The sequence below is a fragment of the Bicyclus anynana genome, chromosome 25, assembly GCF_947172395.1.
Source record: "Bicyclus anynana chromosome 25, ilBicAnyn1.1, whole genome shotgun sequence".
Taxonomy (NCBI): Eukaryota; Metazoa; Arthropoda; class Insecta; order Lepidoptera; family Nymphalidae; genus Bicyclus; species Bicyclus anynana.
Window position 1 is genome coordinate 4,968,452 of NC_069107.1, and position 288,358 is coordinate 5,256,809.

General features: G+C 37.2%; 9 protein-coding genes and 1 long non-coding RNA gene across 16 annotated transcripts; 5 read left to right on the top strand and 5 right to left on the bottom strand.

Annotated features, from left to right (window-relative positions):
- Positions 1-909: 909 nt before the first annotated feature.
- LOC112044057 (delta(24)-sterol reductase-like) lies at positions 910-12,493 on the bottom strand. Its single transcript, XM_024079789.2, has 10 exons — positions 12,389-12,493; positions 11,052-11,258; positions 10,787-10,942; positions 8,370-8,594; positions 6,913-7,007; positions 6,090-6,264; positions 4,907-5,065; positions 3,852-4,049; positions 3,024-3,161; positions 910-1,162 (listed from the first exon to the last, which is right to left on the bottom strand). Exons 2-10 carry the CDS (start codon positions 11,241-11,243, stop codon positions 959-961), a joined length of 1,542 nt encoding a protein of 513 aa, XP_023935557.2. The 5' UTR covers positions 11,244-11,258; positions 12,389-12,493; the 3' UTR covers positions 910-958.
- A 2,439-nt stretch (positions 12,494-14,932) lies between these two features.
- Positions 14,933-17,185, top strand: LOC112044047 (carbonyl reductase [NADPH] 3). Its single transcript, XM_024079776.2, has 2 exons — positions 14,933-15,853; positions 16,373-17,185. The coding sequence occupies exons 1-2, from the start codon at positions 15,217-15,219 to the stop codon at positions 16,576-16,578; spliced, it is 843 nt and encodes a 280-aa protein (XP_023935544.2). The 5' UTR covers positions 14,933-15,216; the 3' UTR covers positions 16,579-17,185.
- Positions 17,186-18,459: 1,274 nt separating this feature from the next.
- Positions 18,460-41,831, bottom strand: LOC112044045 (putative uncharacterized protein DDB_G0286901). 3 transcript variants are annotated; one of them, XM_052889409.1, is made up of 18 exons: positions 41,691-41,831; positions 36,092-36,193; positions 34,338-34,412; positions 33,738-33,851; positions 32,283-32,432; positions 31,648-31,734; positions 30,944-31,133; positions 30,218-30,334; positions 29,521-29,562; positions 29,373-29,442; positions 28,359-28,522; positions 26,784-27,563; positions 25,198-25,709; positions 24,718-24,887; positions 23,835-23,981; positions 21,856-21,959; positions 20,096-20,205; positions 18,460-19,120 (listed from the first exon to the last, which is right to left on the bottom strand). In XM_052889409.1, exons 2-18 carry the CDS (start codon positions 36,122-36,124, stop codon positions 18,971-18,973), a joined length of 3,015 nt encoding a protein of 1,004 aa, XP_052745369.1. In that variant the 5' UTR covers positions 36,125-36,193; positions 41,691-41,831; the 3' UTR covers positions 18,460-18,970. The 3 variants fall into 3 exon arrangements, with proteins under 3 accessions (XP_052745369.1, XP_052745367.1, XP_052745368.1); XM_052889407.1 differs by having other exon boundaries at positions 20,096-20,235; XM_052889408.1 differs by lacking the exon at positions 41,691-41,831 and adding an exon at positions 41,498-41,543 and having other exon boundaries at positions 20,096-20,235.
- On the top strand, positions 41,342-41,879 carry LOC112044049 (uncharacterized). The gene is made up of 2 exons (XR_002886718.2): positions 41,342-41,513; positions 41,730-41,879. It is a non-coding gene; the product is annotated as an uncharacterized LOC112044049 (long non-coding RNA).
- A 1,551-nt stretch (positions 41,880-43,430) lies between these two features.
- LOC112044050 (collagen alpha-1(I) chain) lies at positions 43,431-82,971 on the bottom strand. Of its 4 annotated transcripts, none has more exons than XM_024079781.2 (20): positions 82,742-82,971; positions 78,622-78,717; positions 72,196-72,372; positions 70,072-70,202; positions 68,685-68,849; positions 66,187-66,309; positions 65,469-65,855; positions 64,333-64,450; positions 62,698-63,320; positions 62,090-62,195; positions 60,990-61,120; positions 58,737-58,893; positions 56,501-56,599; positions 55,486-55,602; positions 53,927-54,085; positions 52,260-52,371; positions 51,576-51,712; positions 50,851-51,053; positions 49,333-49,666; positions 43,431-48,522 (listed from the first exon to the last, which is right to left on the bottom strand). In XM_024079781.2, the coding sequence occupies exons 2-20, from the start codon at positions 78,689-78,691 to the stop codon at positions 47,747-47,749; spliced, it is 4,125 nt and encodes a 1,374-aa protein (XP_023935549.2). In that variant the 5' UTR covers positions 78,692-78,717; positions 82,742-82,971; the 3' UTR covers positions 43,431-47,746. The 4 variants fall into 4 exon arrangements, with proteins under 4 accessions (XP_023935549.2, XP_023935547.2, XP_023935548.2 ...); XM_024079779.2 differs by having other exon boundaries at positions 66,187-66,312; XM_024079780.2 differs by lacking the exon at positions 82,742-82,971 and adding an exon at positions 81,981-82,718 and having other exon boundaries at positions 66,187-66,312.
- A 1,799-nt stretch (positions 82,972-84,770) lies between these two features.
- LOC112044052 (catenin delta-2) lies at positions 84,771-169,716 on the top strand. Its single transcript, XM_052889190.1, has 20 exons — positions 84,771-85,228; positions 93,119-93,292; positions 140,635-140,755; positions 141,417-141,539; positions 142,035-142,184; positions 143,665-143,753; positions 144,482-144,620; positions 145,294-145,390; positions 146,258-146,443; positions 147,378-147,559; positions 148,077-148,236; positions 149,605-149,794; positions 152,971-153,062; positions 153,924-154,093; positions 155,638-155,779; positions 156,623-156,795; positions 157,556-157,721; positions 158,937-159,065; positions 160,778-160,905; positions 162,423-169,716. Exons 2-20 carry the CDS (start codon positions 93,252-93,254, stop codon positions 162,543-162,545), a joined length of 2,601 nt encoding a protein of 866 aa, XP_052745150.1. The 5' UTR covers positions 84,771-85,228; positions 93,119-93,251; the 3' UTR covers positions 162,546-169,716.
- Positions 169,717-219,037: 49,321 nt separating this feature from the next.
- LOC112044021 (acyl-CoA Delta(11) desaturase-like) lies at positions 219,038-224,822 on the top strand. Of its 2 annotated transcripts, none has more exons than XM_052889331.1 (5): positions 219,038-219,077; positions 220,615-220,809; positions 222,040-222,214; positions 223,578-223,739; positions 224,363-224,822. In XM_052889331.1, exons 2-5 carry the CDS (start codon positions 220,638-220,640, stop codon positions 224,805-224,807), a joined length of 954 nt encoding a protein of 317 aa, XP_052745291.1. In that variant the 5' UTR covers positions 219,038-219,077; positions 220,615-220,637; the 3' UTR covers positions 224,808-224,822. The 2 variants fall into 2 exon arrangements, with proteins under 2 accessions (XP_052745291.1, XP_052745290.1); XM_052889330.1 differs by having other exon boundaries at positions 219,047-219,147.
- A 2,655-nt stretch (positions 224,823-227,477) lies between these two features.
- LOC128199494 (uncharacterized) lies at positions 227,478-227,804 on the bottom strand. The gene has a single exon (XM_052889423.1). The coding sequence runs from the start codon at positions 227,802-227,804 to the stop codon at positions 227,478-227,480; it is 327 nt and encodes a 108-aa protein (XP_052745383.1).
- Positions 227,805-236,626: 8,822 nt separating this feature from the next.
- On the top strand, positions 236,627-240,052 carry LOC112044025 (acyl-CoA Delta(11) desaturase-like). The gene is made up of 4 exons (XM_052889424.1): positions 236,627-236,801; positions 237,899-238,073; positions 238,998-239,159; positions 239,605-240,052. Exons 1-4 carry the CDS (start codon positions 236,627-236,629, stop codon positions 240,047-240,049), a joined length of 957 nt encoding a protein of 318 aa, XP_052745384.1. The 3' UTR covers positions 240,050-240,052.
- Positions 240,053-242,823: 2,771 nt separating this feature from the next.
- LOC112055135 (uncharacterized) lies at positions 242,824-243,363 on the bottom strand. Its single transcript, XM_024095138.2, has one exon. It carries the CDS (start codon positions 243,361-243,363, stop codon positions 242,824-242,826), a length of 540 nt encoding a protein of 179 aa, XP_023950906.2.
- Between the last annotated feature and the right edge of the window lie 44,995 nt (positions 243,364-288,358).

Sequence of the window (288,358 nt, forward strand, 5' to 3'; positions counted from 1 at the left end):
TTTGTCAACAAAAGATATAATATCCAAGTGGGTGCCAAACTTATAGATTATAATTATATAGAACTTTACATTAAATATCACGTGTATCAATCGGTGAAGGAAAACATCGTGAGGAAACCTGCATACCAGAGAATTTTCTTAATTCTCTGCGTGTGTGAAGTCTGCCAATCCGCATTGGGCCAGCGTGGTGGACTACGGCCTAATCCCTTTCATTCTGAGACGAGACCTGTGCTCAGCAGTGAGCCGAATTATAGGTTGATAACGAAAGTATCTTATTACGCACACGGCATTATGCCGTAATGTAATGTAAAACCTTTAACATCAGTCTAAAAACGAACGGTACTTTTAAATCTTAACAAAGATAGTACTTTTTTATTTTAGAAAAGTGCTCAACATTTTATGAATAAAATTTACTTTGTGATATATATAAAATATAATAAAATATACATTCAATTCTTTTTAAAAACAGACACACAAAAATATTTATTTAAGCGTTTGCCTGAAAAAATAACGCTCGTATGCGCAATACGATATCTGTGCAAAAATGACAAGCGTATCAAAATGAAAATATTAATTTACTTTAAGAGTAATACTGGCTGTTTTTGGTGCATTTGCCTAAAAAAATAACGCTCGTATGCGCACTTCGCTATTTGTGCAAAAATGATATATGCTTTCCATATGTCATCATATGGAAAGCAGGCGAAGATGCAAATTCATTTTCAGAAACTGTGTTTACTCACAAATGTGTAATAAAACGCCGTATGACATACGTGCGCTTTGATATTTACAGCCTCTGCTTCCTTACTATTGCTTACTATAGGTCTCGCCTTCGGCTCGAGCTTGCAATATCGCCTCGGCTGTAATTTTCAACTTCCCGCACTTAAATCATAATGTACTATTAGAATTTTGATATGTGGCATTACTTATAAATAAAGATCTTTATTTCTTTCTTCTTTGTTTATTTCCTGACGTGTCTATTAACTTTCCCATATATCTCGGGGAAAGCTTCCTTGCAGTGTGGTAGTGTATCCCTCAGCTTGTCGTAGAGCGTGTGGTCGAACATCTGTCGGAACTCGTCGCGACTTGTGTACGTGTCTGCATACAACATTTGGAAGCCGTGCTTTTCTGTTACGAACTTTTCTATACGTCGAGTTGATGGTTCCTAGAAGAGAGGTCTTCTGTTAACAAGTCAGCAATGGGAGGTCGGTCAATAAAGGTTAAAAATAGCCACAATTAAAGCCTTGAAGAGAAGTCTTCTGTTAACAAGTCACCAATGGGTAGGGAGGTCTGACAACGAGATATTAAAAATAACCAAAATCGAAGCCTTAAGATTAATAATAATAGTTTAAAAACTAAAAAACACGCTCAAACCGTTTAATTTGATACCCATATCATGGGAGTGCATTTAAATTGCCTGTCAACCATCTTTGATTTCAGTCACGTGACTATTTTTTTCGTATTCCTGACAGAAAACCCTTTCATTTGATATCTGTATCATGGGGGTCGATTTCAAACAGCCCAAGATCCCCAAGTGATCTTGGGGAGACCGCCATATTGGATTTGTAATGACGTTTCTTAGCTAGTCATGTATTGTCATCCTGAACTCAGAGCGTGTGCAAAATTTCATCCTAATCGAAGACCGGGTCAAATTAAGATTCCAAGATTTTCTTACACACAGTTACAATTGAAGCTAATAAAAGCGTGTTAAAAATGCCTTAAGGCCTTAGTCCTAACTTGCTTTGCATTATTATCTCAGCTCTACCCTCAGACAAATTACCTTCTATTGGATGTGTATCAGTACTCGGAAAATTTACTAACAAAATTGTTTTTTGAGGGGGACGAGGTAGTTTACGTCGTTCCCACACATCGAAAATATATAACACCAATAAATGTAACCTGTGTTCTTACACTACACATTTAAGAGCGCGCAGCGCGTCGGTACGATATGGATAAAATTCGAAGCGCAAACGAGACGCCGAATTATGACTTTCACGTGAGTGAAAAGCACGGAGCGATTGACGCGCGACGAAAATTTTATGGCGTGAGCGCCAAAACCATTTTTACCTAATTGCAAGTAAATTAAACAACATAACGAAAAACAAAATGGCCGTGTTCAAGATATATACCTAATTTTCTATAAAAAACAAAAATTTAAGAAAATAAGTTTGCTTTTCCTGAGATTGAAAGCAAAATGTAAGCAAAACATGTATTTTTCAAAAAAAATAAACTATCGAGAAAAGTTTTACAAATTGTGTATTTTGTATAGTCATAACAAAGCTAACACTATGAAATATCATTTACCCAAATATCAGGCTCCTAACTTTTCCAAAATCTGAGATCCAGAACCATTTGTAACCACCAAATTACATATTGCACACTCTTAAATCGTAAATATCGTGTAATTTTAACACAATGAACCATCGATTCTATAGATGCACTTTGTATGAACACGTTAGATCATGATCATATAGTTTTGACAGAGGGGTAACCTAAAACGAGACAGGTCCTATAGAAGGTAATCTGAGGCTCTACAATCTACATAACTATACTAGCTCTCTTTTTTGTCCGCTTGAGCTATATCGGTGACTTTGGTCCTTCTGCGGATCTCCTCATTTCTGATTCGATGACACAAAGAAACTCCAAGCATAGCTCACTCCATCGCCCGTTGAGTGACTCTGAGCCAGTCCTGGATTAGCTTATACACTATTTAAACAATTGTTTAGGGCATCACCATCATCAGAGACGTTCGAGAAGAACCAATTTAAAATTCTCCGGAAAGTCCAAAAAACGTTAGATCACGTAAGTGCCGACTCCATCTACCATGGAATACAGGACGAAAGTAAACATACATATTCTACGTACATAGGTACCATTTTTTAATCAATTCTTAGTAAGTACAATACAGTAGGGGGTCATTCTGGGCACAGGGGAAGATTTCTTAGGGCATCAAGTTACTTTATTTCGGCACTGCTCTGAGCCCTGAGCCTTCATATGAGGCTCAAGACAAGACATAATATATTTACCGTTTCAAAATCCTTAGCTTTGGGAACCCCATAAACACCGATGTCGACGAACATCTGCCATTTTTTGGATTTGTCTTGAATTTTTAGCTGCCCTGGGTTGTTGAAAACTTTAAAAGGACACAACCAAATGGGATACACCTAAAAACAAAACAAACTAAACAAACTGTGATAGTATACAGTCTATAAGAGGAGACTCGTGCTCAACAGTAAGCCGAATATGGGTTGTTAATGATGATGACGATTAGGATCGGTACACAAAAGCATAACAAAACATACTTTCGTATTTCACAACTAGCTAACGCCGCGCGGTGTCACCCGCGTGGTTCCTGTTCCTGTAGGGGTACGGGAATAATATATAGCCTATAGCCTTCCTCGGTAAATAGGCTATCTAACACTGAAAGAATTTTTCAAATCGGACCAGTAGTTCCTGAAATTAGCGCGTTGAACCAAACAAACTCTTCAGCTTTATAATATTAGTATAGATAGTAGTGATAATAGTTGCTCTCAGACCAATTAGAGAAGGACCTGTATCGCACCCAAATTTACGAACAAAATTATCTGTCATTTTCTGAGGAAAACGAGCTTAGATTTGGCATATAATCTTTTACTAAGCTAGAAGATTTTGACCGGTTTTTACATCATTCAACTACACAAAAAGGTATTTTTATCGAGCTCTTTAACCGACGTACACGATTAAACTATGAAACATCGATTACTTTATAGACAGTTTTTATAATCGCATAAGATCGTTGATCATATACTTTGACAGAAAAGTAACGTCTAGCGAGGCAGGTCCATACAATAATTGGTCTGAGTAGTTGCTGATACCTGAAACTCCTTATGGAACGTTTGAATAGCTTCCTCCAATGTTTCTATCGGTACCAACATGTCCTGTATAACATGAGCCTTGTTGTACAAGTCGGTGACGGCCTGCGGCTGCGTCAGCTTTAGCAGAGAGATCTCGGGCGGCATCAGCCAACCGAACAGGTAACGAAATATGGCGTGGTTGCCGAAGGGTATAATGTCCTGAAATACTGAGAATATTGAGTGTGCATTTATATCTATATCTATCTTTTTTTTTTTATTCTTTACAAGTTAGCCCTTGACTACAATCTCACCTGATGGTAAGTGATGATGCAGTCTAAGATGGAAGCGGGCTAACTTGTTAGGAGGAGGATGAAAATCCACACCCCTTTCGGTTTCTACACGGCATCGTACCGGAACGCTAAATCGCTTGGCGGTACGTCTTTGCCGGTAATATCTATCTTTGCTTATATTAAAACTGTAGCAGGTCCTATTCTGTACATTGAAGATGTTTAAAAAAAAATGTTGTAGGGCATTTATACATGATGTTGCGGAGTATTTTCCATAACTTCAAGGTGTTGACGAGTTAACTTATAGGAGCCGAACTGTATAGCAAAATTTTTTTTTACTAAAAAATAAAAACTTTTTATGTTTTCATTGACCTATTATAATAAAAGGATGCACAATCGTGTAGAAAATTTCACTTAAAAACTGACTAATTTTGCTTTGATAGTCTTGGAATTATTGGTAAAGAAATATACCTAAAGGCCTTTGAATATAGTTCAATATTCAAAAAAATCCCAAAAATAAATACAGAGCAAATTCAACCCTAAAAACTGAGTATACGGTTGAATTTGCAAATGCGGCTACTTGAATTGAGTGTCAAGAAGTTGTGTTTCGCAATCATTGAGTGGGGACGTTTTTGGTCGCTGATTGTTCATCCACTTTTTAATAGGAGACCAATGGTTTTCATACAAAATAAATTTGGTTACGTCATAATTATAAGGATGCGTATAAGGGACACATTTTAAGATCTATTTACAAAAGAAATGTAATGTATTTACTTCGAAAATATTTACCTGGAGTTCCCAAAAGAAGCTCCGTGTATGTCTGTGGTAATAATCTCTCAATGGTATGTATTCTACAGAGGTCTTCTTATTGCCATTTTTGTATCCAGTGAGATATTTCTCCACTTGTTTGAAAAACCATTCGGAATACCACCTGCCAATGGGATTCCACTGAAAATAATAAACGATATGATAAGTGAACCTATGAGCTTTGATATTTTTGATATTTTAGAAAAAATTTGCATATAACATATTAGAAAAAAAAATTAAAAACGCAAAGAAACTTGACCGCCAGCTTGTAGAAGGCCGGCCCAAGTATAACTTAACACTAAAGGTGCTGATAGACTTGAGCATTTACTTGTAATGAGCGTTCGTGCGAATGTTACTTACTTCTTTCGGCGCTACAACCCTTTGTGGTTCTTGGCCTCCTCTACCACTTTTCTCCATTCATTTCTATTCCTTGCATTTTTTTCCCAAGCAGATAATTTTTCCATTTTTTGCAGGTCCTCTTTAACACAATCTAGCCATCTTTTTTTAGGTCTTCCTTTTAATCCTTTGACCTGTGGCCTCCATTTTGTCATCACTTTATGCCCTCTAGTATTTGGCATCCTCTCTACGTGCCCTAGCCACTGTGCGAATGTTACATTACAGAAAAATACGCAAACATTTTAGCGAGAATTCCAACGAGCGTTCTGGCGATCATTCCAGCGACCAGACTTGCAGTACACGCCACCGTCAAGTCTGACATCTTAATGAAGAATATCTTTTGACGAGCATCTAATAGAGCGTACGCTAGAATTTCCAAGATGTTCGTATCAATATTTGGCTCTACGCTTGGCTCGGCTCGTTGTTCAGTTCGACATATAAAACAACAGCCAATGCTCGATGTTATGTTACAATGCTCAAGTCTATCAGCACCTCTACGCGTCTGGGGGGAGGGCAAGCTGACAATAATACGCGAACCAGACCCCTAGACAAGTGGCACGTCGATTCTCTTTCTACAATCGCTAACGCTTCGAAAACTAGAAAGCTGTATGAGAATGACAGATCTTGATCTCGTGACCTGTCGATAGCAAATGTCATTCCCATACATCTTTCTAGTTTCCGAAGCGTTAGCGATCGTAGAAAAAGAATTGCCACTTGGCTAGGGGGGCTGAAGCCTGGGGTGGAGGCAAGATGGTAATATTACGATTACCTTTCCATCATCGCCAACTTTCTTCACCATATCACCAGTCATTACAACACCTGTCTCTTTGGTAAACAGCAAAGCTTCCACAAACTGGTGAGGTTCTTCCTTCAACGCCTCCTCTCTGAACCGATTGCTTAGCTCTGGTAAACTTGTGTATGGATGGTACTCTAGACGAACGTATCTGTCAAATCACACAATCTTATTAAATACAATTAGTCATCATTATCAATCCATATTCCCTAAGCGCAAGTCTTCTCTCACATCTGTCGAATGACACAAATCTAATAAATTCAAGCCATCATTATCAATCCATATTCCCATATTCAACTTACTGCTAAGCGTGAGTCTCCTCTTAGAGGGGTTAGGCCAATAATCCACCATCACGCTGGCCAATGCGGATTGGCAGACTTCACACACGCAGAGAATAAGAAAATTCTCAGGTATGCAGATCTCCTCGCGATGTTTTCCCTTCACCGTTTGAGACGCGTGATATTTCATTTCTTAAAGTGCACATAACTGGAAAGTTGGAGGTGCATGCCCCGGACCGTAATCGAGCCCACACCTTCCGAAATCGGAGGCAGAGGTCATATCCTATCACGGCTATTACCCCTAAAAATTACCCCCAACAGTCATGAATTAGCTAGAATAAAATATTTCACAAATACCTCGCACTGGAAAACGCGGACATATTCGCGGGCGTCCGCTAGTTGTATGCATAAAGAAATGTGCATATACATCAATCAGTTCTTTGTCCACTAAGTTTACTTAGGCTATACATTGTCGGTAAGAGGTATACTAATAAGGTCCAGAAACATTTAAATAAACGTACTTTTTAGCAGGAACCACTTTGATGAGCACAGATGTCAGGAACCCTAGCGTGCCGTATGACCAAGGAATGGCGTAGAACAAACCGGGATTGAGAAGCTGGAAGAGAGCATATTGTTATTTAGAATACCAAAACTTGAAGATTAACAGTCACTATTCTTGCCACCATTCCACGTGGGCATGATTTGTATGTTATTAGGATAAGTTAGCTCAATTCTTCAAAGAGCTCTGCTCATGAAGGCGCCATGGCGACGTCGCGGGCTACGTATCCAAGCAGTTAATATTGAAATGTATGGTACCTAACTCACTTGCGTAGCCACGAGCTACTGGTCTCTACGTGGCTTCTGGATACTCTGGCGGCTTGGCGACGTTGCCACTATAATGTACACGGTAAACTGTACCTCGCTCACACGGTCGCCAGTCAGCCGCCATTTTGGACGCTGGCTCGTAATATAGTACCTAGTAGATGTTGTAAATAATGAGTTTCGATACTGATTTGGCAACCCTTCGGATGCCAGAAATAGCCAGGCCTGCGACGTCGCCATGACGTCTTAATGAGGCAGAGCTCTTATGGTCTTCTATACTAATATCATAAAGAAGAAGAAGAAATAAAGATTTGATTATTTGCATTGAATAGGCTCTAAAACTAAACCAATTTGAAAAATTCTTTCACTGTTGGGAAGCTACACTATCCTCGAGTGATATAGGCTTTAATATATTATCCCCGTATTCCCACGGGAACGGGAAGCAAGCAAACACCGTAGTCTATATTTTATTACAAAACTTTAATTTAACATGACTTGACTTAATTAATGAATTAATTAAGACGGGCTTCCACGGACTTACATAATAGTAAGTTGTAGAAGTAAATTGATGTTATAAATCCAATATAAATCTATTTACTATAACTATAGAAAAGAGAGTAGAAATAGTGTCTGTACATAGAACAAAATCTTGTCTGTCTGTCTAGACAAGAAAAATAAAATACGTGTGGCACTCGGGGATTTTGACGGCCTCCGTGGCGCAGTGGTATGCGGGGTGGATTTACAAAACGGAGGTCCTGGGTTCGATCCCCGGCTGGGCAGATTGAGATTTTCTTAATTGGTCCAGGTCTGGCTGGTGGGAGGCTTCGGCCGTGGCTAGTTACCATCCTACCGGCAAAGACGTACCGCCAAGCGATTTAGCGTTCCGGTACGATGCCGGTTAGAAACCGAAAGGGGTGTGGATTTTCATCCTCCTCCTTACAAGTTAGCCCGCTTCCATCAAAGACTACATCATCACTTACCATCAGGTGAGATTGTAGTCAAGGGCTAACTTGTAAATAATAAAAAAAAAAATATTTTTGATTTTTGATGTTGGTTTATTCTTGATTCGGTCGCCGCTCTCAAAGCCCGTGATAAAAGCTATTCAATAGCTTAATTAAGTACTGGGCTACGAGTAACTTGCAAAAAAAAAACTTACATCATTGCAGATCACAAGGGATCCATCAGCGAGCACCAACTCATACTGCAGGCATATGTTCTGGAAGAGACCGTGGATGTGCGAGGATGTCTCCACACCAGTCCCCATGACCAGTCCACCGACTGTGAGCTGGTCCAACTCTGGGACCACTGCGGGCGCCAAACCGAAGGGTTCCAGGGTCCGGGATAGCTGCCCCATTGTGACCAGAGGCTCGCAACGCACTGTCTGAAAAAAAAATTCAACTGGGCTTAGTGTCAGTTTGATACTGTGATCACGTTAACGTAAACGCGAATTTCTAAATTGAAACAGCGCCATCTAGTGGCATTACTGCACAACTGTTTCAATTTAATTTAAAATCGCGTTTACGTTAACGCGACAGTAACAGTATGAAAATATTGATAACTCCCACAAGGCACACTGTGTTCAAAGATGGAGGAGGTTCTCAATTCGGAGGATGTGTAATTTTTTTTATATATGTTTGTTACCTCATAACTTCGTCATTTATTAGCCAATTTTGAAAATATTAATTTTGTTTTAAAGAGTATATCTTTTTTTTATTCTTCCCAAGTTAGCCCTTGACTACAATTACACCTGATGGTAAGTGATGATGCAATCGAAGATGGATGATAGTGTTAAATAAATAAATTATTAGTATTGTTTTCAATGAGTAATATAATATTACTTAGAAATTCGCGTTTACGGTTACGCGATCGTCATTCGTCACAGTATGAAAACTGCCACTAGGCACTTTACTCTGCTAGTTACTAGTATTTCTATACCTGCTGTTATTTATTATTTATACCTGCCTACCCAAGACGACTTGTGACGAGAAAAAAATAGCCAACGTAACTTTTGCATATTCTTTATGCTTCATAATTGGCTCGGTCTCTTGGTATGGACTTTGCAAATTTGGCTAACCAACCAAACCAGTGAAAATTAAACAAAAAAATAAATTGTCAATTAATTATATTCTGGGCAGAATTTTTTATGCAAACCATTGGCATAAGATTTATTTATTGAAATATTTAATTTGATATATTTTTTTTTTTTATCGTGAAGGTTCCTCTTAAATTGAGATCCTCTAATAAGACAAATCAACGAACAGATTCTTATAAATTAATTTGACTCTGTCGTAACCTCTTGAACGTTTCATTGTAGTTTTTATTAATCGCTCAGTGTCTCTTTGATAATGGACCATCTTGCGTATGAACATAATTTTGTTATTAATAATCGTTATTGTTGCTATGAGTAGGTATGCATAATGTAGATGCATAATACAGATGAACGTAAGATTTATAGAATGCGACCTTCATGACTATGAAGGTACCTACCTAATACGAAAAGTATCTAAATTGTATTACACAATTGTTACCCAACGATTTTATACTATTTAGATATGTTACGTATATGTGCCTACAAAATCGCAAAAATTGAATCGAATTAGCTACTTCATTGAACACACACAGTTTTGTGTTTACTTACTTACTTATACTCGTATATTTATGTACTAGCGGATGCCCGCGACTTCGTCCGCCTTTATCGGCTTATCCGGCTCTATCGGAAAATTCGTTCTTAGTGGATACCTACTAACTATAAAGTACCTGACTGCTAACTTTCAGCTTTGTACATGAATCGGGTTTCGAGATTTCGTGATGAATGACCTTTTGCATTTATATATATTAAGATAATGAATGAATGTATATTTATTATTTATTTGCCTTGATGTCAGCTATAGAGTAGAGTATGTCGTGCTATTTACAGGGCACCCTGTAAAGTTTTTACACATCCTGAACATACAACTCGACATTGTAGACAACATTTCGGTATTATTTGTTTCTTTTCGTTGTTTACTATGCGACTACAAGAAATTAAGACATTTAAGCCACTTTTTTCGCCTCAGTTTCGACGCGCTAGTGGCATACCTAATAGTATAAAATCTTTGCAATTACCCATATCTAACTATGATCAGGTAGGTAGGTATGATATGATAAGATGTATTTATTTTGTGAATTTTCAATTACCTAGTTAAGTAACAGGTGTTAATCAATATAATCTTTTATCAATATTCTATTTTCATTATAAATATATATATGTACTCGTATATATAAATCATTGCCACTTTTTGTTATAATTTTATAACGCAAGAACGGATTCACTTATCCAGACCAAATGTTTAGGCTTTGTTCGGACTATTTAAGAAATTAAATATCACTTGGCTCAAAGGTAGGAGAAACATCGTGAGGTAACCAGCATACTTGAGAGTTTTCTCAATTCATTAGGTGTGTGAAGTCTGCCAATCCACATTGGGCCAGCGTGGTGACCTCTCATTCTGAGAGCAGATTCGTGCTGAACAGTGAGCCGAACATGCGTTGGTTATGATGATGATGATTAATGATATCATAGTTGAGTTTTCGTACCATATTCTCTTTGTCGACTTCCAAGACATCAACCAGGTTGATGTCGATGTTGGTGAAGGTTTTCTTGTAGATGCCCTGTCGGAAGGACACTGTCTGCCAGGCGGGGCGCGCGGTGCAGAGCTGCGTGCTTCGGTCGCCTTTGAGCCACTCTTTGATCTGAAATATGACGTTTTATACTTAAACACAGATTAAAGAATAATAGGTAGATAGAGGACACGGAACACGATGGTACATTTTTGATGGATGGTGCTACTTGGGTGCTTACCTGCCTCTGAATCTCTTTCACTTTCCTCTCGTGTGCCTTCGGGGCGCTGTTGAGTTTGAACACGACGTAGTTCCTGACGGTTGTGTAGATTTTCCAGGCGAAGGATAGCGGCATCAACACGGTGACCACTACCACCCAACGGTGTTCTATCAACACGTATTCCAGAAGAGACTTTGGTTCAACAGCGTCCATCGTGATTATGGAAATCTGATAAAATAATCCATTGTTATTTAGGTTAAAACAGGAAGGAGTTTTATTATAATTATAGTCCTTAAGCTGACAGTAAAACACTCAAACTTAAATTCTAGAGAGTTAATCATCATCATCATCATAAAAGCGGACGTCCACCGCAGGACATAAGCCTTTTGTAAGGACTTCCAAACATCACGATCCTGAGCCATCATCCAGCGAATCCCTGCGACTCGCTTGATGTCCTGGACCTAGTGCCTGGTGCGGGGTCACCATTCTAGCACTTTAGGACCCCAATGTCGGTCGGCTGGCTCTTCGAAGGGTTAATAAGTTGGTAAAAGACAATAAAACAGACCAGGATCAAATCTATCAGCTCAAAGTAGCGTTTTATGTCCTAAAATGTACCTATTGCTATCTAAACTATAATATTATAAAATATCGATATACCTACTAATATTTTATTCCCGTATTCCCACGGGAGCGAGAACTACGCGGGTAAAACTGTTAGTATACTTATTTTATGACTGAAATAACACTGTCAGACTTTATGTTACTTACTACGTTATAGGTAATAAGTCAGTTTTGGCTGGTAGAAGGCCTCGGCCGTGGCTAGTTACCACCCTACCGGCAAAGACGTACCGCCAAGCGTTTTAACGTTCAGGTACGATATCGTGTAGAAACCAAAAGGGGTGTGGATTTTCATCCTACCCCTAACAAGTTAGCCCACTTCCATCTTAGATTGCATCATCAGTCAGGTAACAGATGAGAATGTAAAAAAAAATAAAAAAAGGCGCATTATAAATTTCGAATTTCAGTAAATAGGAGCTTTTATCTTTGGAGCTACTGAATTTTTAATGAAACCATGCGGTTTTCAAATGTATTAAACTTAACTAGGAACAACATAATACAGCATTGTAAAAATTGTAAAGTTACATAGATATCCCTCAGAATAGAGATCAGCTCAGAATTTTACATAAAATCCGAAAGGAAATCCGAATTACATGTGGAAATTTAGAAAATAATAAAGAAAACCGAAAATGTCGTTTAACATTTATTTTGGCAATTTTCGTAATAATACCAACATAGATCTTAAACACCTATTATATCTAAATTTAGACATTTTTAAGGAGTCCAGGTTCAGTACTCACCTAGAATAGGTCACGTCTAGGAACGCCGCCCGCCGCGCGCAAACTGCTTATCAATATTTTATAAATTCGAGTTCACGGTCACTTATCGATTCGATATAGATAATGCATACGAACAAAGGTCCCGTTTTGGAATTAATTTTTATCTTACCTTACCTTTTTTTTCGAAGAAATCTATACTTATGAAGAGATAAAGTTTATGGGGGGATAGGGTGTAATCTCTGGATCTACTGAAACGATTTTGAAAATTCTGTTACCTCTAGAAAGTCACGTTATTTGTAAATGTTATAGGCTATATTTTATCCCTGTATTGCCACATCACTGCGCCACGGAGGCCGTTAAAATATAGACGCGTAATGGGATGATGCCGTGCCGCCGCGCCGCTGCGTAACCGGGGACACCTAAAATCTTGTATTGCGAAGCTTAGCGCACGACGTTCGGAAACGTCAAAGGGAATGCCCACCGGCTCATACAACGTCGGCCCAGAGAGCCCAGTATACCCCCTTATAAAACTTTATAGAGATAAATACTACGATGTATAAATAAGGAACTGGTTAAATAATTGACTTAATAAAAATATGTTTCTTGAAGAAAAATACATTTTTTGTATCACTCTTCTAGGGTAAAATATTCGCCGGTGTACCAAAGTGGCGAAGTAACATTTGAAACTCTTAGCTTGTTCACGTTGTGGACAAATTAAAGATGATTAAAAAATGTCGTAACTTTCTTTGATAAAGTAATGATTTCATTATTCAAATAGAATTATCAAGATTTTCTTTATAAATTATAAAATTGCCGGGTGGTTAGGATAGGCGGCCGGGGATAGGCATTCCCCGCATCTAACTATATGTAGTCCTTTTTATGAAAGAAGTCCCCCAGACGCGGCGCTGATGTCTTATGGAGCTCATTGTCATTTGGTAATGGCGGTCTAATTTTCATTTGTGTAAAGGTGCTGTCAATTTTAGTTCAGGTTTTAGCCGCGGGACTTCTTTCATGAAGAGGACTCTACTATACAAATGATTCTAGAAAATTTTCAACAGATGGCGTACAAGTCATTCGTTACATGGATATGGGGTGACAATAATTTTCAAAATATGGAGACCTTAGTAACATTTTATGTTGAAAAAAATTACAATAAAACAAACTGTATGTAATCACAATTTTGATTTAATATTAGAAACTTCGTGAGAAACCGGTATGACGGTGTCCCGACGTGAAACAAATTTTCTGGGCGCCGTGATAGTTAGAATCCCATCAGATGACAATCTGGACTCTACAGACTCCGGTCTGCATCCTTCCGGTAAAGCGTACCTCCTCACAAAATGTCGCGAAACGTATCCATCATCGTCTTTCTTTTCCTCATGCTTTCCCTCCACCACAATAAACCCGTCCACAGTTTTCACAGTAATCTCTTGCGGTGAAAAATCTTTCGCTTGCAAACATATGCGGTATTTATCCTTTTCAGTTTTTATCGTGGATTCGTTCCTCCACGGAAAGTTTTCCAGCCAATCGATGGAACGCAAAACTACTTCGTCTCCAAAAAATGGTTTTGTATTCGGCCACAAGGACATGTTTAATCCGGCACTTACTCACGCAAACAACTTATTGTTCAATGTTCTGACGTCCACTTCTACTGTTTAAGTTAGTTAGAGGTCAGTATAAATAACTTTGGAATGTACTGTGAACTCTAGAATATTCCAGCAATGTAAAATGTAAATAAACAATCATGTCAAACAAAATATAACCAAAGGCGACACTCAGCTGATAAAAGATTAAAATGAATGAATGAGTGAAATAGCTAATGAATGAAATTTTGTTCTTCTGCTGCTTATTCTCTATGCTTTCTAATAATATCAGTGTTGCTAGCGCAAAATGGGCTAAGCTTAGATACATAAATAATAGATGTCAAAGGGGCTAAGTATTTATTTTTGGATCTTGGATAGATTCTTTCTATTCGTCTATTTATTTTTGTCTACTTATAAGGACAATACGCGGGGCTTTTTACATATTGGCCGCGAAATTTTCTCAGCGAGCAATTTGTACACAAAAATATACGTTTAGATGCTCGTGGATACTCTTCTTCCTATATTATACTCCTCTATGCTCGTCTCACTCGTCTCGTCAGTACTGTCAACTCAATGGAAATGCCAAGTCTATTCTTTCGAAGATTTTATCATTATATTAAAATACCACAATAATGGATTTGTTAAATTAAAGTTGGCAACACTGAATAATAACTGTGGTCCTTTCACATAAGACGCGTCAAAAGAACGACACCAAGCCGAGAACGCACGAATAATAATTAAGGTAGGTACCGAACATACCAGAATAAGTTATTCACATACTCGTATTGGTGCATATTTGTCTGTACACGGCCAATATCTAAATGTACCCTAGTATGTCGGACCATAGTGCGATTCGATCACAGCCCTAATTTTACTACAACCATTTCCGTTTCCGGTCTGTTGAGAAATATTCTTTAATGTTACATATTCTGTGACATCCATAAATACAGATAATTCAGGAGATAGATAAAAGAAATGTTTACAATCTTTTTAGCCGTTTGTGGTTTACACATTTCATGTTTCATGAGAAATAGAGATAGAAGAAAGATTTACTATGTGCTTACTTGTTTCTATATAATACGTTTTTGTCGTCTACATTGTTATTACATTCAATAAGTACGTAGATGGGTATCTACTTAATGTAGGTAACTTATAAACTAGGTCATTGATAAGCAGATAATAGTGACCTGTAACCTGTGCCTTTTTTTTAGTTTCTGCGTCAATCGCAGTTCCCAAATAGCAACTTGATTAAAAATACTTATAAAGATGCCTGAGAAAATAGCAGTTGTTACTGGAGCTAATAAAGGCTTCGGTTACGCTATAGTTAAAGGTCTATGTGAAAAATTCATTGGTGCCGTTTATTTGACATCGCGAGACGAAATACGCGGCAAACAAGCATGTAAAGATTTAGAGAAACTAGGTTACAATCCTATATATCACCAACTCGATGTCACGGACGAAGAAAGTGTTACAACTTTCTGTTCATTCATTCGTTCACAAAATAAAAAGATTGACTTGTTAGTAAACAATGCTGGTGTATTATTTTTAAAAGACTCGAAAGAACCGAAATATTATCAAGCTGAACAAACCATGTTGGTGAATTTTTTCGCTTTGGTCGATTTTACCGAAGCAATTCTACCGTTGGTGAATACAAATGGGACCATACTTAACATAACGAGTTCTTCAGGACATTTATCAAGAATACCTTCGGAGGATTTAAGGAAAAGAATCGGCGATCCAAATTTAAATTTGGAGGGATTGAAGATTTTGATGAAAAGTTATTTAGAGTCGGTGAAATTAAACAGAGATGGCGCTGACGGTTGGGGCGATTCTCCGTATGTAGTATCAAAAGTTGGAGTGAATGCTTACACCTTCATGTTACATCGCCGATTGGCTGACAAAGGTATGTACTTCTTTAATATGCTAAGCTAAGCCTTTTCTAGATAAGTAAGATGTCCTAGGCCCGGTAGGGTATTGGTATTGAACTGTACTTGGTGTAAGAATCACCGGAATCACGTCCCCAGTTGGAGTGCCGGATTTACCAGCAGGCTATGCTGGATGGAGCCTATAGCTTGGAAAATTCGTTCGTAACACTCCCGATGGTTCGCGCAGGACGGGAGGGAGGTTGCGATGCCCCGGGCGCACGGCTTTATACCCGCGCAGTTTTTTAGATCAACTTTGCCGGCCCACAGCCTACAGGCTACTGGTAAATAAACCACTGGCACCTAGGGTGGCAGATTTTAGGGGCGGCATCAGTTGACTACTACCGGTTCGAAAGACAGCCTCTGCTGAGAAGAAGTTTCTTTGGCTGTAAATAAAAATATTGCCGCCATTTTTAACAGTCGAATCGAGGACTTAAAATTTATATTATGTGAATGAGTATAATATTATTTTAGCTGTGAGATTTAAAATTGTTTTCCAGGTATTGTCGTAAACTGCTTTCATCCCGGCTACGTGATGACGGACATGACCAAAGGGGTTGGCTCCGTGACCCCTGACCAGGCGGCTGAAGTGGCTCTGCGGTGTGCGCTGCAACCTCGCGGAGGACTATATGTATGGCATAACGGAGCTACCGTGACCTGGGATGGACCAGACCCTCGAGGTTTCATCGATGGGAAGAGTGTTTAGAAGATTAAATTGTTAAAATACGACGTACTACAATAGGCTACAAAACGAAGAAGATTTTTTGCATATAGGCAGTTTAGATGCCTAGAAACTCATCACAATTTTATTTGTGAAAATAATCTCGTAATTGTAATATTTTTATAAAACAAAATTGTATTTTTATTACGTCACCGCAAACGCCAATCATAAACTGTGACGTCATTCGCTACAAGGCATCGGTTTGTGATTGACGCTTGCGGTGACGTGATATATCACATCACTGCAAACGCCAATCACGCTGTTATCTCTATGAATGACGTTACTTGCTAATGTGTTGTGTTTTGGCGGCAAAAATTTTACGTGGATATTTTTTCATTTATATTAAATTTTTTACTGGTTATTATATAAAACCTAAAGCTCTTTAATGAGATGAAACATTGGCCAATACTCCTGTCTCCCTACAAATAGGTACGCCTGGATGCTTGGCTTCTTAGACTTAATAAACTGAAAGTAGTAAGAGAAAAGATTTGATAGTGTTTGTATTGAGTAGGCTCCGAAACTACTGAACCGATTTGAAAAATTCTTTCACTATTTTAGAATTTTAACTATCGTGAGTGTTATTCATATTAATTGATTATGAAACACGGTTAAAACTCACGTGATATTACGTCGGAGTATGCCCGACTAGTTTCGAACCCATACGGGGCCCTTAGTCATCGCGGCACGATCCAAACTGCGTGTTTGGATCGTGCCGCGATGCAAGAACCAGCTCATGACTAAGGGCCCCGTATGGGTTCGAAACTAGTCGGGCATACTCCGACGTAATATCACGTGAGTTTTAGCCGTGTTTCATAATCAATTAATAATTCTTTCACTGTTGGGAAGCTAAAACCATCGAACCTGCGAAGTCGCAGCGTCCGTTGATCAATGTATAAAGTTCTTTAACATGCGGAATAACAAATAGTCATACAAAAATCTTCGACGCTTTACCAACTTGCTCCTATATAGTGAAACTACTCCATATATGTACTTTCTATAAAATATTCCCATCCACTTACCACCACCATAAGCTGTCACTTCAGAATACAACAAACAGTTCTCCCTGTACAATCCTTGTACGCATTTTGGAGATAGAGAAACTGTTTGATCTCGTCCCTCTTCTTCCTTCAATCTTAATTCAGGCATTGCAAAGATTTGCACCGCTCTCAGACTAATTACATAAGGACCTGCCTCGCTATACGTTACTTTTCTGACAAAGTATATGATCAATGATCTACTGCAATTATAAAAACTGTCTCTGTAGAATCAATGTTTCATACTTGTAATCGATTAAAGAGCCAGTTTTGTGGCGATACACGATTCGCGCACGACTTCACACCCACGCAGAAAATCCTCCCCGTCGCCCGCATATCATGGAAGTGTTATCAACTTGCCAGACTATAGGTAACTATGTTTCACTGTAGGCTTAATCGCTTACCAAGTGATTGCAGTCATTTTCGTACGAGTATTTTGCGAAAAAGATACACACAATAAATTGTCTTTGACGTAACTTTTTAAATCATGAAACAATAACAAAATAATATGTATGCAAGTCGTTTTATGATTGATTTGATTTGAGAAAGAAACTTGAAAACAAACAAACTTGCTTTCTAAGCGTTGTGCGTTATAATAAGGCTCATTACAGACGAGTTTTAAGGCACGCTACAGACGTTGCTATAAATGATAAAGTTGTATTTTGATATTTAATTTGCAAATGAAATCTTTGACATTTTTTCTGTTTTTGGTAAGTACAAAAGAGTAGTGTTTTTTTTTAATGAATGAACATGATTTGTCATCTCTTTTTAAATTAAAAAAAAATAGGTAATTAGGTGAGTAGAACTTATGTAGGTGTATTAAAAGAATCAGTAATAATACTTCAATTTAATGATCACATCAATGGATAGTGGCTCAATAAGGTACAAAACCGAACCATTTAATTGGCATCTCAATTTAATATAGAAAAAAATAAAATTTGTTGTAACATTTTTATGATTCTATCAATCAAGTATATAAATATATAACGAATATACATATATCTTCAGTCGAGAGAAAAAAAACCAGAACAACTAATAGAAAGATAATATAAGAAACATGATACCGAGCCGAGAGTGAGAACAATAAAAAAAAATAATCAAAGAGAAAATATATAATAATAATAATAATCATTTCTTTTTTTTTTTTTTTGAAAAATAAAACAGAGGTTAATTCGTTTTACAAATCCTTTGTTATCCATATTTCTCTCGTTAAAATATGCTCTTCTTAATACAAAGATTTTTTTTTATTTCAATCACATCACCAACGGAAAGACGACAATAATAGAAAATATAGTTATATCCGCTGAATATGTCTGTGTTGTGGAGATTGCACGTGGTTCTGTTTACTTGGCGTCGATGCACTCGGCCGGGTTTTTGGCGGGGGCGAAGCCCGGGGGCAGGGGGATCGTGTTGTACGCCGCGCTGTGTTGGTGGGGCCACGACATCTTCTGCTGGGGCCACTGCGGGGGCATCTTGACCCCGTTGGGCTGTACCTGAAATTATATATTATTTCTTTTATAGATAACTAGCGGTGAAAAAGTCAAGCTTCGCTTTGACTTATTCACCCTACCCTACCCGATAGGGTTGGGGGAAAATTAAAAAAAAATAAAGCAGGTACTTTTCGTTGGTAACAAAGAGTCTGTGTACCGACTTTTAGCTTCCTTGAATCTTTTAGGGGTTCAAAAAAAAATATGCACGGTTTTTTTTGACACAAATAGTCTGCATAGGAATTTTTAGCTTTCTACCTTGAAAATTGCGGAATGCTCCCTCCCAAACAAACTTCCATCCCTCATTTTAGGGAAGTGGGGGGAAAGGGGGTTAGGGAAGCCCATGTCAAGCTCCATCCCCTCAACTATCTCTAATTAAAAAAATCACGTCAATTCGTCGCTCCGTTTGGCCGTGAAAGACGGACTGACACACATACTTTCACATATTAGTGTGGATAAATCTATAAAAAGCGAAAGGTCGAATTAACTAAAATTAAGTACAGATGATAAAATGTCATAGAAATTTTAGTATATGTACAATGCGTAATAATTTTGTACCTACAGTACAAAATTTTCAATACTCAGTTTTTCTATGTATATTTTGAGATGTTTTTCATTAATTTCTTAAGACAAAATGCTTTGGGCCAAATTTGCCGCTCCAGCCTTGTCGGATTTATCAGCCTACTGATAAATCCGACACTGTCCCCTGAACTGTTTCCTCCAGGCCCTTGTGTGATACGCGTCAGTTGTTGAGATATTACACACATACACACACAAAAACACTCACACGCACTCACAAAATTGTATCTAACATTTTTTTTAATGGCAGTATACCCGAAATTGTATTGTAGCTTTGTATTGTATATTCTGTAATATTTGTAACCTTAGTTTTAAGTTTATGTAATCTAATAATTATGTACATGTACCTACTGTTACTCTGTTGATGACAAATAAATATATATAAAAAATAAAAAAACTGACCTGCATGTGGTTGAACCGCGCGAACAGCTCCTGCTGGTCCTGGCGCAGCGGCTGGCTCTTGCCGAAGTTGACTGACGTGGACATGATCGCCGGGTCCATCTGCGTCCAATCTGAGAACATTGCGTTGTTGTTGGTGTAGCCTGAAACGTGCCACGGCTGGGTTAGTACAGACCCGACCCCGTCCCGACCTAGCGTGTTATTTTTTGACGTGATAACGACTTGTAAATCGATGAACGACGGCTGCACGCACGACAAAGCATGACCTATTGTCACGTAAAACGTTCCATGGCTGGGTTAGTACAGACCTGACCCCGTCCCGCCCTAGCGTGTTATTTGTTTGACGTGATAACGTGTTGTAAATAGATGAACGCCGGTTGCACACACGAAAAAGCATATGTTATTGTCACGTCCATTGCTGGGTTAGTACAGACCCGACCTAGCGTGTTATTTTTTTGACGTGATAACGTCTTTTAAATCGATGAACGCCGGCTGCACGCACGAAAAATCATAAGTTATTGTCACGTCCATGGCTGGGTTAGTACGACCCTGTCCCGACCTAACGTGTTATTTTTTTTTGACGTGATTATGTCTTATAAATCGATGAACGATGGCTGCACGCACGTCAAAGCATGACATATTGTCACGTAAAACGTGCCATGGCTGGGTTAGTACAGACCCGACCCCGTCCCGACCTAACGTGTTATTTTTTTTTGACGTGATTATGTCTTATAAATCGATGAACGATGGCTGCACGCACGTCAAACCATGACATATTGTCACGTAAAACGTGCCATGGCTGGGTTAGTACAGACCCGACCCCGTCCCGACCTAGCGTGTTATTTTTTGACGTTATAACGACTTGTAAATCGATGAACGCCGGTTGCACGCACGACAAACCATGACATATTGTCACGTAAAACGTTCCATGGCTGGGTTAGTACAGACCCGACCCCGTCCCGACCTAGCGTGTTATTTGTTTGACGTGATAACGTCTTATAAATCGATGAACGAAGGCTGCACGCACGAAAAAGCATGACATATTGTCACGTTAAACGTTCCATGGCTGGGTTAGTATAGACCCTAACCCGTCCCGACCTAACGTGTTATTTTTTTGACTGCAATGTCATCTAACTACATCATTTTCATTTTTGTGATCATCTAACATAGTTATTTCTCTATCTCACTTTTAAATGATCTTTATTACGCCATATTACATCAAGTGGCAAAGATTTTTTTGATTTTATGATCATCTAACATGATCATGTTAACAAAATAACGGCTTCACATTATAATAATGATACTAGAAAGAAAGAAAGAAAGAAAGAAAGAAAATAAGTTTATTCACTTTTTAGTGTCGCAAACAGTACATCCTATGTTAGATATTATATGACTGTCTGTGACACCAAACAGAAAGGGTTTAACAGCTCAGCATTAGCCGTTCATCGCAGAAAAGCAATGCCCAGCGCTGATTTTCAGCTGATACCCGGGTGACGTCACTGTCAGTTATAATTACAAACTAAATTTTATACTAGTATACTAGCCACTACGTAAATTGACGATTTATTTCATACTGTCACTTCTATACGAGCCACTTTATGTAAAATGATGATTTATTTCTTACTGCCACTACTATACTAATGCCACTTTACGTAAAATGTTAGATGGTTGCAAAAACGAAAATACGACGAAAAACGATGTAGTGACGATTTAAATCGTACACTAAGACACATAATAGGCCTACAGGTAAGGCCTGTTGGTACCTTGCTGGTGACCCTGGTGAGCGGGCGCGCCGAGCCCAAACGTGTTCATGTGAGCGAAGCCGGGCGGCGGCAGGCGAGCTCTGCGCACGCGCTCCATGTTGTCGCTGCGAATATTAGAATATTCATCATCATTATCAACAAATATTCGGCTCACTGCTGAGCTCGAGTCTAGTTTCAGAGTGAGAAGGGTTAAACCAATAGTCCACCACGCTGGCCCAATGCGGATTGGCAGTCTTCACACACGCAGAGAATGAATAATGTTAACTATTTTTAAATGTTAGCCTTCTGTATTATCCATTAAAAACAAAAAATACTCGTGAAAGAATTATTTTAACCATTAGTTCGTCAGTAGGTTAGGCAGAAGTACGAAATTAAGCCTTTAACAGGTGAGCAAATGTTGTGTGATGACGTCACGTACAATATCGCGACCGTTAGCGGGAGTCGATATTTATGTGAACTTTGAATCATCATCATCATCATCATATCAGCCGATGGACGTCCACTGCAGGACATAGGCCTTTTGTAGGGACTTCCAAACATCACGATACTGAGCCACCTGCATCCAGCGAATCCCTGCGACTCGCTTGATGTTGTCAGTCCACCTGGTGGGGGGTCGGCCAACACTGCGCTTACTAGTGCGGGGTCGCCATTCCAGCACTTTGGGACCCCAACGTCCATCGGCTCTTCGCACTATGTGCCCCGCCCATTGCCACTTCAGCTTCGCAACTCGTTGAGCTATGTCGGTGACTTTGGTTCTTCTGCGGATCTCCTCATTTCTGATTCGATCACGCAGACGCAGACGATCTGCGTGATCGAACTTTGAATGCAAAATCATAACTGTTTGGTATTTTTAAATAAAACAAAAACTAGTGTATCTGTATATAGTATAAAAGCTCTAATGTAACGATTTTCAAATGATTTTGCGTACCTAGTAACATTATTCACTAAGAAAATTCTCTGGTATGCAGGTTTGATCACGATGTTTTTCTTCACCTTTTGAGACACGGGATATTTAATTTCTGAAAATGTACACATCTGAAAAGACCTGATTCGAACCCACACCCTCCGGAATCGGAGGCAGAGGTCACATTCTATCTATCTATCTATCACGACTCAATTGAATTTTACACGGCAAACACGCCGGATTGAATAAATACATCTCACAAATATAAAATATCATATATTTAGATTAATTTTAAAATAAAAAAATTTTGTATTTTTCGAAGGTTAAATTAACACCAAAATGTAATACAATACTTTTAGAAATTATACACTGTTTTGGAAAATAATAAGTTTGATTTTAATTCCTGGACATTTTAAATTTCCAGACATGTACCCTTTTCAAAATTGCATATACAAATTATAATGTAAAAATTATAAAGAATGTCTTTAATTTTCCTTTCTCTCTTAATTTTCAATTCTGAATTAGAGCGATGTTATGTCGCTGTCTCAATTTACTTAAACATATACAGGGTGCTGGAGAGTATTTCCCATAACTTCAAGGTATTAACGAGACTTTTAAAAAATTGAATATCACGTGTCTCAATCGGTGAAGGAAAACATCGTGAGGAAACCTGCATACCAGAGAATTATCTTAATTCTCTGCGTGTGTGAAGTCTGCCAATCCGCATTGGGCCAGCGTGGTGGACTATTGGCCTAACCCCTCTCATTCTGAGAGGAGACTCGAGCTCAGCAGTGAGCCGAATATGAGTTGATGACGACGAACGAGACCACTTATAGGAACCGAACTGGTTAACTAATATTTTATTAACTACAAAAATAAAAAAAATATATGTTTTCACACAAAGTAATTCAAATAATACCGACTTACATGTAACAACCCCCTTTGGGTAACGAAGTGACAATGTTGCATTTTTAAATATTACATCATTTTGAATTAGTTGTTGTTAAATAATAGAAATGTTATGGGAAATACTCCCGAGCACTCTGTATATTATTAATAATGATAAGACACACACCCGCTCGAGATAGAGTTCAGCATGACTTCCGTCTCCATCATCTCTGCGAGTGCCTTTTGTGTTTCCTTGAAGGGGTCGAAGTCCAGGTCATCGTCCCCGTCCCCGGCCGCGCGCCCGCCCGCCTCCGCCGCCCGCAGATTGTTCATTCTGGAAGAACATTTATTCAATTATTATTTATTTTTCAAAACAGAAACTAAAATAAAAAGTAAGAATATAATAGGTATTAGGAAGTTACAAGTCACTTTCCCCGCAGAAGCGCCTCCTAGAGCATGCTGTGCGCGAGCGGCGCGTGCTCCAGGCGGCGCTCCTCCCCGCGCGACAGCGGCAGGCTGTTGGTGTAGACACGAGTCCGTGTGCTCACCTCTGTTTGTGCTCCATCTCGAGTCGCTCCGCGCTGAGCATGCTGTGCGCGAGCGGCGCGTGCTCCAGGCGGCGCTCCTCCCCGCGCGACAGCGGCAGGCTGTTGGTGTAGACACGAGTCCGTGTGCTCACCTCTGTTTGTGCTCCATCTCGAGTCGCTCCGCGCTGAGCATGCTGTGCGCGAGCGGCGCGTGCTCCAGGCGGCGCTCCTCCCCGCGCGACAGCGGCAGGCTGTTGGTGTAGACACGAGTCCGTGTGCTCACCTCTGTTTGTGCTCCATCTCGAGTCGCTCCGCGCTGAGCATGCTGTGCGCGAGCGGCGCGTGCTCCAGGCGTCGCTCCTCCCCGCGCGACAGCGGCAGGCTGTTGGTGTAGACACGAGTCGTGTGCTCACCTCTGTTTGTGCTCCATCTCGAGTCGCTCCGCGCTGAGCATGCTGTGCGCGAGCGGCGCGTGCTCCAGGCGGCGCTCCTCCCCGCGCGACAGCGGCAGGCTGTTGGTGTAGACACGAGTCGTGTGATCACCTCTGTTTGTGCTCCATCTCGAGTCGCTCCGCGCTGAGCATGCTGTGCGCAAGCGGCGCGTGCTCCAGGCGGCGCTCCTCCCCGCGTGACAGTAGCAACCTGATCTGTTGAGCCTTGTGGAAGTCTGTGAAGAACTTGTCCATATTCTCTGCCTGGTAACGACCTTCACTCTGCAATAACATAAACAATATTCTGTGAGTTATTTTTTAATTCAATATCATCCTTGAATGTTATCTCACTGGATGTTAATTGTTGATGTTTGACTGGTGATTGAAAAAAATAAACATTTATCATATAACTAGACTATATATCTAACTATATACTTTGCTGGTTATAAGACAAGTATACATTCTACATTTATAAAGAATCATATTTGTTATAGATCAAAACTAAACATTGAAAATAAAGATTTTCAGTTACACAGTTAAATATTAAAAAAAACTTGTAATAATTATTTACTTAATATAAAAAAAAACTTACAGCAGACTGTGGTGTATCGAAGCCATTGAGGAGCATCTGTGACTGATTCTGCATCGCCATTTGTTGATTGTGCATCAGGTATCCCATTGCATTGCCCATGGAATTCCCCATTGAACTGCCCATGGAATTTCCCATTGAACTGCCCATAGAATTTCCCATAGAATTTGCGATCGAACTCCCCATAGAATTTGCCATTGTGCTGCCCATTGAATTTGCCATTGTGCTGCCCATGGAATTTGCCATAGAACTGCCCATGGAGTTCACCATAGTGTTGCCCATAGTATTTCCCATTGGACTGCCCATAGAGTTTACCATAGAATTTGCTGACAAACTGTTTGAACCCATTGAATTTGCCATAGTGTTTGCGGAAAGGGGATTTGAAGTAATATTTGACATTGAGTTTGCAGACATTGTGTTCGCCATTGTGTTCCCTAAAGAGCTTGTGCCCATTGAATTGTCTACTCTCATACCGAACGGTGGAAGCATATTGTGATTTGGATGATAATTAGTACCTGAAAACACACAGGTCATTACTATAGTACGTTTGACGAGGCGAAATCAATAATGTAAACAAATTGTCAACACGATTGCTTCTGATAGAGATAATACTCGCTTTTGCATGTATACTAAAGCCAAACTAGACGAGCTATGTTAATCAACAAACAAATTAGAAATTAAGGTAGAAAACGCATATTATTTAATACCTAATCTATTTTAAATGATGAGTTGCTCATACATAAAATGTTATTCAAAATATATTAACTATATCTAATTGCTCTAAGCTTTTTAATCAAATTTATTTTCATTAATTATTATTATTAGATGTGAAATGACAAGCAATGTCTACCCTCATTTTTAATTTGTATTTTGATAAACATTGGACATCGAGTTAGACTCTCAAGTAACAATTCGGTTGTTTACGTATTTTATCTCGCCTCGCTAAACGTACTATAACTTATTCTACAAGACAATCTCAACTCTGTTACAGAATACAACTCTGTTATACAGAATTTAAACAGTATTAACTCTTTTGTCTCCATGTGCAAAATTTGCAACTGGTCTAGATATTCTACTTTGTAATAAAGGTTTGACTTAGGTTGTGTTAGTAAAGTGTACAGGGTGTTTATGTTACGAAAAGTCACAACTTACAAAGCAGAATGTTTTAATCTGCCTGTGACTGGTTGTCGGTCGGGTTGTTTATAAACAGGACAGGATGTCATAAGAAACCCTAATAAAGAGATAAAAAAGAATTGTTTTGCTACCCTCCTTTAGCGTATACACACATGCGCATTTGTCCTGTACACATTTCTAACACAACCAAAGTCATAAAACAGCATATATATACACCCAATTGGCATACCTAAATGAAGGTCATAAAGAAATATCAAATAGAAAATGGACGTCAACAAATCGTGAAGGATTAATAAAATGTATCCAGAATTCTACTGGTAGTTCAATCAGCTTTATTAGTAACAATCACATAGGTAATAGGGTATAGAATGTAAAAAAAATAAAGAAAACTAAAAAAATTAAAATACGCGATCTATAGATCATAAGATTAGTTAGCGAGTGATTGTGCTCCTTACCTAATAATTCACTAGCAGAGTCGAGTCCTATACTAGAGGTGGGCATGTTATAGTGTTTTGGTTCCACCATGACGTTGTGTTGGCGGGCTAGCATTTCGTTCTGTCGTAGTATCATGTTATTCCTACTGCGTTCTCTCAACAACATTTCCTTCTGATCCATTAGGCTGTGGTTAATTTGACTAATCTGTCTGTCATTTGCTAGGTACATGGAATCTCTGTCTAATAACCCATATCCGTTTACAATTGGACTCTTCATTTGAGGCATTAGGTGGTTATCGACAAGCCCAGCTAACATCTCTCTATGCCTCTGCATCATCAGTATTTCGTTATTTGCATCGTTCAATAGATTGTGTGTGTTGTCGTCTTCTAATAAACTGTGATCGCTATTGTTTAATAGATCATGGTTTTCCAACAAACTGTGTCTGTCTGATTCTAATTCATCGAGATCATTGGTCAAATAGCTCTGTGTGTCGTTCTCGAATACTGAATTCTGTGTTGGTGTGATCGTACTCTGTGGTTCTGTTTTACTTTCAAATGTCTGTGATTCACTGACTTCGCTTGTGTTACTGTTGCTATTGCTATTGTTATTGTTATTGCTATTCTTCTGTTTGGATTTGCTATCTGATTTGCTTTTCTTTCCTGTCTGTCCATTTGTGTTGTTAGTGTTACTTTTGCTGGGTTTGCTATCGACGTGATTTTCTTTACTGTTTTTAGTTTGACTCTGTGTTTGGAGCTGTGTTGGACTGGACGATTCTGATGTGCCGTTTTCTTGTGACTTAACTGGAAAGGTACATTATAATACTCGATGATTATACGTATTTCTGTATTAATTCAAAACAGTTTTCCAAAAAAAAATTCTATCTTGATAGCAACTTAAGTAATTTGATAATTAATTTCTTTTGTCGTTTTCTTGCATTTAACAAAATAACTAAGTAAATTATCCTTAAACTATAGAATGAGAATAATAGCCACAAATCATGGACTATTGTTATATCCACTCCTTACAAGAGAAACACAAGTTATACATTTAATTGTGAGGGCAAAATTAGTCATTTAAAAAATTAGTCATAGTCTTGATTGATTGTTGAAAGTCGATTTAACTTTGATAGGACTTTTTACTGGAAGATAGAGGAGATTATTGAGCATAATATCCACGTAAACTAGCATCCGCTAGTTATTAAATCTGGGTCCAACAATCATTACTACCTGCTAATAATTGTTTTTTTTCTGTTCCCTTTTGTTAATTTTTTTTTAACTACGCAACTACGATTTGTGAAAAGCCGAAATCCCCACGGACAAAGTACTAGTAGTAAATAAAAAAACAAATTTTCAATATAAAAATGGAACTGACTTCAAAGACGTATTTCAGTTATTTTGATTTTAACACAAAATTACTAAACCGATTTTCATGAAAATTAAATGGGACTAATCCTCTTTCAAAAAAAAAGAGAATTTTTAAAATTGATTAACAAATGATGAAGATGAAGAAGATGAAACATTAAAAAACAAAGAAAAACACACGCGTCGAATTAAGTGAGAACCCCCTTTTTTGAAGTCGGTTAAATAAACACTTACCCGTTTGCTGTGGTTTAGGGCTGGACTGTTTTCTGGCGGGGCTGTCTGAGGGGGGTGACGAGCCGAGGCTTGGCCACGCCTCCTTTCCATTACTATTGCTGACACCATTACTACTGGCTCCATTACCATTACTATTGCTACCGTTGCCCGAATCTTTCTTTGACCTGCAGGAGATACGTGAAGGACAAGGTTATAAAGCATTGAATTTGAGATAGTTTTAGAAGACACCTCTAGAACCTTGAAACCGGTGTGAAGGTAAGAATTTAGAAACTTCCAGTTAATCCACTAAAAAAGTAAGAATTCCGAACCTCTCAGTTAAAACAATGTGAAGGTAAGAATTCAGAAATTAATCCCTATTAAAACAGAATTAACGTAAGAATTCAGAACCGCCCAGTAAAAATAATGTAAAGGTAAGAATTCAGAACCTCCCAGTTAAAACAGTACTCTTATAAAGGTAAGAATTCAGAACTTCACAGTTGGAAAGGTGTATACTTAAGAATTCAGAACCTATTAATAAAAACAATATAAAAAAAAACACGAATTCACAACCTACCAATTAGAACGGTGTAAGAATTCAGATCCTCCCAGTAAAAACAGAGTAAAGGTAAAAATTCAGAACCTCCCAGTTGAAGCAGTGTAAAGTTAAGAATTCAGAATCTCCCAGTTGAAGCAGTGTAAAGTTAAGAATTCAGAACCTCCCAGTTGAAGCAGTGTAAAGTTAAGAATTCAGAAAATCGCAATTAAAACAGTGTAAACGTAAGAATTCAAAACCTTCCAGTTAACAGCGTAAAGGTAAGAATTCAGAACCTCCCAATTAAAACATTGTAAAATAATTCAGTAAGGTATGGGTAGGGTAAGGGTAATGGTAACGTTGAGGTAGAGTAGGGGTAGGGATAGGGGCAGGGGTAGGGAAGAATGGCGCATAAGTCAAAGCGCAGCTTGACCGGGTCCGCTAGTAAGTTTATAAAATACAGAAATAGATAAAAATATATATCACACATAACTAGTACTTACTTGGATGTACTGACTATGTTTACTTGAGACGATGTGACCACTGTTGTCGGTATGAAGTTCGATTGATTACCTGAAAAATATTATTACTGTAAAAAACAAACTGGTGAATTGTAATTTGTTTAAAAAAAAAGTATTTTTCAGAACTTACCATCTTTAGAACTGCCCTTTTCTGCATTCGTACTAGAACTACCTGCAAAATGAAAGTAAAAGCGTGAAAAAGCGAAGATTGAAAAACACTTCTGAAGAATGCTGAGCTGTGGGCACCATCGATATAGATCGTTAGATACTATCCATACTAGAGAACGCACAATTTTATGTCATTACTCAAAGACGTGCACGCACATCTTATCTTAGTACGTAACAAGCGCATGCTGTGAGTGGACGTGGACTTAAAAAATATTTACTGTTTTTTTTTTCACTTTAATACCTTAATTATGCCTTCGTGTTAATTTTGGAAGTGTAAAAACACAAACCACAACATGAATAAAGAGAAACGTGTTGAGAGTAATGACGTACTCAATGTGCAAAACCAATGACAATTCTGCGACGCTTTGAGGCCCATCTAACGATCTACGATCGATGGTAGGCACAAATAACCTTTGTAACCGAAAAAAATATATTCTTTGTGATTTCGAGTAGCTGCCGCATCCAGTCCACTCAACCTGCAAAAGCAACGCAGGTTCTGCAGTTTTACCATTGTCATTTATCTTTCTCTGGTCTCGAGATGTCGAGCCTCGCGCCGCAAGGGATGTCGTATCTGGTATATCTCCTCCTTCGTAAACGATCACCTAAAGCATCACCTGCAACCCTGGTCAACACATGCCTACCCTAGCCCCGGGACGTACCATCGGCTACGTGCTTGTCGTCGGGGCGGTCGCGCAGCTGCTGGTGCAGGCGCCGCTCGTACACCTGGTGCAGCCCGGCGTGCATCTCCTCCTTCGTGAACGACGCCTTCGGATCACCTGCAAAACAGATTCTATTAATGATATAATTAGCAGTTATATATCCGATTTATTCCCGAAATGATCCAGGGGTCCACGAGATACTCCACGAGGGTCTACGTCGGTGTGTGTAAGTTGCTATGACAACAGCTACGTGGGTGTTGGTTGATTTGTGTTCAGTTTTTTGTTTAGCAGCGTGCACACCGTCACGCTGCTCGTCGCGTTAGTGATTTTGTGTGATAATGTTTTGTGGTCATTGATGGTAAATTGTTTAGTGTGGGCATGGAGATCATTTCAGGCAGGGAGGTAAGTGTCAATGCATTCTGAAAACTACCTTTAAGATTATTATTTAAACGGGTACATACCACGATAAAACGACGATATTTTTAATGTCGATATTTCGATCCAGTTGCATGGATCGTGGTCATGTCTGAACTGTCGCGTCGAGTCCCGTCGTGACCACGATCCATGGAACTAGGAATAATAATCATAATGAACAACCACGAAATAAGTTTAAAATCAAACTACCTTTAAACCTACACTCATGGTCACAAGTCCTGGGACCTGTTCGAAATGTTTCCTCTAACACAAAATGCTATACGAGGTTATTTTAGGCAGTGTGTACGTTACCTAGCTCGTGCAGGTACATGCAGTCGGCCTTGGGGCAGGGCTGGTTCTTCATGAAGTTGGCGCAGTACTTGGTGGTGCCCAGCGAGCTCTTGAGCACGCGCCCGTCCAGCGTCACGTTGTTCACGCCCTGTATCGCGCGCAGGGCGTCCGCCGACGTCACATATGTCACGTACGCCGAAGCCGACGGACCCTGTGGAACGAACGTATTAACAATCAATTAATGTATAGGACCATTGTTGAAGATAAAGACGTCTTTGAACAATGCGTGATGCCAACGACGACCATGTAACGCTCTAAATAGGAATAGAGCTGAAGCGTGGTTAATAACTATTTAGAACTCTCGTAACTTTAATTGTACTTGACGTTTCGAAAGTGCTTGGAAAGTAAGCATGATTGAAAGAAATAAATTTTGGTTTTTTTTTTAATTAACGTTTTTTTTTTATTCAATGACCAGTTAGCTGTCTCACAAGATGTTAAGTGACGATGCAATCTAAGATGGGAGTGGGCTAACTCAGGGAAGCTAAAGTTACAAGTATACACGTCACAACATCTTTACCCTTCATTTGGGCCCCTCAACTAATTTTAATACATACATAACATAGTTTATACAAAATTTGTTTCTTTTTACTTCTACTATTAAATACATATTCACGAAACTCATAATAATATGCAATTTAAAAAGTAAAAACATGCAATTTCCGTACCTGTGTCCCCGCGTATGAAGTACTTTGGTTTATAACTACTTTGTGTATTTTGCCATATTTCCCAAAGTACTCTTGTCGTTTTAGGATCTGTAAAACGTAAAAAATATAAAGATTAATATTACAAATGGAGCGCTTACTAGTATAACGTGATTGCACCATCATTCTGTGGTAGAGGAAACACCTCGAGCAAGTCCCAGGACTTGTGACCTTGGGTGTAGTGTATAAGGAATCCATTAATACTCCCCTCCCTTGCTCGACATGCGACTCCTTCACTTTTTGTAATAAAATGACTCAATAATATACTATTGTTACAAAAGAGTTATCTATTGATGACTAGTAGTGAACCTGATTCTGAACAACGATTAATCTACAATTGGAAGTGTGTATTTGGAATTCATATTACGGAATGTATTAAAGTCTCACAAGATTTATTTGATGTCTCATTCCAAATCCTCGAACCCTAGTTCATTATGCTAATACATATTATGATAAATTAGTAAGCTTTATTCTATTCTTCGATTTTTTTTAAACTAGTTACAGATCGTTGTCATGATGAGACTTACTGCAACTGTTGATTGCAACATTATTGATTGCTACAGGCCTCCTCCGTGTATATTGATTGCTACAGGTCGTACCTCTGGGTCGGCGAGGCGCACGGGCAGCCCTACGACGAACACGAGGTTGTTCTGCACCACGCGCACGTTGGCGAGCGCGCGCCGCGACTCCAGCGTCTTGTTCCGACGCTTCTGCTCGCGCGCCTTCTTCTCCGTCTTTATTGCAGCCACCTGCAGCGAATCATTGAATACTCGTTGAAGCTCTAACTGTCATCATCATCAACCCATATTCGGCTCACTGTTGAGCTCGAGTCTCCTCTCAGAATGAGAGGGGTAAGGCCAATAGTCCACCACGCTGGCCCAATGCGGATTGGCAGACTTCACACACGCAGAGAATTAAGATAATTCTCTGGTAAACAGGTTTCCTCACGATGTTTTCCTTCACAGATTGAGACACGTGATATTTAATTTCTTAAAATGCACACAACTGAAAAGTTGGAGGTGCATGCCTCGGATCGGATTCGAACCCACACCCTCCGAAATCGGTGGCAGAGGTCATATCCACTGGGCTATCACGGCTTTCTAACTGTCAACTGACAGATATTATACTATACATATAAAAGCGAAAGTTTTCATTTGGCAGGAAGGTAGTTTAATAGTAAATAGACGTCTGCTAACAACGGATTTGTCACAGGACCAAATTAAGGTCCAAAGGCAGACGAAGTCACGGGCGTGCGCTAGTACTATAATAAGAAAGAAGAAATCGTGTGTCTGCACTTTGAAAGAGTATAGCTAGAGATGACGCGATTACGAAACTTGAATTCCACCTCAAATTGATACATCATCTTGACTACTATGAGAAGGTAGGGGTTGTTCTATGTAAAATTGTGATACTTATTAGTTATGTTTTTAGGACGTCTTCACCACCAGATCCCTAATGACAGTCACAACCCATCTAGGTAGAAAGTTCTCACCAATACAAATTAATCAAACAAAATCACAAGGTAGCTAAATCGTTGAAGAGATCTCTAAATGTTCCTTGTCTTCATCATCAGACTCCTAATGACAGTCACTAGGTGTAAAGTCCTCAAGAATACAAATTGATTAAGCCCAATCACAAGGTAGCTACCCTAAACTGTTCAGGAGTTCCATAAACTGTCCTTCGTCTTCATCATCATACTTCTAATAACAGTCACAACCCATCTAGGTAGAAAGTTCTCATAAACACAAATTAATCAAGCCTAATCACTGCTACTCCATTTCTGCAGGATCCCATCATCCCTGACATGATGATAATGGGACCACTTTCAAACAAAACAAGAATTATACCAATCAATGCAGGCGTCTTCGAGTAATAGCGTAACATACACACAAAATAAAACAGACTTGAATTGAAAACCTCCTCCTTTTTTTAAGTCGGTTAATAATATGTAGTTTACTGACTACTGACGTCAAACCAAAACTGCTAAATATAGAAAGCTAAAATTCAGAACATATCTTATCGCCTTATCATTTAGTAATGCAACAAATACTAACTTGCTCTTGACTGAGAGGGGTGAAGTCTGCCGGGTTCTCCGGGTAGGCCTTCCGGCACGCGGGGCACAGCCCGTTCTCTCCCTCCCGAATACGATTCCAGCAAAACCTGCATATCTGGAAACAAGTTTACATTACAGATGTTCAGAAGTTTAGATTAGGCGATATTAATAAATCCCTGGTAAAGAGGCTTTACCAAGTCTCAATCCATGTTTAAAGAAAAAACTACTTGAACTTAACCGTAGCAAACTTAAAACTGACACGGAACTAATGACAGGACACTGTTCACTAAATAAACATCTTTCGGTTCTAGGTATAACCGACAGCCTGAGCAGAGCATTCAGAAACCCATAGAAGAAGATACATGTTATGCTTAGATGCAGAGGTGTATCTGAACAATGCGCAGCACACATTGGATCCCCAGCTACACTCCATGAGGTATTCGGCGACTTGGGCGCCCTGCTTAGCTTCTGGAGCGAGCTCGGTTGGCTGGAGTGACTGCAGCGGTGACCAGCACCAATAGGACCTATGTACAACGGCCAAACCTTAGTGGCCAAATGCGGAAAAAGGCCCAGGAAAAGAAGAAGAAGAAGAAAAACTCACTTGATAGCCACATGTGCACGGGTAGAAATGGAGATCGTCCACTTCCAAGGGTTCCATACACAGGGGACATTCCACCTGAAATGAAGTATTGTTATTAGTACAGTAATACAGTGTTGGTGGACACCCCCCAGGTGGACTGATGTCTATCGGCTGATGATGATGATGATTAGCAAAGCCAGCCAATCCACATTGGAGTAGATTTGTGGGTCTTAACTCTATATACCCTCTCATATATGGAGGGACCACCACCAACTTCCCTGGATTCGGGAAGATGGTGGTGTTACACCCCCTTACTTAGGAGAGCATGTTTGGCTTTTGTCTAAGTCATTATCATTATTATCTAAATAACTATTAACCCACCGTGAATGAGGTGAATAATAGTTAAACCAACTATGAGATGGGTATGGCATACCCAAATATAGATTTGTCGATTTTGATAACTGGAATGGCTTTAAAATAATACTTATTACTGTAATTGTAATATATTAACTAACATTGAGAAATTGGGATTTGAATTCAATTCACTGTGCACAGAGAATTAAATAATAAATTTATCTTACTTAATTTAGCTTTGACATAACATAAAACATTCTAATCTTTCTGTAATAATAGGTATATTTATCCAAGTATTTACATTCCATATATATTGAATTTTCACGTGAAGTTTACTCCTCTGATGACCTAACATCTGTCACAATCGCACAGTTCCGAAGTTTTTAGTGTTTCACAAATGGCCGGGTATGAGATACCCGACCACACTGACGGCGGGTTAAAGAAACATTATTACATTATCAACGAGTAACACAGGCTATATTTTATACCAGTACTCCCACGGGAAAAGGGCCAACACTTTCAGGAGTTCACCTACCCAATTTCAGAAATCGGTTTTAATTCTAATTAAGCGTTGAGTTTAGTTAGAAAAAGGCAGAATATTGGACATATTTAAAAATAAACAAACCTCTTTCTTTTTATAAATAGTTGAATGTATATAAAATTGTCAATTAATTATACGATATCTACGAGGACACGCCCACTAATCAAAAACTAGTAATCTTTATGGATTCCTTATTAATATTGATGTATAGGTCAAACAACGGTTAGTTGAATTTATTACTTTGTGACCTAGTCTTCGTCACACACACGTAAAATAACAGTTAGAGTGGAAGTCGGACTGTCGACATTTAAGGCGCAACTAGATTGTTATAAAATATCCCAGGTTTGATTATTAGCAATACGTAACATAAAACGACGTTATGCAAAATTATATTAAACTTTATTAACCTACTAAAAATATTTTAAAATTACTGTATTAAAAATAATTTTCTTTAATTGTTTTGATTTATTTTTATTAAAAAATTACTTTACTTTGTATAACAGCAAGTTGAGGGTAGGCAGATAAAAATAAGATAGTTAGCTAATATACATTTTCAAGAAAAAATATGTATTTATGTATAAATTAATTACGATATCTCAGACATAATTAAAGTGTTCTAAAGAAAGAACATAAAAATATTCATTGATTTTCCAGATTGAATTTCCAAATTATCAAAGGTCATTAACCATACATATTCATTTGAGCCGTGATAGCCTAGTGCATATGACCTTTGCCTCTGATTCTGGGGGTGTGGATTTGGCCTACCCCTCTCATTCTTAGAGGAGACTCGTTTCACTGTTGAACATGAGTCCTCTCAGAAACTAAGGTCTAATAGTATAATGCCAATATTTAAGCAATGAAAATACTTATAGAGGTTTACCTGCTCTTCTCCACTTTGATTCAACACTGACATCCTAGTCCTTAGAGCCAATTGTTCCGTACTCCCAGCAAATACGAACAAGTAACCGCCTCACCTGTCAACCTGAAAACAATTTTAAATCTTGCTATTATTGCTGTATGTTGCTTGCTATTATTGAAAGGGTGACCTTCTAAGTTTATGGAGCGAACTTGTGTAGCTGGAGTGACTCCAGCAGGGACTAGCACCGAGGACCTATGCACAACAGCCTCATCATGGCCAAATACAGAAAAGGGAACGGATAAAGAAGAATTGCTCTTTGGGATGATTAAACACATACACTTGTTTTCTTTTTGAAAACCCATAGTGGAGCTTCTTCTTCTTCTTTCTTCTGGGTCGTTTCTGCACTTGGCCATGTGATTGGCTGTTGTACATGTCAAAGTGGAACTTCTGAAGCTTCAAAAATATACATCGTTCAGAAATATCTTGTCATTCCATGGATTCACAGTGCGGGTGCCGGGTCCATTGTGTGGCAGAAAGAAAAACCTTGAGCAAGATCCCCGGATTTGTGACTGATGGTGTAGGGTTAAGGACGTCCTTGACAGTTAACTAACACTCCACTTCTCGTGTTATTCTCCCTGCCTAGCAAAATTTGGTAAGATCCTACTAGGGCAGCTAAAATAAAATTAAACAATCTACATACATATAAGTAGGTATAACTTGGTAACAAAAAATATATAAGCTATATGAGTAATTAAAACAAAGTCATAATCAAGTCAAGTACTGTACTGGCTATATGAGTAATTAAAACAAGTCAAGTCCTGTACTAATGTTGGTAGGAACAGAAATGGATGAAATTTGACACAGAGGCTACATTTAATACATATTATAAATGTCTATTGTAATGCCACAAATACTCAGGTAATTGAATAAAATATAACAAAAACTGTTATAAATAGCTCGTAAGACCTCTTATGAAAAGAAATGCCTGCTCACATTCATCATTATTAAATCTTATCAGCTAAGGTCATTTACATGTCCATTAAACAAAATTTGCATTTGAAAATCTTCACAAACTATATTCTATACTATTATACTCAGAGGCACAATTATCCGCCCACTTTAATATTATACTTGCGTCATATTTAAGTACAGGCTACATAATATTTATGGTGTTGTTTAGATCTCTGGATCTAATGAACCGATTTTGATGATTCTTTCAATACTATGCGATTTGTGAGTTTCGTAGCCTATTTTTTATTCCCATGTTCTCACGGGAACGGGAACTATGTTGTAGTAGGTAATGTATAAATGTATACCTGACTATGGTTACTAATACAACAAAACTGTAACATTGTACCTTGAAAATTTGCATGTGGATTCCAATTGCAATGTACCTTAGCTTTTATTATTTATGTAAATTGCAACTTCAAGGGCCCTCCTTGGGTAAATGAATAGGGGGACCTTGTATTAAAGTTAGATTTTTGAAGGAAAGATATGAAAATATTCTTTGCAACTACTGAATATAAATAAAACATATCTAAGATGTTTGTGTCGAACCACAGTTTCACCACAAATATCATCTACTCCAAAATTACTATTACCAAACAAAATCACCTATGTTATTTGTTTTGTTATTTGAGATTCATTCTATTCTTTGGTAAACCCCAAGGAATAGCATAAATCTCAAAATTCTCTATTTGATATTCTAACTATACCACAGCCTTTCTTGATGAGTACTGTTTACCAACAAACTAATTAAAAATGAGGGTATAAATCACTAGTACATTTCACACCCAATAATAATTATAACTAAGTAACTTGTTCCTTAATTAATAAAAATAAATTTGATTAGTATCCTTAGAACAATTAGATATGGTTAAAATATTTTATATAACATTTTATAAACAAACCATACATAGTATAAAATAAATGAAATGGCATGCATTTTCTACCTTCATTTCTAATTACTTTGTTGGTAAACAGTACTCATCAAGAAAGGCTGTAGTATAGCTGACGCTGGGGCTGACAGGGATAAAATATAGCCTATAGCCTTCCTCGATAAATGGGCTATCTAACACTGAAATAATTTTCAAATCAGACCAGTAGTTTCTGAGATTAGCGTGTTGATCAAACAAACAAACTTCAGCTTCAGCTTTATAATATCAGTATAGATTTACTTTGTATTGATAGATTTATCAACTCTTTGTTTATAGACAACATTAATAAAAATACCTGTAAAACAGAAACATTTAACACAAAAATGGAATACAAAAGGATGCATTAAATTAATAAAAATCTCTGTATGATAATTAATAATAATCAAATTAAATAATAAAAATAAAAATATGAGAAATTAAAGTGTTTTTCAAATAGCTTGGGTAGGGTGGCAGTTGCCTTATGATGTTCATAATATGTAATTATTGTGAGTCGCAGCAATTTTTCAAGGGTGAAAGGAACTGTCACCGCACCCATACTATCTGAAAACTAAAAAGCATTATAGTAGAATATGTAAATAAACAAATGCTAACAAGACACATGCCCAGATGTCACATAAAGCCTTAAAAATGTGCTTATAACAAGATGTTAGCAATTTGATATGATGTGTTTGATAAGATATTTGTAATGGTTGCATCTCCAATAAATTATGTAATGTGATATTAGAAAGGCATCTTGATACAAAGGGGTCAACACTTGCCTTTTTTGTATACTTACTAAACATGTTGAACTATTTATCTATACTTATATACTTATATAATATTATAAAGAGGAAAGATTTGATTGTTTGTTTGTATGTAATGAATAGGCTCTGAAACTACTGAACCGAAATGAAAAATTCTTTCACTGTTAGATAGCTACACTATCACAGAGTGCTACAGGCAGTATTATAACTTCAAAAAAAATTGGGTTAGGGTAGGGGATAGAGATTGGTTTGGATATGGGTAGGGTAGGGGTAGAAATAGGGTAGGGTAGGTGTAGGTAATGAGTCAAAGCGAAGCGTGACCGGTTCCACTCATAGTGAATAACATTGAAACTATGGCTTTAATGGGTTTCCCATTTCTGTGGGAATATGGGGATGAATTATAGCCTTTTTATTCTTGTATGTTATGCTACAGTATCATACAGAAAACAAACAATCCCTTTATAATATTACAGACATGTAGGTAACCTATCCTAATCGTAATAAATAACTTGACTCACTTCTGAGCATGAATCTCTTCTTAGAATGAGAGGGGTTAGGTTAATAGTCACCATGCTGGCCCAATGTGGATTGGCAGACTTCACAGACTTCACACACATAGAGAATTAAGAAAATTCTCAGGTATACAGGTTTCCTCAGTGTTTTTCCTTTGCAGATGAGACATTTTACATTTAAATCTATTCTTGTTGGTTGTTAGATAAATGCTTTTATTCAGTAAATGAATTTTTAAACTAATGTGAATGTTATTTGTTCTTAGACTAATTTAAATTTATTTAATTTAATTTGCATGCCAGAGATGATCGAATGCATTGTATTATATTTTTGATGTATTCAGCAATTAAAGAATTTGTATTTTATATTTGACTGTTGGAGGTGCATGCCCGAGAACGGATTCAAACCTATGCCCTCAGTTTACAGTCTGCCATACATGTACATAGGCCGCTTTTAACCGTGATTTTTCCGTAAATACAGGGGGGTGAATATAATAATAAAGTAAAATTATGATTTTATTTGTTTTGGCTAACCAATAATTTTGAAGTATATATCTGTATTAACGTAATACAAAGCTAAAGTTTATGTTGTAGGGGTAATCTCTGGATCTACTTAACCAATTCAGAAAATTCTTTTACCAATATTAAGCAACAGCATTAAGTAGTGTCATAGGCTATATTTTATCCCTGTTTTCTCACAAGAAAGAGTGAGTGTACACAGGTGAAACTGCAGGACAGTGGATAGTTTACTATGAACTTGTGAATGATCCTTGCATGCAACTAGAGAGTAGTAATCTGTACATTTAATAAAGTTAGTAAGATGTAGTAAAAGTGACAGTACTGGCAGCAGATACATGTTACGGAAAGGTTTTCTTTTCATGTAACAGTTTGTGTATTAGCATAAAAGTGATTATCCTAATCATGTCTATGGTAATCTTAAACCGTAAAATAGCATGGTTTGCATAACTTGTCGCAAATTATAAATTTTTTAACACACTTCAAAAAAGGAATTGTTTTTAACCTGTATGTTTTTTTCTAAACTTTATTATACTTTTTTATATCTATATGGATAATGTAAAGGTGGTTCTATTTTCTTGATACAAAAATTAGTAGTATTCATAGTGTTAATGATAAGCAGAAAATTTTCTCAATATTTTTTATCCCTCCCTTGCAAATACTTTTAAAGTTAAAAGGTACATATTTTAAAGGAAAATTTGTATAATTCAAGTACTGAATTCAATTTCAATTAAATTAGACTGGATATTAAATAGCATTAACATATAAAAATTTAAAATATTTACCATAAATAAGTATTTGCAAAAGTCCTTAAAAGTCAACAGTGTGAAATACTTGATATTTATGAAATCCTTGTCTTACACAATATAAGATTTGATGATGACACTTTATTTAGCAAGCATATTATTTTAGATAGAAAACTTGGGTTTTTATAACAACAAAACCATTAACACTATTTTTTGTTGATGGAACTTTTCATTTCAATTAAGAATCAATGTTTGAATTATGTTTTAGGTGTTTTTTTAAATAAGTATGTCATTAAAAGTAATGTTTTAATCTAAGATAGAAATATTTGTTAAAAAAAAAGTTAATTGTTATAATTACGTTATTTGTAAACAACTTTCATATTGTTTTATCTCCAACAACATTGTATTCATTTAATTTTAGCTGTATTTATCTACATTAATTAGTTTAGGTGAAAGTTAGTAATCTTATTACTTGTTTTTATTCTTATAAATACACCAAGTTGTTATCTTGGATAACTGATAATGAGGTTTGAAGAGAAACATGCAGTGCATTAAGGTAATTGATTTTATGGCATGCCTTTTGTTTGATGATGAATCACAACAGTTTCTCCAAACAAAAACTTAGCCACATAGAAACATACAACTGTTGCATATAGAAAAAAAAAACATGAAATACAAGATGAATAAAAATTGTTTTAAACAAAGAATTTTGTTCCCAGAACTGGTTCTGGAGTTGTGTACAAAGTAAACAGAGTTTATAAGTTTCAACTTAGAACTTGAGATAAAGTGATTGCAACTGTGACTCAACTAAGGTTTGACAAGTTCATAATTTGACATTTTATTGTGGAAAAAACAAGTCAATCCACCTTCAAATCCAAGAGGGTGTAGAATTATTCTAAAACATTCGATCATTAGTGGAAACATCAAAATAACAATGTAGAACACTCGTACATCGTTTACGTAGAGTTTTACATACCTACTATTACGCTAAGGTACGTCGGCCAGCTGCCATCCAAAGAATATGTGGCATTAGTCAAACTTTCATTTCGTACAAGGATGCACTATAAATAATTATAAACACTCGGGGCACAACATATTCTATCTAGAAACCTGTACGCTGTATTAACGTCGACTGATTCCATTTTTGGAGAAAATAAATCGATGTTTACCTTACGTCTTCTCTCAATGCAAATCTTTTTCTCTTGCAGAATGCAGAATCAAGACTGCTAACCCTTCCGCTAGAGACGAAGATGAATCCTCTAGAATGGGCCTACAATGCGGATCACGATTCAATTTAAGTTAAAATGCAAAGCTGAAATAAATACAACTGTCCCGAAGATATTTTCTGCGAGTTACTATACATTTGTTTTATGAAATGGCCTAATCTTTTTACAAGATTCCGTTCTGTGGTTCCATAGACAAATCCGTTTTATTTTTAATTTTCTAAAAAATTAATGAATTACTTTCGATTAGGAGAAAAAAATGTTCAAAAATTTCAAATTTTTAAATGATAATTTTATTGACTATTTATATAATTATGAAATTTAATTTATTAATTATTTCCATCAAACTGTGAATTTTAGACTTTTTTTATAATAGCAACATTTCTCAATTCACAGATAAAATTCATTTCTAAATAAGGCTGAAACTACACTATCAACAGTAGTATACTCTGTCTACTATTTTATTTAATTTTAAATCCAAAAGTCAATAGACACTAAATTGGTATACCGTAACGCAAGCCGATAATCGCCTGAGCCCTGAGCCTTGCCGTTGTAAGATAGTTGTAGCAAAGAGTAAAATCATAGTTGTATTATTATGTAAATTATTACTCATGCTAATATATAGTTTTCTAGTAGTAATCATAGAATTAGTTGTACCGACTCGTAAATCTATGGTAGTAGACGGACGGACGGACAGACTGACATGGCGAAACTATAGGTATGGGTTCGTTAGGGAATTGGACTACGGAACCATAAAAAAGCATGATAAATAAATGGGTAAAGTGAAAAATACTTTTAGTTATTTTAGAACAAAATATTAATTTATTAAACTCGAGCCCTAATTCCCCAAACGAAAGGAAATACGAGTATATATATCTTTTCGAGTCTTCTAAGAGAAATCACTATTGAGTATTGAGGAGAGCCTATTGCTATTGCGAATCAAAATTGAAAATGGCAAGAACCAGACAATTTGAGTCGCAGATTTTTCTCATTCATGTTTACCAATAACAACCAGACATTGTTACGTATTTATGAAATTCATGATTTCCGATGTCTGTAACTTCTTTAAGCATTGCAACAGTTTCCTAAACAGGATTTGATAAAATAACACCACTAGTTTTACAATTTCTTTGTAATTGCAACCGAGGTATCATTATCAGCATAGCGTAAAACCACCATGCTGATGCAGTATGGCTTGATAATATTAAATGCATAACGACCATTAGATGTTAATGATAGTGTAACACCACCCACCAACCAACTCTGGACTGAGAATTTTATGTGTGTGCCTAGTGGCAGTTTGATACTATGACGATCGCGTAAATGTAAACGCGAATTTCTAAGGAATTGAAACAGCGCCATCTAGTGGCACTATTGCACAACTGTTTCAAGTCCATATAAATTCGCCTTTACTTTTGTCTTTTATGCAATCGTCACAGTATGAAAACATTGAAAACTCCCACTAGGCACTTTTTCTAGGAAGAAAACTCAGTATTTTATAGCCCGACCTATTAATATTGAATTAAGAATATTTATTGGCAGGCAGGCAAGTAGGTAGGCAGGTTTTCTCACGATGTTTTCCTTCACCGTTTGAGACATGTGATATTTAATTTCTTAAAATGCACTGAAGAACTGGAAAATTGGAATTGCATGCCCCGGAGAGAATTTTTCAAAATAAAACATGACTTTACAAGCATATTATATATTTTTTTTATAATAATTAAGAATAAATTCTTACATCACGAGTTATAAAATAAATACATTTATTGCCTTAAATTAAGTCCAAAAGTACTCTGTACAATTATTGTTAGCGATGTACAAACGAGAACGACAAATAAAAAAAAACGTCCAAAAAAATAAAAAAAGGCCTTAATTACCATGAAGTTAAGTTCCGACGTTACTCTGTGACAAATCTACGAACAACTTAACAAATTGTGTCAGAATCACAACCAATAGTTTGCATCTTAATTTCATCTCTTATTTTATTTAATATTACACAAACTATTTTATATCATTGCTCTTCACTTACACCTAAAACAAGAACCATTCTTTACCTTACAATTATAATTACAATTAAATTAGGACTATCTAATTTCTAGCGGGTGTTTCATACTGGACTGTTGTGCTGTTTTTCTCACATTATTGCCACGCCCATATATCTTTATGATGAAATTTATCAATAGCTATTTCATTCCTTACATTGGAGAAAAAAATATCAAATAACTCATGACAACTATGCACGAAAATTATACCTAAAGACCTTTAAATATAGTCCATTATTCAATAAAATCCCAAATTCAACCTTAAGTATTGAGTTTAAGGTTGAATTTACAAATGCGACTACTTGTATTGAGTGCCAAGAAGTTGTGTTTGGCATTCATTGAGTGGGGACGTTTTTTGGTCGCTGATTGTGAATAGAAGATCGATGTGGTAGAGGGATAAAATTACCAGAATTTTTTGTGGGATCTCTGTTTTGTCTATGGCAAAATTTACTATCATACTATTATCTTGTTAGAGTTGAAATAAAATCGAAAATCAATTAACACGATTGATGCATGAGAGGCGACGAGTGTTAGTGATATTAGACTATATATCAACACTAGCAATGTTCAAATTGGTTTGACAGCAAAAATAAAGTCGTTTCGCTAGATAACCACTCGGCATAGAGATATTCTATATCAATGCCAGTAGGCCTGAGATGCGCATCACGAAATGTCTCGTAAAGACAAAAAGAGGCAGACCGAAAATATAGATCGCTCTTTTGTTCTATCGCAACGAAAGAGACAGTGATATTTTCGGCGGCCATTGGTCGATAATATATTATTCTCTTGTCGACGTATCATAGGTCTACTGAGGGCCTAGTGGCAATTTGTTACTGTTACTATCACGTTAACGTAAACAGGAATTTCCAAGGAATTGAAATAGCGCCATCTAGTGGCACTACTGCACAACTGTTTCAATTGCATATAAATTGACGTTTACGTCAACGCGATAGTAACAGTATGAAAATATTGAAAACTCCCAATAGGCACACTGATGTATCTTTTCAAATTAAAAATTGGGTTGAAAATAGAGATTATATTTAGGAATGAAATAACTACCACGAAAATATTCACCATAAAGCTAGCCATAGACACGCCAAACCATTTGAGATGCCGTTCGATTTGTGCAATATGAAGTTTAATTTTCTGAGACCTTTATGTACTAAGTGGTACTCATAAACAAAGAATTGCCTCGTTTCTACTTTCTACCGTCAAAATAGTTTTTTTGAATTTCGCGTGAAGTTGCAAAAATAAGAAGCAAGAAGATTAGGACTAATTAACAAACTTGATAAAAAATACAGGATGTTTTAAAATAACGAATTTTTGAAAGTTTGTCACAATTTTAATTAACTCCTTGATTTTTTTATAAATACACTAATGGATAACATACCTACATTGGGCACATAATATGTATTGTGTTGCTAAAAACTAAAGCTGCACGTTACGACGCGAAGCGTCGCATCATTAATTTAAACATTATTTAAGAAAAATGGCGTCTTATTTTTTAAATGTTTTAAAAACTGTTCTCAAAAAGTAAAGAAACAAGATGAAGTATTTTTTTATTGATTATTATATTAATTAACGTAATTGTTATCAGTGTTAAATTTTGGAATATAAATTATAAAATAAAAAGTTTGTTTAAATAGATGATTTTTCATTTAATCATGTTAAAAGATGTTTGATTAATTTTGAAATACTAAAATCTTATTTATTTTAAACATTCCGACAATCTTAATTTTTTATGTATTATTTAATATTGACCATAACTGAAGTTCTTTATTTAAAAATATTTTGTGAAAGATGGCTTGTTTAGCATGTCAAATGGCATGGCGTTCTAATGTTCCAACATTCTAATCTCAATGTATCTCAGATTCGGTGAGCAAACTATACGCGTGTGCCCGGGGGTCGTCGCTTCGTAAAAAAAAGGCATTCCAAAAGGCCACTGTGACATCCACAATGTGCTAACTAGCCTAGCGTTATTATAGCCCTACGTACTATAAAAAGATGTAGCGTAATTTAAAAAAAAAAACAAAACATATTGGCATTGTTCAGAGATATGAATAAATTAAATAAAGACAGTTCAAAAATATCACGAAAACTAAATTCATGTGGCAAATAATATGGCATCAGATTGTTTTTTTTTAAGTACTTTCGTTTAAAAGTAAAAGACTAACTGCCGTTTTCAGTTTTGTGTTAGTTCAGAATGGGACGACTTACTCTTATATTACAAGTGAGATTAAAGGTCTATTCACACATATCTAGGATCCTGTTCATCTGGGGGCATGCAAAATAATTTGCATATATTTCATACATCCTTTAGTATGTACATTTGCTCACCCACAAACAATTTTGCGAATACAATATGCTCTGAGTAAGTGCCTTAAGTTGACTTAATTTTGTTTACAGTGTCTCATAACTAACTCATCTACTTCTCGTTTAAAAGAAATTTATTTAAAAATGTTGTATTGAGACACACAAGACGAATCGTTCCTACATATAATAATCCTATATAATACATATTAAGCCGCTAGACGGAATATCTATTAATTTAAAAAGCTTGACCAATTAGACCATACACATGTATTGCTTTCTGTCAAGTATTAATTTGTTGATAATGTATTGAGTAACTCAAAAAATCATAATTCTTACAAAAATATTCAGAAGTGTGTTACATAAATATACTAAAAATAACTTGGAGAGTTGGTAACACTGAACAATAAAAGATATGTAAATAACTGTTCGAATGCCAGTTTGCAGAACACGTGCAGAGATAAAACTAATAAATTATTCATTCATCCTTAGATCAGTATAGATTCTAATCAGATACTCAGGTCACAAGATCAGAGGGGTCTTTTGTTCAGTTAGTACCCACTTGATCAGGAAAATCAACCTCAGGGTTTTCACTTTTTCAGTCTGTCAACACTTATAGCCGTTCAGCATTCCCGCATAAGTATACCAATCTATACAATAAACCTCAATATCTTTCCCTACCTTCTTACTTGGAGACGAAAGGGTAAATTTGTTATATTAAAAAAAAACTATTTCGACGTTCCCGATTGAACAGTAACACTGGTATGTGTGGATAGACCTTTAAGTTATGGAAGACAGAAAAACATTGCTATATCAGATCAAAACGAATAAAAAACATACTAAAAATACAATACTAGTGTAAATTACTACCAGGAGCTATACTGGCCGCGGAGCCAAAATAATTAATTTAAACCAATTTCCCTAAAACAAAAAAAAAAAGAATAAATCTAAACCTAAGATGGACAATAACGATTGTACGCGTCGTGTACTTCTGTATCATTCCTGGTACCAAACTTTGTGATTCAACTGTTTCACTCGCTTTCAACACAGGATCGGGCATTAATTTCACAATTGACTAGATATCTGTGTGCATAGGAATCATATTATAAAAAAAAAAATAGCTAAGTAAAGGAACCGATACACTGAAAAATCTGGCATGTTTGCGTATAAAAAAAAAAGATAAAAACCTATATATTTATTGCCATAGCAAAAATACGCTTACGATTTTAAAGTACTGTACTTTAAATTATGTAGACTACACGATAACACATCTAAATTTGTACAATTTGTACAAACTTTTACGCATTCGCTAAAATAATAAAACACGCGGCCGGCCGATGGCCGAGCGCGATTCCCCGTCAGAGGTGAATCTCACATTTAATACACGGACTAACTAAAAAAAAACACTAACAAAAATATTTTGATCTCTCGTTATTTTTTTAACACTGGTGTATAATTAATACATTAAGTACGTTCGCGAATACGCTTCCGGTGTCCGGAGTGTTATAAAAACGTGTCGGGGTCGATCTGGCGGAATGGGGAGAGGCCGCACGCCGCGGGGTCGATCTGGCGGAGTGGGGTCAGGCCGCACGCCGCGGGGTCGATCAGGCGGCGCGGGGGCGGCCCGCACTCCGCGGGCGCGCGCTTTCATCACTTGCCCTGCTGGTAGGGAGGGTACCCGGCGTGCGGTTGAGCGCCCCGGCTGCCCGTCGCGTACAACTGCTGTTGGAAATTGTGAAACTGCGCCGCGTAATTGGGGTCCGCCGTCGACGGCATCGTGAAGCCCTGCCCCTTGAAACCGGGCCCCGGCCCGCCCATCGACGGCGGTAAAGGCTGCGCCGCCCCCATTCTGACCCCACCGGGCCCCATCCCGCCTTTGACTCCTCTGAAGTTGGGCCCGCACATCGGGTTGGGCCCGGGCCCGCCGTACGGATCCCCGGCCATTTTGGGCGGTGAGTTGAAACCTGCGGGGTAGTGCGGCATTCTCAGCATGCCCCCCGGTGCCCTCATGACGCCTCGCATGCCGCCCTCCATGTCCATACCCCTCGCGCCGGGGAAGTATTGCACGCCGCCTTTACTGCTGTCCATTTGCATTGGATTCGTGACTCGCTGCAAGAAGTCGAGGCTCGGCGGGCCCCTGGGGCCCGTGTTGCAGGGCATCTGAGGCCTCGTTGGTAAATACTGTATTGTGTTGGGTGCGCTCGCTTTGACTTGAACGTTAGCCCCGTTGAACGGAGGCATCTTCCCCGGTCCGCCCATCCTGGGGCCCATCATGGACGCGTCGGGCCCCATTGGCCCCATGGGCCCGCCCATAGGACCGCCGCTCATTTTCGGACTGAGGTTCATATCTGGCGGAAAGTCGTTCCCGCTCATCATTCCTTCCAGTGGCCCGCCCATACCTGGTCCCATATTGTCCATGTGGCAACCTGTGGTCAAATGTATAAAATATAATATTGAACGTGATTTATTTTTTATGAAAATGAAATAGATCATCATTAAGCATTAAGCAGACAGGTTGTCAGGTGTTCAGGGAAGGACCTGAGAACTTCCGTTTAGAATAAAAGTATTGTTTACGAATGATAGTATGTTTCAAGTACTATGTTTACAAAGTCTGTTATAAACATTGACCTTCTTATAATAAAATGACAATCATGTAGAAAATTTCAGTAAAAACTGGCCAATTTTGTTTTGACAGTTTTAGAATTATTGGTAAAGAATATATATACCTAAAGGCTTAGAAATATAGTTCAATATTCAATAAAATGCCAAATTCAGAGCAAATGCAACCTTAAGGATTGAGTTTAAGGTTGAATTTACAATTTTGTGCATCCACTTTTTAATAGGAGATCGATGGTTATAAATGGTAAAAGTTCACAAACTGTCTGTCTGTTTTGGACGGTGAAATATTCACAAACCGTTTTGGATGGTGCAAAATTCACAAAATCCGTTTTTAGTGGTGCTAACTTCACTGGGTCCCTGACTGATACACTCAGGCCAAAACGCCTTTCCCGAACGGCCCTCTAAGCCGAGGTCCGATTCTCAGAGGATATGCCCTTAGAGTTGTTCTGCCCATCTATTCTGCTTCTGCCTTCAGACCCCATCAGGCGATGCTTCTGCGTTCACCCAAACCCTCCCGGTGACCCAGCTGAGGTCCCATTATGGAGCTTATGGCACTTACACAATCAGAAAAAAAGTTCACTGGGTTATTGTCATGAGTTTCTATAAAATGCACTTACCCAAATCGTTCATCATCATGTGCGGATGCCCATGCGGATGCATCGAATGGTGGTGTTGCATGTGGTGGGGCCCCGAGCCGAACGGGCCCATTCCGCCGCCGTTGGGCCCCATGGGTCCGCCCGGGCCGGGGCCCCCGCCGCCCACCGTGTTGGTCAGCTGTTGAGACATCTGCGCGAGCGATGAGATGGGGTCGAAGGAGGACGTGGACGTGCCCATGGGCCCGTTGGGGCCCTGGTTGGGGTTGATCGGGATGTTGTCCGGCCTGTTCATACTGCACGGCCCGGGGAACGGGCCCGGAAGGCTTGTGCTGTTTGGACCGCCGGATAACGTCGTCTGGAATATCAAAATGCAAACATTACAGATAAGTTTCTTATTAATTTTAATCAAAATCAAAAATCAAAATCAAAAATCATTTATTTCAAGTAGGCTCAGTTTACAAGCACTTTTGACACGTCAGTTGACTATTTGTAAAGATTCTACCACCGGTTCGGAAGGCAGGTTCTGCTGAGAAGATACCGGCAAGAAACTCAACAGTTGCTCTTTTGAAAAAGTCATACAGTATTATAATTTACAATTGATAACAATTACTGTTTACATTTCTTATAGTTTTACTTCCTGTGTGAAGGTGGAAGCTGATCCAACGGCCTCCAAGCATCTTTATCATTAAGGAACTCATCAATGTTGTAGTACCCTCGACTAAGTAAATGTTTATTAACACATTGCTTAAAGCTATGCATTGGCAGGTCCATCACAGTTTTGGGGTTCTTGTTATAGAAGAGTACACCCAAACCTACAAAAGATTTTTTTACTCTTTGGAGACGATGTGCAGAAATAACTAACTTATGCCCGTGTCTAGTAAGACGTGGGTTTAAATCTCCTTTTCGTTTGTACAAATTAATATTTTGTCTTACATAAACTATACTGTTATACATATATTGACAGGCTACTGTTAGTATACCTATTTCTTTAAACTTTTGACGAAGGGACTCGCGTGATTTTAATTGATATAATAAAAATATTACTATGTTTTCTCTACTTTTCGTAGTGTGCTGTGTGTGTGGTGTTGGCTTACGAATGTAGTAGTACGGTGTACAGAGAATAGTTAGACAGTAGACAGCCTTGCCTTGCCTGTATCAGAATTAGTTGGGGGCTCCCAAGTGAAGTTTTCAACTTTTGGGTGCACATTTAACCCGGGCAAGAAAAGGGTTTTTTTACATCTATAACTTCTAAAGTGAAAACTCTTTTATTATTTTTTCCAGGAAGCACCAGATTTAGTGAGTTTGTGGATTACACTTTACTAATTTTTGCTTTCACACGCAAGGGCGTCTGTGAACAGCTGCTGTACCTGGCAGCAACCAGTATTGGAGGGGAAATCTAGTTACTTAAGAGGAGCGGAGATTTTATGCAATCCTATTGGTCAATATTTCTCCGTTTCTCGGCTCCGCTGCCTAGCTCCGCTTCGGTGGACAGCCTAATAATCTCCCATCGACTGTAGTAAACTATGACATTTGACTCACCTCAGTGTTGGATGCCATGGTGTCGTCAGGGTGTGATTGGGTGGACACGACACTGCAGCTGCTCTTGGCGGTGGAAGACGGCGCGTACGGACCCTGACTGAGTGATGGCCCCTCTCGCCCCTCCCTACCCTCTCGTTGTGGCGTTTTTGATGCGCTGTCTTGACTCGATCTGTTTGACGATGGGCTCGGTCGGGATTTCTCGTCTGTTGTTTAAAACGAAATGTTATTAGAAATTAGAAAAAAAAACCTTGATACTGTAGTAGGAAAGACTCGTCAAAACCACAAGACTTCGGGAAAACCTGCAAGCCCTAGATATTCATTGGGCTCAAAGCACATAATATACTTCTTATCAAAAAAATCACAACAGCCCGCCAGTACGCAAGTACGAGTATGTTCAGGAGGACTATTTCGAATATTTTAATGAGAAGTATAAATACCATTCATGACCATACTGCTCAAACTTTGTATGTTACTGTTAAATTGTAAAATACGTTAGTTTATAATATCACTCGTGAAAAATAACATGTTAAATTGTAATCAGTATTTTCACTTCACAATATGACGGTAGATTATAATATCACGAGTGAGATTATAAACTAACGTATTTTACAATTTAACGGTAATATATACATATTTATTTACTTTATTCAATGAAAAGTTAGCCCTTTTAGGATATCGCGGCGCCAGGATGGGCATTTTCTAGTATGATTTAACAGTCGACTCACCCTGCTTGGTGCTGGACGTGGAGGCGGCGGACGTGGGTGTCTGCGGGTTGATGAACCCTGGACTCTGCTCCATCGAGAACCGCCCCGAGCGCTGCTCGGACAGCGACGAGTGCGGCTCCGGCGTGCCCGGCATCATACTGATGAACGACAATGACATCGTATAAGTCAAATTTCAAAGTCAAAAAAGTGCTGGACTGACGACATCAAGCGAGTCGCAGGGATTCGCTGGATGCAGGTGGCTCAGTATCGTGATGTTTGGAAGTCCTTACAAAAGGCCTATGTCCTGCAGTGGACGTCCATAGGATGTTAATGATGATGATGTTGAGGACACAGAGTAACTAGAGTGAGTCTTTACAAGCAGCGTACTAAAGCCGCTAAACCCATACAAAAAAAAAACAAAAGTCACGCGTCTTCTTGAGATCAGCATATACAAACTTTTTTCATAATTTGCATTTCAAAACTGAACACTAACAACAATTACGTAATTTATAATCAATAATTATCAATAAAAAAATACTCCATGTTATTTCTTTAGTTTTTGTAAACAGTTTTTAAATAATATTGAAAATTACTGATGCGACGGTTCGTGTCGTACTGACTCGAGAATGTATTACTTTTTGAATTTCGTATTTGGAGCGGCTACGACACCGTCGTGTTCCGTTTTATATTATTATTATTACATACCCCGCAGGAGATTTCTGATTGGAACTCGACTGTGAATTCTGCCCACTGTTCGACGGAGGCCCATTGTCCTTCAACGATGTATTTGGCTGCTTCTGTATCGTTAACTCTTGACCTGATGGAAACAAACGCAAGAACAATTTAAAGCACAGTCAAATATAGACTTGATAGAACGAGAAGACTGTGATAGTCAGATTTACCTCATTTTATGAAGGTTTGTCAGACCATGCTCTTGCCATAGGTCAATACGGTAGATGATGGATTTTGGACGGTGGAGGCTGTTAGGGTCTAAATCCTCAAATGGGTGTTTGACAAGTTTTTTTTTCAGTAAAGTAGAAATACCTTATTCATGGGGGATAACCTCTGCAAATGTACTGCGAATACTAACAAAAATTGTGAATATGAAAGGGTATTTTATGTGGGATTATAGGAGATACGTTCTTGGGTGACAAAACACCAAATACATACATATATGAAAGAAAGTTTAAGTTTTGACCAAATTTTATATTTTTTTCTTGCTTGACAGTTTTAAAAGCTTCTTTTTTATAGATTTTCGTACCTTAATTATTTTACAAATATCCGGACACTTTTTGTTTTTTTTTTACAATTAGTTAATATTGACCTTTTTAAGACTTGTGCGTCTCGGTATGCTCGACAAAAGTGATAACTTAAACGTGCTGCCGTATGCGTAAGAGAAAGGGAAACCAGATAGAGTGGCGCCGTAACGCGTTACGTTACGTAGTAGATTACCCTCCCATAAGAAGTGATTATTTCAAAATACGCTCCTCCTACCTACATCTGTACTAGTCATAGTACGTAAGAACAAAAGAACATACTAAACAAAAAATATCTCTGGTAGGCAAGAGGTTAAACTTGGACGAGGGTCAGGACCCTTAAACCTTGCCTACCTTCCAAAGTCACCACAGTCCAAATTCCATAATTACATACTTAGCAAGGGCTTAGCAAGGGCAATAAAATAGCTTAATTAAATAAAGTATGTCTGGCAGTCACAGTCCTTGACATAACGTTGAAATCCCAATGGATACGTTAGCGTTGATAGAGGGTACGTACAAAAAAAACAGAGAGTACGAATTAGCCATAGAGTATGAAAGTATGTTAGCACATTTTCACCAACCACCACCAAAATGAAACGAAAGTTACGAACACAGTGCGAATATAACACAAACACTCGAAAAAAAAGCGACTTCAAAAACACAATTTAGTTTGAGCAGTCGAACAAAAAAAAAAAATTGAAAGACGACCAAAATATGCAATATATACTCGTAAATGAATAATTTTAATAAATTTAACGTTAAAAGGAATTATCAGTGTAATTATTGAACAAAACCATTGGTCTGATATTTTGGCCATTTTTCTTTTAAAAACACTCAAAAAAAGCGATTTTACATAGCACAAACTTTTTGTCCCGAGCGGAAATAATTCTTGACAAAATAAACACTTTTTACAAAAAAATCAACCTATGAATTTTTTCTATTAAATCAATAGAAATTTCTTAGTTGCTTAATTTTCAATATTGTATTTTTTGTATTTTATAAAAAAAAAACATGGTAAACAGTGACGTCACATTGGATCAAGTATTTTTTTCTTTTTTTTTTTCAAGTTAACGGTATAAAACAAATTATTTCCGCCAACGACAAAAGGCTATTTACCTTCGAATTGGTTGAGATACGATATCTGTTGCGGTGACGGCACGGGCATCAAACTCGGTTCCTTTGAGTGATTCCCGCCCTGTTGGTTCTTCTGTTGCTGCGCCGCCAAACATTGGAGTGTGCGCACGAACACGCCATCGTCCAACTTCTCTAGTATCTCTTTATGGCCAACATTTGGTCCAACGTTTGATCCAACATTTCCAAAGTGGCCATTTTATTTGGCGTCCATTTTGTCATTTCGAGTTTTTAATGATTCGCCGATGTTATTTCATCACGCGGTGGGATTCAAGCGGTCAAGCGATTTGCGGGGGGAGGGGGGAAAACAAAAAATACGCATTACAACTACAGAAAGGAAAAAAATTAAAAAAATCAAGTGTGCACACTTCAAACCAAACTAAATAAATCTATTAAAATTTTAAATTAAAAAAAAAAGTGTTTATTAATAATATTATTGTTGTGGTTGGGAAAATGTCTAACACAGACAAAATAAACAACATGCATTTCTACGTCTATGGCTTCTACTTTTTTTTTCTACTAACAGCGCACATGTAGACTTGTCGCATTTCAGAAATCATTCTTCTAATGTCCGGCCGCTCAGAGATTGCATTTCTGACAGGTCGTGATCGAATGGAACATACATATTCAATTACATTTGCCTCGTTTTTTGTCTCATCACTACAAAGACAAACAGTTGGCATAACCTTAAAAACAGCGCAGTTCAACAATCGTGTACGCCAGTTCGAAGTTACATCGCCCATTCGATCACGACCTGTCGGAAACGCAACCTCTGAGCGTCCGTACATTAATATCAAAAAAAGTGGCATTCTTTTTTAATGTAGATGATTATAAAAAAAAAATATATAGTAACTACATGTGAAATATAAAATGCGACCGGTCTAAATGTAAGCTAGTATTTGTTTTTTGTGTATTTGTTTAGGCAGTATGGAAATTAAAAAAAAAAAAGTTTTTTTACTTTACAAAGGTTTTTTTTCAGTAGACACAGGCTACTAAACATGAATTATGTAATATTATGTTATTTATAAGGTGGATAACTATATCACTAGTCAATATGAACGTTTAATGATGATTACGAATGTGCGTAGTTATACGTTCGAGTATTAATACAAACATTACGCAAGTGCGTAATTTTGCGATTAGATACATCTGACAAACTTAATTTAATTCTTAATTCTGTCTAGTAAGAGATTGTATATTTCTGCGTTAACTTTATACGTTATGTGCACGTATTTCGCGTATATCCAATCGTACGAATGCATACGTAAGAGGTTAAACTGTACTGTGCGTATTTCTGCGTATAAAATGATACGATGTGTGCGCGCATTTTGAGCGTATCTACACATATTAATCTATTTATGTGAATACATACGCATGCGGTTACGTAATGCTGTGCTGTGCGTATTTCTGCGTTTAAATTGGTGCGCGCATTTTGTGCGTATCTACATGTATTTATCTATTTAAACGAATACATTTCAGGTTATTTATTGTGTGTGTGTGTGTGTGTGTGTATATGTGTGTTAAAGGTATAGTAGTAAACAGACCTGGTGCGTCGGATTTCTGTTTGCAGTGCGCTGGACTGCTTAGGGCGGATCCGGCCCTGGATGCCTCCGCTGACATGGGCATTTGTACACCACCGCCGTGCGATGGTGATTGTGTTGCTGCGGACATTATAGAGTATTATACAGGGTGCTCGGGCGTATTTCCCATAACTCTAGGGTTATATTCTTTAACAATTAATTTAAAATGTCTGAGGAACATGTGAGAGCCGTGATAGCCCAGTGGATATGACCTCTGCCTCCGATTCCGGAGGGTGTGGGTTCGAATCCGGTCCGGGCCATGCACCTCCAACTTTTTCAGTTGTGAGCATTTTAAGAAATTAAATGTCACGTGTCTCAATCGGTGAAGGAAAACATCGTGAGGAAACCTGCATACCAGAGAATTATCTTAATTCTCTGCGTGTGTGAAGTCTGCCAATCCGCATTGGGCCAGCGTGGTGGTCTATTGGCCTAACCCCTCTCATTCTGAGAGGAGATTCGAGCTCAGCCTTGAGCCGAATATGGGTTAATGACGACGAGGAACATGTGTTTTAAAATGAATAGTTTCTGAGTAAAAAATATTTCTTTTGTAAATGGATCTTAAATTGTGTCCCTTATATTATGAACTAGCCAAACTTATTCATTGATAAATATCATGAAGTACTAGTAAAGTGCGGAGTGCCAGTTGCAATATCTCGTCGATATCGATACTCTTACCACTATCATTACGTATTTTACAATGCAAAGATAGATAAAGGAGTGTGTTACATGGATAATCGGAATTATTTGAATTACTTTGTAATTTGTAATTACGTGAAAAGTTTTTAAAATTAGTTATGCTTTCCGGTTTCTATAAGTGGACTTCACTTTGAAGTTATATATATAGAAGAGAAAAAAATAAAAAAAAATTAATGAAATAGGTAAAAAACAGTAAATAAAACTTATAGTAAAAAAAAAAACAAAAAATGGAGAAAACTCAATTTGCAAGATATTTTAAGCAATTACTCCTTATTGATGTTACCTATAGGCACGGAGGCGGAGCGGTGCAGGGGCGAAGCGCCGTAGGGCGGCGGCGGAAGACAACCGCCCCGTTCTGAACACGGTGACTTCACTTGGGTACCTGGGGTACAAAGGGTCATCATTATCATCTTGTCCTTTAACTGGTGAGCGTATGAGGTGACCATATTTAATTTCTATGCTATAAAATCCAACCGAATTGCTTCTATTTATTCGGCCACGGCGGTCAATCGCATTTTTGAGATTAACCATGTACGCGGGAGATATTATAGTGCACTATAATTTTTGACGGCCTCCGTGGCGCAGTGGTATGCGCGGTGGATTTACAAGACGGAGGTCCTGGGTTCGATCCCCAGCTGGGCAAATTGAGATTTTCTTAATTGGTCCAGGTCAGGCTGGTGGGACGCTTCGGCCATGGCTAGTTACCACCCTACCGGCAAAGACGTACCGCCAAGCGATTTAGCGTTCCGGTACGATGCCGTGTAGAAACCGAAAGGGGTGTGGATTTTCATCCTCCTCCTTACAAGTTAGCCCGCTTCCATCTTAGACTGCATCATCACTTGCCATCAGGTGAGATTGTAGTCAAGGGCTAACTTGTAAAGAAAAAAAAAACATACAGACACACCCTAATAAACATGAATTATGTAATATTATACTATTATATAAGGTAGATAACTATGCTAATAGTTAATACGAACATTTAACGATGATTTACGAATGTGCGTAGTTTTGCGTTCGACTACGGTTGTTCTATTAATACGAACATTACGCAAGTGCGTAATTTTGCGTAATGTTCGTATTAATAGAAAAAAAACCGAAATTTATTACTAAGCTAAAATAACTGGGAAGCTTTTTATGGAACACGCTAGCCTAGATGGGTTCTCTCCTTCTAGGCTAGCGTGTTCTAAAACTTCGACTTAAAGATATCCATGTTCTGGGTGATATGATAAACAATGAAGTAATTCTTCTTACTACTATACTTACTACTTTTTTAGCAACGAAAAACCTTTTTTGAAAACCACTCTTTGGATGTCAGATAGAGTGACCCAATGTTGGGTCAAACATGCATTTATTTCAGACGACCCTCTTCGCACCGCTCTTATTATATTTCCAGTGTGACCCATTAGTCTTGGTTCTTCAGTTGATGCATAAATAACTTCACCGTCTCAAGGGCTGTGTGTATATAAAAGTATTTCTTTGAGAGCTTGCTCGAGTGAGTCGAGCGGTTTCAAAAGGCGCCCTTCAAAGCGGTGAGATTGAATTAAAACCTTCGATGAGGTTGCAAATATTATAATCCTGCGTTTCAATTTGAATTTACTTACGCACAAAAACTTTCCTCGTTTCCTAAATATTAATAAATCTTCGTTCATTAGGGAGGTAAAGGAGTACTTCAAAATATTATTAAGCTTTTTGTTGAATTTAATCCGAGAATTGTAACGATTGTTGAAAAAAAATCAGACTTGTGAATTAATAGCGCAAAGAATTTCATTACATGAATTTTTAAGTAAGTAAGGCTCAGAGTCACTTAGTGAACGTTAGAGATTTGCTCGGAGTATCTCTGCATGATCGAATCAGAAATGAAAAGATTTGCAGAAGAATCAAAGTCTCCGTCATACTTGTAGCTCAACGAGTCGCGAAGTTGAAATGGAAATGGACAAGGCATAGTTCAAAGTGCCGATGGACGTTGAGGTCCTACGAAAAATACATGAACTAGGAGACACAATGCAGAATTTTATACTAGTCCAATTATAATTACACGATTCGTCGTGTTCTTTTCTACTATAATTCTACTTTTCTTACTTTTCTACTATAAACTATAATTCTTTACATCTGACGATCTTTTAGACGACTATAATTCTATCCAGTAAGAGATTGCATTATCATTATCATAGCATTATCATCTTGTCCTTTAACTGGTGACCATATTTAATTTCTATGCTATAATATCCACCCGACAGAATTGCTTCTATTTTTTCGGCCACTGGGGCCAATCTAATTTTTGAGATTAACCATGTGACGTAGACCCCTTGCAGGTTGTCATAGACCCCTAGGGTATAGACCCCGATATAGACCACTTTGGGAATCACTGACTTACCATCATGTGAGATTGCAGTCAAAGGCTAACTTGAGTACAATAAAAAAAAAGAAAAAAAATATATGTTTTATCCAATAATTACGGGACACCCTGTATAGTGATAGGGAAATATTTTATAGGGAAAATTATAGGAACATTTACTCACTCATATCTGTGTCCATATTCTTGTTCTCGTCAAAGAAGTGGTGATGCAACTTCTGCCAGTCGATGTCAGAGGGCGGTGATTTGGGGCTACGCGACGACTTGTGACCCAAACCCGGACCCAGCCCGGGGCCCAACCCACCCGGGTCACCTGGACCCATCTGAAAAAAACCATTTATTAACATTCCGAGCATTCTGGAAAGCGCAGTGTTAATCGACCCCCCCCCCCCCCCCCCCCGTGCGACATTAAGCGAGTCGCAGGGATTCGCTGGATGCAGATGTATTTATTTATTTTACTTTATATAATACTATATATTTTACTTTATATAATATAAAAATTATACTAGTCACACTTTTATTATATAATTATTATATAATGCAAGTTATGGAGCCCAGCCTTAGTTGTCGAGTGTGTGATAGGGAGACCGTTTTTATGATTTTACTTTTTCATGCATGTTGTCATTTACCACGTAGTAGCACTTTTCGACTAGAAAGTCCCTTAATATCTGTATGAATGCAGTATGTTGCATGTATGCTTGTAAAAGGTCTATGTCCTGCAGTGGACGTCCATCGGCTGATATGATGATGACATTCTGGCCCAGAACGAATACAATAGTATGGTATAGACCCCAGCAAGTAAGTCGAACCAAAATGGCGGACATGTGCGCAAGTACAATTATGAACCAAAGTGTTATAGCTTGGCAACTTCGTTCGTAACACTCCCGATGGCCCGCGCGGGCCGGGGGCATGCAGCGATGAATGAAAAACCCATGACTGATGCACCTCACTTCCCCGCACATAAGATTTCACATCCGCGCAGTCTTTCCCCCCCCGTCGCCCGCATATTATGTCATCAACTAACTTGCCAAACTATAGACGCGTGCTTCGTGGTTGCCCACTACATTAGAGATGTCAAAATAAAAAATTCCGTACGCGAGTTCAACTTATAGGCCTACATCATAATGACAAGCAATTGTCAACCTTAAGAACTTGGCAATAAATTTCCTTTTTCTTTAATCGTAGCATGTTTCTTTAACCGAAACAAATTAACAATAATAATGTACCATAATATCACAAAGGTTAAGCACAAGCACACATAAGCATCTACAAAATGCACACCACTGGCCATTTGCTGCCTTCAACTGCAAAAGTTTGTTTATCCATGTATAATATATTAATTGTAATTAATCATTTGACATTATTATTAATTTTATTTTATAATAGTTGTGTAGGTAAATTTTAAAAATACATTTATACTTGACATTTAATTTTTTAAACATACCCATTCCTACACAAACTTCATCTTGAATTTAAACTTCCATATTTTTATTGTAAGTTATAAGTAGGGTAAATTGTTGTACGCCAGAAATGGTCGAACATGTGATAATCTGTGTTCTCAGCAAATAAATCTATACTAATACTAGCGGACCCGGTCAAGCTTCGCGTTGACTTTTGTGCACTTCTTCCCTACACTACTCTAACCCTACCTCTACCCTACCCCTACCCTATCCCCACCTTACCCCTACCCTTCTCCTACCCTACTACCCCTATACATAAATTCAAATTATGAATCGTTTGTTTTTTTCGCCGTAAAAACCATCCTAGAACTTCAACGAACATTTTAAAAAAAGAATTGGCCAAATTGGTCCAGGCGTTGAGTTATGCGCTTACCAACGCATTTTGCGATTCATTTTTATATTATAGATTATAAAGCTGATGAGTTTGTTTGGTTGATTGAACGCGCTAATCTCAGGAACTATCGGTCCGATTTGAAAAATTCTTTCACTGTTAGATAGCCCATTTATCAAGGAAGGCTATATATTATCCCCGTATTCCAACGGGAACGGGAACCACGCGGGTAAAACCGCGCGACGTCTACTAGTTGCAAATAGGTTGCCTAGTGAAATCGCGCCCTGTGATACTTGTAATGTATTAAATCATTCTTTTTTTTATTAAATTTACTACTTGCTTAATGAATAAAAATCTAACACTAGTTTTTTTATTCTTTACAAGTTAACCTACAATCTCACCTGATGGGAAGTGATGATGCAATCTAAGATAGAAGGGCTAACTTGTTAGGAGAAGCATGAAAATCCACACCCCTTTAGGTTTCTACACGGCATCGTACCGGAACGCTAAATCGCTTGGCGATACGTCTTTGCCGGTAGTATACTAATATATTATCCCCGTATTCCTACGGGAACGGGAACCACGCGACTGAAACTAGTCAGCTAGTAAATAAATATAAAACACTCACGCTCCTTCCACGCCCATACTCGTCGCACATGGGCCCGTTCATGGGCATCCCATGGTGCGGATGCTGGTGCTCGGGCCCGCAGTCTCCGTGCACCATGGCGCCCATCATACCGCCCTCCATCATTATACCACCTGTGGACATGAACGATGGGGTTTTGCACAAATTACTATAATGTTAATTGATTATGAAACACGGCTAAAACTCCCGACTAGTTTCGAACCCATACGGGGCCCTTAGTCTTGAGCTGGTTCTTGCATTGCATGAGTTTGGATCGTGCCGCGACGGAAGAACCAGCTCATGACTATGGGCCCCGTATGGGTTCGAAACTAGTCGGGCATACTCCGACCTAATATCACGTGAGTTTCAGCCATGTTACATAATCAATTAATATGAATAACACTCACGATAGTTTAAATTCTAAAATTACTATAATGCCTTCAACAGATAGATGTTGCTATTGTACTTTGGTCTATTGAAATGTTAAGCTACATTTACATGCTTGCCAAAGACACACTTTGTCACTCTCGCATTATACACCTTTTTACGAGATGGCGACCGGTGGATCAAGGGTTGAAACCCCATAAACTTGAATTTAACTTTACACTAACCCCTCCCTGATAAAAAAAAAATTGGCTCCTATGAAAAATGCATGCAAAGGAGATGGTCCAAAATTGTATGGAGCCCAGGTCCAGTGATTGTACCCTGGCGGAAATAAAAGAAGATATTATTTTTAACTATTTTTGATTATACAAATCTCCGAATTTAGTTTAATTCTTTCGAAATAATATTCATTATCTCCCAAGAAATGCAACATCAATAAGGGTATTAATGGCGGATAGATGACATTTTCAGTGCATTAATCGATTTGACGTTTGCTGTCAACTGTTATGTCATAATTGCTCTACGGGCGCCATTTTGATATAACTCAAAAACTTGGGTTTTTATTTTATTAATTTCTTTTTATTTAGTTAGATTTATTCAGTTTAATAAATTTTAATAAATTCCTTGTATTTTTTAAATTTTAATGATACGGGGTAGAAGAGTGGACCTGAAATGGACCATCTCCTTTTGACTTTTAATTTAACCTATGGACTACTTACCGTTCATTGCATTGATGTTTGGTCCAGGCATCATCCTAGGGCCCATGTGAGGGCCCATCATGCAAGGTTTAGGGCCTCCCATACCACCCATGGGATTGGGCATACGCTGAAATGATACATTCAATCTTAATAATGTAACTAATAATCTAACTAATATATAGACTGGTTTTAATTATTGTTTAATAATTAGAAAGTAAGGCTACATATCTCTTACTACCAAGGTGGAACCAGCAATATTATAAAAAAAAAAATATTTATTAAAAATATAGGTATAGGTTCCGGCAAGAAGTACCAAAATGTTGTTTTAGGTAAATTAAAAAAAAAAACTATTAATTTACAAATTATACTTCAGAAAAATTATGTTATAGAACTAAAAATTAGGTACGCGTTAGTAAAGGAGTCAAGGCGTTGCTATGATTACGCTTTAACGTCCGATATATTTTTTTTTTATTCTTGACAAGTTAGCCCTTGACTACAATCTCACCTGATGGTAAGTGATGATTCAGTCTAAGATGGAAGCGGGCTAACTTATGTTACTGAGCATAGGCCAACTTATAGACATGTATATCTATATATAAAAAAATATGTATATATAAAGAAATACTCACTCCCATAGGTCCTCCGCATCCTCTACCCATATGCATATCTGTACACATTCCAGTTTTCATATCAGGCCCTCCGCACGGTCCCCTTATGCCTTTCATGCCACAGGGTCCCATCGGCCCCATGGGTCCATTGGGCCCCATCCCTGACATCATCGGTCCATTCGGGCCCATCATGCCATTAGGTCCCATTGAGCCATGCCCACCCATACCCATACCCGGACCCATGTTTCCCATTGGACCACCCATTGGACCATTAGGTCCCATCGGACCACCTGGACCCATTGGTCCACCACCCATCGGCCCATTTGGTCCCATTGGCCCGGACATAGTACAACTCGGTCCACTGTTCATGCTACTCGGCATTGACACCATAGGGCCATTAGGTCCAGAGCCCATCGGTCCGTGTGCCGACATAGGAGGGAAGGACATGTTCATGTTGGCGCTTGAGTTGGGTGGGTTAATGTCGGAGGGGGGCTGTGATCCATCTCCCGGCTGGTTGGGGTTCGACCCACTTTCCGGGAACAGTATTTGCTGCATCTTCCGTATGGTCGCCAGCTGTTCCTCACGATGCGCCCTTTGCTGCGGCGTGAGATTCTCGTCGGGTATCTTCACACCTGCGGAGGAAACTGAAACGAAACATTATTATTTTTTTTTTTTTTAAGAAGAAGTAAGCTATTTGCCATAACTTTTTACTTATACTACAGCCTTTCTTGATGAGTACTGTTTACCAACAAACAAATTAAAAATGAGGGTATAAATCATTAGGTGTGCAATACAGCTAATAATAATTATAGTTAACTTGTACTAAAATTAATTAAAATAAATATGATCAATACGCTTAGAACAATTAGATATGGTTAATATATTTTATATAACATATAACAAACAATACATAATTTAAAATAAATAAGTTATGAAATGACATGCATTTTTTACCTTCATTTCTAATTTTTTAGTAGGTAAACCTTACCTTGAGTAACACGATTATGCCATACACTGTGACTAAAATGTAAGATTTGTACAGTACGATGCAAACTTAATGACGTTTCGGATCATCTTGTGATAAGTTGCGCTATACAAAATTTTAGGTATCAGCGGTTAAGTAGGGGCGCGGTGAAAAGACCCCAATCCAAATTAAGATTCCAAGATTTTCTTACATTTATAGTTAAATGAAGCTATGGTCTAATATGGTCTCTAGAAGCTAATAAGGTCGCTAACTATGGGCCTCATAAGAAGGCTCAGAGTCACACAGCGGGCGATGGAACGAGCTATGTTAGGGGTATCTCTGCGTGATCAAATCAGATATGAGGAGATCCGCAGAAGAACCAAAGTCACCGACATAGCTCATCGAGTTGCGAAGCTGCAGTGGCAATGGGCGGGGCACATAGTTCGAAGAGCCGAAGGACGTTGGGGTCCCAAAGTGCTGGAATGGCGACCCCGCACTAGTAAGCGCAGTGTTGGCCGACCCCCCACCAGATGGACTGACGACATCAAGCGAGTCGCAGGGATTCGCTGGATGCAGGCGGCTCCGTATCGAGATGTTTGGAAGTCCCTACAAAAGGCCTATGTCCTGCAGTGGACGTCCATCGGCTGATATGATGATGATGATGAAGCTAATATAAAGCGTGTAATAGTCACCTTTTGGTCCGGGCTGACACGGCATGTTGCTGTCACCGGAACTGTCTCCCGCCTCAGAGCACGGAGGCATCTGAGTGGGACCGTTCGCCATGCCGTTCGACATTACGGAGGGGTTTTTCTGTGATCAAATTTTGTTTTTTTAATTAAAATATTCACTAAGGTAAATAACAAAGTTTGAAAAGTAAAATATATATAAAACACGAATTTTCTTGAGCAGTGTTGTATTTTCAATTTTGGGCGTTCGAAATAGACCTTCATTTAACTTCACACTATATTTGAACGCTTTTCTAACGTCCGTACAAAAGCTCTCGTGCGAATGAGGGCTAACGTCCGTTAAAAAAACTCTCGTGCGATACTATATTACTACTTTGGATTAACTACTAACTCATTAGGTGCGGGGATAGGGACTTGCAACACGGGTTTTTGACCCAGTGCAAGCTCCAGTCCCCACATTACACATTATCTAATTATAACCTAACACAATTACACAGTCATATGTACATATCATAATGTGGAGAAAATAAATAAAATTCCATTTAATTAAAGGAGATGGTCCATTTCAGGTCCAATCTTGTACCACGTATCATTAAAATTAAAAAAATACAAGGATTTTGTTAAAATTTATTAAAGTGAATAAATCTAAGTAAATAAAAATAAATAAATAAAATAAAAACCCAAGTTTTTGAGTTTTATCAAGAAGTGCGCCCGTAGAGCAACTATGACATGACAATTGACAGCAAACGTCAAATCGATTAATGCATTGTAAACGTCATCTATCCGCCATTATTACCCATATTAATGTTGCATTTGTAATGAATATTATTTCGAAAGAATTAAACTAAATTCGTAGATTTGTATAATCAAAAATAGTTTTAAAAAAATCTTCTTTTATTTCTGCCAGGGTACAATGACTGATCCTGGGCTCCATACAATTTTGTACCGTCTCCTTTCATATTTGACCGCTTTTTTAAACGTCCGTTAAAAAAGCCCTCGTGCGAATGATGTTTTACAGAATAGATCTACTGGCCACAACATACAAAAGTCAAAAAATTAATAAAATTAAATTGCAATACAAAACAAAATAATACACATGTAAAATACAATATAATTAAATAAGCCTTTGTATAGGTACTCACGGTGTCCCAGGGCATTTCACCATCAGCACCGAGGCCGTCCATGACACCACAGGACGGGGTGCCCCCTGGAAACCCATCCATCGGTCCCATCCCCGGACCCATTTGCCCCATCGGTCCAGGTCCGCCTTTCATCATCATCATCTGATTGCCGGGTCCACCCATGCGGCTGGGGCCCATCATGTTGGGTCCCATATGCCCCATGCCGCCATGTCCCATTGGCCCCATGTTGGGTCCCATCGGTCCACCCATCATGTGACCCATCTGGTTGGGCCCACCCATCATATTGGGCCCGCCGCGCATTCCGGCGCGACTTTTCGCCATGGCGAGGTTGTTGAGCCATTGGGCGGGGTTTTGTTTATTGAACTGGCCTATTTTTAAGGGATGTTTCTGCAAGGAAATCATTTTAAATTTAATTCAAATACATACTGGTCTATGAACCGGCATTGTTAATATATACCCTCATCTGTTAATTATTTGGGTTTAAAAAATAAATGATAAAAAATGTTCACATTGACACAATGTAAATAGGTTGCCTAGTGAAATTCCGCGCGGTGATACTCGTAATGTATTAAATGTTTTTTTTTTATTAAATTTACTACTTCCCTCTTTGCTTAATGAATAGTCCGCTTCCATCTAAGATTGCATCATCACTTACCATCAGGTGAGATTGTAGTCAAGGGCTAACGTAAAGATTAAATAAAAAAAATAAAAAACTCACCTCCAGATACTTCTTAGTAGCGGGCTGTGCGCAGTGGTACGCAATGATGGAGTGGTGCTGACCAGAGATGACAGCCTCAGCGCCTTTGTTTGCCAGCATCGTGGAGAAAACGAAGATCTGACTCTGCTGTAGTAACAAAAACAGAAATTCTTTGTCAAAACTAATTAATCTATACTAATCTAATTAATCTATACTAATCGTTTGTTTGTTTGTTTGTTTGATTGAACGCGCTAATCTCAGGAACTACTGGTCCGATTGGAAAAATTCTTTCAGTGTTAGATAGCCCATTTATCGAGGAAGGCTATAGGCTACATATTATCCCCGTATTCCTACGGGAACGGGAACCACGCGAGTGAAACCGCGCGGCGTCAGCTAGTAAATAAATAAAATAAAATAAAAAAGCCTTTTATTTCTTGTTTTACAAGTAATATATACAACTAATAATACAATTTAAACAAATTATACTTATTTACTACAAAACATTTTATTATAAACAGATTAGTAAAAGTAACTAAAAAACTAAATTAAAAGTAACCTTTATTTTTAATTTTGTCTTACCTATCTATGAGGAAGGTCAGATTTTTTTAAGTGGTTAAAATATGAAAATATATGTTGAAGATGTCTGTATAAATAACTAGCGGACGCCCGCGACTTCGTCCGCGTGGAATTTAGAATTTATTTTTCACAAATCCCTTGGGAACCATGGATTTTTCCAGGATAAAAAGTAGGCTATGTGCTAATCCAGAATATAATATATCTCAATACCAAATTTCAGCTAATTCGGTTCAGTAGTCGAGGCGTGAAAGAGTAACAAACATTCATATCATCAAAATCATCAGTTTTCGCAAATCTCGGCAAATCATGGATTTTTTCGGGATAAAAAGTAGCCTATGTGTTAATCCAGAGTAAAATCTATTTCCATTCCAAATTTCAGCTAAATCGCTTCAGTAGTAGCGGCGTTATAGAGTAACAAACATCCAAACATACATACAAACTTTCGCGTTTATTATATTAGTAGGAAGTAGGATGTTACTTAGGAAGTTATAGGTCTCTGATGCATGCACAAACAAAAAAAAAACTAACTGCATTAATTTAAAATTGAAAAGGTATTGCAAATAACGCAAATAGTCCACAAAAAAACCCAATACCTCTTTTAGTACATTGTCACTCGATACCTCCATCAGAATTCAATCACATATGATATTATAAAACAATAAAAAAACCGGACTATTATCTTCACTATAAGACGAACTTAGGTACTCTAAAGACAGGAAAATAATGCAGATTTAACTTTGCGAAGTAAAATGGACTGTTGCCTACGCGATTATCAGTGATCTCATTTAAAAAACAAAACAATTGAAACATGTGTTTATTGCTACGATCCGATTGAACGACTTTAAAAACAATATCCGAGGGTGGTAAAGGGTCATTTGCGATTATTACATCATGAAACTGTACATATATGAAGATGCCTTTTTTAGGGTTCTGTATGGTCAACAAAAAACCCTTAGTGTCGCCATGTCTATTTAGCTTAGTTTAGCTCAAAATTTTTGTCCAATAAAGCTAATAAAGTCATGAAAAAGTACATTATAACGCCGACAATGTTGTAACAAAAATCTTGAATAATATTTTTTTTGGTAGTACGGAATAGGGTAATTGACACTTTTTTAATGATCTTAAATTGTACTAGATCAAGAGAAATGTCATATTTTTTAATTTTTTTTTTCTATTTCATTAAAGTTTTAATTTTTAAATATTTTTTTACAATACGAGCCAAAACGGCTGTCGGTCATGACGGTCTATATTTCAACTGTTTCATGACGTCAAGTTAACAAACCCCTTACAGACGGAGCGTTTGACAAAAATATTAGTTATCAATTATTTTGACTTTAGTACATCAAGTTGTGACGTCACAAAATGGACGACAGCGTTTACGACGTTGGAAAAATTTTAAAAAGTACATATTTTTTAACTAAGTTTTATAAGAAATCCTATCCTAATAATAGTTTTCAGGATAAGTTCGCCTAAGTTCCAATTGTATTATTTCTCAATAAAAAAAAATAAAAATAACCTTAACTTTTATTAATCAATATCGATATATTATTTAGAACCCTTATTTCATGTACTACACGAAATAAATATTGTCTAAATTTAATTTGATATAAGTTAGTTATTATTCTATTAAAGATTATTTATTTGACATTTTTTAATAAACTTTGACGTAATTGATTGACACTTTAGAGAATAAGACATTTGAAATTATATAAATAAATGTAGTGCGCATATGATATTGTAAAAAATTTAATTTTGTATTAAGAAATTTGCATGCCAGTATATGGCGAATTGTATAATGTACCTACTTTAACATTTATTGTATCCCAGCTAATGTAACTGTACAGTTGCAAATAAATAAATTGAATTGAATTGAATTGAATAAGTCATATTGGGTTCCAATAGACCCTAAAATAATAATGAATAATCAATAATCTATACTTCACCTCCATACTCCCAGATTGCTTGCTGATGACGTTTGAGGGCAAGGTCTGCGCTTCGCTGGACATGGGTCCCATGGACACGCCGGGGCCCATTGGACCCGTATTGCCCATACGGCACGAACCCATGCTCTCGGGTCCGTTTGGGTTACGGCAATTTGGATTACCATCCTGTGAGACAATAAGTAATGTTATTATTTATGGAAAATTATTAAATTGAAAGAAAGAAAAATGCGTTTATTTCGAAATTATGCCACGCATCACAATATCTCCAGTACACCAGGACATCCAGGACAATACCCTGCGATGTGTGGCATAACCCAGAAAATGGCCCCAACTCAGCACAATGCTACCCTTTGAATCAGGACACGTTTCAATCTAAAAAAACAAGCAGGAGTTTTGACATTTCTTACATCTGCGGTATGGTGTGCCGCGTATTAACACCTATCTATAGATTGGCAAATTTGTACATAAAACTCCCGATAATCCGCGCGGGCTGGGGGGCGTGTAGCGATGAATGAAAAACCCACGACTGATGCACCTCACTTCCCCGCACGCGACACGATTTCATACCCGCGCTGTCTTTCCCCCCGTCGCCCGCATATCATGTGAGTCATCAACGAACTTGCCAAGCTATAATGCATTTTTTTTTAAAGAATATTGCCATATCTTTTAAATATGACCAAATATTTCTATTCCCCCTCCAATTAGTCAGGAAAGACTGTTAGGAGTAGGTACGACAATAGACCAACGGGGCGGGTATCGAACCACCACCCTCATGAGTCCGACCGCTCTTAGCGTTGAGCTATTGAGGCTCATTTCATATATAATATATACACCATAACAACATAGATTATTCACAAGTATGCACAATAAAATTAATTATTCAATTGGAGGCATTTTATAAAACGAACGAAGCGAGTTTTATAATAGATAAAAAACTGTTTTAATATCAAGTTATGCATGCACCTTTACATCTTAAAACTCTCGCGTCTCTATTATAAAAGTAACTTCGGTCTTTTTATAAAATGCACCCGAGTTTTAATAACCCCTACCATGTCATTATGTACTATTGATTCGAAAAAAATCGAAATTCATTTATTTCAAGTAGGCTTAGTTTACAAGCACTTTTGAAACATCCAGTTTGACTATTTGTAAAGACTCTACCGCCGGATCGGAAGGCAGGTTCTGCTGAGAAGAGCTGACAAGAAACTCAACAGTTGTATACAATATTTATTTACAATTGTTAACATCATTAAAATTCATTTCAGTTTTACTTCCTTTATGAAAGTAGAAGCTGATCCAACGGCCTCCAAGCATCTTTATCATTAAGGAACTCATCAATTGTGTAGTAACCTCGATTAAGTAAATAAGCTAATGTATTTGAACTTACCTGTAGGTTCCCTGTGGAGCCTCTTAGCCCAGTCTGTGGGTCAATAATGTCATTAGAGTCGGAGGAGAGTCGCTCCGATTTCAGGGATCCGGGGCCGCCCAGCTCACACTGTGGGGACTTAGTGGGATCGCCTGAAACAAAACATAATTAACAATAAGGATATTGAACTCTCAGACTAATTAGATAAGGACCTGCCTCGCTAGACGTTTCTGTCAAAGTATATGATCAAAGATCTAATGCGATTATAAAAACTGTATCTATAGAATCGATGTTTTATAGTTGTAATCATGTTTGTCGGTTAAAGACCTCCGTAAAAATACATTTTCGTATAGTTAAATGGTGTAAAAAACGGGCAACAACTTCTAGTTAAGTAGATATATACCAAATCTAAGCTCATTTTTATTTCATTTCAATAAATTTCATTTCATTTCATTTCAGACAATTTTGTTTTGAATTTGAGTGCGATACTAGTCTAATGTAATTAGTCTGAGATTGAACTCAATAATTAGAGTTCCATAAGTCCGTATAAGAAAAAGCAAATCTTAAAGGACCGCTGGTTTGTCCATCTGTCCATATGTAACAGTCAATTTTCTCTGAATCTACTTGAGCGATTAAGTTGTTAATTTTAATCAAACGCAGAGATCGCTCGCCCAAGCCACCCGACCCTACTTAAAATACACAATTAGAAATAAGGCTTCTAGTTAATGATACAAAGCCTAACTTTGTTTCTGAATACTGTGCTTAATCTACCTGTGATAGCCGCAAAATCTTTTTCGTATTTCCAGAGAAAAAAGACCATGCATGCATCAAAAACCGATGCATGGGACCGACGGATTGAAGTGAAGAAACAAAAGATCAATATTACTCTTTATAAGATAGATTAATCTCACGGAACCCATTACACTTAATAATGAACGCACTTGTTTCATTGATCACTGTCCCAGTTAATAAAATAATTAAAGAGAGAAATATGTTGACTTTAATAATACTATTACGGTTTTAAACAAATTAAGAAAATGCACTGCAATTATGAGAGTCGTTAGTGACCATTTTTGGTAGGAGGTCAACCGTTAAACCATTATTAGATATACTTAGGCTGCCACTACACGATCAATTCGGCGTCAGTTTGAATATGTGACCTTGAATTGATAAAAGTTACGTTTATGGGCCGGCATCGCAACGACGAGGCGCGAAGTTTTGTCATTGTGAAACTATTATAGACACTGCTACATTTAAATAAAGTCGACAATTAAACAACACGACAACTATTATAGAAGAAAAAAAAAAGAGAGTCTATTAATAGATTTTTACTGTCTATTATTAATATAGCAGGCATCAGGGAGAAAGTCTAAAATTAATTGACAAGACCACTAATCCCCAAAAAGGCACGAAAGTAACTTAGAAGAACGGACGAGAGTCAATAAATATAGTTTGACAATTATTGCTTACTTTCCCAACTTTCAAATTAATGTAGACTGTATTTTGAAAGTCAGTGGTTTCCCTAAAGTATAACTAGCTAACTACGGAGATAAATATGAAAAAAAAAGATTAAAACAAAACAAATCAAGTTGCATTAAAAATCAATATTGAAACGTTTATAAAATTTGATTGTGTAATGGTCGCTTTATAGCGAATGGCGCGACTAGATTAACGCGTTCTTATTGCGCTATAAATATGGCATATGTTATTAAACAATGCAGAATGTCACCCATTTTCTCTTATCTGATATGTCAATGTTAAACGATCGCTAATTTTGGAGTTCACTTGTTCAATCTATACAAAAATGTAACGGGTCTGTATGTAGATAAATTAGAGACTAATCGATGATCGCGGTTTTGTCTGTGTGGATTTGTTGTTGTTGTTGTTTGTTGTTGTTGTTGTTGTGGCGTAACTTTTGTCTTAACGTTGGCATCCGCATCGTGCGCATCGCATCAAAAGGATTTTTAATTTTATCGGCAGATAGAATCCGTTCGATGCAATCCGTACGATGTCATCGTCACTTACTATCAGGTGAGATTGTAGTCAAGGGCTAACTTGTAGAAAATAAAAAAAAAAGATCTTACTGGTATCTAGAAGTTGGACTACTTGTAGACACTCTACCATTTCGGAAGGAAGGCCACTCACCGTCACTATCCATGAGGCCGTCGATCTCAGTCTTGATGCCGTCCACGCCGAGGTCAGCGCCGGAGTCCTCGCCCTGGCTGTGGGGCTCCATCTTGACCCGGTGCGCCGGCTCGTCGGGCTCCTTCTTTAGCGCCGCCGGGGTCGGTAAAGAGGCCGAAGGTGGACGCGATCCGTGCCCTGTGGGAATTATAGATAATCTATACTAATATTACAGGAAGAAATTTTTTCAAGTACGGATATTTTTATATTTTGTACATAAACAAAATTTAATGAACACGTATTTTTTCTTTTTTTTTTTAACTCAACAATAACAAAGTTATCGTTAGCTAAAGTTTAAACATTTAAACAGAATTTGAGGGTCACCCTATCGCTGTACTAAGTAATAGCACAGTAATAGGCAACTACAAAGTCAGCTGGTAGGTACTAGGTTAGCAAGCGCCCGCGCCGAGGGCCGTTGACCTTTCTACGTTTATTTTTGTACCTATTATTTTTTATAATAATTAAAGTCACTTTTGAGTTGAGTATCGATTTTCCCTTCATACTTTATTGGGCTTAGGACCATCAATAATGCGTAGTAATAATAAAAATTATAAACTTTGAATAATGAAATACAAATGATGATTATTATTACGCAAACTTTTGCATTAAAGGATGATTCGACTTAAATGCGCAAGCGACGGCAGATTGTCTGTCACTGGTCGCCCATCGGCAATTCGGCAGGCGTCCTCAGGGATTTTTCGATCCCCTCACCCCTGCCACCCCCGTCAGCCGAAGCCGAAGCGATATGACTACTGCCGGTATTTCTTTGTCGGCGTCTTACAAAGTGCCGCCAGCAGTTGCGCAGTTTGTTTGGGAATGTGTCCATTATTTTGTTATTTCTGAGACATAAATTGAAAAAAAAAATTACATAAAATGTATCGAACTGTTTGTAGATTTATGTTCTATTAATGATACAGAATGAATTAATGAATTGAGGGCGCCTCTGTCCCAACTGTTTACAAATAACTCCGCTAGCTAATCAAAGCAAAAATAGTTTAACTACGTAAAACTCTGTAAAAGTTTGTGAAAAGTGAAGTTAATAGGCTAATTCCAACTATATATTGTGGGCAAAGACAAATACCGAAGAAACAACTCGAAAATAGTGAAACAAACAACGGTCACTGCACGGAAGATTACTCGACGAATTTTACCAATTTGAAGAAAGATCCGGCGAAAATATATATTAAAGTGACTAAAGTGAAGTTCTTGGCGAATAACAAATTGGTGTTAAAGTGTGACAAGCGAAATTGTGAAATTTGAATAAAAATACAATATTAAATATCAAATTTGCAAGTCATACCCACAGTACAGCGCCATCTAGTCACACATCCAAGAACTACTTGATAGAAGACAAATTCGACCACTTTAGTTCGTCACTCCGCGTTTCTCCGCTATACCGCGAGAGGTCACTTGCAGGTGTAAACAGACCTTTGAGCTCACCCAAGCTTCATAGAAATGGACGAACTAAATCAACTGTTCAGAGAAATGAAAACTGAATTTAGCTATAAATTAAGTTCGATTGAAGCACGCATTACATCTTCAGAAGAAATTATAACTTCCCAGATCACTGCCCATATGAATCAAAAATTTGAAGGTCTTAATAAAGATTTGGAATACTTACAATCCGAACTCGAAAACCAGGAGAAAAGAATAAGTGCCATAGAAAAACATAACATGCAGAGAAATTTAGTGTTTTTTGGAGTAGAGCAAAACGATAAAAGAGAGTCTTACTTCCAGCTTCAAGACAAAATATTAGACATAATAAATAACCAAATGAAAATAAAGACAGAACGCTTCGAAATACAATCCGTCAAAAGATTTGGAAATATAGAGAAAAAACCTAGACCAATCTCTGCTTGCCTAACAACGCTGGGTAAAAAAATACAGTTATTAAAAAATAAGAAATTTTTAGTAGGTTTAAACATTCGTGTTCAGGAAGAATTCCCCAAAAAAGTTCTTGACGCAAGGAGAGACTTAAAAATCAAACAAAAAATGGAAATTGAAAAGGGAAACACAGCCTACATAAAATATGACAAACTTATTATTAAAGATAAAAAAGAACTCACCCATAACAAGAGAGTGTTGTCAGAATCTCCAGAACACATATCCCCTAACGAAAATAACTACACACAAAAGAAAAAATCGCACAAAAAATATAGAGCAAACTCCAACTCTATAACTTCATACATGGTGCGACCCGAAATGGCATGAAATTTAGATGGCCCCCTCCAGAATACCAAAACAATACCAAAAACTCAAGAATACTATAACAAAACTACGCTCCCAAGCCGATTGGTCATCGTGGGAGACGCAGACCAAAACCCTCCAGAACAACAAAATATCAATATCAATATTGACACCGAACAAAGCTCAAAAATGAAACATAACAATCTCTACCTTGCTACTTACAACGTACACAGTCTATCTTCACACGAACGCCTACTAGAGCTCGATACAGCATTAAAAAGAATTAAATTTGACGTACTTGGTCTATCCGAAACTAAGCGCCTCGGGAACTCAATTGAGGAATACAGGAATTTCATACTGTTCTACATAGGACAAACACCCAGGCTTCATGGTGTCGGCTTTATAGTAAAAAAATACCTCAAAGAAAACATATTGAATTTTAACGGATTGTCTGAACGAGTAGCTATCCTGAATCTCTCATTTGACAAATTAAAACTATCCATTATTCAAGTTTATGCACCAACGGAGGCAGCGCCTGATGAAGACATCAAAGAATTTTACAAAACTTTAAATACGGCACTCTCGATGTCCAACCGAAATGTTATAGTCATGGGCGACTTTAACGCAAAAATAGGCCAAGCAAAGTCGGGAGAAAATTTGATAATTAAATACGGATACGGTACCAGGAACGGCAGAGGAGAAATGTTGATAGAGTTCGCATTTGAAAACAACTTGCCCATCTTGAACACTTTCTTCAAGAAAAAAGACAAGCGCAGATGGACCTGGAGATCACCGGATGGCTCTACAAAAAACGAAATAGATTTTATACTATCAAATCTCAAAGGCAATGTCACTAACATCGAGGTGATCGACTTACCGTTCTCGTCAGATCACAGACAGGTTAGAGCAACCCTGCAGCTGCAAACAGCACATAAAAAATCAAGAAAAAATTATGGCAACCAACCAAAAAGTTCATTACTACAGGATGACGAGATAAAAACTTACCTAGAACTTCTTAATACATCCATCAATAATTTAATGATAATTAACGAAAATACAGTTCAAACATTTTACGACAAACTAATCCACGCTATTACCACGAGTCAACAACTGGCATATAATCCAGCGAACCAATCAAAAAACAAAATTATAAATGACCGAACTATGGATTTATTAAAAAGAAAGTATGAACTACAGAAGATCAAACCTAAAACTAGAAGTATGAAAAATGAGTTAAGCGCTCTTTACAAACTTACTAGCAAATATCTCAAAGCAGACTATGAAGAACATAGAAAAAATATAATAGAAAAACACCTAACAAGTAATAGCAGCATGAAAAAGGCCTACAAGGAACTCAGAACTCACAAATCATGGATTACGAGCTTACACGACTCTACTAATATGGTTCATAATCGAAGAGATATACTTAAAATAGCGACAGCTTTCTATAAAAAACTATACAGTGAGAGCCGTATAGAAAACGTTACGCACATGAACGATATAGCCTATAATGAAGAGCCTTCGCATACTGAATATATTCCCTTCGATATAACTGAAGTTTTAAGCGAAATAAAGAAGCTGAAAAATGATAAAAGTCCTGGTTCTGACAAAGTATCAAACGAAGTAATAAAAACTGCGGGCTTATGTCTAGCATGCCCCCTGACAAAATTATTTAATGAAATTATAGAGAAAGGTGTCGCCCCCAGACAGTGGACAGAATCTACAATAATACTGCTATACAAAAAGGGAAACCCACACAACATTTCCAACTACCGTCCAATAAGCATACTACCATGTCTTTATAAGCTCTTCGCCTCTCTCATAGAGAAAAGAATAAAAGGAACAATAGAGTCGAGTCAGCCAATAGAGCAAGCAGGCTTTAGATCTGGATTTTCTACAATAGACAACATACACGCAATCGAAATATTGATAGAAAAATTCCAAGAATACCGGAAGCCGCTCTACATAGGCTTTATTGATTACAAAAAAGCGTTCGACAGCTTGACTTACCAGGCTATATGGAAAACATTGCTAAACTTAAATATAAACCAAGAATACATAAAAATACTGAAACATCTTTACGAAAATAGCACAAGTAAGATCCAACTAGAATCAACAGGTCCACCATTTGCTATTAAACGCGGTGTAAAACAAGGTGACCCCCTATCTCCGAAAATTTTCATAGCCGTGCTCGAGTCAGCCCTAAGCACTCTACAATGGAAAAATCTTGGAATATACATTCGAGGAAAGTACTTGAGCCGTCTGAGATTTGCCGACGATATAGCCATTTTCTCAGAAAGTAGTGCGCAAATGAACCTCATGGTGAATTCACTGAACGAAGCAAGCAAAAAAGCAGGATTAGAAATAAATTTTAGTAAATCAAAAATAATGACTAACCATATAGAAACTCCAATAATAGTAGAAAACACGCAACTGGAATTCATAAATAAATATATATATTTAGGCAAACAAATATCCTTTCAAAATGATAGGAACGAAGAAGAAATAGAAAGGAGAATTAAATTTGCATGGAACAAATTTTGGAGTATGAAAGAAGTATTGAAAAGCCAAATGCCTATGAAGCTGAAAAGTAAAATAATGAACACCTGCATCCTACCTACTTTAACTTACGGCTGCCAGACTTGGAAATTTACCAAGAAGGCTAAAACAATGATTAGGACTTGCCAAAGAGCTATGGAACGAAGCATAACTAATATCAAAAAAATTCACAAAATCCGTCACTCCATCATCAGGCAGAAAACAAAAATAATCGACGCCCTAACCTTCGCACTTAAAGCCAAATGGAAATGGGCCGGACATGTCGCTCGACTCACAGATGACCGTTGGACTGTCAGAATAACGAAATGGCCGGGACCTAAAGGATCACGAGGCAGAGGCAGACCACGTTATCGGTGGGTCGACGACATCATAAATTTTACCGGCAAAAACTGGCTACTGAAGGCAAAAGACCGATCAAAATGGCAGCACCTGGAGGAGGCCTTCACCGTAAAGGGTTCTTCTTTTAAATAAAAGGGAAGATATAATAAATAAACATTTTAAAATTGTAAAATTACTTAATTTATCAATTAACAAATTAAAATACTTATTACCTAATTAATTGTAAATAAGAAGAAATAAAAGGCTTTTTTATTTTTATTTTTATTTATTTTATAATGATACAGAACCACGAAAAAAAATGTCCGCACTAAAGTCCGAATCACCCTGTATAAAGCTGAAGAGTTTGGGCCGATGTGGTGGACTATTAGCCTCACACCTCTCATTCCGAGAGTGAGAGGAGACTCGTACTCAACATGTGGGTTATTAAAGATGATGATAATGATTCAAAAAAAACCACGTCGCAATCTTCCCATAGCAAGGCGTTTGAGTGCCCAAGCAGTCAAGGGTTCCAGAGTTAGGAACCCCCTATCATCTATACTAATATATAAAGCTGATGAGTATGTTTGTATTGTTTGTTTGTTTGCTTGAACGCGCTAATCTCAGGAACTACTGGTCCGGTTTGAAAAATTCTTTCGGTGTTAGACAGCCCATATATCGAGGAAGGTTTAGGGTATATATTATCCCCTTACTGGAACGGGAACCACGCGGGTGAAACCGCGCGGCATCAGTTAGTAGTCAATATTATATTGCAACAAGAATGTCTTGCAATCATTAGTATCTTCTCGGACCAAGGCGCGTTTGGAACCCTCGTAACTTTTATTTTAAATTTTTGTCTATTTTAATGTTTCGTTTTCGTTTAATGGTGGTAATAAAAATAAAAAAAAATAAAAAATAAATAAATAAATATACTTAAACAACTTCACTATCACTATCTAGCCCCAAAGTAAGCATACAGAGTAGCTTGTATTATGGGTGCTAAGATAGTTGATATTATAATATTAATATACAATTATATACTACATATAAATACTTATATAATGTATAAATACACACAGACACTGGAAAACACTCATGCTCATCACACAAATATTTTCCAGTTGTGGGAATCGAACCCACGGCCGTGGATGCAGAAAGCAGGGTCACTACCCACTGCGCCACGCGGCCGTCAAAAATGGTAATACCATTAGATTAAATTAAATTTTGACACATACCTGACGTTTCAAAAGTGCTTGTAAACTAAGCCTAATTGAAATAAAAGAATTTTGATTTTGATTTTTTGATTTTTATAAAGGGCATGCTCACCAGGTTCCGCTGGGTCGTTGGGTTCATCTTTAAGACGGGCACCCCCGCCTTTCTCCTTCTCCTTGATCATACCCCTACGTGCCTTCGCCAACTTGACTGTTCACAATACAATAACATATAATTATTATTTTATTTTATGCATTGAATATTTATAGGAAAAAAAATTAAGACAGAGCTAATAAACTAACAAATCAGTAGTAATTTTACACCTAATAACAATTTCAATTAATTAAAAATTGTTTTATAATAATTTTTATATAATTTTACCTATAATTAAATCACGTTTATTATAGGTAAACCATACAATAATTTTAATGTTTTTAAATTATAATTATTTTTTTTTGTTTTAATTTTTTTTATATGTACTTTCTGCAACATGGCGATCTGCTCATAGGCAATAAGCCATTCATGTATCTGATATCATCATATCATTCAAGGATTTCTTCGAGAACTAGTTTGCTGCAGATTCCCTGTCCGCAGCTTTGGCTTGTTATGGAATTTATAATGAATGACAATAAATTTGATAAACAATATATCGTCTTTTCTTTCGTTCTTTTTATTCCTAGTCCTAATTTATTTTTTGTGAAAATTGTAATACGTATTTTGTAGAATAGTAAATAAATTCGATTAATTATCAAAAAAATAAAAGTTTTTTAAAAACTTCAGCATGAAATGTTTTTTCCAACTTCATTTTTAATTTGTTTGTTATTAAACATAATGACTATTATTTTGGAGTCTTATTTCTTGATTAGTCTAGGTTACCTAATATAGTTTTAGTTTTTAAATACATCAGGGAAAGTTCAGACCAGTGTATTAACTGCTCAGTTTGTTTGCGATATAGGAGCTGGAAGTCATTGCGAGGAGTCAAAGATGACATTTACAACACTCTGGTTGCTTGTGTAACTCCAACATCGGTAAGTAAGTAAGGTGTTAGACTCAAAGTGAAACAGGATGTCGCTAGAAATTGTATTCCAAAATATATTTTACTTTATAACCAGAGTTTTAGTTTAAAGATTCCGATATACATTTTGTTTTCTGTATGTAAAATGCATAACTCAACACTTGATGATTTCCGTGAAATGCGAAGAATTATCATTATAATATAGATTATTTAGAAGTCTGTAATTCATACACTCAATTAAACTTTATTTCATTGGGGAACAAAAAAGGTGATACTGATACTAATCCTCATAGTCACTTGTCACTGTCCTCTCCAGTCATTTTTGCATCTTTGTAAATGAAGTACTAATAATAATTATAAACATAGAACAGCTGACTGAGCAGGGATTCTTTAAAACAGCAGGACTATGCAAGTTAAACCATTGGGCTATGTTGATATTCATAAAATAACAAATTCCTTTGAAATGCTAAAACTTTCTGTACTGTTTATCTTTATCATGTAGCAAACATGGAACTAAATAAAATTGACATTCATTATTAATGATAAATTTATTATAGAATATACTTAGTTTATTTTTAGTTAAGGTATTTTGTTAATCCTAATTATATATAACGAAAGATTAGAATTACAAAATCTTGAAAACCGCTAGACCTACAAAGATTAAATATGGCAGGGTGGCAGCTTATAATTGATGTCCACTACGAACAGATTTTATGTTAGGGCCGTATTAAGGAGGAGGAGGTAGCAGGTGTCCGCTAGTCAAGTTATATAATAATTAACTTATCCAGTAAAATGAATTTAACAACTACAGTATATAATAAAATATTGACATCCAAGTCTGTATAAAGTTTGTGTTGTTGTTGTTGTTGTCTCTAAAATTTCTATATTGACTGAACCAATTTTTAAAATTCTTTTGCCACAATGAAGCTTTATTGGTAATAGTTTTAGGCTATATTTTTTCTCACTTAAACTTGAGCTATGCGGATGAAACCGCTTGGGAGTTAGCTAGTTTAGATATAATTTGTTTACTTTTGGAAGTCCATTTGGAATTAGATTTAGTAGTAAGGTGTATAGTCACCTATAGACTACAAGCCCTTGAACAAAAATTACATGTGAAATGAACCAACATTAATACTGCTTAAAAGGCTGTTACTATATCAGAAAATAACTCTGAGCACTATGCCGCCATTTCTGAGCGGTACTGGTGAGTACGCGAGGGAACAGCAAGGCTTGCGACCCTTATCTTTCGACTCCGGAAATATGTGTATGACTCTGGAAATATGTACGGTGTTTACGGGTAAAGTATCTGTATATGTGTACAAAAGGAATTGCACAAATGCTGTACAGTAATAAATGACCTATTTTGCTTCTGCAATTGTCAACAAATTAAAATTTGTTCTGACTTCCGGCACCATTTTCAACATTTATTTTTAACCATCTTTAACACTAAACCAAGCCGTGCTTTATTAATTAGTCATAATTTATCATTTGTACCTGAGAAATTCCATTCACTCCCATACTCACCACTGTGCCGCTCAGAAATGACGGCATAGTGCTTCGAGTTATTTTCTGATATAGTAACAGCCTTCTAAGCATTATTCACATTGGTTCATTTCACAGGTAATTTTTGTTCAAGGGCTTGTAGTCTTCTATAGTATAATCACATTGGTAAAACTGGAGGAAAGTTCTTTAACCTGTGCTACAGATGAACATGCATCTGTGTGTATAAACTAAAGGTTCATTTAGTTACCTGCTCTATAGACATGCAGTTTTAACAGTACAGTCAAACTGTTCAGTTAAACTGTATATGTGTAGTGTCCGTCAGTTTTAAATGTAGTTTTTTAATGATATTGATTGAAATTTTAATAAGATAAAACTGTACATTTAAACTAGCAGCAGGTAAATAAATTAACCTTTAGTTTATACACACAGATGAAAGTTCATTACTCTTACTCATACATCCAAAATCAAACAGACTTACCTGAATTAATCAACTATTCCCAAAACAGATATGGGATGAAATTATAAACAAAAAAGGCTATTTATGAAACTTCTAAATTATTTTTAATTATAGGCTAAGCAGCTTTTGCTGATGTATTTAACTAAATGGTTCTTCTCCATATATTATTCACAGTAATTTCTAAAAGTGCTGTTTATGCGATTTTATCAATAGTTATTTATGCAATTTTCAATAATAAACTTAACTAGGAGCAAGCTATAAACTTTGTTTATTGTAATAAGGTGTTGGAAAGAAGACTTTGAATTCTATTAACAAAATTGTAGACAAAACGCCTTAAAAATAATCTGGTAAACAAACATGTCAACTTTTTTGCATCCTGTGAAGGGTTGTTTATTAACTTGAGTAATTTATGACTTGTAGAAGGTCAAAATTACAATTTGTACAATCAATACATGTGTTTAGATAGTTTAGGATAAACTACAGTACTGGTTTACTTACATTTTTGATGGACTTTAAGTGACACTCAATATAACGAGCCTCTCAAAACTTGCCTCAAGATCCTGAGCGTGGGTATAATTAGTTATTGGCAATAGATTCAACCCAGATCCAGTGCAACACATACTTTTCTTAACATCACACTTTGTATTGCTCCAGTTGATGTAACATAGGTTAGACAACAATGAATTGTAGGTCCTAAGCACAAGTAAACACTGTACTCTGTATACATACAACTACGTTACGATCCGTCCCTTTCGTCACGGGCGCAATAATTGGCACATGTCCCACAAATTCACTGCACGGCACTTCATTACGAGAATGTCATTATGCTGCAGTAAACTATCGGGTTCATATAAATAGAGATCCCAAAGAACCTTGGCGGTAGACGCGCGCCCTACACGCACCGGTCCTCGCCTACGATTCTATCCAGATACACAATTAAAACTTAACTATTTCACGAAACGCTATAAAAATTCCAGGTTCAGTCTCCATACATAAACAATAAGATAGATCGGGTGTAGACAGGCGCGAAGCATACAGAACGCACGTTTATTATGGCCGAAATTATACCGAACGCATGCCGTTCGAGCCAGACGACACCTTCGGAGAAAGCGTCTAACGTTAATTTATATCATCCGAGTGATCTAATTAAACTATAACGAGGAGTATGCAGTGAGAAACAAAAAATCGGGATCGCTGACATTTTTGTTTATGGTACATCGAGACGAGATCCAGAATCCACAAATAGCGAATAAACGTACATGATTACCGCCTCCTGACGGATTCTAGCACTTGATAACACAAAACACGGTGATTCTTCACATTTAGGTAAACATCGTCAGATTGTACACATTTAATTAATTTCTTTCTATCAGCATAGAACACAAATCACCACGCACACACAACATACATAATATATATACACCAATACACATGGGATGGATACTTCTCACTCACAAAATTTCCTTTTCTACACAAAAACAACAAAAGTCCGAGAATTGTGAGATATTTGTTCGGAAACTCGGACCATAGCATTCGAAAAGTTGATGCCTAATATCGATATTTTTGCATCGGAAACTGTTTTGTTTGTTTGTGTAACTATAATCTTTTTTTTGTTAGGTCCGCTATGAGTGTTCCCTAAATTTAATCTATAAGCATTTAAATCTTAATAATATATCATTTTCGTATTAACATGAATAATGAATAAATATTTTATGTTAAAATAAAATAATTTAATTAAATTACTTATTTTGACGTGAATAAATCTTTTGGATTGATTTCATAATAGGCGTCAATCCACAACAATAAATTTATTAAAATTGGGGATATAGTTGGATGTCTCAATTATTATTTCCATCTAAAATTAAATCACATTATTGTATAGTTAAATGTACAAAGACTGTGTTAACGTTATGCGCTACCATTTTGAGGTAATTTTGCTGTACTTCGAGATTACCATTTAGAATACTTACATAACTTTTTATTTGTTGTTGATTTGGACAAGCTACGACGTTCGTTTATGTTTCAATCGTTAGCTCTTGCTAAATCATCATCGATTGAATATATAAAACATAATAGTAAAATAGTTAAGCTACTAGACTGGGTTGAACTTGGCATCAACATGAATGGTGAGAACATTGCGGACGATGTAGTCATTAAGGCAGATACATGCTTGAAATGAGTACCATTCTCAATGATCTTTTATGAGTTTCTCAATAGGTGAGCCTGAAAATGCACATGGCAAAAACAAAAGCAATGTGTAATGCTCATGTATCGCTCCACTCAGTTATAGTTAAGAACGTTGCACTCGAAATTGAACGTTGCACCTAGGATATATGGTCCAGTTAGGTAGAATTTTGAGAAATTATTCTAATAAACGACTATGCTTGCGACTCCATTTGCATAAAATTCCATTTTTCATAAATCCTGCGGGAACCATGAATTTTTCTAGGATAAAAATAGATGCCGTCCCAAGTTATGTTTATATTTATTAGATAATGTAAATAGTTATAAATGATTATTTTAAAAACCTATGGACTTAATCAAACATAATAATGGTTATAATTATACCCATTGTATTTCTATTCGAAGTTTCAATTAAATCTTTTCATTAGTTGTGGCGTGAAATAGTAACAAACATACTAGCTTCTCCTTCAGTGTGATTTTCATACTTGTATACGACATCATATTGTCTTTTTAGGTACGAATGCTAAATTTCATGTTAACCAGCTAAAGAGTTTATTATTATGAAAAAGATAAAAAATACTCACATTCGAATACTTCAAAATTACATTAATTAATTTCTGGGGTACATCCCTAAATTAAGAAATAAACAATGCTAACAAAATATCCGAACGTATCGTCCATGTTTTCAATGTCATTAAAAATTCAACATGGCTTCTAAATTATAATTAATTAGTTATTAGCCTAGAAAAGGGCTAAAATAAGACGAAAGAAAAATGAGAAATATGTTTCAAGAAAAACTTTTTTATGAATAATACTTATTTCAATTCAATATTAATTATTTTCTCCTCAATTTTCTACTGATTTGAAGTTTGTTACCAATAAAGCCCCATCCACACTATCAACTTATGTTATTGGACATAAAATAAATTAATTGAGTGTATGATATTTGATTCCTGTAAGCAGTTTATAATTTAAACATAGGCAAAAGTTGTATATACAAAGAAGAACTTGTTAAATTTCGCCTACTATTATTTGTTAGGCACTATAGTAAAAAACCTTTGCCCAATTGTCAGATGCTTTTAGAAAAAAAAATTGTCTATGGTAAATTTTACGGTGAAGGGAGGAGGGGCAACGATAGATTTCGCTTCGTTGCCGTGTAATAAATTTCTAGTGATTTGTGATAAAATCATTATAAATGGATTGAATTAAGTGACATTACTCTACGCCATATGAGTGCATTGGATGGTTCAGTATCTGTTTCTGAAGACCGGCGATTGCATTCCGACCGCTCCCAGTGCGTAGAGTAGGTACGTCAGTCGTTAAGTATTTTTCATGCTGTTTGTACTACTTGCGTATAGTAGGGGCCGTGTGATAGTAAAAGCTGTTGGAAAGTGCATTCATACGGGAAACTGTCGCCGTAAAAACTAATCTCACGTTCCGTTTAATTTAGAGCGCAAAGTGTTAAGTGGCGGTATTTGTGCGAATTCGATGTTTGTGGCCATTTTTGGCTGTTTCTAATCAGTGGTATTTACGTGCAAAGTATCGTTTATATCGTGTCCTACGTGAGTATTGACCCCTATAGATTTACTAAGCTTATCACCCATTCACGTCATGACTATCTACACTCCACTGTGGCATGTTATTCTTAGGCTGATTTAATATTAGCTACTTGTTTTAGAACACGTCTTTATTATAATACAAATCCGGTAATAACTCGTAGTATTAGTAGTAAATGCTATGTTCATTGATAAAAGTTGGTCACATAATAGTGTAACATCACATTACATATAAATCATGCTACTACATAGATAAATGCTGTGAATGTAGTCATCTCTGATGACAATAATACAGTAAATCTTCAAAACCATCCCTTATAGTAAATAGAAAACAGGGTTCAATGACCACCAATATAGATAGTTCATGTTGATATATGTTAGATAGATATTTTTTGTTATTGCACACAAAATATATAAAAAATACAATTGAATATTGTATGTTTTATTAAAAAAATAACAGGTAGAAATACGCGCAAAGGCGGTCTTATCGCTAATAGCTATCTCCACCAGACAACCCACATTGTGAGATTCAAGCTAAAGAAAACGGATAGTGCAATTGTAAATAATTAATAAACTATATACTTAACAATTTACATACTAATAATACATACTTAAAATAGTGAGACATATATAAATTATATATAAGTTTATATACACATACATCATAATCGTAGATATATTGATTATTTTTACCTTAAGACATTTTATGCTTGTGTTATCCATGAATGAAGCAAAATAGGATTTTCGAGTCACTTTTTAATGTAAGCTGAGAAGTGAATAGACAAGTATTTGGTGTGCCGTTGTAAGTTAAAGATACTTTATAATTTTGTCATCCCAACATACACTATATTGAATGTGACCTTAAAATTGAATGTGCCAAAAAATAATTCAAAAAATGCCTCAAGCTTATGTTAAAACCAATAATATATTATGTTAAGCTAGCTGTTTATTTAGAATGGTGAGGTGAGGAAATACCAAATTCCAATATTTAGTGCTGCTAAATGTAAGTTTTGATAGCCCAGTGGATATGAGGTCTGCCTTCAATTCGGAAGGTGTAGGTACAAATCTGGTCTGGGGCATGCACCTCCAACTTTTCAGTTATGTGCATTTTTAGAAATTAAATATCATGTGTCTCAAAGGTGAAGGAAAAACTTCATGAGGTAACCTGCATACCTAAGAATTTTTTTTTTTATTCTCTACATGTGCTGACTATTGGCCTAGTCCAACTAATTTTGAGAGGAGACTCTTGCTCACAGAAACGAACAGAGAGCCGAATGTAGGTTGTTAATAATGACAATGATGATTCACTTCATAATATGCAATGTATAATTAAGTGTTATTAGAATAGATAACATAAATAATCATTTATATATAAAAATTAATCCATATTTTCCTTGGTCACGCCATCACACGTGAATGGCCATTTTTTTGATATGTTTGTAATATTGTCAGGAGAAGGTTCTTATGACAGAAAAAAAGGGGTGGGGAAGGGTAGTTAAAAGTTTACATCAAGTTTCACATGGATGAAGTCGTGGGTGTCCGCTACTATAGAATAAAATTAATCATTGGAAAGTTGTAGTTTTATCTATTATCCTGCTGACAATTCTTATTACAAGATATGAGTAATGTTAAGAAACAACTTTTGCACACCACTTTGCTTGTGTTTAACATAGTATTTGTCTATTAATTTGATTTAAATTATTGTGAGTGTTATTCATATTGATTTAAAAAGTGTGTTGCAAGAACCAGGTCATAACTAAGGGCTATTGTATGAGCTTGAAATTAGTTAAGCATACTCCGGTGTTGTATTATATGAGTTTTAGCTATGTTTTATAATAAATTATCAATTTAATGCTAAAGGTACACCTGAAAGTAAATTTTGTAAAGTTGATAAATTTTTTTTTGGCTCTTGGTGTATTTTTTCTGTATTGTTGAAAATTTTTTACAAAATTTTAAAAAATGTTAACAAGCAGAGGTGTTGAGGTAATAAATGCTTAACAAACTCTTATTTACATACTTATAATGTTTAGCGAAGATTATATCATTGACTCCCTCTATAAACTTGACTCAAATGTTTCTTGTATATGGACTAGCAATAATTTATTTAAAAATATTATTATAAACTAGCAGACGCCCGCAACTTCGTCCGCCCTTAGACCTCTTTAATCTAGCCCTTACAGTAGTATCGCTGTAAAAATAACTTCTCCTGTTTTCCCAACATTTCACTTCACTGCTCTGCCCCTAATTATCATAGCGTGATGAAAAGTATACTATAACCTGTCCAGGAATATGAAGAATAATTGTACCAAGTTTCGTTAAAATCCGTTGAGTAGTTTTTGTTCCTATAACGAACATACAGACAGACAGGTAGACAAAAATTTTACTGATTGCATTTTTGGTACCTAAATACCAGATATAAAATTTTAGTGTAAAAGGTTTACCTGCTTGACTATAGTACCTTAATAAAATACCAAAATTCCACTAAAAATATTATTAAGTTGTATGGCATTTACTGCTTTGTTCTTTTTGTGGGCCAGCGTCCATTGAATCATTTTTACAGCATGAATCATATTTTATGCGCCGGCCAATTTAAGGCGTCCAGTATTTTCGTACGTCCGCAGTCGCGTACAAAATTGCATCCACCGCACTAAATGCGTCTATTTTATCTCCACACTAGCTGACGCTCCGCGTTTTCACCCGTGTAGTTTTCGTTCCCGTAGAAATATATACGAGGATAAATGAGATAATGTAGGATTTTAAGCCCTAATTGGTACGAGAGATTTTTTAACGGACGTTAAAAAGTCTTTCAAATACAACAAATGCTTTCTAAGTATATCTTTGCCGGGCGATTTCAGTTATACTTTCATTAGCCAAACTCTAAGATTGCAGTAAATACAGTTGACATACAAAAAAACCTACCGGTTCTGGTTTAAATATCTTGAACAGCTGTTGGTATTTTAGAGATTTAAACCGGTTCTGTTATCAGTAAGATCGCTACACGCAAGCGATCACCACGCGCGATATTTTCATGCCAATTTCACGTGTCCCTTTTATTAATATCACTGTACTTTCGTACTCCACACACCTGAGTATTTCCATTTGATGAATGAATAATTAATATTCTTCTCTAGTTGATGACAGGATATTTAATATTCTTCTCCAGTTGATGACAAGATATTTAATATTTATCTCTAGTTGATGACAGGATATTTAATATTCATCTCTAGTTAATGACAGGATATTTATTATTCATCTCTAGTTGATGACAGGTACAGATTCTTCTGTAGTTGATGAAGGGATATTGAATATTCTTCTCTAATTGATGAAAGGATAAATAATATTCTAAGATTCTGCGATGGTCAGACCTCCGTTTCTTTGTAATTTTAGAAAGTTTCTCAGTTTGTGCTCGGCACCAGACCAGATCTAAAAAAATGAGATCCATCACTTTGAGTCCAGCATGTTACAGAAAAAAAATGTCCTTTATTAATTCACCAAAAATAATAAGAATTCACATTTGTTAATAATTATTGAAATATCTTTTATAATAGTGCATTTTTTATAAAGTCTTGCCCATATATTTGTTAACTGCGAACCAAACCATACTTAGGATAGGGGTTGGATATGGTAGGATTGGGATATGGTAGGGGTAGAGTAGGTGTAGGTTAGATTAGAGGTAGTTTAGTGGTTGGGTAGGTATAGGTTGGGAGTAGGGAGTGACGCGGACGAAGTCCCGCTAGTTATTTCACGCGGACGAAGTCGCGGACGTCCGGTAGTTATTTAATCAATGATCTTAGAAAGACCTTCTGGAAGGGTGTTTTGGCCTGAGTGTATCAGTATCTGTTCATGCCTGTAAATAATTCAATAGAGCCCAAATAAAATTTAGCTCGTCAAAACAGCGTTTTAGGTACATTCAGGTCGCATTTGAGGCTGGCTTAATTGCCACCGCAATTAACAGTGGAAATATGAAGTCAGACTTGGGACTAAATTAACTGATTACTTCAACGGTGGACTTTAATCAGCTTTATGCCTACTGGACGCTACTGTGGTCGAAATTCGACCGTAATTCGATAAATTGAGTTTGTATCAATTGGCGATATCGGGAGGTGAGTAGCGATTTATACTCGTATTTCACTAGCCTCGGACGTTTTTTGAAATATCGTTTTAAATATTAAAAAGTCGTGTTAGTAATGACTTAACGTGTTTTTTTGTAAAAAAGGAAATAGCTGATATATTTAAGTAATTTAATTTGCCTCGGAGTAAATATTTAAAAAATTCCGCGTGTCATATTTCGAAACTAATGTTGCCTGGATATTAATCTATCATCATTTAAAATTTCAGCTAAATCGGTGTAATAATTGCGGATAAAGTAAAGGGGTAACAAACATACACATTTACATACACAAACTTTCGCCTTTATAGTATTAGTGTCATGTAATATAGGTTATTAATTTTCTCTCTATCTCTAAATCTACTAGTATCTAGTTTTAATAGTACGCAATATTCTGACTTTGAATAGATTCTATGTGAAACCATTTATCTTTTAAATCGATGTTTAATGATTTAACAATTGCATAATTGGAAACCAATCTCAAGAGATTTTCTGTTGAAAATACATTTTTTCCTGTACCCCAACGCCGAAAAATGCAAACTTTTCAAATAAAACTCTGTAGTCGACTGGGAAATCATCTGTGGTCTTATTTTTTTTTTTTTAATAACAACGGGATTGTACACAGTGTTATTATTAAGTAAATGTCCTTTAGCGATGAAATAAAATATATTGTATGACCAAGGGCTTTAAATAAAATACTCTCTTAGGCCAGATACACACGTCTTTTTACAGTAGACGTCTTAGCATATAAGGTGCACGTTTTTTTGCAGACGTGTAAACGTTTCTATGAACAACTAGCGGACCCGGTCAAGCTTCGCTTTGACTTATGTGCGCTTCTTCCCTACCCCTACCCTACCCCTACTCTGAAAAAAACTACGTAAAAGTCATTGTCGTACTTCAAGGAATATTCTAAACAAGGATTTAGCCAAATCAATTCGACCGTTCTCGAGGTTTGAGCCTAGCAACACATTTACTTAGCGATTCATTTGTACTGTATGTCTTCTTCTATAATACTGACTTGATCCGCCCTTAGACCTCTTTAATCCAGCCCTTACAGTAGTATCGCTGTAAAAATGTAGTAACTTCTCCTATTTTACCAACATTTCCCTTCACTGTTCTGCTCATATTGATCGTAGCGTGATGAAAAGTATACCATAACCTGCCCAGGAGTATGAAAAATAATTGTAACAAGTTTCGTTAAAATCCGTCGAGTAGTTTTTGTTTAAAGAACGTACCGACAGACAGATAGACAAAAATTTTAGTGATTGCATTTTTGGCATCAGTATCGATTACTAATCATCCCCGGATTGTTATTTTGGAAATATATTTCATGTACAGAATTTACCTCTACGGATTTATTATAAGTATATAGATAAAGTACCTATACCTACTGTAAAAAACTTGGGCGCAAGATGATTAGGTATTTCTGGCTCGCTGTTAGTGTTGGGTAGGACATGACTTGAAAAAGAGTTTGTAAGTGTTGCCTCTTTTTTGTACCGAGGCAGTACAATGTCCCACTTCAAATGAGGCGAGGCGTACTGAAGCTTGGCACTACATTTGAATTTTGAAGTAACGAATACAAATGTCATATTTGAACTTTGTTTGAAGCAACGTGTACAAATGTCATGTTTGTACTAGTACAATAATATAGCTTAGTAATCATAGATTTACGATTCGGTACAAGTATTCTATGTTAGTAATAGTTTGTCTTACATACTGATATTAAATGCCAAACTTATTTTTAACCTATTTCATATATTTCAGTTTTTAAATTATTAAGTAATTTTTATTTTTATAAAATGTCAATTGAATAAATCCAAATTCAAAAAATAATATTTCTAAACGCATCGTATACTATTTCCGTCGCGTTAAGGGATATAGTACAAAATTATATGACAGGACCACAGAATGACGTCCCATTCGACTTTTGTACTAGTGTCTCGCTTTCTCTCGCGTACGAGTAAAGCAACTACCGCGACAGAAAATGTGAAGTAGTACATTTTTAAATGTTGAGCCGCTCTTACATTGTGACGTCATGTACGGGACAAATGTCCTGCCTCTTGTATGTCCTACTCAACGCTACTCGCTGTTCCGTGGTAGAATGGGGATGGAGGGACTAGATTGAAGAGTTTATGTGCGCATTATCCGAAATACGAGAAATGAAATGAAATTTTATTTGCCTAATACACGTATACAAATGGTGTTTTACAAGTATAATTAGTCACAGTGTATTACCATTAACATGGTGTGCAAATTTTACAATTTTATAAAGCACTGTTTAAGTAATATTATTTACTTACAATGTTATAATTGTTACTAATAAAATAAATACAATTAAGATTGACATTTAAATATACATAATTAAAATTAAATTATACGAAAATATGTCCAAATGAAATTACGATCTACCGCAGGAAGACATGTTAATTTAATAGTCAGATATAATAGAATCATGCATTAATATTAGATTACACAAAATAAATCAAATTAAAATTTATCTAGCGAGAAATTCGTCTAATGAGTAGAACTATTTATTACACAGCCAACGAAAGAGATTTGTTTTAAATATAGTATATCCTTAAACCTACCGTAACCGACCATCGCTGAAAGTCGCGACCTCAGTCAATTTATACAAGCTTCACTGAACTATCAAAGGATTAGAGGTGACAACTGACAAACGGCGGGCATTATCGGCCAAGAGCCGAGCTTAAACCGATTACCACCGTGTACTTGGAGATATTACTGAGAGTAGTTCTTAGCTTAATTTATGTTCAATTCCTTTTCACGGTTAAGTTATCGTAATTGAGTCCGAAAGGTAGCATTGATTCTTACCCGTTAGAGTTAGGCTATTGCCGTGTCGAGTTTACTCCTACCAAACCTTTTTTTTTGTTATTTTTAACGTGGGGAAATCCTCATGGAAAATCGCCACGGGGAGGCAAAAAGGTTATGTCGGACTTCAACCGACTAAAACCGACTCGTCGCCTGATGACTGAGCCACGGGAAAATTATGTAAACTACCGCAGCATTCCTACCAAATCTACACATGGGTTAATTTTCTTTATTAAACGCCAAATGATAAAGTAGATGGCCCACTTGTGGGACTAGCGTAGAAATAAGTTTTCAGTGTATGTTCAGAGTTAATCTCATAAATAATTAAATATTATAGTAGGTGGTTGGGTTTTGATCTGACTTAAGATTCTGACTGACCTGAGACTGAACTATCAAATGATTAGGGGCGACAACTGACAAACGACGGGCATTATCGGCATTTTTTTTCAGTTTGATTGTTATTTGTTGGACTTTTTCGTAATCTAAGTACCTACAGGCATTTTTGCTTAGTTAGACGGCAAGGGAAAAGATTGGTCTATACAGGGGCCTTGGCCATGTGGCACGTCAATTCTTTTTCTACAAACGCTAACGCTTCAAAAACTAAAAAAATGTACGGGAATGACATTCACTATCGACAGGTCACGTGATCAAGTTATCGATCGGATCTGTCATCTGTCATCATCCCATACATTTTGCTAGTTTTCAAAGCGTTAGCGTTTGTAAAAAGAGAATCGACATGCAACAGGCCCAGGGCTCGTAAACATTTTTTAATAAAAATAGTTGAATGAACTATAATACTCTTAAGTGACACTAAAAGAATATAACCCCATTGGTCCCGTGATTAGCCTATAGATTTTAAATCGGGAGGTCCTGGATTCGAATCCGGCCGTGGTTCGTGTTATTATTTTAATTCAGTTGTTAATGTTTACTGTAGTACTTACTTATATATTTTGTTTCAGGTGTCGCGAACAAGTTGAGTTCAGTGTAGTTAACCACTAAACATAATGACTTTACCTATTTAATATTCACCCATTTAGCTTTAAAGCTATAACATAGAGTCAGTTTAGACATGATAATAAGGCCACCGCAGACATGGACGGCGTGAAGAAAATCCACTCAGGAACACTGTATCGGTGAGTTTTTCATATTTTCTTTTAAATTACATTTTCACTAAAGGCTATGTTACACATGGGGAGTCACGAATGCGAGCGATATTTATTTATAGCTTGGCTTTGTTCGTAACACTCCCGATGGTCCGCGCGGGCCAGGGGGCGTGTAGCGATGAACGAAAAACCGACGACTGATGCACCTCACTTCCCCGCACGCACGATTTCACGGCTGCGCAGTTTTCCCCCCCGTCGGCCGCATATCATGGGAGTGTTATCAACGCTGTAGTGATGTTATGGCGAAAGAAATTATTGCTAGCATTCAAAAAACTCGTAAAATTATTGACAGATAAAATATATTCTATCTATTTATATATTTCATACAGATAATCTTTTTAAAATAAAAATGGAACCGATTTCAATGACGTATTTCAGTCATTTTGATTTTAACAAATTACTAAATTATTAAACCTATTTTCATGAAAATTAAATGCGACCAATGTGGAAGTATACTCTTTCAAACAAAAAAAAATTATAAAACTGGTTAATGAATGACGAAGTTATGGGGTAATAAACATTAAACAAAATAATAAAAAAAACATACGCTTCAAATTGAGAACCTCCTCCGTTTTTTGAAGTGGGTTAATAAATACTTTATATAATCTATAATATTAAAAAAAATATATATTTTTAATATTGATATGGTTAATAATTATATAATACCTTGAGACAGAAGGTCGCTTAAGCCGGATTTTCATTTGTCTGAAGTGTCGCGTTGAGACGCATAAGAACAGAATCGGATTTATACACATATTGTAAACGTTGCCATACAAAATGTATTATACCGATTCTGTTGTTATACGTCACGGCACGTCACGTCAGACAAATGTAAATCCGCCTTAAAATGCAAAAGTTGCGCCCGGATACGTTCATATAACGTCTCCGGTAGTGTAAAGAGGCTTTTATTGTGTTGGCATATCTTTTAGCCCATGTTCTAAAGTGGCACAAGATCTACCATTGACCTGACTAGATCTGAACACAGCGGAGTTAAAAATAGATTTGCATATACATTTCACTTTTTTACTACTAAGATTCGGTATCTTCTTCTAGTTTTATGTATTACTAGCGGACTCGCGACTTTGTCCGCCTGGAAATCAATGTAAATTTTCAACCCCTATTTCATCACTTTAGGGGTTGAATTTAAAAAATTCTTGAATCACATTATATTTCGAATTTTTTTTATGATTTATGGACAAATTTTTAAAACTGTAACTCTACTTTACTCTGTAACTTTCATCGTCGATTTTATCCCCTTAGGGGTGGAATTTATTAAAATCCTTTCTTATGCCTACGTCATAGCAGCTTTATGCATGCAAAGTCTCAACCCAATCGCTTTAAAATTGACAAAATTTCATACAAACTTTCATTCCTTATTTTATTGGTATCGGTATATATACCGAAGATATCCCGGGATCTTTCAACCGTACCAAATATTAGCCTGAATAAACAGATAGACAGACGAAATGTTTAAAATAAGCTTGTTTGTGTTTTGGTATCGCTTAAGTAACTATACGCACTTGGTAAAGCTCTGTTAGTATGAAATCACAGACATACACTTTTTTTTATTCTTTACAAGTTAGCCCTTGACTACAATCTCACTTGTTGGTAAGTGATGATGCAATCTAAGATGGAGGCGGGTCAACTTGGAGGAGGATGAAAATACACACCCCTTTCGGTTTATACACGACTAGCGGACGCCTGCGACTTCGTCCGCGTGAAACTCGATGTAAACTTTCAACTACCCCTACGCTAACCTACCCTACTTCTACCCTAACAATAAGTAAATTTTTACACCTTGTGTTCGAAAAATCCAAATATCTTACGGAACCCTATTTTTTTGCAAAAGAAAATTTAGCCCTTGTGGATAATGTAGCTTTCGAATGGTGAGAGAATTTTTAAAATCGGTCCTGTAGTTTTTTAGTAGTTTCATTACATACAAACAAACAAACATACATACAAACAAAATTTTCCTCTTTATAATATTAGTACAGAAGCATAGATATCTACACGATGCTGGTAGGCTGGTAACTATCCAAGGCCGAAGCCTCCCCCACCAGCGAGACCTGGACCAATTAAGAAAACCTCAATCACTGGGCCGGAGGCCGGTATTTATATGTAGGTTACTCTAACACCGCACATACCACTGCGTCGTGTGTTATGCTTGTATATAGTACACGGCATATGGTGAGCTGTACACCCTTTCTTTTTTAAGGGTTACAGACAGACTTGCTGTCTTTAGAAAAGGATACTGTTTGTAACTTTTAAATTTGAATAAATTTATTTTCTTTTTTTTTTTCTTCGCCACGGAGGCCGTTATTTATAAGTATTGATAATAACAAATTAGAAAACTTGTAGAGGCAGTCTTCGTGAACACATTTTAAACACTATCACTGTGAAACGTATGCCGCGACACATTAGAAAATCATTAACCTCATTTTGCTGCAGTTGGGTAGCGATGAGACCAACATTTATAGCTACTACTCGTAGACAGAGAGCAGTGATAGCCCAGTGGATATGACCTCTGCCTCCGATTCCGGAGGGTGTGGGTTCGAATCCGGTCCGGGGCATGCACCTCCAACTTTACAGTTGTGCGCATTTTAAGAAATTAAATATCACGTGTCTCAATCGGTGAAGGGAAACATCGTGAGGAAACCTGCATACCAGAGAATTATCTTCATTCTCTGCGTGTGTGAAGTCTGCCAATCCGCATTGGGCCAGCGTGGTGGACTATTGTCCTAACCCCTCTCATTCTGAGAGGATACTCGAGCTCAGCAGTGAGCCGAATATGGGTTGATAACGATGACTCGTAGACACTGACACGTCTCAAGTTCATGGCAACTTATTCGTGAACATACGATGTTTTTTTTTTAATTTTTATTCTTTACACAATCACATCTAATGGTAAGTGATGACGTAATCTAATATGGAAGCAGGGTTACTTGTTAGGAGGAGGATGGAAATTCACATCCCTTTCGGTTCCTACACATCTTATCGGAACGCTAAATCGCTTGGCGGTACGTCTTTGCCGGTAGGGTGGTAACCTCCCACTTCCACCGGAGAACGAACGGAGGACCTCCGTCTTGTAAATCCACCGCGCATACCACTGCGCCACGAAAGCCGTCAATATTTGATTTTCCTTTTAAAAGTCTCTAAATTCGGATCACTTTTTGCGTTGAATCTGTAGGCACGTAACATTTGCGTCAACGTTACTAATAAGAACTGCCAAAATATGGAATGCCCTTCCGGCGTCTGTGTTTCCTGACACGTATAATTTGTGCACCTTCAAGGCAAGAGTGAATAGGCATCTTCTAGGCAATCGCGCTTCATCTTAGACCTCATCATTGCTTTCCATCAGGCTTGATTGTGGTCAAGCGTAATCCTATACTACATTAAAAAAAAAACATGTCTATAGTATAAATGTTTTGACGGTCTCCGTGGCGCAGTGGTACGCGCGGTGGATTTACAAGACGGAGGTCCTGGGTTCGATCCCGGGCTTTGGCCGTGGCTAGTTACCACCCTACCGGCAAAGACGTGCCGCCAAGCGATTTAGCGTTCCGGTCCGGTACGATGCCGTGTAGAAATCGAAAGGAGTGTGGATTTTCATCCTCCTCCTAACAAGTTGAGCCCGCTTCCATCTTAGACTGCATCATCACTTACCATCAGGTGAGATTGTAGTCAAGGGCTAACCTGTAAAGAATAAAAAAAAAAATCATTGGTTTAGAAAACATAAAAGTATATGTTGAAAACTTCAGACATGAAAAGGGGTGAAAATAGACGAGTTTTGTCACAAAAATCTTTCAACATAATAATATTCCTTTAGTGAAACTCTTTTCTAAAGCTTTGATACATGAGGCTTTAATGTCATTACTCGTTTTTCCTTCAATGAGGTGCGGATTGAGTCTACTTCAATGGAGCGGGGCGTATTCATTCTGTTAGATCAGTGATTCCCAAAGTGGTCTATATCGAGCCCCAGGGGTCTATGGCAAACTGCAAGGGGTCTATGTCGGCGAATAAAAATTTGGGTGTTCATTAAATGAAAATGGTTTACACGATAGTGGATACATACACTGGACACATACACTGATAGTACCTATTTTTTACATCATATTATCTTATAATATCAAAACATATACATTAATTTAAAGTAACTATGAAGTAAAAAAAATATTATATATGTTTATAAAATTGTCTAAGTTGTAGGATACAGAAAATCAATATCAAATAAGTAGGGGTCTACCCAACACGGAAAAACATGGCAAGGGGTCTACGACACAAAAAAGTTTGGGAAACTCTGTGTTAGATCTACGAACTGCCTACGCCTGGATTCAGATGTTATAAGAATATCTTCTTTAGAAATACGTACCTTGGCTGAGCTATGCTATTATATTCATTTGAAATGTTAGTGAGACTAGTACTATAGAAAGACACCTGTTAATATGATATACCTACAGGGTGCTGGGGAGTATCTCCCACAACTCCAAAGTGTTGACGAGTCCAATTAGGAGGATTTTGACGGCCTCCGTGGCGCAGTGGTATGCGCGGTGGATTTACAAAACGGAGGTCCTGGGTTCGATCCCCGGCCAGCAGATTGAGGTTTTCTTAATTGGTCCAGGTCAGGCTGGTGGGAAGCTTCGGCCATGGCCGTTCCGGTACGATCTCTTGTACGAACCGTAAAGGGGTGTGGATTTTCATTCTCCTCCTAACAAGTTAGTCCGTTTCCATCTTAGATTGCATCATCACTTACCATCGGGTAAGATTGTAGTCAAGGGCTAACTTGTAAACAATAAAAAAAAAATGTCAAACTGCATAATATAAAAACAATTATATTTTCATACAAAAATTCCGACTATCCATGTAACACACGTCTCTATCCTTGCATTTAAAATTTTTAAAGTTTGGCTACGTCATAATTGGGGCACATTTTAAGATCTATTTACAAAAGAAATATTATTTAATCTTAAAATGTAAATTTTAGAACACACGTTCTTTAAACATTTTTAATTAATTTTCGGTAAAGAATATAACCCATGAGTTATGGCAAATACTCCCCAGCACTCTGTATAGACAATCTAGTTTTAGAAGTCTTAATTAAAAATTGAGACTTAAGTATTTGACATTAGTTGTATTTAATTAAACAGATAGGTTAATAGTGAACGGAAGGAACGGGGTAAGCAAAAAAAAAAAGTTTTTATATAAAAAAATATATTCTGAGTCGTGATAGCCCAGTGGATACGACCTCTGCCTTCGAATCGGAGGGCGTAATTTCGAATCCGGTTCGGAGCATCTGGTGCATTTAAAAAAAATAAATATCACTCGTATCAAAGGTGAAGGAAAATCATCGTATAGAAACCTACCTAAGAATTTTCTTAATTCCTTAATCGATTCTTCTACGTGTGTGAAGTCTGCCAATCCGCAGTGGGCCAGCGTGGTATTAGCCTAATCCTTGTCATCCTGAGAGGAGGTGCTTTACATTCGATTATGGGCTGTTAATGATAATGACTAAAAATGACAACTACAGGACCTACATAAGAGCTTTATGAGTATAACATTAGGACTTTTAATTACCTGGACTTAGGACGAGCTGCAAATGTAGGTATTATAATAAAGAATAACAGAGGCTGCATATAAATGCGAGATAGTTAATCCTAGAGTACACGAACAATGAGCCTGTACCTACTCTCTGTTAACACCACCTTAACTAGGATCATGCGATGTTCGTGTACTATGCAAACAATGCTAAGGCTAAGTACATAATGTTTCGCTAAAAAGATTTCATCTAAATCTGCGACAAATAGTTATGTTTGTTGTAGATGTGCTGATGCTGTTTCGTTGGTTTTTTATGAATAAGCAGGCTTAGCTACCAGTACCTACTCTCTGTTAACACCACCTTAACTAGGATCATGCGATGTTCGTGTACTATGCAACAATGATAAGGCTAAGTACATAATGTTGCGCTAAAAAGATTTCTACTAAATCTGCGACAAATAGTTATGTTTGTTGTAGATGTGCTGATGCTGTTTCGATGGTTTTTTATGAATAAGCAGGCTTAGCTGCCAGTACCTACTCCCTGTTAACACCAGCTTAACTCGGATCATGCGATGTTCGTGTACTATGCAAACAATGCTAAGGCTAAGTACATAATGTTTCGTTAAAAAGATCTCACCTAAATCTCGGATAAATAGTAATGTTTGTCGTAGATGTGCTGATGCTGTTTCGTTGGTTTTTTATTAATAAGCAGGCTTAGCTGCCAGTACCTACTCCCTGTTAACACCACCTTAACTAGGATCATGCGATGTTCGTGTACTATGCAAACAATGCTAAGGCTAAGTACATAATGTTGGTTTTTTTATGTATAAGCAAGCGCTTAGCTGCAATCACGGTTATGGTAAGCGATGATGCAGCCTATGGTAGAACGCGCTTGCCTACAAGATGCCTATTCACTGTTGACTTGAAGATACCCATATTGATTGTGGTGGGGAAAACTTAAGGCATTCCATATCTTTAGGTATACGGTTCCGGTCCGGGGCATGCTCGTCCAACTTTTCAGATATGTGCATTTTAATCAATTAAATAAGTATCATGCGTCTCAAACGGTGAAGGAAAAGCATAGTGAGGAAACCTGCATACCTGAGAATTTTCTTAATTATCTCCGTGTGTGATGTCTGCCAATCCACGATGGCCAGCGTGGTTGACTAAGGCCTAATCCGTCTCATTCTGAAATGAGGCTTATGCTCAACAGTGAGCTGAAAATGGGTTGTTAATGATCTAATTAATTATCCTACAAAAAAGATAGATATTCCAGCGTGCTATCCAAACTGGCCCTTACAATTCTTTTTTCTTTTATACCAACTAACTGCTACGTTAGTAAACCACAAGCGAGTCCGATAACAATGAATCAACTCCACACACACACATACACACAAACTGTATACGGACCTCCACCTATGTACCACAACCATATACACAACAACAGAGGCGCAGATAGCCAGTGTTCCATTGACCTATCACAGCCTATTTGAGTCCCAGTGCACATGATATGCTTTTAGTTTTTGTATTTGATGACAAGTTCGCGCGTGTGTGCACGCTTAAAACTTTTTTGTACTAATCAACATGTGTAAAGGGGAAACTTTGTCGGCATTTCCAATCAGTTGTACGTTTTGCAACGTGGATTTATTTCTTAGCGTACATATGAGATGTTGAAAAGTAAAAAAAAAATTAAAGTGTTAAACACACCTATAGATGTAATTAAACCGATTTAAAACGTTTTAAATAAAATTCTGCAGTTTTAAATTTTATTAAACGGTTTAAAACTCGATTAAAAAATAAAATATGTGTTTTATACTTCATTAAAGAATAAATTGTGGTCATCTGACATCGTATTTCGTTTTAATTAGGTAGTTAACACATAAAAAAATGTTTACAATTTTTTAGGTAGGTACTCCGTTGTATCCCTACTCCCTACCTAGATAAAATTAAGAAAATGTAGTTTAATAAAATAAAGGGTTTTTTTTGTTTTAAATGGAATGGTTTAATTAGTTTTAAACCGGCCTTACATCTATAAACACACCGAAAACATATGTAAACTAAAAGTCGTTAAGACTAATACGTACTCTAGGATGTTAATAAAAGTACAGTTTATTTAAATTATATTGTATCTCATCCTGAAAAAGAAAAACGAAAGAAGAAACAGCAAATATTTTTTAGCTTATAACTTCTTTATTTTAAATTTAGGGTAAACAATGATATAAACATATTTGAAAGCAAAACAATTTGCTACAAATTATGACTTTACAATTTTTTTGTAAGACGCATAGTTTCCGAGATATAGCAAAAAAAGTGTTTTAACCCCTTTTTTCAAGATGGTGCCGGGGGACTAGGGTTGCGATCCCACAAACTTGAGGTTATGCTTCTATTGACCCCCCACACATAAAATAAAAAATAAAATGCAAAGCTCATGTAAAATTTTAATGGACATACATACTAACTTCCTGCCAAATTTCATCTTTATACGTCAAACGGTTTTCGGGATTTCGTGATGACCTTTCAAAGTCAAACTCAAAATTCATTTATTTTTAATAGGCTTAGTTTACAAGCTCTTTCGAAACGTTAGGTAATAATATTAAACTTAAGATAATGGTGATAATAATTATTCGAAAACTTAAAATTACAGTTACGAGGGTTCCAAACGCGCCTTGGTCTGAGAAGAGCCCACAACAAACTCAGCCAGGTTTATCCTTTTTTAGTTTATCACCATTTAACAATAAGTATATAAGTAGCCTGTCATGTAATACATTTCTTTTGCAAGCAATTTTGTCATTTACGTAATCATTGACACTATAATACGACTTTTCTATAAACTTACGTTTAATTTTTCCTATTTATATATTAAGATTTCTGTATAGTTCAAATTAAATGTCTGATTAATGAATTTATTTTCTAAACTGGTCTTAATTCAGAAGTTGTGATTTTCCGTTCCAAGATTTTCCCCGTGCAATCGTTAACCGATTTCCATTTAAGCTGAGGCCATTGAATTAGCAACGAAATGCAGTTTGCCTTGCCTTTCCACTGATGGTTGGTATTTGTTGATCGGAAAAGCTTTATAGAAAAAAAAAAAATTGGACGTGGCTAAAAACTAGTCGACGGCTTCGATGGAAACTGCTGACTTTTATTGAATTAGTTAGAGACTTTGACTAATGTTTTTTGATTAATTATTAACTTGGTGGATTTTGAAAGGATTTCTTCTTAAAACGGAATTCGTTTGACCAATATTTTTTGATTAAATATTTAATCAAAAATCGTTTTGGAATGGCGACCCCGCGCCGGAAAAGCGCAGTGTTGGTCGACCCCCCACTAGGTGGACCGAGGATATCAAGCGGGTTGCAGAGAGCCGCTGGATGCTGGCGGCTCGAGACTGTTGTGCTTGGAGGTCCATGCAAGAGACCTATGTCCAGCAGTGGACGTCTATCGGCTGATAAGGAATGAAGGAAAGTTTGTATTACTGTAGGGGTAATCTCTGAATCTAATGCAGCGATTTTAATTTTTGTTTGCAAATGCGACTACTTGAATTGAGTGCGAAGAAGTTGTGTTTGGCACTCATTGAATGGGGACGTTTTTTGGTCGCTGATTGTGCATCCACTTTTTGATAGGAGATCGATGTATGACACTCACAAATAACGTTGTTTTCTAGCGGTAAAAAATTTGCAAATTAGCAAATTCAAACTTATGATTGAATTTGCTCTGAATTTGGGATTTTATTGAATATTAGACTATATTTAAAGGACTTTAGGTATAATTTTCTTTACCAATAATTCTAAAACTGTCAAAGCAAAATTGGCCAGTTTTTAAGTGAAATTTCTACCTGATTGAAATTTCTACCTGATTGTCCTTTTATTATAATAGGTAGACTATAATATAATATGTAGGTGTCATAGGCTATATTTTATCCCCGTATTCTCACGTGAACGGGAACCAAAGTGAGGCAATTGAAATTTCAATATTTCGGCAACACTAGAAGTTATATGAAAAACAAGTTAATAAACTATTCATACACTTCAAAATGGACAGTTCGCCGTTGATACTGCAGAAGTGGAAACTGTGTCGCGCTAACAAAACGCTACGCGATGTTCCGAACTGCGAAATTTAGCAAACTCCACTCAATTGTTAGCGAAAATTTAACGTTCAACATTTATAGACTGAGAGCCTGTGGCAGCTAGACATACATCATTTTAGGAAGGCTGAAAATTCGTCAGCTGATGATCCTACTATAGGTAGGAGCAGGTTTCTAGGTTCCAGTGGCGCTAACATGGGACCGACGAGATACTCGTGAAGAGAAATAGACAAAGAGAAACCCAGTCGCCATACAAACTCGGGCCCATAAAATTTAATCAATATAAAACTGAAAATTGGCCATAAATCAGAACAGTTATGGAGATCTCATGAGACCAATTATCAGAAATATCAAAAAAATACGTTATAGATTTGGTCAAGCGAGGATCCTGAAACCTGCTACCTTCCTAAGCCCAAATCCAATCTCCATAAATGGTTACCGTACTTACATATGGTGGCAAGGGATGACAAGGTTTCGGCCTTCGTAAATGATGTATGTCTGGCTCTCTGTCTATTATGTCGTCATATAAACAGAGCTTTATTGAAGTTTGAGTTTAATCGGCATATTATGATATATATCATGTTCCCAGTTGCCAGTCACTTTGCGGCAATCCTTCGAAAAATACCGGTAAAGATATTTAACAGAACTTTAAAGCTCTCTAGCGAAGGGCTGTCACGAGGCCAACGGTCTGACGACTGTATGAATGACGCGTGGTTCTCGTTCCCGTAGGAGTACGGGGTTAATATATAGCCTATAGCCTTCCTCGATAAATGTGCTATCACATTGAAAGAATTTTTCAAATCGGACCTGTAGTTCTTGAGATTAGCGCGTTTAAGCAAACAAACATACAAACTCTTCAGCTTTATATATTAGTATAGAGTATATATACCCAGTGCCACTTACCAGTTTCTGGTGAGACTTCATGTCTTGATTCTGTTCCCTGATATGGCACAGTTTGTTTGTAATTATATAATCACTAGAGCCGTGATAGCCCAGTGGATATGACCTCTGTCTCCGATTCCAGAGGGTGTGGGTTCGAATCCGGCCGGGGATGCACCTCCAACTTTTCAGTTGTGTGCATTTTAAGAAATAAAAAATCACGTGTCTCAAACGGTGAAGGAAAACATCGTGAAGAAACCTGCATATCAGAGATTTTTCTTAATTCTCTGCGTGTGTGAAGTCTGCCAATCCGCATTGGGCCAGCGTGGTGGATTATTGGCCTAACCCCTCTCATTCTGAGAGGAGACTCGAGCTCAGCAGTGAGCCGTTTATGGGTTGATAACGACGACGACGATAGAGTATTGTCTTGATATTCGGGAAGAAATATCAAAAAATTATGTTTTATAGGTACTAGAATAAATGCGGTTCGGGAGCCGAGAAACCTGCTACGTTTCTAAGCGTATATCCAAAGTCATAATTTGCTACCTCATTTACCTATGGTAGGATAGGAGCACAGGCTGAACAATTTTCGGCCTTCCTAAAATAAGGTAAGTCTGGTTGTCGCAGGCGCTCTGTCCATTATATCGGCTATATAAACTGAGCTTTATTAAAGTTTGAGTTTAATCCATTATGAAATGAGCGTTTTTTGCCAGTTATCTAAATTAACGCCAGCCTGCGGAAAGAAAGAACATTTTTATAAGGATAAAAATTCCCATCAATCATTGTAAATAATAATTTATATGCTTGTATCCATCTAGTTATAATTATGTACTTGTACTAGCAGAGGCCGTGATAGTGGATATGATCGCTGCCTCCGATTCCGGAAAGTGTGGGTTCGAATTCGGTCCGGGGCATGCACCTCCTTAACTTTTCAGTTGTGTACATTTTAAGAAATAAAATATCACGTGTCTCAAACGGTGAAGAAAAAACATCGTGAGGAAACCTGCATACCAGAGAATATTCTTAATTCTGCGTGTGTGAAGACTGCCAATTTGTATTGGGCCAGCGTGGTGGACTATTGGCCTAATCCCTCTCATTCTGAGAGATGACTTGAGCTTAGCAGTGAGCCGTATATTAGTTGATAATGATGAATAATCAATGATGACTAGCAGACGCCACGCGGTTTTACCCACGTTGTTCTCGTTCCCGTATTTTTGGTAATAACTTGGCTCTCTATTATAATTTTCAAAATCGTTTCAGTAGGTACAGAGATTACCCTCACAACCTTTAACTCTTTGTAATAATAGTATAGATATAAACTCGACTTACGCCATCTTTAAGCAAATTATACTAATAACTACATTTCGCCAATATAGCATCTTAGTTCCGTTTTCAATATATCTTCGCAAAGTTGTTTCAAATATTCTGGTTACTTAAAAAAAAAGAAAAACTTGAAAATTAATATAAAAGTATTTTTTTTATCAACACACGTTAGCCCTTGACTACAATCTTACCTGATGGTAAGTGATGATGTAAACTAAGATGGAGGCGGGCTAACTAGTTAGGAAGAGGATGAAAATCCACACCCCATTCGGTTTCTACACGACATCGTACCGGAACGCTAAATCGCTTGGCGGTACGTCGTTGTCGGTAGGGTGGTAACTAGTCACGGCCGAAGCCTCCCACCAGCCAGGCCTGGATCAATTAAGTAAACCTCAATCGGTCCAGCCGGGGATCGAACCCAGGACCTCCGTCTTGTAAATCCACCGCGCACACCACTGCGCCACCAAATGCTTTTATCTTAATTTTTTATTTGATTACATATAGACATACTGCTATGACATGTCTTGCTTACGTATTCACCAGAAATGTACGGATGTACCTACTCGTAGATTGTAGAAGTACGCAAGATATGTAATAATGAGACATCGCGACCCGTTTCTTCCATAATGCGATGTAGAAATACACAGAAATGTTGAATGCAAGACGTCACACATTTCTTTTGCTCAACCTGTGTCTGGATTTCATATTTCACTTGTGCGAGACAATTTTCCCTCCGTTCTCTCGACTTAATTGCTCACTTATAAATATTTTGTGTATACTTGAAAGTTGAGAGAGATGCCAGTGTTTTAGAAATACGGAAATAGACGCATTTTTTAGTATCAACAAAAAAAAAATTAATGTGGGCAGTAGAAAGTTAAAGCAGTATATTGTTTTTAGTTTTTTTTTTTTTGCTTTTTATTAAGCCCACCAACAGATGTACAAGTGACATAAATCATTATTGTATGTGACATAAGGAGTACAGTGACTCATAGATGTAAAAATGCGTATATACCCTGAGGGTTAATTAGGAAAATGGGGGCTCATTATGTATCTCGGTGTACCATTGAAAAAATGCGTCACTATACAGTTTTTGTATTTTCGGTTTAGATGACCTGAAATAATCATTTCAACGAAACAAGCTTGAATGCACTGTTTTACGTTATGTGTTATTTTTTTTCTACGATCTACATGATTATTTCAATGAATTACGTAAATACCAGTTTTTCTTTTTCTTTGAAATAACGTTACTACCTGCCACTATCACTACTATACTAATGTTACTTTACGTAAAATAACGATAATTATGACATTGCGTTCAAAACGCAATGTTAGATGATTGCAAAAACGAAAATACGATGAAGTGACTGATTAGTTGAATGGTACACCGAGATACATAATAACCCTGCTGAATTGTATAAGCAATTTCCCATATTGTGGGTACCTTCGTTAAATACACATTAATATTGCCAGTGTCGGGCATTTTACCGGAATACCTTTCCTCGAACTTTGAAGGCTTATAAAATATCTACTGTGATTGCATCACAAGTGGAAATCCCATAGACGATGGAAAATCGATTTGGCTACTTCTTACGTAGAAGCGTAGAAGGCCACTGCGCTAAACATAATGCAAATATGAAACTATTTATAAACTTTTCACTTTTCACGTATGATATTTTAATAGTTTAACATCTTTAGTTAAAGTTAGATGATCGTAGTTGCTTCTACTTATTTCTTTCGTATTTTTATTTACTGTTGTTGAATTTTGAAGCGTATTATCTATACTAATATTATAAAGCTGAAGAGTTTGTTTGTTTGTTTGTTTGATTGAACGCGCTAATCTCAGGAACTACTGGTCCGATTTGAAAAATTCTTTCAGTGCTAGATAGTCCATTTATCGACGAAGGCTATATATTAACCCCATATTCCTACTGGAACGGGAACCACGCTGGTGAAACCGCGCGGTGTCAGCTAGTTTATTATAACAGTACCCTCGCGCGTAATTCCTATTCTCGTGAGGATACAGGTGTAGAATATAGCCTTTGTTATTCGCTGATAATGTAGTAACAAACAAATCTTACCTCTTTAAAATATTAGTATTATAAGTAGTGTTTTTCAGATAGCATGAGTACGGTGACAGTTAGATTAACCTGCCTTCCGATATTAAGAGTATTTATAAATAGTACAACTTGATGTTGAATAAGTGCTTCAAAATTAATCGTACCAAGTGATATGAGGCTTAAACCCACCACGTTGCAATGAGCTGGTGGATCAGTTGCGTTGCCATTTCAAATACCTTAACCAACAGGTAAAATTGACTAACCGTGACCTACTTTCTTATGTTTATGGTAGGCGTCCACAGATCCGCATCGTACGTATCGATAGTATGCGTCCGATGCGTACGATGCGGATCTGTGGACGCCTGCTATTATAACTTGCTTCCGTTATAAAACAACTAGCGGACGCCCGCGACTTCGTCCGCGTAGAATTCAGTTTTTCACAAATACCGCGGGAATTATGGATTTTTCTGGGATGAAAAGTAGCCAATGTGTTAATCCGGAGTAAAAACTATTTCCATCTAAATTTCAGCCAAATCGCTTCAGTTGTAGCGGCGTTAAAGAGTAACAAACATCCATACAAACTTTCGCGTTTATAATATTAGTAGGATGTATAGCACTACTGATCACAAATTGATTACATTCAGATTAGCTGACGGTCATGATGTTGTCTGTGTTAGAAACTTACTAATCTTTAAGAGAGATTGTAGATATTGCTCTAATGACAGATTTCGAAACCCGAGACAGTCTAATTAGAGACAGCTTAACTTCGATTTTCCCTTTTAATTTATTTGGTAAATAATATAAACAGCGTGTTTTGAGAATACATAAATTTAAATTTACACTTTAATTTTAAGTTTCCGACTTTAATTATCACCCTTCAACTACAGACTACAGTGACATCAAGCCTGATAGAAATAAATGAATTTTGAGTTTGAGTTTTATTGCTGCAAATCATATCTAATTGGACTATTTAGTTATGTAAACTCGGATAGTATTTATGTGTATCTATAATTCATCTTTTGTTGAAGTTAGAAATGAATTTAAAATTAACAGAATTATTCGAGAGTGGTTGCTCTTGTCATTGTTTCATTTAAATTAGCTCCATCTATCATTTATATTATTTTTAACAACACACAAACAAATAATCACACCCGATATTATATTATTTAGGTGACTAATAAGTTATTTGTCTGTGGTATAAGTTTACTAATAAGTTATTCATCTATCATCTACACAGGTTAAAAAGATAATTGAATGACTTTACAGTGACAGTTGACTATCTGTCTTAATGTGTTTTTTGTCACAATATGTCTGTGTATGGCTTAAGGCTCAAAAAGTTTAAAAAATAAAGATTCTCAAAAATAAATTATTATACCTAGTTGTAACTGAATCCTCCAAAATGAAGTATTTTTTCATGAAGTTCTCAACAATGGACATTTCTAATTTAAATGTGACGGAACTCCTTTCTCAGCCTAAACCAAAACTCTCCCTCTTTAGACCCGAAACCCTCGAAGTTTCTGATAATGATGTTCTAACATTGCTTTCTGTAGACAAGAATAAACTACCTACCTGCAGTAATGGTCTAGTCTACTTGTTATTTCCATTGTTCCAACTCCGACGAGTCTGTCGGGAACTATTGGCAACATGGAATTGATTTTCTCTTTGATGAGACAGCGTTTGAAGCTATAAATTTCGTTCTAAATGAGCATTCCTAAACAAATAGCATGATTTAATGTGGACAACAAACAAAATGGTGATGTTGGCTATATAATTGACGTATGCATATATATGAGACGTATTGCAGTAATTTATTAGTGTATTTTTAAACTTTGAAAAAAGAGGGGTATTATAAGTTTGAAGTCTATGTCTGTTTGTGGCATCGTAGCTCTTAAACAGAGTGACCGATTTCGATGCGGTTTTTTTTTCATTTGAAAGCCAGTTTCCCTGCGGTGGTTCTTAGCTCTGTTTGGTCTATGACGGTCCAGCTGTGTAAAAGTATCAGTTATTGTCCAAAATTATGTAAGGCGTATGATTACATACTCGATTACATACTCGAGGGGGCTTCACGCGTGCCAGTTCCCGACCTGCACTGATGCTGTAACCAAAATTGTCTCCAGAGAACCCAACTCTTCGAAAACTCACGGCAGACGTATTGTATTTTTGGATTCAATAGATTCGTTTCAATTAGTACCTTGCACATAAGACATGATAACCCAGTGGATATGACCTCTGCCTTCGATTCCGGACGATGTGGGTTCGTATCCGATCCGGGGCATGCACCTCCAAACTTTTCAGTTGTATGCATTTAAGAAATTAGATATCACACGGTGTCTCGAATATCGTGAGGAAACCTGCACACCAGAGCATTTTCTTAATTCTCTGCGTGTGTGAAGTCTACCAATCTGCATTGGGCCAGCGTGGTGGACTATTGGCCTAACCTTTCTCATTTGGAGAAGAGACTCGAGCTCAGCAGTGAGCCGAATATGAGTTGATAACGAACGATTTAAGACATATCGTATTTAGTTTCATATAACCCAATTAAGGGTACCCAACCCAACCCTACTTTTTAAGGGTTGTTCCATAAAGTGTAAGTATTTTTTTTTAATTTGCTTGTGGTCAATATGATTTATGTTAAAACTTCTGGAACGCAGTAAATAACGACGTCCCTGGAGTTGTTCAAACTTTTGTTTTGTGCGCAGTTGTTAAATTAGTTCGTCTAAACTGAATTGATATATCTCAGTACCACGTTTTTAACCCCCGATTCCCGAAAAAGGGGGGGTGTTATACGTTTGAAGTCGATGTATGTCTGTCTGTGGCATCGTAGCGCTCAAACGGATTTTCATTTTCTTTGATCCAGCTCACATATTGCAAAAATATTGAACTCTATGAATTTCTGGCATAAAAGTCGTAGTAATATCATGAATTCATGACCTTCGGGGGTATTTCAAAATTTTTATAATTTTTCATATTCAGTTTCTTTGATCCAGCTCAAATATTGCAAAAATATTAAACGTAATGTATTTCTGGCATAAAAGTCGTTATTTTAGTTAATATCATGAATTCATGACCTTCGGGGGTATTTCAAAATTTTTATCATTTTTCATATTCAGTTTCTTTGATCCAGCTCAAATATTGCAAAAATATTAAACGTAATGTATTTCTGGCATAAAAGTCGTTATTCTAGTTAATATTATAAATTCATGACCTTCGGGGGTATTTCAAAATTTTTATCATTTTTCATATTCAGTTTCTTTGATCCAGCTCAAATATTGCAAAAATATTAAACTTAATGTAGTTCTGGCATAAAAGTCGTTATTTTAGTTAATATCATGAATTCATGACCTTTGAGGGTATTTTAACAAAATTTTTAATTTTAACTTGAAAAGACAGTATAGTTACCACACTGACCATTTTACGTTGTCACAGGTCACATGTTACTTTGAAATACTAAACAAATGGACTATTAAAAGGAGCGGTATTGCTGTCGCTATTGGTCGACAATATGTCTATTTATCTTCACGAGATAATATATCGTGGCGAATCTTAGGCCTAATTAATGATGCGTGGCAATGGTTGCAATACATCATGTGGCACGCAATATAAAAATTGCAGAGAAATAGAGAGGAAAAGTTGTATTTGCCGTCCGCATTTTGTGATAACAAATCAAAATCCATACGGTACGTCTTTAGGAGATCAAGACATCCCAGTCGGCGAAATGTCTATAAAGTTGTGGAGTTCGATATTACTTTCAGCCGGAGGGCTGTTATCTAATAGACCCAGAGCTTGTGATAGTCAGACATACCTCATCATGCTCCTGTCATAGGTATGTTAGAAGTTCCTCGATTACGAGTGGTATTAACTATTAACATTCATTATTTATGTTTTTGTGGAGGGGAGCTAGTGTTGGTATAAACAAGAGGATATTTTTTATATTATATTATCACTTGAGTTGTTTGTTAGGCAGCGTGGACACCGTCACGCTGCCATTAGTTAGTAATTCGCGCAACATATGTTGTAGTTATTGATCATAAATTGTTTAGTGTGGGCATGGAGAACATGACGGGCAGGGAAGGTGAGTTTATGCATTCTGAATGGATCCTTTAAACCTACACCCAAGGTCACAAGTCCTGAGACCTGCTCGGGGTGTTTCTACCATAAAATAATAGGGCAATCACTGTTACTGCTATCCGTCACGTCACATGTAGAAAGCAAGTTGCCTGCGCCGATCTACCAACTCTTATCGCTATGGTAGTCCGTACCGTGTCTCCATACTAAAGTTCTCTTGAAAAACTCTTGATCGGTATTATACGAAGGGTTCGCAGGAATCTGTGACTGGCGACATAATTTCCCATATTATAACGAGAAAAAGATTGCAAATAATACTTAATACTTAGACGGTTGAGGAACTGCGGTTTAATTCACTATCTATGAGGTATGCTAGTTGACATTTACGAAATTGAATGTTTATGTAAAAAATTAGTTTGTCAATTGATTTAAGAAATTAAATATCACGTGTTTCAAAAGGTGAAGGAAAAACAATCTGAGGAAACCTGAATACCTGAGAATTTTCTAAATTCTATGCGTGTGTAAAGTCTGCCAATCCGCATTGGGTCAGCGTGGTGGACAAAGATTAACCCCTCTCGTTTTGAGAGGAGAAGGTTAATAATGATGATGATGATTCTTAAAATAAGGTAAATCAGGGTATCGCAGACCCGCTCCATAATAATGGCGTATCTACTCTTAGTGAATTCTAATCATTAGGTTGACTGAGCTGTCTCCAGACTGAAACTTAATTGGTTTTTGTCTGCCTTTATAATTTGAATGTAATATCTACTTCTCAATTCTTCGTCGAATTCAGCCCCTCTATTTTTCTTCCATCAATTTAATTACATTTCCTTTAATTATGCGACACTTCCTCAATAATAATTGTCTTCTTAATTTAAATCGAAGTGTTTTTAATGTTTAACGTGCTTTCCCTGTTATAATTTAGGAAGGTTACTTTGACAAAATGTTGTACTTTTTTCATTGAAATAAAATACAATAAGAAATTTGCTAATAGGGATGATAACAGTTTTTTAAATTATATATAAATTAAGAGTACGCTAATAGTAAAGCAATTTTGTAAAAGTAACAAAAGGTATCTGCGATTATTACTTTCGGAGCTACAGGGGTTTAAAGGGTCAAATTTGCGGCGCTGCCACGGATCCCTGAAAAACGCGCCATACAAAATGGTACGAACTTATGACGTAGGCAATTAATGATCGTTAGATTTGTATGGGCGTTTAAACAAAATTACTAATATCTTTGTTATTTCTGCGTTTATGTTTATAGTTTATATATTAAAAAATTTCACATTTAATGTAAGGAAGCTAAAACTGTATGAATTATCATCTAATTACGATAAAATATTTTTAGTAGATTTTGAAATTTAATAATCTTATTTATTTTGCAAATATCCAGTCAATCTTTGCTTTTTATGTATAAATTAGTTAACATTGACCTTATTTACCCGAATGTATCATAAAAATCAAAATATTCAAACCTAGTCATCATCCCCATTCTTAGTTACACTAATCATACTCAATGGTGGCAACTATACTGGATGCATTTCCGCTTTGGATAAGTCAAGGCAATTGGGTGCAGAGATGTTATTCAGAGAATATTTTTGGCAGCGAGTTGGCCCAAGGGTCTCCACGACAAAGGGAACTAATATGTAACTCAGATCAATCAAAGGCATACTTACTTTTGCCACTTACCAGTTTCTGCTGTGGCTTCATGTCTTTATTCTGTTCCCTGATATGGCACAGTTTGTTTGAAATGATATAAAAAAAACTAGCGGACGCCCGCAACTGCGTATGCGTGAAATTTTGTTTTTCACTTATCCCGCGGGATCCACTGATTTTCCGAGATAAAAGTAATGTATATGTTGCTCATCCCTCCTCTATCTTCTAGATTTCCCGTTTAAATCGGTTCAGCTGTTTCAGAGATTACCCGGACAAACAGAAAGACAGACAAAAATTCTTATCTTGAAATCTCAGACGGACACTTCAACTTCACTTAATGTATTGATGATGATGATGATGATGATGATGATGATGATTATGATGATGATGATGATGATGATGATGATGATGATGATGATGATGATGATGATTATGATGATGATGATGATGATGATGATGATGATGATGATGATGATATTGGTTGTGATTTTAGCCAGCTGCCATTTAAGCACTGTGCCTTACCATTGTGCACTGATGCCTTTTCAAAAACAAGAAATCAATTGCGTTTTTGTTATTTAATGTAAATTATGTTATTTGACAATGTTATTTTACAGTACATGTGTGAAGTGTAAAATAAAATAATTGTTATTTTTGGTGAATACAAATGTTAGTAGTAATACACTGAATTCTAATTAATTTATTTATTTTTAAATATTTACCCAAATTGTGAAGTAAATGTTGTTTTTATCAACACCAGAACACGATATTAAACATTCTTGTACGATTATTAAATCCGCAAAAAATCCATTTATTTTTCGGGAAAGAATTTTCTTATGCTATCTCCCTTTTTGCGATTGATTGTGAAATTACAGGAATGTAAATGTATACAGAAGGTCAAATAGCCGTCGCTTTGCAAGAAAAATTTAGTAGGCACTTGATATTGATATTCTATTTTCACTAATATTATAAAGCGGTAAAGTTTTTTAGGTTGTAGGGTGTAATCTCTGCACCGATTTTGTTCTTTTACCAATAAAAAGCCACGTTATTTGTGAGTGTCATAGGCTATGTTTTATCCCCGTATTCCCACGGGAACGGGAACTACGGGGCGTCGGCTGTCAAATTTTCATAATGCGTTTCTTTTGTGATGACGATCCTTCAGTTTATACATACAAACACGTTTGTGCTGTAACTCACTAAAACTACTACTTACTACTCATCGCAAATTCGAAACTAAAGCTAAACAGTCTTCCTGAAGTTGAATAACTTTACCAGAATTTTTCGTATCGAATATTTCGTATAAATGAAATGCGATCTTACGATACCGAGGGTGACAATTCTGAGCAGTATCAGAATATTCGTCTTTACTCATTTGAAAGTGGCTTTGCACTTACTTCACGTTTACGTTACGTATACCTGTGTGTTGTGCTTTCATTCGAACAATTTCAACACACAGCTTAAGAGTGTGCAATATGTAATTTGGTGGTTACAAATGGTTCTGGATCTCAGATTCTGGAAAAGTTAGGAGCCTGATATTTGGGTAAATGATATTTCAAAGTGTTAGCTTCGTTATGACTATACATAATACACAATTTGTAAAACTTTTCTCGATAGTTTATTTTTTTGAAAAATACATGTTTTGCTCACATTTTGCTTTCAATCTCAGGAAAAGCAAACTTATTTTCTTAAATTTTTGTTTTGTATAGAAAATTAGGTATATATCTTAAACATGGCCATTTTGTTTTTCATTATGTTGTTTAATTTACTTGCAATTAGGTAAAAATGGTTTTGGCGTCACCACGTCATAAAATTTGCGTCGCGCGTCAATCGCTCCGTGCTTTTCACTCACGTGATAGTCATAATTCAGCGTCTCGTTCGCGCTTCGAATTTTATCCATATCGTACCGACACGCTGCGCGCTCTTAAACTGCTATAGGTACTGGATTTTTATTATAACCTAGACATCCGTTAAGACAGGATTTTCCAAAAACAACTCCAGGGTATTTCCCGAGGGATTGTAAAAATGAAAAAGTCACGCGGACCAAGTCGCGGGAAAGTAATTTTTTCTTTGATTTTTGAGGAAATTTAAAAGGAACTAGCAGAAGAAACATTTAGCCGAAATTACGAACTTATAGTTAGAAGTTCGTCTTTCGGCAATACTTCCATTATGCAACCTACCTACTCGTATGTATCCAATCGGCTTTTGAAATGATAAATTCTTATGGGCGGGTATACCGCTTCGTAACGTAACACGTAACGATGCTACTCTGTCTGGCTTCCCTTTCTCTCACGCATACTGCAGCAGGTTTAAGTTATCACTAGACGCACAGTTTATTTTTAGCTGAAATGTATAGATATAGTAAAAAATGTGATTTTATTAATAAAAGACAACAGAGTATTTTGTTGGTTTTGTAAAAATATATTCGTTCATGTAAGAGTTAAGGATGGACTGCAGAACACAGCGTTTCATTAACAATTTTCCCATTCTCGATTTATTCGTCCACGATTGATGAAAATTATCGAGAGCGCCACGCTCCAATACAGACAGTATTTTATCGTACAAAATAATTTATATATTTTTGCAAAATCTTCACAAAATGTTCACTTTATAAACCTTGGTGTTTTACCTATTTTCATTGTTTATACCTTTCTCAGTGGATCATCTTAATAAATGGACCGGACTTTCAGACTCCCTCTATCCTTTGAGGATCTCAAATGATAGAGGGAGTCTGAAAGTTTGCCAGCCCATTTTTCTACTACAGGTATGGCGTACAGAAAATATAACAGAGATTTATAAAATGGAGACATGGCAGTTACCAGCCTCAGCAGTCGGCGGGCACAGAGTTTTAAATAAAGATATTCTGTAGTATAGCCTAATCATAATATTATTATCTACATAAATATTCACAGTTATTGCTAAAACAACAGTTATTGCTAAAACATGGAGATAGTTTTGTGCCCCCTTAGGTTATCATAGACACCTTGATCGTTGTTCTTTTAATTTATATACAACTAGTGTAAATTCTTAATCACAAGTACTGATAAATACTACTTTTTGTGATAGCATCAAATAGGTCCAGGCTTGCGATAAGCGGTCACAATTCAACTTTATCGCTAATGTCTGCAACTATACTGGCACCATTGCCAAATTGCTAATGTCCCTTCAATACAGGTGATAAATCGACTTCTGTTCTCGTTGCATATTCAACATATTTTTTTTGTTTGTATAACTTAATATAGTTCCTTATTTATGTACTAACCGGTGACCTATGGTTTCACCCGCGTAGTTCCCGTTACCGTGGGAATATGGGGATAAAACATTAGCCTATTGTGACGTGACGGTTAGCAGCGACAGTGATTGTACCATTATTTTGTGGTAGAGGAAACACCTCAAGCAGGTCCCAGGACTTGTGACCTTGGGAATAGGCTTAAGTGATCTCTTTATAATGCATAAACACTCACCTTATCTGCCCGACATGTTCTCTATGTCCACACTAAACATATTTATGATCAATAATTACAACACGAAACATTATTGCACAAAATCACAAACGTGACTGGCAGCGTGACGGTCTCCATGCAGGTTATTTCCCATCGTAGTTTTAAAAATAATTTCTTAAATTTAAATTATCGTTTTTTGAGTTTTAATTTCACCAAAAGCTTATCGCTTTAAGTCAAGGTGTCTAGTTTAGCGAAATGCGATTGTTTGTTTGTGTGCATTGAATAAGCTCCGAAACTACTGTATCGATATGAAAAATTCTTTCACTGTTGGGAAGCTGCGTGGCGTCAGCTAGTTCCTTATAAAGACTAAGTCACTTAGGTATAAATAAAAACCGACCAAAAAACCTAATAAGTATCAATTACATCCGAATCATATGATACCTACGAGGCATTTGATTTCATCGTGTTGTAATACAGAAACAATAAGAAAATCTTTACGTCGTACTTATGTTCTTTTATTGCTTTCGAGAAACGTTCCTTTATAATATCGGATGAATGGCTGAATATTTTTATTGTTTGAGAACAAAAGAAGTATTGGTTGTAGAACGATTTCCTCGTTACTATTGGGTTTTATTATATATCGGCATTGACAATGGACGGGTTACACATTTCGAAGATGTTTTTTTTTTGTTGCAAATTAGCCCTTGACTACAATCTTTACGCTTATCTCTATACCCCTTTCGGTTTCTACACGACATCGTACCGGAACGTAAAATCGCTTGGCTGTGAGTCATTGCCGGTAGGGTGGTAACTAGCCACGGCCGAAGCCTTCCACAAGCCAGACATGGTCTATAAAACCTCAATCTATCTCCAGGATCTCCGTCTTGTAAATCTACCGTGCCAACTATTGCGCCATGGAGGTCGTCAAATGATGATTTTTTTTTATAACAAGTTAGCCTTTGACTTTTGCTAATTCTCTTTGCTTTGCTTTGGTCTCTTAATCGTACCGCACAACGCTGCGGTGTGCGGCATGCGGTGTCGGACACATAATCGTATGAAAAACGTAAAGAGTGGTCTTTTGTTTCATCGCCGTCAGCGTCAGAGACGGTTTCTGCGGCGTGACGCTGCGGCGCAGCGTTATGCGGTGCGATCAAGGGACCAAAGCTTAAGACGCTTACTTGGAAGACGTACAAGTTTATTCTACCCACACCTCTGACGGTTTCTACGCGGCATCGTAGCGGAACCCTAAATCGCTTTGCGAAACGTGAAAACCTGTTAGTTTAAAAAATTACAAAGACACTTTTCTTTATTTGTATAGATATGAAAAACAACGTCGCTTATATGGCTTATAATGAAAATATTCGTCTATTCTTTTTTGGTTGAAAATTTTCATTCCGATGTCGGAGTGAACGAAATCCCCGGGCTCTGAAGAATTGTCCGAGCTTCGCTCGCGACGACCTTGTAATTTACGATGAGCTACGACACTGAAGGGGGAAGGGTGGATGCCCCTATGATTAGGCTCAACGCACATTATTGTGATTTTAAACAACTTGAAAATTTATTACGTCTAATGTCTTCAGCGCGGAAAGTCGTGTAAGTTACAATATTTATAACTCAAGAACGGCTGGACTGATTTGGCTGAAAATTAGTGGAAAGGTAGGTTTAAGGTTTCACCCGGACGACATCGCGAGCGTCTGTCAATTAAAAATATATTTTTTTAATCGGTTCAGTACAACAAACTTTAAAAGTTTATAATATTGGGTATAGATAATCAAATAAAGACATGGTGGTGTTCTATCATTGCCTAAAATTAAATATATCTGGACAAAAAAAAAAAGACAATACACTGAACAGAAAATATGTAAGGTACAAAGATTTGGAAAGTTTTTCTTCTGTTTTTAATAAAGACTAGCGGACGCCCGCGACTTCGTCCGCGTAAATTTCGATGTCAACTTTACTACTACCCCTACCCTACCCTACCACTACCCCAACCCTACCCTACCCAACCCCTACATCTACCGTACCCCCCCCCTACCCTACCCTACCCCTACCCCCCCCTACCCCTACCCTACCCCTACCTTACCTACACCCTACCCCCATCCTACCCCTACCCTCCCCGTACCCTATCCCTTTCCTACCCCTATCCCACCCGTACCCCTATCTCACGCCTATCCTACCCCTACCCTACCACTTCCCTATCCTACCCGTACCTCTACCCTACCACTACCCTACCACTATCCTAAGCCCGGCCCTAAACCTACCCTACCCCTACACTACCCATACGCTTCCCTACCCTGTAACTTCTCTATCTTACTCCTACCCTTAGCAAAATCGGTCCAGTCCTTCGAGAGTGGTGGTATGACCAAGAGAAATAGAGACTTCTATGCTAATAATATAAAGAGGTAAAGTTCGTGTGGTTATAGGAGGTAATATCTGGATCTACTGGACCGATTTGGAAAATTGTTTTACCAATAGAAAGCTACGTTATTTGCGAGTGTCATAGGTTATGTTTGATCCCCATATTCACACGGGAACGGGAACTACGTAAATGAAAACGCCGGGCGTCATATAGCGGAATTTCTGCGTATTTTAGAAATTTTGTATTATCTCCGAAACTATTTAAGTAATTAACATACTGTAAAGGGCAAATCTTATCTCCATAATATCCATGTTATTATTAAATAATTTATTTTAACAAGGATTAAAGTTTAGTTGTATAAATAATGACGTAAACCTAAATATATAAAATTAATATTTTTTAAAACACAAAAGGTACTATATCTGCTAATATATAGAAAATAGATATATGGTGTCGCGGACTTTTTTGTAGAACTTTTAAAGATACATAAAGTCTCCATACATTAATTTCAATTTTACACAATAGTTAAGGCAGCGCATGCGAATAAGTCTGCTTAAGAGGATTTTCAGTCCGACCTATATGACAAAAACTGTGATAACTCGGCTAATATATATGATACCAAAATAAAATATAGCCTATAGCACTCCCCGATAATGTAGCATTCTACTGGTGAAAGAATTTTTAAAATCGGGCCAGTAGTTCCGAAGATTACCCCATTTAAAAAATGTGACAAACTTACAAACTTACAAACTTTACCTCTTTATAATATTAAGTATAGATTATCTGAATATCAAAAGTTGTTGTTAATACCAGGGTCTTTTGGAATGTTTTGTTATAATATTTATTACTTTGGCTCTAGACGATTCCAAAACGTTTGGCTTAGGTACCCTGTGTAGTTAATTCAAGACTTTAGCTAAATGCCAGAACTATTTGAATTGTAAATTAGGTTTTGTTTTATTCATCACAGCCAGGCCTTTTCACGTTCAATATTTGCTTTAAACTTTGTACGTATTTTTTTTTTAATTGACTTTATACGAAGTGTAGAAGTAGACTTTTATGAAGCACGCTGCACGACGTTCTCAATTTAATCAACCGATTCGATAAATACTTGACCGATTACGGTGGCCTGTATCACTGATACAATTAAATATCTTTGATAATGGTTCTGTATTGACGGATTTACTAACATTTAAATATTAATAATGATAATATTATGATGAAAAGTTTGAACTCGCTAGCTTTTGCATTTCTTGAAAGGGAAAAGAAAATGGCGTTTTATTTAAATATTGTTTATCCTTTTAGTTTTCCAGGATAGATAACAAACATGAAAAAATTCCTTGTTGTAAGAAAAAAAATTATTTGAGTACCAAACCACATTCTAATCGAATCAGTGTTTTTTGAGACGACCGCGGACACACACACATACATTGACTCGTGTATACACACAACATAAACTCCTTTTTTAATTCCATTAAAAACCAAAATATATTACTAATTTATTTACAATGTTAAATATTGTGGACGGTAGTTTACTTGCCCATGAATTTTCTTCTCCAAAATTAATTTTATAACGTGACCAAAAACCAACAATGTGCGGCCAGTGTTATCAAAATTTTGCCGTCTTTATATTTGAAATCGTGCTAGTTGTGTTAAAGAGCAGCTTTGGCTGTGTCTGCGAATTAATAGCTTTATCCCGTCTATATTTTTAACTTATCAACCCGTCGGTCGTGTTTCATCCGTTAATCTATACAGGGTGTCCAGTAGTATATAGTACGACTTACTTTACATGCTGATAGCTTACATCAAGTCCTAAAATGACGCAATATAGTTAGGTAGGACTAAATTGCACTGAAGGTGTGATTTTTGTATTATGTAGAAAAACAATATATACAATAACTCTTAAAAACCGTAAAATTTCGGCTAACACATATTGCGTTCTTTTATTTTTGTTAGGCTTTGATGTCAGTTATCATCCTGTAGAGTGTGTCGTATTATTTACGGGACACCCTGTATGTTCATTCATTATTAGCCTATTTTAACGACCCACTGTTAGACCTGCCTTCTTATAGTATGCAGCTTAGGCGGTAGGCCCATCACGCTGCAATATTGGCAGGCTTAAGGTGGTAATGGTTGATTTTTGTAACGATTACTATCAGGTTCTAATGATAATGATCGACATCGACGGGGCTTAACCTGCTCTTTAAACCACGAAGGTGTAACACCACCTAATAATAGTATTGTAGGTGGTGTTACACCTCCATGCTGTATAGACCAGAAAAGGAAATTCAAACAGGATACAAACACAAGTTTCTAATATACTTAGATACAGTACAACAATGAATATGCATGAGTTTTTAAAGGTAACCCGGCGGGAATTGGCTTGCATGAACTCTTCGCCGCTGATTGACATCCCTAACTCCAGGTTGCTATTGTAAATTTCTTGCAAAGAAACCTAGGGCCGCAGCCATGTTCCAGCACCCAGGACCCTCGTGCTCTTAAACCACATAGGCTAAAGATAGCCGTCCGTTCTTGGCGACCGCGACCTGCGACCATGTGCTCCATATAAAGCAGTGGGTCGCGCGGTCGCAGGTCGCGGTCGCGTGTCACGGTCGCCAAAAACGGAAGCCTATCTTTACCATTGAACTGATAATATTCTATTAATATGCATGTTAATAATTCACTTTAAACCTTTGTTTGTTGAGGAGAGCCAAAAGTTTAATCTTACGTAAACAAAATTATATGCCAATGAAATGTAATGACAACCATAAGCACATTCAAGTGTTAGGTAAAAAAAGCTGAAGCGCGTTCAACATTTGGCCCGAAACCCAAATCCCCTAACAAGCTCCTTGACACTTACTGTGGGTAACAAGATTGAGGGGAAGCAAATATGTTAATACTACTTTCAGCCAGTGACTTTTCTTGCACGATTTTAACTTTTTTTACGATTCAGAATTTAACGATTTAGAATTTAAACTCTTGAGTGTTTCTTGTAAGAACGACTAACACTCATGTGATATTATTACGTTTAAGCATAGGACTAACAAACTAACAAACACAATCTTGGAAATAAAAAGTCGTCACCGTCGTCGTCGTCAGCGTCATCGTCATCAGCATCATTAAAAACGCACATTCGGCTCACTGTTGCGTATGAATCGCCTCTAAGAATGAGAGGCCAATAGTCCACGCTGGCCCATTGCGGATTGGCAGACTTCACACACGCAGATAATTAAGAAAATTCTCTGTTATGGTGGGTCTTTAGGCATTTGGCACGTCGTTTTCTTTCTATCGGATTCTTCTTGTCGATCGGATCTGATATTTCCCTACATTTTGTTAGTTTTGGAAATGTTAGCGTTTGTAGAAAGAGAATCGACGTGCCACGTGGCTACAGGCCCCGGTTTCCTTACGGTGTTTTTCCTTTACCGTTTGAGACACGTGATTTTTAATTTCTTAAAGATCATCATCATCATCATCATCATCATCATCATCATCATCATCATCATCAGCATCATCATCATCATCATCATCATCATCATCATCAGCATCATCATCATCAATAACCTATATTCAGCTCACTGTTGAGCACGAATTCCTCTCAAAATGAGAGGGGTTAGGCTAATAGTCCACCACGCTGCCTGGCCCTATGCGGATTGACAGACTTCACACACGTAGAGAATTAAGAAAATTTTTAGGTACATGCAGGTTTCCTTACGATGTTTTTTCTTTATCGTTTGAGACACGTGATATTTAATTTCTTAAAGATAGAGTATTGTAATAAAACTAAGGGGTCATAATGAAATCTTAGAAGGCCGGCTATCGTATTATCTTTGTCTTGGCCGCCACTTGCCGGTAAGTCGCTTACGCCTGTCAGCGGCTCAATTAACCCAAAGTGAGCATGGCTTACTAATGCCGTGCTAAGGTCAAGTGTTGACAAAACTGTGTCAATCCTTGGAAAGCTTACGAGTTTTAAGTGGGTAGATACGAGTAAAGTGTGGATGTTGTATTGAGCTCAGACCAATTATTCTTCTGTAGGACTTCCCTCGCTAGAGGTTACAATTCTGTCAAAAGTATATTATGATCATGATCAAATGTGTTCATACAAACTGAATCTTATAGAATCGATGTTTCATTGTGTTAAAATTACACGTGATTTAAAACTTATAGTGGTGTGTAGTGTAAGGTCATGACGCATTAGAACAGAATCGGTGTCATATACCTACATGTATATATATGTCATATATAAATCTTTCCTCTTTATAATATTAGCATAAAGTATAGACTACTGATCCTAAAAGTTTCATCTTTTATAAAATCACGCAAGTCTGGCGCAACTTGGATCTTGGACCGCATGACATTTGTTACATGACATGACATTTGACATTTGTCTGACGTGTCGTGTCATGACGCATCAGAACAGAATCGGTATCTTACATTTTATATGGTTTACACTTATGTGTTGTAACGGCTTCTGATGTGTCGCATACAAAATGTATGATACCGATTCTGTTCTGATGCGTCACAACACGACACGTAAGATAAATATAAATCCGGCTTTACATTGTCCAAAATTGCTGCAGGTTGCTACGGATTTCTTAATCCCACGAAAACAAAATGAATGTTATAGAATTAGAGATCCAGTATTTCAAGAGATATTAGAATAATATTTAAAAATCAAAATTTTAAATTTATTTAAATTCATTATACTTAGTTTACAAGCACTTTTGAAACGTCAAGTCATGATTTAATTTAATGGTTAAATTAAAATTAAATTTACGAGGACTGCAAACGTGCCTTGGTCCGAGAAGAGCCCACAAAAATACTCAATACTAGGATCCCTTGCCATATTATATCGTTGTATCCAAGACTTTTAACACATACTATACGCTTATTTAGTGAGGAAATGGTTAAGGTAGTCATGTTAAATTTTTTTTTTTTTTTTCAATTTTTAACTACGTCTTAACGACACGTCTCTTTGCGAATGATACATTACGTAACGTAACGTCAGTCGCCACTCTTACGAGTAACGCTTCAGTGCAATGAATGAGCTTCGAACTGAACGGCGGCGGAGTGGCCAAGTTATAGATTATGCAACGAGCGCGCCGTGCGACGCTTTCCGGAATTCCTTTGTGAAATAACTGTGAACCGAGTCGCTCAAGTGCCCTAACGTCGTAGCTCTCGAGGGTGGCGAAATTTATATATACGGCGAGGAAATGTGAATACTGAAAATCCGATAACAATACTATACTTGTTGACACTATGCCGGCAAAGACGTACCGCCAAGCGATTTAGCGTTCCGGTAAGATGCCGTGTAGAAGCCGAAAGGGGTGTGGATTTTCATCCTCCTTCTAACAAGTTCGTCCGCTTCCATCTTAGACTGCATCATCACTTACCATCAAGTGAGATTGTAGTCATGGGCTAACGTGTAAAGAATAAAAAAAAATGCTTGTACGTATTTACAAGACGGATGTATTGGGTTCGATTACCGGCTGGGCCGATTGAGGTTTTTTTTAATTGGTCCACGTCAGACTAGTGGGATAGTTACTAGCCGTAACTAGCCGAGAAGATAGTTTTGATCAAGAAACCTCTTCGATATCAAACTTCACTTGTATTCAAAGAAAATTCAGTTCTATCGGTTAGGCAGCTTTACATTCTACACCAAACCTAGAAATTTCACTCTAAAACTGAACTTTTGTATTTAAAAAAAATATATGAGAGCACATAAAACAAATAGGTATAAGAATTTTTGATCTGCTATAATAAATGAAAGAAACAAATCTCTCAGAAAGTTAAGCCGGATTTATATTTGTCTGACGTGTCGTGTCGTGACGCAACAGAACAGAATCGGTATCATACATTGTGTATGATACCGATTCTGTTCTGCCATCACGACATGTCTTTTTTCATAAAAAATGTATGATACCGATTCTGTTCTGATGCGTCACTACACGACACGTCAGACAAATGTAAATCCGGCTTTAGGGAAGCGCTGGGCTTAAACATCATTATCCAAAAAATAAATAAAAACCATATATTTCGTTCATTAAAAGTACGCTGCATAACAGAATTAATTTCCACAATTTTGTTGACCTTGTTTTTCTAATGACATCCCAGTGTGAGTCTACAAAGCAGCGGTTATGGGTTAGCCGCACTATTAAAATACGTCAATCCTATAAATTCACTAACGGATACCGATATTGTGTTCTGTGTACATAGGAATAAGGACCATTATGGAATAGCATTGTATAAAAAGTTATACAATACCGACTTTATTGTGCATTTTGGGTTGTTGATTGTTGAAAATTGTGTTTACCGATCTATTGTACCTACTCATTTCGTATAATTTGATCTTTTCCGTTTAGAAGGATTATTAAAACGTTCTAGTTAGGTATTCGTTTATGTGGCTACAGATCAGCAGTTCAAAAGTTTGAAGGTGAGTCGGCCAATGCACTAACTGATGTAAATTGAATACATGAGTTCGTTATCGACCCGTATTCGGCTTACTGTTGAGCACGAGTCTCCTCTCAGAATGAGGGGAGTTGGCCAATAGTCCACCACGATGGCCCAGTGCGGATTGGCAGACTTCACACACGTAGAGAATTAACAAAATTCTCAGGTATGCAGGTTTCCTCACGATGTTTTTCCATCACCGTTTGACATACGTGATATTTAATTTCTTAAAATGCACATAACTGAAAAGTTGGAGGTGCATGCCCCGGACCGGATTCGAACCTACGCCCTCCGGAAACGAAGGCAGAGGTCATCTCCACTGGTCTCTCACGGCTCTCTTCTTTACTTTTAGTTAGGCTCTCATACTTTAGTTAGATATAATTAACATCAAATCACGGGTGAACAAAAATATGTTGCGAGCAGGTTGTCTCAAAAACTCCTGGCCAAACTATTTTTCTCGGTCTCGGTCCACATTGCCATCATTTTGAAAAACCGATTCGAGGTATCGAAAACCGACCCGAGGTAAAGAAAATCTTCTATCCCTATGTACTGTCTTAGTTAAAGACTTACGTAGTTAGTCTTAGTTAAAGACTTTTAAAACCATACAGCTATAGTTATTGAAACGCAATTGTATGAAACTCTCTATTCGAGCTAAAAACTTATTCTCTGTCCAAATTCAAGACGCACATATCATCCAACTTTGCTGGTTACTTGTTGATTTCAGCGGAAATGCAACTTAAATTATCGTACTCCACGATTTATTTGAATACTTACTTGTATAATACGTACGAGTTTGCATGGACTATACATATGCGATACTGTAGTTGGATTCGGGCAAGCTAGGTGAATTTTAATGTTCAGTACTCGGGTGGACATGTATTATCAATAAAACGGGACGTGTCTCGTGGTTTCTTTTTAATTTTTTGTTAGAGCCATGTCTGTTTGTTTTGTTCCCGTTTCCGTGGGAATACGGAAATAGAAATATAGCCTTTGCCATTCACAAATAACGTGGCTACACGGATTTTCAAAATTGTTCAGTAGATTACCCCTACAACCTCACAAAGTTTACCTTATTATAATATAGATAATTTATTTCAAACATCTACAACTTGTTGATGAAGAATGATCATAAATTATACCAAATGTGTTTACTACGCTATCATTATATATCTTATATTAGTATACATGTCATTTCATTGTTTATGCATATATGAATACTTGATACAAAGTATCTTTTTTCGTACCTCTACAAAGTGGTCTTTATGAAATTCTTCACTTAAGTGAGATTGCGCAATAACTTACAGGTTTTGGCAGAGAATCCAGTCTAGCATCTTTATGAGAGTAAAGTGTCTTAAATTATGTGTGACTAGTTTTCGCTCAAATTTTATATCTAAGATTTGTATGTCCCTAAGATTTGATTTGTATTTCCTACCCAATTGTGCAATATATTAAAATGTTGCATACACGTTTCTTTCAAGTTACATTCAATTTACTTGTTGGGTCATGATATATTTTGAATTTCGATTGAATTCCGGGATGCCGTCTTTGAAGCAAATTTTCAGAGAGTCAGAAACACAAAATTTCTAACGACATCATTTATACAGACACGTTATGGGATTGTCCTTTCTAAATGATAGCGATGTGGTGTCACTAGCCCAGACTCTCGGTTCACTGCATCACGGTCTGGACTGAAAATTTGATTTAGTTTTCTCAAGTAATTTACATACTTACTTTAACTGCATATGTATACATAATAACATTATAGTATGACGGTAAAAATTTTGGAAATATACAATTATATTACACTATCTATACCTACTAATATTATAAAGAGGTATAGTTTGTTTTGTTGTAGGGGATAATCTCTGGGTTTACTGAACCGATTTTGAAAATTCTTTTACCACTAGTTGCCACGTTATTTGTCAGTGTCATAGACTAGCGTATCGGTTAGTTGATTGATGATTTTATTATAAACACGAAAGTTTGTATAGATGTTTTTTTTTGGATATTTGTTACTTTTTAACGCCTCAAATAGGCTACTTTTCATCCCGGAAAAATCCATGGTTCCCGCGGGATTTGTGTAAAACTGAATTCCACGCGGACTTAGTCTCGGGTAGAATTCAATTCGGTGGGTCGTAGTTTATTATGAACTATGAATACTTGATATTATTTTACTGGTTCCTCCGAAACATTGAATCCGCGCTACATTTAATAATGTCAGAGGGCCTAGTGGCAGTTTGATACTGTTACTATCGCGTTAACGTAAACGCGAATTTCTAAGGAATTGAAACAGCGCCATCTAGTGGCACTACTGAACAACCGTTTCAATTCCATATAAATTCGTGTTTACGTCTAGGCACACTGATCTGACAAAATAAACGCACGTTTCAGTAAGTTTAATTGTAAAACGGCAATTTGAAAGAAACACAGTGCGGGTGGGTAAGGATTATTCCTTACCCACCCGCCAACCCGCATTACATCAGTTTGGTGGGTCTAGTCTCCATAACCTCTGTCATAAGGAAGGAGGCCTGTAACTGCTATAAATTGCAGTGACACTTACCATCAAGTGAGGTACCAATCGTGCCCTAAATTATGATCGATTAAAAATGATACACAGAACAATACGAAGCTCTGAGATACTTATGCAGGAATGTTACGAGTAGGTATATCTCGCGAGTCGCTTTGTCTGCCTCAAGTGGGGGGAAAGAGGGGGGTTTGGGCTTATTTGAACGCTCGATGCGTACGCGCTTGCATAACGCACACCGTAAAAAAACCTTAACCGACATACCACAGTTGGCACAAAACGCTGCGGTTTGAGACTGTTTCCATTTTCACCCGATTATTAACTTTTACGGTTTTACAGTCACTATATTTGGATAGTTTGAAAGGAAATTTATAATAAGCTTATATGATAGGGATGATGTCAGTCTTTTCATATTTTAGAATTTAAACTATCGTGAGTGTTATTCATATTAATTGATTATGAAACACGGCTAAAACTCATATTAGGTCGGAGTATGCCCGACTAGTTTCGAACCCATACGGGGCCCTTAGTCAGGCCCTGACTAAGGGCTTGACTAACGTCAGTGTTTCCATAATGAACGTGACCAGTGACAGTGAGTATGCATTTGTTGATGACGTCATTCGCCCTAATTCAGTACGTGGTTTATTTGTGATAGACCTCACGTACCTACTTTAAACTCATGTTGGCATGCGTCAAAATTAGTATTTAAATTTTTATTCTAATTAAATTATTTTATTATGAGACCTTATTATTAAATAACAAGTTAATTGGCAAAATTATTATAACATAAGATCGATGCAATTTTAATATATTTTGTACAAAATTAAATTTTATAATACCTTTTTTCCGCTCTATTAGTCGTAAAGAAGTGGGTCCGACAATAGTTTAGGGTGGGTATGGGAGACCCTTTAGGTCCAGCCGCAGATCTGTGAAGCTACTGAGGTCTTCTTTGGACCGTGGGTATAAATGACGTCCGTCATCCTATGTGACAATGTGAACAAGTCCATTTGTAGTTTAATTGCACACCTAAGCTTAATTGCTTTAACTTGGTTGACAATTATCCGTCTACGTATGCGGCTCATTTGAGCGACTTACGGTATCCTTTCGGCTTATGAATGTCCAGTTATCAACGAGTTATTAGTTCATACTTCACTACGGTTATGTCTGTAATAGTCTTTAACTCTCAGTTATCTGTTTTTTACACGTCATCATTAACAGCCGACAGACGTCCACTGCTTTGCATAGGCCTCTTGCATGGACTTCCAAACAAAACGGTCTCGAGCCGCGAGCATCCAGTCAACCTAGTGGGGGGTCGACCAACACTACGCTTTCCGGTGCGGGGTCGCCATTCCAGCACCTTGGGACCCCAACGTCCATCGGCTCTTCGAACTATGTGACCTGCCCATTGCCACTTCCGCTTCGCGACTCGCTTAGCTATATCAGTGACAGTTCTTCTGTGGATCTCCTCATTTCTGATTCGATCACGGATCAACGATCTACTTTCCTTAATGCACACAATTAAACGTTTTTGGTGCAACCGTGTTCGGACCTACAACCTCCGAATCAAAGGCAGAGGTCATATCACAGCTTAAGTTATAGTAACATCCATGTAAGAAGTCTACAACAAACACAAAGTTCACCATTAACAACCCATATACGGCTCACTGTTAAGCACAAGTCTCCTCTCAGAATGACAGGGTTTAGGCTTTAGCCCACCGCGCTGGTCAAATGCGGATTTGCAGACTTACACACGTAGAGAGTTAGAAAATTCTCAGGTATGCAGGTTTCCTCACGATGTTTTCTTTTACAGTTTGAGACATGTGATATTTAATTTCTTAAAATTCACATGACTGAAAAAGTGGAGGTGCATGCCCCGGACCGGATTTGAACCTACGCCCTTCGAATAGAAGGTAGAGGTCATATCCGATAGGCTAGCACGTCTCACACACAATCAGAAAATGAAAATTTATATTTTCCTCAGTCGCTATTTTCATGCTTTATATCTAATTTTTGGATCTACTTAAATATTTTTTCTTGTGAAAAATCTTTAATTAATATGTATAACATAAGTACTATTGTAAAATATTGGTAAAATTTTGCACGCTGATTTACTCGGTAAATTGTGTTGGAAATCATACCTACTATTGTAAGATCTAATTGTAACCCACAATTTGGCAAATAAATAAATAAAAAAAATACACCGTTTCGCGGTAGTTTTCAGGAGATGTTACGGTAAAATTGTCAGGCCGTAGGCACTACAAGGTTCAGAAATAGAGCAAAACCAATTACGTACGTTTTTCTATTTACAACACAAACACGGGGAGACCGCATTCGCTTTTATGCTTTTTTTTTCTTTTTTTTTTGTGCGAAAATGTTTCCTAAAGTCACTGTATAGGGTACTACTGTACCAGTACTCTACTACTACTAGTAGTGTACTGTAGAAGGATACTTCGGATTTTGTACTCGGTCAAAAGTTCGAAGGTATTTTGCTTCTGAAGGTTATGGTTTTCGGGCTCATCCTTTGCATGCTCTATATAGTTTGACGGATATCAACATTTATCTCCATCATTAGATTCGTTCTAGTTGTTAGAATGACATTCTATTAAGGTTTATTATTTCCCGGAATTCCCACTAATTTTTACGCAGTTTTGTTGGTATTTTTACCACATTTCTCAAGATCTGTACATCTGTCTGTAGATATAATAGTCAAAAAAGTTTAGGCCACGCTTAAAATCCGGGAAAGGGTTTTTTTTTTGGCTTTTTGTCATTTCTTAAATGAAACTCTATAGGCAGTTTTTTATATGATTTTTTCGAGAAGCAATAGATTTTTTGCTTTTACATGTAAAGAACCCCTGTAGTACGGGGGCCCCGTATCTGTACTAATATTATAAAGCTGAAGAGTTTGTTAGTTTGAACGCGCTAATCTCTGAGACTACTGCTCCGATTTGAAAAATTCTTTCAGTGTTAGATAGCCCATTTACCGAGGAAGGCTATAGGCTATATATTATCCCCATATTCCTACGGGAACGGGAACCACGCGGGTGAAACCGCGCGGCGTCAGCTAGTCATTGATACATATAATACGGTGGCTATCCTGGTAGGTATGTCGTATCACTGTCCACACAAATTATGTTCTAGAATTGGGTAAGTACGTAATGCGTTTAATAAACTTGTAAATGAGAAAATAACAACAAAGAAAATGGTTAAGTATTTATTAATTCGCGTCACAATATTAATAAATGAAGGATCCAAAGTTTTCGCAAAGTGATTAAAAAACCGGCAAATTGAGGGGAAATCTAAATATAAACGGCGTGCCTAATCCCACTTGATGGAATTTTAAGACGCTGCTGCCTTTTTATTGAGGATGCGTTTATTAAAATGTTTGCGCTAAACAATTAAGAGAGGGATTCAGTTTTAATCAAAATACGCTCCGGTGACCTCTATCAAAATCTTTTTAGATTATTATACCGATGATACCATTAAACTTATTGCATCATCACACATCATCATGTAAGTATCAGTAGCGAAGACTGAAATTTTCTAGTATTTAACCCGTTAATGTGTTTTAGTCTGAATGTATTGGTGGCTGATACACAGAATGAATATGTCCAAGTATCTGAGTACATAAAATTAATAACATCCATGAAACTCGAGGATTTTCAAAAGGTAACCCGATAGGAATCGAGTTTTTCGGTACCTTCGCCCCTGATAAGTATATTATAAACGTGTACGCGGTAATATGTATTTAGGCTCATCCAAAAATAAGGCTGTTTAGGCGAAGAAGTTTAACTAAACATAAGAGACACTTTTTTTTTTAAACAAATATACTTAAACAATACACATCACTATCTAGCCCCAAAGTAAGCATACAGAGTAGCTTGTGTTATGGGTGCTAAGATAGTTGATATTATAATATTAATATACAATTATATACTACATATAAATACTTATATAATGTATAAAATACACACAGACACTGGAAAACACTCATGCTCATCACACAAATATTTTCCAGTTGTGGGAATCGAACCCACGGCCGTGGATGCGGAAAGCAGGGTCACTACCCACTGCGCCACGCGGCCGTCAACACTGTCACATTGTTTCATCATCGTCATCGTCATCATCATCATCGTCAACTTGTTTCCATTGCTGGATGCTGGCGGCTCAAAACCGCGTTGTTTGGAAGTCCATGCAAGAGGCCTATGTCCAGCGGTGAACGTCTATCGGCTGATAATGATGATGATGATCAGGGACATAGAAAATTATGTCATTCAATCAGAAAATCTGGAATCCAAACGTGTTTGATGACGATGATGATGATGAAACAATGTGACACTGTCTGTTATTATTTATGGTTAGTCAAACTTCTCGCCTAAACAGCCTTATTTTTGGATGAGCCTAAATACATATTACCGCGTACATAACGAATGATACGTAAGGAATGGTGGAACAGTCCACCATTCCTAACGTATCATTCGTTATGTTTCTTTAGTTTTTTTCATACAGACCGATAATCCAATTAAGTAATTAAAATGTTAAAAGACATGCAGTAACAATCAACACTTGCGAGAAATCTCAAAAGGGGCCATAGTTTCGGTCCGTGCAAGTTATAGTGTTCTAAGAAATGTTCTTGAACTGGTAGAACTTGCAAACTTGCCACTACAACTTCCTCGCTTAGCAATACTGTAGCTACATTGATTAAGTATCAGGTGTACCTACTGCTCGTCTTGTTTCTAACTTAATTTATCCCCCAAGATAAATAACCTTTCGTTTACCCGCTATTTTTGCCGCTTAAAGTTTTACTTAGAAAGTTCTTTTTAACAAATATTGTGAAGCTTTTTACATCCCAATTGGAATACCTTCCATATAAAGGAAACGCCCCTGACATAACCACTGTCATCCGTATAGAGCTAACCTTAGACTAATAACATATAGATCCGCATCACCTAACAATTTTTCACTCCAAACGTAAGCCACTTCTGTGACTATGTGAGCGTAAGAGCTTCTCGTAAGTTAATTTCACTCGCCGACACACGCACACAAGTGTACTTATCGTATCGTAGTGATGCGTCAAGGGCTACAATTTCGGGGCACATTAAACTGTTTACGAAACCTGCGACTACACGACTATCTATGTGTTATAAATCTGTGATGGTAACAAAGTCAAACTATGCACGATATCTTTGAGTCTGTTTTAAGTTCTGTTTGTTTGAAGTCACAAAAGCGGAATCCAACCATGGTCACGAGGTCGCCAGACATGATCCTAACTTACACATACTTTAACAGACGTAGATTTAATTTCTTCTACATTCAGGCTCTTAATGAATCATAGGCAGAATATTGCATCTATCGAGTGCACCCCACTGGTTCATAGGATACGCCATTAAAGTGACGTTCCGTCCCCCACGATCTAATTCTCATGCCTCGATAGTTCTACGCGGTAAAGGGTTTGATCCCCGACTGCTGGACTGTTACCGTACCTACTCCTAACACAGTCTCCCGACTAATTAGAGGTGAACGGGAGTATTGGCCAATTCTAATCTGTCCCACATCTTTTCCCTTAAGTAATTACTTTGTACGATCCACGTTTCCTAATTCGATAACTGAGGCTCGACTCTGGGAGAAATGAACAAAATCCTTCCGGAAATGCTTTTGCAGTCCCATAATGGAGCCTACAGCAAATGCACAATCTATACTTACTTAAAATATATCTATACTGGGCCTGAAGCCATGTGGCATGGCGATTCTCTTTCTACAATCGCTAACGCTCCGAAAATTAAAATGTATGGAAATGACATTTACTATAGACAGATCACGTGATCAAGTTATCGATCGGATCTGTCATTGCCATACATTTTGTTAGTTTTCGAAGGGTTAGCGTTTGTTGAAAGAGAACCTACGTACTACATGGCTAAGACCCCTGATATTATAAAGACGTAAAGTTTGTGGTGTTGCATGGGGTCATTTTTGGATCTACTGAACCGATTTGTAAAATTCTTTAACAACTAGAAAGCCAAGTTGGTTGTCGGTGTCATAGGATATTTATCCCATATTTTATCCCCATATTCCTACAGGAACGGGAATTACGCGGGTGTAACTGCGGGGCATCTGCTACTTATAAAATAAGCTTTTTGCCTCTTAGAGCTGTTTCAGACTAGCGTTTTATACGCGCGTATAAGCTCGCTTTCGGAAACGCATGTAGGCGCGTATAGGCGCGCCTTTTGGCACACACTCAACTCGTACGAGCGTTGACGCGCTTCTGAGCTCGTACATAAGCGCGAGAGACACCTACCACCTTTCATTTTATGTGTATACCCGTCATTATTCATTATTCCTTGTATTTATTTTCTCTCTTTTCGATTGGTTGTCTGGAAGAGATCGCTCATTAGCGATAAGGCCGCCAATTGTACATTAGTTTTTAAGTTAATTTCTTGCTTGTTATTATTCTTTTTGGTGTACAATAAAGTATATTTCATTCATTCATTCATTCTACCAGAGATACTGACACAACACCACCGGTTCGGGCGAACACGCCGAAATACGAGTATGCCCGTTTACGCGGGTCCGGCGCGTGTAAGCGCGTGTGCTGAAACGACCGTATGCGTAAAAAATACGCTAGTCTGAAATCACCCTTAAAGTTTTCTGTACACTGCTGTTTTTATTTACAAGCCTAGTTCGAGACTGCTCTATTGATCTCCAGTGTACAGTTTTGTTTATCCACCGTCTGTGGAGAGTAATACGCTCATCTTGTGTTGAACTTACTGCCTGATGCTTTGTTTTTTTTTGTACGAACTGTTTACTTACTTATTCACCAGTTCGTTGTTTATTTTGGTTGTAACTGCTTTTGTTTTGGATGGCCTGTCACCACTGAATGATATCATACTGATGGTTATTAAGGCTGACCATAGTGCTTAGTGCAAGTGCTTAGTGTGCTTAGTGGCAGTTTGATACTGTGACGATCGCGTCAACGTAAACGCGAATTCCTAAGGAATTGAAACAGCGCCATTTAGTGGCACTACTGCACAACTGTTTCAATTCCATATAAATTCGCGTTTACGTTAACGCGATAGTAGCGGTATGAAAACATTGAAAACTCCCACAAGGCACACAGTTCGCGCCGACGTTTCTAATTAGAACAGCTAAGATCTGGAATGCCCTTCCGGCGTCTTGTGTTTCAAATACAAGTCAAATAAATGCAAGGCAATAGGCATCTACTTGGTAAACTTGTTCTAACGTAGACCTAATAAAATAACAAAAAAAAATACCCGTGAAATATTTATTTATTTTACCTGATGGTAATTGATGATGCAATCTAAGATGGAAGCGGGCTAACTTGTAAGGAGTAGATAAAAATCCACACCCCTTTCGGTTTCTACACATCGTACCGAAACGCTAAATCGCTTGGCGATACATCTTTGTCGGCAGGGTGGTAGCTAGCCACGGCCAAAGCCTCTCACCAGCCAATTAAAATCTATAGTACCTATGTATTTTATTGCTGTTCTATAGGGCTATGTTACTTTTATATATTGGTTGCATGTATTTCATTAATCTTTTTAAGCCCCCCTCTCAATTTTAGGTGGTTCGTCACAAAATTTTACTGTTGAATTTCCTCAATTTTACAGGCGTTAGACCCGTCTACGTACGTTTCTAAAACGAATAATTCTCAGGAGATGTTCACTTTACAATGTTCAATTCTAGAGACCTATTTGTTACTTAATTGCCTTCTAGGAATAGAATGCTTCAAAAGTATACTTTTTAGTGTACCGCACCGAACCTCAAAGGGAAAAAAAATGGAAACCTTAATAGGTACCTACTATATGATAACTTTGTTTTCCGTCTGTCAAGACTCTTTTCCATTCTTCTTTATGGCTTTCATACCAACTAGTCATGACAGTTTTATTTTTCCAGTGTCGAGTAGATGAAGAGACTTCTTCATCTACTAAACTAAGGATATTCTGTGCGGAACTGAAGTTAAAACACGTAGCATAAGTTGTAGCTGTAACTTATTAAAAGATACAGTCGTTTATTGCACAGAAAACATGAATTTCTAAACTGCCAAGGGAATCAAAAATTTTAGCTTACTATTTTAGACCTCATCATCATCCACTCACCGCCACATGACGTCCACTGCTGATCCTCAGCATCCAGCGGCATCTAGCTTTTCGGTGCTGGGCCTGGCATTCCAGCACCTTGGGAACGACGTTCATCGGCTCTTCGAATTATGTGGTCTGTCCATTGCCACTTCATCTTTGTGACTCGCCGAGCTGTCAGTTAACGAGCTGTTAGGAGTATCTCTGCGTGATCGAATCAGAAATGTGGAGATCGGCAGAAGAAACAAAGTCACCGACATAGCTCAACGAGTTGCGAAGCTGAAGTGGCAATGGGCGAGCTACATAGTTCGAAGAGCCGATGGACTTCAGGTGCCTAAGTGCTGGAATGGCGACCCCGCAGTAGTAAGCGCTGTGTTGGTCGACCCCCCACCAGGTGGACTGACGATATCAAGCGAATCGCAGTGATTCGCTGGATGCAGGTGGCTCAGTATCGCGTTGTTTGGAAGTCCCTACAAAAGGCCTATGTCCTGCAGTGGATGTCCATCGGCTGATATGATGATGATGATGAGCTGTCAGTAACTTTTAGACATAGACCTACGAAATTTGGCAGGTACTCGTAATACCGTCTAATAAATACTACGTCTAATAAACTCAATTACTTTATTTAAACCTGGAACCCTCGGTGTGCGAGTCCGACTAGCATTTGGCAGGTTTTTATTTTCATGTGGGTCTTATAAGGAACGTAAAAACAATTCAGAACAATTCAGTGTACTTCAAAAGGGGACATCGACTGCTGATCCAAGAGCGAATGTAAACGTTACGTGCGTTAAACGTTTAATTTTATCTCTTCGCGTCACTGAATTGTCAACCTCACTTTTATAGTAATATAGTCGATATTCGTTTGTACTTTTTAGTCACATTAAGCAGCTGTTAAAAATCTGATGTAGGGACGTTTGGTAGATGTGCCAGTAACATCTCTGTAACTAGTAGGCAAATAATCAATTAACTATTAGTTTATTTGTTTATGTTTGTCTGTTTGTAGTATCGCAGCTTCCAAAGGGATGGATAGATTTAGATGGTTTTTATGTGTACCTATTAACGTATTAGAACTGGAAATGGTTCTTCTGCGATGAATCTGTGGTATATCCAAGGAAACTCGTAACTTATTTAATGATGAAAGGAATTTTTGAGTCATCGTTCTAGCTAAGTTATGAACTTCGGAGTTCGGAGTTTAATATTTGATTTTGTAACGAGCACTGTTACTTATAATGATTATACCCAATAGGCTAGTTGACACTTTTTAAATGGTCTTCAATAATTGATCATTATCGTTCTATTAGATGGAAAAAAAAATTATATATTTTTCGAGACGTGACGAGTTTTTTAAACAACGAGCCAAAACGCCTGTCCTATCGGCCATGATGGTCTAAGTTTCAACTGTTTGGCGTATGACAAAAATATTAGTTAATATCGAATCTACGCCCCCCGAATCGAAGGCAGATGTCATGTCCACTAGGTCATCACGCTCAGTGTCGCGCATATCACAAAACAAAATGCAATTTCATACCGCCCGGGACGTGTTACGTCATAGCCGCTACTACAAAGACATTTCGCGTCTCAAAAACACACTGGTCTTTGATCTCAAAGTGTGTTCTAGATGCGTCTTTCACTTTTGTGTCTAGCTCTAGTGTTTGCTTAGTTTTTTCTCTAGGCAACTTTATGTTGACACCAAAAAAGGCCCCAATTTGATTATGCATGTATCGTTATCAACCCATATTCGGCTCACTGCAGAGCTCGAGTCTAATCTCAGAATGAGAGGGGTTAGGCCAATAGTCCACCACGCTGGCCCAATGTGGATTGGCGGTCGCCTCGCCATGTTTTCCTTCACGGTTTGAGACAAGAAAATGCACACAACTGAAAAGTTGGAAGTGCACGCCCTGGACCGGATTCGAACTCACACCCTCCAGAATCGGAGGCAGAGGTCATATCCACTGGGCTATCACGGACGGATATATGTATATGCATGTATCACTAGTGTCAATTCCTGAAAAACGCCCCATACGTATATATACGTGGGGGTAGAGGTAGGGTAGGGGTAGGGTAGAGGTAGGGTAAGGGTAGGGTAGGGTAGAGTACTGGTAGGTTAGGGTAGTGGTAGGGTAGGGGTAGTTGAAAGTTTACATCGAGTTTCACACGGAGGAAGTTGCGGGCGTCCGCTAGTTTATATTAAAACTAAGACTCACGTATAGTACGAACCGCTTATGCAAAACAACACGATTGTTTAAAACGCTCTCGCTCAATAATAGATCGATTGCAATCAATTTAACTCCAAAGGTTTCGAGAGTCAATTACGCGGTCACAACAACTTCACCGCTGGGTCCGCAGTGCAAATAATAAAACCGGAATATCCATCCAGCTCGAGTAATTGAGTTCAAAACGTTTGTGTCTCAAAACATACGTTTTTTTTTCTCGGACGTTTGTCGAATCATACGTTTTTTTAGAGTTGTTTATTATAGAATAAAAGCAGTGAAACAGAGTTGAAACATAAGTTGAAAATAACAATTAACAATAAAAAATATTTAGAAACAAACCAAAGACGCCGACGTTTCTACATATTTATAATATGCTCTTACAGTCTGAAATATTTATGAATTATTTAATAATTTTTCAATCAATATACAGTTCACTTCCATTACTGGAAACCGCATCAAAATCGGATCAATACTTTTGAAGATAAATAGTGATTAGTTTGCACGAACGTCCACTCATTCCAAACGCGTATATGTATACCATCTATGTTATAGTCTTGGGTAAATAAAAGATTTTAGCTTACATCTACATAAAACATCGACATCTATGTATATAAAAGGTTATATTTATTAATTTTTTTATATCGATTAACCAATTCAAAAACCATTTCATTATTTTTCATGATTATTTACAAGTTAACTCATGACCACAATCTCACCTGATAATATGTGATGATGCAATCTTCCTCGTAAATGGAAGCGGGCTAACTTGTCAGGAGATGGATGAAAATCCACACCCCATTTGGTTTCTACGCGACATAGTTCAAGAACGTTAAATCGCTTGGCGGTACGTCTTTGCCGGTAACTAGCCATGATGATCGAACCCAGGACCTCCGTCTTGTAAATCTACTGCGCACACCACTGTGCCACGGAGGCCGCAAAATCTTATATTGCGTACCTACATGTCTACAAAAACGGTAACCTATAGCTATGACTGTTATTAACCCCCATCGCTTTAGTGATTCCAAAGTAAATAGATTGGAACGTTTGTTTTGTATTTGTACCGGTCACGGTTATGCACATGTAATTGACACTTTGTTATTTTGTGTGTGTGCTGAAATTCAATTTTTTGAGTGTGTTTTTAAAGTAGACATTGAAAAGTTTCAACTGTTTTATTGTGGCAAACTATGTGTGACCTGGCAAACATTGTTGTGCCATACGAATTTCTTTCATATAAAGAAGGGCGTATAAGGGTGTAAATACCTTACGATTCTAATGCTTAGGAGCCCTTTAGAAGAGCTCGTGTTATTGGTCGCTAGATTTTAACATTATGGTATAGTATAGATGAATGAAACGGTGAAGGAAAAACATCGTAAGAAATCCAATCCGCATTGGGCCAGCGTATTGGACTAAGACCTAACCCTAACCCCTCTCATTCTGAGAGAAGACTCATGCTCAACAGTGAGCCGAATATGGGTTGTCAATGATGATGATGATGATGATGATAGTTGAATGTTGCTATACGCACGACATATTATTTTCCATAGATAACCAATATTTCCTTTAGGAAAACTCAATTCTTGACTGCTTGACATGCAAATTGATTGCAAATAACATCATCTATGGATTTTTTAGGCAAAATATCAATAAGGTGTAATTCGAGTCAAGTAGGTAAGAGTAAAACTTTGATGTATTTCCCGGAGCCCCGCGGCAGAATCAATATCGTGTCAAACTTCCAAAAGTTATCCGGATAACTAAATTTACACGGTTATGGTTGGAGGAAAAATAGCTTGAACTTTTGTAAATGCTTTTGCTCGTATCAAAACCAGGCTGTTCTCCTTATAGGTCTTCGAGTGTAGACCCATCATGCTGCTTCAATGCGGGCTAACGGGTTAAATTTGATATCGATATACGGTGCTGACGTTTAATGGTACGCGTCCACTGATCCGCGTCGTACGTATCGGACGCATCGCATCAAACGGTGAAGCTTTGTGTTTGAATTTGATAACGCTTCGAGTCCTTCGACTCGGGCGCAAGATACTTAAAAGACTTCGCGCAACTATTGGGGGGGGGGGGGAGGGGCACATAAAAGTAATGAGAGAGGCATGTCATCACCTCCCAGATATAATTCCGTGCGGGGGTACGGGCCTCGAGGTAATGCCTCCTTGTCCGGGTAAGGCGCGGGAGATCTTGTTCCCCCGATCAAGTTTTTCCAGCCACTTTTTAAGCCTATCGGCCTAAGATTAGTTCGTTCGTTATCAACCCACATTCGGCTCACTGATGAGCTCGAGTCCCCTCTCAAAATGAGAGGGGTTAGGCCAATAGTCCTCCTATGCGAATTGGCAGATTTCACAAACGCAGAGAATTAAGAAAATTCTCTGGTATGCAGGTTTCTTCACGATGTTTTCCTACACCGTTTGTGAAACGTGATGTTTAATTTCTTAAAATGCACACAACTGAAAAGTTAGAGGTGCATGCCCCGGACCGGATTCGAACCCACACCCTCCGGAATCGGAGGCAGAGGTCATATCCAATGGGCTATCACGGCTCTTTTTCTAAAAGTAGTAGTCTAAAAGTAGTAGTGCCCCGCGCGGACTGCAATTTACTCTCTATCCTGCGCTAATGAAACTAATGGATAACTTTGTCGTTGTTGCAGCAACGGTCCGGTAGAGGGCGCGTATGGTCCGCAGCACAGCCCCGTGTCGCGGTCGGACGCCTCCACCGAAGACGCGGAGCTCTCGGCTGCATTGGCGCACCAGCATCATCTTGCTATGCAGGTACTGTTGACACTAGCTTTTATGTTGCACTAGAGATACGCATATCGATGCTGGCGGCTCAAGAGAGTGGCGTCTCGAAGCCCTTACCAGAGATTAAGTCTATCGATGTGACGAGTTGTGTTCGACGGTACAGACGAATGAGAATACACGGAACGGCTTCCACAAGATTAAAACCTGTGTAGAGCTCATTCCTGTGGAATTATTAGCACAAGAAGTAGTCTGTATCTATATGCTATAACACTATAATCTAGCTCTGTGTCTCTCAATATATTTTTGGGACCCGTTCAGTCACTAAGTCGTGATTGAGGATCGAACATCCGTAAAATAGTCTTGAAGTTCTGAAGGGGGTTCAAAAATGTAAAACGACTTTACGCAGACTTGACCTGGGGAGTTGATGAGTGCGGTACGAAAACCGAAAAATGTAATAATGAAAATTGAAAATGCTGCAATCTACAGGCACCATTAAACAGTGTTTTAAAAGTACCAGTAGATGGCGTTCTTAGAGAACTTTTAAACTATCCCTTTTTGACACTTTAAGAACCTGTCGCAATGCAGTTATACCTGGGGCTCATAGATGGCGCTGTTATTCGTTTAATTTGAAACAAGTTTGACTTCAGTGGTGTTGTCAAAAGTACATTTGCTTTTTTTTTTAATTTTCAAGGCCGGTGAGTACCCCGTGGGCGGCGGCGTGGAGCCCGACTACGGGCAGTACGTGTCTTCCCCCGCCGCGCACTACAACCACATGGGCCACCTCACTATGGCGCCGTCGCAGAAGTACCCTCATGTGAGTACAGCTACTTGTATTGATGTGGTTTGTTAGCTACTTCAGTGTAGAACGAGATCCGGCGATATATCATTAAGAGGAGGAGATCCGCTGAAGAACAAAACAGACTTAGCTTAACGAGTCGCGAAGCTGATGTGGCAACGGGCGGGGCACATTAGAAGACGCAAATACACACAACGTACACGTACCGGGAAGCGCAGTTTTGATCAACGCCTCCTAATTACGATATCAAGCGAGTTGTTGTATGCAGGCAGCTCTAAAAAGTAAAAGCAGTCTGAAAGTTCTTACCTTTTTCAGGTATCAGACACTACAATAGTGCTTAAATACTGTTTAGGCAATGTGTGTTGCATAATTTATAATATACGTTTTTTTCTTTCTTTTCATTTTTACAAAAGGCCTTGTCTCATCAGTTGATGAGATGATGATGATGATGATGATGATGATGATGATGATGATGATGATGATGATATTAATAAGTAGGTGATGATGTCGCAGGTGATGGAGGCGGTGTCGGTGGGCAGCGGGTACGCGGGCGCGGGCGCGGGGGCGGGCGCGCACTACGGCACGTACGCGCACTACGGCGCCGCCTACCCCGCGCAGCCCGCCTACCTCGTGGAGCCGCAGGTGCCCGCCTACATGGCGCAGGTGAACAGCCCGACCACAAGCAAATTAAAAAAAAAAACTCCTACGCAAAAAATACTTACACTTTATGGAACAACCCTTAAAAAGTAGGGTTGGGTTGGGTACCCTTAATTGGGTTATATGAACCCAAATAGTGAGTTGGTATATATATAATTATTTATTATGTTCTTATTATTAATTATCAATTAGTAACACTTCTTCTTGTTGTTTCCGCCCGCGTCACCACATGGTTCCACGGAAGACCAGCGCTGCGCTGGTGCATCCATCACTAGCGTAGCACATGCTGAGTGGTGACCATTTTGGTACCACACACATCATTTTTTTGGATTTAATTTAATCATTAGTTTAATATCTTTAAATTATTAGTTTACTTTATTTTTAAAATTTCTTTCTTTTGTTTTAGGTATTTGTTGTCTTTTGTGTATTATGTGTGTGTGTCCAAATAAAATTATTTTCTTTCTTTCTTTCTTTCTTTCTTTCTTTCTTTCTTTCTTTCAAATACGATATGTCTTATATCGTTCGTTATCAACCCATATTCGGCTCACTGCTGAGCTCCAGTCTCCTCTTAGAATGAGAGGGGTTAGGCCAATAGTCCACCACGCTGGCCCAATGCGGATTGGCAGACGTCACACACGCAGAGTATTAGGATAATTCTCTGGTATGCAGGTTTCTTTACGATGTTTTCCTTCACCGTTTGAGACACATGATATTTAAATTCTTAAAATGCACACAACTGAAAAGTTGGAGGTGCATGCCCTGGACCAGATTCGAATCCACACCCTCCAGAATTAGAGGCAGAGGTCCACTGAGCTATCACAGCTCTCCAACCACCACCCGTTCAGTCACTGAGCTGTAATTGAGGATCAAATATCCTTGAAGTTTTCTGATAAGTTCAAAGAGTTTTTGATTAATAATTTTGAGGTAGTAAAACTTCTTTACGCACGCTTTACTCGGGGAGTGAGTTGGTGAATGCGTTACGGATAGTGTACGGACGAGGCTTTTAGGATGCGTGCTGCCATCTACAGGCACAGTGAAACAGTGTTTTTAAATTACCAGTAGATGGCGTTTTTAGAGAACTTTGAAACAATCCCTTTTGACACTTTTCAAGAACCTATTACGGTTATAAGATAATTGGTCTGAACAATTGGACATGGACTGATGACAAATCAAACCAAGCATGGCTCCGTAAAGTTATTTATTTAAAGTTATCCGTTACAATACAAATTAATTATAGCAACGACATTACATCAACGTTATTAAGAATGGGTCAAAACAAATTAAAACTGAATTTAAGTGGCAATCTATATGTATACCTACTAATATTATAAAGAGGTAAAGTTTTTAACTGGCTTTGTAAGGGGTAATCTTCGAAACTAATAATCTGAATTTAAAAAAATCTTTCACCAGTATAATGCTACGTTATCGGGGAGTGCCATAGGCGTGAGTGATGATGACAATGACGATGAATTTGTATTCACTACAGGAATATGTGGAGGGAGGAGGTAGCGCGTCTCCAAGAAGCGCATCTCCGGGAGCTATGCCGCCTCAACACAACTTACATCTGCAGCAGAGGTCAGTTGGGCTTATTTTGTTGTTACAATGTAGTAAGATCTGTCTGTATAAATAAAAAGCTCTAACACTACTGAATACTTCTACAAGTATACTATTTGTAAGGTCCAATTTGCAGGTATGATCCAGTTAGGTAGGTCCAATTTCGAGAAAGAGGTGAACCGCCGAATTAAAATCGGCTGGGCTGCATTCAGGAAACTTTGCAACATCTTTTCATCCGAAATTCCTCAGTACCTGAAGACTAAAGTCTTCGAACAGTGCGTGTTGCCAGTGATGACCTATGGTTTCAAGACTTGGTCGCTAACTATGGGCTCAGAGTCACACAGCGGGCGATGGAACGAGCTATGTTAGGAGTATCTCTGCGTGATCGAATCAGAAATGAGGAGATCCGCAGATGAACCAAAGTCACCGACATAGCTCAATGAGTTGCGAAGCTGAAGTGGCAATGGGCGGGGCACATAGTTCGTCACCCAGGTCCTAGGTCAGGTCAGGCAAAGTGACTTTGCAATTGCACGTTGTAGAGTCAACATCTCCTGAGGATGCTCCGGTTTCGGGGTGAAACGTACGTAGAGAGTATTTTGTCGGACCTGGGTGACGTTGTCGCATGGGTTCCGTCGGCTTTTCGCGGATGATAGCAAAATAAATAAATCATTATATAATCATGATGAACTTCCGCAAAGTAACGCCTGCTTCTATCCAATATTTAAAAGTGGTGATGATGATGTTTGCAGGTACGACTCAGCGTCGCTGGAGCAGCTGGGGCGGCACTACTGTGTGACGTCACCGCGCGGCGAGTACGCGGGCGACGCGTACGCGTACCAACACTATCCCGCCGCGTACGAGCCCCCGCACCAACCGCCGCCCTTCAAGGTCAGTACCGAGTCGCCGGAGACGCTTTGCTTTGATGGAGGTCCTGGGTTCGATCCCCGGCTGGGCAGATTGAGATTTTCTTAATTTGTCCAGGTCTGGCTGGTGGGAGGCTTCGGCCGTGGCTAGTTACCACCCTACCGGCAAAGACGTACCGCCAAGCGATTTAGCGTTCCGGTACGATGCCGTGTAGAAACCGAAAGGGGTGTGGATTTTCATCCTCCTCCTAACAAGTTGCCCGCTTCCATCTTAACCTGCATCATCACTTACCATCAGGTGAGATTGTAGTCAAGGGCTAACTTGTAAAGAATAAAATAAAAAAAAGCTGGGGCGGCACTGTGTACTGTGTGACGTCACGGCACAGATTTAGACATTTTCATTTGAAATTTTGGGCCCGGAGTTGGAAAATTTGTGGTGTTACACTCACGTGCCTCGGAGAGTACGTAAAGAAGTGTCATTATCAATAACACCTTATAGTAATTGTTATTGAATTTAACAATATCACCCTAACACAACCCGCACTAACGTGGATCTAAGCTTCAAATCCCCTCTTCTATAAGGAGGAAGACCTGACCCTGTGGTGGGTCGTTAAAACAGGCTAATGGTGATGATGATGATGATGATGAAATGTACTTCGGTTTGCTTGTATTTAATATTGTATATTTTGTAATTTCAGGATTCACAAAACGGTCTAAGTTTAGGAAGCACGGGCGGGCAGTCGATGTATGGCGACGAAGAGGAATTACAGAAACAAATGGCGAATATGGCGCTAGGTAACATCACTGACGTATTTATACTCTCATTTATATATATATTCACACTCCATTTATAAACATTTTTTACCCATTTTAGTTGAGAATAACAAAGAATTTTTTAGTTATTTGTTGTTTATTGAAATCAGTACCATCAGTTGATACCTAACTGGACCTTTGGCGATTGTATCTTTCTTAATTGAAATAAATTCAGATTATAATTTCACTCAAATTAAACCAAGAAAGGAGAAATAAGTGAATAAAAAAGTTAATATTTAATAAAAAAGTAGTAATTTAATAAAGTTATAAAAAAGTTCATACCGGGGGCTATATATGAAAAATCGATTCTTATGGAGTAAACTTCAATAAACTCCAAAAAAAATTTTTTTGACTGCCTTGCCTGCCTTAATCCAATTCCTGGTCCATTCGAATTTGTGGTTGGGTTCAATGATGTATACTTTTTGTTTCTTCTAAAAAATTTTCAGTTAAAATTCAGTTGAGCCCGGAGTTAGGAGTCCGTGTTATACCCTCGTAGTGATTGTTAATGAATTTAAACATTATCACTTTAATTCCGCCTACTCGCATTGGGGCTGTATCCCATATCTCTTACTAGTAGACGCCGCGTGGTTTCACCCGCGTGGTTCCCGTTCCCGCAGGAATACGGAGATAAAATATAGCCTATAGTCTTCCTCGATAGATGGGCTATCTAATACAAAGAATTTTTCAAATCGGACCAGTAGTTCCTGATATTAGCGCGTTCAATCAAACAAACAAACTCTTCAGCTTTATAATATTAATATAGATAATATAGATAAGGAGGAAGGCCTGTCATGGGAGTGGGCCGTTAAAATAGGCTGATAATGATGATGAATGTATGTTTTTTTCCAGTTCACGGCGGAGTGGGGGTGGTGGGTCGCGAAGACGGCGGCGGTCTGCAGTGGAGGGACCCCAACCTGCCCGAAGTGATCGGCTTCCTCAACTCGCCGTCGGACGTCGTGAAGGCGAACGCGGCGGCCTACCTGCAGCATCTCACGTACATGGACGATCCTAACAAACAGAAGACCAGGAGCTTAGGTGAGTGTGACCCCTACAGCTTGACGGTTAACACGTCCGCTGCGTACGAGGTCAATTGACCGCGTACGTCTAGCGTCTTCAAGGGTTACGAGGTTGATGGACCTCGTACCATACCACAAAGTTCTACTATGAGGTCAAAAAACCTCGTACCGCACCAGAGGAAAGTACAGAAAAATCAGTGCCGCAGCGAATGTGTTAAAGAATCGGAAACAAATCTGTGAGGTTTTTGGGCTTTCCCGACAGTTGGCTGATTGTCGTAACCATGCTTTACACTTTTACTTGTTTGCATTGAAAGGGTAAATATTGGTAATATTGAAAAAATCCCATTTTTTCTTTTTTTTTTTTTTATTCTTTACAAGTTAGTAAGTAATGATGCAGTCTAAGATGGAAGCGGGCTAACTTGTTAGAAGGAGGATGAAAATCCACACCCCTTTTGGTTTCTACACGGCATCTTACCGGAACGCATCGTACTGGAACGCTAAATCGCTTGGCGGTATGTCTTTGTCGGCTAATAATATTATTCTAAATATTTCTTTGTAAATAAAAATCTCTAAAATAAGAAAATATCTCTACTGGTTTGAAGAAGTGCACATAAGTCAAAGCTTTTGACGGCCGCGTGGCGCAGTGGGTAGTGACCCTGCTTTCTGCATCCACGGTCGTGGGTTCGATTCCCACAACTGGAAAATATTTGTGTGATGAGCAATGGGTGTTTTCCAGTGTCTGTGTATTTATACATTATATAAGTATTTATATGTAGTATATGAATATTATAATATGAACTATCTTAGTACCCAAACCACAAGCTACTCTGTATGCTTACTTTGGGGCTAGATAGTGATGTGTATTGTTTAAGTATATTTATTTATTTAAAAAAAAAAAAAGCTAAGCTTGACCGGGTCCACTAGTTAATAATAATTCTCTCGTATCTCCCCAGGCGGCATCCCCCCTCTAGTGCGGCTGATATCGCACGAGAACCCCGAAGTTTGCCGCAACGCATGCGGCGCGCTGCGGAACTTGTCGTACGGGCGGCAGAACGACGAGAACAAGCGCGCCATACGCGACGCGGGCGGCATCCCCGCGCTCATGGCGCTACTGTGCCGGGCTACCGACATGGAGGTACGTCGGCCGCCATCTAGGTTTTGTGGTGACGTCATAACGTTTTTATTTAGACGCGTGCGGCATTCCCGTGGTCAGAGCGCTGCTGTGCACAGGTACTGACGTGGAGATATGCGGGCCACCATCGTGATTTAAGAATGACGTCACGACCTCTCTGCGACCATGTGGGCGATAGAATGAAGAGAACAATCGCGCCATACGCCTCGCCATTCCGGCTTTCATGGCGCTGCTTTTTTACATTATATAGGCGGGGCCTTGGCTAGAATATTGCTTGACAGTAAGCTATGATGCAGCATATAGTGACTATTTGCTCTTGACTTGAATGCTCTGCTGTACGTGGGCTGCCATCTTGATTCTATGATGACGTCATAACGTCTATACGTCCTTGCGAGCGGTAGAATGAAAAACAAAAAGCGTACCACACCATGCGCGATAATAATAAGAATTTTGCGAAAAATAAAACTCTATGGACATTAAAAAGTTTAATTATTTAATATATATTATACTTATGGTATAGGTGAAGGAGCTGGTTACTGGCGTGATATGGAACATGTCTTCGTGCGAGGACCTGAAGCAGTCCATCATCGATGATGCAGCTCAGGTCATAGTCAACAAGGTGATCATCCCGCACTCGGGCTGGCACCCCACCAACCCTGGCGACACCTACTGGTCCACTGGTGAGAAAACTAATATTATAAAGGCGAAAGTTTGTGTTTATGTTTGTTCCTCCTTTAGGCTGCGGTTTGAAATCAGATTTGGCTGAATTTGGAATGGAAATAGATTTTACTCTGGATTAATACATAGGCTACTTTTAATCCCGGAAAAAATCACAGTTCCCGTGGGATTTGATATAAACTGAATTTCACGCGAGCAGAGTGACTTTGTCTGTGAGTGTCTGCTTGTTACTAATATTATAAAGAGTAAGAGGTAAAGCTTGTAGTATTGTAGGGGCTAATCTCTGGGTCTACTAATTTTGAAATTACATTCAATGTAACATTTTTTATTTTGATTTGATGATTTTTTCACAGACACACTGTTAATTCTACAAAATTGCTCCACTAATAGCATACTTTTATTATAATATATAATAAAAAAAAAATAATAGGCTAGTTGACTCATATCAAATTTTATTTAAACAATATTAATTTCGTGTAGTAGGTACATAAATTATGGGTCCGAAATTTATCGATATCAATTAATAAAAGTTAAGGATTTCACCATAACCTTATTTAAAAATTATGTATTCAATAAATTTTTACAAACATCAAAAACACTGACGGCCATTTTGTAACGTTCACTTGATGTACTAAAGGAATAAACGTCAAACTTCTTAAATCTTAATACATAAATGCAAAAAGTCATTCATCACACAATCTCGAAAACCGTACAAAGCTGAAATTTTGGCAGGGAGGTTGGAGGGAGGAGGTTAATGTTTGTTGTTTAATGTTTACGTGACGTCATGAAACGATAAAAACGATACGATACGATTTTGGCTCGTATTGTAAAAAAAATGTTTAAAATTAAAAAAAAATATTTTTTTATTATTTATTCATTTAAAGGAGATGGTCCATTTCCGGTCCACTCTTGTACCCCGTATTAATTAAATTTAAAAAACACAAGGATTTTATTAAAATTTATTAAAGCGAATAAATCTAACTAAATAAAAAGAAATAAATAAGATAAAAACCCAAGTTTTTGAGTTATATCAAGATGGCGCCCATAGAGCAACTATGACATGACAATTGACAGCAAACGTCAAATCGATTACTGCATTGAATACGTAATCTATCCTCCATTAATACCCTTAATAATGTTGCATTTCTTGGGAGATAATGAATATTATGTTGAAAGAATTAAAATAAATTTGTAGATTTGTATAATCAAAAATAGTTGAAAATATATCTTCTTTTGTTTCCGCTAGGGTACAATTACTTATCCTGGGCTCCATACAATTTTGGACCATCTCCTTTATGATATATTTTTTTCAATTTAGTAGAACGATAATAGTTTAAGACCATTTAAAAAAAAATGTTTTTGTATTGCAGTGTTCCGCAACGCGTCGGGCGTGCTGCGCAACGCGTCGTCGGCGGGCGAGTACGCGCGGCGCCGGCTGCGCTCGCTGGCCGGGCTGGCGGAGGCGCTGCTGCACGCGGTGCGCGCCGCGCTCAGCGCCAACGCCATCGGCACCAAGATCGTGGAGAACTGCGTGTGCGTGCTGCGGAACCTGTCCTACAGGTGAGCGTGCGTTACAATAGCTCAACGCGTCGTCGGCGGGCGAGTACGCGCGGCGCCGGCTGCGCTCGCTGGCCGGGCTGGCGGAGGCGCTGCTGCACGCGGTGCGCGCCGCGCTCAGCGCCAACGCCATCGGCACCAAGATCGTGGAGAACTGCGTGTGCGTGCTGCGGAACCTGTCCTACAGGTGAGCGTGCGTTACAATAGCTCAACGCGTCGTCGGCGGGCGAGTACGCGCGGCGCCGGCTGCGCTCGCTGGCCGGGCTGGCGGAGGCGCTGCTGCACGCGGTGCGCGCCGCGCTCAGCGCCAACGCCATCGGCACCAAGATCGTGGAGAACTGCGTGTGCGTGCTGCGGAACCTGTCCTACAGGTGAGCGTGCGTTACAATAGCTCAACGCGTCGTCGGCGGGCGAGTACGCGCGGCGCCGGCTGCGCTCGCTGGCCGGGCTGGCGGAGGCGCTGCTGCACGCGGTGCGCGCCGCGCTCAGCGCCAACGCCATCGGCACCAAGATCGTGGAGAACTGCGTGTGCGTGCTGCGGAACCTGTCCTACAGGTGAGCGTGCGTTACAATAGCTCAACGCGTCGTCGGCGGGCGAGTACGCGCGGCGCCGGCTGCGCTCGCTGGCCGGGCTGGCGGAGGCGCTGCTGCACGCGGTGCGCGCCGCGCTCAGCGCCAACGCCATCGGCACCAAGATCGTGGAGAACTGCGTGTGCGTGCTGCGGAACCTGTCCTACAGGTGAGCGTGCGTTACAATAGCTCAACGCGTCGTCGGCGGGCGAGTACGCGCGGCGCCGGCTGCGCTCGCTGGCCGGGCTGGCGGAGGCGCTGCTGCACGCGGTGCGCGCCGCGCTCAGCGCCAACGCCATCGGCACCAAGATCGTGGAGAACTGCGTGTGCGTGCTGCGGAACCTGTCCTACAGGTGAGCGTGCGTTACAATAGCTCAACGCGTCGTCGGCGGGCGAGTACGCGCGGCGCCGGCTGCGCTCGCTGGCCGGGCTGGCGGAGGCGCTGCTGCACGCGGTGCGCGCCGCGCTCAGCGCCAACGCCATCGGCACCAAGATCGTGGAGAACTGCGTGTGCGTGCTGCGGAACCTGTCCTACAGGTGAGCGTGCGTTACAATAGCTCAACGCGTCGTCGGCGGGCGAGTACGCGCGGCGCCGGCTGCGCTCGCTGGCCGGGCTGGCGGAGGCGCTGCTGCACGCGGTGCGCGCCGCGCTCAGCGCCAACGCCATCGGCACCAAGATCGTGGAGAACTGCGTGTGCGTGCTGCGGAACCTGTCCTACAGGTGAGCGTGCGTTACAATAGCTCAACGCGTCGTCGGCGGGCGAGTACGCGCGGCGCCGGCTGCGCTCGCTGGCCGGGCTGGCGGAGGCGCTGCTGCACGCGGTGCGCGCCGCGCTCAGCGCCAACGCCATCGGCACCAAGATCGTGGAGAACTGCGTGTGCGTGCTGCGGAACCTGTCCTACAGGTGAGCGTGCGTTACAATAGCTCAACGCGTCGTCGGCGGGCGAGTACGCGCGGCGCCGGCTGCGCTCGCTGGCCGGGCTGGCGGAGGCGCTGCTGCACGCGGTGCGCGCCGCGCTCAGCGCCAACGCCATCGGCACCAAGATCGTGGAGAACTGCGTGTGCGTGCTGCGGAACCTGTCCTACAGGTGAGCGTGCGTTACGCGCTTACGTCATCATTCGAGTTGGCGCTAGTGTCGACGTGTGAACTTTGGCGCCGTAGGTATAAATTATCGTATTAAAAATACAATACGTTTATTTTTATCAAATACAAGTTCGATTCAAGTTTAATAAGTGTTTAGTGTTCACACACATAAAACTACGACGAAAACAAAAAAATATTGATGTCGTTTATTTTATACAAAAATATTTTATGCGGCTTACAGTAGAGTGTTTTTGTTCCAGTAAAACATTGTATCAGAGAAATGTTTCTGTCTTGGACAGAGTAGTAAAAAAATAAATACACATAAAGACAACACACACACACAACATACACAATATCTCACTATCTAGCCCCAAATTAAGCGTTCAGTTATGAGTGCATTTATATCATATCAATTTAGTAAATAGACGAATGGATAGTGTTCATAGCAATACCTTGAAAAAGAACAATATGCGTAGAGTTTTTTAAAGAAACAATAATAATAATAATAATAATAATAAAGCCTTTTTTTATTCCAATATCCTCAGTTTTTACATTTTACATTGTGTTAGTGATTATTTTTTTTTACAAATGTACTTATAATATAGTGTTAGTTAATGTTAGTGTTTAACTTAGATCTAAATTATTTGGGATATGGACCCCATTTTGGGTATAGGCCTCCCCCAACCTTTTCCACCTTTCCCTGTCCTTGGCTTGGTCAATCCAATTTCTCCCCACTGCTTGAGCGATGTCGTCTTCCCATCGCTGCTTTGGTCTACCGACTTTTCTTTTACCTGATGGACCCTTCCATTTGGTTGTTTCTATTGTCCATCTTCTGTCAGAACAGCGTGCGATGTGACCAGCCCATTGCCACTTTATTGTCAGTGAACAAGAAACAATAAAGCGATTCCATATTCAGAGTCAATTACTAAAAAATATGCTATTTTTTAAAATCATCATCATCATCATCATTATTATCAGCCGATGGACGTCCACTGCTGGACATAGGCCTCTTGCATGGACTTCCAAACAAAACGGCCTCGAGCCACGAGTATCCAGCGACTCTTTGCAACCCGCTTGATATCCTCAGCTCACCTAGTGGGGGGTCGACCAATAAACTGTCTGAGCTTTCTGGTGCGAAGTCGCCATTCCAGCACCTTGGGACCCCAACGTCCATCGGCTCTTCGAACTATGTGGCCTGCCCATTGCCAATGCAGCTTCGCGACTCGCTGAGCTATGTCAGTGACTTTAGATCGTCTGCAAATCTCCTCATTCCTGATTCGATCACGCAGAGAAACCCCAAGCATAGCTCGCTCCATCCCCGTTGAGTGACTTTGAGCCTTCTAATAAGGCCCATAGTTAGCGACCAAGTCTCGGATCCGTAGGTCATCGATCATTCATCATCAATCGGTCATTCGAAGACTTTCGTCGTCGGACACTGAGGAATTTCGGACGATTTTTTTAAATACATATAATAAATAGTCTGAGCACATAATTACAATAAGTATTTTTTTTGTCATTTGGCAGGTGTCAAGAAATAGAAGATCCACTATACGACACCAGAGCACCGCCTACACAATCTTCAGGACAAGCCAGGATACAGGCCAGTGCGTCTAAAGGTACACTCTTATAATCCTTATTAAATGAACATGTTTTTAAGCTAGGTGTACAACTTTGCTTATTACATTTCTTTTTCAATATGACCGTCAAAATTACATACAAAAACATTCGTTTAACAAAAAAAATATTTAGTCCCGTTTTTTTGCAAAAACTTACTTAGCAGTAAAAAAATTAAACTTTAATTACTTGAAACAACTATTTCAGTGTAAAATCAATGCTTAAGTTATTTTTCAGCACATGGTATGACTAAATTGCTCTGAAGGTAGGATTTTTTGTATTTTGTACAAAAAACAATATAACTTAAAAACCGCAAAACTTGGTCTGTCCGCTATCATGAGTATGTCGTACTATTTACGGGACATCCTGTATATAAGAGAAAGTCGTGTTATTTACACTATTTATAATCGAAAAACGGCTGGAACGATTAGGCTGAAAATTGGTGGAGAGGTAGCTTAGAACGAGACGAACATAGGATACTCAAAGTAGGGGTAGGATAGGTAAGGATTCACGCAGTCGCAGGCGTCCGCTAGTTAAAGATAAATCATCATCATTATTATCAACCCATATTCGGCTCACTGCTGAGCTCGAGTCTTCTCTCAGAATGAGAGGGGTTAGAGCAATAGTCCACCACGCTGGCCCAATGCGGATTGGCGGACTTCACACACGTTACTTCGCGATGTTTTCCTTCACCGTTTGAGACACGTGATATTTAATTTCTTAAAATGCACACAACTGAAATGTTGGCGGTGCATGCCCCGGACCGGATTCGAACCTAAAGCTTCCGGAATCGGAGGCATAGATCATATCCACTGGGCTATCACGGCGGCTAAAGATAAATAATCATGCTATTCTAATGACAGGTGAAAATCTGGGCTGCTTCGGTGGCAGTAAAAAGAAGAAGGAGGGCTCATCGTCGTCAAACTCCACGAGCCCGCTCGGCAAGAGCGAGCCCGAGCCGCAGCCGCTCGACAGCAGCGCGCAGCTCGGCTACAGCGTGCCCAAGGGCACCGAGATGCTGTGGTCGCCTGAGGTCACTCCTTCACACCCTCAGACTAATTAGATAAAGACCTGCCTCGCAAGACATTATTTTTCTGTCAAAGTATATGATCAACGATCTTATGCGATTATAAACACTGTCTCTAAAAAATCGATGTTTCATAGTTTACAATCGTGTCCGTCGGTTAAAAACCTCCGTAAAAATACATTTTTGTGTACTTAAATGGCGTAAAAAACGAACAAAAACTGCTAGTTTAGTATAAGATATGTATGAAATCTAAGCTCGTTTTCCTTAGAAAATGGCAGAAAATTTTGTTCTTGAATTTGGGTGCGATACTAGTTCTTATGTATTTAGTCTGAGTTCACACCATATCCTACTTCCTACTAATATTATAAACGCGAAAGTTTGTATGGATGTTTGGATGTTTGTTACTCTTTAACGCCGCTACTACTGAAGCGATTTGGCTGAAATTTGGAATGGAAGTAGATTTTACTCTGGATTAACATAACTTTTTTTTTATATATTCTTTACAAGTTAGCCCTTGACTACAATCTCACCTGATGGTAAGTGATGATGCAGTCTAAGATGGAAGCGGGCTAACTTGTTAGGAGGAGGATGAAAATCCACACCCCTTTCGGTTTCTACACGGCGTCGTACCGAAACGCTAAATCGCTTGGCGGTACGTCTTTGCCGGTAGGGTGGTAACTAGCCACGGCCGAAGCCTCCCACCAGCCTGACCTGGACAAATTAAGAAAATCTCAATCTGCCCAGCCGGGGATCGAACCCAGGACCTCCGTTTTGTAAATCCACCGCGCATACCACTGCTCCACGGAGGCCGTCAAAACGATGTAAACGATGATATGCAAAATAATATAATCTCTCAATTGACGACCATCAACTAAATGAAAAATTACCTGCAGGCCATCATTCTATACATACTTAATATGTTACAGTCATCAGGTTGAAATGGCTAGCTAATAGAGCACAATTAAATACTTGAAGTCTAGTAAAATCGGTAGCATGTAAGCTAGAACCCATATTACAAATTCAATAATTAAAACTCTACCTTACTCACCTTCGTCGTCATCAACCCATATTCGGCTCACTGCTAAGCTCGAGTCTCCTCTCAGAATGAGAGGGGCAAGGCACCAAAGTCCACCACGCTGGCCCAATGCGGATTGGCAGACTTCACACACGCAGAGAATTAAGATAATTCTCTGGTATGCAGGTTTCCTCACGATGTTTTCCTTCACTGTTTGAGACACGTGATATTTAATTTCTTAAAATGCACACAACTGAAAAGTTGGAGGTGCATGCATGCCCCGGACCGGATTCGAACCCACACCCTCCGGAATCGGAGGCAGAGGTCATATCTTGTAATTATTATTATTATATTGTATAATGTAATGTATGGTATTGCTTGATATTAAATAAAATAAAAAAAAATATCCACTGGGCTATCACGGCTCACTTTAACTAAAGGTTATTTTATATTAGCTAATTATATATACCCTTTACAAAGAAATTGTATATAGTCAAATGTACCTATATAACATTTTGTCCGTGTATCTAACCAGGTGGTGCCTCTATACATGGCGCTGCTGCAGACGTGCTCCAACCCCGAGACGCTGGAGGCGGCGGCGGGCGCGCTGCAGAACCTCGCCGCTTGCTACTGGCAGCCGTCCATAGACATACGGGCCGCTGTGAGGAAAGAGAAAGGTAATTTTTAGGGTTCCGAAGGTCAAAAGGAAAAAACTGAACCCATAAAAGATCACTTCTGTCTGTCTTTATTGTCAAGAACCTTTATTTCGGGAATGAGTTGAGAAGTTGTGAAAAAAGTCGAAACTTTCTTCTCAAGTTGTGAAGAAAGTTTGAAAGAAAAGTAAGAAAGTCAAACAAAAAAAACGGCTTCGTCTTGGGACACTCGACAGAAGTGCTAACTTAAACTAATTGCTTTAATTAATTGAATCTAATTTATTATTTAAATTAAGAAATTAAGAAGATTTTGTCAGTAACAACATAGTAACTTTTAAAATGGTCCGTCGTCGTAAAATAGTTCCGAAGTTCGGTCTGTCAAGTGCAAATGTCAAACGTGCCAAATTCAGCTGTAACGCGTTACGTTACCAAGCGGCTTTCCCTCCCCTACAAGTTATCACTTAAAAATATTTCTTCAGCAAATAACGCATATTTTGACACTTAAGAGAATCGAAGGGTGCTACGAGTTATTTGTTTATTTAGTTACTAGCTGACGCCGCGCGGTTCAACCCGCTTTGTTCCCGTTTCCGTATGCGTACGGGGATAATATATAGCCTTCCTCGATAAGTGGGCTATCTAACACTGAAAGGATTTTTCAAATCGGACCAGTAGTTCCTGAGATTCGCGCGTTCAACCAAACAAACCCTTCAGCTTTATAATATTAGTATAGATTCTGCGGATCTCCTCATTTATGATTCTCATATAAGGATAAACCAAAGGCAAAAACGCTTGCTGACTCTGAGCCTTCTTATGTGCCTAAGTCTCTAATTCGTTGCTGCTTCTAAAGTTTGACCTTCCTTGGCACAGGTCTACCGATCTTAGTGGAGTTGTTGCGGATGGAGGTGGACAGGGTGGTGTGTGCGGTGGCCACGGCGCTCCGGAACCTGGCCATCGACCAGCGGAACAAGGAGCTGATCGGCAAGTACGCCATGCGGGATCTGGTGCAGAAGCTGCCGAGCGGCAACCAACAGCATGACCAGGTATGTATGACGACAATCTATGAGGGGGTCGGTGTTACTTGGGATTTTAGGGAGCGCAGAAAGTAGAATTTTAGGGAACGCAGAAAGTAGAATTTTAAGGAGCGCGAATAGTAGAATTTTAGGGAGCGCAGAAAATAGAATTTTAGGGAGCGCAGAATGTTTGTCAAAGACCGAACCTCTGAGATCGAAGGGGGACGAAATGTCTGTCTATGGCATCTATTTTGAGACTTGCTACAACCCTGATCCTAATGCTGATTATATAGATCCAGACGACCGAAAATCATCTTGACCACGACATAACGATTGACAACGCTTCCCAGGCAAACACAAGTTACACAGCGTCTTTCTAACGTCATCTGGACGTGGACTTCAGGGGCTTTAGCCATGTGACAAATCGATTCTCTTTCTGAAAACGCTAACGCTTCGAAAACGTACAAAATGTGTCACATGGCTACAGACTAAGGACTGAGACACTCAGGCTAAAATACCCTATTCGATCGGCCCTCTAAGCCGAGGACCGAGTCTCAGAAGAGACGCCTTTCTGCTTCTGCCTTCAGACATAATTATTGGACTTCGTCCGATTCTTATGGATTAAAGAGGACTTTGGAATCAATTCAAGCGCATTAGATAAGCCAAATGGAGTAATCTTAAATACTGTTGAGTTGACGGGAGTTTCTATGTTAAAGTTTAACACGCTAACAATTGCTTTCATACCCTTAATTAATAATTATGTTTTGATGAACTCCGTATGAAATTCCAGGGCACGTCGGACGACACGATAGCAGCAGTGCTGGCGACGCTGAACGAAGTGATCAAGAAGAGCGCGGAGTTCTCGCGCTCGCTGCTGGAGGCGGGCGGCGTGGAGAGGCTGCTCAACCTGACCAAGCAGCGCCATCGCCACACCCCCAGGGTGCTCAAGTTTGCGGGTACGGTGATCCCCCTTTTGATCCCCTATTAAAAAGAGGCTCGTTCGATGTTCGAGGTAGGGTATATAAGGTAGAAAGGATTGCTGTATCTCACCGCTCTTCCCTTGTTGCCCAAGTTTGGGGGTACACTGATCCCCCTTTTGACCCCCTATTAAAAAGAGGCTCGTTCGATGTTCGAGGTAGGATATATAGGATAGAAAAGACTGCTCTATCTCACCGCTCTTCCCGGGGTGCCCAAGTTTGGGGGTACACTGTTCCCCCTTTTGACCCCCTATTAAAATGAGGCTCGTTTGATATTCGAGGTAGGGTATATAGGGTAGAAAGGTCTGCTCAATCTTAAAGCTCCACCCGGGTTGCTCAAGTTTGCAGGTACGCTGATTTTATGGACCTCCCCTATTTTTATGTAAGTAAAGTAAAGTTAAGTAATTTTTTGAGCCCTCTACCAAAAAGAGGCTCTATTATCACATGTTTCATGTGGGGTATAAGGTAGAAAAGTCTGCTCAATCTCACTGCTCTCCCTAGGTGTTCAAGTTTGGGGGTGCACTGTTCTTTTTGACCCCCAATACAAAATTTTAATTGTAGGTAATTTTTATTATTTTAAACCGAGAAAACTGAATTTTGGATATGATGGGGATCCTAAAAAAGCTTAGCTTACAAATTCTCGACCAAGATTACCCATGTGCATTGTCAGCTATCTTGAAAATGCGTTTTATTCAGTTTTTTTGACTCGATACTTTTTTTTTGCTTTTTAGGTCTATAATGAACGTCCTTTAAATTTTTTACCTATTGCTCATCGTTATATCTCGGGGTTTTGTTATAGTTTTGTTGTTCGAAATCAATCAAAAATATAAAGAAATATAAGCATATTCCCTATTGTACCGGGAAACATAGCTTTAAATCCGGAAACGACAATGCTGCTTTTCGGCTAAAATAAGCGTTGCGGTAGTTCTTCTCTAAACGAGCTCTACATGTCATCATCATCATCGTATCAGCCGATGGACATCCACTGCAGGACATGGGCATTTTGTGGGTACTTCCAAACTTCACGATCCTGAGCCGCCTGCATCCCGCGAATCCCTGCGACTCGCGTGATGTCATCAATTCTGGTGTGAATCGACCAACACTGGAATTTCTAGTGCGGGATTCCGCTTTACATGTTATACTAGGTATTATGTGTAGGTCGTTTCTCAGGTCAGGTTTTTTCTTCGTCCCCAGGTCAAGTGTTGATGACCATGTGGTCGCACGCGGAGTTGCGCGAAGTGTACCGCAAGCACGGCTGGCGTGAGGCGGACTTCCTAACACCAGCGCGCGCCGCCCAGCCGCGAGCTTCCTCCAACACTAGCGGTGAGTTGTACGGATACTATGTAGCCATCTGGTTGATATAGCTGGCTAATAGGCTGCCTAGGCCGTTCATTAAACCCAGGGCTACAATTTAATGTGTAGGCCGCGATAAGTCATCGTTTAACATCCTGGTTTATCGAAAGTCTGCCCTTTGAAGATGACAGACTAAAGCTATAAGTTCCACTGACAAAGACAGCTATGGGACGGTTACTGGGTAACTTCAACGTACATATTGACTGATGTTTTTAGGGTGTGCATGAGTCCCCTACTCATTGTCACCCCGAGGGAGGGGGGAGTTAATAATTATAATCAATGACAGCAGTGGCAAGATTTTTTTTTTAATAACTAGCTTTACAGCTGTGAGTTTTAGCTCGGTTCACAGGATAATATCATGCCACAGAACCACGTTTATTCGATTTCAAATTATCGACCTTCGTTTCTATATGTATCTGTCATTAACTAAATGTCTTGCGATATTCAGGCATCTTGTTGAACGTTGCGATTAATTACTTGGCTATATTGATTCTTAACCATTTCAATTAATGAACGGCATAGGTGTTCTTTTAACTGGCTAGTTCAATCCAATGGCTGCGACATGTGTATATCTCCGGGTCGTTGTAAACCGAATAATGTAAAAATATTTGTTATATGTATGTAAAGACCGCGCCAAACTTGGAGTCCGATCATAACACAAGACATCCCAATTGAGTAAAGAATTGCTGCATTGTTCAATGCAATGTCCAAGCTGACTCGAAGTTTGGCGTATACTGAAGTGAATGGATGTCTAAATGTCTAATTGTATAAATATGTCAAATGTCTATGTTGTGTATATGTGAGGGATGACCACTGATTTCACTGCACATATTTCTTAATTATCATGTATTTTTCTACTTCTATATCAATATTTGGAAACCTCCGTTGGACTAGTATTTTACGAATGGATTGCAGTAAAGCGTTATGAAACAAGGCTCGAAACAACCTGGCATTATGCATGCCTCTAGCACAGACTTTCTTGGAAAGGGAAATTATAAACATCATTATTAGTCGATGGACATTCGCAGTTTTAATAAGGGCTCTTGTAAAGACTACCTTATGGTGCCTCCATCCAGCGGATCCCTGCAACCCGCTTGATGTCGTCGATCCAACTAGTGGAATCAACACTGCGTTTTATGGTCACCATTCGTTAGGAGCCTAACGTCTATCGGCTCTTCGAACTTTGAACTGCACCCACTTCAGCTGTGCGACTCGTTGAGCTATGTCGAGAGATTCTGCGGATCTCTTCATTTCTGATTCGATCACGCCAAGATACTTTGAGCATTGATCGGTTCTCTAAGAAAACAAGCCTGATAAAAGAACTTAATAGTCACGTTAAAAATAATCTCAGCTTAATTATGCATTTAAAAATTCGCATAAACATATATCACACATCTATGGTTCGGGGGCAATATTTAATTGTTATTATTGTATGATTTATATGTATGTCTTGTAAATTGTATTATGTGTAATGCCCGATCAGAAATAAAAAACCTTGTTTGGTGGCGTACAATTATGTCTAAACCACCACGAAAATGAGTCATCAACCACGAAATCATTACTCTTTTTTTTTTTAATTTTTCATAAAATAGCGAGGTTTTTATTCTCTGGTCGGGCTAGGATATGTTTTGTGTTGTACGTTCAAATGTAAATAGCCGAATGTTGGTTGCATGGGGCTGTAGGTCAGGGTACGCCGATGTCTGGAGGCGCGCCGCACTCGCCGTCTGCTGCCAACAGCACCCTGAGCCGGCCCATGGCTTCCACGGGCGGCACGCGTTACGAGGACCGCACCATACGACGCCATCGAGAGGTAACGACTTTGTAACGACTCTGAGGTGACGCTTTATAACGACTATGAAGTGACGCCTTATAATTTATCGGATAAAGCATTATAACTACTTCAAGGTGATGCTTTATAACGACTTTGAAGTAACGTTTTATAATGACGCTGGTGTGACGGTTTATAATAACTGTGGTAATGCATTATAACGACTTTGAGGTGACGCTTTATAACGACTTTGAGGTGACGCCTTATAATGACTCTGGTAATGCATTATAACGACTTTGAGGTGACGCTTTATAATGACCTAGTGTGACGGTAAATAATGACATCGCATTATAAAGATTCTGAGTTGGGTAACGATTTATAATGACTTCGAGGTGATGCTTTGTGACTGTAAAAATATAAAATGTTATCACGTGGGTCTGCTGGATTTTTGTGCCTGTTCTTGATCGCTTTTGGTAAAGTTTGTATATTGTAAAATAAATGAATTACTAAAAAATGCATATAATTATAAAAAATCTGTTTCGTTGGTCCGACATTGCGTTAGATTTATTACAATTCTAAAATTCCTGAATTTTTGTATAAATTCAATTTCAAAAGGCCCCGGGGTTCGAATCCTAGGGTTGGTTTTTGAAATATTGACCCTTTCTTTCTTACGAGAAATTGTCTGTAGCAGCTGAGAATTTCTCATTGATAACCTGGTGGCACTGTAGTATGTCTTAGAGCATGTTAAGCCATTGATACTGTTTTTTTTTTAAATTTAATCGCACCTGATGGTAATGATGATGCAACTAAGATGGAAGCGGGCTAACTTGTTAGGAGGAGGATGAAAATCCATACCCCCTTCGGTTTCTACACAACATCATACCGGAACGCTAAATTGGTTGGCGGTACGTCTTTGCCGGTAGGGTGGTAAACCGAAGTCTCCCACCAGCCACATCTGGACCAATTAAGAAAACATCAATCGATTCGATTTTCAACAACACTGAGGTCCTGGGTTCGATCCCCAGTTGGGGATCGAACCCAGGACCTCAGTCTTGTAACTACACCGCGCATACCACTGCGCCACGGAGGCCGTCGTTATTGTTATTACTATCAGATAGTGATTTAACAATCACAATCTAATCAGAGTCAATCTAATCTTACAAATATGATAATGAAATGTAAAATTCTTCAATATTAGGTTTCCATAACATCAATATGGTTCATTATAATACCAAAAAAATCACAGCTAAATCCGGTCTTTATCATTAATATATAATAGTATTCAGTGAAAAATTTAACATAATCAATATAATCCTCCAATAATCACCTCCAACTTTTCAGTTATGTCCATTTTTAGAAATTAAATATCACGTGTCTGAAACGGTAAAGCAAACCTGCATATACAAGAATTTTCTTATTTATCTATGTCTGTTAAGTCTGCCAATTCGCCATTGGGCCAGTGTGGTGGACTTGTCACCCTGACCCTGTCATTCTAATAGGAGACTCGTGCTCAAAAGTAAGTCTAATATGGGTTGTAAATGATGAAATTAATCTTTCAGAACGATGACATACCTGCGATGGACGTCAACTACGCAGACGGGCTCGGCATGGGTAACCCCAACGGCCGGCCCATGAACCTTCAAGGCGTGCAAGCGCAAATGCCACCACCGAGCAGTCGCTAGACTACCCCAAACCACAGCCAAGGTCGAGGAAGTTGAAGGGAAAAAGCTGGCAACACCGGATCTGACGTCACGCGTGCTGCGTCAAAGCAATTCATAACATAAGTGATTCCGTTTACCCCGCTTCCTTTAATGTGTTTATCTTTGCAAGCAAGCATAAATGCCACTGTGGAGCCTTCGCTGGACTACTCCGAACCACAGCAATGGCCGATGTCGAGAAAGTTGTAGGGAAAAACCTGGCTACACTGGATCTGACGTCACGCGTGCTGCGTCAAACCATTATTACTTAATAAATTCGTTTATTCCGCTATACTCTTCATGGTGTGCAAGCACAAACGCCGCTGCGGAGCCCTCGCTAGATTAGCTAGACTAAAACAGAGCAATGGCTGATGTCGAGCAATTACCATACCTGGCAACACCAGTGTAGTTCCGGATCTGACGTCACGCGTGCTACGTCAAACCTAAGTAATTCCGTTTATTCCGCGTCCTTTAATTTATTTATTTTCATGGCGTGCAAGTACTATTGACGCCGACAAAAAGTCGTTAAACTATACCCTATGACATGGTCGATGTCGAAGAAGTTTATATGGTAACACCGGATTTGACATCATGCGTGATGCGTCAAACCAATTCATAGCCTAAAAACGTAATTCCGTTTTAGCTATCTTTAATATGGATATCTTCAAGTGAAGTGTGAATTCTAGGTAAGCATGTTCCACTCGTTGCATTATTGCTTACCAAATATGTTATAATATGCATGTCTATGACACGCGCCAAAAATAATCCTCGATTTTTTTAACACTCATCTTACATGGATAAGTTTATGAACAAGACAGATAGTCACCGTCATACAAAATATCACGATGTTTGCTCATTATACATTGGTCTGGCCAGCGTGTGTGATTATTCATAATATTTGCCAGTAAAATGTATGACGGATAATGTATGTGCGACACAAAAGAGTAGAAAATAAATGAGGCCACTTATTGTCATATGGTAACCCTGTGTACTGTCATCCACTTGTGATTGCAACTATAGTGCGGCCAAAATCAAGAACTAATCAAATGTCGCCATATTGTCGACTTTCTCTATCTAACTCTAGGCGAATAATTAAGATATCGCAGTAAAGCTGGCATCAAGATCAGTCGCGCGCAGACTTATCTTGCGAGCACTCTGCATTGATACTTAATAATAATTGACAATATTATGTTCTTATTTTAAATCTAAATACATTAATAAATATATTTGGAAAATACTTACATCACTATTTAACACCGAGCATCATCTCATCAGTTTCATGATTTAAGTTTACTAAATTGAAAAAAAAAATGATTTTTTTTTGTAATTGGTCTGGTAATTATTCTAATTTCTACTATTATTTTAATAATCTGATTAAACTATCAATAATAATTGGTTGCTCTATAATAACAGATCTTTGTGATATTAGTGGTGTTGCCACACTACGACTTTATTAGTTCCACTTTTATTAACTTATACTCTTTCATGTCACACTATTGATTGAAGGGTACCCTTTAACTTCTTGTTCTCAAGTACGAATGGCTTACAGATATTATTGTCAAAGGTCCAAATATTCTTATTTTTTTATTTATCAGCTGAGTTTAGATGAAAAATAAAATAATAGACAAAGTAACTGACGCTAAATGGCAGACAATTGAAAATCGTTGTTCAGATGTAAAATCGACAACTCTGTCTTTGAAATCTATTTTTAATTAGTTTTTGAGAAAACCTTTATTTTGTTTCTGGGGTAAACATTTTCACATACATAGTAATTTTAATCGTGATATTACCAGTGTAAAAAGATTTTAATTTTGCATTTTGATTGCTTTTATTTTTTTTATTATTTACCCTAAATTAAATTATGAGTATGTATTTTAATATTTGTTGTGCGTACTTGTATTATTGAAGCAGGGATTTGAAAGGATTGATTGATATGGCTGACACGGCGGTAGCATTTTGAATATCGCATTTTTAACCGACTTCAAAAAGGAGGAGGTTCTCAATTCTTAACTTAATTAAAATCAATATAGTATGGCAATTTAGAAAATTTATGCTCCATAAAAGAATTATGAATAATCGGTTGTATAATCACGATGAAATCATTACTATGGACAGGAGTTTATTAAATTACACTTTTATTTCGCTTTTTTGTATAATATTAATTATTTAAAATAAATTACGGTAAGTACAAGAAATTAATGTCGGCTGCTAAAAAAATTAATATTTTAATTGTTAAAAGTCCTATTTGATTTGGGATTTGGTTGTATTATGAAAATCTAGTTGAATACAGTTCAAACTTATTTATTTATTTTTAGTGGTATTGTGAAGTTAAGGAATGTACAAGGCGAAATACGTATTAAAAAATAACCATCTGTAGTTATTTATCGATTATTATTTGAATTGTTGGGAACAATTATTAGTTTTTGGTCAAAAAGTATCCATAAAAAACCTGGCTTCATATAAAATCGTCATCACCAAAATTACTGTGAAAAGTTCCGTTAACAAAGTAAAATGGACATAATGGTCTTTGTATTAAAGTCGTAAATTCTTTATCACATTCATATTTTACAGAGTTATGCTGGCTGTCGAAATGTAGAAGAATTTGAACTTTAATTACAGTATTATTAGGTTCGTTTTACTGACTTTGAAGATTAATAACTTTATTCCGACCTAATGTCTGTGTTATGAAAGTACAGCTCGTGTGGATTAACTTGACGCCGGGCTCGAATGATGTTTGTACTGAGTTTGTATGGATGTGTTTGGTGGCCAGGTGTCAAGTTAATGCGCACGAGTTATAGATTCAAGGTTTTTTTTTCATACGTTTTTCGTCCGAAAACCATGAATTTACATATGTTCAAACACGATCGAGTCAATTCCCCCTTGTACATAGTCGTGCCATTTTATTACTAAACTATTTCGCGATGGGGATACAGGTTGATGTTGTGTGTTGAATTTTTCTATTTACTGAGGCTCACTGTCGATATATCATTGACGTATGGAATTTCGATAATCGTTTTCTACTAAGAGGTACAGTCAGCGACAAAAAAATAATAAAAAATGTTGAAAAACAATCCATTCGACGTTTCCGTGTTGTTATTTGAGTGGTTTGTTTTTCACTGTTACCTTTAACGCACAAATATATTTGCATACACGAATTTGTATGTATGGGACGTTCTGACAGACAGACAATTTTGTCAGATATGCATTCATTTTGCTGTTCGTTCGATAGCGAATTAGCCTTAGAAAGATCTGTCAAATGAAAAAACCTATGTGAAAAATTAAGTGATGTTCGTTGCTGACTGTCTCTTGTCAAAATATGCTACGGATTAGGCATAAGTGAAATGAACGATCGATGTATTATCTTAACCATAATGTACTTTATAATATTCAGGATTTGAATATTGTTATATTTATATTGTATACAGTAGACACTTAGCCCTTATATATTATCTAAGAGTCGTAAATATTACGAGTGGGGGGCTAATAGACGATGATGCGATATGAAGTTTTTGTAATATTTTGTATTCATTCCAAAACCTTTGAATAATGTAATATAGGTGTCTATTGTCCTCTTATATACTTAAGGAATATCCGTCTTTTATATAGCGTTAAGAGCATTATTAGATTGTATGTGTAAGCTTTAACATTTCCGTTTGTAGATACGCACTGTCATTTGTTGAGAATTTCACTGCATTTGTGTGTGATCGGTTCATAAATATAGCTATTCATTGCAGAAGTACATTTCCTGTTAATGTTGAAATGAACGCGTTCTGTAATCTGTCGACTTTTTTGACAGATTATTGACAGTTATAACATTTCGTTGGTCGACTGTACTTTGAAGTGAAACTATTTTAATGCACGATATCACTGTGTTTATTAAAATAGTTTCAATTCTTTTCGATGTAATGAGATGTTTATTGTTGAATTTTTTTTTGGTACCTATCAATTTTTTGTAAGTAAATGTCATAATGTGCGAGACATCATTTTTTTTTTTTTTCAATAAAAAAAACAGACTATTCATCTTTTTGTGATGTGGTTTTTGAATAATTTTAAAGTAAATCACAAATCGAATTCAAAAATTAAATCACGAAAGGATATTTTAAGCTTTTAAACAATTTATGTATCCTATAACAAAGTTTAAAAATAGTTACAAAAATAAATCGCCCACTGAGCGTTCATGATCTCTCAAACAAAGAATTAATAACATTAAGGGTCACAGCCCATTAGAGCTACTCAGCACCTGATACACAATCTCTAGTGCGATTAGTGTCTATATAGAGTTCTATGGATATACGATGTATACCCCGCGTCACAAAACAAGTCCCGTAGACGCGGCGCTAATCTCTTAATGGCGCTCATTGTAATTTTGTAATGGCGGTCTTATTGTCATTTGTGTAAGACGCTGTCAATTTTAGTTCAGGTTTGAGCCTCGGGACTTCTTTCGTGGCGCGGAGTCTACATGCAACTCTGTAGCATCAGCAGTGTTGGGTCGCTTTAATGACCTTAAACGTGTTTGTGAAGTTGGCAGCTTTAGTTTAGAAAATCGATAGGCGATTTCCCTTCGTTTTATTTAATTTTTTTTTTTCTAGTGTTGTAGCTATTTATTTCACATAATCGAACATAATAAGCCGAGAGCGGGTGGCAAATTTTTAGGCAGTGCTTGATAGAAGAATCTTTACATATAGTCAACTGACGTGTCAAAAGTGCTTGTAAAGTGAGCCTACTAGAAATAAAAGAATTTTGATTTTAATTTTTAGAAACTGAGAACCTTTCGGGTGTGGTTATGTAAAGGTTGTTGTTACATATTAACTGACTTTGAGTCAGAACATTGACTCGCTTGTTATTACTTAATATTGGGAACAAAACTGGAGTTTTATTATTAGTAGTGGTCTAATGAGGAAAATATGAATCGTAAATCGTATCGAACAATTAGCGTCTACAAGCCTTTTAGCTTTTAAAAGAACCGAGTAACATATTTAAGGATTCTTTCGAATTGTGAGATAGTGAAGTGTAATTATTAAGGTTTTTTTAGTAACTTTAGTTATCTACTTATTTTTTTTTTGGCCAATCAGTGTTAACGAAGGTAAAAATAATTCTGTTATGTAAAGAAACTGCAGAGTTAGACAACTAACATATTGCATATTAGTCTTTGCACTTTATACAGCTCTGATTTTTTTTTTTTGTAAATTTAACAAGCACCCCGTCAAAATTTTCCACCAGCTCTCGGATCATAATATAGTGTAATTAAAAATATAAGCGGTAAACGTAAGGGTTTTTTTGTGATTTTCTATTTCGATGTATTTTTATGCACAATAATGCATTTCCAAACGTCCGCGACGCGAAGGTGTTTGACTGAGTAACCTGGTACAAAATTACCCTCATCCAGTGCATTATATGATTTAAGTGACGTCATACTTATATAGCATGGATTGCGTTAGTATTGGCATTAAACACTGATACATTGATAAGTAATCACTTCTAGAGGTCCTACCTGAATAGGTTTGAGTTTTTATCTCTAGAAGTCATAGCATTACATTTACGTACAAAGTGTCTTAAATATTTCTCTTTTATATGTATTCAAACATATAAAAGAGAAATATGTATGTAAATGTAGAGCTAAACTGTGCGGAAAATGAGTGTTGCAAAGATTTTATAATTTTATTCAAGTAAATATGTCACTAACGTATCGAAACTGAGGCGAACAAAAGTGGCTAATTGTCTTAATTTCATTTAGTCGCAACAACTATTGTCTACAATGTCGAGTTGTGTATTCAAGAAGTATAAAATCTATATACACATATGAGTAACTATATAATGTAAGTAAACACAAAATTGTGCATGTATGCGCTCAGTGGAGAAGTTAAATTCGGATCACTTTTTGGGGTGATTTTGTAGGCACATAACATATCCAATAGTATAAAATCTTTGAGTTAAATGTGAATTGTAGTGCATGTATGGCAATCCATGTTGTATGATTATGACAGTGTATATGTAAGTTTTGTATGATATTTTATTACAAACGATGTAGCGATTGTGAAGAGATAGTTTTTTCAATACAATATTGCTTGCCAGGGCGGCGTCGCTTCTATGAAGTGAAACCATTTCTTTTTTAAATAAAAATATCCACATATTACAAATATTTCGGTTTAGTTGTAAGAAAGATCAACTTTGTTTTTTTTTAATTATTTAATCATTACGATATTTTTCTATTTATGGTTTTTCATTTTCGTGAGTAAATTAGGCAATTGTAGGCATTATTATCATTACCTTGATATTACATCATTTATCATCATTTAAATGTAATCTAACATCAAATTTTATATTTATCTAACGCTCTAAGTATTGTTGTATAGTAAATTACTTATTATTTTGCATTACCTATACATATGTATACTGAATGTCTAACTTCCATTGGCAGCTCTAGATTTTTTATTTGTAATCTCTAGGCCACAGAGCCTCGCTTGGCATTTTTTGATAGTTTAATGTTTTCTTTAGACAGTTGCGCCATATCATATAGTTTTGAGGTATACTAATATAAAATGGCGTTATATAAAAGAAACTTATAAACAAAATTAAGGAAGAAATTTATAATTTTGATGATTTTTGTTTATTTTTTATAGACAAAGATTCGTTTTGCCTCTTGCCTGTTTTGTAAAGTATACGGTAGTCGCAAAAGGACAAGAATCCAGTATAGCAATTGCAATAATTTTAGTTTTTTTTATTTGATTTAAATATTTTGATAGTAATAAAAAAATAATATAAAGTTTCTAGTGCTGCCGCGATACCCACGAGATCTCTTGAAGGTTTAAAGTAGTATCTAAGTTTAAAAAATCACTATCTCTAGTGTTACACCACAATTTAAATAATTATATTTGTTGTCTGTGGTCACACCACAGACTATTGTAAGAGTTGTTGGAACAGTAATACTCGATTTATTTATATTTTATTTAAGTTTTATTAATGAAATTTTATTTAACAAACAAATAATTAATTAATCATTATTAATTTTGTCGTTGCGACATTATTTAGAATGTATTAAATAGTTTTTCTTAATATTACGTCATGTTGTAAGTAGATTTTAATAGCAAATATTCATTCTAACATAAAGAAAATTATATTATACACACCGAAAATTAAAGAATGATTTTTATTTGGATTTGTTTTCTTTTTATTTCCCTTATTTTACTATTATTTACATTATTTTCGTTAAATGATTTTTTTTAAAGAAAAATGGCCTATTTGTCTATTATTCTACCTACGTTTAAAATATAGGATATTATACTATTACAAACGGTAGCTGGTTGACTGCTAATTCAAATATATGGATTTGTTTGAGAAGACTATTGAAACTTATATTTATTAACATTTATATTTTTTTTACAAGCAAAATACTTTTATATCACTCTGAGTAGAGTAGTATTTTGCTTGTAGGTTTGTCTGTATTGATGATATAGGCTTCTAATGTTTTTTTTTTTATACATTAATACATTGTTTTTTTTAAACATTTTTTACGCAATTGGATATTAGACATTGTTAGTAACTTTTTATAGTATATAATTGAATAGTTAAAATTATCTAGCGATATTGCAAGTTTGTATGTAACAAAAATGATTTCTGAACGTGTGGGTGAATAATTTGTATGGAAAGTTGACGTTTGAAATAATTTTAAATTCTTGTACTAGTCGAATATTTAATTAAAATATAAAAAAAAAATCCTACCTGTATGAATGCTCACGTTTTATATAATTACCAAGTAGTGTCCTAAATAATTAAAAATTGTCAGGGTTTGAAACTAATTATTAACAATATGTACAAAATTTCATAATTATCATAAATAAGTTAAGTTTCGTTAATAAATTTTCTTACCGACAATAATCATTTAATAATGCTTGATTATTCAACAAATAAAAAATCAAATAACTATAATAATTTAAATATATTACCTATCTAATTGACATTTATAAATAGTTCATACATTCAGCTGTAACATAACAATCAAAAATATTTTCAAACCCTGATAGTTAAGCTGGGGAAACATTGTCAACATGTTACGGTACCTAAAGGGAAGCTTGGCGTGTTCAGTCTAAAATAGTAGTCTAGGATCCGACATTAGAAATATATAGCCTCATCTGTTATTTAGTAGTAATCAGAAATAAATGAATGAAAATACACTTTAATGTACACCACAAAGAAATTTACAGTACAATAAATACAAAAAAAATACTAAAAATGCACAATAGGCGACCGTATCGCTAACGAGCGATCTCTTCCAGGCATAATTATAAGGATGTTGGGTTAGGGTGTACAGAAGTATGTTCAAATAATAGATAATAATAGTGTGTGTGTGTGACACACACAGTGACATATTGCAAGTAGGTTGCCTAGTTAAATTCCGACATTTTTTATACTAAATATAGGAAACCGTGAACTAGATTAAAGGCTCGAACGGATAGACGATTAAAGTAACTTATATATAAACTAGCGGACGCCCGCGACTTCGTCCGCGTAAAATTAGTTTTTTTAGAAATCCCTCGGAAACCATAGATTTTTCCGGGATGAAAAGTAGCCTATGTGTTAATCCAGAATAAAATCTATTTCCATTCCAAATTTCATCCAAATCGCTTTAGCAACCGCAGCGTAAAGGAGGAACAAACATACACACACACACAAACTTTCGTCTTTAAAATATTAGTGTGATAGCGGTCATGCTTTCGCTTTCGCTTTTACTTATGTACACATCTACCCTACTCCCTACCTAAACCTACCCAACCCTACTGTGCCCCTACTTTTCCCTTACCGCTAACCCTAACCCTACCCTACCCCTGCCTTACCTCTACTCTACCCTTACCCGTACCCTACCCGTACTCTACCCTACCCGTACCATACCCTACCCCTTCTCTACCCTACCTCTATGCTACCCTTCCCTATCGTACCCCTACCTCTACCCTATCCCTACACTACCCCTCCCCTACCCTAACCTACTCGTACCCTACACCTTCCCTACCTTACCCCTACCCTTCCCCTACCTTTAGCAAAATCGGTCCTGCCCTTTGAGCGTGGTGCGATGACCAAAGGACTATTTCCCAAGAAACTAAAGTGGGGTAATCTCTGGATCTACTGGACCGATTTAGAAAATTCTTTTACCAGTAGTAAGCTACGTTATTTGCGAGTTCATAGGCTATGTTTGATCCCCATATTCACACGGGAACGGGAACTACGTAATTGAAAGCGTGGGGCGTCATGTAGCGAAATTTCTGCGTCTATTAGAAATTTTGTATTATCTCCGAAATTATTTAACTAATTAACATACTATAAAGGGCAAATCTTATCTCCATAAAATCCTTGTGATTATTAAATAATTTATTTTGATAAGGATTTAAGTTAAGTAGCATAAATAATGACGCAAACCTAAGTATATAAAATTTATAATTTTTAAAACACAAAAGGTACTATATCTGCTAATATATAGAAGATAGATATATGGCGTCGCGGACTTTTTTGTAGAACTTTAAAAGATACATAAAGCCTCCATACATTAATTTCAATTTTACACAATGGTTAAGGCAGCGCATGCGAATAAGTCTGCTTAAGAGGATTTTCGGTCCGACCTGTATGACAAAAACTGTGTTAACTCGGCGAATATATATAATACCAATATAAAATATAGCCTATAGCACTCCCCGATAATGTAGCATTCTACTGGTGAAAGAATTTTTGAAATCGGACCAGTAGTTCCGAAGATTACCCCATTTAAAAAATGTGACAAACTTACAAACTTACAAACTTTACCTCTTTATAATATTAGTATAGATAACATTACTCATCTGTTTACTTGTCTACTAACTTAACTGTCTGGAAACCCCCCAGTAGCAGTGTGAAAGCAGGCTACCTTTAATTTTTCAATTCTTTCGGGTTTATTCTATTAAATAGACTACAATTTTTTTTAATTAACCAATGAGGGATGTAGATTATATAAATAGGTATTAAAATAATAATTTATTACTATCCGGTTGCAATTTAACTAGGCAATTCATGTTTCAATGTCAATATTTTCTATCATTAATTTCTTATCACAAATAAATAACAGATGAGGGTATATATTTTTAATGCCGGATCTCGTACTATAGTAAGTACCATGAATAGAATTGGATATTATAAAATTCTGAAGTTTTGACTGAACACGCTTGGCATGTTGCATGTATGCCCGTGCTATAACTCAGTTATTGAATTTATAGATGTAATCAAAGACTTCTATTTAACGTACTATGAGACCAGTCAAATATTGTCCTAATTTAGTCAATGCTACTTGTTACTTTAGAGTGGTAAATGTTATTAAATAGTAATAATTTCACTCAATTACTAGTTTGAAAAAAAGGGGTTACACAAATACTGACAGCGTTTTTTTTTTTTAGTCAGTGCGACAAATCACTATTACGGATGACGTAATTGAACTAAAATAATGAACAAGATTGACCGTGTTCTTCGTTCAAATCCTCTGGAAATTTAACAAAGGCTGTAACTTCATAAAATTGTTCGTGCTAAAGTAGTCTCTATTACATTCAAAATAAGGTTTTAAGTCGATTGGGGAGTAGGCGCTTAGGCGCCGCGCGGAACGTAGGTTACCGTGACGTAAGCGGCGCCTAAGCGTCGCGCAGAAATCAAGATATACTGTTTATCTTATATTTTTCCATTAAAATGGTTGTTCTATGAAATTCCACTGTTACTTTCTCAAAGGGGAATACCCGCCTGCCCATACAACGTCGCCCCAGGGAACCCAGGTATACCCCCGTATAAAAGTATATGGAGATGATAATATGATGTATAAATAAGGATCTGCTGCAAATAATAAAAGTATGTTTCTTTAAGAAAAATACATTTTTTTATCACTCTTCTAGGGCAAAATGTTGGTCGGTGTACCAAAGCGGCGAAGTAACATTTGAAGCTGTATTATTATTTTCTGTTACCACGATATTAACAAACAAGAAAACAAACAAACAAACCAATCATAATTCTTCAAAAAATATCGTAATACTCAGGCTGTATAGTAACCGGTCTTAGCTTTCTCCCTTTGTAGATAAATTAAAGATGAATTGAAAATGTTGTAGTAAACTTTTTTTGATAAAGTAATGATTTCATTATTAAAGTAGAATCATCAAGATTTTTATAAACATAATTAAATTGCCGGGCGGTAAGGGTAGGCCTGGGCCGGGAATGGGCATTCTCCTTTCAGCTGATCACATAGGTACCTAACTAAAATATCTACTAATTCTACCCACGCGTCCACTGGGGAGAAATGAAAAATATTTTACTAACGAATCAACCACTGCCATCTAAGTAGTAGATCATAAATAACTCCCATACATACTTTACCTGAAATAGTAATATGTTTAGGTAGGGTTACCTACGTGTAAGGGTTTACCAATGTTGCCACTTCATAAAAATGGTTTTGGTTAATTTCATTGCTTCTAAATAATTTACCAAAAATGGCTGAAGTTAGGGATCAAACGGCAGTTTTTCTTGATCTAAGCTTTAACATATAATCGCAACACGTGTTTTTGATGTGACGTCTTATAATTCGATGGAGCCTGCACACTCGAAAACAGATGACGTCATGCGTCGTTCCCTCGCTCTAGGGTTGCCAACTTTTTTTTACAAGAAATAAAGTATATTCTGGTGTATGAATATTACTAAACAGTATTTTTAGGAAAACGAACAGTATTTTATTTATTTATTGTTTTAAATAGGTACGTTAATTAAAATATAATTTTGAAAAATGCATCCATTTTATCAGTATTTTCTGACGTTGTCACGTTCTATCGTCAGTAAACCGTCTTTACAGACAACAGATTTTTTTTCAATTTGTACTTAATCACACTCAAGCTTGACAAGTTTACTTCCGGTCTTGTAGTATGAATAGAAGTGTTTGTATGTAATAGGGGGTGTAAAGTGGAGTTGTATTGAAGTATTGAATATTGTATTGTAAGCATTTAGGGCGTGCACGTTTTTATTGACGACTATACCTACGTTTTGTACTAATTCGGACACGGATCGTTGATGGGGACAGATTGTTCGCCTCGAAGATATTCTACAACAGTATTATCCAGTAATCTCATGTACCAACGTTGCTAATACACTTAAATACATTTAAATAGATGTGATTTTTATTTATACCTACTTCTTGGGTGGGAATTACTTTTTTTATAACTACCAAACTACCTACTGGTATACTGGTAGCCTTGTTTTTTATTCTTTACAAGTTACCTTTTGACTACAATCTTACCTGATGATAAATGTTGAAGCAATCTAAGATGGAAGCGTGCTAACTTAGAAGGAGGATGAAAATTCACATCCTTTCGGTTCCTACACGCGACATCATACCGGAACGCTAAATCGCATGGCGGTACGTCTTTATCGGTAGTGTGGTAACTAGCCACGGCCGAAGGCTCCTACTGCGCTACGGAGGTCGCCAGATTCAGACGCAGGTAAGTAATTATTGATTCTCTACAAAACTCTTCAGGCTGTAGTAGCTTGAACTGATCGTTATCAAACCGGAATTAACGGTTCTTCAAGCTTGATTCTAGAACTAATTGGTACCTCTGTATGACTATCGTCGTCATCAACCCATATTCGGCTCACTGCTGAGCTCGAGTCTCCTCTCAGAATGAGAGGGGTTAGACCAATAATCCACCACGCTGGCCCAATGCGGATTGGCAGACTTCACACACGCAGAGAATTAAGAAAATTCTCTGGTATACAGGTTTCCTCACGATGTTTTCCTTCACCGATTGAGACACGTGATGTTTAATTTCTTAAAATGCACACAACTGAAAAGTTGGAGGTGCATGCCCCGGACCGGATTCGTACCCACACCATCCGGAATCGGAGGCAGAGGTCATATCCACTGGGCTATCTCGGTATGACTATCAGTTCATAGTAATTTAACTAATAAAGTAGGTAACATTAGTTATATGATTACGTCCATCAAGTGCGAACTTTGCTAATGAAGCTCTTTCCCCCTAAGAATAGACAGGCACCCCACATGAAACGGTTAATTCAAGATATAGGTAATTAGCAGTGGCGAAGGATGACATTTTGACGAAGGTAAACCATCAAAGAAAAGAAAATTCATACAGCATGATATAAACTCCAGTTTCTCATCCATACATATATAACTCAGACCAATTATAGAACGACCTGTATTGCACTCATAGTCACGAACAAAATTGTCTGTCATTTTCTGAGGAAAAAGAGCTTAGATTTTGTAGGTATATATCTTATAATAAACTAGAACTTTTTGCCCGTTTTTTACACAATTCAATTACACAAAAAGGTATTTTTACGGAGCTTTTTAACCAACGAACACGATTACAACTATTTTACTTCGATTCTATAGAGACAGTTTTTATAATCGCATTAGATCGTTGATCATATACTTTGACAGAAAAGTAACGTATAGCGAGGCAGGTCCTATACAATAATTGGTCTGAGATATATAATTATTACAATAATGTATATGTATGTATGGATTTTTAAAAGGTAATCCGGTAGGAATCTAATATTATAATACTATTCATTGGGTAGGTAAGGTTTTTAAATTTTTTGTTGCGGCCTAAGTGTCTGGACCCTGAAGGCAGCAACACCTGAACACCACTTAGGTATCAATAACAAGCCGTTATCAGAGCAGCTTATTGAGGTAGGTTGTATTGCGAAATGCTATTTAATCTGTAAAGGGTTCGCGCACACTGAGATATCAATTTTCGAATGTTTTCGTATGAAATATCTAATGGAAAATCGAGAACATAGAACAAACCTCCTCCTTTATGAAAGTAGGTATTAGTAAGTATGGAAGTAGGTATTTTTGATGTAATAATTAAATAGATAAATTATATTTAAAGAATTAAATGTATTTTAATTTAAATAGAGTGTAACGTAGACGCAATAAAAAGTCCAGACACCGTCCCTTCTACCCCTAAGGGGATAAAATAGGGGATGAAAGTTTGTATGAAACTTTGTCAATTTTGCGGCGATTTGGCTGAAATAGTAAATAAAAATAGATTTTACACTGGCTACTTAACACATAGGCTACTTTTCATCCCGGAAAAATCCATGGTTCCTGCGGGATTTGTGAAAAACTGAATTCCACGGCGTTTCACTCTTTTATCGTTTTAACTAGTCAATCAGTTTAAGACGAACCAATTTGAGAATCTCTTAATTTTCGAATGAATAAAGAATTAAGATGCAATTTTTACGCTACAGAAAAAGCACTGGTGTGTCAATACCTTTACCCGTATATAGCATTGAGTACGAGTAAGTACTTATTAGTTAGGTTGGAACCAACTGAGGTGGTCTGGACGATCATTACAAACCGCCTATTACAGACATTACAATTATATCCGCACTCGCTAAATACGCCGCTACGTGCACCTACGCTGTTTTTAGAGTAACGGATACGATGCGACATTGTCGTGACGACAATGTTAGTCGTACGGCATACTCGTAGTTGTAAAAAAATATGGAAAATCATATCTTGTATAAAAAGCTTCCGTCCGTAATGCGTTAAATTGGCTGTAGTACGAGTGTTTTTAGATTGATATTATTTTAATACAAGCGGACGCCCGCAACTTCGTCCGCGTGAAATTCACTTTTTCACAAATCCCTCGGGAACCATGGATTTTCCGGGATGAAAAGTAGCAATATGTGTTAATCCAGGGTATTATATACCTTCGTTGTAAATGTAAGCCAAATCGGTTCTGTAGTTGCAGCGTTAAAGAGTAGCAAACATCCCAACATACATCCAAACAAACATTCATACAAACTTTCGCGTTTATAATATTAGTAGGATTATAAAGAGGAAAGATTTGATTGTTTGTTTGTTTGCATTGAATAGGTTCCGAAATTACTGTACCGATTTGCAAGTTCTTTTACTGTTTGGAAGCTACACTATCCCCGAGTGCTATATTTGATCCCCTTATTTAATGACGATGACTGGTAGTCTCCGGACTGAGAATTTTCACAGAGAATTTATTGGAAATAAGAAAAGCTCAATATTTTATAAACCCAAATAGTCTAACCAGTGGACAAAGCAGTCAGACATTCCTATAGATACTTCATCAATATCATTAACAACCTATATTCGGCTCACTGTTGCACACGAGTCTCCTCTCAGAATGAGAGGAATTAGGCTATTCCACCACGCTGACCCAATGTGGATTGGCAGACTTCACACACGTAGAGAATTAAGAAAATTTTCAGGCATGCAGGTTTCTTCACGTCATGATATTTGAGACACGTGATATTTAATTTCTTAAAATGCAGGTACGTAACTGAAAAGTTGGAGGTGCATGCCCCGGACCGGATTCGAATTTACGCCCTCCAAGTCGAAGGCAGAGGTCACCACTGGACTATCACGTCTTTTAATACCTATTATCATTAGATCGTGACATGTAAATGGACTGAACTCGATTAGGAGCGGAGTACGTGGGCGATGGAACGTGTAGTTCGGTAAGAAATGAAATATAGATACTTTATGCAAAACCCGACGTCTTAATTATAATCCATTCTCTAAACATTGGGCGATTAGGAATCGATTCCTTTAACATTTCGGAATTTGAACATTTAATTTACCTATATAATAGTTGAGACAACTATTATTGTTCCGATAGTTGTTTCAGTCAATTGGTCTTAGAGCGAAAAGCTTCGACCAACACTTTAAGAAGCTTCGCTTAACTGTTGGATCAAGGGTCGGATACAGAAGGCAGTGATTCTTAAGACGGGGCATGTTGTGAGGAGGTTCCTCACTCTGGAGCCCTGACCGCCGGTTGCTTGGGCACTCAAATGTCCTGCAGCGGAAGGGGTTGTTTTTTTATAAATTTATAATAGTGTTCTGTTTTATATTTTGTATTTACATTGTTAAAAATTTTAAAAAAGATATGATGAATGATAGATTTAATAAAAATATAATTTTATATTTCCATTTTATTTTATTTTTATGATAAGTTTTGGTTTATGATAATTTAGTTAAATATTATTGTTTTAATTAGTGTAAATACGTGTACATATTTTTTAACAGAATCAAAATATTAACTAATCAAAGTTGCTGGGTGTAGGTTTATAAATATGAAATTTATTTGCCATTTTCCTTAATAAAATCTATGTAATTAATTTATTAGAATTTACTAGGGATTCGATTTTTTGTTCTTTTTACACGAATAAAGCTTATAATCATTGAAAATCACATTCGAATCAGATCAGTAGTTTTGAGGAAAAGTTTACTTTTGAAAACAACGTTCGTTAAAAACGGCTAATGTTATTTGAAAAAATGTGCAAAAAATGTGTCCACAGCGGAGTTTTTGACTGTCATAACTATAAAATAAAATAAATCACAATTATGTTTGACGTTATTATTTATAATGGGCGAAATAAAAGGTCTGTAAGAATTTATTACTCACAAATTGTCATAGTGTGAGAATGGATATAAATTGCTCCCGGTTTTTGATTGATCTAGCCGCATGTCTATGTTTATCTATGATGTATCGGTAGTAATCGGTTTGTACGTTGTGGTCAGTTTTAGCTGTCTCGTTTGAGTAGTGGTTAAGTTTGGCGGCCTCCGTGGCGCAGTGGTGAGCGCGGCGGATTTACAAGACGGAAGTCCTGGGTACGATCCCCGTCCGATTGAGAATTAAAAAAATTGACCCTCCAGTCATCAAAATTAGCAGGAAGTTGAACGGAATACCTCATTCGCAATTGTTATTGCGCGTACACTTGTGTTCTTTATTGATTCCAATGTAAATTAAAAAGCTTTCTAGCACAAATTCACAATGAATTTCTTAAAAAAATCAAGTATTCACAGCAAATTGTTTTTAAATTCTCGCTCTTTAATTTTATTTTTCTTTACTAATATATTTTTTTCCCATGAAGAAAAGGTAAAGGTTTACACTGTACAACTTTGTCTCCAAATCTCGCTCTTCAAATTCGCAATTCGAAGTAAGATGTATTCGAGGTAATATGACAATGTTTTTGAGCAAGAGTAGTGAAAAAACTATTTTCATTACCTACGAAATAATTAATATAAGTTAAAGAAACATCCAAGAAGTTCCTAATGATACCCCAATATTTTACGTCTTAATACTTTTTGTAATTAAAACTTTGCAACATAAACCTTCTGCAGTATAAATTTCCGAACAGAAGACGTGTTCGTATTCGCGATTCCACTAATGGCGACTGAGAAAACTTCAAATTTGAATGTGGAACGCTAAACTTTAGAAATGGCGGGACGACGGCGTCTTTTGTTTGAACTCGCGGTAATGTTAGACGATTCGACCTTATACACTTAATAAAAAAACTATCTCAGGTCTTATTTCGACCTTTGAGTTTATACCTTTGTAATGTTAATTTTAATTACTATTTTTACTATTTTTGTATTATTATTATTATTATGTTTGTTTTACACTGGATTTTTACCTTTAAATAATCTATTATTATTATTTTTATTATACAAGGAAGAAACAACACGGATGTATGTTTTTAGATATTTATTAATCATATTTATTTATCATATTTTTTTAATACATAACTAGATAGATAATGCCTATTGTTTATGCCGAATTATTTAAGCAAACACGCACACGCTTGTATAATATATTTTATTTATTATGTAGGTTTATGATCCGTAGGAAGACTGAGGCGCTCGTGTCGTGTGAGGCGCTAATTATAAGGTTTTCGTAGTACGAGTGATCAAACACTCTTTATGACTTTTTGTACACTTTAATAATTAAGGACACGCAACTGATAACTGACTGATATTAGAGTATGATTTGTTTAAGTAGAGATTGATTCTCAATTTCCCATTTTAAATCCTTTTTTAATAGCCCACTAAACAGTCTCCCTTCTTATCTAACAAGGTACCTATACGGAGCTTAACTTATACCCACCACGTTGTTTAGGACTAGGCGAAAATAATAAATTTTTTACTGAAAATTTCGTAAAGCTGAGAATAAAGCTCAGTATTTCACAGCCGACCCAGGACTCGAACACAATACCTCGTGATCTAAAACACATAAGAGCGCGTTCACACGTCATAGTCTCCGTGTATACGGTACGTACCCGTTTCAACAGATACGACTATAAAACTATGCTTTGTTTACACATAGACACTGTATAAAGTTCAACATATTACACATTACTGGATATGGTATTCACAAGCAAGCCACCGCTCTTCTACCAGGATGGACGTTGTCGCATTGTATTGGTACATATACCGGCGGAGAAGGAAGAATCGACGTTACTGGCAGCATGCACTCTTGGTGCTAAGACCTACAGAAGGCGCTTACAGTTTATTCATGAGTCAGTTGTGAGACTCAAAATTCTCCCTCACCCCCGCACAGTTTCTAGTCGCAAACATGACGGGTACGTATTCCGTTCATCCAGTATTCAATGCAAAACTGAATGTTTTAGTTTACCGGACCGTTTTTTAACTGTGTACTGAATAGGTACTGTACCATATGTGAAGTCGCTCATACATCTCAATGCGCCATCGATGAAAAAAATATGACTGATATTATGTCGATTCAATAAGCCGACAGCAATGCAAACTGTAGTGAATGGTGACAATTTAGCGGGAACCAGGGAAGTAGGCCACCGCGGGGCGCCGCCAACACGTACCTACTCGCTGTATCCACCACAATGCCCTTCCACTCTTTATTCCCACTACGCGAGTAGCAAGCACGTATGGAACTAGCACCTTTTTGTTTACGAACAGTCTTAACGCAATGTGAAACTTTTCTCCACAATTTTTCCGGAGATTTCTATTTCCGTCTTTTTTTATGCACTTTTCTGTATGCATGTGTTGTTTAACGGATTTTTCATTACGCGTACTTTTGTTTTCATATACTACGATGGACTGAGGCTCTAAGTTTAGTAGTTACAGTAGCACATATACCTTATTTTATGAAAGCTGAAAGTATGTTTTTTGCTTCAACCTTAAGTAAAGTAGCCAACTGTGGCGACTTTGGAAGGTACCAGATTTCAAGGATCGAGACCCTCAACCGTCCTTACCGTAGAAGTCGTAATATTAAATTAATAAGGTAAAATATAAATTTTCATAACAATAGAAATATAAATATTATCAGCTTATATGTATAAAATATTATTAGTGAATAGACTATACGATTAAAGTACTGACTGCTTACGCGTGCTGCTTGAATTCGAGTGACGAAATATAAGCTTTTTACTACTGTAAGTCAGACAAGAAAAATAGACAGACAGACATACTATCTGTCAGTCTGTCTGTCTGAGAACAAAGTGATCCTAATGTTTTTTTTCCTTTTTAGACACGAAACCCTAAATACATCAATTCATTTAGTTCTCAACAGCAGTTCTAATGTTCTTTTTACAAGTCAGTTCTTGACTGCGATCACGCCATGATGTTAAATCGCTTGGCGGTACGTCTTTTGCGGTAGGACGGTAACTATGGCCAGTGCCTATCACTAGACGAGACCAGCGGCCTTATTACATGTATCTCAGTGTACCATTTTAACAATGAACAATGATGAATTTTGTTTTTGTGATCATCTAATATACATATTTCTACGAAATTACTTTGACTACGCTATTTTACATCAAGTGGCAATGATGTTTTGTTTTAACAATCGTCTAACACGAACATTTTAACAAAATAACGTAAATACCAGTTTTTCATTAAAATAACGGTAATACCTATTACTACTACTACTAGACTAATATTACTTTACGTAAAATGACGATAATTGTGTCATTTCGTTAAAACACAAAGTTAGATGATTGCAAAAACGAAAATACGATGAAAAATGATGTAGTGACTGATTACTTGAACGGTACACCGAGTTACATAATAATCTTGCTGAGCTAATTTATGAAATAAAAAAAACCTCAATTGACTCGAACTGGGATTCGAATTTAGGACGTCTCCGTTGAAAACCGCAGCATTATCAACTACGCCAAAGAGGTCGTAAAAGGTTCTAATGTGCTGTTAGCAATGGGAAGTTAGAACGGTAATTTAGCATGAATTAGGAAAGTAGGTCACCAATGCGATTGTGTTTGTGTGTGTGGCGTGTAATGCAAGAACAACACCCCTTTATTCGCCCCAGTTGGGCAATTGTGTTTTTAGTTGCATTTACTATTATTGGATGAAAAATTTATCTATACTCGTACTTCTATCGCGCATTGGGCCAGCATGGTGGACTATTGGCCTAACCCCTCTCATTCTGAGAGGAGACTCAACTCAGCAGTGAGCCGAATATGGGTTGATAACGATGATGATACTTCTATACCAATATTATAAAGAGGAAATTTTTGATTGTTTGATTGCATTGTATTATATAGATTGCATGTTACAACTTACTAATAGGTATTTTTGGTAATCAGCATTTGGTAGTATATTTTTTTGTAGTGCAAATTTGTGATATTAAATAAATATTGTTTTATGTCAAGTAAACCGCTTTTATATTGAATAGGTACCTACTTAACCTTTATTAAAAATTTGCCATCAATTTAAAGAAAACCCCATCGGAATTGGTTCAGTACTTTTTGAGAATATCGCCAGTACATTCATACGCGTTCAAACAAACATACGTTCAACAATATAGAACCTCCTTGAAGTTGCAAGTCACAGAATAAAGAATGATCCAGAATGAGTCTTTACAAGCATCGTGGTGTAAGCCGTGTAACCCATAAAAAAAGTCACACGACTCCTTGACATCCGCATATACAATATTTTTCATAATTTGTATTTCAAAATTTAACACTTACAAAGATTACGTAAATTATAATATTCAATAATTATTATTAATTATCTACCAATAAGAAAAAGACTCCATATTTTTTCTTTGGTTTTTCTGAAAAGTTTATAAGTAATTTAAAAACATAAGACGCCATTTTTCCTAAATAATATTGAAAATTACTGATGCGACGCTTCGTATTGTATTAACTCGAGAATAGAATAGAATATCTTTATTTATCTACACACAAGTAATAAAATAAAATAAGCAAACAAAACAAAAATCTGGTCGTGGACACAAAAGGTATCCACCTCAGCACGATGCCACAGCGAGTTGTGGCGCTGGTTTTCAGGTGAAACCTTGTGTGTTAGTTTGTGAATTTTGTATTTGGAACGGCTACGACACCGTCGTGTTCCGACCTTAATAAATCGATGTGTTGCATGCGCTCTATCTGCCTGTTATTCTTTAATCTGTGCTGGTACGCGGAGGTGGCACAAACCACATTCTCCAAACACACGGGTCGGTACGTAAATAAAGCGTTAAACGCAACACCTCTGACCCCGGCACCTTTGATTTACGCTAACACACCGCCGCTGTTCAACTTACAACTAAGTTTTACCGAACGCTGTGAGCTTTAAGGGTGCACGTACACTAAACTAAACGGCCTAGGGCCTAGGCCTAACTATAATAATAGAAGTCATAGCCTGTTTGCAAGAGATGAATATTTTAGCACTTCATGGAATCATGGGTTATGTTTAGAGGCGTGCACTTTATACATGAATAATAAGAGTTGTTTTCCTAATTTTTATTTATTAAATAAACATTTTTCCAGTTTGCTTAATTTTATTACTAGTGCATACACTGATCGACAACCTTATACACACCACTGGTTATACTAAAGAAACATTTCCCATATGGGATATTTCCCCTGACACTATAGAATACCTTTAGCCATGTAGGACATCGATTTTCTTTCTACAATCGCAAACGCTTCGAAAATTTAAAAATGTATGGATATGACATTTGCTATCGACAACCGGATCTGTTGTTCGTATACATTTTTTAGTTGTTTTTATTCATTACAAGTTAGCCCCTGACTACAATCTCACCTGGTGGAGTAAGGAAAGTGATGATGCAATTCTGGAACGCTAAATCTGAATAGTAAGGTGGTAACTATCCTCGGCCGAAGCCTCCCATCATAATTTTTGAGGCGTTAACGTATGTAGAAAGAGAATCGACGTTCCACATGGCTATAGGCCCTACTCTACTCACGTGCTCTAAGTGTTAGTGGGTCCAGTGTCATTCGTCATTTCGGCCTTTTTTCTGACTGTGTAAGTGCCGTCACAGTGGGGGGAGGGGGGTAAGGATTTCGGCCTAGAGCGATTCAACTCTGTATCATATGTGCGGTCACCTTTACAACTAAGTCGCACCGATGGTTTACACTGTACGTTGTACATTAACATTAATTACTATTTGGCCGCTTTTGCTCTCTTATAAATTTACACTCGGAATTGGCCATAATTATCTGCGTTGTAAATTTTGTTTGGCCTATAATGTAATTGAATTCCTTATTATATCGATTTAAGTAATTTGCTGTTTATTGAAGACCTTTACAATTATTACAGTTTCCAGATAAGACCTTTTTACTTCATAGCGGATTTTAAAGTTAAGTTTCCATACCACCTTGTGTTTAGTGTATTTATTAGGTATACATAGAAACGCCATTTCAACATCTTCGGAATCTAACGTCCATGAAGATGTTAACTCTACATCTTTTAACGATCTCCTCGCTAGCACACAAAATCTCGCTTCATCGTCTGCTGAATTAATGAGCCTTCTAATAAGAACCATAGATACTATGGCTTAGTTTAAGCGATAACTAGTACAGTGGTTAGGTACACTTTTTTTTATTATTACAAGTTAGCCCTTGAAAACAATCTCACCTGGTGGTAAGTGATGATGCGATCTAAGATGGAAGCGGGCTAACTTGTTAGGAGAAGGATGACAATCCACACCATAATTTCTACACGACATCGTACTGTAACGCTACCGCAACCCTTAGCGGTACGTTTTTGTCAGTAGGGTGGTAACTAGCCACGGCCGAAGCCTCCCATCAGCCAGACCTGGACCAATTAAGGAAACCTCAATCGGCCCAGCCGCGGATCAAACCCAGGACCTCCGTCTTATAAATCCACCGCGCACACCACTGCGCCACAAAAGCCGTGAAATTGTACGTAAAATGCATACCTTGTTCAAAACCTTGTGCACACCGATATGAAATGATTAGGCCTGTAACATACAACGCCTGTCCCTATTAGGCGCCTGGTAGCGATCGTTAGCCGATCATCATAAAAGCGAACATTGTAGCAACCAATTAAGAGGTCCCCTAGTAGCTGTTCAAACTTTATAGCACAATAACAATAAATACTTTAACCACAACACGCTTTACGTCGGCACTTCTAAAACGTAGTAATATTGGTGGTACCTTGTAAATAACTCGACTCTATGTCTCAAGACTCAATAGTTTAGGAAATGGTTACCAACAGGGATAACTTACATAACAAAATATTATTAGGTACAGGTCGGTTTCAAATTTATGAAGTCTAGGTCATCTATTATCGTTCTCACTTTCGACATAATTTTTTGGGCTAATATTAATGATTTATACTATTAGATATGTTATGTGCCTACAAAATCACCACAAAAAGTGATGCGGTTTTAGCTACACCACTGAATTTTGTGATTATTTGCACTGTAAATGTTTGTATATACAGTTTTACAATTCCTAAACACACAACTCGATTTTGTAGACAATATTTAGGTATTATTTGTTTTATAAGTTCTAGTCGTTTTATATGGGACTTAACTAAATTAAGACAATGGGGATGATGACTAGGTTTGAATATATTGATTTTTATGATACATTCGGGTAAATAGGGTCAATGTTAACTAATTTATACATAAAAAGCAAAGATTGTCTGGATATTTGCAAAATAAATGAGATTATAAAATTTCAAAAACTATTAAAATTTTTTATCGTAATTAGATGAAAATTCATACAGTTTTAGCTTCCTTACATTAAATGTGACATTTTTTAATATATGAACTATAAAGATAAACGCACAAATAACAAAGATATTAGTAATTTCGTTTGAACGCGCATACAAATCTAACGATCATTACATTGCCTATGACGTCATTTTTTCGAGCCATTTTGTATGGGGCGTTTTTCAAGGGATACGCGGCAGCGCCGCAAATCTGACTCTTTAAATCCCTGTAGCTCCGAAAGTAATGATCGCAGATACCCTGTTCCTTTTACAAAATTGCTTTACTATTAGTATACTCTTAATTTATATACAATTTAAAAAACTGTCATCATCCCTATTAGCCACATCTGTTCGCCTCAGTTTCGACAGTGACATGTCTATAGTATAAAATCTTTGGATACGTTCACGTATTCCCGAAATAAAGGGTCTTGACAGATAGACAGACAAACAGACAGATGGACAACAAAGTCATTTTAAAAGAGTTCCGTTTTTTCCCCTTTGAGGTACAGAACCCCAAAACGAACTAAATCGAATATTAGCATAACCAATCATTTGATAACCGCTATCACAAGTCCCCACTACCCCAGTTTGTATAACATTGTTCGGGCGACAAAGAAAACCCAACCCAAAAGTCAACGCGCGCCTTTTACTTGGAAACTTATAAAAACTTCCAACTATCCATTTGTTCGCTGCCATTTACAGTTCGCACTGTGTCGCAACAATGCAACGAAGTTAAAAAACTACTCGAGAAGTTTCAAAGAAAATCTGCTTGTAGGGGCTTCTATGCATAAGTAATACGGGGTGGTTAAAAACAGCCTCAAAGTTAGCGCTCAAATCGGCCATTCCGAACGTAACTGCTTCGACACTCGTTGTTTGTAGGAGCAACATAATACAACCAATTTGTGGACAATGGAACATGATTGTTTACTTTTTAACACATTTATAAATACGAATATTATGATGTATATATGAAGAATATATTGCTTGTAGGGCTACTAATCATAAGTGAGACGGGGTGGTTAAAAACAGCCTCAAAGTTAGCGCTCAAATCGGCCATTCCGAACGTAACTTCTTCGACAGCAACATAATACAACGAATTTGTGGATAATGAAACATGTTCACTTTATAACACATTTATAAATATACTAGCGGACGCCCGCGACTTCGTCCGCGTAAAAATCGATGACAACTTTCAACCCCTATACCTATTTCAAAATATTATATTCAATAGCAGACCCGGTCAAGATTCGCTTTCACTTATGTGCACTTCTTCCCTACCCCTAACTTACCCGTACCCTACCCGTTCCATACAATACCCTACCTCAACCCTACCCCTACCCTTCCCCACCCTACCCTACCCCTACCCTACCCCTACCCTACCCCTACCCTACCCCTACCCCTACACTACCTTATCCTACTCTACACCTTCCCTACCTAACCCCTACCCTACCTCTATCCTATCCCTACCCTACCCCTACCCTTAGCAAAATCGGTCCATCCCTTTGAGCGTGGTGCGATGACCAAGGGAAAAAGGGACTTCTATGTTAGTATTATAAAGAGGCAAAGTTTGTAGGGGGTAATCTCTGGATCTTCTAAACCGATTTGTAAAATTCTTTTACCAATAGAAAGCTGCGTTATTTGCGAGTGTCATAGGCTATGTTTGATCCCCATATTCACACAAGAACGGGAACTACGTAACTGAAACCTCGGGGCGTCATGTAGCGGAAATTCTGCGTCTTTTAGAAATTTTGTATTATCTCCGAAACTATGTAACTAATTAACATACTGTAAAGGGCAAATCTTATCTCTATAATATACTTGTGATGATTAAATAATTTATTTTGATAAGGATTTAAGTTTAGTTGTATAAATAATGACGTAAACCTACGTATATAAAATAATAATTTTTAAAACACAAAATAATTGGGCTGATAATTTGATTAAATGATGTGCTTATTTTCTTATCATATATCATGGTCACCCTACAAGAGCAGTAACAAAAGCTATTACCTGTTTCGCGCGACAGTGACTTGCTAACTTGTATGAAATAACTGGGATTATCCATAGCGGGCTCAAAATATGCACACATTCGTGACACACCCACTAACGCCTTATTAACTTACTTTACACTATCTACCTGTGACGTGTGTAATTTTAACGACCCAAAGGAGGGTCTCCCGCACTTGTAGATATGGAGTTTATACCCACCACGCAGCTTTAATGCGGAGTGGTGGGTAATAATGTTCGATCTTTATCAAATAGCAATGATAGCGACTTGGACCGACGGGACCGTGCTCTTCAAGGCACGGGAGCAACAACTAATTTTTTTTTTAAAGCAAAACTAAAACTTCTTCTTAAACTCACCATTGTAAACATTATGTTTACAAGTCCTAAGCTGACATCGAGATTTATATTTTGAAATTTATGTAAACGCAAATTGAAAAATATGAGAACCCGAAATCACAATTCTGTTTACTAATCCAATAAATCCATCACTTTCAGAGTGAGATTAAATGAATATCTAGAAACGAAATGATATTTTAACACAAAACAATACTTAGACTTTGCGTTAAACCCAGTTTGATGGATGGCGGCCAAATATGGCGGATATTATCATAATATATCGATATCTGATTATTGTGTTCGTGAGTGGCCGTTATTGTGATGAATAATTTACACGAGATACTTAGTTGTAAACATTTTAAGGTATATTGTAATCCTACCCACCGCCATTAATTTCATTGTCCTAGTTTTTTTTTATACTTTGTAAGATTATTTTGCTTGTCCTGATTAAATTGTGTAAAGAAAGTAATCTATAGCATATTTATGTAAGTATTTCACTTTATAATATATAATATACTAGTAGTCAATATCTTACAATTAGATATTTTAAACACAAAACAATACTTAGACTTTGCATTAAATCTAGTTTGATAGATGGCGGCCAAATATGGCAGACATTATCATAATACATCGATTATTTTTTCACTCCCAGAAATTCATGGATGTCCGGATTGGTTCACCTTATTGTCAATATCTTAAAATTAGATGTTTTAACACAAAACAATACTTTGAGTTTGCATAAAATCTAGTTTAATAGATGGTGGCCAAATATGACAGACATTATCATAATACATCGATTATTTATTCGCTGCCAGAAATTCATGGATGTCCGGATTGGTTTACCTTATTGGCAGTATCTTAAAATTTGATATTTTAACACAAAACAATACTTAGAGTACGAATTAAATCTAGTTTGATAGATGGCGGCCAAATATGGCAGACATTATCATAATACATCGATATCTGATTACTGTGGTCATGAATGACCGATATTGTAATGCATTATTTACATTGAATACTTAGTTGTAATCATTTTAAGTTATCTTGTCCATGTAAATTGTAAACATGTAGTATAAACTAAAATAGATTTATAGAAGCGTATTGCGTAGAATCATGTTAATAATAAGTAGGTATAGGTATTTTTTTTTCTTTTTAGTGCAGTAAAAATTTGTGTTTTAAAAGTCCGTTGAGATTTTTTGTTTTGTTTGTTCTAATACAGGGGTAATTTTACAAGAGTAAATTAGGAAGTAGTACAATACCTAGAAACTAAAAGGGTTTTGATTTGTAATTTTGTACGAGAATTGCTAATTCGACAACATTTTCATGAGGTATAACGAAGCTAGTAAAAGAGTTACATCAAAACTGGACCAGTCGCTTGGAATCCACGAGATCGCGGAAGGACACGCAGATAAACGTTAACCTAAGACACCCTTTTTTCGTCAGGTATTTTAGTTTCTTTAGTTTTAATAAAAATGTGTTAAACCTAAAAAAACGTGCGACATTTTTTCGGACGATATAAGAATACACACGGGGATTAAAGTCACACAAGATTAAACCGTCGCATGATTTATACTGTTTGAGGAACGTCGGGCTGCGTGTCCAGTTTTGTGTGTTTGTATGTTTATGTCAACACCGACTTTACAGTAATTCCCAATTAAATTTGACTCTTTAATAGCAGTTTCAAATGCGTAGATACTGATTAATTATAGATAAATATTCCTTCAATAAATTAATAGATGTGTTTATTAATTTAATTTTGACTACTTTATTTTGTCAAACCATTTTTGCATTTATTGTCAAACTAGCTGACGCCGCGTGGTTTCACACGCGTGGTTCCCGTTCCCGTAGGAATATGGGGACAATATATAGCCTATAGCCTTCCTCGATAAATGGACTATCCAACACTGAAAGAATTTTTCAAATCGGGCCAGTAGTTCCTGAGATTAGCGCGTTCAATCAAACAAACAAACAAACTCTTTAGCTTTATAATATTAGTATAAATATGACCAAATATGGCATATTTGATTTATTTAATTTGTTATAAGAAAATCATCTACAGCTCTCTGAAAGTCGCTTTATTTGGACTATACATTCTGAAATTGATAATTTCTATTGAAATGAATAATTATTATATCACCGATATTCCCTTTCCAGTCGTAGAGACTGTTAGAAATGAGTACTCCAACGAAAGAACAAAAGAAAGAAAATTATTTTGTTGAACACACATATATGTATGTATGGTATGCAGGTTTCCTCACGATGTTTTTCCTTCACCGTTTGAGATACGTGATATTTAATTTCTTAAAATTCATACAACTGAATTTTGGAGATGCATGCCCCGGACCGGATTCGAACCCACACTTTTCGAAAACGGAGACAATTGTCATATCCACTGGGCTATCACGGACTCCATTTTTCCTAATTCTCATGAAAAACACTGAAGATAGTTTAAATTCCAAAATCCTAAAGTGATTCTACAGATTCATTTTAACCATATTTCTAAAGCCTTCATTGAATAAGTTGTCTGCGAAGTCTAGTTGTAAAGGCTTAATATTCGCCGCAGTGAAGTAAATTACACATTTTAATAGCATTCCGGTAAATACACGGTTAAACGGAGTAAATTTATGAACCTTTTGATGTGTACCGACCAGTTATTACTTAAAGGGCTGGGTTATTTCGTTATTAACCCACCAAGTGTATATAATCAGACTAGTGCACGCGCGCGACATCGTTTGCTAATTTATTACCTAAATGCACAGATTAAAGAATAATAGGCAGATAGAGCGGTGCACGGTGCAATCACTGGCATGTCTCTCAATAAGTTCAAAGTTTTTATTAAACGTAAGCTTATAGAAAAGTCATATTATAGTGTCAGTGATTACGTAAATGACAAAATTGCTTGGAAATGAAATGTATTACATGACAGGCTAATTATATACCTATTGTTAAATGGTGATAAACTAAAAAAGGATAAAACTCGCTGAGTTTGTTGTCGGCTCTTCTCGGACCAAGGCGCGTGTGGAACCCTCGTAACTTTAATTTTAAGTTTTCGAATAATATTATCACCATTATCTTAAGTTTAATATTGTTACCTGACGTTTCGAAAGAGCTTGTAAACTAAGCCTATTTGAAATAAATGAAAATTTTGACTTTTTTGACTTTTGACGGTGTCGTAACCGACAAAATTCAAAAACGAATACATTCTCGAGTCAGTACGACACGAAGCGTCGTATTAGTAATACTTTTTAATATTATTCAAGAAAAATGGCGTCTTATGTTTTTAAATATTATTAAAACTGTTCACAAAAACTAAAGAAATTAAATGGAGTATTTTTATTGGTAATTATTATATTAATTTACGTTATTGTTATTAGTGTTAAATTTTGAAATAGGTACAAATTATAAAAAAAGTTTGTATATGCGCATGTCAAGGAAACGCGTGACTTTTTATGGGTTTCACCGGCTTCACCACGCTGCTTGTGCAAAGACTCATTCTGAATCATTCTTTATTCTGTGCCTAAATGAAACTGCAGTGGTATGCGCGGTGGATTTACAAGACGGAAGTCCCTGTCTCGATCCCCAGATTGAGGTTTTCTTAATTGATCCAGGTCTGGCTGGTGGGAGACTTCATCCGTAGCTAGTTACTAACCTACCGGCTAAGATTTAGCGATTAAGCGTTCCGGTACGACAAAGATTTTATACTATTTTATAAAATATCATTGTTTTAGTACCAGTCAGTACATGCTTGTTTCTTATTGATATTTAAGACAAAGTTGTGGGCAACAGCTTGTTCAGAATTAGATCCTGAACAATCATAACCATTTCGCAACTGGACCGAAAAATCTAAAAGGCAATAAATTAGAACATGACCGGTTGCTAATTTAGCTAATAATTGCAATTTTGATAAGGAGGCCCTGGGAAAAGGTTACATTGGGTGCAGTTAATGGTATCTATCAAAGTGCAATTTGAACATGCGTTTGAATAAATTAAAAGTAAACGAATATAGACCCTGTTATTGTGAGATACGGTGTTAAGGTGTTATAGTTGGATGATAGAAGTAAGTTGGTGAAATGTAAGCCGTCAGTACAATCAAGCGCATAAGTTTAGGAGATAAGCTATAGCTCAGCATTCGTATACAATTAGGGTGACCATTATTTGGGATAGCCAAACTGGTAAAGTGTGTTTTTTTTATTCTTTAGAAGTTAGGCCTTGAATACAATCTCACCTGATGGTAAGTGATGATGCAATCTAAGATGGAAACGGGCTATTATTAGGATGAGGATGAAAATTCACACCCCGGTTTCGGTCGGTAATAAGTAACTATAAATAAAAATTTTAATAAAAAAAAATTCAACCGACTTTCAATTCAAAAATTAACTTTAACTAAAAAGCAAAAAATAACATCTTACCTATGTGCTACCTTCTGATCAGTTTGAAGGCGGTGCCAAGTCAGTGATGTTTTAATTAAAAACGTATAAACTACAAAATTTCTGTGGTTCTTTCAGAAACAGCTTTAATTAAAACACGACACGGTGAAAGTTTACCCTAATTATTCGCAGACGAAGTCGCGGGCGCTAGTTAACTATCCTAAACCACAGGTATGAATGAATGATGAATGAATGAATGAATGAATGATATTTTATTCATGAAAATGTAGGTTTAACATGATGGTACATATTATAGAATTGAGCCATTACACATTTTACCATAACTGGTGTATGAATTATCTTAAATAATTAGATACATTTGAATGAAGAAAAAAAAAAGAATCTAAATTAATAGAATGTCACAATTAGAAAATAATAAGTTAGAAAATGTCCATGTCCATAAAATAATCTTGAATGTCATCATAACTTTTTTTTAATAAAAAATTATAAATTTTACATTTTATCAAATATTGACCAGGTATCTCAATGACTCAAAAAGTTAAGTGTCTATAAAACGCAACCTTTTAGGAAAGGTATAGTGTTAATAATTATATAAATGATAAAAAAGCTCGGTGCTAAACTGCATTATACGACTGTGTGCTTAGTTTTAGATAAGTTTAAAAGTTAAATTTTAAGTTTTCGACTATTACTCGTATTACCACCATTACATTAAATTATGACATAACTTGACATTTTCATTCAAAAACTTGTAAACTAAGCCTAATTGAAATAAATGAATTTTGAATTTTTTTAATTAAAATACTTGGAGTCAATGCAAATCATGGTCACCACAGTAACATGAACAAGTATATTGGTTGCACAATCTCTGGCTCATTGCTATAATTCACGGTTATCTTCACACCTATCTGCACGGAAGCGTATTTTATATTATAACTAGTTCCCGCCGCGACTCCTCCCACGTTATTACGAACCAATTAAAGCTATTTAGATAAACGGAACAAGTTATTTTAAAAAATAGGTACTCGTACTAGTAATTTCTTAGCGGAAATCAAAAAGTTGGATGCAATAATTATGGTTCCATCTTAGGTTGCATCATCAGATGAGATTGTAGTCAAGGGCTAACTTGTAAACTCAGCGGTTTATCATTCTGCGAGTTTTTTTATGTTTACTAGTTAGCTCTTGACTATAATCTCACCTGATGGTAAATGATGATGATGATGATGAAAGATAGAAGCGGCCTAATTTGTCAGGATGAAAATCCATACCCCTTATAGTTTCTACAAGACATCGATATTAATCTATATAAATTAATACAATATTAATTTTATTACAAATATAAAAAAGATTATAGTAAGTTATTTTTAAAATATGGACATGAGAATTATGCTGTTTTTTTTGTGGCAAGTAACTTTTAAAGGGAAACCATTCTGTCGCAGATAATTTTCGTAACTTTAAACGATTACGCAGGGCACCCAACGAAAGCTATCAAAAGGAAATATGTTTTCCTGTTTTCGCCACACTTATCATTGGTGCTCCCACAGAACATAGAACGCTTTAGCAAGGTGCTCCGCTCCTATTAGTCGTAGCGTGATATAGCCTATGACACTCACAAATAATGTGGTTTTCTATTAGTCGGTTAACGGTTCAAATTCGGTTAAGTAGATTCAGAGAGTAGACCCTACAAACTCACAAGGACACACCAACTTTACTTCTTTATAATCTATGCTAATATTATAAAGAGGAAAACTTTGTTAGTATGTTTGTTTGTTTGTAATGAATAGGCTCAAAAACTACTAGACCTATTTTAAAAATTCTTTCACCATTCGAAAGCCACATTATCGTCAAGTAACATACGCTAAATTTTATTTTGGAAAATAATAGGGTTCCGTAAAATATTTGGGTTTTTCGGACACAAGGTGTAAAAAATCAACCAGAAAAGTTACTTATTTTGCGTACGCTGCCTAAATTATAAAATATAGTATCATAAAATGTCCTGATTAATTGTATATCTTATAAATATCTACAATAAAGTCCGCGACACACTATACCTATCTATGTCGAGTGAGGCACAACAACCATTTTTTTTTTAAATCTTGAGTATTTTTTGGACATTAAGTACAGTTTATGTAGATAATATTTCGTCTATGAATAGGGGTAGGGTAGGGGTAGTTGGATGTTTACATCGAGTTTCACGCGGACGAAGTCGCGGACGCCCGCTAGTATTATAGTATAGATAAAAATATCCTCAAATCGAACCGAAGTTAATGCTTCGTACTTCGGATAAACTATAAATTGAGGTCAGTATTGGAAGTATAATTAAGTGAAAACTTTTAACATACCAGTGAGCATCCATTAATGAGGAATTCTCATTGAATTGACTCCTCATTACCCAGATGTCAGTTTGACAGAATAATGACGCGCGGGCCGCGCATTCGATGCCAAATTGACCGATTAACATTACCGACTTTAATTCAAAAATTCAAAATTCAAAATTCATTTATTTCAAGTAGGCTCAGTTTACAAGCACTTTTGACACGTCAGTTGACTATTTGTAAAGATTCTACCACCGGTTCGGAAGGCAGGTTCTGCTGAGAAGATACCGGCAAGAAACTCAACAGTTGCTCTTTTGAAAAAGTCATACAGTATTACAATTTACATTTGATAACAATTAAATTACAATTTCTTATAGTTTTATTTCCTGTGTGAAGGTGGAAGCTGATCCAATGGCCTCCAAGCACCTTTGTCGTTAAGGAACTCATCAATAGTGTAGTAACCTCGACTAAGTAAATGTTTTTTAACACATTGCTTAAAGTTGTGCATTGGCAAGTCCATCACAGTCTTGGGGATCTTGTTATAGAAGAGTACACCCAAACCCACAAAAGATTTTTTAACTCTTTGGAGACGATATGCAGAAATAACTAACTTATGCCCGTGTCTAGTAAGACGTGGGTTTACATCTCCTTTTCGTTTGTACAAATTAATATTTTGTCTCACATAAACTATACTGTTATATATATACTGACAGGCTACTGTTAAAATGCCTATTTCTTTAAACTTTTGACGAAGGGACTCGCGTGATTTTAGTTGATATATTGCTCGAATTGCTCTTTTTTGAAGTACAAATATAGAATGTATATCAGCAGCCTTGCCCCACAACAAAATACCGTAAGACATTACGCTGTGAAAGTACGCAAAATAAACAAGTCTAGCTGTATCAACATCAGTAAACTGTCTTATTTTTCTCACTGCAAAAGCAGCTGAGCTGAGTTTACCTGACAGTTTTTCTATATGAGCACCCCACTGAAGTTTAGAATCCAAGGTCACTCCCAGGAAAACTGTGGAATTCTCTATTTCTAGTGTTTCACCATTGATCATTATAGACTTATCTAATTTTATAACATTTGGTAATGAAAACTCAATACATTTAGTTTTCTTTGCATTTAAAAGTAAGTTGTTAACAGTGAACCAATGCGACACATGCGATATGGCACGGTTTACATCGTCGGAATTATCTTTACTTCTGTCACTCTTAAAAATTAGGGATGTGTCGTCAGCAAACAGTACTATCTCACAGATGCCGCTAACATGGTGTGGTAAATCGTTTATGTACACTAGGAATAGAAAAGGACCCAGAATTGAACCCTGTGGGACGCCCATTGTGTTAGAAAAACCGCGAGACTTTGAATCATTTATGCATACCTTTTGTGTTCTATCACTAAGATAAGAGGCGATGAGATCGAGTGCAACACTTTTTATGCCATAGTGGCTTAACTTAAGTAAAAGAATGTTATGGTCAACACAATCGAATGCTTTGGACAAATCACAAAATACACCAATAGCATTCTTAGCATTTTCCCATGCATCATATATATGTTTTAAAAGTTTAGCACCTGCATCAGTTGTACTGCGACCTTTAGTAAAACCATACTGTTCAGGGTGAAATAAATTATTTAAATTAAAATGACTTAAAAGTTGATTTAAAATGATTTTTTCAAAAACCTTACTAAGTGTTGGCAGTATTGTAATTGGTCTATAATTATTAACATCAGTTTTGTCACCTGATTTAAAAAGTGGTAACAGTTTGCCATGTTTCATTAGGTTCGGAAAGATACCTAAATCCACGCATTCATTAAAAATAATAGCTAAGTGGGGAGCAATGACATCAATGATGTTAGATATTACTTTCACTGACATGCCCCACATGTCTCCAGTTCTTTTTAATTTTAACAGTTTAAAAGTTTTTTTAATGTCTGATACAGTTATATGATGAAATTCAAAAAGAACGTTGCACTCTTTAACATGGCCTCTTAATATCCTCTGGGCTTCCGTAGCAGAAGAGTCCAGTGAATCTGTTAACAAGATAGGAACATTCTGGAAAAAGTCTTCAAAGGCATTAACAACCTCGTTATCGGTGTTTATCTTTTTATCATTGACAATTAATTCAAAACTCATATCACGTGGTCTAATTTTGCCTGATTCTTTATTAATTATGTTCCAGGTTGTTTGTACCTTGTTTTCAGATTTTATTATTCTATCTTTGATGTGTAATGATTTTGCAAGAATACAAACACGTTTGAAAATTTTTGAATAGTTTTTTACATGTTCTAAATATGTTCGCGTTTGATTATACTGTTTCTCCTCGTACAACTCGTACAATCTGTCTCTACTTTTGTAAATGCCTACAGTAGCCCATTCGCTAAACTTTAATTTTTGAGTAACATTAATACGTTTAAAGTTAAAAATTTTACAAAACTCTTTGTCTATTGTCTTGAACAGCGTACCAAATAGCCTGTCTGGGTGACTATTTTCAAATGAAAGACTTGGAATTTTTGAAGAAATTATGCTTTTAAATCGCTCTAATTTACCTTCAGTTATCGGCCTATACTTGAACCATTGGTTGCTATTGGATTTATTGTTTAAAATAGTTATTATTTGACCACTGTGATCAGAGCCTAATTTATTTATTATCATCTTTTTTTCAATCACACAATTGTAAAATATATTATCCAGACATGTCCCTGAAGTAGCCGTTATCCTAGTAGGTTCATTAAAAGCATGAGTCAAATCAAAACATTTGAATAAGTTAAGAAATCTAACAGACTTTGAGTTTTCTGTTAGAATATCAACATTAAAATCGCCACAAATCAGTATTTGTTTGGAAGATGTGCACAAACGTCTCATTACATCCTCCATTACCTCTTCAAATTGATCAAAGTCAGCAGGAGGGGGTCGGTACACGCATACTATAACAATTCGTTCCAACTCCACACAAGATAGTTCAACAATGCATTCCACAGAAAGACTAACTATGTCTTTTCTATCCTTGTATTTTAGGTTATTAAGTAAAAGTATTAAAGAGCCACCATGTCCAGCCCTTCTGGAGAATACACTTGACAATGAAAAATTTTTAATATCAAGTACTGATAGTTGTGACTTTGTGAGCCAGTGTTCCGTAATACATAAGATGTGTATATTGAATTTCTCTACAAATAGTTCAACTTCTAATTCCTTGCCGTTGATGCTCTGTATATTTTGGTGTACAATGTTAAAGTTACAGTGCACCTCCGTTGTCATATTTTCTAGTTTAAAGAATTTTTAATTGTAACAGTACTAGGATTGGTACTGCAGTCATATATAGAAATATTTGTACTATTACTACAGTTTGTAGAGATGTCAATAGACTGAGTTACACTACTTGTAACTGGATCGTTTATATAAAAATTAACATTTGAGACAGTACTATCACTCGTACTCTGGTCAATAGAAACAGAAGAACTATTTTTACAAGTCGAATTAGTGTCAATAGACTGCGTTACAACATTTGTAACTGACTTATTTAAGTTGTAAGCCAACAGGGACGCAACATGCTGCTTACATTTTTTTGGCAGATATAAATTATCTTTAGTCAACGAATAAGATGAGGTAAACTTATTCATGTCAAAATAAAAAATTGCATCGCTGTGATGGTATGTCAAGTTGTATAACAATAGATTCAAATTATGGATATGCTTATTTTCTTTAGCACTTGACTTAAAGTATGGAAATCCACATAATGTAAATTCACATTTGGTTCTACTATGTAATACCAAAAGCTTTTCAACACATTTTATGATTTGATGCCTTTTAATTTTCAAACTGTTCCCTAACATCAAAATTACATTTGAGTAACCAACTACATTTTCTGTACTTATGCTATTTATTAAATAATTAAAACTAGCCCCTGGAAAACATTTGTTAGTCACTGAATGGTTTAGGTATTGGCTCATAATGGAACCAAAATCCTTACCTAACTTATCAGAAATTATTAGAGTCTTTTTTTGAGCCTTTTTTGGCAAATTAAAACTTTGTGAACTTAAATTATTATCTGAGATTGAAGGAATTGGAACAACATTATTATTACATTGCTCATTATGGCTCAAGTCAATATATCCAGAATTAGATAAAACACTACAGTCCTGAGTAACCGAAGGTACCTGATTTGAACATTGGCATTTGTTACTTAATGACTCAAAACGGGCCATATTGTATGTACCTAAGGCTAACAACTCTTCAGCCGCTATGATTTGATCATGGATCTGACTTTGAGACAACTCATATTTAGCAGTTATTTCCTGCAAGGTATTTTCCATCTGATTTAGTTCATGCTGTAAACTTTGTGTTTCAAAAAAAAATAATTATGACCGAGGACAGGATGAGAAATTTTTAATAAAAGTTGATAATTATAAATAACTAGCGAACGCCCGCTACTTCGTTCGAGTGGAATTCAAATTTAATTTTTTTTTTATATTTTTTATTCTTTGACAACTTGTCAAAGAATAAAAAATATAGATACCCTAGACCAGGGTAGGCGAACCTTTATGCATCAACGTGCCATTTTTTCTAAAAAATGTTTAATGGGGTCATTGGCGTGCCATCAAATAATTTTGACTTTCTGATTATTTGGAGAATAACAATAATAAATACTATCAAAACTCTTTATGAAATAAAGTAAACAAAAGAGGTACATTTTTGGAATGTTTTTATTACACGCATAAATTAAATTATTGTAAAATTAGTGTGACTTCTGTTGCTGCAGGTTAGATGACAAATAATTTATGTCAAATACCTACTTTACACATGTTTTATGATCGGCGACGTGCCCAAAATATTGTGTCGCGTGCCATCAATGGCACGCGTGCCATTGGTTCGCCTACCCTGCCCTAGACCTAGACTGCGGTCATACCTGATGCAGTCTAAGATGAAAAAGGTCTTACACAAATACATGGCGGCCACTTGGCGCAGTGGGTAGTGACCCTGGTTTCTCTATCCACGACCGTGGGTTCGATTCCCTCAACTGGAAAATATTTGTGTGATGAGCAAGGGTTTTTTCCAGTGTCTGTGTGTATTTATACATTATATAAGTATTTATATGTAGTATATAAATTTATATTAATATTATAATATCAACTATCTTAGTACCCATAACACAAGCTACTCTGTATGCTTACTTTGGGGCTAGATAGTGATGTGTATTGTTTAAGTATGTTTATTTAGAAAAAAAAATATTAGGTATGTATGCTAATATTATAATGAGGATAGATTTGATTATTTGTATGTTTGTTTGCATTGAATAGTCTCTGAAACTACTACACCGATTTAAAAAATTCTTTCTATAAGCAATAATATTTTTATGTCGAAAAATGCGAGTGAAACCGCGCGGCGTCTAATAATTATGTAAGATTGTCTAGTTACTTGTTTTGATTGTTAATTACTAGCTGACGCCGCGCGGTATCACCCGGTGGTTCCCGTTCCCGTAAGAATATGGTGATAATATATAGCCTATAGCCTTCCTCGATAAATGGGCTATCTAACACTGAAAGAATTTCTCAAATCGGACCAGTAGTTCCTGAGATTAGCGCGTTCAATCAAATAAACAAACTCTTCAGCTTTATAATATTAGTATAGAATGGGGATAATATAGCATATAGCGTATTGCCTTCCTCGATAAATGGGCTATCTAACACTGAAAGAATTTCTCAAATCGGATCAGAAGTTCCTGAGATTAGCGCGTTCAATTAAACAAACAAACACACAAACTCTTCAGCTTTATAATATTAGTATTTTGATTTGAGTTTGACAAGCTGTGTGTAAGGTTGGTGTAAGGTCATTGCCCCTAGAGGAAATGACGTCACAATGTGCCAATCTCCGGTTGACCACTTTAGCACACCACAGCAATTCTATTTAGCAGCCATTATGGAATTAGTCGATTGTTCTATTAACCTGTTACTATCAGGTAACATATATGTATATGTATCAGGTTTATTGGTATATATATATCGGGACTGATACATATACCTACTGTTACGAGTTTCTCGAGTACGGGTGGTGTTAATATTCCTTATTTATATTACTACTAGCTGACGCCGCGTGGTTTCACCCGCGTGTTTCCCGTTCCCGTAGGAATACGGGGATAAAATATAGCCTATAGCCTTCCTCGATAAATGGGCTATCTAACACTGAAAGAATTTTTCAAATCGGACCAGTAGTTCCTGAGATTAGCGCGTTCAATCAATCAAACAAACAAACAAACTCTTCAGCTTTATAATATTAGTAGGTATAGATAAAAAAGTGTGTCAGCTCCGACGCATGAATGGAGTTTACTCTTTTAGATCGACTGTCTAAATAGGTGTATGTTGCCCCGCAGCATACACTATGTACGTCTCAATAAGAAGCCTGAAAAGTGAAAGGTGCGCAACCGAGGAGCAGCCGGCCGCGTACTGTGAAAGGTGCTGTCATTTGTTCATCGCATTTTACTGCCCATATTTTTATCATACTGGGGGCTTTATGTGAAAAATCGATACTTAAGGAGTTAACTCCAAAAAGATATATTTGTATGAAGTTTGTGATGGTATAAATGAGAGGGTATTCCCCACACTTCAGTTCAGGGAGGCTATTCTGTAATGATATTTTTATGAGTGAGCTTCTAACTCGCATCTATCGCTCTCTGTCTATAGTATCATGTTAAACAGAGAGAGATAGAGGTGAATTCGAAACTCGTACTTGCGAGTTATACAAAACATCATTACAGAATAGGCTCCCTGTACTTTGTTCGACGGTGTGGACGCCGTCACGCTGCTAGTCGCGTTAGTGATTTTGTGCGATAATGTTTTGTGTTGTAATTATTGATCATAAATTGATTAGTGTGAGCATGGAAAACATGTCGGGCGGGGAAGTTGGGTGTTAATACAATCTGAAACTTAAGTGTTAAAAAGATTTTTAACACAACAAATTAATGCTATGTGTGTTTAATCTCACCTAATTTTGTGAAGTGAAGAAGTGAAAATAAATTATAAAGCGTTCAACAATTATTGTTACTAAATTATAATAATGTAGGGTTATTGAAAGAGCAACTGGGTTTATTTATACTCTTCTCAGCAGAACCTGCATTCCGAACCAATGGTAGAATTTTTACAAATAGTCAAATTTGACGTTGCAAAGTAAACCAAGCTTACTCGAAAATGAAAAATGCATGCTCCTAACGAGGAAAAGAAAAACCAAAGTTACCAAGCCGAGAACCGAACCTGCGGCTGTTCATAGTCGAAGCTTGATACTTAAAACTTGAGGTTGTTATAATCGTCGTATAATCTTGGAACGGGATTGTAGACATACACTTTCTGATTAAGAGTAGATGTCAAAGGAGAATACACCTTATTACAATGGAATATGGTTAAAAATAGATTGCTAGTATACTATTTTAGTTATTAAAGCAAAATAAACTTTATTTCTCAGTAATATGATTCTTATTAGATTGTTATTTTTTTGTAAATAATCGGTATACAATCGACACAGGAGCGGCAGGTCGTCGTGTCAATCAGTTTCTTGTAGAGGTAGGTACCTACCTATAGGAACACTTGCAGAAGTCTATCAACCTACAGTTCGTACACTGTAGCATGGTGCGGGTGACAGTTCGTTTCACTCTTGAAAGTTTGTCGTGATTCACGATATTAGTACGAATTATGATCGTCATAAGGCAACTGTCACCCGCACCATGCCACAGCACACATACTATAATTATATTTAACTAGTTGACCGGCAACTCCGTTTGCGTGAAATTCTGTTTCCACAAATCCCGCAGGAATAATGAGTGGTTTGCGCGGTGGATTTGCATAACGGAGGTCCTGAGTTCGATCCCCGGCTGGGCCGATTGAGGTTTTCTTAGTTGGTCCAGATCTGGCTGGTGGAAGGCTTCGGCCGTTGATAGTTACCACCCTACCGGCAAAGACGTATCGCCAAGCGATTTATCGTTTCGGTAGGTACGATGTCGTGTAGAAACCGAAAGGGGTGTAGATTTCATCCTCCTCCTAACAAGAAAGCCCGCTTCCATCTTAAATATCATCATTATTTACTATAAGGTGAGAATAGTCAAGGGCGAACTTGTAAATAAAAAAAAATATCACGGCTCAGCTGGCCTTTATTATCAACTTATAAAAATAAACATCAAATCAATTTACAAAATGACATTAACGCGTACTGTGTGATATCCATCAGTAAGCACCGGCTGACATTTGTTACATCATCATCATCATCATCATCATGTCAGTCGATGGACGTCCACTGCAGGACATGGGCCTTTTGCAGGGACTTCCAAACATCACGATACTAAGCCGCCTGCATCCAGCGAAAACCTGGGTCTTGTTACATAGAATCTCAATTTCGTGTATGTTATTGTCAACTAGCTTACGTCAAAGATAGTGAATAAGCCTGCTGACATGGGCATCAACTAATAAATAATAGTATTGATGAAATTCACGCACTGTTTGACATTACTGTCAAGTTTGTAAAAGCTGAAATGTCAGCGCGCCTGTGATCCATAAAATGGGTGACCCACTTTATTGGTGTAGCTCCGGAGCTATTGTTTGATATTTTTAGTCAAAAAATAACTATTTCAAGTGGGTGTGAACTCTTTTGTGCCGTTAGATTAAGTTCTAATATGGAATCGGTTTAGGAAGGGAATAGTTTGAAGGTACTTATGTTGGCTCATTGGCATAGATAGAAGAAGTCTCGAGTCTGCACGAGTCTCATCTCAGAATGAGAGGGGTTAGGCCAATAGTCCATCATGCTGGCCCAATGTGGATTTGCAGACTTCACACATGCAGAGAATTAAGAAAATTCTCTGGTATGCTGGTTTCCTCACGATGATTTTCCTTCACCGTTTGAAACACAATTGATATTTAATTTCTTACAATGCAAACAACTGAAAAGTTGGAGGTGCATGCCCTTGATTCGAACCAACACCCTCCGGAATCGGATGCAGAGGTCGTGTACACTGGGCAAACACGGCTCTTTTTGTCGGTATCTAGCTTCATTAGAATGCGAAAAACATTGTTGCATTGTAAACCTTGTCCTCAGCTGGCAAGTATAAAATCTTTGGCAAAATGATTTGAACATGTAAGTCTTACTCTCTAATATTAGTGAGTGTCTAATGTCTATCTCTAATAATATAAAGATGTAAAATGGGTTGTAGGGCGTAACCTCTGGTTCTACAGAACAGATCTTGAAATTTTTTTTTACCATTAAAACCTACGTTATTTGTGAGAGTCAAGGCTATATTCTTTCAGGAACGGGAACTACACGCGTCAAACCGTGGGGCGTCGGCTAGTACAATATAATACGGAAAAAGGTGGGATCAATTTGGACTTACAACAAACATCTAAAGTAAATTCTTACGTAAAACTCTGGGCAAGATTTTTTCACGTAATGGCGGTCAAATAGAGTATAGAATATTCAATAAAACCTTATGAAAAAAATGGCTTCAGCCCAAATTGAATACCAACAATTTTTCGGTCGGATTACCCGATTTTCCGTCTTATTTCAGCGGAAATAAATTGCAGAATTCGTTTAGGTGCTCCGGTTTTTCGTTCGACTGTTCCTTCCATCGAGTGACGGGCCTCAGAGAAGATATACGTCTTACAAGGGCTGCCAGATCCAGTGTGAGAAAATTCTGACCCTCGACAAGTGTTGCTAGGCCCAGTGTGTCAAATGTCTGAACCCTTCGGATTAGAAAATAGAAAATTTTAATTAATCCTTAAATGATGATAATAATTTGAGTCTGGACGAAATTCTTAGTGGCGTGTTTTGCGAAGATTTGAAAATTTGTGTTACTATTAGTTACAGTAACTGACCTTAAAGTATATAAGTTAGATAATATGCCTTTTGAGAGCACAACTGAGACACTTTGAAGAATGTTGAAATTTCTCAATCTGCTTACGCGTGCCAAATTATATGCCAGGTTAAATATAACCTTTCTCCGATTGTGAAATTTTCCGGTTCGAACAGACCGGCTCACACATTGGGCTATACTCTTACAGAGCTTTCTCCCAGAAGCGCTTCCCAAATTTTCCAGTGACGTTGCTGGAGCCTACAGCAAATAGACAAAATCTTCCAGTATAAGAAATATGGAAGAATTCTATGTAGATTTAACGCCTCTCTTGGACGAGTTACTCTTTGGCCCACCCGCAGTTAGTAGGTCAATGGCGCAAGTTGTGAAACAGAAGCACTCGTTTGATGAATGACGATGATGTTATGGAAAAATCTTTTTTCGGAGGGAAAATTTCGTTTCGAGCGCCGAGGCGAGTGTAAGTTTTCGCGAAAACAACACTCCTCGACAGAGTACGCGCTAGCTGAAAATTGAACTGGAGCTTTTTGAAAATGGTCCGAGAGGGGTTTTATTAACCCTTTTGGAATAGTTCGATATCTATTCATACATTTATAGAGATCTCGTAAACGGCGTTTTTTAGAATCTTTTATTTAGTTTTACTAGTTTGTCTGCATGTTATTTCATTTTTTTTTTCAATTTATTAATAAAAAGCAATTTAATTAAATTTCATAACTAATATTAATAATATCATATATATATATATGTAAAGGCATACATAAACATGTTTTTTTTTTTTTTTAATAAATAAATATACTTAAACAATACACATCACTATCTAGCCCCAAAGTAAGCATACAGAGTAGCTTGTGTTATGGGTGCTAAGATAGTTGATATTATAATATTAATATACATTTATATACTACATATAAATACTTATATAATGCATAAATACACACAGATACTGGAAAACACCCATGCTCATCACACAAATATTTTCCAGTTGTGGGAATCGAACCCACGGCCGTGGATGCAGAAAGCAGGGTCACTGCCCACTGCGCCACGCGGCTGTGTTATAAATATAATATGTTTATGTATGCCTTTTTTGATTACACGCATAAAGCTTGGACAATAATTATTGAGGATTGAAATACGCTACCTCCCAAAGCAACCTCTACCCAAACTTCATAATAGTTGCCTCATATCAAATATAAACAATATAGTACATGGAATAAGGGTCCGAGGTAGCCAATAGGCTACTTAACTCCCAGTTCTTGCACACTTACCGTTGGTCACTTTGGAGATCCTATTCTGATGATATCTGTCTGTTTATACGCTCTCTATAATGCATAATGTATTGTGGTCATGCATTTTTCGCTTCAAGAAGTCAATACGTTCAGTGACACAAGCCAAGTACTAGGGCGAATGTGTCAGTCCCAGCAAAGTCCATGTTCACATATCGCATACCTCTAGGACGATTACTGTCCTGTTTGAACCAGATTAGCTTAGCTATAAAACTTCTAGCCAGTGTGATACGCCTTACGATTCTGATCCGTTAAGCTGGTTCCGTCCTCTGCGGAATCGTGCGCCGTTCAGGGAATTTGACACCCGCAATACAACACGCCTCAATGGCTCCATAGAATCAAATGCTTGTCACTCAGGACCTCAGATAGTATAAAATCTGGCCAAGAACCCACACTAACGCAATATTATTCTTATTCTTGTTTTGGTAATCGCCTAGGCTCTCCTTTTATACTAATGCAGACAGATGTCCATCAGGTCCAACACAAACGCCGCAAGCGAATAACGAATTAAATACCAGTTTTGTACCACAAGGCGCAATTGCCTCTTATCAGGAATGCACATCACTAGCTTGCATAGACACCTGTTCTCTGTCCCTTTCACTTTACGCGCGATACGCATATATGGAAGAGGGATAGACTTTTGTTTCGCAATGCATCGATTAAATCAAATGTCAACGCGTTGCGGTTTTGAAGGCAGCAGATACGAGTACACTTGAGGGATAAAAAATTGAGAATTTTGTTGCGCCCATTTATGGTATAAAAGCCTGTGGCAGATCTTTGACAGTTTTTTTTACAAATGCTTCTTGTTTTTATTTCAACCAAAAACATCATCATGTCAGCTAATGGACATGGGGCTCTTGTTGCCTTTAAACACCACGATCTTGAGCCACATGCCACATGCTTCAAGATCGCCATGCCATTTTTATCAGCTGATCAGCAGTCCTGGTTAACCATGTAAGCTATTTAAGCAATTGCTTTGGGCATCCCGTCTAAGGGGGCCCCAGAGCCGAAAAACGATATATTAATATATTATTAAATCAATTTCAAAGGTTCATTGTAGTTCACTTAACGATAGAGAGGCACACAAAGGAAGATTACTTAGGGCTGATGGCCTACTAGTTACTTTAATCCGGCACTGCTCATCAGGCTCCCTGTTATATCCCCTTGTGTCATCGCTCCAAATAATGCAGGGAGATCGACTGAGCGGTATGAGATTAAAGTCCATAAGCTCTTTACACAAGCTTTTCCTTGAGCAATGGCGGTGACTCAAACCATATTGGCTCACCGTTGAACACAAATGTCCTCTCAGAATGAAAGGGGTTAGGTTAATAGCCCATCACGCTGGCCCAATGTGGATTAGCAGACTTCACATACGTAGAGAATTACGAAAATTCCAAGGTATCCAGGTTTCCTCACAATGTTTAAATTCCTTCACCGTTTAAGATACGTGATAATTAACTTCTTAAAATGCACTGAATATCCCTCAGATCGGATTCGAACCTACCACTATCCACTGCACTTATCACAGTTGCCTACCTACTTTTATGATCAGCACGGCTATTCTCTAACTATGTTTTGTAAAACTCGCAAGTGCGAGTTTCGAATTCAACGCTGTCTTTCTCATTCTACAGTAAACAGAGAGACATAGAGGTGAATTCGAAACTCGCAAGTGCGTTATAAAAATATCGTTACAAAATAGCCTAGCCGTACAGGCTCTTAATCTATTACAAACGCGGTTGCTCTGTCACTTTGCTACTACAAAGCCAAACTGTCTTCCTGAAATAGAATAACGTTTATAGAAATCCGGTGATATTAAATTGTACAATTCAAATGCATGCGGTTGTACATAAAACATGGAGATTAGAATGTAAAGGATTGATTGTACTGCATTCGGCATTTCCATTTTAATACGGAGTCCTTCAAGTTTATCATAGATGGAAATGAAATAATTAAGTTATTGTTCTGTTAATTTAACTGGACAAGTGATTTATGTCGCTACTGTTTGGGATGGCGGCGTCTTTTGAGGCGGATTTACCGTTTTATTGGAAACGGACTACTGTTTTGTTGATGATTTTGTTACCATATTTGGCAGTAATAAAATAGGAAGCAGGAACTCATTATTAGCCTTATTTTATTATATTTATATTTATATTAGGCCTCCGTGGCGCAGTGGTATGCGCGGTGGATTTACAAGAGGTCTGGTCCAGGTCTGGCTGGTGGGAGGCTTCGGCCGTGGTTAGTTACCACCCTACCGACAAAGATCGCCAAGTTCGTTTTTGGATTCGGTTCGAATCCGGTCCGGGGCATGCACCTCCAACTTTTCAGTTGTGTGCATTTTGAGAAATTAAATATCACGTGTCTCAGACTGTGAAGGAAAAACATTGTGAGGAAACCTGCATACCAGAAACCTGCATACAAAGATACAGAATTTTCTTAATTCTCTACGTGTGTGAAGTTTGCCAATCCACATTGGACCAGCGTGGTGGATTATTGGCCTAACCCCACGCATTCTGAGAGGAGACTCGAGCTAAGCAGTGAGCCGAATATGGGTTCATAATGATGATTATGATGATAGGTATAGGAACATGTCGAATTGATAATCTAACTCTTTTGAAGTCGGTTATAAAAATATTACAGAGTTTGTAAACAAACATTCATGTTAAAATTATTATTAAACATCGAAGTACAAAACAATGGATCTGCCATTTCAACAATTCCGACGCATCGAAAGCTACTGACAGACAGAGGGACAGAATCTTCAGTAAAAATAAAATAATTATTAATTTTAATTTAATGAATACAATATATTCGAAGCTGGCCATTCAATTCACCGTATGTATTCAATGTTAATAATCAATGTATTAAATGTGAAACTGAATTATTGAACGAGGTACATGTACTTATCAATACGAGCATTGTGATGAAATTAATTATTCATATAGCAACTACAAGTGCGAGAATAATCTTAAACTATTGTTATCCTGTACAAATACTGCTTGTAGCCCAACGATTTTATAGTATTAGATATGTTACGTGCCTATCAAATCACCGCAAAAAGTGATCTAGCTCCTTACCTTACCTTATCAGACGATAGACGTCCACTGCTGGACATAGGCCTCTTGGATGGACCTTCAAGCACAACGATATCGAGCCGCCAGCATCCAGCGGCTCCCTGCAACCCGCTTGATATCCTCGATCCACCTAATGGGGGGTCGGCCAACACTGCGCTTTCCGGTGCGGGGTCGCCATTCCAGCATTTTTGGACCCCAACGTCTATCAGCTCTTTGAACTATGTGGCCTGCCCATTGCCACTTCAGCTTCGCGACTCGCTGAGCTACGTCAGTGACTTTAGTTCGTCTGCGGATCTTCTCATTCCTGATTCGATCACGCAGAGAAACTCCAAGCATAGCTCGCTCCATCGCCCGGTGAGTGACTTTGAGCCCTTTTACAAGGCCATACGTCTACTAGTTATTTAATATTAATCCAGCTTCTTATTTAAATAGCTTTAGTCTTTAACTATAAAGACATTGGGTTGCTACTTCATTTCTACCTACAGAATTGGAGAAGGGTGTTCACTGTACGTTTAGTGCATACCTTAATGGGGATGATGACTAGGTTTGAATATATTGATTTTTATGATACATTCGGGTAAATAGGGTCAATGTTAACTAATTTATACATAAAAAGCAAAGATTGACTGGATATTTGCAAAATAAATGAGATTATAAAATTTCAAAAACTATTAAATTTTTTTTATCGTAATTAGATGAAAATTCATACAGTTTTAGCTTCCTTACATTAAATGTGACATTTTTTAATATATGAACTATAAAGATAAACGCACAAATAACAAAGATGTTAGTAATTTTGTTTGAACGCGCATACAAATCTAACGATCATTACGTTGCCTATGACGTAATTTTTTCGTGCCATTTTGTATGGGGCGTTTTTCAGGGATCCGCGGCAGCGCCGCAAATCTGACTCTTTAAATCCCTGTAGCTCTGAAAGTAATGATCGCAGCTACCCTGTTCCTTTTACAAAATTGCTTTACTATTAGTATACTCTTAATTTATATACAATTTAAAAAAACTGTCATCATCCCTATTAAACACCTCGTGCGTGCCATTTCATCTCTTTATTACAGAAGCTGTAGATAACAACCGAGCTACGCTACACGGGAGGCAGTTAGATAACCATGAGACAAAACACTAGTACATTAGAACAAGCCGTATCGGTTATCTATCCCACAGATCGGTGGTGTAACGCAGGATGGCCCCTGGGTCAGGTCAGGCACTAGTGAAAGGAACAACTATTGCGTATCCTATTAAATTATCCATACATTTAGTGGAATTCTGGTAATGTAGGCTCGGCTGGGTTAACACATAATAGGTACCTATAAATAAAATACATAATATAAATGAAATTACATAGTCTGTCTGTGATTTTAATATACCTACTTGTAGACTGTTTTCTCGCGTGCTTAGCTTAATTGTCACGAATCATAATAAAAATTTTAAAAAAAATTTTAATAAAAAAAATTCAACCGACTTCCAACTCAAAAATTAACCTAAACTAAAAAGCAAAAAATAACATCTTACCTATGTGCTATCTTCTGATCAATTTGAAGGCGGTGCCAAGCCAGTGATGTTTTAATTCAAGCCGTTTAAGTTACAAAATTTCTGTGGTTCTTTCAGAAACGGCTTTAATTAAATATGATAACATGACACTGAATTGGCACCGCCTTCAAATTGATCAGAAGATAGCACATAGGTAAGATGTTATTTTTTGCTTTTTAGTTTAGGTTAATTTTTGAGTTGGAAGTCGGTTGAATTTTTTTTATTAAAATTTTTATTTTTTTATTTTTAGTGTTAGCATACCCACTGCGTGTGTACAGTCACAACCTATCTCCGTCGAGGAGTTCTCTTCACTGTCTCTCGTCTTCATCACCAGACCCTTAATACAGTCGCAATCTATCTAGGTGGAAAGTTCTCATCAATACAAATTTATCAAGTCCAAACACAAGGTAGCTACTGTGAACCGTCGAGGAGTTCTCTTCACTGTCCCTCGTCTTCATCATCAGACCCTTAATACAGTCACAATCCATCTAGGTCGTAAGTTCTCATCAATACAAATTTATCAAGTCCAAACACAAGGTAGCTACTGTGAACCGTCGAGGAGTTCTCTTCACTGTCCCTCGTCTTCATCATCAGACCCTTAATACAGTCACAATCCATCTAGGTCGTAAGTTCTCATCAATACAAATTTATCAAGTCCAAACACAAGGTAGCTACTGTGAACCGTCGAGGAGTTCTCTTCACTGTCCCTCGTCTTCATCACCAGACCCTTAATACAGTCACAACCCATATAGGTGGAAAGTACTCATCAATACAAATTAATCAAGCCCAAACAAAAGGTGACTGCTGTAAATCCTTGACGAGTTCCATCGTCTGTGTTTCGGCTCCATCATCAGACCAACTCCAAACCTTCATAAAGTTGTAGTGGTTTAAAATACCTTATGGAAACACTAACAAACGTACTAGTCGTCTCTACAACTTTCGAAAGTTCACCTCAATTTCTCCAGGATGCCATCATCAGATCGTGACATGAAAAAAATGGGACCACCCTGGAAGTAAGTCCATAATTGACGGAATTATCGCTGGACATACATAAAAAAAAAAAAAAAAAAAACATACATACAGCCGAACGTAGAACCTCCTCCTTTTTGGAAGTCGGTTAAAAAATTGTGTCTAAGTGTGTTTTTTTCAGCCCTTGACTACAATCTCACCTATTAAGCAAGTAAGGTAAGTGATGATGTAATCTAAGATGGAAGCGAGCTAACTTGTTAGCAGGAGGATGAAAATCGACACTCCTTCTACGCGATATCGTACCGGAGCGCTTAATCGCTTGGCGGTACGTCTTTGTCGGTAAGGTAGTAACTAGCCACGGCCGAAGCCTCCAACCAGTTAGACCTGGACCAATTAAGAAAAGTTCAATCGGCCCAGCCGAACCAAGGACCTCCGTTATTAAATCCACTGCGCCACGGAGGCCGTCTAAAACGTTACGAATGAAACATTCAAATAAACATCCCTATCTTAAACGTGATTAAAAACCGATAAACGATAACGTTATCAACGCGCAGGGATAACGTTATTCGCGCTAAAACTTTACAATCACAAAATCGGAGATGCAACGCGATCACGATTCTAAATTCTTTATTAGAATACCAATGATATCGGAACTTATCTCTCGCATTGTATGCCATATTAAGAGGTACGTTAACCTTATACAGGATGATCAAAAACCGAACAATTCAATACAATCAATATTAAAGAATTATGTTAAAAAAAGTTGTTGTTTAGATTGGCGTTGTAGAAGAGTTTACTCAACAGTAAAAGCTAAAATGTAACAGTAAAGGAAAAACATCGTGAGGAAACCTGCATACCTGAGAATTTTCTTAATTCTCTACGTGTGTGAAGTATGTCAATCCGCATTGGGCCATCGTGGTGGGCTAAGGCCTAACCCTATTTCTAATATGGGTTGATAATGATGAAAAGCTAAAATGTTATGTGTACCTTCACAACAGTAAAAATATATTACAAATGGGTTTCGTAGTTTCAGAGCCTATTCAATGCAAACAAACCAACGATCAAATATTTTTCTCTTTATAATATTAGAATAGAAAACTAACAAAATCTGAATGTATTTAATTAAACTCCTCAACTGCATTGGAATTTTTGGTACGAGTATGTAACCCTTAGTTTTCATCAGAACACCCATCAATAAGTGTTATAAACTAAAGACTACCTAAGAATATCTGATTGTTTTCTTCGAAAAGGCGCAATTGAAACCTTATAAGCTTTAATTTTGAATTGAGGACGTTACTCAATGTATTGTTGTACTAGCGGGTGCCAGCGACTTCGTACGCGTAGAATTCAGTTTTACTTAAGTCCCTCGGGAACGATGGATTTTTCCGGGATAAAAAATAGCCTATGTTCCATATATTATATTATGTAGTATGTATTATTCAGAGTAAAATCTATTTCTATTCCAAATTTCAGCCAAATCGGTTCAGTACTCGCGGCGTTAAAGAGTAACAAACATCCATACAAACTTTCGCGTATATAATATTAGTGGGATTGTACAATTATATTTGTTGAAAAATATTTATTCAATTTTTTTTTTATATATTTGGTCATATCATATTTGTTCTCTGTCAGATTAGATTCCTTCAAACTGCCATAAACTTTTTGTATTGTATTGCACCTACTATATCATTTGTTAAAAAAAAAATTACTCAGTCTTAAAACACCCTGTATATCTACGCCTGTCCTATCAACAGCTCGAAGCAGCATCAAAACCGTACGACATTAGAAGTCCATTTGCGTCCGGTCCGCAGAACGCCGTCGCAGCGTCCATATTTGGTCAATGTCAGATTAGATTCCTCCAAGCCGCCTTATACAGGTTAAATAATAGTCGCTGGCTTCTAATTTAATCATTCCTCTATTGTGTGCGAGCTGTAAATTTTGTAATCATAACAGCTTCCTTACCTTGCATTGACAACTTTTCTATCCATATACTAACTAGCGGATGCCTGCGACTTCGTCCGCGTGGAATTCATTTCCCAAATCCCACGGGAACCATGGGTTTTTCCGGGATGAAAAGTCGAGGTCAATTGACCTCGTTCCGCAGCGATATGTTTTTATAATTAGATTTTTAACCCGACTTTTATTATTTCGGCATATTATACCTATATTTTTTAATATTCCATGACTTTCAAATGTATTTTCTCAAACAATATATTTTTTGAAAAACAAAAATTATAATAATACCTACCGCTAATATTAATTAAAAAGATAAAAATCCACTTTTTTGTTATAATGTTGGAGTTAAAATTTACCTTAAGGGATATTTTCATAATTCACTAATAATTATAATTACCTTATCTTGATTACACGTAAATAAAATTTAATTAGTTGGCACCTCTCAGCTTGTCCTTTGAAGTTTGATACCATTTTACGGATCTTGATATCATAACATCTGATTGAAATCTCAATTTATTTATATAAACATAAATAAATTGCAGCGGCGAAGAGTTTATGCAATCCGATTCCCGCCGGGTTACCTTTAAAATCCATGCATATTTATTGTTGTACTGTTTCTCATATTCTCATTTACAGCCCTTATGGCCCAGTGGCACGTCGATTCTTTTTCTACGATCGCAAACAGTTCGAAAACTAGAAAAATGTATGGAAATAACAGATCTTGATCACGTGATCTGTCGACAGCAAATATCATTCGTATACAATTTTTCATAGAAAGAAAAACGACGAGCCACTTGACTACAGGGCCAGGTACATCTGTAGATATATAAAAAACCGGAGTTAAAATTTAGTTTTCTTTGGGGCTTACCTTTGTCTAAATTCCATTCTTCGCCACTGATATATTGAGATAATTATGTTTTTTATAATAGGCTAGTCCTTGGTTAATAGAACGTAAGAATGAACATAATTTATTATAGTTAACAAAAAACAAGCGCGAACTGAACTCGCGTGACGAGGGTTCCGAACGTTGTTTTGTAATCATCATCATCATCATTATCAACCCATATTCGGCTCACTGCTGAGCTCGAGTCTCCTCTCAGAATGAGAGGGGTTAGGCCAATTAGTCCACCACGCGCAGAGAATTTAGAAAATTCTCTAGTGTGCAGGTTTCCTCACGATGTTTTCCTTCACCGTTTGAGACACGTGTTATTTAATTTCTTAAAATGCACACAACTGAAAAGTTGGAGGTGCATGCTCCGGACCGGATTCGAACCTAGGGCCAGAATCGGAGGCAGAGGTCATATCCACTGGGCTATTACGGCTCTAATGTTTTGTAAGCTGATCTGAAATTGTTAATAATTATAACTATATTTTTTTTTCGTTTCTTCTGAACTTATTTGTTTCGTTAAATAATTATCTAAATCTTAAATTATTATAATACTATATTAGTATATTTAATAAATTATTAAAACTTAACATTTGATGAATAGGTTTAATAATAACATGCAAGTTGGTAAGCGCAATATTGAATGACTAGCCGACGCCGCGCGGTTTTACCCGCGTGGTTCCCGTTCCCGTAGGAATACGTGGATAATATATAGCCTATAGCCTTCCTCGATAAATGGGCTATCTTACACTGAAAGAATTTTTCAAATCGGACTAGTAGTTCCTGAGGTTAGCGCGTTCAATCAAACAAACTCTTCAGCTTTATAATATTAGTATAGATTTACCACGTTAGTTAAAAAGATGTAAAAATTTTAAGAGTTTCAAAGTTATCCAGAAATTTTCAAGTAGAAAGCTAACTTCTGTATTTTTTTTTAATTTTAGGTTTGGTAGTTACGGAGAAAAGGGGGGGGGGAATGGTATGTTTTCTTGAATAATTTAAAAATATTTATTTTAAAATTACAAAAAAAATATATAATACGATCTTCTTACCGAGCTCGTTTGTTTGATGTATCACACAATGCAGTAAAAAAAAGTTTTTTTTAAAATTTGTATTGTATTGTAGCTTTTTGACCTGCTCATGAGCACTTAAGGAAAAATAATAAAAAAAATATACCTAAATTTTTTTTTAGTTACAAAATAAATTTTAAAATTCTTTGAAAATTTACACCTTGTATGATATTTTGAACTACCACGGCTACAATTTCTTAAATATGCTTAAGATTTTTTTTGTATCGGATACCTAAGTAGTACTACTATTCACCACAACTCTTAAAAACACCACAATGCCCGCAGTTTTTACACAAAAAAAAAATCAAAATATTTTTTTTCCCTCAAATTTATAAAGATTTTTACTTTCAGTCTACTTTGACTCATGGTCTTGCAAAAAAAAGTATGAACACCGCTATGGCAAGTTATTTTCAAAGTTGACGCAACTAATCAAGATTTCAAAATAGTATAATACCCTAAGATAACTAGTCGCAAAAAAAAAATATGCGTACCATTTGTAAACAAGAACTAAATTTCTAAAATGTTTTTGCTCCTAGAAATCACTTTTACTTTATGCACAAAATGATGTGAGTCATACGTTGCAATTTCCTAGAATTTTAATGGAACGAACGATAACATTTAAAAATAAGAGAGAGAGAGAGAGAGAAAGATAGCGATAAGTATACGTTAGAGAGGGATAGACAGATGTTCTTTGTTGAATGACAATGATGCAGGTAAAGAAAATCCTGTTCCCAGCAAGTCAGTACGCTCTGCTCCTTTGTTTACTGCGCAACTTTCCGTATTCAATTGACGTGGCTCTCGTACTAACGACTTTTGGCTTTGCATTTTGGACTGGACTTAAGTGATCTGCAAACTGAACTGACCTGGCATTATTTTGGACTGTGCCTGTGTTTTGTGAATTGGACTTTTGGTGTATTTTGGACTGTTTAGCGTTATCATGCCGCAACCATACACGCCGATGGAATACGCTAACATGCATCTCATTTATGGAGAATGTCGGTGCAATGCTAACGCTGCTAGCAGATTGTATCGAGAAAGGTACCCAAACGCTCAAAGATATCCAGATTATCGGGTATTTATGAATGTGCATCAAGCGTTTTCGGAGGGTCGTTTGCCGTCAGCTAGAAGAAACGCTGGAAGACCTAGATCGGAATGCGATGAAGAAGTTCTCAATGAAATAAACATTGATTCAACTACCTCAGTGCGTGCCATAGAAGCAGCTACGGGAATCCCAAAAAGTTCAGCACATCGAATACTAAAACGTCATCGGCTACACCCATATCATTACAGACGTGTACAAACGTTACTATCACGGGACTATCCACTGCGGATCGCATTTTGCCGAGTGATGCTTCAAAAGCATCGGGAAGATCCTCAGTTCTTGGATAAAGTACTATGGTCGGATGAAACAACCTGCAAGAAAGATGGCTATTTAAATCTTCACAACCTACACAGCTGGAGCAATGAGAATCCGCACCTGATGAGAGAAGACAAATCCCAATATCAATTTAAGGTCAACTTATGGACGGGCATTTTAAATGGAAAAGTGATTGGGCCTTTTGAATTACAAGGAAACTTAGATGGGGACAGTTATTTGAACTTTTTACAAAATGATTTGCAAGAATTACTAGAAGACGTCCCCCTAAGCGACCTTCAAAATATGCGGTATCAAAATGATGGTTGCCCAGCTCACTACGCTCGTCCTGTGAGACAATACCTAGACCACGAGTATCCGGGGCGTTGGATCGGGCGACTTGGTCCTATCCTATGGCCACCCCGATCACCCGACCTAAACCCCCTGGATTTCTTTTATTGGGGTTGTCTCAAAGACAGGATCTACGCAAAACCGATTACGACATTGGACGAGCTTCGGCAAAAAATCACTCAGGCTGCGGCACATATCAATGCTAGAAGATATGCGCGAAAAATAAAACGGTCGTTTTTAAGGCGATGTCGTGCCTGTATTAATGCCGGTGGAAAACAATTCGAACATTTACTTTAATGTTGTGTAATTAAAATAACAAACACATTTTTGGAACATAGTAAAATTTATTACTAACAACAAGAACAATTAAGAAATTTGGTTCTTGTTTACAAATGGTACGCATATTTTTTTTTGTGACTAGTTATCCTAGGGTATTATACTATTTTGAAATCTTGATTAGTTGCGTCAACTTTGAAAATAACTTGCCATAGCGGTGTTCATACTTTTTTTTGCAAGACCATGAGTCAAAGTAGACTGAAAGTAAAAATCTTTAAAAATTTGAGGGAAAAAAAATATTTTGATATTTTTTTGTGTAAAAACTGCGGGCATTGTGGTGTTTTTAAGAGTTGTGGTGAATAGTAGTACTACTTAGGTTCCGATACAAAAAAAATCTTAAGCATATTTAAGAAATTGTAGCTGCGGTAGTTCAAAATATCATACAAGGTGTAAATTTTCAAAGAATTTTAAAATTTATTTTGTAACTAAAAAAAAAATTTAGGTATATTTTTTTTATTATTTTTCCTTAAGTGCTCATGAGCAGGTCAATCTTTTGGCGCCCGCTTATCGTTGAATTTTGGGACACGTTGTATATTCTGTAATCTTTGTGGCCTTAGTTTTAAGCTTATGTAATATAATATTTATGTACCCACTGTTACGCTGTTGATTAAAAAATAAATATATAAAAAAAAATTTCATCTTGCCCCCCAGAAGTGACCTCCATATTCAAAAATTTCAGAGTTTCAAAATTTTCCGGAAATTTTCAAGTAAAAGTATGTGTACCTTTCAATTGGATTGGTCCAGTACACTAGGAGAAAACAGACAGACCTTAAAATGTGCGCTAGGGGTAAGGGGTAATAAGGGTTCCTTTTTTGTACTAAGTATGTTCGGAACCCTAAAAATGAATGCAAACGGACATGGCGAAACGATAAGGGTACCTTTTTGACTGTGGAACCCTAATAATTTGACTAATTTATGCCACTAATTTGCATTTGCAAGAACTTTTGAAACGCCGAGTTTGAGGTTTTTATAAAAACTCTACCACCGATTCGAAAAGCAGGCAGTCACATATTCGTAAGTTACAAGAATTTTAGTCTACTTATTTTGTGTTCATTTAAAGTTAGAGACAATAACTAAGAACTAAGTACGCACATTTTTCTTAAATATCTTAATCTGTAATAGTGCGTATAATATTTTTTCGTCATATTAAATCTTTATGAGCGATAAAATTTTTACCAGCGATAAAATTGCAATGGGGATGATGACTAGGTTTGAATATATTGATTTTTATGATACATTCGAGTAAATAGGGTCAATGTTAACTAATTTATACATAAAAAACAAAGATTGTCTGGATATTTGCAAAATAAATGAGATTATAAAATTTCAAAAACTATTAAAAATATTTTATCGTAATTAGATGAAAATTCATACAGTTTTACCTTCCTTACATTAAATGTGACATTTTTTAATATATGAACTATGAGCATAAACGCACAAATAACAAAGATATAAGTAATTTTGTTTGAACGCGCATACAAATTTAACGATCATTACATTGCCTATGACGTCATTATTTCGAGCCATTTTGTATGGGGCGTTTTTCAGGGATCCGCGGCAGCGCCGCAAATCTGACTCTTTAAATCCCTATAGCTCCGAAAGTAATGATCGCAGATACCCTGTTCCTTTTACAAAATTGCTTTGCTATTAGTATACTCTTCATTTATATACAATTTAAAAAACTGTCATCATCCCTATTTAAATAAAATAAAAAATCAAATAATGTTGTTAAATTCACACATAACTAGTAAAAACAAACTTATCCCCACTTTACGTGTAGAAGAGGTATCTCATAATAGTAGATTGTTATACAAGGGGCTAAAAAGACCCATTATATACGAGGTATTTTTAGGTAAATAGAATCCGAGTTTATAATGGGTTTAGCCCCACGTGTTACACTCTGCTTTTTACTACGATCGCGAGAAAATAAAATAGTTTAGTACAATATTCAATGATTTATTTTACTTGAAAATTAAATGTACAAAGTCTATAATTTTGGATATTAAGTGAGCCGGTAACATAATTTCCGACTACTGTGAAGATGAATAATGAGTATGTGAGGTAAAACTGGGCCAGTGATATTTATCGTTATCACCCCATATTCGGTTCACGGCTGAGCTCGAGTCTCCTCTCAGAATGAGAGGGGTTAGGCTAATAGTCTATCACACTGGCCCAATGCGGATTGGCAGACTTCACACACGCAGAGAATTAAGATAATTCTCTGGTATGCAGGTTTCCTCACGATGTTATTCCTTCACCGTTTGAGACACGTGATATTTAATTTCTTAAAATGCACACAACTGAAAAGTTGGAGGTGCATGCCCCGGACCGGATTCGAACCCACACCCACCGGAACCGGAGGCAGAGGTCATATCCACTAGGCTATCACAGCTACATCTACATCGAAATAATAATAATTATTATAATATTAAAGCCTTAGTTTAATATTATAATAATTATTATTATTTCGATACATTTTACTCTCACGCCCGGCACAACATATATAACTTATTATTATTATTATTATTATCACAAGTATGTCTAATTACAGGTAAAAAGGTTTTTTCATCAGAAATGACAGCGATAGAATCAAAAGACGAATTACTGAAACCCCTCGTCGGACAAGCTCCTAGAAAATATGAAATATTATACCTCGAACTACTAATGATAATGTACATTCATATAGCAGCACTGTATGGGATCTACTTAGCGTATTTTAGTGCAACATGGAAAACATTGATCTTCCGTAAGTTTTTCTTGTAATATTGACGGAAAATATCGTAACTACTTGGCAAATTCGTTCGTAACACTTCCGATGGTTCGCGGGGGCCGGGGTAGCGATGCCCCGCGCGACTTCATACTCGCGCAGTCCTTCACTCTGCCCCGCGCGCACGACTTTACCATCCTGTCACCCGCATATCATGGGAGTGTCATCAACGAACTTGCCAAGCTATAACGCATGAAATTAAATTTTTCAAAAATCCCGCGCGAACCGTGTATTTTTTCGGGATAAAAGTAGCCTATATGTTGCTCTTCTCAATGTTACAGTGCCTTAGCCTACTTACATTAAAGCAACACTTTTGACTCCACAGGACACGCAGGACCTAATAATACTGCCAATTGCAAAAAAAAGTTGACATAAAGAAATTCTTTAGTTTCCTAACGTAACTATATAAGCCATGAATAGGACTGACAAAATTTCAGCGTTTAAAAAAATTACTAGCGCAAGCTCGCAACTTCGTTGTATACAATATTTTTTTAAGTGTATACCAACAGGCAAAGATTGACACCCGTCCAGCCATGTCAATGCCATCATATTATACTAGCGGACGCCCGCGACTTCGTCCGCATGGAATCAATGTAAACTTTCAAGCCCTATTTCACCACTTTAGGGGTTGAATTAAAAAATATTTCAATTACATTATATTTTGTATTTTTAAAACTTTTACTCTAAAAATGGAGGACTTTCCATACAAATTTTCATCCCCTAATTCACCCCCTTCTCATTTTATTTTCGCAATATAAAGTATCCTATAACTTCTCCGTGTTATGGTATTAAACCATGCTAAGTTTCATTTGAATTCATTCAGTAGTTTCAGCGCGATGCCCGAATAACAAAAAAACACGGACAGACAGACACACAAAAAATCGAAAAAAAATATTGTTAGCTTCAGTATCTATTATTATATAAACAAAAACAAAAATTTTCAAAATATCTTTAATGTACAGAATGTACAAAATGTACAGAATTCGTATTATAAGTATAGATTCTAGATGGCGCTGTCGTCCGTTAAGTTACGCTAACGTTTGTTGTTTACAAATGGTATAAGTAAAATCTCAAATTGCGAATAAATATATAGAATTCTACCAGATTTATGTATTTATTATAAGTATAGGTTTTTTAATTTCGTAATTGTGGTAATAAGACACGAGATTAGATAAAACATAATAACTAAATGGATCATCTTCCTCCTAGATTACATTATGAGTCAGCTGGTGACACTGGGTATAACTGCAGGCAGACATAGGTTGTGGTCGCACAATAGTTATAAGGCAAAAATGCCTCTACAAATCATACTGGTAGTATTGAGCTCAATGACGTATCAGTACTCAGTGATACATTGGGTGCGTGACCATCGATTGCATCATAGGTGAGGTGAGAAAATATTTTTATTACTATGATTTTTATTACGTTTACCATCAAGTGAGATTGTAGTCAAGGGCTAACGTTTATTTTATTTTATTTAATACTCTTTATTTGTACACCACAAAAAATAAAAGAAAACAAGCAAAACAGAAACATAAGAAAAAGTAGAATACAAAAGGCGGCCTTATCGCTTAGTAGCGATCTCTTCCAGGCAACCTTAGGCTTAGGAACTTATTAGGACAACTGTAGGTGGTGTGTACGTAATAATAATGTACATATACATACATACAAATAACTACACACTAATAAATAAACCATAATACACAAATTACACGTTTAAAGATTTAAAAAAAATTTCAGCCAAACCCATTTAACTTTACGAGCGTGAAAGAGTTAACAATCATACAAACTTTCGCTTTTATTTACGCTTTACAATATTAGTAGAATATTTATCTCAAATATGCACCATTTTTGTTTTATTTGAAGGTCTTTCTTAAAAACTCTAAGCCCCTGTTTCTCGCTCTTCTGTTTATATATTCACGACTAAAATGTAGTCTAGGTTCAGTGTGCCTAGTGCGAGTTTTCAATATTTTCATACTGTTACTATCGCGTTAACGTAAACGCGAATTTATATGGAATTGAAACAGTTGTGCAGTAGTGCCACTAGGTGTTTCAATTCCTTAGAAATTCGCATTTACGTTAAGAGTGTGAAATATGTAATTTGGTGGTTACAAATGGTTCTAGATCTCAGATTCTGGAAAAGTTAGGAGCCGATATTTGGGTAAATGATATTTCAAAGTATTAGTTATGACTATACAAAATACACAATTTGTAAAACTTTTCTCAATAGTTTTTTTTTGAAAAATACATGTTTTGCTCACATTTTTCTTTCAATCTCAGGAAAAGCAAACTTATTTTCTTAAATTTTTGTTTTGTATAGAAAATTAGGTATATATCTTGAACATGGCCATTTTGTTTTTCGTTATGTTGTTTCATTTACTTGCAATTAGGTAAAAATGGTTTTGGCGCTCACGTCATAATATTTGCGTCGCGCGTCAATCGCTCCGTGCTTTTCACTCACGTGAAAGTCATAATTCGGCGTCTCGTTTGCGCTTCGAATTTTATCCATATCGTACCGACGTGCTGCGCGCTCTTAAGTATAGTTAATATAAAATAAATAATAGAAACAGTTGTGCAGTAGTGTTTCAATTCCTTAGAAATTCGCATTTACGTTAACGCGATAGTAACAGTATAAAACTGCCACTAGGCCCTCTGCTCTAAAATGTTATCGGACGCGCCGAAGTCTACCAAAGCAACGACTTTGCGGGCGAGTCAAACTGTCACTTGTTGGTTTATTAACTCTTCAGATATTGCGATACCGACGCTGATCCTCACAACGCAAGTCGTGGCTTCTTCTTCTCCCACATTGGTTGGCTGATTGTCAAACGGCACCCTGAGGCGATGCGAAGAGGAAAAGCCATTGACATATCCGATGCACTCGCCAACCCTGTGTTGAGGTTTGAGAACAAGTGAGTATATGATTTTAAACTTATTTCGTGGTTGTTCTTTATGAATATTATTTAAAGGGGTACATACCACGATAGAACGAGATTTTTTAATGTCGATATTTTGACCCAGTTGCATGGATCGTGGTCACGACGGGACTGAAGTTGCGAGATGCGAACTGAAAGACCCTGACCCTACTTTCTGCTTCAGTTAACGATACAAGTACATTTTTAATAATAGTTCTGGAGTATTATTATACAAACCGAATGTTATAATTTACTCTAAAACACATAAAACTATTATAAATGATTTATAACGATAACAAAACAATATTAATCTAGTAGAACGATAATGAACAATTTAAGACCCTTTTTAAAAAGTCTCAACTAGCCAGTGCTCAACTATACAGGAACTACTATTTCAAACACGTACACTATTTATACATTTTATTAAAAAAACTTATGGTTATAGAAATCAAAAACTGGGGTTGTTACTAATATTACGTAATAGTGCGTCCGTTCGCTAATCAACGTTGTGGTCGACTGCCTAATGCCTATGCGCGACGCACGGGCGCCGCGGCTAATAGTGTTGCGAAACGTTTATAGTGATGTGCTATAACTATAGATTTCTTCACATTTTGTTTTAGGTACGCTCTGCCAATTGCAGTAACGTTTTCCCTCGTCCTACCGACGCTTGTGCCCATGTATTTCTTCGGAGAGAACCTCAGCACTGCATGGCACATCAACATGACTCGATTAATGTGCAACCTGCATTTAACGTTTTCAATAAACAGCTTTGTCCATTTGTCGGGTGCCAGATCTTACGACAAACAGTTTTCGGGTGCTCAGAGCACTTTTTGGTCCATTTTGACGTTGGGTGAATCTTTCCATAACTACCATCACACGTTTCCATGGGATTATAGGACGGCGGAGTTGGGTAATAATTGGTTGAACCCTTGCACTAAGTTTATAGACTTTTTTGCTTGGCTGGGATGGGCTTACGATTTGAAAACGGTGTCGGTTGATATGGCACAGTCTAGGGCGAGGAAGACTGGTGATGGGACTGATAAATGGGGATTCAAAACTAAATAAATATTGTTGATATATTGAAGTTCGTTTTACTTGGACTTTGGTGGCACATCTCAATCTTCCAAAATTACCTTAAATGGTGTAACCCCACCAGCTTGCTCCGATTTTCGGTACCTCGGATCGCTTTTTCAAAACGATGGCAATGTGGACCGAGACGTGAAAAGTAGAATGAATGCGGGATGGATGAAACGGCGACAGGTCTCAGGTGTACTATGCGACCCGCGAATGCCTCTTGGATTTAAGGGTAAAATATACAAAACGGTTGTAAGACCTGTCGTGCTGTATGGATCAGAATGTTGGGCGGTGAAATGGACGAATATTAAACGAATGCATGTGAACGAAATGCGTATGTTGAGATGGATGTGTGACAAGAATAGATAATATAAGGAATGAGTATATAAGAGGAAGGAAGAAGTGGCGCCAGTGACATAAAAATTGAGGAGTAGAAGGTTAGCTTGGTATGGACATGTAATGCATAGGGAGGAAAGTCATATTAGTAGAAAAATGTTGAATGTGCAAGTGGCAGGACATAAGAGGAGAGGAAGGCCAAAGAAGAGATGGTTGGATTGTGTGAAAGAGGACATGTGTGTAAAAGGAGTGGATGATGAGTTGACGAGTAATAGAGACGAATGGAAAAGATTGACATATTTTTCCGACTCCACTTAAGTGGGATAAGGGTAAGGAGATGATGATATTGAAGTTCGTTTTATTTTGCCAAAGCCCAATTTAGGCCTCAATAGCTCACGGTAAAGGGAACGAAGACCGAAATGCCATGGATTCGATCCCCGATTCACGGGACTATCGTCGTACCCATAGTATTTCCTATTAATAAAATTGTAATCTTGATGATCTGTAGGTACATGTAATCCCTGAGACTCTGGGTCTACTTTGAACCGATTTTGAAAGTTTTTTTACCAATAGAAAGTTTTTTTTTCACAAGACGAATAAGAGTCAATTATTTATCAATAGGATATTCACAATGTTATATTTGATTTGATTTGATTTATAGACCGTTCCATTTAATGAGCTGAGAGCCGTAGTAGCCCAGTGGACATGACCTCTGCCTCCGATTCCGGAGGGTGTGGGTTCGAATCCGGTCCGGGGCATGCACCGCCAACATTTCAGTTGTGTGCACTTTAAGAAATTAAATATCACGTGTCTCAAACGATGAAGGAAAACATCACCTGCATACCAGAGAATTTTTTTAATTCTCAGCGTATGTGAAGTCTGAAAATCCGCATTGGGCCAGCGTGGTGGACTATTGGCCTAACCCCTCTCATTCTGAGAGGAGACTCGAGCTCAGAGTACGGATATTTACAGTTAAATTAGACATTAATTTAATCTTAGATCAAGTTTTAGTCTCAACACGGCTATCTAAGTTATTTGCTAACTAGCCGCTCGATCCGGAGCGTATCAAATCCATTAAGCACATTAGGACACAATCCGATTATCGGTTTGCATAACTCTGTAATATTTATGGGTTCCAGAGCAACTTGTTTGAACTTTATTTATTGATATATTGTAAATTGTTGAGATTATTCACAGCCTTACAGATTTATGATAAACGTGGAACGTCGACCACGTGAAGAAGAATGTTTTGGACACATACAGAACAGAGGGTGAAAGAAAGAAGATTGTCATAATAAAAAAAAATGTACTTACCGACTTCGAAAACATAAAGAGTAAAAAAAAATCTACTCACTGTATCTATTTTTGGTACCTACCACACAATTATCATCTTTAGATCTTATTTGATATATTTTCATTATAGTAACTTTATTTTTATTACTTTTTTGGTGTCTTTCATGTATGTAAACAAATTTTCTTGATTTCAAGTTTAATTGTTTAAGTATTAGACATAAAAGTACCTACACCATCATGATTCATCATTAGCAACCCAATTTCAGCTCAATGTCGAGCGCGAGTCTCCTCTCAGATGAGAGGGGTTAGGCCAATAGTCCACAACGATGGCCCAATGCCGATTGGCAGACTTCACACACGTAGGGAAATAAAATATAAGCCAGAGTTCTCAGGTATGCAGGTTTCCTCACGTGATTTTACACGTAATTTCTTTAAATGCACACAACTGAAAAGTTGGAGGTGTATGCCCCGGATCGGATTCGAACCTACGCCCTCCGAAGGCAGAGGTCATATTCACTGGGCTATCACGGCTACAAAGTACCTACACATAAACTTATTTGGTTCGGTACTGCCCGGTACCAATATCTACAGCCATTTTCCAATTACTTATTTAATCAAAACCGTATCGAGTCCATTAAACATATTAGGGCGCGTACAGATTACCGTTTTGCATAACCAGAACCTTTAAAACATTTATGAGAACAGAGCCTGTTGCTACCGGTGAGATAGTGTTATGTGGAACGGACAATTCTCTGATAAATTCTGGATAAACATTAAACACATTGTAAATATAGCTTATCACATTTATGTATGTTCTACTAGCTTGTGACTTTAAGAATAAGAAATGTTGGCCAGCGTGGTGGACTAAGGCCTAAGCTGACCCCTCTAATTCTGAGAGAAGACTCGTACTCAACAGTTAGCCGAATATGGGTTGATAATAATGATGATGATAAGTAGCAAAACCTCGCGGTTATATAATTTAAAATGAAATATTTTTCAAGATACTTCTTCTTCGGCCTCGCCTTTTCCCGTTTATACGGGGTCAGCTTTCCCAATCATGTGGCGCCATTTTGTACGCTCCTTTGCGTCATCGTCTGTCATGCCCTTATCTTTCAGGTCCTTATGGACCTTCGTTAACCACGTTGTTGGTGGTCTTCCCTTCCCCCGCTTCTTAGTATCCATGGAAAGGCACTTTTTTACGACATGGTCATCTGGTCTTCGCATCACATGACCGTACCGTCTCAGCCTGGACTCTTTTGCTTTTTCAGCTATTTCTGCGACCTTGAAGCTCCCTCTTATGTGTTCATTGCGCACCTTGTCCTTGAGTGTCACTCCTCCCGACCATCGCAACATACGCATTTCTGTTGTGTGAAGTTTCTGCTCATGGGTTTTTTTTAACGCCCATACTTCGCTGCCGTATAGGAGTGCTGATCTGACGGCTGTCTTGTAAACTTTGCCCTTTGTTCTTATGGGAATCTTTTTGATTTGAAATATTTTACATATTTTTTTTTGATTTCATATAATTGTACATATTTTTTTGTTAATATGTGACCAATCATAATCATCATTGACAACCCATATTCGGCAATGTTGAACACGAGTCTCCTCTCTGAATAAGAGCGCTTAGTAGTAGTCCACCACGCTGGCCCGATGCGGATATGCGGACTTCACAAGCGTAAAATATTAAGAAAATGTTCAAGTATGCAGGTTTCCTCACGATGTTTTTCCTTCACCGTTTGAGAAAAGTGATTTTGAATTTCTTACTTGGTGCATGCTCCGGACCGGATTCGAACCTTCGCTCTCCGAATCGGAGGCAGAGGCCATATCCACTGGACTATCATGGCTCATGTAACCAATACATGACGATAATTATTTTAACAATGTTATAGTCATAAATATTATAATCGCAGGTATGTTTTACATAAGTGCCTATTGCGACAAGCTAAGCTATACATCTTTAGCGTCCTTTGACCGAAGGATGACCTTGCAAGATAAATACGAACTGAGATAACGGCACATTTATAACCAAGATCCGAGAATAACGCTCTGGGAAAGTTACATTCTACATTGCAAGTCATTGGTATTCATAGTCACAAAGTAAACAATCCAACCATAGATTTATAATTCACAGATAGTGTGTAGTCACAGGATTCGTAAGCCGTTTTATGTGCCCCGAAATGGGAGCCCTTGACGCATCGCTACGCTGCGATAAATATGCTTGTGTGTGTGTCTTAGCTTAGCTCTTATAGGCCGTACAGACTATTTTTTGACGGCCTCCGTGGCGGAGTGGTATGTGCGGTGGATTTACAAAACGGTCCTGGGTTCGATCCCCGGCTGGGCAGATTGGGATTTTCTTAATGGGTCCAGGTCTGGCTGGTGGGAGGCTTCGGCTGTGGCTAGTTACCACTCTACCGGCAAAGACATATCGCCAAGCGATTTAGCGTTCCGTTACGATGCCGTGTTGAAACCGAAAGAGGTGTGGATTTTCATCCTCCTCCTAACGAATTAGCCCGCTTCCATCTTAGACTGCATCATCACTGTCCATCAGGTGAGATTGTAGTCAAGAGCTAACTTGTAAAGAATAAAAAAATTTTAAATCCAACAATTGTTCGTACTCGACTAAAATACTAAAGTAGTTCCAACTAGGCCTTACACTCACATAATCACAGAAGCGGCTTACGTTCGGATTGAAAAATTGTTAGGTGCTGCGTGTCTATATGTTATTAGTCTAAGAATCCAACATTCAGCATTCACGTAGGAGTGAATGTTGTTGTTCTTACAGTGGACGTTGTAAGGGCACCCCCAGGGGACCATTCACCAGCTGAATGTTAAATTTCAAACGCATAGAGTTTAAATTCGATACTCAGCGGGTGAACGAGCCCCTGGGGGCGCCCCCACAACGTCTAAGAATTCCACTGTTAGTTTTCACGACGATCCCATAATGTCTATGAATTCCACTGTTAGTATTTTATAGACAATTTCACGAGAATCCCTCAACTGGAGTTTTGGAAAATACTATTTATAATTTTATGTGAGTAAAGACAGCTGTTGACTTATTAATTTGGCTGGTTAGTCTAAGATTCCAACATTCAGCTTTCATGTAAGGGTGAATGTTGTTGTTCTTACAGTGGCATTCATAGACATTGCAAGGGCACCCTCATGGGAACATTCACTCGATGAGTGCCGAATTCTCAAACGCATAGAATTGAAATTGAACACTCAGCGGGTGAACGATCCCCTGGGGGCGCCCCCACAACGTCTATGAATTCCACTGTTAGTATTTTATAGACAATTTCACGAGAATCCCTCAACTGGAGTTTTGGAAAATACTATTTATAATTTTATGTGAGTAAAGACAGCTGTTGACTTATTAATTTGGCTGGTTAGTCTAAGATTCCAACATTCAGCTTTCATGTAAGGGTGAATGTTGTTGTTCTTACAGTGGCATTCATAGACATTGCAAGGGCACCCTCATGGGAACATTCACTCGATGAGTGCCGAATTCTCAAACGCATAGAATTGAAATTGAACACTCAGCGGGTGAAAGATACCCTGGGGGCACCCCCACGATATCTATCAATTCCACTGTTAGTATTTTAAAGACAATTTCACGAGAATCCCTCAACTGGAATTTTGGACAATACTATCTATAATTTTACGTGAGTAAAGACTTTTGTTGACTTATTAATTGGACGTGTTTGTCTGTAATGATAATAATATGTGTCGGAATGGAACGGGACGGAGTAGAACAGAAAAAATATTATACTATACAGGATGTCCGGGGATATTTCCTATAACTTACGTACCTACCTATTTAGTTTTAATTTTGTTTACATAGGATGTTGAACTGTGTACGTGGCGGCACCTGAACTGGGTCCTAACTGAAAATCAGTGCTGCATACTTTTTTTTGGATAGGAAGTATGTGGCACATATTGCAGGGCGTTCTTCTTTTTTGCTCAAGCTATAAGCTATATATTTAGAATTTATTATTATAATGTGTTGCACTGCCTAAAAATAAAGATATTTCTTTCTTTCTTTCTAACTTCAAGGTCCACTTATAGGAGCCGAACTGCTTAACAATTTTTTTTAACTAAAAAGAAAAACTTTTTATGTTTTCATATAAAGTAATTCTAATGATTCCGACTATCCATGTAACACACGCGTTTAAGTCTGTCGATATCGACGAGATATTGCAACTGGCGCTCCGTACTGCACTAGTAAGCTACTTTATGATATTTATCAATGAATAAGTTTGAGTAGATTATAATCTAAGGATGCTATATAGGGAACACAATTTAAGATCTATTTACATAAGATGTATTTTTTACTCCTTTTTTTACTCTTTTCAAGTTAGCCCTTAACTACAATAACACCTGATGGTAAGTGATAATGCAGTCTAAGATGGAAGCGGGCTAACTTGTTAGAGGAGGATGAAAATCCACACCCCTTTTCGGTTTCTACACGACATCGTACCGGAACACTAAATCGCTTGGCGTACGTTTTTGCCGGTAGGGTGGTAACTAGCCACGGCCGGAGCCTCCCACTAGCCAAAAAATATTAATTTTTTTAGAACACATGTTCCTTTTACATTTTTAATTAATTTACCTTAAAGAATTATGGGAATAACTCCCGAGCACCCTGTATAATATAATAATGAACTCGCCATCCTCACAAAAACAAAATTTAAGAAGGAAAACTTGAACAATTTGATAAGAAACCAGTATTTAACCATTAAACAATACATTTTTTTTTATCGAAATTTGACACAAAAAGCCCAAGAACTAATTAAAGAACACGCACCGTGCGTTGCATTTCAATATATTGGATTAAAGTGATAATTACCACTTACCATTAGGTGGAACATCTGCCCGTTCCGCAGATCATTAGAATCGGATCACCGCTATACGATACATAATAAAGATATACTGATAAAGTTTATGGAAAAATAAACAAATAATTCGATCGAAAATAACTTTCAAAATCCAGTTATCTTTTATACCGACGTCGGTTTCTCTTCACGTACCTATTTGATTAATGAACGCTAAAAGCTTTTATAATAGGAATAAATTAATCATCAATAAACATGATTTAAATTCACAGTTAACTGTCCATTATAACGAGACTCGTCAAACCATAAGGGTTTCGCCACACTATACTGTGCTACGAGTATGCATCGTTATCAACCCATATTCGGCTCACTGCTGAGCTCGAGTCTCCTCTCACAAGGGGTTAGGCCAGGTCCACCACGCTGGCCCAATGCGGATTGGCAGACTTCACACACGCAGAGAATGAAGAAAATTCTCTGGTATGCAGGTTTCCTCACGATGATTTCCTTCACCGTTTGACACCGCTTGATGGATTTATCTTATCTTGGTCTTGAAATGTTCGTAGAGGTATAGGGAAGGTTTTAAAGGTGAGAAAAATTTTAATAATTGCCGGGAAAACCATAAAAACAACCCTTTTTCTATTCCCAATACAAACGTTTAATAGGCAATTATAGATCTTAAGGGTAGGGGTAGGGTAGGTGTAGGGGTAGGGATAGGGAAGAATTGCACATAAGTCAAAGCGAAGCTTGACCGGGTCCGCTAGTATCTATACTAATATTATAAAGCTGAAAAGTTTGTTTGTTTGATTGAACGCGCTAATCTCAGGAACTACTGGTCCGATTTGAAAAAAAATTCTGTGTTATATAGCCCATTAATCGAGGACGGCTATAGGCTATATATTATCCCTGTATACCTACGGGAACTGAACCACGCGGGTAAACTCGCGCGGCGTCATCTAGTAAAATATAAATGTATTTGATGAAATCTGTTATCTTATAGCAACCATAACACCAAATGTTATCTAAATCGGTTCAATTGTTTAGCCGTGAAAATGTGACAGACAAACTTACTTTCACATCAAAAATATGTACGGAAGTATACATGTAGATATAAGATATGGATACTATACTCGAGAGAACCTATATGGATGGATGTGGGGTTCCTTGCAGTCCGCAGTTCTCATGTGCAGGTGCGTGGAGCACTGTGTACAAACAAAACGAGCTCACGGATGATTTGCTGTTAGCCGTTTATGAGATATTTATAAACATTATAGTATAAGAGCTAGCGCCCGTTACACGATGTGTACAAGGCTGAAGTAAAAGCCAAGTAATATAGACCGACCGGACCGGAGCCGTGATAGCCCAGTGGATATGACCTCTGCCTCCGATTCCGGAGGGTGTGGGTTTGAATCCGGTCCGGGGCATGCACCTCCAACTTTTCATTTTTGGGTGCATTTTAAGAAATTAAATATCACGTGTCTCAATCGGTGAAGGAAAAAATCGTGAGGAAACCTGCATACCATATCTATATAGAGAATTATCTTAATTCTCTGCGTGTATGAAGTCTGCCCATCCGCATTGGGCCAGCGTGGCCTTACCCCTCTAATTCTGAGAGGAGACTCGAGCTCAGCAGTGAGCCGAATATGGGTTGATGACGATGACGACGAATATAGACCGGAATTGGACTTCCCAACTCTGGACTGGTACCTATTGAGATTTTTTTGGTAACACCACCGTGCTTCGCAGAGTAAGTTAAACTGTCGGTCGGTTATAATGACCGGTACCGACGATAATGATAATGATCGCAATGTAAAGAATCAATAGCGAATTCGACTGTCATATAGATTTTGTTTATTTTAGTAGGAAGGTATAGTCCTACTAATATTATAAACGCGATAGTTTGTATGGACGTTTGGATGTTTGTTACACTTTAATTAAGAGCGCGCAAAGCGTTGGTACGATATGGACAAAATTCGAAGCGCGAACGAGACGCCGAATTATGACTTTCACGTGAGTGAAAAGCACGGAGCGATTGACGCGCGACGCAAATTTTATGACGTGAGCGCCAAAACCATTTTTACCTAATTGTATGTAAATTAAACAACATAACGAAAAACAAAATGGCCATGTTCAAGATATATACCTAATTTTCTATACAAAATAAAAATTTAAGAAAATAAGTTTGCTTTTCCTGATATTGAAAGCAAAATGTGAGCAAAACATGTATTTTTCAAAAAAATAAACTATCGAGAAATGTTTTACAAATTGTGTATTTTGTATAGTCATAACGAAGCTAACACTTTGAAATATCATTTACCCAAATATCAGGCTCCTAACTTTTCCAGAATCTGAGATCCAGAACCATTTGTAACCACCAAATTACGTATTGCACACTCTTAATGCCTTTAATAAATTTAATTACACTTTAATAAATTAATAATGTAATACTACTGAAGAGATTTGGCTGAAATTTTGAATGGAAATAGATTTTACTCTGGATTAACACATAGGCTACTTTTATCCTGAAAAAATCCATGGCTTCCCGAGATTTGCAAAAACTGATGATTTTGATGATATGAATGTTTGTTACTTTCACTCCTCGATTACTGAACTGAATTAGCTGTGATTTGGTATTGAGATAATATTATAGCATCAATTAACACATAAGCTACTTTTTATCCCGGAAAAATCCATGGTTCCCGAGGAATTTGTGAATAACTAAATTCCAAGCGGACGTAAGCTATATAATATTATTTATTATAGCAAGCTTTAGGAAAATAATTATAGCTGGTTCATAATACTATATAGATCAAATGGGTTCTGTGTTGCTGGTGATTCTGTAGCAATGTTTATTGGTGGGCAGCTCTTGGCCTAGTCATTACAACTCTAAATCGAAGCGGTAAAGTATACAACGTGACTCTTGTTTCTCGCTCTTACGCATTCTGTCTTTGTCATCGATTAAGATAATGTTGATCTTTATTAGGTGGTAATAAAGACGTAATTCTTCAAATAAAAGATAAGAGTTGGTCGAACCCTCTATGAAATAATGAAAATTATGAAAAATTCACGAAGGTCGTAAAATTATCTAGAGTAAAGACTTTTTTGCCAGAATTCTTTCCAACATCATATGTGAGCCAGATCAAAGAAAATTGATCATTTTTATTCCAGTACGAGCCGACGCCGCGCGGTTTCTCCCGCGTGGTTCCCGTTTCCGTAAGAATACGGGGATAGCCTTTCTCGATAAAAGGGCTATCTAACACTGAAATAATTTTTCAAATTGCAAAAGTTGTTCCTGAGATCAGCGCGTTCGAGCAAACAAACAAACTCTTCAGCTTTATTATATTAGTATAGATAAACAATAGGAAACTCTCTTTTTGCATAAATCTTCTTTTTGAATAATTTTATAGTAAGTAGGTACTTATTAGCGAATGACTACATTGTCATACGTGGCACGTGTAGAGTCTATAGGATGAGAGCCCGCGGTGGCGAGGCCTAAGTCATCATAAAAAGGCGAAACTTTGTCAGCCCATACGTCTACCGTAGGTAAGTTTGAACCATGGCTTTGGAAGTAGGTTAAAAGACCCTCAACCGTCCAAAAGTAAAGCTGGATCTTTGTTAATACTGACTATGTAACATAAAATGAAAATTTTTGAAACCCGCGAAGGTATTATTAGTTACGCTCGATCAACTCATCAATATTCTCTTTCAGTGCGCTTTCATTTGAGACCCCACTCGAGTATTTTTGCAGATATTCGGTTATTCTTCTCTACTTTAACATCCACATAACTTGTGAACGGCTCAACCGATTTTCATCAAACACGTCTAAGAACATTCGTTTATAAGTCACCTTGAATACAAAAAAAAAATACTTCTGATAGTGTAAGTGCCGAATAGGCTCCTTAAAGGGATCTTAGCGACGCCGACGGTGTCAGCTAGTATATTATTTAAGTAAATTCAAAGTTGTGCATGTGTGCGCTTGGTAGAGTAATACAATTGGGATCACTTTTTGCGGTGACTTTGTAGGCGTGTAACATATTCTGGCATTTATTAACTGGCATAAATACTAATGCGTGGCACACCAAAAAGGGCTTGCGCTGCTTAAAAGATTCCTATGTCCAGCAGTGGATGCATAATAGCTGATAACGGTGATGATGATGATGATCTTATTTACCCGAATGTCTTCTTTATATTATTTCATAGTTGCATAACTTACTTTAAATGTCCTGACAAACTTTCAGCTTTGACTATATGACAAATGTCTGACTATCACAGGCTCTTAGACTATACTGTTAGCCCGTTAATTTTAACGTATTGTTAATAGTTATTTAACAGCAGTCAAGGGTTAACTTGACGCTTCTGTAGAACCTACTTGTTAACAAACAAAGTACGTACGAAAAAACCGGATGTGCTTCTCGGGAAGGCGGACGCTTGGAAGTGATAATTTTATACTTGCTGCCGTATGTGTGTTAGAAAGGGAATAGTGGTGCCGTAACGCGTTACGTTACGAAACGGTTTACGGTAACTGTAATAAGGAGTTATCACTTTTACGTGTTAATTATCTGATCTACAAACAAAGTACATACAATTATATTATATGTGTATTTATAAAATTAATATCTAGTTATGAAACCCAATTTCCTATATTAAAACTAAATACAATATTTAAATTATGTGTATTATATGATAAGATAGAGGTTGCCAACATAACATTTTTTATGTCAAACAGTGTCGCGAAGCTAAAGTGGCAATGGGTGTTGAGGTGGTGCTAGAATGGCGACCCCGCACTAAAAAGCGCAGTGTTAGTCGACCCCCCACTAGGCGGATTGATAACATCAAGCGAGTCATAGGAATTCACTGGATGGAGGTGGCTCAGGATCGCGATGTTTTTAAGTCCCTACAGAAGCCTATGTCCAGCAGTGGACGTCCATCGGCTGATATGCTGATGACAATGAAACATAAAATTTTTTGACGGCTTCCGTGACGCAGTGGTATGCTCGGTGGATTTACGGAGATCTTGGGTTCGATCCCCGACTGGGCTGATTGAGGTTTTCTTAATTGGTCCAGGTCTGGCTGGTGGGAGGCTTCGGCCGTAGCTAGTTACCATCCTACCGGCAAAGACGTACCGCCAAGCGATTGAGCGTTCCGGTACGATGTCGTGTAGAAACCGAAAGGGTTGTGGATTTTCATCCTCCTCCTAACAAGTTAACCTGCTTCCATCTTAGATTATATCATAACTTACTATCAGGTGAGATTTTAATCAAGGGCTAACTTGTAAAGAATAAAAAAAAAGTAGATGTGTCATAATTGTATAGATTAGGAGTTTCAATAACAGGAATTCATCAAATTACAGGTAAAATGGCCTCTTCAGTGGAAACTATCCATACAAAAGAGGTTGAAGATGAATTACAAGCTCCTAGAAAGTATGACGTATTATACGTCAATCTGCTGTTAGCAATCTACGTGCATATAGCAGCATTGTATGGGGTATACTTTGCGTTCACCAGCGGTACATGGAACACATTGATATTTCGTGAGTAATATTGCTTTTGTTGTAAAGCTGATGTTCTACTTGCGGTACGAGGTCAATTGACCTCGGACGTCTAGAGTATTCAAGAGTTAAGAGGTTGATGTACCTCGTACCACACCACAAAGTTCTAGTAGATATGAGGTCAAAACACCTCGTATCGCACCAGAGGAAAGTACAGAAAAATCAGTGCCGCAGCGAACGTTTAACATAAAAATGGAACCGACTTCAACGACGTATTTCACTTATTTTGATTTTAACACAAAATTACTAAATCGATTTTCATGAAAATGAAATGGGACCAATCTGAAAGTATACTCTTTCAAAAAAAAAAAAGAATTTTCAAAATTGATCAATAAATGACAAAGTTGTGACAAACATTACAAAAAAACGTACGCGTTATATTGAGAACCTCCTCCTTTTTTTGAAGAAGGTTAAAAGCATTAAGTACCTTATTACTTATTATTCATCATCACCATCATTAAAAATCCATACTCGGTTCATTGTTGAACACGAGTCTCCTCTAAAAGTGAGAGGTGTTAGGCCAATAGTCCACCACGCTGGCCCAATTCTCTGAAGAATTCTCTGGTATGCAGGTTTCCTAACGATGTTTTTCCTTCACCGTTTGAGACACGCGATATTTAATTTCTTAAAATGCATACAACTGAAAAGTTAAAGGTGCATGTCTCATATGTGCATAACTGCATGCATAACATCCACTGAGCTATCACGGCCTTTTATACATATACTTGTATTGTATATATATATATATATTTGTATTAGTTGTAATATATTATGTAATACATATGTAAATTTTAATATTATATTTACGTATATATTATATTATATTTATATATATATTTTTAATTATTTATATATATAATTACATATATAATGTATTGCACCTTCCCGCTCTTTCTTCGCAAGTTCTCTCGTCAGGGGTTGCCTGGTAGAGATTACTTATAGTAATAAGGCCACCTTTGCATGCTAAGTTTAATTTATGTTTTTATTATTTCAATTTATAATTGTATTTTTGTGTGCAATAAAGTATTTCTTCTTCTTCTTCTTCTTGTATACTAACTTGTCTTAATCTTGTATTGTAGATATCATGATAAGCCAATTGGTTACACTGGGAACAACTGCAGGCAGACATAGGTTGTGGTCACACAAATCATATAAGGCGAAAATGCCTCTACAAATAATATTACTCCTATTGAACTCAATGTCATTCCAGTACTCTGTGATACATTGGGCGCGTGATCATCGCCTGCATCACAGGTGAGTTGATTAGGCATTATTATGATACTAGCTGACGCCGCGCGGTTTTACCCGCGTGGTTCCCGTTCTAGTAAGAATATGGGGATAATATATAGCCTATAGCCTTCCTCGATAAATGGGCTATCTAACACTGAATTTTTTTTTCAAATCGGACCAGTAGTTCCCGAGATTAGCGCGTTCAATCAAACAAACAAACAAACAAACTTTTCAACAACTTTAGATATATAAAGCTCCGACGCAAAAAGAGGGGTGTTTATAAGTTTGACATAATTTGTCTGTGTGACCATAGCTCCTGAACGGATGAAGCGATTTCAATATAGTTTTCTTTGTATGAAAAGTGACTTATGTGTGAGTATTCTTAGACATGTTTGATGAAAATCGGTTGAGCCGTTCAGAAGTTGTAGGAGTTTGAAAGTGGGGAAGAATAAACGAATGTCTGCATACACCACTATATTATATATATTTTTATACTCGAGTGGTGTCTCAAATGTAAGCGCACTGGAAGACAATATTGATGCGCAGTGACCTTTGGAGTTAGTCCAAATTTTCAATTTTATATGCTACTGAGAATAAGGGGATAAAATATATCTCAGTAACAAATAACGTGGATTTCTAGTGGTGAAAGAATTTTCAAAATCGGTTTTGTAGATCTAGAGATTACCTCCTTCAACACCACAAACTACCCCCTTTTTCTATGACATAAATAACGTTTCAAGTAGTAAAGAAGTTTCCAAAATAATTGGTTCAGTAGATCAAGACATTACCCCTAACACACCACCACAAACTTACCGATATTGATTATTTAACCAGATCCTTATTTATACAACACATTATCATCTTCATATACGGGGGTATACTTGGATTCCCTGGGCTGACGTTGTTTTGCCCGGTGGGCATTCTCCTTTAAGTTTTTTAACTCTTCAGATATTGTGATACCGACGCTGATCCCCACAACGCAAGCCGTGGTTTCTTCTTCTCCCACTTTGGTTGGCTGATTGTTAGAAGACATCCGGAGGTGTTGCGAAGAGGGAAAGCCATCGACATATCCGATGTACTCTCCAACCCTATGTTGAGATTTGAGAACAAGTGAGTATCATTATGTTTATATGACGACAAGGCAAAGGGGCGGCTATTTGCAGTCTCCTCCCTCAAGAGTAAAAAAATGTAGCCAAACTCAAAACAACCAAATTCATAAGGGCCTTGCATTGCCGAGCAAACCTGCCGACAAAAAAACTAGGTTTTAGGTTTCCGAACGTCGAAGAACAAATACTGACAGTATCCATCTATCAATCAATTTTTTGCCAATCTAGACAGACATATCATTTTCTGTGACCCAAATGAGGTGTTACGTGAGTAAATGAAATCCGATTTTTGTGGGCAACATGAAAATTCTATTCCCATACCAGATTTCAAACACATCGCTTCAGTAACCGCAGCGTAAAATAGCGCACACTTACACACAAACTTTCGCGTTTATAATCTTGTAATTTTAAATTACTTTCAACTTACTAATTTTCCGTTTTACTCGTAGGTACGCTGTACCAATCGGTGTAACATTTACCTTGGTTCTACCGACACTGATCGCCATGTATTTCTTCGGGGAAAGCCTCAACACAGCATGGCACATCAACATGACTCGGTACGTCTGTAACCTGCACTTGGCATTTTCAACAAACAGCATTGTCCATTTGTGGGGTTCCAGAACATACGACAAAAACTTGTCGGGCGCTCAGAGCACTTTTCTATCGATTTTCACATGGGGCGAAGCTTATCACAACTACCATCACACGTTTCCACTGGACTATAGGACGGCGGAGTTGGGTAATAATTGGTTAAACCCAACCACTAAGGTGATAGACTTCTTTGCTTGGCTGGGATGGGCTTACGATCTGAAAACGGTGCCGGTTGATGTGGCACAATTTAGAGCTAGCAGGACAGGCGATGGGAGTAACATATGGGGGTTCAAAACTGAATAAATGCGGTGGTATTGGAGATCGTTTTATTTTCCCAAATCAAATCATGAATCAAAAGAAGACTTAGTGTTAATAGTTTAAGGCACGTATTAAAGAGGAACTATCAAAGAACACTAACATTTATGACGAGGGTGAATGGAAATGTTGAAAGGGAAAGGCAAATCCAAATGTCATCATCATCATCATCATTATCAACCCATATTCGGCTCACTGCTGAGCTCGAGTCTTCTCTCAGAATGAGAGGGGTTAGGCCGATAGTCCACCACCAGGCCCAATGCGGATTGGCAGACTTCACACACGCAGAGAATTAAGAAAATTCTTTGGTATGCAGGTTTCCTCAGGATGTTTTCCTTCACCGTTTGAGACACGTGATATTTAATTTTTTAAAATGCACAGAACTAAAAAGTTGGAAGTGTATACCCCAAACCAAATCCAAAATATCTCTGTTATTAATATTATAAAGAGGTAAAGTTTATGGTGATGCATAATGCATAATCTCTGGATCTACTGGTCGATTAGGTGGACCGAGGATATAAAGCGGGTTGCAGGGAGCCGCTGTATGCTGGTGGCTCGAGACCATTGTGTTTGGAGGTCCATGCAAGAGGCCTATGTCCAGCAGTGGACGTCCATCGGCTGATGATGATCCATACACGTAATTCTTTTCAAGAAATTATCTGAATGCGTCAGTTAAGGGCAGTCTTAACCAGGTCATTGTTGAAGACTAGCCGACGCCCCTCGGTTTCACCCACGTATTTCCCGTTATTGGAATACGGAATATTTTTTTAACAACATGAACTAGTCATTAGAAATGTAACGTAATTAATAATGACACGCGTTGATGTCTATTATATTGAAGTGTGATTTGAAAGCTATATAGGTACATATATACTTATTAAACTTGATGTGTTATCTTATTTTATTATTGGCTGCTGGGAGGCTTCGGCCGTGCCGGAACGCTAAATCGCTTTGCACTCTTTAACGCCGCTACTACTAAACCGATTTGACTGAAGCTTGAAATGGAAATAGATTTTACTCTGGAATAACACGTAATTTTCATCCCAGAAAAATCCATGGTTCCGCGAAAAACTGAATTCCAAGGACAAAATCGCGTGCGTCCGCTAATTTGGAATACATGAGATTCACAATAAAAAAAATAAAAAAAAAAACTATTATCAAAAAGTTTTTTATCCAAACGCTGTCATCGATCGAGTTTGGTACCCGGATTTAATTTCACGGGCGTATTTCAAGTTTGCAAAAATATAAGACGTATCTTCTTTTGATACGCCAATTTATAGCCGTCTTATTGAATTCCCCGCATTGTGATAAAGTTTCGGATTTATGCGGTTACGGTATCGGGGGAACGCGAATATGCACAAACATTATTCAATCCTACTAATATTATAATCGCAATGTTTGTATGGATGTTTGTTACACTTTAACGTAGCAACTACTTTACTGATTTGGATGAAATTTGAAATAAAAATAGGTTATATCCTAGATTAACAAATAGGCTAGTCTTTGTCCCGAAAAAATCTATTGTTTTGCTAAATTTGCAAAAAACTTATGGTTATTGTGATATGAATGTTTATCACTCTTTCACGCCGCTACTACTGAATTAGCTGAAAATTTAAATAGAGATAGATTATAACCTGGATTAGAAGAAAGAAAGAAAGAAAGAAAGAAAATATATTTATTACTACATAATGCCACACATCACAATTATTTAAGAATAATACCCTGCGATATGTGGCATAACCTAGAAAAAGGTCCTAGCTCAGCATATTGCTATATGCTCCCCATAAACAAAGAACATACAGCGCTGATTTTCAGCTAGGTCCCAGTTCTAAGGGCAACATAAACCTATATTTAAAGCAAAACCAAATTAAAACTTATAACTAGTTTAAAAAAATAAAAAAGAACAAAAAGAAAAATTATATAACATTAAAGTACCTACAGTATTAAAACCAACAATCAAATTTATTCCCAAGTTTAAATTTACCTACTATACTATTATTATTATATTTACGTACTATAACTACATTTAACACATAGGCTACTTTTAATTCCAGAAAAATTTAATTATGTGTAGGTATATACTTATTTTTAGCGAGTAACACTGCAGGGCGCAGCTAGTCAGTGCATATTTTTGCTTTTCAACGACTCGCCGCGAGAAATTATTACTTGTTAAACGTGATATTTCATTGATTGCGAGCAGGGGAATTTATTTGCGTAAAGACCCGACGCAAAAAAATGTTGTTTTGTGACTGTTTTTATATTTTCAACACTTATGAGTAAGATAAACTGCAAGTGGAAAGAGAAGAAGAGAGGAAGGTCAAATAAGAGATGAGGTGAAAGAGAAGAAACATGTGAATACAAAATTGTTTAAGAAAGAAATGGAAGGAAGTAGGTACTCGTATATATACAATTATACATACTAGCGGACGCTTGCGACTTCGTCCGCGTGGAATTCAGTTTTTCACGAATCCCGCGGGAACCATGGATTTTCCCGGGATGAAAAATAGCCAATGTGTTAATTCAGAGTAAAATCTATTTCCATTCCAAGTTCCAGTCAAATCGCTTCAGTAGCCGCAGCGTAAATGAGGAACACACTTACACACAAACTTTCGCCTTTATAATATTATAATAATAATAATAATAATAATAATAATTTTTATTTAAAGGTATTTACCCAATATAAAATATACAAAAGTAATAATAATAATAATACAAAAATATAAAAATTCTAAAATTATAAGTAGCCAGGTACATTACCTACATTACTTTTTATTCGGCTCCTGGTGCACTGAGCGCCAATGTTTAAGAATTGAGCAGTCTTGACACTCCGCCAGTGTGGTGAGGATCTCGTTTTTCGAGGATCGCAAACGACTCCAAAACTTTGCGACTCGCGATCGCATAATCGCGAAGAAGTCCGGTACTCTGGCCAAAGCGAACATGCCCGACGCACTGCAGTACCGCGGCAACTTCATCAGGATACGATACGCGTCATTGTATTGTACCCTGATGTTGTTGATAGCGCGTCTGGTGTACTTAGTCCACAGTTGACATGAATAGAAGCATAAGCAGTATGCCCTAAACAATGTCACTTTGACTTGCTCACTGCACTTTGCAAAGCGTCGCGCCAACATGTTGCATCTAACAGCCAGAGCCCGTCGCTCCCTCTCAATATCTTCATTATCAACGAGACCCTCAGTCACAATGTGCCCGAGGTATCTGAACCGCTCAACCCTTTCCAGAACGTTACCTTCCAGCAACACCCCCGGAATTGTCTCTGGACCTCTGCCTGAACGGAACACCATCGTCACTGTCTTTTTAACGTTGTATTTTAAACCGTGTTCTAAGGCGTAACGCTCGCAAATTCCTACCAGTTTACGAAGACCCCTGATTGAGGGACTGAGAAGAACCATGTCATCGGCGTAGCTGAAGTTATTCATGCAAGTAGCTCCAATATGACAACCTACTTTGGTGCTTCTCAGCTCCTCAATCAGGTCGTTCACGTACAGACTAAAGAGGTCGGGAGAAGTCAATCCTCCTTGGCGAACACCGCATTCTAGCTTATATTCGCTAGATGTCGCGTCGCCCCACCGTACACTATTTGTTTGGTTTCTGTACCAGTATCTCAACAGATTCACCGTTTTTGCAGGGACTTTCGAGCCGCGTAGTTTCTCCCACAGTAAATCATAATTTACGAGATCGAAAGCACGGCTCAGGTCGAGAAAACACGCGTACACAGAAGTTTGTCTTTTGACATAATAGTCCACGGTTGCTTTTAAGCTGAAAATAGCTGAATCCGTTGAGAGACTAGTGCGGAAACCAAACTGAGCGTCATTCAACTTAATATTATTTGTTAAACTTGGATGCAACAACCTTTCCAGTATTTTCCCTAAAACAGTGCCTAACGAAATCGGTCTATAGTTCTTGAGACTGGAAAGGTCACCCGTTTTGTTTTTTGGAACTGGAACTATCACTGTATTCATAAGCTGTTTTGGTAAGTAGCCAAAATTAATACACGCATTGTACAAGGTGGCTAAAGTCTCGAAAATTGTTTGACCCGCGTATATTATATGCTCAAGACTTAGTCCGTCGAATCCCGGTGACTTTCCCCTTTTCATCTGATGAACTGCAGTAGCCACGTCAACAGCCGTAAAACATACCTTGTCCGCAACATCGGTAACTTGTGTATTAGGCATACATACAGTACGAGCCGGCAAGGGATTGACCTTGAAGTGGTGTGAAAATACGTTTGCAATTTTGCTTCTGTCGCTCATACCTTCTACAGTAAGGGGAACACTCGCTTTATAATTTAAAGATTTTGTAGCTCGCCAAAATTTTACAAAATTTTTATCAGTCCTGTGCGTTGCCAAAGCATCCAGTTTGATTTTTATAATAAAATTATATATATTAGTGTGATGTGATATGTATATCACTTAAAGTCTATAAAAATGTGATGAGTATCTTTAGGAGTACCTACCTAAGATTATGCAAGACGTAATTTTTTCAGCAGAAAAAGCTGAAGCAGGTAATTGACACAATTAAGCAGGTAGTTGCCTCTGTGATTGAGAGTTACATATTTATTCTTTTTGTCATGGAGACCCTTGGGTCATGGAGTAGCAGTACCAATAAAGTTTCTGCGTATCATTTCACCGCGGCTAGTTGCCTCGACTGGTGACAGAAGGGCTGCATAATTTTTGCGCAAAAGATCAGCCTGGCTCTCCAACGCGGAAATGCAGCCAGTATTTTCGCCACCATTCCACATGGGCATGATATAGTTGTTAGGAAAAGTTAGCTTAAGTTCCTTATTAGAAATAATTGTAGGAATTGTAAATATGATTTGTACCTATATGTTTATTTATACTAAAACTCTCAAACTCAACTTGTTGAAAGCGTTTCTCTGAGATGAAACTTTGTGAGGATTTAGTCGTAAGAGTCGTGCAGCACTAAAGTCACTTTCACTAAAGTAAATGTCACAGGACATTAATGAATGACAGAAAGAACAACATAAAATCACTCAATATTTTCAACAACTTTCAACAGGAATTGTTCGATCTTATGCCACCTTCGCCGTTCTACCACAGGACTTATAAGTATCGCAGAGATCTGCTCCGCTACGTCGTCGATATTCCTCGGACGCGTACTAAGCGGTTTAGTTCGTCTTTCCTTATGCGCACTGCAAAGATGTGGAATGCTCTTCCGTTTTCCCTACCACCTACAATATGGGTATCAAGTCAAGACTGAATAGGCATCTTTTAGGCAAGTGCGTTCTACCATAGACTGCAACATAGCTCACCATTAGGTGTGATTGCAGCTAAGCGCTTGCTTATAAAAAATAAAAAAGGAAAAAAAAGTGTGTGTCAGCTCCGACGCACAAATAGAGTTTATTCTCTCTTTCAGATCGACTGTCTAAATAGGTGTATGTTGCACCGCAGCATACAGTATGTTCGTCTCGATTCATGCGCCTGAAAAGTGAAAGGTGCGCAAGCGAGGAGCAGATGGCCGCGGCGTGCGCACCCACCAACAGCCGCACGGTGAAAGGTGCGCAGAGTAGGTTGCGCACAAAAAACGTAACGCTGTCATTCGTTCATCGAATTTTACTGCCCATATTTTTCATACCAGGGGCTATATATGAAAAACCGATTCTTATGGATTAAACTCCAAAAAAACAACAACATTATTATAAGAACTATAGCAAAAAGAAGTAAGTTTTCACTCAATTTCAACAATCGACAGCAAACGCAATTGAACACAGACCTATAATTAAATTAATTGAAAAAACAGTCGAGCGTTAATTTCCAAAAGTGGAATTTTCGGACGCAAAGTGAATAATTTAAAAGTTTATAGAGCCTCTGAGTATAGTCGGGAGCGCAACGATAGTTGGCAACTCGTAATAGTTGAGTCGCAATTAGTCCAATTTCACTAACCACTCCCCGGGCAGCCGTGCCGACTTCACTACTACAGTAGAAATTACTTTGTTTATTAACGCAGCATATATGACATATATTTTGTGTCTACTACGAAATCTTTTATTTTTAATTAATTCATTAAAGCAACAAAAAAAAAATTAATAAAAAAATACAACTGACTACAAAAACATAAATCGTACCAACTAAACTAAAAAGCTAAAAATAAGATCATATTACGTTCTACCTGATGATCACTTTGAAGAATAAACCAGTGATGTATTAATTCAAGCCATGTAAGAGTATCATAAAGATTAAGGTTTTACAGACTCAGAGAGTTCTTTCATATAACTCTTTCAGAAACGGCTTAAATTAATACAAAACCGGCTTAGCACCGCCTTCAAAGTGATCAGCAGGTAGGACGTAATGTGATGTTTTTTTCGCTTTTTAGTTTAGTTGGTACGATTTATGTTTTTCAAGTCGGTTTTATTTTTTTTTTATTTTTCCATTTTTAGTGTAATCATACTAGATCTATTTAGGTAAGAAAAATCAGTTACAATCCACTTAAGTGGAAAGTTCTCATTAAAAAAATTAATCATACACAATCACAATGTAGCTGCTGTAAATCGTTGAGGAGTTACATTAAATGTCCCTTGTCTTCATCATCAGACAGTTGCAACTCATTTTGGTGCAAAGTTCTCATGAATACAAATTGATTAAGCCCGATCACAAGCGACTATAAACCGTTGAGGAGTTCCTTTACCTGTCCTTCGTCTTCATCATCAGACCCCTAATGACAGTCACAACCCATCTTAATGGAAAGTCCTCATCAATACAAATTAATATCTTCAACCATCCAGACCTTCACTAAATTGTAGTGCTTTAAAGTGCTTAATTGAAAAATCTTGAACGCTATAGTTAAAAATCGGTTATTACAATACCTACCTAAAGAGGTAGGTAGATACCTCTTTAAAATATTACAGTAGGTAAGGTAAGGTACTTGTAAGGTATTCATTTAAAACCTATAGAATTATTGCAAGCACTACGTAATGCATATTTGATAATCTTAATTAGTAATAAGTAAAATTTCAATTTCGATAATCTCCCTGGTCGAGTTCAAAATTAAAAACCCTCGGAATCCAATTATAAAATCGTATACCTTAATAGATAGAATAGCATGGTTGTTATATTGGCAAATATCTTCAATGTCGTCCAATAAGCTATCTAGTATCTACTATCCGGCAGTCTTTGATGCAATATTTTATTATTACCTATCTATCTACGTAACGGCGGGTGATGGCGCAATTTTGATTGGACAGTCGCGATCGTCGATATTTCTACTCTGGTATAGAAAAATCTTTAAAATATATTTATTTAAACTATTTATATAGTCCTTTTGACATTACGTTTTAATCACTAAGTCAATTTTGATGATCATTTAATATAATATGTTTTTGTGTTCCAGTCCAGGTGACAACGGCTATAAGCTGTCGTTATGTTTTTCGTACAATGTTTTTCAAAATGGCGACTATGACGTCAGTTTTAGTTTAGGCCACCAGACCAGAAAAGTTTATGGCATTTTAATTAGGTTGTACATCGAGTTGACCGATGCATCTATGAAAATGTCCATTTTATTGGATTTCAGTCTTCTAGATATATAATTTAGCTTATGTTTGTCGATTATAATAGATTTATTAAAACTAGCTGTCGCCGCCCGTTTTCACCCGCATGGTTCCCGTTCCCGTAGGAATACGGGGATAATATAGCCTATAGTCTTCCTCGATAAATGGGCTATCCAACACTGAAAGAATTTTTCAAATCAGACCATTATCGTTCAATCAAACAAACTCTTCAGCTTTATTTTATAATATTAGTATAGATTAATTCCATCTGTTACAAGTATACCTGTTTGTTTCCTCATTGGAAAAAATTATGTCGATCCCGATTGTCACATAACAATTGCACCGCGCAGCTTGTTTCCGGAACGGAATGCGGTTCCGAGCGGTCCCCGTTTTCTCGCGATACACGCTGGCTATTCAATACACGACATTTTTTTCATATTTAAACATATTTATTATGCTGCTAGTCTTGCTAAAACTCAAAAACAGTGATTTTATTGTTTTAATTGCTCTAATTCATCATCAAACCATATTAGGCTATCTGCTGAGCTCGAGTCTCCTCTCAGAATCAGAGGTTAGGTCAATAGTTCATCACGCTGGCAAAATGCGGATTGGTAGACTTCACACACGCAGAGAATTAAGAAAATTCTCTGGAATGCAGGTTTCCTTACGATGTTTTCCTCCACCGTTTGAGACACGTGATATATAATTTCTTAAAATGCACACAATTGAAAAGTTACGTAATCTTTGTTTATTTTAGATTTTATTGCGTTCTATCGCGTTCTAACTTATATTACGTATAGTGAAAAGAACAAGGATATAGTCACTCATTACTTCTACAAAACACGTCTACGATTATTACTGACAGTTTTTGACACCGCGCTCTAGGATTTGAAGGTCTGATCATGCATAGCCAGCGTTTTACCTTGCAATATTCGTTATACATGGCGGTACGTTTGATGTTCGTAAACTCTACTGCAGTGTTATTGCTTACTTCAACGGTTAATACTTATTTCTGTAACCTAAGAGCCTTAATTGGATGATCGTTTATTATCATAAATTACCCACCAAGGTGTACCTGATTAGGGTTTGTTTTTATCGTTTTATGCTATTGTAAGATTTCGTTAATTTGATTCATAAATGAAAGGAGATGGTCCATTTCAGGTCCATTCTTGTACCCCGTATCATTAAAATTTAAAAAAATACAAGGATTTTATTAAAATCTAAATAAGTGAATAAATCTAACGAAATAAAAAGAAATAAATAAAATAAAAACGCAAGTTTTTGAGTTATATCAAGATGGCGCCCAAAGAGCAACTATGACATGACAATTGACAGCAAACGTCAAATCGATTAGTGCATTGAAAACGTCATCAATCCGCCATATTACCCTTAAAAGTGTTGCATTTCTTGGGAGAGTAAATTCGTAAATTTGTATAATCAAAAATAGTTAAAAAAAACATTTTCTTTTATTTCAGCTAGGGTACAATGACTGGCTTCATACATTTTTAGACCATGTCCTTTATTTATACCATCATCACATTTATAAACAGTTTTCAGAGTATTTTGCAAGTGACGTTTCCAAAATAAATTAAAGATTTGAATAATGTCGGGTATGTTAGCTAAATCTATACTTAAATTATAAAGATATAAGGTGAAGTTTGTGGTGTGATCTCTAAATCTACTTTTTTGAGAGATAAAATATAGCCTAGTGGTAAAACTAGGCTTTAATCTATCCCCGTATTTCCACACTAGTGGAAACCGCGGGGCGTCGGCTAATATAAAAGATCATGAAATATCAAGAAACCGCTTGACGCTCAAAAATAAAATTTGGCAGAGAGGTAGTTTGTACTTAGAAGACGTCCGCTAAGAACGGATATTTCGAGTGGGCCCGATTAAGGAGGTCTAACAGCGGACAAAGTCGCGGTCGTTCGCTATATTTAATTATTAAGTCTCAGAAGTGTCAAGTTACCCCAATATGGATGTATCCATATTAGGATGCACATTGACATTTGTAACTTGCAATGTATTTCCCTAATTCTAAATAAATCCTCAAAACACGCTAAAGTCGAACGGGAAAAAATTGGCTTAAATTACGAGCATTTTGTTTGAGATCTTTATCCGAACACAATAAATTTGTTCACCCGAAGATATTTATGAAAACAGCACAAGATAACGCTTCAAGGATCTACTTGATAAATATAATCTAAGTCTTCCAAAAAAAATCATTTTCATTCACATCACTAATCATTAGAAAAATTAAGGAGTTTCCATACAAACTTTCTACCCCTACTTCACCCGTTTCTGATTTTATTTTCGTATTATAGTCTCAAAAAAAAAACTACCCCTACCCTACCCCTACCCTCATCTACCCCTACCCTACCCCTACGTAGGAGTAGGGGTAGGGTAGAAGTAGATGAGGGTACCTACCCTACCCCTACCATACCCCTACCCTACCCCTACCCTACCCTACCCCTACCCTACCCTACCCCTACCCTACCCAAACCAAATCTACTCTACGCCTACCCTACCCTATTATCTCCTACCATATTATCCTTGTGATTATTAAATAATTTATTTTGATAAGGATTTAAGTTTATTAGTAGAAATAACGACGTAAACCTAAGTATATTAAATTATTTTTTTTAAAACACTAAAGGTGCTATATCTGCTAAAATATAAAAGATAGATATGGTGTCGCGGACTTTTTTGTAGAACTTTTAAAGGCACATAAAGCTTCCATACATTCATTTCAATTTTACACAATGGATAAGGCAGCGCATGCGAATAAGTCTGTTAATGATGAATTTCGGTCCGACCTGTATGACAAAAACTATGATAACTCTGCTAATATATACGATACCTAAATAAATCGGATCAGTAGTTCCGAAGATTACCCCATTTAAAGAATGTTACAAACTTACAAACTTTACCTCTTTATAATATTAGTATAGATTGAAAAAAAGGATTGATGAAGATAAAAGAGTAGTAAGGTACTTAACTCACCTTACCTATTCAATTGGCTTAAATTATCCAAGAGAATATCACAAACTGCTTCGTAGAACTGTCATTATGACACGCCCTGCCATAGCTAAGTGGCGTTGCGGGTTGAACTCCAAGCCCTTTAATTAGAACTCTCGTATCTCAGTAAGACGTTAAACGCTTGTTATATTTAACTCGGCATGTTATTATTAATTTTTTGCATGCGACATTGCGTGTTCATTCTTAACAAGTTTTGATAGTTTTGTTTATTTTTGCCACAAAATCTATATACAAAAGCTCCTTAAAGATACGCTCCAAGGCTTAAAAGTTTTGCTCTTTAGTATATTATGTTTTTAAATTACATCTTTTCAAAGACCTTTCTTGTTTACTGATTATAATTTAACGTGTTTTTATAATGTTAGACTATTCACTAATTTAAAAAATCCGTTAAGACATATTATCTTAGTGACTAGTTACATATTTTATTTTATTAGAATATTTATCATACGACATAATGATATATTATATATATTAGTTTATTTTATGATATTTATAATTATTGTATAATTTGTGTACTATGGTTTATGTATTAGTGTGTAGTTATTTGTATGTATATGTACATTATTATTACGTACACACCACCTACAGTTGTCCTAATAAGTTCCTAAGCCTAAGGTTGCCTGGAAGAGATCGCTACTAAGCGATAAGGCCGCCTTTTGTATTCTACTTTTTCTTATGTTTCTGTTTTGCTTGTTTTCTTTTATTTTTTGTGGTGTACAAATAAAGATTAATACTCTTTATAAATAAATAAATAAATAAATAATTTCTTATGTATTAACAACCAATGAAAATTTGGTTTCAGTTGGTGTAAATAATTGTATTATTTATAACATATATAACATACAATAGTAGATACCTTTGAAAATAAACATCAAATTATCTGAGAACAGTCATCTACCTACTGTAACCAATGATATTAAATACTGTTAGATGTGTTACTAGGTCATGAAAAATGAGGCGCTTGTGAGAAATATAGCTATAATAACAAATATAATATCAATACGTAAATTAATAAGTAAGTAAATGTCAGGATACCTAAATTCACTAATGAATGCCTTGTAAAACTGTAACTAGAAAGTGTATGATTGTTCCAATAATAAATTATTATTATTACTTCTAATTTTGACTACTTGAGTTAATTATTACTTATGAGAGAGTTTACGATAAATTTAAGAAAATGGTAACCAATTCTTTATTTTTATCAAATCTTTATTTATCCAATGTTATAATTCCTTTTATTGATTTTACCGCCTGTTAGTAACCTACTAACTCTTAGAATTTAGCTAGATTAGCTTTAGCTTTTTGAATTTAGCTATTCCACTGAGCGCACGTATGCACATTTACAGTTCCTGAACACACAACTCGACATTGTATCCAATATTTAGGTATTATTTGTTTAAATAACTTTAGTTGTTTACTAAACGACTCAATGAAATTAAGACAATTAGCCGCTTTTATTCGCTTCCGTTTTGAAGCGCTAGTGACATATCTCTATTACAAAATCCTTGGTACTAACCACCTTGAAACCGAACTCCAATACGAAACAAGAGGAAAAAGAAACAAAAAGAAATAAAAGAGGAACAAGAAAACACCGTACCCCCGGCGAAACGAGCGAACGCTTAACAAATTACAATTAATATGATTTACCGAGCATAAATCACTATTTTAAAACGTTGCAATGAGTAATTTTCGTCGACACCTTGAAATTTTGCTTGGAACTGATTCATTGCACTCTTTACCTTTTGAATGTGAATGGTTTTAGGGTTCCGTTACTCAAAAAAATAAACTTAAAAGATACTTCCAAGTATTAGGATACATACTTGTACATATGTTTTCTGTGGTTTAGCTGGTGGGAGGCTTCGGCCGTGGCTAGTTACCACCCTACCGACAAAGACGTACCGCCAAACAATTTAGCGTTCCGGTACGATGTCGTGTAGAAACCGAGTGTGGATTTTCGTCTTCCTTCTAACAAGTTAGCCCGCTTCCATCTTAGATTACATCATCACTTACCATCAGGTGAGATTGTAGTCAAGAGCTAACTTATAAAGAATATAAAAAAAAAATAGGATAGTTGACTCAGATCAAATTTAATATAAACAATATTAATTTCGCATAGTACATGGAATAAGGGTCCGAAATATATCGGAAAAATTCGAAAAAATAAAAAATTTAGTTTAAAAATCATGTATCTTTTTTTTTAAAATTTGAACGTCAAAAACGCTAAGGTCCATTTTTGACTAAACGTCTAACTAATCTACTAATTGTTTAACTAATATTTTTGTCAAACGCTCCCTTTGTAAGGGATTTGTCATAGTGACGTCACAAAACAGTTAGTAAAGAATTAGAGACCATCATGGTTGACAGGCGTTTTGGATCGTATTGTCAAAAACTTATTAAAAAACTAAAACATGTAATCAAAATGTAATTAATAATCACGTGTCAAAAAAAAAATCAATCCAGTAGAACGATAATGAACTATTAAAAAAAAAAACATAAAAAGTGTCAACTAGCCTTCAAAATATATCGTAAATCTCAGGCTGTTTGGTCAATGATTTTAGCTTGTCTCTTTTGAGACAGTTAAAGATGAATTATAGAATGTCGTGAAACGTCGTCATCAACCCATATTTGGCTCACTGCTGAGCTCGAGTCTCCTCAGTCAGAATGAGAGGGGTTAGGCCAATAGTCCACCACGCTGACCCAATGCGGATTGGCAGACTTCACACACGCAGAGAATTAAGAAATTCTCTGATATGCAGGTTTCCTCCCGATGTTTTCATTCACCGATTTAGACACGTGATATTTAATTTCTTAAAATGCACACAACTGAAAAGTTGGAGGTGCATGCCCCGGACTGGATTCGAACCCACACCCTCCGAAATCGGAGGCAAAGGTCATATGCACTGGGCTATCATGTCGTGAAACGATGTAGCAAATAAAGTAATGATTTCATTCCGTTCTTAGTCTACAATCATCATCATTATCAGCCGATGGACGTCCACTGCTGGACATAGACCTCCAAGCACAACAGTCTTGATCCGCCAGCATCCAGCGGCTGCCTGCAATCCGCTTGATGTCTTCGGTCCACCTTTTTTTTTTTTTTTTTTTATTCTTTACAAGTTAGCCCTTGACTACAATCTCACCTGATGGTAAGTGATGATGCAGTCTAAGATGGAAGCGGGCTAACTTGTTAGGAGGAGGATGAAAATCCACACCCCTTTCGGTTTCTACACGGCATCGTACCGGAACGCTAAATCGCTTGGCGGTACGTCTTTGCCGGTAGGGTGGTAACTAGCCACGGCCGAAGCCTCCCACCAGCCAGACCTGGACAAATTAAGAAAATCTCAATCTGCCCAGCCGGGGATCGAACCCAGGACCTCCGTCTTGTAAATCCACCGCGCATACCACTGCGCCACGGAGGCCGTCAAAAAACCACCTAGTGGGGGGTCGACCAACACTGAGCTTGCCGGTGCGGGGTCGCCATTCTAGCACCTTGGGACTCCATCGGCTCTTCGAACCATGTGGTCTGCCCATTGCCACTTCAGCTTCGCGACTCGTTGAGTTATGTCAGTGACTTTGTTTCGTCTGCGGATTTTCTCTATTCCTAATTTACTTATATCTAAAAATTTAAACAGTATTAAAGAAGATCAAGATTTTTTTAAGATATAAGTAAATTAGGTCGTTAGGGTAAGCCTAGGCCGGGGAGGGGCATTCTCTTTTATGTTGACAGGTTTATCAAACATGTTTCATCTAAAACGTTCGCTTTTCAAAATTCAAAATTGATTTATTTCAATTAGGCATAGTTTACAAGCACTTTTGAAAGGTCAGGATTATGTCATAATTTATTTTTATGGTGGTAATAATAGTCGAAAACTTAAAATTAAAGTTACGAGGGTTCCTAACGCGCCTTGGTCCGAGAACAGCCCTCAACAAACTCAGCCAAGGTTTTTTTTTTTTGTTTACCGCCAAATTTATTTAAAACTAAGCACATAGTTTAACACCAAGCTTTTTTATCATTAATATAATCATTAACACTATAACAAGCCTTTCCCAAAAGCTTGCGTTTAATAAACACTTTGAACTTTTTGAGTTTTAGTTGGGCTTGTATATAATATCTCCCCGAGCCCTAACAATATCGATTCATATTCAATCGTTAATCGCAGCTCTTATCGGGCGATGAGAAAAAGCAAGCGAGTCACACCTCTCTCTCGCACTGTTTTATTTTTCGACGCGTTGGGAACATGTTCTTGCTGCCAGCCTTTTTTACGCGCCTTTTTGCGTGTTTTTTTACAATGTTAATGCCTTTTATTGGAGTAACCGCATGAGGGTTAGCAAAAGTAGGATACTTATTCATCATCATCATCATCATCATCATCATCATCATTATCAACCCATATACGGCTCACTGCTGAGCTGAGAATGAGAGGGGTTAGGCCAATAGTCCACCACGCTGGCCCAATGCGGATTGGCAGACTTCACACGCGCTGAGAATTAAGAAATTCTCTGGTGTGCAGGTTTCCTCACGATGTTTTCCTTCACCGTTTGAAGGTAGAGGTCTTTTGCACTCGGCTCCAAATTTCAGGAATACCTTCTTCTTCTTCTTCTTCTTTCCCGGGCCTTTACCTTTACTACATACGTGTGAAGTCTGCCAATCCGCATTTGGCCAGCGTGGTGGACTAAAGTGTAATTCCTTTCACACTGAAAGGAGACTCGTGCTCAACAGTGAGCTGAATATAGGTTGTTAATGATGAATAGGTATTCCTATTGAATTGAAATTTTGACGACCTCCGTGGCGCAGTGGTTTTACAAAACGGAGAGCCTGGGTTCGATCCCCGGCTGGGCCGATTGAGATTTTCTTAATTGCTCCAGGTCTGGCTGGTGGGAGGCTTCGGCCGTGGCTAGTTACCACCCTACCGACAAAGACGTACCACCAAGCGATTTAGCGTTCCGGTACGATGTCGTGTAGAAACCGAAAAGGTGTGTGGATTTTCATCCTACTCCTAACGAGTTAGCCCGCTTCCATCTTAGATTGCATCATCACTTAACATCAGGTGAGATTGTAGTCAAGGGCTAACATATAAAAAATAAAAAAAAGTGGAAAATATATAAAACTTGGTAACCCTACATGTAGGTCGTGTTATACGATGCTCTTGCAAGCGATTTATAAAATTCCGTGATTTGATACCGGGGTGGAGTTAATTATGCAATTTTGGCGCGTTTTTGTTTTTTTTTTCGTGTCGTTTCCTTAAAAATGTGCCTTAAGGTATGCCATCATCAACGCCTATGTCCTTTATAATTGAAAACTTGGAATTTTGGAAATATGTAATGTTACGTACAATGCAAACTCATGCTGGTTCAGTCAAAGATTTTATACTAGTAGATATGTTATTAACACGTCGAAACAGAAAGGTGGCTAAATTGTCTTAATTTAATTTAGTCGCATAGTAAAGAACGAAAGTTATTTAAACAAATAATACCTAAATATTAATAATGTCTACAATATTGAGTTGTGATCAGAAAGTGTAAACTGTTTACACATAAATATATAATGTAAGTAAACGCAAAAGCGACTCACTGCTGAGTTTGAGTCTCCTTTCAGAATGAGACGGGTTACGCCAATAGTTCACCACGCTGGCCCAATGCGGATAGGCAGACTTCACACACGCAGATAATGGGGATGATGAGTAGGTTTGAATATATTGATTTTTATGATACATCCCGAATGTATGTAAATAAAGTCAATGTTAACTAATTTACGCATAAAAAGCAAAGATTGTCTGGATATTTGCAAAATAATTAAGATTATAAAATTTTAAAATCTATTAAAAATATTTTATCGTAATTATATGAAAATTCATACGTGTGTTAGCATAATACTACATAGAAGAGTGACTCAAAAGGTGAAAGAAAAACATCACGAGGAAACCTGCGTACCTGTGAATTTTCTCAATTCTCTACGTGTGTGAAGTCTGCCAATCCGCATTAGGCCAGTGTGGTAAACTACTGGCCTAACCGCTCTCATTCTAATAGGAGACTCGTGCTCAACAGTGAGCCCAATATGATTATAACAAAGTTCAATATTATCACTGTACAACTGCCAACCCTTATTGGGGCAGCGTGTTGGGTTCAAGCTCTAAATCTCTATAAGAGACTCTTGATTGCTTAACTACGAGTAAGCATCGTTATTGAGTAAGTATCGTTATTGATAATCTCCAATAAATGATAGCTATTGGTAGTCCATACTATGACATTAAAAGAAACATGTTCCATAAAGACGTACAATTTATAGGTGAATAAACCCATTTACACATGACAAGCGAAATAAAACTATAGCATCAATATAGTAAAACAACTACTTAATGTTATATCTTGCGAATCATTTCGAATTAACATTAAATGACAAAACGTACGGTCAATATTCGCGAGGAGATAATCATCTATTTATGATCAAGGTTGAACGCACATCGAAAGATTTTGAAATTAACAAACGGGAGATGTGAAGAATTATTTTCACAGAGATAAGAGAGAGTATAAAAAAAAAACTTAAAGACGAAAATGTAGACGAATACATATACCTAGGATATATGATCCAGTTAGGTAGGTCCAATTTCGAGAAAGAGGTGAACCGTCGAATCCAACTCGGCTGGGCTGCATTCGGGAAACTTCGCGACATATTTTCGTCCAAAATTCCTCAGTACCTATGGTTCCGAGACTTGGTCGCTAACTATGGGACTCATAAGAAGGCTCAGGGTCACACTGCGGGCGATGGAACGAGCTATGTTAGGAGTATCTCTGCGTGATCGAATCAGAAATGAAGAGATCGTAGAAGAACCAAAGTCACCGACATAGCTCAACGAGTTACGAAGTGACAATGGGCGCCCACATAGTTCGAAGAGCCGATGGACGTTGGGGTCCCAAAGTGCTGGAATGGCAACCCTGCACTAGTAAGCGCAGTGTTGGCCGACCCCCCACCAGGTGGACTGACGACATCAAGCGAGTCGCAGGGATTCGCTGGATGCAGGTGGCTCAGTATCGTGATGTTTGGAAGTCAATACAAAAGGCCTATGTGGCCTGCAGTGGACGTCCATCGGCTGATGATGATGATGATGGTAAGTGATGATGCAATCTAAGATGGAAGCGGGCTAACTTGTTAGGAGGACGATGAAAATCCACACTCGGAGGAACGCTAAATCGGTTGGCTGTACGTCTTTGCCTGTAAGTCTTTGCAGGTCAAGCCTCTCACCTGCTAGATCTCGACTAATTAAGAAAACCTCAATTGGCCCAGCCGGGGATCGAACCCAGGACCTCCGTCTTGTACATTTACCGCGCAGACCGCTGCGCCACGGAGGCCGTCAAAATCTACAATCACGCATAACACAATATTGTTAACCAAATCGGCAAGAAGCTAATCCAACCAATAAAGTCAAGGGCAAGGATCAAACTCCATCGTTTCCTACTATCTATACTAATATTATAAAGCTGAGTTTGTTTGTTTGGTTGAACGCTAATCTCAGGAACTACTGGTCCGATTTGAAAAATTCTTTCAGTGCTCGATAGCCCATTTATCGAGGAAGGCTATAGGCTATATATTATCCCCGTACTCCTACGGGAACGGGAATCACGCGGGTGAAACCGCGCAGCGTCAGCTAGTACAAAATAAGTCGAAACGGCAGTTGTGCTAAAATCTATAAAATATTTTGTGTTACAACTACCATTTCTTCACAAACGAAGATTACAATATTTTAATTTGTAGTAGGTATATATACAATTAAAAATTTAAAATTAAAATTAAATTTAAGATTTTTAAATTTAGTTTATTGAGATAACAAACGGTTATAATTATAATAAAATTTAAATATTCTAATTTATAATTCCACAAAGGAAAATTGCATTATTTAAAATAGATATACAATTAAAAACTAACAAGATGTTAACATTTGTAATTTATACTAGTTTATTTTAATTTAAAGGTAGTGTAGCGTAAGCGTGAGTGTGTATGTGTGTATATGAGTGTGAGGCGTGGGTGTGTGTGAGTATCTGCGAGTGTGTGTGTGTGGATGAGTGTGCGCACTTGTAAGTATTTTTATGGTAGTTAGCGACAATTGTAGATGTGTGAGCAGCATTACCATTTATGATCAAAACTCGTATCTCGCAATCTTTTGACGTTTAGTATTAATTATAGCGAGTATAATACGTGCATAGCGATCGAGTTACTAAAGAGGCCCTCTAATAGTCCACTCGCTACATTTAGGTAGGGTGACAACGCTACTTCAATCTACTTCGGTATAACTTCTTCGGTAAGTTTATAAAATGGTGGTAAACAAATAAAATGAACCTTTGCTTCACGGAACGAGGCGCATTTGGAACCCTCGTAACTTTAGTTTTAAATTTTCGACTTCAATTATCACCATTAAATCATGACATAATTTGATTTTCAAAACTTCTCCAATAAAGGTTCTTGCATCTATGAACTGCACGTCACTATTTTTAACGGCTAGTCCTACTAATCCTACTAATATTATAAACGCGAAAGTTTGTATGGATGTTTGGATGTTTGTTACTCTTTAACGACGCTACTACTGAAGCGATTTGGCTGAAATTTAGAATATAGATTTTACTCTGGATTAACACATAGGCTACTTATCGCAAAAAAATCCATGGTTTCCCGAGATTTTCGAAAACTAGTGATTTTGATGATATGAATGTTTATTACTCTTTCACGCCTCGACTACTGAACGAATTAGCTGAAATTTGGTATTAAGATATATTATAGCTTGGATTAACACATAGGCTATTTTTCATCCCGGAAAGATCCAAAGTTCCCGAGGGATTTGTGAAAAACTAAATTCCACGCGGTCGAAGTCACGGGCGTCCGCTAGTTGTTACATAAAGCAATAAAATTTGTATCTATAATAAATACTAATTTAATATTAAGTTTAAGTAACGCTATGCGGAGGCAGGTGGCCAAAGATTTGCGGAGCAGCAAACTGGAAAGTAGTTGCCGGTTTTCAATTTTAAGGCGATTTAAGTTTTGAGTTCAATTTAAATTTTAAAAGATTCCGCTCAAAGGGGAATTATGTTTAATATCTCTATAACAGCTTCCGAGATTTAAATCCCGCTCTTACAACGTTAATCTTTATTTTATTCAATTTACTTAATCTAGTTGTTTTCGGTTTGCTAGTAAAGTGGATGACTTTATTTTACAAAAGTTGGGTGACTTTATTTTACAAAAGTGGGTAATCTTCGATATTAAATTACCAGTTACATTGAAACTAAATGTATAAAAACCTGTCATTTATCGAATGGGCTCCTCGATTTTTGTATCGGCGAGACCTCCTAGATTTGAATTTTTATTGCCAACTAGCGGACCCGGTCAAGCTTCGCTTTGACTTATGTGCACTTCTTCCCTATCCCTACTCTAACCCTACCCTACCCCTCCCTTCCCCTACTTCTTCTGCTTGACTCTTAAACTTAACTTAAGTATGAGAAATAAAAAACCTTTTTGTTTTATTTTTTTCCCGGCAATTATTCTAGTTTTTCTCACCTTTTAGACCTTCTCTATACCTCCACGAACATTTCAAGACCAAGATCAGATAAATCCGCTCAGCCGTTCTCGAGTTTTAGCGAGACTAACGAACAGCAATTCATATATATATATAAGCATATATATATATATATATATATATATAATCATTGCAGCCCGGTTCACCCGTGTGGTAATGAACATTACCAAACGACCTGTAGGAATTAATTGTTTTGGTTTGAGGTTTTATATTGAGTAGATTATGAAATGGGAGTAATTTTTTTTTAATCTTTAGCCCTTGACTTCATCTCACCTGATGATGCAATCTAAGATAGACGCGGGCTAAATTGTTAGAAGTAGGATGAACATCCACACTGCTTTTGTGTTCTACACGACATTGTACCGGAACGTAACGTCTTTGCCGGTAGGGTAACTAGCCACGGCCGAAGCCTCTCACCAGCCAGACTTGGATCAATTAAGAAAACCTCAATGCGCCCAGCCGGCGATCGAACCTAGGACCTCCGTTTTGTAAATCCACTGCGCCACGGAGGCCAAAAAAATTGCAGCTTGGCAATCAGAAAATGGCAGCTTGGCAGTCCATTTAGGAGCATTTGTTGCATTGTCCATGGTTGCTTAGAAAAATACCTATGGTAGGAACCATGGACAATTACAAGGCAACTATTAAGTTCATACTCGTAGTTCAATAAGCTAACATGCACCTAAGCTGTATATATATTAAACTATAAAACTTTTTTTTATTTTTCAAAAATAAAAAACACGCTTTTTGAAAGACAGCTTCGTTGGAATCCTTGAGAAACTATTAAGATAGGTATATAATTGAAATAGCTTTGTATTTTAATATCACACGCCATGCATTTACTCATAAATGCAAAATTTGTATATTTGTATAAAATTTTGATATATTTAGCTAATAAAAAGTCAGTAATTAAATTACATTCGTTCGCGGCACATTTAAGACGCTGGAATTATCTCAAGTGGTATAATTGGCTGTACATCTGACATGAGATACCGATACCAATCTCCGGGGTAATTTGGAAACATGCAAATCAAGGTCTCATCGATCATGTTCATGGTTAATAAAAACTTTCAAAGCCAAAACGCTTCCCTTAGAGAGCAGATCTTATTGTTATATTATCTAAAAGTTCCGTTTTTACAGAGTAAGTGACCGTTGGGTCTTATACATATAATATTAAACTATGTTCTAGTTTTTGTTCAGTACAATGTTATTGAAATTAACATTTGTTTTGCCTTTTATTGGGCCATTCCAATCAGCTAATTCAACTCAACAAAATACTGATTTCTAATTTTTTTTCTCTTTTATGATAGCATAAATAACAGATAAATAAGCTATTAAAAATAAGAGAATATTGAAAAAAGTCATATTGTAAGGTAATAAGCACCAGAGAGCGAAGATTTTTAATGAGTTATTTTATTTTAATTGAGAACATGACTTCGGTTTTGTCTTGTTTTTATCAGTTATCATTTAATTACACATTAATTCTTTTATCCAAAGGTTGTCTGCCAGACATTGCTATAAACAATAAGACCGCTTTTACTTTTACTTTATTTGTTTTGTACTGATTTCCAAGTTAGTGTATCTTTTGTGCAATAAAGTGTATGTAAATAAAGAAATGAGTTTTTTGAAAACATTTTTTATTCGATTTTTATGCCATATGTATTCTTCGTTACTCTGCGACGTGTCGCTTGTTGGTTTCAGGGTTTTAATTATGTTCGCATATGAATCAACGCCCATGAATTCATCCCATGACAATTTTTGATGAAGGGATCCCGAAGAAATTTAAGATTTGTTCTGGTTATGTATGTGCTATATTTTAATCGATGACAGCTTTGCGCTTGACTGTGTCTTACATTACATTACATTTTCAAAATTTACGCATGAATTTCGTTTTTTTAATATCAAGCTACAGACTAAATTAATTAGTAAAATTATTATATAAAACATAAGTACTTATACAGTAAGTTAGTACCTAACCCTTACTTGTTTCTAAACCCACTCAATTCTCACCTATAAAAATATAATAACTGAATCTATACTAATATTATAAAGCTGAAGAGTTTGTTTGTTTGATTGAACGCGCTAATCTCAGGAACTACTGGTCCGATTTGAAAAATTCTTTCAGTGTTAGATAGCCCATTTATCGAGGAAGGCTATATATTATCCCCGTATTCCTACGGGAACGGGAACCACGTGGGTGAAACGGCGTCGGCTAGTTTCTTATATTCAATTCTCACTAGTAGCAGGTGAATTTAAATAACTATGTACGTACTATGGTAGTTTTACTTTTTGTTCCCTGTTAGATAGTGTTTTGCTGTATATGTGTATATTTTTGTTAGAGAGACAATTTAGATATTCATACAAAATATGTATAAGGTTTTAAAAGTGTGCAATATGTAATTTGGTGGTTACAAATGGTTCTGGATCTCAGATTCTGGAAAATTTAGGAGCCTGATATTTGGGTAAATGATATTTCAAAGTGTTAGCTTCGTTATGACTATACATAATACACAATTTGTAAAAATTTTCTCGATAGTTTATTTTTTTGAAAAATACATGTTTTGCTCACATTTTGCTTTCAATCTCAGGAAAAGCAAACTTATTTTCTTAAATTTTTGTTTTGTATAGAAAATTAGGTATATATCTTGAAATTGGCCATTTTGTTTTTCGTTATGTTGTTTAATTTACTTGCAATTAGGTAAAAATGGTTTTGGCGCTCACGTCATAAAATTTGCGTCGCGCGTCAATCGCTCCGTGCTTTTCACTCACGTGAAAGTCATAATTCGGCGTCTCCTTTGCGCTTCGAATTTTATCCATATCGTACCGACGCGCTGCGCGCTCTTAAGATGAAGTTATAGTTATATTGAAGCGGCTATACTACTAATGCTTATCGTTGGCGTATCCCCGACACTGACAATTATTGTCGGCGTACGTCCAACATATTTCTCATGTCCCGTTTATATCCCCAAACGTGTGGCCACTGCAAGATTAGTATCACGTGGGCGCATGTTTTACAAGCGGCCCAGAAGCAGACCAGAAGATAATCTGATACAAAGAAAATACCTTTCATAATTTTCAACGCGCCTACAATAAATTCAGTGTGTAACTGACACTTTTATTAGCTTAAATAAATATAATGGACCGAGAGTCTGCGATAGCCAGATAGACTCTGCGCCACGTAACAAGTCCCGCGGCTAAAACCTGAACTAAAATTGACAGCGCTCTTACACAAATGACATTAAGACCGCCATTATCAAATGACAATTAGCACTCATGACATTAGCGCCGCGTCTATATGACTTGTTTCATGTCGCGGAGTATAATACATTTTAGTTTGTTAGTCTATGCTCTTACCATAGGAAAGAATACGGTAGCCAATAGGCTTGTTGAAACTTTTTTAAATGGTCTTAAATAGTTCATTAGCGTTCTTCTAAAAGAAAAAAATACATAAATATTTTTTTGACAAATTTTAAACACTTAAGACATGGCTGTACGATGTAATACCTTTGCCTTTTCCCTACGGGGAAGAATAAAGAAAAAAAAAGAAAATTGTTTTGACAATACAAGCCAAAACGGTGTCGTCGGCCATGATGGTCTGTATTTTAAGAGTCCAGACCATCAATCCATTAAGTATAAAGCGTATTTCTGTACTAATAAGTATTATAAGTTACAGTTTAAAGTTCACAATACTTTTTACCTAACCTTATAATTCAAAATTCATTTATTTTAAGCTCAGTTTACAAGCACTTTTGAAACGTCAGTTGCCTATTTGTAACCACTGGTTTGGAAGCTATATGTCTGGCTATGACAGGCTTTTGGTCTATAATGCCATCGTCGTAATGAGTATTAAGGAAAAGAAATTATTTTGCTGGTGTTGGTTTTTCTTTTCTTCTAGTCCAAGTCGACCAACACTGCGTTTTTCGGTGCGCGGTCGCCACTGGAAATAGTGGAGAGGAATTTTGTAAGAATTCTATACTTTGAAGAAAATAGGGAAAGAAATTTCCACGCGAAGTCGCGAGAGTTTGCTAGTATCTATAAAAACATATCAACCCACTGTCAACCAGTCAATCAAAACGGTGCGTTGATCCAAGGCGGTCTCGTTTCAATTGTAAGGCATCTTGCAAACTGAGCAATCGTGGTCGAAAAAGCTACGGTTTTGCAGATTTGTGACCACGACCACGATCGTGAAGCGGGCAAATATCGAGCTGATGCAGTTTTTTTTTTGCATCCACCACGGCCGTGTGTTCGATTCCCACAACTGGAAAATATTTGTCTGATGAATGTATATACAATATAAATTATGTGTAGTATACAAGTGTAAATGATGAAATTAGTTACCTCAGTAACAACACAGATTACGCTTACATTAGGGCTAGTTATGTATTGTTTATATATTTATTTATTCATTATTTACTTGCGGACCCGCTCATGCTTGATTTATATACTTCTTCCCTACCCCTACTCCACCCCTACCCTACCCCTAACCTATCTTATTTTTCAAGTTGAATAAAACTGCTTACAGTGTGCAAATTTGATTATAATGGGTTAAATAGTTTAGGAGATTATTGAGGACAAACAATGTGAAACGTAATTTATATAAATATTGAGGTTTTGCCCGTGCAATAATGGCTGGCCGGGCTGCATTTGCTGTACAAAACTAGTGCTGGAATGCTTATATATTAACGTTGGTTGTTACGACCTTCATTTCCTTTGGTGAAAGGAGGCAAAGATGCTCGATGTTCCTTTAGAATATCTTCAGTTAACCTGGTTATTGTGGTCACTTGTGGTCGTGGCCGCCTAGTGCGCGAGATGCCTAAAACGGATCAAAGTATAGCTCGCACAATACACGAGAAATATCTCCCCCAATTGCCGGATCCGAATTTCCGCCGCAGTTTCTGCTGCCGACTTTTGTTTTCCACATTTTCATACTATTGTGTCATACGAAATCTTGCTCTGGGGAAAAGCGGACATTGAAAAATGTCTGCAATACAAAACCGAGCGCTCAATTTTTAATTTGAAAACCGCGGAATATCCGCCGCGAAAATAAACTCGTTTAAGCTTATAAATAAAATAAAATAAAAAGCCTTTTATTTCGCACATAAGTAAATTATACATAGTGAATTTATAGTAGTTTAATAAAATTTTAATTTTGTTACAAAATAAAAAAAAAATTACAATATTTAAATTTTTGTAAGTACATTCTCAAGTAAGTTACTTCAATATATAAAGTTTTTAAAAAAATAGTGCGAACCCCTATATTTGAGGGTGAAGACTCCCTCCAGAGATGACCAGTAGTCTCTAGTGCCGTCAGCCGAGAAGTCCAGCTATCGTCAGGGGTTTAAGCTTATGGTTAAGTAATTTAACAACTGACTTCTGAATGGTTCATCATCATCATCAACCCATATCAGCTCGCTGCTGAACACGAGTCTCCTCTCAGAATGAGGTTAGGCCAATAGTCTACCTCGCTGGCCTAATGCGTATTGACAGACTTCACACACGTAGAGAATTAAGAAAATTCTCAGATTTACAGGTTTCCTTCACCGTTTGAGTGCATGGTCCGGGCCGGATTCAAACCCACATCCTCCGGAATTGTAGACCGAGAACATTTCCACTGGGCTATCACGGATCTGAATGGTTATTATTGTAAAATTCCCCACGTCTTCAGTAGATTTCTAGAGAATATTTCTTACTTCGAAGGTAGCTCAAATCAGCCAATCTGTATTTTTAGGCATAACGTTAACGTTTAACGACTTAATTTTCCAATGGTCCAATTACGACATTTTGATATAAGTTCCGGGAGTCAAAATTGATCTATTAATGACTGTTATCAATTCAAAACAAAATTCCAAACATCTTTTTAAAAATATTAATTTATTGAATATGTTTTATAGGTTTTATATTATTAAACATTGATAATGTTAATGATGATGGTTTATTTATGAATGAACACTTATCATTTATGGGAATCGAACTTAAGATTTAAGTACTAATCCGCAACTAAGCACTAAACTAGGCAGTAATAAACCATCTCTTTATAGCTTGGCAAATTCGATCGTAACACTCCCGATGTTCCGCGCGGGCCGGGAGGGGGGTAGCGATGCCCCGCGCGCACGACATCATACCCGCACAGTGCTTCCTTCTGCCCCGCGCGCACGACATCACATCCCGTGCAGTTCTTCACCCCCGTCGCCCGCATATCATGGGTGTGTCATCAACAAACGTGCCAAGCTATAACTCCTTACATCACTGCCCGTAAGCCTTAAAATATATTCGCCGTGTAATTGACGATAATATCTCGTAAGTAATTATGTTAATTTTAAATGTTAACATTAAATTTAACTTTTTTTTAAAACTTGGCTTTTGGTAGGTAACTTGTGTGACGATAATCTTTAATCTCTCAATTTTATGTTTATAATATTTTTTATGTACATTTTTGGAGTTTTGTGTTTTAAATTTAGCAAGAATTTTCGCTTTCGCTTGACAAAAAAATACCTCTCTGGAGCAGTTGGAATTGTGGTTTTTAACGGATAGGTGCTGGATTTGAATCCCATACCGACTCACGCTTAGGTCTGGTCTGGTGGTAGGCATGGGTAGAATAAATTTGTATCTTTTTCAAGTAAGTCCGCTTCCATATTAGGCTGCATCGTCACTTAACATCAGGTGAGATCGTAGTCAAGTAAGGTAATTATGTAACTCGGTGTACCATTCAAATAATAAGTCACTACGTCGTTTTTCATCGTATTTCCGTAATAGTGATCATCTAATGAGATCATGAAAGCCGTGATAGCCCAGTGGATATGACCTCTGCCTCCGATTCCGGAGGGTGTAGTTTCGAATTCGCTCCGGGGCATGCACCTCCAACTTTTCAGTTGTGTGTATTTTAAGAAATTAAATATCACGTGTCTCAAACGGTGAAAGAAAACATCGTGAGGAAACCTGCACATCAGAGAATTTCTTAATTTTCTACGTGTGTGAAGTCTGCCAATATGCATTGGGCCAGCGTGGTGGACTCGAGTCTCCTCTCAGAATGAGAGGGGTTAGGCATTGGCCTAGACTCGAGCTCAGCAGTGAGCCGTATATGGGTTGATAACGACGATCATCTAACATAGTTATTTCAACGCATCGATCTTGACTACGTCTTTTTACATCAGATGGCAGTGATTTTTGTGTTTTACGATCAAACATGATTATTTCAACGAAATTACGTAAATAACGGTTTTTCGTTGAAATAATCTTACTATTTTCAACTACCACTTCTATATTACTGCCATTTTACGTAAAGTTAAGATGCATATGTCATTTCATTGAAAATACGATGTTAGATGATTTAATAAACGAAATTATGATGAAAAATGATGTAGTGACTCGTTATTTGAATGGTACACCGAGATACATAATAACTCTGAAGGTCTAACTTGTCATAAAAAATAGCACCGGTACAAGTCGCTAGTTGTTAATAACTGGAAGGTGATAATGATAATAGGAACGCGTTAAAAATAATAAATTCATATTACATGCCATAATTACATTTTGCCAATTTCAAGCCATTATTAATTAACTATGATACGCCGTGAAATTTTTAATTAACGGTGATTCACAGTAGAAGAGTTTGCTAAAATAAAAAAAAACATCGGTTGAGCGTTCACAGTATCTGTTATAGTGTAACGTTCATTATGTTAGCCGATGGAGATGTTGACTCTACAACGTGCAATTTAGTTTCGGACCTGGATGACGTTGTCACAGTAGATATCTCAGACCAATTATAGAAGGACTTGTATCGCACTAATAGTCACGAACAAAATTGTCTGTCATTTTCTGAAGAAAACGAGCTTAGATTTGGTATAAATCTTATACTAAACTAGAAGTTTTTTCCCGTTTTTTAGACAATTCAATTACACAAAAAGATATTTTTACGGAGCTTTTTAACCGACGAACACGATTACAACTATTTAACATCGAAACTATAGAGACAGTTTCTATAATCACATTAGATCGTTGATCATATACTTTGACAGAAAAGTAACGTCTAGCGAGGCAGGTCCTATACAATAATTGGTCTGCGGTAGATATAATAAGACGTTGTCGCATGAGTTCGTCGGCTTTTCACGGATAATAGCAAAATAAATAAATCATTATATAATCATGATGAACTTCCGCAAAGTAACGCCTGCTTCTATCCAAGACCTGGACCAATTAAGAAAACCTCAATCGGACGAGTCTGATATACTGAAGCGATTTGGCTGAAATTTGGGATGGAAATAGGTGTTACTTTGGATTAGCACATAGGCTACTTTTCATAAATGAAAAAATCCATGGTTCCCGCGGGATTTGTGAAAAACTGAATTCCACGCGGACGAAGTCGCGGGCGTCCGCTTGTATCCAAATATAGCTGAAAAATTACAATAATTGCTTACGTTAATTAAGTAAATTGTTTTTGCTTCTACAACCCGTGGAAGCTTAGCTTAATGAACAAAGTATTTACAATACATTTGGATGCAAAATATGTTTTTCCCGCATTTAATTTATTCAAATTTCTTAATCAAACCTCTCTTTTACATTTAGATGGCATTCATTTTGGAATGCTTACGATTTCAATTTGTAATTATTTTTTTAAACAGATTTTAGTGTTAGTTAATGAAGTAAAATTATCTGATTGAACCTTTGAACTTTAACTTGAAGTAGTTTATATATAAGTATATAAGTATATAAAGTTTAAGTTTAAGATTTTCCATTTTAACTACGATCGGCTAACTTACAAAAAATATAGATTTTATATTTATAGATATACTAAGGTCAAACATTACAATAGTGTTTATCTTTTTATTGTTCCATACGACATAAATTAATAAAGCTTTAATAGCTCAATGGTAAATAGGCCGGATTTATCACCGAAGGGTGGTGGTTCGATCCCCGCCCACTGCACTATTGCTGATATGATGATGACATCATCATCATCATATCAGCTGATGGACGTCCACTGCAGGACGTAGGCCTTTTGTAGGGACTTCCGAACATCACGATACTGAGCCACCTGCATCCAGCGAATCCCTGCGACTCGCGTGACGTCGTCAGTCCACCTGGTGGGGGGTCGACCAACACTGTACTTAATAGTGCGGGGTCGTCATTTCAGCACTTTAGGATCCCAACGTCCATCAGCTCTTCGAACTATGTGCCCCGCCCATTGCCACTTCAACTTCGCAACTCGTTGAGCTCTGTCGGTGACTTTGGTTCTTCTGCGGATCTTCCCATTACTGATTCGATCACGCAGAGATACTCCTAACATAGCTCGTTCTATCGCACGCTGTGTGACTCTAGAGCCTTCTTATGAGGCCCATAGTTAGCGACCAAGTCTCGGAACCATAGGTCATCACTGGCAACACGCACTGTTCGAAGACTTTTGTCTATTGTCGTACCCACTCCTAATACAGTCTTTTTCGACTAGTTGGAGGGTAATGGGAATATTAGTCAGGGATTATATTATTTTGTACAACTTATTACTAACTATTTAATTTTTCGTGAGTAGCTTCATCGATGAGACTATCAACTTTTTTATTTACGAAAATTCTTGATTCTGCTAGCTAACCGAAACCTACCACCAAGAAATAAAAAATTCTGAGCGTCAGAATTAGATAATGTACCACGTATTTATAGGACATTGTGGCTGTTAAGTTGTATTACTATTAATTAATCAACAGTAATCAGTTGTAAAAAATGTTCTACGGATCCCGGTCTATATTGATCATATTAAAAAAAAAATATTCTTAAAAAAAATTCATTTTTCGCCCATTTATTGTCAAAAACATATTTAAGAACAAGTATTTACACTAACTAAATACAATGACGTTTCAATTAATATTGACGTAATCTAGTTTACAATTGTTAAAACATTACGAATCCCTATGCATATTCCTTTTAATATTTAAAACAGTTTTGCCAGCGATTTTAAATGTATAAAAATTATGAATACAAAACAACATTACACTTTCGTTATTAAAACCAACAACGCATTTCATATCGTTCCCGGTTAATCGAACCAATTCATAAACACGATAAAAAGAACTAACGAAAGATTTAAAATAACAATTAAAAAGTCACAATCTTTAGGTTGAGCGTTTTTAATTGTTATTTTAAATCTTTCTTTCGTTCTTTTTATCGTGTTTATGAATTGGTTTGATTAACCGGGAACGATATGAAATGCGTTGTTGGTTAAAAACGCTCAACCTAAAGATTGTGATCAATTGTTTCGTATGCGAAACAAATTACAGGTTGCAAACGTAAAGTAAATAAATTACAAAGTGAATTTCCGTGATGTTGTTCTGCTGTTAATTGTGTAGTTTTTTTTTATTCTTTACAAGTTAGCCCTTAACTACAATCTCACCTGATAAGAAGCAACACAAGCACAAGCTACACAGCGTCTTCGCCGACGAAGACGAGGCCCCTGATATCTGACGTCACCCAGGCGTGGGCTTAACTCACGATCTCGGGGGGCGCCAGGACTGATACACTCAGGCCAAAACAGCCTTCCCGAACGGCTCTAAGCCGAGGTCTGAGTCTCAGAGGAGACGCCCTTAGAGAGTAGTTCCGCCCATCTACTCTGCTTCTGCCTTCGGGCTCCATCAGGCGATGCTTCTGCGCTCGCCCAAACCTCCCGGTGACGCCGCTGAGGACCCATAAGAAGCCTACGGCATTTACATAATCAGAAAATAAATGATGGTAAGTGATGATGCAACCTAAGATGGAAGCGGGCTAACTTGCTAGGTGGAGGATAAAAATCCACACCCCTTTCGGTTCCCACACAACATTGTACCGGAACGCTAAATCGCTTGGCGGTACGTCTTTGTCGGTAGGGTGGTAACTAGCAACGTCCGAAGCCTTTCGCCAGCTAATTAGCCAATAGTTGATTAAGAAATGATATGAGAGAAGGTGATTGGAGAAACTTGTGATCACTGGCAAAGTGGAAGGAAAGAAAAAGGGTCCCGATAGATTTAAAAGGGTTTTGATTGATAGTTTTCTAAAACAAAAACAAAAAAACACGCTTTAAGCACGCACTAAAAAATACAAATATTGGATTTAAGTCACGTGACTATTTTTTCGTATTCCTACGACTTCCTTTAGACAGCAAACCCTTTCATTTGATATCCATATCATGGGGGTGGATTTCAAACAGCCAGTCAGCCATCTTGGGGAGGCCGCCATATTGGATTTGTAATGACGTTTCTTAGCTAGTCATGTATTGTCATCAGAATTCAGAGCGTGTGCAAAATTTCCAATCGGGAAGTGGGCCAAATTAAGATTCCAAAATTTGAATTTCTTACATAGCTGCAAGTGAAGCTAATTTACGCGTGTTAAAAATAGTAAGTAGGTTCGTTGAATTACAGAATTTAATTATACTTTAAGAGTAACTGTTTGTAAATTGTTTTTAGCTCTAGGTAATTATTTAAAACACGAAAGGAAAAATTCTATTTCCATGAACTGTAGGCAGAAGTGCGTAGCAACAATATAAAAGAATAATTTTAGTTTATGACTTAACACCAACAAATCACCAACCTTGAAGAATCGCTTTACTGCCTATACAGATCATAAGGGATACCACAGACGATTTTAGTCGTAACATGTTAACCCTTTTATTTTTACCCGACTGCGTCAGAAGGAGGGTATTGTTTTTTGAGCGTATGTATTTATGTATGTATGTTTGTATATGTTTGTGTGCATGTACCTATGTCCATTTCTTTGGGACGTCCTACAGCCACATATGAGGTGTCATTGAGTTTGTCAGAACTTTGGTAGTGACACGATGTATAAATTTTCAAAATGGCTTTCATAAATGAAAAGTAAATAAAGTATTTAGTTAGAATTTAATATACGTAAGTAGATATTGTGATACTTGTTTTTCTCTTTTCAGTTCGGGTTTTTTTTTCGTACCTAAAATAATTAGTAGGAATAATAAGTTTGTAACATGGTCTAAGAATTAAAATCAAAGTCAAAGTCAAATTTGTATAAATTAGGCCTTACAAGCACCTTTGAATCGTCAGGTAATGTTATTAAATAATGGTGATAATTAAAGTCGAAAACTGTAAATTAAAGTAAAAAGTTCCACACGCGCCAGAGATTTTTTTGTTCCAAAATCCGTCACCATTTTACAAGAATATTAACGAAGTAACCAGTCATATAGTGTATTTCATCATATTGTTTATCCCACTGAAAGTAATTGCAAATTAAATATGCAAAGCCTCAATAGCTCTACGGTAAGAGTGGTTGGACTCATCACCGAGGGGTGGTGGTTCCTCACCCCGTTGGTCTATTGTCGTACCCACTCCTAGCATAGTCTTTCCCGACTAGTTGGAGGGGAGTGGGAATATTGGTCAAATATTCTTTAAAAAAAATACCTTTTTTGTTTAACTCTGGTGGTTAGCCTAGGTTTCTAATAGATTTAAGCCCTGGGAAAGACTAATAATCAACTACACTGACCCAATTAGACAATTATGAAAATTTACAATTTCTCAAAATGCACATAACAGGTTGGAGGTGCATGCCCGGATTTGAACCTACACCCTCTGATTCGAAGGCAGGTCATGTCCACTGGGTATCATTGTGAGTGAAAAATAAAATAAATAACTCATATGAGTTACAGCAAATTAAAATTTCATTTATTTCAATAGCCTTAATTTACAAGCACTTTTGAAAAGTCAAGTTATGTCATGATTTAATGGTGGTAATTGAAGTCCGTTTTATCATCTTAGCCTTTTGACGGCCTCCGTGGCGCAGTGGTATGCGCGGTGGATTTACAAGACGGAGGTCCTGGGTCCGATCCCCGGCTGGGCAGGTTGAGATTTTCTTAATTTGTCCAGGTCTGGCTGGTGGGAAGCTTCGGCCGTGTCTAGTTACCGGCAAAGACGTACCGCCAAGCGATTTAGCGTTCCGGTACGATGCCGTGTAGAAACCGGAAGGGGTGTGGATTTTCATTTTCCTCCTAACAAGTTAGCCCGCTTCCATCTTAGGCTGCATCATCACTTACCATCAGGTGAGATTGTAGTCAAGGGCTAACTTCTAAAGAATAAAAAAAAGGGTTCATCTTAGCGATCGGTCTTAACGTCTGTGGTAGGCCTAACAGATATAATATAAGTGTCAGAGAACCAATTTTATTTTGCTCTCGAACAAATTTAATGCCTTTGCTACATAATTTAATGGGCGACTAATAACCCGACGGATCGCGCGACGAATCGGCCAACCGGTCGGGCTTCGGCCAATTATGCTTTTGTAATAAAAAAACTAGTCTCGTCTCCCGCGGCTAAAGTGGCGATTTTTGTTTTTTTTTTTAATTCTTTAATCAGTTGATCTTTCTTAACGAGAGGGGCTAAGTTCTTTAATATTTGTTTACATTACGTATCCAACGGTCAATGACTTCTTGATTTGAACATTCCTGCGAAATTTTGACTTTAATTATGTATATTAATAATATTTTTTCGTAGTAATAGTTGGATGGCCCAAGTAATGAAATAAAAAATCTTTTAATCTAAAATTACATAAAAAATCATTCATTAGCTTCCTTAAGAAGTACACAGATATATTTAACAGCCTCCATGATGGAAATAATTAACAGCCACCATGGTGCAGTGGTATGCGCGATGGATTTACAAGACAGAGGTCCTGGATTCGATCCCCGGCTGAGATTGTGGTTTTCGTAATTAGTGGAATTGGACACTTCGGCCGTGGCTAGTTTACACCCTAACGGCAAAGACGTACCGACAAGCTATTTAGCGTTCCTGTACAATGTTGTGTAGAAACCGAAATGGGTGTGGATTTTCATCCTATGCCTAACGAGTTAGTCAGCTTCCATCTTAGATTGCATCTTCACTTACCATCAGGTGAGATTGTAGTAAGGGCTAACTTGTAAATAAAAAAGAAAAAAAGAAAATATACATATAAGTACATAAATATATAACTGAATTTTAAAAAAATATCTTAAAACTTAAAAATTTAATCTTAGGCCTAAAAGCCTTTTTGTAGTACAGAAAAAGTTGGCATTTGCAGGATATAAGGCGGTTCATACATCAGGGAAGTTAAATTGCGACTATAAAACAATTGTAAGGTTCCCGGGCGTCTTAAGCGCTCATTACGAGTCGTTAACGGCGGCCAATGGGCCCCGCGCGATTAATGGCTGCCGGGGAAGCGCTGTACCTACCTACAGTAAGTACACTACCTACGGATAAAGGAAATTATTTAAAAGTTTTTTTTATAGTAATAACTAGCAGAGGCTATCGGTGTCGTATTAATTTAAGCCGTTTATGAAAGAACCACATGAAAGAGCACTGTCTGAAATTTCTAAAAAAATTCAATACATTGAATTTGGCTTGAATTAATACGTCATCGGTTTAGCACCGTCTTCAAACTGAACAGCAGGTAGAACATAATATGATGATGTTATTTAGTTTAGTGGGTACGTTATTAGGTTTTGTCCAAGTCGGTTGTATTCTTTTTATTTAAAATGTTATTATTTTTCCATTTTAAGTGTAAAATGCATTGATACTACGCGTAAAAATATACTTCATACACAAAATGCACATATAGCTGGTATAGTGAAGGTTGCAAAAACCAGCTCATGACTAAGGGCCCAGGGGGCGAAACTAGTCGGGCATACTCGGACCTTATATCACGTGAATTATAGCCGTGTTTCATAATAAATTAATATTTACTTTATTACCTATATGTTTACTATGTGACTAAATGAAATTAAGACAATTAGGCTTTGCTCGCCTCAGTTTTCACGTAAGTATAAAATCATTGTTGTTAACAAAAAAAAAATTAAAAATCAAATAGTTTTGCATGTTCAACACAAATACAAGCATTGAAGGACCACATCTCACAAGAGCGCGGTTTAATTGCTGTTATAAAACAATCGGGAGGCTGTGAAGCGTCTTAAATGCTCGTTAAGATTCGTTAATGGTGAGTGGTGGTACGATGGGCTCGACCCTGTGCCAGTGAATGGCAGGGTCAGGACCTGCCAAGTTTCCTTCTAAACTAGTAGTATAAAAGCAATATAAAACGTATTTAAAAACTTACTGCTTTTAGCAGACTCAGAGGTGATTATAAAAATAAGAAAACTAATATCGAACAAAGCTAATGATTCACAACATTTGTCAGGACAACTTAATTAACAAATCAAACTGTAACCAAAATAAGACAGAATGGCAAAGAATGACGTTGAGTGAAGTCACGCACTTGTGAACGATGTGTATAGGGTTAAAGGTACCTTTGACTGATATCAAACACTCCCCTTTTCCACTCAAGTCACTCTCCCCGCCTATCCCAAGTAACCCATAAAGAATTACACAACAAGAGATGTGGACGGCTCGAACGCCACGAGCACACTGAAGCCGTGCGTACCGCAAGTCGTTGAAACGCAGCGATAACACTTGTCCTGAAAACTTACATGAAATATTAATAAGAACTTATAATTAAAATTGCAGGTAGGTTAAGATAAAATCATTGAATAGAGCTGTCTGAAAAAAATATGATGTTAATATTATTAAGTGAATATTACTTTATTTGCAGGAAATATATTTATACTATGGTGTAAAATCCGAGAATCTTGGTCGCCTTATTTAGAAGGCTCAAAGTTACTCAGCGGGCGATGTAGCGAGCTTTGTTAGGAGTTTCTTTGCGTGATCGGAATCGAATCGGAAATGAGGAGATCCGCTGAAGAACCAAAGTCACTGAGTCACATACCTCAGCGAGTCGCGAAGCTGAAGTGGCAATGGGCAGGCCACAATAGTTCTACGAGCCATTGGACGTTATGGATCCAAGGTACTGGAATGGCGACCCCGCACCGGAAAGCGCAGTGTTGGTCGACCCCCCACTTAGTGGACCGAGGACATAAAGCGGGTTGCAGGTAGCCACTGGATGCTGGCGACTCGAGACCGTTGGGCTTTGATATCCATGCAAGAGACCTATTCACCTCGATTCTATAGCGTCTCACAGTCGTCGTGTTGGGTTTTTTTTTCAACTTTACCTATCTAAGAACACTTGGGTTATTAAGACAAATCTAACGCCTTTCAGTAAATCCGTTCTGCGGTTTGGCAGATATGAGGTAATAAAGAATATTACATACATACAAGATACGCGCGAAAAACAACCCTTCTTGCAGTCGAGTACTAAAAAGACAATAACGGTTGTGTAGCTAGGCCGCGGCTAAGTGTGAATCTCGATGTGTTGGCACGAAAGCTGGTCTCCAGCTGCTGGGTGGATGAACATCATCGGAAGGTAGGTGGTTTGTTTTAGGATTGCCTATATTTCGGTGAGATATCCTAACATAACTCGTTCCATCGCCCGCTGTGTGACTCTATGTCTTCTTATGAGGCCCATAGTTGGCGACCAAGTTTCGGAACCATAGGTCATCACCGGATTTCGGACGAAAAGACGTCGCGAAGTTTCCTGAATGCAGTACAGCCGAGTTGGATTCGGCTGTTCATCTCAGATTTTAATCAGAAATGAAGAGATCCGCAGAAGAACTAAAGTCACCGACATAGCTCAACGAGTTGCGAAGCTAAAGTGGCAATGGGCGCGGCACATAGTTCGAAGAGCTGATGGACGTTGGGGTCCCAAAGTGCTGGAATGGCAACCCCGCAATATTAAGCGCAGTGTCGATCGACCCTTCACCAGGTAGACTGACGATATCAAGCGAGTCGCAGGGATTTGCTGGATGCAGGTGGATCAGTATCGTGATATTTGGAAGTCCCTACAAAAGGCCTGCAGTAGAAACCTGCCCAAGAGAATAGAGGATATACTCGTACTATTTTCATTAGCATCTATATTTCCATAGTCCACTAATTCATTCCCGGGGGGAATCTCCCTCAGAGCAATGATATTTTATAATAGAGATACGACACTAACGCACAAAACTGAGGCGGACAATTAATGTGCACAACTTTCTTTATTTCATTTAGTAGCTTAATAAATAACGAAAGTTATTTAAACACACAATACCTAAATATTGTCTAAAATGACGAGTTGTGTGTTTAGGAAATGTAAAAACTATACACATAAATAATATAAGTAAACGGAAAATTGTGCCTCAGTGGAGTGCCTAGGTTCAGATCTTTTTGCGGTGATCTTGTAGGTACGTAACATATCTGTAGTATAAAATAATCATTGCCCCACTAGTACACAAGTTCATTGGTTTTAAACCGAAGCAGTTCAGAAACTAATAATATTTAATTTATGTAAAACCTTGTTTACGGTACAGAGTCATGTAATGTTGTAAATAGAGGAGAGATCGCGGGTTTTCAGACCATCAATTTACAAATACCAAAGAATTTCCATGCATATTGGACTGTTAGTAGGAGAGCCCATGACGCTACATGCGGATTTACTCAAGCATCGTGGTGATCTATTAGATTTTGTAGATTAGATGATAGGAAGAATAATTAATGTTTATACAATATTTCCGTTTTCCGTGGTGCGAAAGCGTCTATAGTTTTATTATTTTTATTATTTCGGATTGCAGAAACGGTACATTTTTGTTACACTGAGATTATTTCAAAATGAACAAATTTAACCATGCTCGTGCTCTGAGTAAAGAAAACCAATGGTTTTATTTTGTAACCCAATCCCCAAGGTTTTGCCAATCAAATAGCGAGATTTTCGAAATGCACTCTCTTAATTAAATTAATCAACTAACATTTTACGTACTGGTTGAGAATTTCTGTAGCTGTTTTTTTTTGGTTTCCCTAAACGTATCCACTAATATTTGGTGGAGGTACTCAGCAAGGTACCCCCTTTATGTATCCTTTATCCTTTATGTTGATATTTATGCTCGAATAAATCCCGAAGTCACCTCTTCGGCTCCTCTACTATGTAAGTTCGGTTTGTACAATATCGTGACTTTACAAGGCGTTGGGCAAATTAGTTGGACGTCAAAAACTCAAATTGGCTTATGATCTATGCGCCGTCGGTCTGTGTAAATAGCTGCCGTGCTAAAATGGAGATCTCAATTATATTGTGCTTTTATAGGCTCTCCGACATATATTGCAATACCTTGCTTTATAATCGAAAGGTTTTGAATTTCACACCCAGAAAGTGTGTATTTTATGTTATAAAGACAATTGGGCTGGCTTGTTTTAATAAAATAAACTTATTTTAAAATAATTTGTGCAATTAAAGTGTAATAAACAGTGAATACTATTTAAATAAATGATAACCTCATTAATAGTATTTATTATACAAAGTTATTAAAGTTTCATTTAACTTCTGAGTAGTTCTGTTGTTTTAAAACAATATTAGCATTGGACGATTTATTTATTATTCGAGTATTATTACTTACGAGTTTTTTAAAGAGTTAATTATGTCAGTCTGAAATAACACCTGACATAACATCGTCACCATAATCCACATTATCTTAATCATCATCATCATCATGATCATCATCATCACCATCATATCAGTATCATAAGATTGAATTAAGTTTCTTGTATCTGTGTTATTATTAAAAAAAATTGAATGTGATTGCAACCTCATTTTTATAGGCCTTAGAGTCTTCTATGTTTGCGACGTATTCATAAATCAGTAATGCCTAATTAATTAATTAATTATGCGCTCATAACAACTCATTTGAATAATCAGCGTTGGGAACATCTGCCATTAGAAACATATCAACTCTCACAAGAATTATCTAAATCCACATAGTCTGAGAGTGTGGGAACCTTTTTAAAGTATGTATTTTTTTCTATTCATTTATAGATATGCAAAAAATTGCCCGCCTGCAGGCAAATTCACTATCTTTGACGTATGCTAATTGACATATACGACATTGAGATTCTATGTTAAAATGTCATCCGGTGCTTACTAGTGAATACTACAGTAGGTAAATGATATTTTGTCTATTGATTTGATGTTTATTTTAATAGGTTTATAATAAAGACCAAAATAGTAAATGGGCCTGCTAGACTGCGTTTACATTTATTTCCTGTAAATACTTACATATTAATCCGAATAGAGAGAACAAGAGACTTAATAAGAATTATGTCTACTTACAATTACTATTCTTGATTTTATTAAGACTTTTGACGTAAAAACATAATTTAATTATTAATTTTAGTAGGTAGTGTTGTAAACTTCTAAAGTTGTTGCTAGTTTTACTTCTTTTAAAAGGGCTTATATTTTTATGTTTTCAAATATGTATTGGCTGAGACCAGTCGAAGTTTAATTATTCAAACGATCTGAATCTGAAAAGCTCCACAGTTGGGCTAAACGTAAGTACTCATGAGGTGCAAGAATCAGCTCATGACTAAGAGCCCCGTATAGGTTCAAAACTAGTCGGGCATACTCCAATTTAACATCACGTGAGTTTTAGCCGTGTTTCGTAATCAATTAATATGTTAAAATACGTTAATATTTTTTTAAAACATGACTAGGGCGCATTATCAATACTACAAACAAAGTGTCCACTAGCTCCTAGACTATGTATCATCTAACGCCACCACACCGGTGCCACACACGCACATTGATTCGGAACAGCAAACACACGGCCGACTAAGTGATTTGACCAATTATTGCCTGTCTCCCGCAGAGACGTTTGTGCTTGACATTAAAAGAATTCCTCTACACTGATATATAGCTTCTAGATGTGTTTTTAGCTGGTTAGGAACATCAAGCCATATTTAAATTCTATTATATTATATTCTATTATATTAATTTCTTTTTCTGTCACTTATTTATTTGTCTATTTATACAATGTTAATAGAATACAAAAGTATAATAAAAATTAATAAAAAAAATCACCTTCCCTCATTTATTAATTGAAAAACAACATCGTAGGAACACTAGTTAATAGAATACACAAAATATACTTTCACTCTGCCAATGTGGGGTTGCCAGATATAAACAATTTAGTAATGTTATTTATATACCCTCATCAGTAATTTAGTCGTCTAATATGTCAAATGTAAGTTTAATTTATGCTTATTTTAACTGTAGTCAGTATTAGGTTGCCTTAGATCTAGTTCATGGTTTTCTAGATTTTGTATTAAAAATGTGTTTGGCCGCAATTTAGTTAGGCAAACTATTTGCAATGTGTCGCTATTGAATATTATGTATTATTTATTTCTGAACTAAACTAATATTATAAAGCTGAAGGGTTTGTTTGATTGTTTGGTTAAACGCGCTAATCTCAGGAACTACTGGTCCGATTTGAAAAATTCTTTCAGTGTTAGATAGCCCATTTATCAAGGAAGGCTATATATTATCCCCGTATTACTACGGGAACGGGAACCTGAAACCGTGCGGCATCAGCTAGTTACTAATAAATAACAGATGAGGGCAGGTATATATCTCTAATTCCGGATCTTACGCTGACGGATTAAATAATGATTAACAAAAACACTTCCAGTAGCGAATCATCTAGGTCTGCACACACCATGTAACAGCTATTGTACGAGCATTTGACACTGCTATAACACTGTAGGCTCTATAACCGCCAATAAAGGTACTGTGAGTGTTACATTAAACTTTATATCCGCCCCCAAACTTACTAAGTTAATGAATCATCTAAATAAACTAAAGCCATACTCGATGTGGCTCATAAGAAACTGGCTAACTATGGGCCTCATAAGAATGCTCAGAGTCACACAGCGGGCGATGGAACGAGCTATGTTAGAAGTATCTCTGCGTGATCGAATCAGAAATGAGGAGATCCGCAGAAGAACCAAAGTCACCGACATAGCTCAACGAGTTGCGAAGCTGAAGTGGCAATGGGCGGGGCACATAGTTCGAAGAGCCGATGGACGTTGGGGTCCCAAAGTGCTGGAATGCGACCCCGCACTAGTAAGTGCAGTGTTGGCACCCCCATCCCCAACCAGGTGGACGACGTCAAGCGAGTCAGGGATTCGCTGGATGCAGGTGGCTCAGTATTGTGATGTTTGGAAGTCCTTACAAAAGGCCTATGTCCTGCAGTGGACGTCCATCGGCTGATATGATGATGATGATGATGATGATACTCGATGTGCAGTTGTGCACTGCTTACCAACAAACATATTAAAAATGAGGGTATAAATCGCTATATTCTATTCAAATACAAGATATTTCGGAGTATCCCATAATTTTTAGGTGATGACATGTTGATTTATAGAAGCCGAACTGCATAACTAATTTGTTTTTAAATTAAATAAAAACTTTCAGTCAAAAAATAAAAAAGTCCAGATCAGAATCGATTGACACTCCCCTTCTCTGCTCGTGTTGTTCTCCCTACGAAGCCAAATTTGGTAATTTCCTATTAGAGCAGCTTTGGATAACCGTTCTAATATAGAACTAGCTGCAGTTCTAGAGAGGCCAAGTTATTTAAGCAAGTTATAGAGAGATTTTGCTGGTAAACATCTCGCACCTACTTCTACGGCGTACAGACTAACTACATAGACATTCATTCATTTCATTTCATTTCATTTAAGTTAGTTCATTTGTTAGGTCATAATATTTATTCACTTTTATACTGTGGTCCTTCGGAATGTTAGTTTCCCACGGCACAGTAAGCTCTACAAGTACTATTCGCTTAGTGTGTTTGGATAAAAGGAAAATGTCTGGTTTAGATCTCGAAATAGCGACATCCTATGGGATTTTATAATGTTTCTCTTAACCATTAATAATGTCCAATCAGGTGCAGAACCTAGGATTGAGTAAGGCTTATTAGATGATTTTGTTATTGAACCTGCTTTGACGAAGTTAATTTGTCTTTTATTTGTAGTCAATCCTTTTTCAGCTCTAGTTACTGAAAGGCTTTTAACTTCACGTATAATTTGAAGTACTCTATCATGACGACGCAAGTAAAGACCTCTATCCAGAAGCACCTTGCATCCAACCAACAAATGCCTTGCTGTTCCTATTGCCACAAAACACAACAGTAAATGTATCCCGTAAAATATTGTTTTACAAAATAAATGTACAATTTAACACTCAGAAAATGTTATTTTATAAAAATAATACGAACTGAGCAAAGCTTAATACGTTCGAGAGAACAATAACACCTCTTGAATGAGTTATAATTCGCGCAAATATTTATATTAATGCAAAATTAAATGAATTCAATGTAACGTACGGCCAACTCCAGTGTCTACACAATAATTAATGCTATAGTAATTTATATTCGGCATGAATTAATCCTTGTACACCATTGGTGTTCAACATTTGGTATGATTTTTTACGGATTAACTTTTAGTACTTTCAGTCTGATAATTGAGGTTTCATAAACTAAATAAATTAAGAATTTAACGTATTTTAAAAAACACTTGATTGAGGATCTTTTTTTAAAAGAACTATGCGTAATTTGTGAAACTTTAATAAGGAAAAGTATTTATTTTCTGATTTTCATTATGAGTCTAATAAAGATGGACTAGTAATAAAACTAAAACAAATTAGGTTTAGTTACTCTTGCACTTAGGGCTTCTTCATAGGTGCAATGAAGAATGAACCATGGTATGGTAAGGGTAGATTACTCGTACATAAGTGTATTATTACATTATTTTATAAGAATTTAAAACTAATACCTATAAGTTTCAATTAAGTGAATATTCTTTTTCGTGAAACAATGAACGTTTTAAGCTTAAACCTTATTATACAGGTTTAGTATTATAATTTGGTTCTAATGTTACTGATTCTAATCTACCTTCCAAGATTTGACTACATATACATAACGATTTAAATTAAAGATTTAAAAAAAATAGTTGCCAAAAAAAGTTTGGTGATCCCTGGCTGGTATTATTTATAAGGCGTTGTATACAGTGGTACAAAATATCAATTGGGGCGGTGTCGTTTTTTATACAGAGCGCTGTAAAACATCACAGTCGCGTGTGTATGGCCCTTATGTGCTCATGGCACGCGATTGTGTGAGCGAGCAGAAAAGTGATTAGCGGTGGATTATGTCTGTTTTTATTTGTTCGCTCGTAACTCTTGCACTTTGTTAGCGGTTACGTAACATGTGAGTCTAGTGAAACAATCCCAGGTTTAATGGGTAACGGGATGTAAAGCAAATTAATTGTTTAGTATTGAAACTTTTTACATTCCCGTTAATTGTGTTTGGTTAATCTTTGGTGTATTACACACATTACACGTGTAAACGCTTATTTTTAACGAAATTACTATTTTTAGCATTTTAAGTAATGTACTGTTTAACTTGTTCTTTTTGTTAAAAAACCCACACGGCCAAGTGAGGGTTATGTGTGTAGGTACTAGTGGATGCACGCGTCTACGTCCTGGGATGAAAATTAGTCTATGTGTTAATAAAATGTAAAATCTATTTCCATTCCAAATTTCAGCCAAATCGTTTCAGAAGCCGCAGCAGGTGTAACAAACATTACGTACACACCACACAAACTATCGCCTTTATAATAGTGTGATGTGTTTGTATATGTAAGCGCTGTGTTAATGTGTGTATTTAGTGAAATATTTTTTAATATTTTTTATTATATTTTATAGAAAATTTTTATAGTAGTAAATACAACGGTTTCAAAAGTACATCTTCCGTTTATCCTTGATAAGAAAATATAACGTTTGATTTTTTTATTATTGTTTTAATTTCAAACGCTTCTGTCAGTGCCAGTACTCTAAACCCTTTTATATTATTTTTAAAGGCAGCGCCTCGAATGATCGAATGTCCCGAATTCATGTTATACATTTAAGTTATCCGATTCAAAGTGTAGTAATTTGTTAACTATTCAAAAAACTCGTATAACCTGATTGCATAGAAATATAATGAGCGTATGCTCAATATGACATACCGGGAAAGTACTACCACAGTACTTTTTCTCATTTATATATTTGTCTTTTTTTTAATTATTTGACAATGTTAATAAAATACAAAAAATATATACAAAATAATTCAACCTCCCTCTGCGGGATATTTAACCTAGCAACCGGTGGTCAGGGCTCCAGAGTGAGGAACCTTCTCACCATAAGCGCCGTCTCAAGAATCACTGCCGTCTGTATCCGACCCTTGATCCAAAAGTTATGCGACAACTTCATAAGGTCGAAGCTTTTGCGTTGTAAGTTATAGTTAAAAGATGTTTTTTTATCGAATCATACACAGACAAAGCTAAGTTTCAAAAGTGGTTGTAAACTAAGCATTCCTAAAAAAAAAAAATTTAATTTTTTTTGCATTATTGGTAATTTCTAAACAATGAGGGTGTACGTATTATCAGTATAAGTTTCAGTGGGTCTGTCACGTGAATTATGAATTAACTTATTAAGCTTGTTTGTTACGTTTGACTTTTGTAGCGGTTTTCCTGTGTTTTTGTTTTATTTCTGTACATTTTTTTTTGATTTACAGCGAATATGAATACCAAACTATACTCCGCGCCACAAAACAAGTCCCGTAGACGCGGCGCTAATGACTTAAGAGTGTGCAATATGTAATTTGGTGGTTACAAATAGTTCTGGATTTCAGATTCTGGAAAAGTTAGGAGCCTGATATTTGGGTAAATGATATTTCAATTCTTCGTTACGACTATACAAAATACACAATTTGCAAAACTTTTCTCGATAGTTTATTTTTTTGAAAAATACATGTTTTGCTCACATTTTGCATTCAATCTCAGGAAAAGCAATCTTATTTTCTTAAATTTTTGTTTTGTATAGAAAATTAGGTGTATATCTTGAACATGGCCATTTTGTTTTTCGTTATGTTGTTTAATTTACTTGCAATTAGGTAAAAATGGTTTTGGCGCTCACGTCATAAAATTTGCGTCGCGCGTCAATCGCTCCGTGCTTTTCACTCACGTGAAAGTCATAATTCGGCGTCTCATTCGCGCTTCGAATTTTATCCATATCGTACCGACGTGCTGCGCGCTCTTAATGGCGCTCTTTGTCATTTGTGTAAGGTGCTGTCAATTTTAGTTCAGGTTTTAGGACTTCTTTCGTGGCGCGGAGTCTAAATGAATTGGAGACTGTGTTAGTCAGACGTTCGTAATTTTGTAGGTTACAAAAAATTGTAATTCTTTTAAGGGTCTTTGCATACGTTTTTATAATAAACTGTCACATGAAGCCACTGGCATGTCTCTCGAAAAGTTCAAAGTGATTATTAAACGCCAAAGACACTTGTGGACATACATACATACACATTTCACGCTCGGGTCAAATACAGAACCTTCTTACTGAAATCGGTTAAAACATTATATATACAACTTTAAAGATTCGAAAGTATTCAATATTTAATTAGTATCATTCATTGGTAATTAACTGCAACGCAACATGCTCTGCCAATAAATTGAAGCAGAGAATTTACACCCAAAGGTTTGCGACTAGGATATTTAAACTTTGCATCACAAACCGATAGGACAATCTATAGCAGGGTTTTCAAAACAAAGTGAAGTTTTAATATCAATTTGTTAATATTAAGTACGATACGATTAATTTTTTAGAATAAAATTGAAAGACAACAATGCCTAGCACTTGTTTCGCCTGATTTCTATTGCGTCCACAAAAAATCCACATCGATTATTGCGAAACGAATGCAGTCACTGAAAGTACATTAATTCCTTAAAACAAACTCTAAACATAAATATAATCATCATGTCCTTGAATTGGTGTTTGGCGGTCAATACGTGAAATTGATATATCTTAGAAGCTTTCCTATATTAAGCCGCTTGACTGCGAATAGCTTTGCCCAGTGCACTCCCTTATATCGTCCAAATTCTGAAGTACGTAGGTTTGTATCCGGTCCATGGCATGTACCTCCAACTTTTAAGTTATATGCATTTTAAGAAATTAAATATCATGTGTCTCAAATGGTGAGGGAAAACTATCGAAACCTGCATACCTGAGAATTTTCTTAATTCTCTACGCGTGTGAAGTCTGCCAATCTGCATTGGGCCAGCGTAGTGGACAGGTGTTAGCCTAACCCCTCTCATTATGAGAAGAGACTCGTGCCCAGCCGAATATGGGTTGATAATGATGATGATGATGAACCAAACGCAGGCGCACGACCACGTTCTATATTTGAATGCTGCCCTAGAAAATCAGACAGCCCTCTGAAAAAACTTCTTGGTCACCACAAACGTAGCATTAATTATCCGCTCTATACTTGGAGTAAATCTCTCCCCTGACATGTCAACAGGCTATAAAATTAAAAGAAAAGTGCAATTTAACACCGCGACACAACGCCGTGTCGTGTTGTGGCAACATAACGGAGACTTTTAAAAGAACTAATTATTTTTTTTATTATTTAATTTTATTTATTGGCAGCCGCGCACGCGAGTCGATATTTAAATCACAAAGAGGGGGATCTGGGAGAATGGTATCATCATGTACTTGGACAGATTTATTTTTACACTAATGGTAGAAATTTGGTCTTAAGTTAATCTTAATGAAACTACAGTTGTATGCATAATCATCAATCATCAAGCATAAAAGTTAATAAATACACCCTGGCCTATTCCCTAATTTTCAGTAGACTCCGGGTGACTTTTATTACATAAAATCTCAATTTCGTACAGGTCAACTACATTCATACATACCTCATAGTTAGTGAATTAGCCCATCCTATAGAAATGAAGTTCAAATTCTCATAAAACTGTTAAAAGCGAATCTATGAGTATAAAATTGCCTAATCACACCACAGGTAAAGTTTGTAGTTGTAGATGCAGCTGTCTACTACACCGATTTCGATTTGATTTTGAGTTTCTTGCCGGTTCTTCTCAGCAGAACCTCCCTTCCGAACCGGTGGTAGAATAATCAACTGACCTTTCAAACGTGCTTCTAAACTTAGCCTACTTGAAATGAATGATTTTTGAACTTTGAAGGAGATGGTCCAAAATTGTATGGAGCCCAGGATCAGTCATTGTACCCTAGCGGAAATAAAAGAAAATATTTTTTTTAACTATTTTTAATTATACAAATCTACGAATTTACTTCCTTCGAAATAAATTTCATTCTCTCCCAAGAAATGCAACACTCTTATGGGTAATAATGGCGGATTGATATCGTTTTCAATGCAGTAGTCGATTTGACGTTTGCTGTCAATTGTCAGGTCATAGTTGATTTATGGGTGCCATCTTGATATAACTCAAAAACTTGGGTATTCATTGTATTTATTTAGTTAGATTTATCACTTATTTAGATTTTAATAACACCCTCGTATTTTTTATATTTTAATGACAAGGGGTACAAGAGTGAACCTGAAATGGACCATCTCCTTTGGACTGACTCAGATATCTTAACAATTTAAAAGAATAGATATAAACCATTAAAGATGTCACAATGTCAGTCTGTACGTATTCCATACTCGTTGCAAGCGATCTCTCACGGCGGGAGTCACCAAACCTGTTACATTCTTTGTCTGTTTGTCCAAGATACGGCTTGAATATACATCGGCAGTTCATTTTAATTACGGCAAGTTTTTCGGACTTAAATTCGGCCTAAGGCCTTGACTAGACTAGTGAAATTATTACTAGCCCTAGCCCTGCAATTTCGACTGTGTAGTTCCTGTTCCCGTGGTAATAAGACGATGATAAGAGGATGATATGATACTCGCGAATAACGTGGCTATCTATTAGTAAAAGAATTTTCAATATCGGTTTACTATATTCAGAGATTATGCCCAAACTCACAAATTTAGGTACAAACTTTTATCAAAAATGCCGCGGTAACGATTTGTCGGGGATAATTTCCGATATGTTGCTCATTTCTCTTCTATCTTCCAGTGAAATTCCAATTAAAATCGGTCCAGCCGTTTCAAAGACTAGCCCGGAATTGTATCATAAATAATTAAAAGCATAAAACAGTTATTACGCAGGATATAAACAGACACAGACAGTAATTTATATTTTACTAGCGGACGTCCACGAATTCGTGCGCATGAAATTTAGTTTTTCACAAATCCCTCTGGAACCATGGATTTTACGGGATTAAAAATAGTGTATGTGTTAATCTAGATTAAATCTATTTCCAGTCTAAATTTCAACTAAATCGGTTCAGTAGTATTAAAGAGAAACAAACATCCATACAAACTTTCGCGTTTATAATATTAGTAGGATGTATTGATTTGTCGGATGACGACAAAGATTTTATAATGTAGATATGTCACTAGCGCGTCGTAACTGAGGCGGTCAAAAGTGGCTAATTGTCTTAATTTCATTTACTCGCATTGTAACCAATGAAAGTTATTCAAACAAATAATACCTAAATATTGTCTACAATGTCGAG

Coding starts and splice junctions, on each gene's coding strand:
- LOC112044057 (XM_024079789.2), bottom strand. CDS start 11,243: ATGGACGCTGTTGAACCAAAGTCTCTTCTGGAATACGTGTTGATAGAA. Junction 8,595..10,786: donor AAGTCGACAAAGAGAATATG/GTACGAAAACTC, acceptor TTTTTTTTTCAG/ACAGTGCGTTGCGAGCCTCT. Junction 1,163..3,023: donor AAGCTAAGGATTTTGAAACG/GTAAATATATTA, acceptor CCTCTCTTCTAG/GAACCATCAACTCGACGTAT.
- LOC112044047 (XM_024079776.2), top strand. CDS start 15,217: ATGCCTGAGAAAATAGCAGTTGTTACTGGAGCTAATAAAGGCTTCGGT. Junction 15,854..16,372: donor TCGCCGATTGGCTGACAAAG/GTATGTACTTCT, acceptor ATTGTTTTCCAG/GTATTGTCGTAAACTGCTTT.
- LOC112044045 (XM_052889407.1), bottom strand. CDS start 36,124: ATGTCAGTGTTGAATCAAAGTGGAGAAGAGCAG. Junction 27,564..28,358: donor CCCTAAACCACAGCAAACGG/GTAAGTGTTTAT, acceptor GTACCTTTCCAG/TTAAGTCACAAGAAAACGGC. Junction 24,888..25,197: donor TCGATACACCACAGTCTGCT/GTAAGTTTTTTT, acceptor ATGTTATTGCAG/AGTGAAGGTCGTTACCAGGC.
- LOC112044050 (XM_024079779.2), bottom strand. CDS start 78,691: ATGATCAAGGAGAAGGAGAAAGGCGGGGGTGCCCGTCTTAAAGATGAA. Junction 64,451..65,468: donor GTGAAATGCCCTGGGACACC/GTGAGTACCTAT, acceptor ATTTGATCACAG/AAAAACCCCTCCGTAATGTC. Junction 49,667..50,850: donor CCATGGCATCCAACACTGAG/GTGAGTCAAATG, acceptor TTGATATTCCAG/ACGACGTTATCCGGCGGTCC.
- LOC112044052 (XM_052889190.1), top strand. CDS start 93,252: ATGGACGGCGTGAAGAAAATCCACTCAGGAACACTGTATCG. Junction 146,444..147,377: donor ACAGAAGACCAGGAGCTTAG/GTGAGTGTGACC, acceptor GTATCTCCCCAG/GCGGCATCCCCCCTCTAGTG. Junction 157,722..158,936: donor CAGGGTGCTCAAGTTTGCGG/GTACGGTGATCC, acceptor CTTCGTCCCCAG/GTCAAGTGTTGATGACCATG.
- LOC112044021 (XM_052889331.1), top strand. CDS start 220,638: ATGACAGCGATAGAATCAAAAGACGAATTACTGAAACCCCTCGTCGGA. Junction 222,215..223,577: donor GACCATCGATTGCATCATAG/GTGAGGTGAGAA, acceptor TTAACTCTTCAG/ATATTGCGATACCGACGCTG. Junction 223,740..224,362: donor GTGTTGAGGTTTGAGAACAA/GTGAGTATATGA, acceptor ATTTTGTTTTAG/GTACGCTCTGCCAATTGCAG.
- LOC128199494 (XM_052889423.1), bottom strand. CDS start 227,804: ATGCGTATGTTGCGATGGTCGGGAGGAGTGACACTCAAGGACAAGGTG.
- LOC112044025 (XM_052889424.1), top strand. CDS start 236,627: ATGGCCTCTTCAGTGGAAACTATCCATACAAAAGAGGTTGAAGATGAA. Junction 236,802..237,898: donor ATGGAACACATTGATATTTC/GTGAGTAATATT, acceptor CTTGTATTGTAG/ATATCATGATAAGCCAATTG. Junction 239,160..239,604: donor ATGTTGAGATTTGAGAACAA/GTGAGTATCATT, acceptor TTTTACTCGTAG/GTACGCTGTACCAATCGGTG.
- LOC112055135 (XM_024095138.2), bottom strand. CDS start 243,363: ATGGTGTTCCGTTCAGGCAGAGGTCCAGAGACAATTCCGGGGGTGTTG.